A 288,358-nucleotide genomic window follows, 5' to 3' on the forward strand; every position below is an offset into this window, starting at 1 on the left:
CTGAGAGTCATCCATGTTGCCTGTATCAGAAATAAAAGCTAAGTAGTGTTCTATTATATGGATGTTTGTTTATCAGTACCAGTTTATCCATTCATCAGTTGAAGGACACTGGGACTGTTTCCGGTTTTTGGCAAGTATGAGTAAAGCCACTATAAACACATACAGGTTTTTCTGTCTGAATGTAAGTTTTTATTTGTCTTGGGTAAATACCTATAGAGGGGTTGCTCAGTTGTAATCGTAAGTTTATGTCTAACTTTATTGAGAAACTGCCAAATTGTTTTGGCATACAACGTGGCTGCATTGTTTTGCATTTTCACCAGCACTGTAGGAGAGTTTCAGCTCTTCTTCATCCTCCCCAGCGCTTGATAGTCTCAGGTTTCAGTTAAAAATTTTTTTGCCATTTTAATAGGTGGTACAGTCTTTTAAAATTCAGTTTGATAGGATGTATAATGAAAGTTAATCTCTCTTCACCTCGTAATACCACTTCAAGGAAATGACCCTAATTAAATATTGCAAAATGCAGCAAAAGATAACGTTAAAGGTATTGGAGCAGAGCATTATATACTATAATTATTGTTATATAATATACATAATTATGTAATAATGAAAACTTGGACAGTGGTTAGGTAAATTATGCTAGAATACCATGAAGTCGTTAAATATTTTTTAGGAGGAATTTTATAATGTTGGGAAAATGCTTTTGTTTATAATGTTAAATGGGGAAAAATGTATAAAACGTTGTGTATGCGGTGAGATATCAACTATATAAAAAAAAACTGAGAACGCAGAATGGAATGCTATTCAACACCCCCTAATTTCTTACGGTACACTGTATTGAGAAGGTTAGGAAATACTGGCCTCTGGAGTTAAAAACTGCTCGGATCAAGTTTCCTGAGTTCTGATTTTTTTTTTTTCATTAGATAGACTTGCACAGCTCTGATTAATTAAATGTTAAACTTTTAATTTTAGCTACATGTCAGTTATTTTATTTGAAAAATAGAACTAGCCTACGCATTTTTATATCACTGTTTATCCATGGTGCCTCATTACTACTTCAGTGCAGAGCACTTTTGTTTACTAAATATGCTTGTTGACAGTGAATATTGGTGATTAAAGTTACAATAAACTGATTTTTTCAGGTTTTCAAGCCAATTGTTGAAAAATTTGGTTTCACATTTAACTGTGACATTAAAATGAGGTAAGTTACTTATTTCTTAACCCTTTGACCCACTACTTGTGCTAAAAATAGTGGAAAAGTTAGATCTTGGAGAACTGTCATTCTGTAACCCACTTAATACATATCTTATAGGAAATAATAGTACTTTGTGGCTTAAAAACAATAAGCAGCAGAGGCTTGGGGACTTGAAAGGGAATTGCTACACTGAGGCACCTTCATATCTGGAATTATCCCTGCTCACCACAGACAGAATGCTCACTGTGTGCAGACAACTGGAATGGGCACTGCAGGGTCGTAAAAGGGATTCTCTTCCACAGAGCAACCAGAATTATTTTTCTTAGAGACATGTTGGGCATTCAGGTTATTTCTCTGTAAGGCTTCCCTTCCCTCTGTAAGGCCACATAGTAAAAAGGCCATATTTCTTGGTGTGGCATTTAAGTGATTTGCAATCTTATTCCAATTTACCTTTCTAGCTTTATCCTCCCTCCCCTCCATATATTCTAGCTACATGATTGCTGCCATTCCCTAAACATACTTTGTGCCTTCAGACTTCCATATCTTTGTTCATGTTTTTCTTCCCCTGCTCTCCTAAAAATTGGAAATCCTACATTTTCTGAAAATGAAACTTGTAATTTCTTATGTGAATTGTCAGTGATTGTGCCTCAGTTGGAGTTCCTATTTACATCTCTCTTGTAGTCCTCCTTACAGCCTGGCTTGTGTCCTAGTAGATTATATGTGGAGCCCCATCTTACCAGATGGGGAGTTCTTTGTGGATAAGAGCATTGTCATTCTCATCTGTGTGTTCTCAGCATCTCTGTAGAATAAGTGACACTAAATATTTGAGTTAAAATTTTATTAGTGGTTCAGCTACTAAATATTCATCATATATTTATTGAGCACCTACTATGTGCCAGACATTGTTTTAGGCACTGGAATATAGCAGGAACAAAATAGACCAAGCTCCTACCATTAAGTAGCTTAAGTCTAAAACAGCACTGTTGAATAGAACTTTCTGTACTGAGGAAAATGTTCCTTATCTGTCCAGGATGGTAGTCACTTGATACATATGACTATTGAGCACTTGAAATGTGGCTAGTAGGATTGGGGAGTTAAGTTTTAAATTTTATTAAATTTAAATTTAAATAGAGAATTCCCAGGTGGTCCAGTGGTTAAGACTCTGCACTTTCACTGCTGAGGGCGTGGGCTCAATCCCTGGTTGGGGAACTAAGATCCTGCAAGCTGTGTGGCCTAAATAATTAATTAATTAATTAATTAATTAATATTCATTCATTCACATGTAGCTTGAGTCTACCATATTGGACAACACAGATATAAAACATTATTTGGAAGTTTCAAATATGAATTATATAGTTGGATATCACTCACATGTTATTTTATTGTAAATATTGAGCTTTATTTTTGTCGTGCAATCAGTTTATGTATTTATGATACTTTTCATAGGGGCTACTACCCAAAAGGAGGTGGTGAAGTGATTATCCGAATGTCACCAGTTAAACAGTTGAACCCAATAAATTTAACTGACCGTGGCTCTGTGACTAAGATATATGGAAGAGCTTTTGTTGCTGGTGTTTTGCCATTTAAAGTAAGCTATCTAATTCACTTTACTGTATACCTGAAACTAACACAACATTGTAAATCAACTATACTCCAATAAAAATTTTAAAAAATAAAAAAGTAATAAAAAAATAAAGTTGTCTAGATGATCTTAGAAGTGTGTGCATGTCTTGATAAGTATTATATCATCTAAATTTTGAAATTATTGAAAGAACTTAATTTTTAAATAAATCTTCATTAAATTTTTCTTAAAATTCTGTGTTCTCTACTGTTAAAAATTGTGTTTTTATATGATGCATGTAAAAGTTATTAATTATATGTTTGTGAAGGCTTGAAAGCAACTGTAAAAATAATCATTAATTTATTTTATTCTATTTTTTTGTCTTGCCAAAATAGGTAGCAAAAGATATGGCAGCGGCAGCCGTAAGATGCATCAGAAAGGAGATTAGAGATCTGTATGTTAACATCCAGCCTGTTCAGGAACCTAAAGACCAAGCTTTTGGCAATGGAAATGGAATAATGTGAGACAATATACTTTTTCCTAGATGTTGGTTGAGAGAGCCCTGAAATAATTATTCTATTTTAATTAAAGATTTGTCATTTTTTTTAATTTAAATTTGTAGTTTTAAGAAGATATATTTTTAAGGGCATTCCTATCTAAACAACAGTATGATGAATTATGATGATTATTTTATTCTGAATTTTTTTCCTGAGGATGGTTTACCTTTTATTACATTATAAGAGCCTTTTTGTTTATATAGCGAACTTAAATGTTTAAGCTAATCAGAAGTTAGCCTTTGAAGATGATCCTAAGAGAAATATTTCCAGTTGCTTTTCTATATCTCAAATGTGAAATCAGTTTACAAGTAAATATTAGATACGGCAAAGATCTATTTAAAAAAGAAATATAGTATATTAATCCATTTAGTAGTTATTGACTTAAGTGTTATAAAAATGCTTTAATATTTTTGAAGAATAAAAGTATCTTTTGCAGATATTTAAATTTAAGCTCTCTTTTTCAGATTTTCTATTAAAGGGTTTAAAGTAAATGCATTTTCTTTGTATGATAATACTATCTAAAAACTATAAAACAAAACCAAACATCTCTGTAGAAAGACCTTTTCATTTAAGATAATGAGTGCAGTATGCCTTTGAAATGGTACCCCTTAGTGCTGATGACAAGACTTCTGGAAGGGCCATTCCTTACCTGTGAGTGGATTAGAATCTAGTGTGACTTCTTGTCCAAAGTGCTGAAAGATACTCATACCCTGATGAAGATGGAGAATGCTAATCATGCTGCTTGCTCTCTGTATGAAGACTTTTGTAATATACTAGCCAGACCTAATTCTGCTTATTTAATAGTCACTGTTCTCCTGTGTTGTATTTGCATGTAATTTTGGAATATTTATAGCATAGATAGTAATACTTTTTTTTTTCCCTATATAGCATTATTGCTGAGACATCCACTGGCTGTTTGTTCGCTGGATCATCGCTTGGTAAACGAGGTATAGCTAAATGAAGGGGGTCCACTGTTCTCAGTGCTACTGTACAATTCTTTAATTATCTGTCAGGATTAGGATTTTGTAGAATGATGGATAACAAGTTTGAAAGGATATGGTTAACTGATTCTATTTTAGAGTCAATTAAAGTTTCAGTCTTTCCCCCAACTTTATACTTTTAAAATTTTCAAACTTACAGAGAAGTTGAATGATTAGTGAATATCCATAAACTGTTTGCCTAGATTCACTGGTTATGAACATTTAGCTACATGTTGTGTGTGTTTCTGAACCATCTCTATGCAAGTTGCAGGTACCAATTCTCACCCCTGAATACTGCAGCATGTCCATCCAAAGAATAATATCTGCATTTTCACATTACCGTTTTTATACCCAAAGAATCTGTCTATTATATATGTATTTTTTTAAGATTTTTTTTTTGATGTGGACCATTTTTAAAGTCTCTATTTAATTTGTTACAGTATTGCTTCTGTTTTTATTTTTTGGCTTTTTGGCCGTGAGGCATGTGGGATCTTAGCTCCCTGACCAGGGATTGATCCCTCACCCCCTGCATTGGAAGGTGAAGTCTTAACCACTGGACTGCCAGGGAAGTTCCCTGTCTATTATATTCAGACGTAACCAGATACCTCCAAAATATTCTTTAGAGCAGTATGGGGTTTTTTGTTTGCTTGTTTGTTTGTTTTTGAGCACACACAGCATTTAGTTGCCATGTCTGTTTAGTTTTTTTTTTTTTAAACCACAGAATAGTCTCTTCACCTTTTTTTTCCTTTCATGATATTTACATTTTGAAAAGTCCAGGCCATTTTCTCATAGGATTTTCCACAATTTGAATTTGTCTGATTATCTCATGATTAGATTTATTCAGGTTAAACATTTTTAGTAAGAATATTGCACAGGTGATTTTGTGTACATTCTATTGTATCACATCAGGGTGCACGTAATGTCAGTATGCCCTTTATCAGTACAGCTGACTGATCACTTGGTTAAGGTGGTGTTCTCCAGGTCTGTCTGCTATAAAGGTTCCTTATTTATTTATTTATCTACCTACCTATCTGTCTGTCTGCCTGCCTGTCTATCTCTACCATGCTTCACAGCATGTGGGATCTTAGTTCCTCGACCAGGGATTGAACCGGTGCCCCTTGCAGTAGAAGCACGGAGTCCTAACCACTGGACCACCAGCGAATTCCCCCTTTTCCCTTTATAATTAATAAATACTCTGGGATAATACTTTGACACCATCTGATTATCCTGTCTCAATACAACTTTCATCCAGTGGTTTTAGCATCTGTTGATGGTTCTTCCCTGCATCAGTTATTACAGTGTTGATTTCAAAATACTGAATGTTTTTGTGAAAGGGAAATTTCTGTAGTATTTGGTATATTTGGGAGAGTAGATACATGTATGCATCTGTTGGTTAGTATTTAAAGTTACTTTTGCCATTGAGACAACTTCTAATTGAACTTTTCACTGTTCGTGTGGCAGTTGATTGCTTTATTCCTACTTTGTAGCATCTTTAAAAGATGCTTACCCTCGCTATGCCATTTAACCACGTTATTACTGCTGAATACAAAAACTTCAGGTAATTTTAGTCTGCTCAGTTGGTTGATCTAGATACAGTTGGGTGTCAGATCTAACCAGTGTAATAGAATAGGTAAAATCAACACCTTTGGTTGACTGGATATAAATGAATTCTGTTTAAAACTGTGCTGTTCAATGTGTGGTTGGCAGACATGTAGCATGTTGATATCATCTGAGAGTTTGCTGGAAATACCAATTTTGGGGCCAACCTCATGTATCAGATTAGAATCTTTGAGAGTGGGGCCCAGGAATCTGTTTGAACGAGCTCTCTAAGGTAGTATAAAATTTGAGAAAACATATATTTAGTGTATACTCATTACTTGTTAGGTGCAGTGAGGAATCAACATGGATCAGTGAGCCACTACATGCAATATCTTTAAGTCTTGAGAGGGCAGAGATAATGCAAAATATGAAGCAGAGACTAGGACCCTATGTTACAAGTAGTAAGTGCTTGGCAGGCATTGGGTGGAATGTGAGTTCAGTTTGTTTGTATTATCGTTGGGTACCAAGATGTGCCAGGTACTATGTATGAAGGATTCAGAAGTAAGAGTCACCATTTCTGCCTCCTGGCTTAGTCTGGCAGAGGAGACAGACCAGTGCTGTGATTGTTCTATCCCCAGGGCACCATAGGGACACAGGAGAAGAACAGCTTATTCTTTAGGGGCTGATTGACCCCAAATCTGTCTTGTGCCATTCAGTGATCCTCCAGTGGGTTCTGTAGATAAGTAGAAGTTAGCCAGATAGAAAAGTGAGAGCTGAGGAAGAAGGACAAAGGAAAGTGCCGACATAAAATTGTAGTTCTGTGTTTGGACAACTAGAACCATATGTGATGAGTACAGGATCTGGGTCAATGCAGAGAATGAGGTTAGAGAGGTCAACAGATTTTTGAAGGGCTTTATAGGCCATATAAAGGAGTTTGGGTTTCATCCTGAAAACATAAAGATTTTAAGGAGGGATGTAATTCCAGGTCTTTGGAAGTAAGTCTGATAGCTGTGTAGAGGATTAGAGGAAGCAGGAAGACAAGAGTCTGTTAACAGCAATTCAGGTCAGAAATGGTGAGGACCTACACCAAGGAATGCAGGGACTGAGTCTAGAGAGATGAGTACTGATATAAGGGTATTTAGGAGGGTGAATAGACAATTTGGTGATCAGCTGGAAGTGGGGGTAAGGAATGCAGTGTAATGACCTTCTAGATTTCTAATTTGGGTAACTGGAAATACTTAAAACTTGTGAATATGGGAGGTAGAGTTAGTTTGCCAGGGTAGAAGATAGTTTTGGATATGTTGTATTGACATCATGAAGGGACTGTTACTCTGTTATGAGCAATACTTGGAATTAACTTTACTGCCAGCCCTGAAAAAGTTTCTTTCCTAATATTCCATAAACATTTTTTTTCGCTTTGTCATATGAGAGTTTTTACTTTGAAGTTGTCTTTGGACAACGCTCATGTAGAATGCACAGTACTTATTTTTAGACTTATAGTGGTAGGAGGGAATAGAGGATAGAGCAGCACACTTACTGAGGTTGCCTGACTCCTTCTGGCGCCTGCCCTTGTTTCCTGTCAGGCACTTAAGTCAAAGGAGATGTCATTAGCAAATGCAAAGACCTTGGGGTCTTCTCTCTTAGTCTAGGTAGTCTATATATTAAGCATCTCAGAGAATGTCATGGATCCCATTATCCAGATCCCCTTTTTATTTCTGATTTAAATTAACTAGAAAATTACTAGTCTCTGAATCCTAATGTTTAAGCGTTATTATCAGAAGCAACATTGGCTGGTTGTGCACACCACCATATGTATTAGAAGCAGTAAGTTGTAACTAGTCATGTTTTTGTCATTGTCTCAGTTACTAAAACTATTTTGACCTTAGTTTCCTTATCTATTGAGTGAGAGAGTTAGCCTGAAGAATCTCTGAAATCCTTCCAGTTATAACATTCTTTAATCCTGTTGCAAAGGTGAGGTTTGTTTGTGTGTTTTTTTTTTTTTTTTTTTTTTTTGAGGGAATCTTGCAGTTTTAGATGGAGGCAGTGTATTAGAACAGAGAGCACTAAACTGAGAGCAAGAAGACCTAAGTTTTGGTCCTATGTCTGTCATTATCTTACATAGTGACTCTGGGCTTTCCTTATCTGAAAAATGAGATTGGACCATTATCTATGTATAAGAATCCCTTCCAACTTTATATGATTGCTGTATGGACAGAATGTATTTGTCTTTACATAGTTGAATATCTGTGTATTCGTTGATTTCTCGTCTTTCAGTTAGTGTTCTTTACTATGGGACAAATCAATTTGCTAAGATGAATTATGACTCTGGTTTATCAATCCTGTTTCTTATGTACGGAAACTGCCTAGCTTGTAGTAAGCACTTTTTTCCTTCTTCAGTATATGTGGTAATTCATGGCATCTCTCTGATGCTATAATCAGTCCTTTAGCTTTCTCTGTTCAGCCTGATAAATATTTTATAGTTTTGTCCTTTTAATAAGCTAGAAGAAACCCGAAATCATTGAATATTCATTTTAATTTGTTATAAACCATCAAAATTGAGACCGTTTTAAGAAACCTCTAGAATATCAGAAGAGTATTTATCAGAAAAGCCTTAAGTTTTCAGAAGAAACTAGGATTTTGCTCTTTTGTTTAGAACATAATACTAATAAGAAAAATTCTCATATTTACTTCATTTTGTTCAGTTGTCACAGACTGCTAGTAATAGGTGGTAATTATGTTAGATCCATTCATACCATTATTCGCTCTCAGGGCGGCTGGGTAGGAAGGAATGTGAATGGCTCTGAGAAATACTTTGCCCCTAGACAGAGAAACCTTGAGAAACCTTAGTGTGTCTGTCTACTGCTCTCTGATACTATTGATACAAAGCCAGGAATTCCTTCCTTCTCCTTCACATCCTCCATGCAAATTTTAGCCATTCTTCAAGGTCTCCCCTAAGTCCTTCATATTCCATGAAACCTTCTCAAGTTATTCTAGAACCTATAATTTCCTTTTCTGAAATCTCATTGGATATATAGTTTATACCGTAGAGCTTAGCACTTATCCTCAAATACTCTTAGATATGAGTATTTTCTGATGTCTCCTTAGCAAAGGAACCAGTTTCTATCACTTAGTATGGTACACACAAAGTAGGTACTCAATATTAACTATTTTTATTAATGGCTTATTATGAAACAGTCTTGGTAATAGAAGCTTTATAAATATTATCTCTAATTTTAGCAAGTTTGCAACTTAGGTATTATCATCTCCATCTCCATCTGGAAGAAGAAATGGAAAAGGCAAAGTGGTTTACCCAAGAAGTCAAGATTCATACATATTCCAAACCATTTCATTCAGTCATGTAAATACTTACCTGATTGATGTGAAGATAGTTTAATTTGTTATATTATTATAATAATTGCTGTAAGGGAAAAAATAGTTAAAACTTGATTTCCCCTATTCTGGTAAATTTTATCAAGACATACATATGGTCAAATGAATTTCCAAATATAAAATAAAATAAAAAATAACCACATTCTCATTTTTCAAAGGACATTTTCATTTGTAGCCAAGGGTTCATTTAGTTTAAAGTAAATAAAAATCATTTGACATTCCACTGCTTCTGATGGACTTATTTTGTATTCAGCATTGTACCAAATATTTGTGGTATGTGTAGAGAAGTAGGAAGTAGAACATGGGAATAAATTTTCTGACTTATTTTCAAAATTAGGTGATACCAGGAAATTCCCTGGTGGTCCAGTGGTTAGGACTCGGTGCTCTCACTGCCAGGGGACAGGTTCAATCCCTGGTCGGGGAACTAAGTTGCTGTAAGCTGCGTGGCACAGTAAATAAATAAATAAATAAATATTTCAAATCTTAAAGGAATAAAACTTTATGATATATGATCTGAGAATTTTTATCTGTTCTTAGATGAAAATTATCTGACTTAAAAAAATCCTTTAATTCTAATGGAATCGGCTGCTGACTAATTGTAACACATATGAATTGCAAACTTAAAATTTTGAAATCAAGGTGTAGTGGTATAGGGTCATAACTTAGTTGTAAATTGGTTTTATAATTAGTACTTCTTTTTTTTTTTTTTCTTTGGCCGTGCCCTGTGGCATTCGGGATCTTACTTCTCCGACCAGGGATAGAATCTACCATGCCCCCTGCAGTGGAAGCATGGAGTCTTAACCACTGGACCTCCAGGGAAGTCCCCCTATAATTAGTACTTCTTAAACAGGGCCAAAGCAGCCTGTTTTTTCTTCCACTTGTACATTTAATAAAATATTTGCATATGCTAAGCTCTCAGAAGATTAAATATACATGAAGATCGTATCCTAAAGGTTGCATTGGGTGAGTTCAGAGGCCTAAAAGATTACACCAGTGCTAACTGGGATATATTAAACTTTTTGTCTCTTAATAATTAATTTAGTTTTTTTTACATTGTGCCTGTTGTAGGTGTTAATGCAGACAAGGTTGGAATTGAAGCTGCTGAAATGCTGTTAGCAAATCTTAGACATGGTGGTGCTGTGGATGAGTATCTGCAAGACCAGGTAATGACACTTTTAGGATAAAAATCATCAAGCCTATTAGATTCAAATACTGGGCAATTAGATTGAATATAAATTTTAGTCATTGACTTTCAGACACTGATTGGTATGTCCTAGTTCAATCCATTTTTTAGGTATTTTTCTGAAATGTATATACCATAAATTTCAGTTCTCATCTTACTTGACCTGGCTACAGCATTTGGCACAATCGAGCACTCCTTCCTTCTTGAAATACTTTCTTCGCTTGCTTTCTGAAATACTGTTATTATCTTTGCGTCTCGCCAGCCTTACATTCTAGTCTCTTTGCCAGTTTGTTATTGTTGTTTGCCTCTTCTCAACTTCTAAATTTTGGAGAGCTCTTGAGCTTAGGCTCACACCTCTTTTGTTTATCTGTATTCAGTCCCTCAGTTATTTTGTACAGTCTTATGGTTTTAGTACCATCTGTATGCTGACAGCTCCTAAATTTATATCAGTAGCCCAGACCTTTCTCCTTAACTGCATGCTCATTATATTTCTTATGCCTGTCAACATCTCTGCTTGGATGTGTCATACACCTCTCAAACTTAACATATCTACTCACATTGAGAAGTGCTAGTGAATATTTCCAAATACAATCTTTTTATGGTGCACTGTCTTGATAGATTTTCCTTTCTACCATATTTTTTTCTCCTTAGTAGCAAATCAGATGTCTATGTTTAGAAATGTATTACTCAAGATTTCTTGACCAGTTTCTTAAGACAGTTTTCCTTATTTCTAGTCTCTTCCTTCTTACTAGTCTACACTCCAGTAATTCTGTATTAGTGTATTTATTTATGTGTTAAAATGTTGTAATTCTAGAGTATGGAAGAAACTTTCATATTATATATAATAGCTTACAAAGATAGTCTGATTAAATTTATTAACTTTCAACTCTATATTCTTAAACATTAATTTTAAAAATCTATATTGAGATCTGCTACTAAGCATTTCTGTGCTACACCACAGACTTTTGGTAACACAGGTTTTGTATCATCTTAAGACTTTTGGAAACCTAAAGAAATAGAAATTCTTTTTTGGCTACGTTGATTTCTAGTATCAATAGTATTTTCATATGGAAAGCAGTAGAATTTTAACCCCAAATATTAGTAAATGTGTGAGAGTTTTCTTCTTGGTTCTTTTTTTAATAGCTGATCATTTTCATGGCATTAGCCAGTGGAATTTCCAGAATAAAAACAGGACCAGTTACACTCCATACCCAAACGGCTATACATTTTGCTGAACAACTAGCAAAGGTGAGTATTCTAACAGAAAGAGTAATTGATTTTCATTTTGGCCAATTTGGAGTCACATTTTAATCAACAGAAAACTTAATAGTAATTGTACTTGCTGTCATTCGGTGAATACTTCCTATGTGGCAGACACTGAGCTCACTCAGCAGTGAAGCTGAGTTGTCTCACTCTGCATGACCATTTTAGGTGGCTATTTATTATTAATCCCATTTTACTTATGAGTCTAGTGAGGCAAAGGAATTAATTGCTCAAGATAGTTTCTTAGTGGCAGGACTGAGCTTTGAGCAAACTGGGAGAGCATACATCTAAGCTCATGTGTGGTACTGCCTTCCAGTAAGTGAAGATGTTTTAATGGGAACTATAAAATCAAATCACAAGGGATTTGCAGTGGGCTATAAACTTAAATTATTTATATAAAAATTTTAAATGTTTTATTTTCTTGTGGTTTTATTGGGGTAGACTAGAGTATTTGCTGGACTTCTAACATTTACCAGTCCTTTCAGCTTCAGAAAAGTAGATTTATAATTTTTTTTTTTTTAATTTGGCTGCACTTCATGGCTTGTGGGATCTTAGTTCCCTGACTAGGGATCAAACCCGGGCCCTGGCAGTGAAAGCGCTGAGTCTTAACCACTGGACCACCAGGGAATTCCCTAGATTTATAATTTTTAGTGAAAAAGGATTTAACATTGAATAAACTCAAATTTATACCTCTTCTACAGGATTCTTAACTTAAAAAATGTGACATGGGGCTTCCCTGGTGGCACGGTGGTTGAGAGTCCGCCTGCCGATGCAGGGGACAGGGGTTCATGCCCCGGTCCGGGAAGATCCCACATGCCATGGAGCGGCTAGGCCCGTGAGCCATGGCTGCTGAGCCTGCACGTCCGGAGCCTGTGCTCCACAACGGGAGAGGCCACAACAGTGAGAGGCCCATGTACCACAAAAAAAAAATAAAATAAAGTGACATGTATATTTCATCTGAAACTAATTTCTTTATAGAAAATTTAGAAAATAGAGGAAAAAAGCTGTCCCTAACTCCCCCTTGCCAGTAAAACCACTCTTTTTTTTTTTTTTTTTTTTTTTGCTGTACGCGGGCCTCTCACTGCTGTGGCCTCTCCCGTTGCGGAGCACAGGCTCCGGACACACAGGCTCCGCGGCCATGGCTCGCGGGCCCAGCCGCTCCGCGGCATGTGGGATCTTCCGGGATCGGGGCACGAACCCGTGTCCCCTGCATCGGCAGGCGGACTCTCAACCACTGCGCCACCAGGGAAGCCCAGTAAAACCACTCTTGACGTTTAGGTATTCTCCTCCTCTCTTAAAATTGTTTCTCTTTGCGTTTTTTTGCAGTTAATGCATGCAGCTTCATTTCTTACTTTTTTCAGTAATGTGTGGCATATTTCCATTTTGCCATAGTCTTTATAATGTAATTTTATAAAATACTATGAAATTTATAACTCAGAATTTTTTGAAGGAAGACGACCTTAAGCATTTTAAAATGTTATAAAAATAAAATACAGTAGTATTAAGAAATTAAGCATTACAGAGGTGTACCAAGCGCAAAGCCATGGTTGCCCTACTCCTAACATGTTATTTGTATGATTCTTAATAATATGTACTTTTTTTGTTGTTATTAGAAAGGATAGGTAGATTTTGGTTAAATTGTGGGAAAAGGCTTGATAGGGGGCAAAGACAAATTATATTTGATGTCAAAAGATAGTTAATTGTATTTTTTATTATTCTACTTATGCTGTATTTTGTAACTACTATTTGTCTCCCCACGTAGACTGTGATATTCTTGATAGCAGAGACAAGGCTGTATTCATTCTTTTCTTTTATTTTTAAATAAATTTATTTGTTTAATTAATTTATTTTTTGCTGCATTGGGTCTTCGTTGCTGCACGCGGGCTTTTTCTAGTTGCGGCGAGCAGGGGCTACTCTTCATTGCGGTATGCGGGCTTCTCGTTGCAGTGGCTTCTCGTTGAGGAGCATGGGCTCTAGGCGCATGGGCTTCAGTAGTTGTAGCATGCAGGCTCAGTAGTTGTGGCTCATGAGCTCTAGAGCACAGGCTCAGTAGTTGTGGCACATGGGCTTAGTTGCTCCACGGCATGTGGGATCTTCCCGGACCAGGGATCGAACCTGTGTCCCCTGCATTGGCAGGCAGATTCTTAACCACTGTGCCCCCATGGAAGCCCTGTATTCATTCTTTCTACAGTACTTTGCACATAGTAGACACTCACATGTTATTTGAAGTGCATACACAGTGGAAAGTGCCGTCAACTGGAATTTTTAGCTCTGGTTTCTTGTTCAGCTTTGTTGTGTTTTAACTCAGTGATTTGGGGCAAAGGTGGTTCATCATTCTGTGTCTCAGTGCAGATAATTCATCAGTAAGGTCAGAGAGTGTGCTGTAGTCTCTATGGCTCCTTCCAACTCTAAATTTTTGTAGTTTTCAGTAGGTTTATATATAGGCTAGAAATGATTTCCATAATTGTTACCTGTGTTTCATATTTATATAGTGCTTATAATTTGAGAAAAAATATATACTATATAAATTGTCTATCTAGCTCAGAATTCAGATTCAGTGTTTATTCATTCAACAGTAATTTTCAGTGTCCAGTGTGTCAGCGCACTGCCACATAATACTGAAACTGGAATAATTTGTAAATGTTACAGTTCAACAGGGCCTCGGAGTAGTGGTTTTCAAATTGTATTTCAGAGAATCAAAAGGCTTTAGGCATACTTGAAATCCCTTTGTCACAAATTCAGTCAGCCTACTCAGTTGTTTTGATTTTTATTCAGTTTTCTTAGAATGAATACATTTGCTTTTTAAAAAATCATGTTTCCACAATATAATGATAGAGGTCAAACGTTTCAAAGCCAAACTTGAATTAGTTAAGTGAAAAATACGTTAAGCCCAATAAAGATGAATGAAGATGTTAATTGTTACCTCCCTCTACCTTTCTGCTCTGAACTAGGTATTTTAAATAGTATATATATATTTAGGGAATTAAATTAGCCAGAAAATTTGAGGGAACTAAAGGGTATTTATTTATTTATTTATTTATTTTTGCGGTACGCGGGCCTCTCACTGTTGTGGCCTCTCCCGCTGTGGAGCACAGGCTCCGGACGCGCAGGCTTAGCGGCCATACCTCACGGGCCCAGCCGCTCCACGGCATGTGGGATCTTTCCGGACCAGGGCACGAACCTGTGTCCCCTGCATCGGCAGGCAGACTCTCAACCACTGTGCCACCAGGGGAGCCCTTAAAGGGTATTTTGATACTTGACAAGATAAAAAAAAGTATAAATGCTTCAGTGCCATGTTTTAGAAAAATTTTAAGAAGTAGGTAGTAGAGATGCATTATTATTAACAGTTGAGATTTTAAAATTTATATTTGCTTAAGCTGTACTCCTGGGGGATTCTGATTCAGTGGGTATGGAGTAGGGCCCAGGTTGTATATTCTGACAGAACTCCACAGGTATGTATACCTCTGAACAAGGACCATGCTTCTGGAACAGAATATTTTATATCTAGGCCACTGAATTTCTCATGAGTCATTTGATCTTTGTATCTCTAGCTTCTTCAATAAAATGAGTTTGGTATTAACTACTGCCTATTTAAGCTGGAGTTGTGGGCTCGTCCCTCTATCGCTTTTCATATTATTTATATACTAAATGCTCTTCTGGTTTCAGGCTAAATTTACTGTGAAGAAATCAGAAGATGAAGAAGATGCTTCTAAAGACACTTACATTATTGAGTGCCAAGGAATCGGGATGACAAATCCAAATCTATAGCGTATTTGCCTTTAAAATGATACCTCAGTGATGTATTGCACTAATCATTTCATAAATATTATAGAACAATGAATAAGCAGTAACTTATTAAAGGAACTGTCTTAAATTTGGAGATGACGTACAGAAAGTTGTAGATTTGCTGAGAATGCTTCGTCCTATTAATCTCACTTTGACTGTCTTCTGAGATAGATAGGGACAGTGAAATTTAAGAGTTGGTGAATATGTATGATAGCTGATTTCAGTATTAAAGTATTGAAATAAAATATTCTTTTCACCTGAAGTGTGTTTTTATTTTTGATATAGTATATTAAGGTATGGATGTAGATTTGATCTGTAATTTGTGTATAATTCTAATCACTACTAGAATCTCATATAAAATTTAATGAGACAGCTTTGTACACATGTACTTGCTGTGTCAACAATAACATTTAATAAGCATTGTCTCATTATATGTATCTTCTTTCTAGTGGGCATTTGGTAGATATTGATTTTGAATCTGTTGAATATGTTGTGAAAGCTAAACAGTGAAAATTGCAAAATTTCAACCCTAGTAAATTTGGCCAAATCAGCCCCAGGTATGTTTTTGTTTGGCTTATAGTATTAAAAAAAATAATTGCCGGGCTTCCCTGGTGGCGCAATGGTTGAGAGTCCACCTGCCGATGCAGGGGACGCGGGTTCGTGCCCTGGTCCGGGAAGATCCCACGTGCCGCGGAGCGGCTAGGCCTGTGAGCCATGGCCGCCGAATCTGTGCGTCCGGAGCCTGTGCTCCGCAACGGGAGAGGCCGCAGCAGTGAGAGGCCCGCGTACCGCAAAAAAAAAAAAAAAAAAAAAAAAAATTGCCTTTAGAACAGAATGCTTTTCATTACTCTCTATTGTCTTACACCTAGCCTGTTCCACATTTAGATTACTTCCTGGTCCCTGTAGGCAGTTGAGGGTGTGACTCAAATGAAACTAGTTTTATGTAACAGCTAAGTATGCCGTATTGTAATATAGTGAGGAATTCATTCAGACTTAGTTCTGTCTTGGACTTAATCTGGTAATGATTAAAACGTAGTACAAGATTGGGATTGACATATATACACTAATATGTATAAAATAGTTAACTAATAAGAACCTGATATATACAAAAAAAACATAGTACAAGATACAGATCCAGAGGATGATATTATAAAACATTCAGAAAGTGCAGAATTAGTCTGTATAAAAAGGTATAATGAAAAAACTACTCCACGTACATAATCGCAGTTCTTGTCAGTGATTTCTGTGGCCTTGGACAGTTGAGTTCAATTTGTTTTAAATATGATGATGATAGTATTGCTTGCTATTTGTATTTTCAGGGAGTAAATTTTATAAGTTAATTTCTATAACACATAAGGCATGAAATGTCTTTCTATTTTAGAGTCAAACTACACTTTTAGTATAGCTGTTGGAGGGGCTGTGTTAAGTTTGAGGGTTTTAAGACTAGTGATAATATCTGCTGCTTCTGATGAGGTGTGTGGCAGTGTTAACGAGGTAGGTTGGAATGCAGAGATTGGGAATTTTGGAGCAAGGATTTAAGGTCAACAGTGTACATCATGGGTTTATGATTAATCTTGGCTTGGGTGTGTCACTACTGTTAGTCTCATCTTGGGTAAAATAAAGGTGGGACTACTGCAAAGAAATTTTTATGAAGTTCTAGAAGAAGATGTTTATTTTCCTCAAACAAAATTGTACTTCTGTTCCTACTTCTATATCTGAAATTGTATTGATATTTCAGTATGTGTCTTCATTTTTTAATAACAACCTAATCCAAGTAATTCTGTTGATTGGACCCCATGTACACAGTGGGTACATTTAATATTTTGATATTCTTTAAAAATATTCTTTAGTGACTTTCAAGCAGGGGTATTCATACCACTTGAGTTTCACAAAGCCTTCCCATGAATTTCAAGTTTTCAGATGTCAGTAGTTTTTAGAGAATATGTTTCCAAATTTCTCTACTTAAATATGTACTTCTTTCTAAAATAGAGTTGCTTGCAGTCAAAGTAGGACTTGGCAGTTTCTCCTTTTTAGCTTCTCTTTCACAATCTCCATTTTTCCTCTTTACAAAAGGAGAGTTTATTTTTTACCCAGCCTAATTTTCCTATGGTGTATTCCCCTGGAATATAAGAAAATCTCAAAGGCACCAAATAAAGGGACAATCTGAAATATTAGTCTCTGAAAAGTCTTCTCAAACTAAGAGATAAACCTGTACCTTATTATATATATTTGCATGATTTTAAGTAAGGAGATGAAAGTTCCAGTGTTTACTTTCCACAGATCAACATGACACCTTTAAATAAAGCTTATTTTTCTGATTATTAGAAACATTTTCAGTAGCTTTGCCGAAAGGCTACTAGAAAATTTAAATCTTTTTTTAAATTAATTTATTTTATTTTATTTTATTTTTGGCTGCGTTGGGTCTTCGTTGCTGTGCACGGGCATTTCTCTGGTTGCAGCGAGCAGGGGCTACTCTTCGTTGTGGTGCACGGGCTTCTCATTGCGGTGGCTTCTCTTGTTGCGGAGCACGGGCTTCTAGGCTTGCAGGCTTCAGCAGTTGTGGCTCACAGTCTCTAGAGTGCAGGCTCAGTAGTTGTGGTGCACGGGCTTAGCTGCTCCACGGCATGTGGGATCTTCCCAGACTAGGGCTCGAACCCGTGTCCCCTGCATTGGCAGGTGGATTCTTAACCACTGTGCCACCTGGGAGGCCCTAAATCTATTTCTTTTTAAACTTTGGTAGATTACCGCTTAGTAAGAATTATGAGTTACTTCTCTGCTATCTGTTCACCCCTACCATGTGGAGTGTGTTGTAGCTTCTATAATCTATATTATTAATATTTTGTAAATAATACACACAATTATATATTTTTAAGCCCCACACTTGATAACCTTTTTGTTATTGATTTCCATTGAGCTTTATCTCATCCCAATAATTAACATTATCTAATTTTTTAAAAAACATCAGTCTCATTAAGAGATATATTTCTTTTTTTTTTTTTTTCCCCTAATTTTGGCCACAGTGCGTGGCATTCAGGATCTTAGTTCCCCTACCAGGGATCGAACCCATGCCTCCTGCAATGGAAGTGTGGCATCTTAACCACTGCACCGCCAGGGAAGTCCCAAGAGATGTATTTCCATAAATTTTACTTTTATATTTAGTGGTATATCAAAACATATGTTTGTTATGCTCCATTGTATAATAATGCTGATATTAATCAAGGCAGAAGAAATTTAAAAAAAATTTAATAGTCTTTTGTTCACTGAAAATTTTAAAACAATGTAAATTAAAATACATATTTTTATTGCAGAGAAATATAACAAGGTGAACTTTTAAGCATAAAAATATAAAATTGTGTGGGAAGGGAATGTATTTTTTTAATGGAGATGGTAGATATTAAACAGCTATGGTTTTTAGAGTCTAGTGGATAAATTTGAGAGTGATGGAATGGTTTTATTTTAAAATGACAATATTTACAACATTGATTACCTTCTTTCCTAGAACTGTTGAAACTTATGATGAAAAATTTTGAATCCCAGATCTGTTTAAACAGTATTTTTTTGTGTGTCTGTGAAGATGTTTCCGGAAGAGATTAGCAGCTGAATTGGTGAACTGAGTAAAGCAGATTGCCCTCCCAAATGTAGGTGTACTTCATATAATCCTTTTGAGGGCCTGAATAGAACAAAAAGGTAGAGGAAGGTTGAATTTGCCCTTTGCCTGATTGCTGGAGCTGGGGCATCAATTTTTCCCTGCCCTTTGTGCTCCCGATTCTCAGGCCTTCAGACTCAGACTAGAACCTACACCATTGGCTCTCTGGCTCTCAGGCCTTTGAACAACACTTCTGGCCTTCCTGGGTTCCCAGTTTGCAGATGTGGGACTTCTCAGCCTCCATAATCACATGAGCCAATACCTTGTAAGTCTCTGTCTGTCTATATGTCTTTCTGTATATCTTTCTACTGGTTCGATTTCTTTCGAGACCCCCTGACTAATACAAGTGATTTTATCAGAGCCTATAGCTTTGAAGGAGGGGCTCTCTGGGACTGATCATATCTCTCAAGGAGGGGTACTCTAGCTGGTTATCAGACCTCAGGAGCATTGTGGTTGGTACTCAGACTTTTAAAGGAGAGGGATGCAACCTGGCAGGTGCTTAGGTGGTTCAGGTGGTCTGGCCCAGCAGGTGAGGGAGCACAGTGGAACTAATATCCTTACTGCCAAGGGAGCATAGCAGGGTATGTGGCAGGGCCAGCTGAAGAAAGCTTGGTTGGAGCCATAGCTGGCAGCTACTGTTGCTGCTGCTGGAGCATCCCTCACAGGAGCTGAAAGAAGGAAGAGTCCTTTCTTCTCTCCTCTTTCCAAGTTCCACCTTGGGCTTCACTTTTGCAGAATCTAACGAGAAACCAATTGGCATGGGAGTCTGGAACTTTTAGTTTATACACCCAAACATCATGAACAGAATCTTTTTTTTTTTTTTAAGATGTTGGGGATAGGAGTTTATTAATTTTTTTTTTTTTTTTTTTTGCTGTGTTGGGTCTTCGTTTCTGTGCGAGGGCTTTCTCTAGTTGTGGCAAGTGGGGGCCACTCTTCATCGCAGTGCGCGGGCCTCTCACTATCGCGGCCTCTCTTGTTGCGGAGCACAGGCTCCAGACGCGCAGGCTCAGTAGTTGTGGCTCACGGGCCTAGTTGCTCCGCGGCATGTGGGATCCTCCCAGCCCAGGGCTCGAACCTGTGTCCCCTGCATTAGCAGGCAGATTCTCAACCACTGCGCCACCAGGGAAGCCCATGAACAGAATCTTGAAAGGTGTGCTTGGAGCTGAGAGACAGTGAATAGCTATAGCAGAATCTATTTTTTTTGGTCGTTCAGTATCCATTTACATGTTTCTATCTTACAACAATAACATTCTTTGCTGTTGCTTCACAAGATGCAACTGTCCTTTTCACAAACAAATATATTAGCTCGGTGGTTCCGGCTCATGGCATCTCCTGAGGTTGCAATCTAGCCAAGCCACTGGGCAGAGTTACAGTCACCTGAAGGCTTGAGTAGGGTTGAAGGATCCACTTCTAACCTCACTCATAGTTGTTGGCAGGCTTCATTCAGTTCCTTCCAGGCTGATAAACTGTGGGCCTTTCCATAGGGCTTCTCACAGCAAGGCAGCTTGCTTGTTTCCCTAGTGTGAGTGGAGAGAGGGAGAGAGAGACAGACAGGCAGAGACAGATACTGACCTGAAAATGGAAGCCACAGTCTTTATAACCTAATCTCAAGTTACATCCCATCATTTTGCATATTCTATTAAGTAGCAAGCCGCTAGTGCAGCTCATACCTAAGAATGGGATTAAGGGCATGAGTAACAGGAGGTGGGGATCATTGGGAACCATTTTAAAGGCTGGCTACAACAGTCATGCTAGCAAAAGCACAGGCCACTAGGGTTTTGGAATAGATAGCTATCCTTTTCAGAAACAGCTCTTGGTTTGCTACTGGATCCTGGTACCAACTGAACTTCTGATCTGGGACATCTAAGAGACCATATGACCTGAGCTTCCTATGATGTACTGGATGTTTTCTCATCCACCAAGATACAAGGTTGGTTGAAGGCATCAGCAATCCAACATCAAGTGGAAATGATATAAATAAGATTAAGTGCAAGCAGCTCCTGAAGACATAAGCATCTGACCGAGGAAGAAAAAAGCTAAAGCCTAGTTTATAGCTGGTTTTCACAGTGTGTTGGCATCAACTGGAAGCAGATGGCTGCAACATTACAACTCCATTCAGGGGTGTCCCTGCAAGACAGTTGTGGTGGAAAATCCTCTCAGCGAGTAGAACTTCGAGCAATACATTTGTCCACTTTGTCTGCATTGAGAGATGGTCAAAAATGCAAATATACTGATTCATGGATAGTGACTGGCAGTTTGTCTAATAGTTGAGGACTCAGAAAAAAGTTTTGGCAGGTTGTTGACAAAGAAGATGGGGAAAGAGGTATGTGGATGAAACTTTCAGAATGAATATAGAGTGTGAAAAAAAGTGGGTCCCATAATACTCAGCAAAGGGCATCCATGTAGAGGAGACTTTCAGTAAACAGGTGGACAAAACGACCTGCTCTGTGAATGACAGGCAGCCTCCTTCTGCAGTTACCTCAGTGCTTGCTCACCAGCCACAGTGGTGGGGGTAAAGGTTATGTGTGGGCTCAACAACATGTACCCACCCCGCTCCCCCAGGGCTGGTGTGGCTGTCCTCATTGCTGAGTGCCTAACCTGCCAACAGCAGAGACTGATGCTGTGCCCTTTACACAGCCCTCCCCAAGAAAGACCAGAAGGATACCTCGTGGCAGGTCGATCATAATGGAGGGGGCCGCAGTTTGTCCTCACTGGAAAGAACTTACTCAGGATATGGGTTTGCCACTCCTGACCACAATGGTTCTGCCAATATGACTATCCTTGTACTAATGGAGATTTGACACAATATTGCTTTTGACTAAGGAGTTCATTTTTAAGTCATCCTTATGTTACAAAAAGGCAGCTTTCTTGGAAAAAAAGAAAAAGAGAAGGTAGGAAGGTAATATATCAAAATGTTATAGGTAACTGTCTAGTGGGAATTGCTGTTTCTTTCCATTTTTCCCTTTTTTCCAATTAGCATGTATCTGGAGTAATATAGTAAAATAAATTATGAAGGCAATTGAAGATAGTGTTTAAACTGCACTCCTAAAAAAGTTCAGTTTCCTGACTCAGGATTTCCTGGAGGCTACTCTTTTTTTTAAAATTAATTTTTATTGGAGTATAGTTGCTTTACAATGTTGTGTTAGTTCCTACTGTACAGCAAAACGAATCAGCTCTACATATAAATATATCCCCTCTTTTTTGGATTTCCTTCTCATTTAGGTCACCCCATTGCATTAAGTAGAGCTCCCCTTGCTGTACAGTATGTTCTCATTAGTTATCTATTTTATACATAGTATCAATAGTGTATATGTGTCAATCCCAATCTCCCAATTCCTCCCACCCCCCTTCCCCCTTGGTGTCCATACATTTGTTCTCTATGTCTGTGTCTCTATTTCTGCTTTGCAAATAAGATCATCTGCACCATTTTTCTAGATTCCACATATATGCGTTAATATACGATGTTTGTTTTTCTGACTTACTTCACTCTGTATGACACTCTCTAGGTCCATCCATGTCTCTACAAATGACCCAGTTTTGTTCCTTTTTATGGCTGAGTAATATTCCAAGGCTACTCTGTTTTAATCATGATTTCAGTTCGGTTAATTTTAGGCAAAGACTGTTACAGTCTCAGTCAGTGACATTTCTGTATAATCTCAGAACTTCAGTGTACATAAGCCTCCAGGGAGACATAAATATGGAAACTCCCAGTCCACCTCTCTGTCCTGAAAATACTGACTGGGTGACTCTGGGTGGGATGCAGGAATCTGTATATTTTAAAAAGGAGTCCACCCTTGTTGAGGTGGTCCACATAACATCCTTAAAGGAACACTACTCCAGGAGGCTCCAGGGCTGGGGAAAAGCTAGGAAGAGCTAGAATTCAAATAAGACTCTGGGGAAAAAAACAGGTGTAAGTTGTTATTCTGTTTACAGTAGGATCAGATTCCAGAAATACAAGTAGAAAGACAACCCCAAATCCTTTTTCCTTTGCTTAGCATTGATTCAAAATGTAGCACGTCATTGCACTCACATTACCAATCTAGGTATGCAGAACAGTTCTCTATCTGCATGAGAAAGGCTACACAGCATAATGGGTGCTGGTATCCGATTGCTTTTTCACCACCATATCACAGCTGCCTCCAAAGCCAGTGGAGACATCTGAATTTGAATACGAGCTTCATCATTTATTAGTTGTTGATTTTGGGTGAATTAACTAAGCCCTTGGAACCTTGGATGTTTCATGGGAATAATATTTTTGAGCCCTTACAGAGTATGAGTGCTGTTGAAAGACTTAATCATTGTAGACCTCAGTTCTTTTATAAAACAAAGAGGACTAGAATCTGATATTCTTTCCAGCTCTAAAATTCTTTGTATATTTTACTAGGATCCTATTTTTATTATAAACTAAGTGAAAACATTCAGATACTTGCAGAAAACAAAAAATCACAATGTAGAGATGAAAGCCGTTAAAATAATACTGCTTCCTTGGGCAGATTTTTTTATATTTTTAATAAGCAGTATACTCCTAAATAGAATAATGAAGGATAAGGCAGTGATTGCTTCAGGTGAAATGAGACTACATGGTGAAACCATAGGGTCTCCTGAATTACAGGCAGTCTTTGGACCTGCCCCCTAAGTGCTGCATTATCAGACAAATCCTGTGAATGTCCTCAGTGGACTCTCTATCATGAAAAAGAGTGTCCACTGATGAGAACCTGGAGTTCCATCACACTGATCCTGACGTTACCAGCTCCAAAGTGGAGTATATGGAGAGTAGATGATGCTAAATTCCTAAGGAGCCTTTGAGCTAAAATGGGGCATGGCATCTCATCTCACCTCTGATGTGTCTCAGATTTCCCCCCTCTCTGTCACCACCAGAGAATACAAAGGGGAAAGGTTTTCCTATCAAAGACCAGGATCCTGGAATCCTGCCTTTTCCCCACTTTCTCTCATTTTCCTGGCACCCACCTGTCTACTCCAACACACATTGTCTAGGTTTGTGTAGACAACTGACCTCTGCTGCACAGTGGGGATTCTGAGCATGAGCACTCCCTAGTTGAGAGTTTTTTCTCAAGTGCACTTCATATCATTCAGTTGGTTTACACTGTTACTAAATATCCTAGGTAGGCATACTTGCCAAACAGTCTTGCAGGTTTAAAGTACTAAGCAGATATTCTTGGCATTCCACCTAGCTCTTAAGTCTCTATGGGGACCTCACCACTGGGAGTATAGTTACTCTGATGGCTCTTTCTCCCTTTTCCATACTCTGGGTCTTTCTGTTCCCTGGAGGACTTTCCCTCACCCTGAGAGGGAGCAGGTAGCATCACTGAATCAAGGAGAAACAGAGTAAGTAAATAAACCAGGTTCAAGAAAGCCAGTGAAAAGGCCAAGAGTGAGGCACAATAGAAAACAGAAGGGCTACTCTCAAGTCACCCTGCGGGAAAAATTTCATGAGAGTCAGGGGTCATGTAGAAGTTATAGGTCAAACCAGGGGAGCACTCAGGAAACCAGAAGCAGATATAGAGCACCGCAAATAAGACCTTGAAACTGAGCTGAGAAAGGAAGCACTATGTAGGGTTCTCTTTTTGCTGTCTTGCTGAATTCTTGTTGCATGACGGATGCAGGTGACTTACTTTCCCAGACAGGCTGGTCCAATGCAGGGTTGAAAAACTCACCTCGCCTTTGATGAAAGAACTTTATTCCATTCGGGGTGTAATCCAGATCTATACTCTGGCTTTTGGTAAAAGTGGCAATGATTTTTCTTTGTCAATTTGGCTGGTGTAGCTTCTCTTCTGCCCCAGAGGTGCTGTTTTTTCTGTCACTCCTGTCTTATCCATAAAGATTCTAGATAATCTATTTTTCCCTGTCTCATTTTTTTGGTTTGTTTTTTTCTATCAGACAGTGATATTCTTTGGATTCTTCCTCTTGAGTTTCTCTCTCTTCTTATTTTCCTCCTTTGTAGATGATCTGCTGTCATATTCACTTTTATACCCTGTGCTTTTTTCTGGCACATATTTTGGTTATTCTCATAGAGTTTCCCCACCTTTCTCTTGCAGATATTTTTTAGCTCATCATAACTTCAGTCCCTGTTTCTCCTCATTGTCAATCATCTTAGATAAAGTAGAGATTATGTTGTAGGAATTCTCTTGGCTGAAATACATCTTTAGCTTTTTCAGTGTGGCTACCAACTTGATAGAAGTTTTATTGTCTTGCATTGAAACAATGTATATCAAATAGGATGTTTTATACAAGAATTAAAAAAATTTTGTTTTTTCAATTCAGTGATTATTTAAAGATTAATATAAGCATATTCAGGATCATCATAGCAGCCAAATAATGCTATGAAAGTTGAGTATTCACAGTTGCACATATAGACACCAAAGAAAACAGGAGTAGACTTAACATATAAGTGACATGTTTGAACAAAGTGAAGGCTGAATGAGATGAATATTTTTCAGTGATTGAAATACAGAGAACTAGTGGGAGAAGGGAGTCACCACAGCCAAACTAAAGCAAACCTATGCTTTAGCAATTAATACTGTGCCTTGTTTAAACCAAATCACATCATTAATCACCTTAAATTGTTATTAATTCACTTTTGGATTAGATTATAATTAATTTGTAAAATTTTAAGACATTTTAGTTGTATAAGAGTTATATGTATAAGGGGCTTATAACTTTTTAATTTGAGGATATTTACATAACAATAAAAACCCAATTTATCGGGCTTCTGCCAAGATGGAGTAAATTTACCCTTCTGCCTGAGACAATTTAAAAAGTGAAAAAAAATATATGGAACAATAATTTTCAAGATATTAAACATCAGGCAATGAAGGATAGTGTTCTTTGAGAGAGAGAAAACAGAGCCCTGTAATTGCCCCAGCTGACTGCCAAGAGAAAGTTTTCAGGCCATGGCACAGGGAGGGAAAACCCAGGTGGAGCCTGGTGAACTCCCTGATTTGAAGATACTGACTGAGATCTTGAGGTAACCTGGATGGCTAGAGTTTGCAGGACAGAGTACTGGGGAGGAGAGGGAGTGAGCACCACGGAGAAGTCCAAAGACCTGCAGAGGGTTCCCCTCAAATATTCAGCAGGGTACTGAAGAGTGTGTGCACACGAGGAAACTAACTGAGGCCGTGAAAGAGTCACCCAAGAGGATTAGAGGGACTAGCACTTGGTGTTCTCACAGGGCTAAGAAAAGTACCTGTCCACTGCCCATTGCTGCCCTCTCTGCACCTCCTGCCAAATTAGAAAACCTCATAATTCATAGGACATTGTATAGAGAACTCAGAACAGTCATGGCTCAGAAGTGAGGAATCATTAGCCCTAGAATAAATGCTGAATTGGGCGCACCTAACAATCTTGAAAGATCTAAAAGGGCCAACTGTCTCCTACTAACAACTATGGCCCAGAACCAATCTGCAGGCTATTTGCAGGAATACAAAAATATCTAGCTTCTAACAAGGGAAAAAACAATGTTTGGCATCCAATCAAAAATTACCAGGCAATCAATGCTGCAGGAAAATATGAACCATAACTATAGGAAAAATACATCAATAGAAACTCACCCAAAGATGTAATTATACATGACAACATTAAAATATTATGACTGTATTCCATATGTTCAAAAATCTAGAGGAAAGATTAAATATTGCTAATTAGAGACATAGAAGATATTTTAAAAGATACAATAGAACTTTGAGAGATGAAAACAATGATATCTGACATGTCACAGACATGCATCCAGTGTAATTCCCCTTATGAAAACTTCAAAAACATGCAAAACTATACATTTATTTTATTGGGGTGCAATAAATACCAAGATAATGCGAAAACTCAATATTTAGAAAAGTAATTGCTCTAGGGGAGGGGGAGGGAGAGACAAACAGACAACAAAAGGCACAAAGCAAGTTTCCAAAGTGCTGGTGATAGTCTATGACTCAAGCTGGTGGTAGGCATGTGGGATGTTATATTGTTCTAAAAAGCACACACATATATGCCATTTTGTATGTATATTTATATTGTACATATGTGTAATATACACATTTCATAACATATTTAATAGAAAAGATTACTCTGGTAGCCATGTGGAAGAAGGGAGATTAACAGAGTCAGGGAGAAAATTAAAGCCACTCATGCAGTAGTGATAAAATGGGAAAGGACAACAAAGCTCACAAGTCTTTTGAAATATAATTTAGGACTTGTTAATTAACTGGATGCTGTAAGTTAAAGGGAAAAACTGAGGGTTTTTTTTCAGTTTCCTAGCTTGTGAGACTTGATTGATTGATTGATTGATTGGCGGCTCCGCGGCAGGTGGGATCCTAGTTCCCCAACCAGGGATTGAACCTGCGCCCCCTGCAGTGGAAGCAAGGAGTCTTACACTGGACCGCTAGGGAAGTCCTGAGACTATAAATTTTTATGAATTAATAGAAAATTTCTGAAAGACTAACTATAAACTGGCAACATTGTTGCTTTCATTGGAGAACAGAATAGTTCCAGACCCAGGAGGCAGGGTGTCTCTTGAAATCTGAACCTTGTTTGTATATTAATTACACAAAAAATGGAAAGCAAAATTAAAGAGTAGAGACTTTTGTTTAGCTCAGATCTGGCTGCTCTAATTTAATGACGGGAAAATTTTGGTAGTAGCAATATGATTATGGAAATGACTTCACCTGTGTTTTGTGATCTGCTGCTAAATTAGGCTAACTAGCAAATCTTTTGTGTTTATCATAGGCTAGGATGGGAGTCGGGGTTGACTGTGCTCTGGTCAAGCACTGACTCTTGCTGAAGTAAAATGCGAGTCCCAGGGTTGCCCCTTCAGTAGGGCAATGGGCGGGGCTGTCACCATGATTGGCACATTTAGCATAACAGCACAAAGAAACTATAAAATATTCCCAGGTGGATCCTTGTGGCTAGCAGCACCATTTAAAAACTGTGAGCTGAGGTTGATCCTTGACACTATCTTTCTGTATCTTTTTCCTGGTCATGATCCTCTCCTGCATATAATCCTGCACACATGTTAGCTAGTCCTCAATAAGCTGCTAACTTACTGATAAAGTCTTAAGGTATTAACCCCTTGAGCGTTCTGCATTTTTATCAGAAATCATAAAAATAAAAAACCCCTCAAAACTAAAAAAAAAAGAAGGTTGTTGTACACTTTCTAATATTTATGCCTTTTCCTTTATACCATTTGACTAATTACTAAGGCTAATCTTGCCTCTCATTTTATAATGCCATTTACATAATATAAAAATTTTGATCATTGTTCAATTTTTATTCATACTTTACCTCATTTCACAAAATATTTTCAGAGACTTGTAATAAGCACATACCATAAAGTGGTGAGCTACAAATAAATTAAAAATCAGGCTCAGAAAAATAAAAACTAGAGTAGAAAGTCGTGCCCTGGTATATAAGTAGAACACAAATGAACCACTAGAATTGAGTTTCAAGTATGGTCTAGGATTCCTGGCGAAAGTGAAAAAGGAGACGTGATATGTTACTAGTTATTCCCTCCCCCTCCCACTGCCATCCCCCCCAAAGCCCACTATTTCCTTAAGGGAAGTATATAGCTTTTCCTACACATGACCCTAGAAGAAATTTCTCACCTGGGCTATAAGCTTTTATTATCACATTCAAATCCACATACCTTTGCAAAATAAAGGACACAAAACCAAAGAGAAAATAAATTTTAGCTGAGCACTGGACAATGAAGGGAAAGTAGGTATAGCTGACATGACTTCAGAGAGCTGTGTATTTGTTTACCAGTTTATACCTCAGTATCAAATAACCAGGGATTTAAGAATCCTCGATCGTGGGCTTCAGAAATATCATGCAATCACCTGGTGCAGTTGGATCATTTTGGGGGTTCATATGAAAATAGTTGAAGTGATGTTCACTTGAAAATTTTGTTTGCTGAACTTTGTGATACATGTCATTATTTTACAGCATATTTAAGTTGTTCTCTACAGAATTAAATACCTTTATTTAATGGGCCACTGGGGAAATAATCGTAGTTTCTAAGGAAAAGTTTTGTTTAGCATGTTTATCATTGACCTGGATGAAGAGAGAATGTATTGATTAAAACTGTTATGAGAAACAGACTCACAGACTTAGAGAACAAACTTATGGTTGCCAGGGGGGAAGGGTGGGAGGGAAAGGATAGGGAGTTGGGATTGACATGTACACACTGCTATATTTAAAATGGATAACCAACAAGGACCTACTGTACAGCACAGGAAACTCTGCTCAATATTCTGTAACAACCTAATTGGGAAAAGAATTTGAAAAAGAATAGATTAAAAAATGAAACAAAACTGTAGTTGACATGAAGCTGGCAGGGTGAATTGGAAACATAGATGACAGAATCTGGGTCTCATTTCATCTTGGGTCCGTAAGTGGCCATATCACAAGTTGTCTGAAACATGTTTACATCCAGCTAGAAACATTTCTGCCTGTCTGTGGGATTTTTCAGACCACTTCTTCTTCTGAGCTGTTCCTTGCTCTGCTCTGTGGCTCTGCTGGCTCAGCCTCTCTCATCCTAGGATTTTCTGCAGGTCTTTTACTCATTGACCTATTTGGACCCACTTCTCCAGCTAAGCCCTTGGTGCTGTCTGCTGGAGATGGGCTGGTGTTCAGCCTTTGGCTCTGTGCCCTGAAGCTCTGTGGCAAGGCTGCCCCTGCCCTCCCCTGCTCCTGCAACCGTGACCTGGCTTGGCCCAGCTTACCATGCTTCCTCATGGTATGGGAGTGTGTCGGGGCATGGTCAGTGTTTATCTCCTTTGTGTGTTGACTGGAGTCAAGAGTGAGGAAACCTAAGTGCTGCTCTGAGTTGTTTAAAAAACAAAAAAGCTCAAGGGTATATTCATTCATTCATTCATTCATTCATCATTCATTCATTCATTGTCCATTGTGTGCTGGGTACTGAGAACACTGAGATAAAAATGACACGCTGTTCATCTTCACAGAGTTGAATTAATAGCAAAGGAGGAAGTAATTTTAAGGCAGCCTTCTATGTATATGATTTATTTATCATTTAGTTACCTAGTAGACGTAGATGATGGGACATTTAGGCAAGAGTGATAAGACAAAGATGGTAATGTCCTTAACAGCAGCTATTACTTGTTCTACCACAGTGGTTCTCAAACTGAGGTGATTTTGCTTTCCTTTCCTCCCCCAGAGACATTCAGCAATGTCTAGAGACATTATCGGATGTCACAACTGAGGCAGTGTCCCATAGTGGTTAGATGTCAAGAATGCTGCTAAACATCCTACAGTGCTTAGGACAGTCCCCCATAACAGAATTATCGAGTCTAAAATGCCAACAGTACTGAGATTGAGAATCCTTGACTAGTGTATGTGTCGATTGTGTATTTCTGAGAGAGCAACTATCAGGAAAGCTTTCTTTAGCCTGATATTTATTATCATTAGTTGTAGCTGACATTCGTTGAGGGCTTACCATATGCCAGGCATTTATGGTAAACACTTTAAATGGATTATCCCATTTAATCATCAGAAACGCTATTGAGTAGGTATTATTATGAGCTCTGTTTTACAAATGGAGAAACAGGTTTAGTGGGGTTAAGAAACTTGGCCAAGATCTCATTGCTAACAAGTGGTGGAGCGGGGAGTTGAATCCAGGATGCCTGGCTCTTCACACTTCACCACCACCAACAGTTAGCATCTCTAACTCAGAGGCCAGACCCTCCTTTCAGCTGGGACTTAGCTCCTGAGAAGTTGCTTTAATGACAGGCTGAGCTAGCTCAGTCCTGTATTGGCTATAGGCTTCTATTGGAGGCCTGAGGGGAAAGAGAGGTTAATTTAACAGTATAATTCAAACCAATTTGGGAGAAGAGAATCTAATATTACATTAAACATCAACATCTAGTTTATGATGAATGGTTCTCCCACATGGGTGTGCAGCTGGCTCATTAATCTGACCCAATTAAACAGGATCAACCAAAACTGTTAGTCATATCTAATTCAGCAATGATTGTGTTGATACAGAATGAGCCACAGCACTATAAATAGCAGAATGGAAGTAATAGGCTCTGATGCAGTCGGCTTTCATTATCTTACACTTTAGCTTTACTTTTCATTATTTTACACTTCTGCTTTACTAAGAGCTTCTGGGCAGTTTTTGGTAAAATTTTAGGCTCAGACTGCACTTTTTGTCAGTTTGGTGTTTTCCGAGGGCAAAGCAGCAGTCCACTGTCATCCATACCTTTACTTGCATTACAATGCCTGAACACTCCTGGACTGTAATTTGATCTAGTTCCTTAACCTCATAATCTAACTGATAGAAGGTAATCGAACACCATGTCTGCCCATGTGATAGGGCAGAATTCTTCTGTCTTCTCACCTGAGTACAACAGGCTTGTGCCACCCAGAAGAATGAAAAGGTAACTCAGAATATGTGGGGTCCTTATAGCCCAAGCGGATATCCTTGTGAAGAAGAGGAAGTATGGGCCCTACAGATCTCAGGTTAGTGTGAACCGAGTGTGGTTTCGGTCCCAGTAAGTTTCTGAAATGACGCTCTGAGAACAGTATATGTGTGTTTCATTTTGAGGTCCTAGGAATTTTTAGAGAGAGTAACTTCCCTAGAATTCCTATCTGTGAAAACACCTTTGTACTCAGGGCCAGTAGCAGCTTCCAGTGGGCTGAATGTTAAGGATGTTTTCTTCTTTATTATATCTGTAGTATGAACTGTTATCATATAGAGGGGAGGTTGGCAGGTGAAGATTTTTGGTGGGTGAGCACCTTTTTTCTTGCTTGTTATCAAGACTGTTGTATTACCTTTCCCCCATATCATTCAATAGGTCTCATAGATGCTATATCATTAATCACCTCTCAGAATTCCTGGGGCTACTGCCTGGTGGGTTTTTTTTCTCTTGTCCTTTAAATGTTATAGAAAGGTTAAATATCTTAAACTGAATGATAATATAGTAGTGATAATAGCAGCTATCATTTATTGACGGCAATGTGCTAAGCACAGTACTGACTGGCTTGAATGTGCCGTCTCTCTTCATCTGCATTACAGCCCTTTTACTTATTCATCCCCATTTTATAGAGGAGAAAAGTGAAGTTTATATTAAGCAATACAGGTTGGATTAAGTCTGGTAAGAAGGCAGATGGTAAGAAGGCAGCTGTTAAGAAGGCAGCTAGGCTGGGATTTGAATGCAGGTCTGCTGGTACCAAGGTTCCTGTGATTAACCACTCTCCTGCACTGGGCACCCTTCTTGGGCTCAGGGTTTAGCTGAAGGATTATAGAGCATAGAGACAATAGAATAAGAAGTGAAAGAATAGAGTGGGGGTAAAGGAGTGGATCTCTCTTCCCAGAGACTGGATATCGGTTTGTTTCTATTTTTCTCAGCCAGGTCCTGCTTCTGTGTTCCACAACAGTTCTAAAAAGTGGCAAAGTGCTCTAGGAAAACTGATGTCACCTTCCAGATGGGTAATACAATATTTCATGAACATTATTTTTAAGGGCACACACTTAATACATTTTCCTAGTGTTACAGATCTCAGGCTTATTTCAGAATTCCCCACCCTGCTCTTTTCCCTTTAAGAGGCAAATAGAAGCTTAAATAAGTCTCTTAGTTAAGAAGCTACTACAAGTGTAGTAGTCATTTGATCAGAGATGTAATATGTTAAGTTATAATTTCTATCCAAAAGTCTGTATGTCTTTAGAAGGACGTTTCCCAATACTTAAGCTTTGCAGTCTTTGCACAGACCGTAAAACTCTAGGGGAAAATAGGAAATGTAGGTTCTTTTTGAATGTTTTCCAATACTTCTTGATTCTTACCTGCTTTTGACTCAACTGTCATACCTGCAAAATTTTCACCCGATTCATCTGTAAAAGAAGGTTATAGAGTGGGCTTCCCTGGTGGCGCAGTGGTTGAGAGTCCGCCTGCTGATGCAGGGGACACGGGTTCGTGCCCCGGTCCGGGAAGATCCCACATGCTGCGGAGCGGCTAGGCCTGTGAGCTGTGGCCGCTGAGCCTGCGCGTCCGGAGCCTGTGCTCCGCAAGGGGAGAGGCCACAGCAGTGAGAGGCCCACATACCGCCAAAAAAAAAAAGAAGGTTATAGAGTGGTAGTTAAATAAGCTGGTACTTCACTGTAATGTCTAATAATAGACATATTGAGCACTCAACTATCTGGCCCTGTGCTAAGGCTAGGTACTTTACATCACACTATGTCATTCATCCTCACAACCCAATATATAGGTACCAGTATCATCCCTTTTACAGATGATAAAACTGAAGTTCAGAGAGGTTTGGAAACTAGCACAGTTAGTGACAGAGCCTAGGCTCAATCATAGGTCTGACTCCAAAGTCAATATTTTCAATTTTGCCTCAGTGGTGTCTGAGTTTCAGACTAACGAGGGTAATATGTATGGGAGCATTTTTTTCTTTCATTGTCTGCTAAAAATCTGAGTGCTCTATTTTGGAATGCTGACACAGACTTATAGCTTTAAAAACCACTATTAGCCTTATTTACTATAAATGGAAAAGCAAGGTGTCAGGAGGCACAGGTTTGTACTGTAACACTCCCTATGCCTCAGCTGGTGTTAGAAAGTCTCCATTATTTTTCTAGTTGTATATCCCAGAACTTCCTTTCATGTGCCCTTTGCTCCAGTCACATCGGATTACTCATCTTACCCCAGGCATACTTCACCTTTTAATTTTTATTTTATTTTATTTTTTTACAGTTTAATTAATTAATTAATTAATTTATTTATTTATTTTTGGCTGCATTGAGTCTTTGTTGCTTCATGCCAGCTTTCTTTAGTTGCAACGAGCGGGGGCTACCCTTCGTTGCGGTGTGCGGGCTTCTCACTGTGGTGTCTTCTCTTGTTGCGGAGCATGGGCTCTAGGCACGCGGGCTTCAGTAGTTCTGGCACGCAAGCTCAGTAGTTGTGGCTCGTGGGCTCTAGAGCACAGGCTCAGTAGTTGTGATGCACAGCTTAGTTGCTCCATGGCATGTGGGATCTTCCCGGACCAGGGATTGAACCTGTGTCCCCTGCATTGGCAGGTGGATTCTTATCCACTGCGCCACCAGGGAAGTCCCACTTCACCTTTTTAATGTAACGGATTTGTCAAGGATTTAATCGATGCAAGGCACCCCTTAAATATGGGGAAATTTAAAGAAGAATAGACAGTTCATAGTCAAGTGAAATCCAAGGTTAAAGCCAGCTCATTTCTTCCATCATGATTGATCCAGTGATATCCCAAGTCCTCTTCTATTCCTCTCGCCATTCTGCCTTCCACAGGCTGGCTTTATCCTTGGATTTCACCTGGGGGTAAAAAGGGCAGTTACAACTCTAGACATTATCTTTTCTAGCTATACCATCCACCTGTGGGGAAGGAACAGCTTTTTTGAAGTTGCTCTGGCAAAGAGTTTGGGATTCATTACCTTTCTTTGATGCACATTGTGTCCCCTTTTCATCCCCGACTCTGTCACTGTGACCACTATGGGGGACAGATTATGCTGACTGGCTAAGCTGGCTAGAGCCCACCTCTAGAACTGAATGGGGAGGCCGAGGTTAATGCTACCACAACCATGTGTTCGAGGGTGGTTGAGGGATGAATATTTCAAAGGAAAATTAGGGTTTTATTGGAGGAATAAAGTAAAAGTAGATGCTAGGGAGCCGGCCAAGACAAGACTAGCTTTAGCCTGTCTCTTTCAGGTAATTGACCTTCTCTGTTCCCAAGACTGGTCCTGATGGACCACAACTGTAATGGACTGGTTTCTAATATCAGTTGGGCAATATCCTCCCCCCCTCATGCTGTTTCATTTCTATATTTCAAGTATTTCAAATATTCACCCCTCTCCAAAAAGTCTCTACCTAGTCCCACTCTTCTGTTAGGTGATCCCAACTTCTAATTCATAAAGAAAATAGCAGTAATTAGACAAGTATACCATTTTTACCACTTGCCAATCCAATTAATAAATGTAAGTACATTTGCTCTTATTCTTACCTTCTCCCCTCTAATCTTAGAGTTGAGTTTGGCAAACTACAGTGTCTGGGTCTGCCATATGCTTTTGTAAATAGAATTTTATTGGAAGACAACTGTGCCCATTTGTTTATGTATTGTCCATGGCTTTTTTTGCAATCTGAAGGTCAAGTTGAGTAGTTGCACCAGATACCCTGTGACACAAAAAGCCTAAAACATTTACTATTTGGCCCTTTAAGATAAAGTTTGCTGATCTCTGTCTTAGAAGATGGGGTGATCCTCACATGATCAAGGCTAATCTTTCTCATTCTTAATCTTGTTCCCTTCAGATCATTTAGGCTTTCCCTCTGCCTCTGCCTCTCCAAGTCCATTGGCCCCTTTCCCTCAGTCTATCAGTGTGCTCAAGCATACCAGCCTTAAGACAAAACAAAACAAAACAAAATGCAACTTTCCTTTGGTCTTTCAACACTCTCATGACCTTGTCTTATTTCTCATCTTCCCTACTGACTCAAGCTTCTTAAAAGTGTTGCTTTCATGATTGACCTCATATTTCTCAATTTCTAGTCACTCCTCGAACCACTTCTCTCTCTCTATTTCTGCCTTGTAAACCGGTTCATCTGTACCATTTTTCAGACTTGCTTTTGTCCTCACCATTTGCTGTTAGTTAATTACTTAATTAAACCAATCAGTTTAATTAATTAATTACCCATTTAGTTAATCAATTAAAATATTTGTTGGGTTACCACCATGTGCCAGGTTCTGTACTAGGCTCTGAGGACACCATTCGGTGAACCAAGCTGGCAGAAATTCTTGCCATGAGGAATTTATAATCTGGTTGGGGAGACAGAAACTGAACAAAATAAGTAAGTAAAATATCGAATATTTTAGAAAGGGATAAGTACTATGGAGGAAAATCAATCAGGGAAGGGAGATAGGGAGTGTTGGTTGGGGGTGGGAAGTTCAGATTTTAAAAGAGTAGTCATAGAAGGATTCAATGAGAAGATGACATTTGAGCAAAGACCTAAAGGAGGTGAGTGAGTGAGTGCCTGGCAGAGAGAACAGCAAGGGCAAGAGCCCTGAAGTGGGAGTGTGTCTAGAATGTTCAAGGAACTACAAGGACCGACGTGGCTGGCATGAATAGGAGTAAACGGCAGAGTGATAGGAGGAGGGGCTGGAGGAATAATGGGAGGCTCTGTCACTTAGAGCCTTATATGCCATTTAAAGGATTCTGGCTTTTACTCTGAATGATTTGGGACATTTTGAGCCAAGAAGTGATATGATCTGACTTAGCATTCTAAAGAAACTTCTGGTTGCTCTGTTAAGACAAGACCATAGTTGACAAGGGCAGAATGAGGGAAGCCAGTTAGGAGATGGTTGCAGTTATTCCCAGATAATGGTGGCTTGGATGTTTATGGTAGTGAAGAACTGTTCCAGTTCTCAATATAATTTGAGGTAGAGGTGACAAGATTTGCTACAGATTAGATGCAGTATATGACATAGAGAGGTGGGTCAAGGATAAATCCAAGGTTTTAGACTGAGGCACTGGAAAGGTAGAATTGCCATTAATTGAGATGAAGAAACTTGTATGAGGAGCAAGTTTTGGGAGAAAGATCAGGAGTTCGGGACACACTATGTTTGAGGTGCCTTTTAAATATTCAAGTGAAAATGTCTAGTTGGATGTATAAGTCAAGAGATCAGTGGAGACGTCAGGGTTGGAGGTAAACTTGTGAAGGTCAGGACATCAATCAGAGTTAAAGCCAAAAAATGAGCTGAGATTGTAACAGGAGTGGCTGAGATAGAAGAGAAGTGTATAGGCTCTGAGCCCTGGGGTACTCCAATTTTAAGAGGTTGAGAAAGCGGGGAGGAACAGAGTGCAAAAAAGCAGCAGCCAGTGAGACTGAAGGAGAAGGAGAATCAGGAGTTGTGGTGTCAGGGAAGCCAAGTGAGGAAAGTGATTCGAGGAGGAGGAGGCCGGAAACAATGGGATTCAGTGTTGCTAGTAGGTCAAGTAAGATGAGGACAGAGAATCGACTGTTTAATTTAGCATTGTGTGTGGGTCATTGGTGACCTTGACAAGAGCAGTTTTGATGGAATAGTGGGGATAGACGCCTGATTGGACTGTGTTCAAGAGAGAATGAGAGGCAGAATTGGCAACAGGGAGGAAAGAAACATTTTGAGGAGTTTTGTCATGAAAGGCAGCAGTGAAACAGCCTCTAATGGACAAGTCCAAAGACACTTGTCGTTTCTGAGTTTGTTTACCTGTTGTCTTTGGCTCTATGGACTGTCACCTCCACTGGCTTCTAAGACTTCCATCTGCCAACTTCTGCATCTTTGTGCTTAAGGAGTCTCTCTGAAACATGTATGCACCAAAGTGCCAGAGAATTAGCGCCCCCAGGAGTAGCCCTCAATCAATGGATGGTGAGGGGTGGTAGACAAATATCAGAGGTCCTTTGCCCTTTGGGTGAGTTGGGGGTACTCTGGGACAGGTGGTTTTACACCCTTATCCAGTACACCGAGTGGTAGATGGCCTTGAAAACATACCCTCTATTGGTTGACTTCCCTTCCCTGCCCACTTCCTCACTCCCCAAGTGCAGTTCCTTGCACCTCCCAAATAAATTACTTGTGTTTGAACCCTTGTTTCAGAATCTACTTCTTGGGAAAAATAAACTAAGACACTGCATATATAGATATAATCTAAATAAAGGTCAAATGGCCTCATGTTAATAAATACTGATTTTTGGCTTATAGTTCACATAGTTGCAATTAAAAGCCCCATCTTAACAAGTAGTTTTGGGCAGTGCACCCAGGCATTAGAAAATGGAAAGACTGGGAAAGCCTCCTTTCCCAAATAATCCCTAGGTTTTTCTTTTTCTACCTGTGATAAGAAATATATATTTGGTCTTTTTCTGTTCCTGACACAGAGCCTCTAAAACCCTTGGAATTTCCTGAGCATTTCCAGGAGCATCTTTTGTTATTTGCAACAAATCTTACCTGAGTTTATGCTAATGAGGTGACTCCTGGTGGGCCCACAGATACCTTCTGGAGGGCATAGGTGTTGGTTACCAGAGGAACGAACCTTGTAATTAGAAGGTTGGAACTTTCAGCCTCACCCCCAGACAGCTGAGAAGGGGAGAAAGACTTGAGACTGAGTTCCCTAATGGCCAATGATTAAAAGAAAGGATTTGAAGAGCTTCAGAGTTGGTGAACACATCAAGGTGCTGGGAGGGTGACATGCCCAGAGAGGAAGGACATGGATGCTCTGAGCCCCTCTCTCCCCCAGATGTTGCCTTATGCATCTCTTCCATTTGGCTTTTCCTGATTTGTATCCTTTGTAATAAACTTGCATTAGTAAATAAAATATTTTCCTTAGTCTTGTGAGCTATTCTAGCAAATTATTGAACCTGAGGAGGGAGTCATGGGAATCCCTGATTTATAGCTGGTTGGTCAGAAATACAGGTGGCAACCTGGGACTTGTGACTGGCATCTGATGTAGGAGCAGTCTTGTGGGACAAAGCTATGGGGTTTGTGCTATCTCTAGGTAGACAGTGTCAGAAGTGAATTGAATTGTAGAACACCTAGTTAACATCCACAGAGAATTGGAGAATTGCTTGGTGTGAAAAAACCCCACATATTTGGTGTCAGAAGTACTGTGAGTAGCACTAGTACAGAACTGTCAAAAACTATTTTTAAAAGGTACACTTCCTGCATTTTAAAGGCATTACCACACTATGAGCATTGCCGGATATGGGGATGAGAGTAAAAGTCTGATTTCATGCCAGGTGAATTAATTTTGTATCTGTGGTATCTAATCATGTAAAGTCTAGGAAACTATTAATTAGACAATAATACTCAGTGCTCTTAAGTGATTTTCCTTTTGGAACACTTTATGAATGTTAATTATTCAACCTAGAATCTGTGAAAGACATTATTTTATGGTCAGAGTAGCTTGATTCCTCTTGAGAGCCTGTGATTTTTCCTAATACAGCACACTCAAAAGCTTTTAAAATGTGAGGCTTCTTTATAACTGGAAAAAGGATACTAGACGCTTCCGGTTCAACGTAGCTAAAGACTTTCCTTCTCTCTTGTGGAACCTGTAAACGTTATACTTCTAAAACCATCTGAGAGCTTGCCTGTTAAAGTTGTAGAGAATCAGGCAGGAGGAGTTAAGCCCCAATTCTCTTATTACCTCTATGTCTCAATGTCTCCGTTTTGATATCTTTGGAGGAAAAAAAAAACTAGTGAAGTTTTTTCTCATTTTCTTTCAAGAGTACCTATTTCTTTACCCACACCTTAAAGTGTTAATATTCCTCATGGCTAATTCTGGTTTTCTTCAACTATTGTTCCATACACTCTTTCTTTCTTTTTAAATTTAATTTTTATTTTATATTGGGGTATAGTTGATTTCATATACTCTTTCTTGGAGACCATTTTTATTTGAAAAATATGTGTATGAATGTTTACTGTCTGCTGTGCACTATTCTAAGGAAACAAACTGGTTTCATCTTTTTAAAAAAAATTAATTTAATTAACTTACTTTTTATACATCAGGTTCTTATTAGTTATCTATTTTATACATATTAGTGTATACATGTCAATGCCAATCTCCCAGTTCATCCCACCGCCACCACCCCTGCCATTGCTTTCCCCCCTTGGTGTCCATACGTTTGTTCTCCAAATCTGTGTCTCTATTTCTTCCTTGTAAACCGGTTCATCTGTACCATTTTTCTAGATTCCACATGTATGCATTAATATACGATATTTGTTTTTCTCTTTCTGACTTACTTCACTCTGTATGACGGTCTCTAGGTCCATCCATGTCTCTACAAATGACCCAATTTTGTTCCTTTTTATGGCTGAGTGATATTCCATTGTATATGTATACCACATCTTCTTTATCCATTCGTCTGTTGATGGGCATTTAGGTTGCTTCCATGACCTGGCTATTGTAAATAGTGCTGCAATGAACGTTAGGGTGCATGGGTCTTTTTGAATTATGGTTTTCTCTGGGGATATGCCCAGTAGTGGGATTGCTGGGTCATATGGTAATGCTATTTTTAGTTTTTTAAGGAACTTCTATACTGTTCTCCATAGTGGCTGTATTAATTTACATTCCCACCAACAGTGCAAGAGGGTTCCCTTTTCTCCACACCCTCTCCAGTATTTGTTGTTTGTAGATTTTCTGATGATGCCCATTCTGACTGGTGTGAGGTGATATCTCATTGTAGTTTGATTTGCATTTCTCAAATGATTAGTGATGTTGAGCATCCTTTCATGTGTTTGTTGTCAATCTGTATATCTTCTTTGGAGAGATGTCTATTTAGGTCTTCTGCCCATTTTTGGATTGGGTTGTTTTTTGTTGTTGTTGTTATTGAGCTGCATGAGCTGCTTGTATATTTTGGAGATTAATTCTTTGTCAGTTGCTTCATTTGCAAATATTTTCTCCCATTCTGAGGGTTGTCTTTTCATCTTGTTTATGTTCCCCTTTGCTGTGCAAAAGCTTTTAAGTTTCATTAGGTCCCATTTGTTTATTTTTGTTTTTATTTCCATTTCTCTAAGAGGTGGGTCAAAAAGAATCTTACTGTGATTTATGTCATGGAGTATTCTGCCTATGTTTTGCTATAAGAGTTTCATAGTGTCCACTCTTACATTAAGGTCTCTAATCCATTTGGAGTTTATTTTTGTGTATGGTGTTAGGGAGTGTTCTAATTTCATTCTTTTACATGTAGCTGTCCAGTTTTCTCAGCATCACTTATTGAAGAGGCTGTCTTTTCTCCATTGTATATTCTTGCCTCCTTTATCAAAAATAAGTTGACCATAGGTGCGCAGCTTTATCTCTGGGGTTTCTATCCTGTTCCATTGATCTATATGTCTCTTTTTGTGCCAGTACCATACTGTCTTGATTACTGTAGCTTTCTAGTATCGTCTGAAGTCTGGGAGCCTGATTCCTCCAGCTCCGTTTTTCTTTCTCAAGATTGCTTTGGTTTTTCGGGGTCTTTTGTGTTTCCATACAAACTGTGAAATTTTTTGCTCTAGTTCTGTGAAAAATGCCATTGATAGTGTGATAGGGATTTCATTGAATCTGTAGATTGCTTTGGGTAGTAGAGTCATTTTCACAATGTTGATTCTTCCAATTTAAGCACATGGTATATCTCTCCACCAGTTTGTATCATCCTTCATTTCTTTCATCAGTGTCTTAAAGTTTTCTGTATACAGGTCTTTTGTCTCCTTAGGTAGGTTTATTCCTAGGTATTTTATTCTTTTTGTTGCAATGGTAAATGGGAGTGTTTCCTTAATTTCTCTTTCAGATTTTTCATCATTAGTGTATAGGAATGCAAGAGATTTCTTTGCATTAATTTTGTATCCTGCTACATTACCAGATTCATTGATTAGCTCTAGTAGTTTTCTGGTAGCATATTTAGGATTCTCTGTGTATAGTATCATGTCGTCTGCAAACAGTAACGGCTTTACTTCTTCTTTTCTGATTTGGATTCCTTTTATTTCTTTTTCTTCTCTGACTGCTGTGCCTAAAACTTCCAAAACTATGTTGAATAATAGTGGTGAGAGTGGACAACCTTGTCTTATTCCTGATCTTAGAGGAAATGTTTTGTTTTTCACTATTGAGAACAATGTTGGCTGTGTGTTTGTCATATATGGCCTTTATTATGTTGAGGTAATTTCCCTCTATGCCTACTTTCTGGAGGGTTTTTATCAAAAATGGGTGTTGAATTTTGTGGAAAGCTTTTTCTACATCTATTGAGATGATCATATGGTTTTTCTCCTTCAGTTTGTTAATATGGTTTATCACATTGATTTGTGTATATTGAAGAATCCTTGCATTCTGGGATATACCCCACTTGATCATGGTGTATGAACCTTATAATCCAATCCTGTTGGATTCTGCTTGCTAGTATATTGTTGAGGATTTTTGCACGTATGTTCATCAGTGATATTGGCCTGTAGTTTTCATTTTTTTTGTGACATCTTTGTCTGGTTTTGGTATCAGGGTGATGGCGACCTTGTAGAATGAGTTTGGAAGTGTTCCTCCCTCTGCTATATTTTGAAAGAATTTGAGAAGGATAGGTTTTAGCTCTTCCCTACATGTTTGATAGAATTCACCTGTGAAGCTATCTGGTCCTGGGCTTTTGTTTGTTGGAAGATTTTTAATCACAGTCTCAATTTCAGTGCTTTTGTTTGGTCTGTTTATATTTTCTATTTCTTCCTGGTTCAGTCTCGGAAGGTTGTGCTTTTCTAAGAATTTGTCCATTTCTTCCAAGTTGTCCATTCTATTGGCATATATTTGCTTGTAGTAATCTCTCATGATCCTTTGTATTTCTGCAGTGTCAGTTGTTACTTCTCCTTTTTTCATTTCTAATTCTATTGATTTGAGTCTTCTCCCTATTTTTCTTGGCGAGTATGGCTAATGGTTTATCAATTTTATCTTCTCAAAGAACCACCTTTTAGTTTTATTGATCTTTGCTGTTGTTTCTTTCATTTCTTGTTCATCTATTTCTGATCTGAGCTTTATGATTTCTTTCCTTCTGCTAACTTAGGGTTTTTTTTTTTTTCCTTTCTCTAATTGCTTTAGGTGTAAGTTTAGGTTGTTTATTTGAGATGTTTCTTGTTTCTTAAGGTAGGGTTGTATTACTATAAACTTCCCTCTTAGAACTGCTTTTGCTGCATCCCATAGGTTTTGGGTCCTCGTGTTTTCATTGTCATTTGTTTCTAGGTATTTTTTGATTTCCTGTTTGATTTCCTCAGTGACCTCTTGGTTATTAAGTAGTGTATTGTTTAGCCTCCATGTGTTTGTATTTTTTATGGATTTTTTCCTGTAGTTGATATGTAGTTTCCTAGCGTCATTGTCGGAAAAGATACTTGATATGATTTCAATTTTCTTAAATTTACCAAGGCTTGATTTGTGACCCAAGATATGATCTATCCTGGAGAATATTCCATGAGCACTTGAGAAGAAAGTGTATTCTGTTGTTTTGGGGTGGAATGTCCTATAAATATCAATTAAATCTATCTGGTCTATCATGTCATTTTAAGCTTCTGTTTCCTTATTTATCTTCATTTTGGATGATCTGTCCATTGGTGAAAGTGGGGTGTTAAAATCCCCTACTATGATTGTCTTACTGTCGATTTCCCCTTTTATGGCTGTTAGCATTCGCCTTATGTATTGAGGTGCTCCTATGTTGGGTGCATAAATATTTACAATTGTTATATCTTCTTCTTGGATTGATTCCTTGATCAGTATATAGCGTCCTTTGTCTCTTGTAATAGTCTTTATTTTAACATCTATTTTCCCTGATATGAGAATTGCTACTCCAACTTTCTTTTGATTTCCGTTTGCTGCATTGAATATCTTTTTCCATCTCCTCACTTTCAGTTTGTATGTGTCCCTAGGTCTGAAGTGGGTCTCTTGTAGACAGCATATATACGGGTCTTGTTTTTGTATCCATTCAGCCAGTCTGTGTCTTTGGGTTGGAGCATTTAATCCATTTACATTTAAGGTAATTATTGATATGTATGTTCCTATTACCATTTTCTTATTTGGGGTTTGTTTTTGTAGGTCCCTTTCTTTTCTTTTGTTTCCCACTTAGAGAAGTTCCTTTAGCAATTGTTGTAGAGCTGGTTTGGTGGTGCTGAATTCTCTTAGCTTTTGTTTGTCTGTAGCTTTTGATTTCTCCCGTCGAATCTCAGTGGGATCCTTGCCAGGTAGAGTAATCTTAGTTGTAGCTTCTTCCCTTTTATCACTTCAAATATATTGTGCCACTCCCTTTTGGCTTGTAGAGGTTCTGCTGAGAAATCAGCTGTTAACCTTATGGGAGTTCCCTTGTATGTTATTTGTCATTTTTCCCTTGTTGCTTTAAAAAATTTTTCCTTGTCTTTAATTTCTTTCGATTTGATTACTATGTGTCTTGGCGTATTTCTCCTTGGGTTTATCCTGCCTGGGACTCTCTGTGCTTCCTGGACTTGGGTGGCTATTTCCTTTCCTATGGTAGGGAAGTTTTCGACTATTATCTCCTGAAATATTTTCACTGGTCCTTTCTCTCTCTTGTCTCCTTCTGGGACCCCTATAATGTGAATGTTCATGTGTTTAATGTTGTCCCGGAGGTCTCTTAGGCTGTGTTCATTTCTTTTCATTCTTTTTTCTTTATTTTGTTCAGCAGCAGTGAATTCCACCATTCTGTCTTTGAGGTCACTTATCCGTTCTTCTGCCTCAGTTATTCTGCTACTGATTCCTTCTAGTGTATTTTTCATTTCAGTTATTGTATTGTTCATCTCTGTTTGTTTGTTCTTCAATTCTTCTAGGTGTTTGTTCTTTAATACTTCTAGGTCTTTGTTGAACATTTCTTGCATCTTCTTGATCTTTGCCTCCATTCTTTTTACAAGGTCCTGGATCATCTTCACTATCATTATTCTGAATTCCTTTTCTGGAAGTTTGCCTATCTCCACTTCATTTAGTTGTTTTTCTGGGGTTTTATCTTGTTCCTTCATCTGGGACATAGTCCTCTGCATTTTCATTTTGTCTACCTTTCTGTGAATGTGGTTTTCATTCCACAGGCTGCAAGATTGTAGTTCTTCTTGCTTCTGCTGTCTGCCCTCTGGTGGATGAGGCTATCTAAGAGGCTTGTGAAAGCTTCCTGATGGGAGGGACTGGTGGTGTGTACAGCTGGGTGTTGCTCTGGTGGGCAGAGCTCAGTAAAACTTTAATCCACTTGTCTGCTGATGAGTGGGGCTGAGTTCCCTCCCTTTGGGTTGCTTGGCCTGAGGTGACCCAGCACCAGAGCCTACAGGCTCTTTGGTGGGGCTAATGGTGGACTCCAGGTGGGCTCATGCCAAGGATTACTTCCCAGAACTTCTGCTGCCAGTGTCTTTGTCCCCATTGTGAGCCACAGCCACGCCCTCACCTCTGCAGGAGACCTTCCAACAGTAGCAGGTAGGTCTGGTTCTGTCTCCTGTGGGGTCACTGCTCCTTCCCCCTGGGTCCTGATGTGCACACTACTTTGTGTGTGCCCTCCAATAGTGGAGTCTCTGTTTTCCCCAGTCCTGTTGAAGTCCTGCGATCAAATCCCTCTAACCTTCAACGTCTGATTCTCTGGGAATTCCTCCTCCCATTGCTGGACCCTCATGTGGGGAAGCCTGATGTGGGGCTCAGAACCTTCACTCCAGTGGGTGGACTACTGTGGTATGATTGTCCCCAAGTTTGTGAGTCACCCACCCAGCGGTCATGGGATTTGATTTTATTGTGATTGTGCCCCTCCTACCATCTCATTGTGGCTTCTCCTTTGTCTTTGGATGTGGAGTATCTTTTTTGGTGAGTTCCAGTGTCTTCCTGTTGATGATTTTTCAGCAGTTAGTTGTGATTCCAGTGCTCTCACAAGAGGGAGTGAGCATATGTCCTTCTACTCTGCCCTCTTGAACCAATCTCAAACTGGTTTCATCTTAATGGTGTTATGAAATAGGTACTCTGATTATTCCCATTTTATGGACTAAGACACAGAGGCACAGAGAGGTTAATAATTTGCCTAAGGTCCCACCTCTGGTAAGAGGAGAGCCAGGATTTGGACTCTGTCTCCAGAGGCCATACTCTTTCACATCACTATGCTTATCCTGCACTTTAGACTATGCTGATTCTGTGGAGACTCTTACACCTGTCTGTCAAGCCCATCTACCTGTCCTGAGCTTCAGATCTATATGTTCAAGTACTTAATATGTGTTTCCATCTCATTTCCCAGCAAATACTTCAAATTCTAGATAACACAAACTGAGCTCATTTTATTCCCCATGAACATCCTATAGAAGATGACATCACCATCGAGCCAGTGAAAGAATCACAGTTCTTGGAGTTATTCCTGGCTCCCCTTTCCCCCCTTGACTTCTATATACATCTTTTTTACATATCCTGTCAATTACACTTCCTAAAGATGTCTTGAATTTGGCCCTCTCTTTATGTCCACTGCCATTTACCCTCATTGTTTCTTTCCTGAATTCCTGAGTAGCAGGGGTTCCAGTGTATGCATCAACTATGTCTATCCACTATTGGGATTCATATCTGCTTGGGTATATCTGATGAACTAGTAAGGAAGGCCCTATAAAAGTCTATTTGTAAAAAGAAAAGAGAAGTCTATAAAGGGGACAGGAAAATTCAACATAAAAGAAAGAGGAAACAATGATGAGTTTGTCCAATTAAAGCCAGTTTTCACGTTTTTGAAGGGAAGAGAACTGCTTGGTGATGTGTGATGTTTTTCACTTGCAACTGGAACTAATAGCATCTGGTACAATATAATGTTGCTGAAATTTTAAACAACAACATACAACAAAGTTTATGAACCTTCGTTCTTGGCTATATATTAAAAATTTTTTTTCTTTGTACATTAGTTTAAATTCTTTTTATTTATTCTTAAAATAATCTTATAAAGAACACTAAAAGAAATGTGAAACAAATATGTCCCATAACTCACTTGCCTAACAGAACAACTATTTCCATAGCTTGGTCAAGATGAATTACTCTCCAGATGAAATGCATGGTTTTATTTTTACAATTATATTTAAAATCACAAGTAAGTTCACAAATGAAATGGGCACATAGGTTTTTTTAGTGTGTTATTTTTGTCAAGTTTTAGAGTAGGACCTGATATAAGCTGGGTAATGTATTATATTTTTCTAAAACCAAGGCGGTGTTCTTTATAAAATCTTTTTAAAGTCATAAAAAAATAATGAAACAGTGTATAATATATAAATAACCTGTAATCTGTCAATTCCAGTGCAATCATTGTGATATATACTCTTTCAGTCATCTTTCTAAATGTTTTAAATTGTTGTTTCTTAGGTAATAGTATTAAAATATAACAATTTTAATAACACCTTAAAAATGTAGAACTTGATACAGAAGGCCACAGTATAATGGTTATAGGGTTGCTCTTTGGGGATAGTCATACTTGGATTCCAGTTCAATGTTGGACACATTTAAACACGTCTGAGCCTCGGTAGCACCATCTGAAAATAATTATGTATGATTAATATTGTGGTTAAATGATAATGTAAGTGAAAGGCTTGCCATATAGTCTGGAACATAATAGGTGTTCAAAAAAAATAACCAGTATAACCAGTGTAATAACCAGTTATCTTCTATATATATGTATGTACATAACCTTCCTAATTATCACTTTGACTTTTTCATAATAGTTAATTCATTAGATCAGTTATAATATTATACATTTAACCCTTCTGTCTTTTCTAATTTATTGTATTAAAGACTGAGAAGGTCCATTGCTTCAGCTGTGATTGTTGTGATTTCTTATAGATTTGTACATATTTTCTACATAAAACATAATAACTCATTATTGTCATATTTCCTGAAAATATTTTCTCTGATTTGATGCTTATCTTTTCATTGTGATTAAGTTTTTATAGTCAAACCTGTTGATATTTTCCTCTGCAGTTTCTTCTATTAGTTCTATGCTTTTACCTTCTGAAGTGACTGGATAAATAATTAGTCTTATTTTCAATTATTTGATTTTTAAAATATTTAATTCTTTCATATGTATGAAATTCATTCTAATATGGGTGAGGCATTTAAATATTTCCTCACATATTTCTAACCAATTATCCTAATGTCATTTATTGAACATTCCTCTATTGTATACAGAAATTGCTTTCCATATTTTGAATTTTTTCTATGGTCATTTCAGAATCAATATTATCCAAAAATATCCTGTGTTCCAACCTCATCACTGTATATCTCAGAATTCCAAAATACTATCTTAACCTCTACTCTGTGTAAACTCTTTCTCATTACATAAATAACTTTTCACCCAAAGAAAATATCAGTGCCCCAAAAGCTGAAGTATAGGCTTTTAATATGCCTTCTCATCACCTAACTTCTAAGTCCATTCATCACTGAAGGTCTGTGTTTAGTAACAAAAAGTAAGGGGCTTTTCCGAAATTTTTACATGGAGCTTGGAGCCCACAGTAGAACTTCTCTACCCCAGAGTTCTTAGGTCACCCACAAGCGCTCACAGAAAAGGTGTTATGTTGAACTCTGGCTAATAAACATAGGTTTGGGCCTTATAATATCAGCCCTTGGGCACTAATATCCATGTCCTTTCCCATCATTCTTACTTTTACTCAATACATTTTCATCATTTTCTGTGTACTGCATCAGAAAGTATCAAACTAGTTATGTGATTTTCCCCTTTTAGAAGTGTTCCGCGACTCCCATCGTTTAAAGGATAAAGGTCCATGTTTTTCTGAGTGTTCTCAAAATGAGACCATTCACAATCTGGCTCTTGTCTTATTTCCAGCCTCAACCTTGCCTTCCCAACCCCAGACAGGAAGGTATGTTCTGACCCGGCACAGGAACCTATGCTCTGACCAAACATCCTAGGTTGGATTCACAAGGCCCCATCATTCAAAGGTGAAGTATGAGGCAGGGCAAGAGGCTCAGGTAGACTTGACAGTGACCCCATCCCACACCAGCCAAAGGCAGTGGATGCTTAGATACCTCTTCCCCAGGATGCTTTCTTGGGATTGTGACAGGAAGAACTAACAAAATAACTGCATCCCACCCCAACCCTTAAAGGACACAATAGGCAAGGAATTCCTTGGACCATAATCCTTGGGTTTTACCTACAGATCAAAACACAAGTCTTGCCAGTTGCAGAGGTCCAGGGGGAAGGGATGAGGAGACAAAAGTAGAAGGATTCAGGATACATTATAAGGCAGAGCAAGCAATTCACGTGGAATGACTCCGTGCGGGGGATCAGTTAAGATGATCCTTAGCTAGGAGTGTACTTGAGCAACTGGTAACTGGTGTCAGTATGTACTGAGCTGGAGAACTCTGGAGGAGGAGGAGGTTTAGGGATAGAAATAAAAAAATCTGGCCTGGAACAAAGTGTTAGGAAAGGGATGAGTCAGCGTGGTAAGTGAATATTCCTCTTGTCAGTTTTTTTTTCCCCCATTCCAGCAGGTAAGTGGCTAATACTTAGGTTAATGATGTTCCAAGAACTAAAATCACTTTCAGAGGAATGCTGTAAAGGTCAGTGATGAGGTAAAGTCCATCAGGAAAACCTGGCTAGACAAACCACCCAAGAGCACCAAGAAAGGCACCACACACAACACACAGACAGATAGAGCATGTTAGATAAGAATTATGTCTGCATGCTGGTGCATACTTTTCTGTCTTAAGAGGAGATGGCAAGATTGGGATTGGCTGTCCAGCTGGGAGCTCCAGGGCACAAGTCATGCCCTGTAGCCTCTCTGCTTTTTTTTTTTTTTAATCATTAGGCACTATCAACTTGTCCTCTAAGAAGTCAGGTAATCAAATCATTCATGTTAACTATTTCTAAAAATTTTTTTTAAGTTTTTTAGAAATCAACTTTTTACACATCCCACCTTACTTTTTTCAGTTAATTAGTATATTTTAATAAAGTGTAATTCTTGTATATTTTACTTTTTACATTTGCTTAGGGTCCTTTACTAAAAATACCCACAATTTAGAGGAAATATGCATTGCCTTATCCGCATTTATCCTCAGTATATGCAAATTAAATTTCCAGAATCTCAGACAACTCTTTCCTTTATGCACTTAATTATGTTCTGCAAAAAATGGGCAAGTTCGATTTTGTCTTTTTAATAGTGAGAGGAAAAGGAGAGAATGAAAGAGCCTATTAAGTGGAGCTTAGTCTATATTCTTGTTATAATTCTGCTCCTTTGGGGATTAATGGGGTAAACTCCAATCTATTTACAATTAGCATAACTACTTTGTAGACTATTTCCAGCAATTTTTAAAACCCCACCTGACTAGGCTTTTCCTATTTAATATATTTCATTTTGGTGACCTACTGCCCTCTGGCTAACGTCCACATTTTTAACCTTTCTTACCAAGATCCTTTCCCCTCTCCTCCCACTTCACACTCTGGGCTGGAGCCAAATGGAACTATTTCAGATCCCTGAATTAGCCTTTCTCATGATTGCTTCCCAGCCAGTGTACATCGTGTTTTCTCAGCCTGGGACTCTCTCCTTGTGTCTTCCTCCTTCCCACCTCCCCTGCTACTTTGCTCCCTTCTCAATCTGGCTACCTCCACCTGGCTAACGCCTGTTCAAGCTCAAGTCTAGGATTCTGCAGGGAACGCTTTCCTCACTTCTCAGCATTAATGTTTTTCACAAAAGCTTCCTAATGCTCTGTACTTACTCCAGCCTATCATATGTCTATTGCTTATGGAGACTGCTTGCTTATCTATATCACTTTATAGAATGTAAATTCCTTAAGAAAACAATCTGCCTTGTTCTTGATTGTTATCCTAGCACCTAGTACAGTGCCAGGCAAATAGTAAACAGCAGATATTTGCTGAATGAATGAATGCATAAATATAAAAAGAAAATATATGTTTGATGTTATGGGAAATAAAACACGGTTTTGAAGAGAAATAATATATTTTAGGATAAGCAGAAATTATTTTTGTTTGTGTGCACATTATTCATATCGTTATTATCCTACACTAACAAGTCCAAATTATACTTTAGATAGAACCTGAAGAATAACATAGAATCTTCATGCAGGAAGGCTTGGTACACAGAAGATATTGTGTGTCTTTTCCCACTGGAATCAATACAATTATAGGTGTTAACAACAGCAGCAGCAAGAACAACCATCAGGAATCTGTTCAGTAATTGTATAACATTTTGTGATTGGAAAAATGAAAACCAAGGATCTCCCATTAGTTTGTTGAAATTATTTTCTCCTGGAGTTTCTGCACAGGGGTAGGCACCAGAAAACCTGGGATTCCAAAGGGGCACCAAGGGGCACCATGGCAACCGGAGGGAACAACATTTGTGTTCCAGGCTTCTGGAACAGAACGATTGAAAGAACGTGAGCCAGAGCAGGGGAATTTAGGAACCCATGGAGGATGCCTGAATGGGGTCGTTGGCCCCAATCACATTCTAGGGACAGTACCATGCTTCAGGCAATCAGAAATGAAAGACAACATTAACTTGTATCCTGTGGAACTGTCTTCAGTTGATAAAAAGAGCTTCTCTGTGAGTGTATATTTTGCTTGTGTTTTTTTGTTTTTTTGTTTGTTTTTAACATCTTTATTAGAGTATAATTGCTTTACGATGGTGTGTTAGTTTCTGCTTTATAACAAAGTTAATCGACTATACATATACATATTTCCCCATATCTCCTCCCTCTTGCGTCTCCCTCCCACCCTCCCTATCCCACCCCTCTATGTGGTCACAAAGCACTGAGCTGATCTCCCTGTGCTATGCGGCTGCTTCCCACTAGCTATCTCTTTTACATTTGGTAGTGTATATAAGTCCATGCCACTCTCTCACTTCATCCCAGCTTAACCTTCCCCCTCCCCGTGTCCTCAAGTCCATTCTCTATGTCTGTGTCTTTATTCCTGTCCTGCCCCTAGGTTCTTCAGAACCATTTTTTTTTTTAGATTCCATATATATGTGTTAGCATATGGTATTTATTTTTCTCTTTCTGACTTACTTCATTCTGTATAACAGTCTCTAGGTCTATCCACCTCACTACAAATAACTCAATTTCATTTCTTTTTATGGCTGAGTAATATTCCATTGTATATATGTGCCACATCTTCTTTATCCGTTCATCTGCCAATGGACACTTAGGTTGCTTCCATGTCCTGGCTATTGTAAATACTTTGCTTGTGTTTTTAATCTAGGAGTAAATTAAGTAACGATGCCTAGATCCAAATAGATATAATTTGAGGCTTCTGATCATCATATTTTGGAAATAATTTAGTATTTAATATCGGCTTTAACACTAATAACAAATATTTATATACAATGGCATCACAGCATGGTAGTCTTATTTAATTCTACTCTTATTCCTGTGAGTTAGAAATTATTGTAATTCCCATTTAACACCAGAGGAAATAGTCTAAGATAATGCATACAGTTGGTGATAGAGCGGTGCCTGAAACCCAGGCTTCTGATTATAAATCCAGTATTTTTTCCACTACTCTAGGCTACAGATATAACTAATTTACATATCCAAGCGATTCACATAAGTTCACCTCCCAACTTTTTTTTTTTACTATGAAATTCATTTTTATTTTCACAATTATGGACAAAAATACAATTATAAGATTAACTGCAGGAAAGATAGGTAAGAAATGACAATGTGAATAGAGCCTGGTAGTAGAGATCAACTCCCAACATTTTAATTACTCATCTATTTATTTATTCTCCAAATATTCCATGAGCATCTGTTTTGTGGCAGTTTCCTCAACTGTAAAATGGGAGTAATCATAGTACCTACCTCATAGGCAACTGATGTGAGACCTGAGGTATAAATTGCTCTGCTTGATTTTCGATAAAACTCAACTATTATTTTCCTGATAGAAACATATACAGAGTATAGTAGGGGCATGTATTAAATGTGCATGTGGGAGTGAACATGGAAACAAGATTAAAACGTGAGCTCACTAATGATATTTCTTAACAGGGCAATGGTAATGGGGTGGTGGTAAGTTGAGGCAGTGGTGATGAGGGCAAGGAGTGGTGTGAGGAATATTATTTTCTATATTCTTGGAGAAAAAAATGTTCACTTCTTCATTTCTTCTCCAAAAAGAGTAGAAATGACAGATAAATGTAGATGGATAAACTATGTAAATTTACAAACCACATTTTAGCCTATTTGAAAAATGTAGCAAAGTGGTCAATAAATTGAGCAATCGTATGTATACTGACCTGCCCATGGAACTTTCTTTTACTTTCTAAAATTACATCATTCTTTCCTTGCTGCACTGGTCAAGGATGAGATGATTATCGAATTATTTAATGTTCACTAAAACAGTATTTCTTAAGTTATGTTCTGTAGAATGCTGGTATACTATTAATAAATCACAGGAGTGGAAAAACAATTCAGATTTTTGTAGAAGCCACATGACAATAATAGCAGTGGCAGATAATGAAGCATCTTTTATTTTTTCATTCTGAGTTTAAATCATTTTCTCTAAAATTTTGAAGAAAAAATTTATTAATATACATTATATTGCTTGATACTTTATCATCTCAAAAGTTTCAGAACCTATAAACTAAACAATGTTAGATAAGCTAAGTTAGGGGAAAACTGAGAAAAGATTGCTGGTATTAGAGCAAATAATGAATACTGGTCTTGAGTCTACCACTAATAAGCTACATAACTTTGGAAAATTGATTACCAACTGTGGACCTCAGTTTCTTCTCTTTTCTTTCCTCTATTTTGACACATACTCTTTTACAAATGAAATATTTTGTAAAAGCCCTGCCTGCTCATCTTTCCCTCTCCACCCCCAACCCCATGTGGGGTCTCTTGCTACCTTAGACTCCATGGAGTCTGTTTAAAAACTGGACCTAGCTGATCTTCCAGGTCCCTTCTGGTTTTTACTGTCTTTGATTCTGGCTTGAAATCCTTAAACAGAATTAGTGTGATGCAGAATATGGCTAGGTCAGGCCAAGATCTTAGCATCTGTGGGCAGTCATGTTGTCTACAGATTTTTGGTATTCTTTTTGTACTGTAATGGCTTTTTTTTGGGGGGGGGGTTACTATTCCTTTTATTGCACTCAGATTTTCAACAATCCATGTGTAACATATTTGGCAGTGACGATAATAAAGTAGAAAACCCCATTCTTCCCCATTTTTCAAGGAAGCTTCATGAATCAGATACTGACAGGAACAGGGGAGAACAATAATGGCCTGGGGTTCCTTTGGGAAGGTTGTTTTTATAAACAGGATGAGTGCAGAGTAGATGAGCTGAAAAACAAGGGCAGAATTTTCATTCTGGATTTGAATCTTTAATTGTAAAAGAAAACTAAAGAATGATCATTAAAAAAATACTATTATAATACTCCATAATAATAATAATACTCTATAATAATATAATAATAATATACAATATAATATATATTAATATATAATTAATATATAATATAATAATATAAAATATATAATAATATAATAATACTCTATAATAATAAACCTCAATTGTTTTCTGCCATTATTCACTTTTGTATACATTCTCATCAGATTGGGACAGGCTTGTAATGACTTTTTTTGCATATATATTTTACTAAAAGCTGCTTTAAATTATTTTTGGCATTATATAAGCAATTTATCAAAATATTTAAACAATTCAAATTACTTTGAATTTCAAATTACTCAGCAGTGTAGGTTTCTACTGCCCCTTGGTTCATAGTTAAACTGAAAATTGATTTTTAGAAAGAATTCAAAGTATGTATTCTATATTCCCTTTTATTTGCTTAGATAACATCATCATGACTGAACAAACAACTAAAAGAGCATGTTAAAATCAGATATTCTGAGAAATGAAGATAATTTTAAAAGAATAGAATATGTAAATATCACAGCTGTCAGGCCTTTGACTATCCTGAGCAACATTTTCCCCCCCTCTTCCAACGAGAGAACTAAATAATAAAACTGAAACTAAATAATAAAACTTAGTTCTTTTATGTTTTTCAGTGCTTTTGTTCCCATCTGAATTTTCATCAGTGCTTTTTTTTTCTGATCTCAGAACTAGTCACACCAGGTCACCACAGGCCTACATTCAGTTCTGGGACACACTTTATGAGGGATGCAGACAAATTGGAAAAGAGGGTGACTGGACAGCAGGGCTTGAAGCTATGTAATTTAAGAAAAGTTTGAAGAAAATGGAGATTTTAATCTGGGAAGTACCAAGGGGGAAGAAGTGGTCCAAGGGAGCTGCCTTTGTATTTTTGAAGAGTTGTCATATGCAAGAGTAACTAAGGGAGTTCAGCACAGCCTTAAGGGGCAGAATTAGAACCAGAGGGTGACAACATATTTTAGAGCTGCCTCTAGCAGTGAGTTTTCTAGCTTTCCAGGTGCATGAGCTTAGGCTGCAGACTGCCCTCAGGGCACTGGAGGCAGGATTCAAGCTACGTATGTTTGCAGAGTTAGAATAAATGTTGTCATTTTCAAACTTGAGACACTTCTATACTTACTAAATTTCTTTTTTTTTAATTAATTTATTTAATTTAGGCTCCGTTGGGTCTTCATTGCTGCGCACGGGCTTTCTCTAGTTGTGGTGAGCAGGGGCTACTCTTCGTTGCGGTGTGCAGGATTCTCATTGCAGTGTCTTCTCTTGTTGCGGAGCATGGGCTCTAGGCGAGGGGGCTTCAGTAGTTGTGGCTCGCAGGCTCTAGAGCGAAGGCTCAGTAGTTGTGGCGCACGGGCTTAGTTGCTCCACTCCATGTGGGATCTTCCCAGACCAGGGCTTCAACCCATGTCCCCTGCGTTGGCAGGTGGATTCTTAACCCCTGCGCCACCAGGGAAGCCCTATACTTAACTAAATTTCTCTGTATAACATTACCTTCCCTTTCTGCAGTTGAGTGAAATCTTTATTCTCCTAGTATTTTCTTTATGTGTGCAACAGCATTCTTTATTGTTAAGATAGAAGTCAGTTCCTAACATTTATTCTGAGTGATTGGAAAGTTTTTTCCATATCTTCCTCCATAGACTGTGAAGTCATGCCTTTATTATGAAACTACAACCAACAGGAACTCTGACCTCATGATTTGAGAGAATATAGTATTTTATGATCTCATTAGAACCTTGACATGTATGTGTGCTGTATGCGCACTATCTTGTTCATAATTTTTCTTGTAGGATTTTTTTTATACCATTTAGGTTGTGCAGATTTTGGTTTAGAGAGATTTGATTATACTGACAATCACTTATTTTCCTTTCATTGAGCTTCAAAAAAAACATTATAAAGTCTTAACAACTTCAAAAATTTCATTGTAATACTCATACTGTAAATATGCTAAGGAAAAATAAACTTTTTCCTTTTGAGTTCTTAATTTTAAGGACTTCTATTTGTTCAGGTCATAATTCACTCCTCATGACCAAAATTTCTAAGCAGGAGAATTATATGAAAGAAAATGTTTTTGTAAATTCATTTCAGAAAATAATAAGAGGTGTTTAATTAAATCTGACTTCTCGGAACGTATAGATTTAGAGTTCTTTTCATTAGTCTATTTACTTAGTAAAATTAAAAGTTTATGTGTTGAATGAGAACTTGGGCTTCTTTTTCTAAAGCAGTTTTTCTAATCCAACACTTGGATGAAAACTTGTTAGGAAATTTGTTAAGAGAATTTAGGTTCTACACGAATTTTACATCATAAAATTTGGAAATAGATTGCCATCATTGAATTAGGTTTTTTAAACAAAGTGGGTAAGTTTACCGAGACATTCATACACTTTGCTTTTCCATAACTGTTACATATAAAGTCTCAGTTGGGACTTTTCAACAAAATAATATGAATTGGCTAACATGATTGTTGACACACGATTTGTGGGAGTAAATAGCAGGCAAAATTTGAAGAATTGTTGAGTGTGGACAATACATTTAGAGATACTTCATTCTTTAGAATTCCATAGCCATGGCCAGGGGCCTGGAAAACATGGACTGCATCTCAGCAGAGTGGAACACTCATGACAACTCATATTTTCAGGACTTTTACGGTTTTAAAAACTCTTTTGAGATAGTCTTTCCTTGTGGGAAGATTAAGGGATGGTAGGAGGTCGTCTTTAGTGATTCTTCCAGCTTTAAATTTATATGGTTCTTACCTTGGAGTTTAAAGATTTGGATGTCAGGATAGGTTTTCTTTTAACTGTCTTGCAAGGGCATGTTCGATTAGAATTACTGATATGTTCAGAATATTTTTTCTGAATATCTAAGTAATATTTGTTTATCATTTTTCTGTGGGCTCTTTAGCTTTTTGGAGAGCCAGCAAAGCTAACGGGTTGAGACCAATAGATTGAGCTTTACTCGCTGACCTCAGAGCGCTCCTTCAAAGTCAGTGGACTCTTTCTCTTGCGCGCCCCCTTTCTCCAAGAGGTAAACAAACGACTGCGAAACCGAAGGCTGGCACAAATCCCTGTCTGTTTCTGGAGAAACCACTCAGAGCGCATGCTCTTCCGGTGATGGGTCTGTAGCGCCATTTTCATATGGAAGGGACTGCTCTCTAATTAGGCACACCGGTAGGACACCCTGCTTTAAAGTTGTTCGAGCTGTACGAGAAGCCTCACAGAAACAAGTCAAGGGCTTCTTTGAGATGAACCACTCCCTGCAGCGCTTCAGCTAAGGCTGTGTAAAGATATTCTTTTGTGATAATTTTCCCCGTGGACAAGTGGCCCTCTTCCCTCTCCCCTGTTCCCTCCCCTCCCCCCCGGCTGGCCTCGCTCCTCCGCCCCGCCCCCCTCCAACACCAGAGCCACAGAAAGGTTAGGTATTTGTGATGATTTTGCGGCCACAGCAGCGACCCAAAAGAGAGGACGTGGGAAACCGGATGGGAACGTTTTACCCAGTGAGAACAAAGCACAAGTTAACTCAGAGTCCAATAAGTGTAGAGGAAACCAGTAGGTGTTCTTCTGAGCTAGGAGGTAGGGCTTTTTAAAAAATAAAGATAGAGATCTGTCAGTGGTGAGGATGGCGGTTGGTTGAAAGATTAGCTATAAGTAAGGTGGGGCACGGAGTTCTGAGATCCTTAAGAGTGTGTGTGTGTGTGCACGCGCGCATGCAAGAGTTTAGAAGAACAAGGGTGAGTGGGGCGAGAGAGGTAGAGAATGAGAGAGACAGAGACGAAAAATCTGGAATAGGAAGAAGACTAAGTGGGTGCAGAAAACGGAGGGGCGCGGGCTTATTCTTGCCTGCGAAGCCGCTGCAGTGCCCTCCGGAATCACTCCCAACTCCACCGTTTCATTCATAACTTTCTGGTCTGAAGGCCCCGCCTGGCTCCTCAAGGCCCAGGGCCGCGTTTCCCGTACAGCAATTGGTGGACGGCAACAAAGCCTTAGCAACCGGCTCTTAGTGATCCGCGGGGCGGTTGGTAACTGGGGCGCGGGGCGGGCGCGGAGAAAGGAGCGGCGCTGTCCCTTTAAGGGATGGCCGCGGAGCCGTGAAAGTGGAGGGGGCAGAGGGAGGGCGGGGAGGAAGGTCTGGGGGCGGTCCCAGGGGCAGGAGGAGGAGGAAGAGTTGCTGCTGAAAGAAGGTGGCGAAGGAGGAGCCGGAGCAGCTGCTGCCAGCCGGCGGGCACCAGAGTCCTGCCCGCTGCCGCACAAGTAGCCACGGGCGCGATCGGGGCCAGAAGTCTCCTCCTCCATGATCCCTTTGGGAGCCGGGGGAAGACTTTGCCCGGCCGTGAGAGCTGGTGTGCGTTTCCCAGGCGCGGCGGCGGCGGAGCAGCGGCAGCAACCGGGTCCGAAGCGGAGTGGCCACAGACCGGGGCGTGTGCGCCCCGCTCGGAGGGTGCTCGGGTTCCTCACGGAATGTCCCCGGGGCGCCCTGCGCGCTGACCCCCCAGCCGCCTCCGCCTTCGGCTCCTGCTGCCTCTCTCGGGCGGGCTCGGTGTTCGGGACTGCAAGCTTCCCGGCTCCTGGGCAGTGGGGAAGCCCCCGGGGGCGGGTGACCTCAGCTGGCCAGGACCCAGCCCTCCCCCGTGCGTATCTCGCTTAAGATGGCAGCGGAGTCAGGGGAACTAATCGGGGCTTGCGAGTTCATGAAAGGTGAGGAGCAGCCGCCCCGCATCCTCCAACCCTCCGTCGCCCCCAACTCTTTTCACTTCTCGTCCCAACGTCCCAACCACTGTCTCCGGCTTCTTCCTGGGCCCCCAGCGTATTGCAGTCGCTGCGCGGGCTCTCGTCCCCTCTCGGTACTATCCTCTCCCCGAGGACCCCCTGCTTCCGGCTTCTCTCTCTTTCTTGCGTCCCTCGTTCCCTCTGCAGCACCCTCGGAAGGCCTCCCCGCCCGATAATGGGACGGCTCCGGCCTCTGCCGGGCTCCTGCATGCAGCGGCTCGTGCGGATCCGGGGGATCCTTTCGGTTGCCTTTATCCTGCTTCTGCTGGACTCGGTTTTCGGGACATCTCCAGACACACACCCCGTCTCTCCTCCCTTCCTCTTCTTGAAGTCTCCGGAGCTGCAGGGGAGAGGCTCGCCTCTGGCCTCTCCCTTTCCCTTCCGCAGCTGCTGAGGTGTGGAGATTTCTGAACCAAACTTGCATCTCCAGTGCTACGGGTACCCTCAGCTTCTAGCTGCTCCCGCTGGCCTGAACAAGGGGGATATGGGAGCTCTGCCCGCTGCTGAGTTCCTCAGTCGGGCCCTCTTCTCGCTTCTCTAACTGGTATGCTCTTGGATCTCTGTCGCTTTGTGGGAGAGATCAGGGCTCTGCAAGAATTCCATGTGTTAATGGGGTCTTTAAATAATGGGTGGCGATTGTTATTTTAATCTTGTTGCATTAGCAACCCCCCTTGCCCCCAGCTTCCCTACTTCTCATATGTTTTCTCCTGTCTTTTAAACTTGTCTTTCAGATCGGTTATATTTTGCTACTTTAAGGAATAGACCAAAAAGCACAGTAAATACCCACTATTTCTCCATCGATGAGGAGCTGGTCTATGAAAAGTAAGTTTCTTTCTTTCTTTCTTTTTTTCTTTTTTTTCTCAACCATTTAGTTTGTTGGCTCTTTGGTGAGGAAATGCTATGCACCTTTATGGCAGTTTTATTCACCTTCCCCCAGTGGTGCAAGCAACAAATCCAATTTCTTTAGGCTCAGATGCTTGGGGAGAGGTGCAGGGAAAGTTAACATAATTTGAACCTATCGTGACCTCATTCCTTTTAGACCTCTATCTATATTAGTTCTTCCTACCACCACAATAAACTGCAACCGTAGATTCCTAACACTCCCCAGAGCAGGACCAGGGAGACGCACCCTCTGTCCTTGCCAGATTCTGTAGTAGGCCTGTGAATCAGTCATGGAGTATTTATTGGAGCACCTACAGAGTACAGGGCAGTGTGTGTATTAAAGGTGCTTCAGCTTTACAGTTCACAAGGCTTCTGTTGTATCTCAGGATGTTTCTGTTTGTGCAGCTCATATTTGAAAAGTGGGACACACTTAGCTGGAGATAGCTGTATCCAAGCCATATCTATGAGTAAGAGTTTATCTGTGTGGTAAATTATTGAGTTATTTTATTTGGGTGCCCCAAACTTCACAGTATTATTATTTTTGCCTTTGAGGAAGTGGTATAGGAGTGCTAATTTACATTCTTTGTTTACTGTGCCTCTGTGGGATTAGGATTTGAGAGTGTAAGATACAAGTAGGGAACTGTTTTCTGTGAAAGACCATTGATCTACAGGAAAAAGATATCGTATAGTATAGTAAAAACTTAATTAAAGAGAGATAAATCTCTACTTAATAAAAGCAACATATAATAAGGAATAAGAAGGCTGAGTTGACTTAATTATGTCTTTTTATTAAAAGAGCTAGTGTTTCAGAGTTGTCCAACATATTCTAACAAACATTTAATTTTACCTTCTTGTTTTCTTAACCAAACGTGCAATTAAATGAACATAGTTAAATGAACCATAGTTACTTAGTAAGCTTCCTAGGACTTGTCCTGTTAAGAGGGATTTTGGCAGTTCTGCCAAAGGATTTGTGGGTACCACCAGGTATTGGAAGAGTGAGAGTATCCTAGAACTTCAAGAGCATATCTTTTATTTGAGGGAAAACATTCTTTAATTTCACTTCATCATAGGGATTCTTTTTTTTTTTTTTTTTTTTTGTGGTACGCGGGCCTCTCACTGTGTGGCCTCTCCCGTTGCGGAGCACAGGCTCTGGACGCGCAGGCTCAGCGGCCATGGCTCACGGGCCCAGCCGCTCCGCGGCATGTGGGATCTTCCCGGACCGGGGCACGAACCCGTGTCCCCTGCATCGGCAGGTGGACTCTCAACCACTGCGCCACCAGGGAAGCCCCATCATAGGGATTCTTGAAACTGATGTCTTCAGGACATTTCTCTTAGCGGTGCTGGGAGCAGGATGCTCCTTGAATGGCTGAAGTGAAAGTGGGAATGAAAGAGCCCTTTGCTGCTGCTCATGAATGCCCAGAGTTGCTGGGCAAAGGGGTCTAAATCCCTGGTGTCAGATTACAGCTCTGCTCCTAGATAGCATGGAGTACTGCACTGCCTGCTCTCTGACCTCTGGTACCTGGATGATGTCACTGCCAGCAGTGTTTATGGAGTGTTCGTTCTATTGTTGGGAATGTGCATTGTTATCGCCCTCTTTTTCTGGGTGTAGGGTTTGGGGACCTCTCATGAGTCCGAGGGTAGGGACTGTGTATATGCCATTATGTTTAATTCTTCAGTGATGTGCCAGAAGTTAATATGTCACTGAACAAGCTCCAGGCACTGAGGTCTAAGTTGCTTCTCTTGGGATTGCTAGATGATAGATCTAGCAGAAAATTACGTTTAGTCAACTAAACACAGTACTCAGTGGTTTTTTGATTCTAATATTGATATATGAGGAAAACTTTTTGTGTGATTTTAATGTTAGTATTTAGGATAGGGCTACAAATCACATTCTTTTTATATTGATTCTACTGTATTTCTGGTGTCCTGTAAAGAAAGACTTGCTGGAGAGACCATCCAATTTATACTGTGAGTTTTGATGTCATTCAAAACTATGATGAGGACTCCAGTCTGGGCAGAGTGTGTATTTCTTTTTATTTGAGGTGCCTAACTACTATGCCACAGTAGTGGCTATGGTTCTGATCACCCACAACGCCATTTTTTGGTCACCTCAACATATTTCACAGGGCTAGAGGATGTAGTGAATACACGGATGATGGATGCATATGTTACCTTCATGGAGCTCCAAACCTGCAGGGAGAAAGACAGGACTGCAGTGAGATGGAGAGAAAAGATAACTGCCATAGAGTAACATAACCCCTGTGCTGGGAGGAATTCATGGGCATTGGGGAGCACTTCTGGTTGAGGGGTTCAGAAAAGGCTTCATGAAGGAGTTAAGACTGGCTTGAAGGATGGACAGAGATATGAGAGGAGAGATCCCAGAAGTGGGAACAGCGAGGATGAGGAGGGAGGCTCTGGCGCGTGTTCAGGGAATAGTAAGACCTCTGATTTGCCTGGTGTGTGTACAGGTTCAAGTGGGGCTGTGTGATATGAAGCTGAAAGGTCAGCTGGGCAGATTGAATGCAGCATGGTATGCCATGGGACTCTCTTGAGGATCTGGGGGCAGTCCAGGGTATGACTGGACCTATGTTAACTGCAAATAATGGCAAACATTTATTGAGCATTTAAATGCATGCCAGATGCTGTTCTAGGTGCCCCACAACTTTATGTTCACAACAGTTTTGAGGCAGCTACTATTACCATCCTTAGTGTGCAAACGATGAGAGTAAGGTACAGAGAGGTTAGGTAACTTGCCCAAGGTCACAGAAGTAAGAAGTAGCAGACCTGGAATTTAAAACCAAGGCCTCCGGTTCCAGAGTACATATATCCTCTCTCAAAAAATTAATATGATGCTATCATCACTTAAGATGGATTAGAGAGGAGGTAGAGCCCACTTAGAAACATTCCGAAATGTTCGGTGGGGAGAAATAAGTGCCTAGATTAGGACTAGTGGCAATGGTGGTGGAAAGAAGGGCTCTGAATCCATGTGACTTGGGAACAGATCAGGTGGGTGGGTTGGTGGGGTGCTGAGGAAAAAGAGGGGTCAAAGAAGTCTTTAAGACAGCCTGGGTCACGGTGAACCTGCTGGGGCCATTGACTGAAATAAGAAGTAGGGCAGAAGAATTGGCTTTAGTGGGGAGATCAGGCATTCCATGTTGGTCAGGTTGGAATTAAGGAATTTAAGGGATGTGTACGTCAGTGTTGGATATCACATAAATTTGAAGTCCTTAAATGTGGGAATTTTCCCCAAAGAGATGATAAAGCCGTGAGAATCATGTGGTTTCTGGGGAGAAAGAGAAAATATCAAGGCCTGTATTTCATAGGCATGACCAGGATGAGAGGAGCAAGGGAAAGAGGTGGAAATAAGCAGCCAAAGAGGTGGACAAATGCTGAAGGAGAGAGAAGAAAGGGGAGAGCGACAGAAGTGGTGCAATCTATCTCTTCAGCTCCACTTCAGGGAGGTATTGAATGAGAGAGACTATAAAGCCCCTGAAGGATGAGTAATATCTGGGTTCTTCTATGGAGGATGGCTTACGGTGAGCAAAACCTTGACTATCATATCAGATTGTACATGTCTCTAAGGAAAGGGGAATATTAGTATACATAATCACACAGGCCTTGTACAGCCCTGTATCTGTGTACTTATTTGCTGAATGTATAAGTGAAATACTGCCTTTCTGGCTAAATTATCACCCTGGAAATGCAACTATTATTTTTGAATCAGGAAGTAGACTCTTTAAATATTAGGCTGTGGGCATTCTGGACACAGCTGTGTTTTGTGCAGAGGTTTATTTAGTTATGGAGAGACATTAGTGCATTATGATTGAAATGGCAACCTTCTGAGAAGCTGGTGGAGAAAATTTAACAAAGTGGCCTTATGAGGTCAGGCTGTCTATTAGAAATGAAAGTCTGAATTTTCTCCTTGATTTTTAAACAGAATTTATCACATTAATATAAAGGCCTGAGCAGTTTTAGTAAAATGTGGTTGATAATAAGCATACATTTGTCCTTGGTTTATGACTTCACAGATCAGAATTAACATTAGCGTATAGACTAACACACTTGTGGGAAAAAAAATAGCCCCATAAAAAGGGAGCCTTTCAAAGATTTGTCTGTATGTGATTAAGCTACAAATAATGTACAACCCTCCAGAAAGGTTAGTTCTTTGGTTTTGGAATTGGGCCGTGTAATCTAAATAGAGGCTTACTTTTTATAACTTGGCTCAAATATTTTTTGGCTCAAAAGTTAGCAAAATCAAATATGTTAATTGTTATAACCTTTGTGTGCCCCCCTTAACGGTGATGGGTGTAGGGTTGGATGTTTATGCATAGAAAGCCAGTTTGCTATAAAGCAGAGTGTAGAGGGCTTGTCCATTTTCATTTCTTCTCTCCTTGCGTTTGCAAAGGAAAGGTATTGAAAATGCAGGAGAGAACCCTTCATGGTCATACTCTGGGGACTGAATATTAAGCAGTTTCTGAAACGATTCAAAGGATTTCACCACATGTTTTATCATGGAAGAATGAGCAGCCTCTAATGAGGACTAATTAGCTAACTTGAAGATTTAAATAATTTAAAATGTTCAATTTTCATTTAAACTTTATTAAAGCAGGCTGATATTAATACAGCCGGGAATTTTTGGATAAGTAATTTATAGAAGAATGATTTCTTTTATGGAGCCTGTAGCATAGGTTTGAGTTGAAATGTGAGCCTAGGACATCTTTGAGTGAAATACAGAAAAACTTCTCTTGCCCGGAAATACTTGTGGGAATGGATATTTAGGTTAGATAGAGGTAGGAGGAAGAAACACTTTTGGTTTTTCAATTTTTATTTTAAATTTTATGTGTAACAAGTAGGTTTATTTAACGGACAGCTGAATGCCATCTAAGCACATATATACATACACAGATATGTGATCTTATAAGAGCCTTAGGGCCATCATTTGGTACCTTAGCTTTCATTATAAATTGCTATGATATAGACAGATATTTATAGTCCTGTGACAGGCAATGTCCTATATCCTTTATACACATTGACTCAATCTTCAGAGCAACCCTAGGAGTTAGGTGCTATTATTATCACCACTTTATAGGTAAGGAAACTGAGGCCCAGAGAGGGTTATGCAGAGCCTAAGGTCATTGAGCTAGTAAATTTGCCCTGAAGTCTTGCTCTTATGCTTCCAGCAAGTTCCCAGTTGTCCTGAGCCTGAGGCTGGGGAGAGGGTGCAGAACAGCTTTGCCCCTCCCTGGCTCACGTGGCCCTTCTAACTTGGGTGGTGATGGCTTTGGCAGTAAATGTGCTGCTGACGTTGTGTGCACAAATTTGTGTGCAGGCTGTATCTGGGAATGTGTGATAGTAATTAAAATGTTTTTCCACGGCTCCACTTTTGTGAGTGTAATTTTGCTTTTTCTCCTTTCAGTGGACTGCCCCACCTAAAAAGGAGAGAGAAAGTAAATTGAGTTAATTATCATTATATATTAATAGGAGAGATGAGAACAAAAGAAGCCCAGTTTTTATAAGGCTGTGAAAACTTTTTGCAGGCTGTCTGGTGAAATGTTCTTGCTGCTTAACTGGTGTAACGTAAGATGTAATGATTTCTATATAGAATTCTCCTAAAGACTTGGAAAACTCTTTAGCTTTTAAAAGATGGTATAGGTTTCTACTTTCTTCCCCTTTTCTCCTTCCTCCCATCCTAACCTTGCAGAAATAACCCAGTATTGTTCAGGGCCACTTTTTCCACTCTCTGTTTTGAACACATGAGTTTTAGACGTGTGCTTGTGTATGTGTACACCTGTGTACATAACCAGGAGTACTATGCTGTGTACGTGATGAGGAAATAGACATATCTGTATACATTCACTGGTCAGTTCTTAATTCTGTGACCCACTGGAGTCAACTGTTACTTTCAGGATATTGATTTTTAAATAGTTGCTGTTTTGACCTCCTAGGCATTCACAGTGGGCAGTCAGTCTCTGCTCTTCATAAGGACAAATTGTTACTCAGTTCTTTCAGTTTGCTTGAGATAAGCCTGGTGAAAATGCAAAATTTAACGGAGGTGCTGAGGACTCAGTTAAAAACTGACAGGGCTAGTCTTAAAAGGGCAGCCTGAGAGAGGGATCCGAATGGACTGTACGAGAGTCCAATAAGGAGCTGTCTGCCGTCCAAGTTCTTTGTCGGCCAAGTCACCACAGGGCAGCTTCATTATTGTGTTTGAAGTAGATCCCTAAGACATCAGATGTTCTCATTTGTAAGTTCATAAACACATTCCAAAGCTGAAAGTAAATGATCTTAGCCACTGTTTAATACACCTTTGTGCTTAAAAAACAAAGAAAAAGAAAAAAAGACTCGACACATTTTTATGGGAAGTGAAGAAAGCAAAATTTAAAAGAAAGTTGTAAGTGGTTGGAAATAGAGAAAACTTAACATTTAGATGGGATAGATTTTGGTGCAGAGCACTGTGCTAATGCTTTGGGGAGACACAGATACATAAGGAAGTGGAAACAATACATTGCAAGGCAATATATGACAAAAGCTGTAAACGTACATATTAGAAATCTAAGAAAGGAAGACATATAAAGGCTATGATATTTGAACTAGCTTTTGAAGGGTGCATAAGAGCAAAAGAGTAAATTTTATGATCTCCGTGAGGACATGTACTGCCTATTTTTGCTCACCACTGTATCCCTATACCCAGCACAGTGCCTGGCATAGAGATGGTGTACAAGAAATTTTAGCTGAATGAATGAGTGAGTGAAGAAGGAGGAAAGAAAGATTTCAGTGTTGGGGAATAGCAAGATTCTGTCAGGTGAGGCAAAATACTTGCAGTGCAGAGAGATCACAGGTGAGGCTGAAAACATGGTTGGGGACTGGCCTATGGAAAGCTGTTTGGATCTCAGTTCTGCTGGTTTATGAATGACAGGGAGACGGAGCAGAGCTCTGCTTAGGACGAGTACTCCCATGGCTGGGAGGTGGGGTGTCTGTTGTCTGTGGCCAGGCTGGTTTATGGTTGTAGCAATGGGAACAGAAAGGCCCGGTGGGAGAGAGGCTAGAGAGGATGGAGTGACTATATTTGGGACTGACCAGATGAGGGGGTGGGGGAATTGAAGGTTAAGCTCAAGGTTTCTGACTTGGGTGATTGGGAGAAAGGGACACCTTAAAGTAGGCCATGTCTGTAAATCAGATGGAGGAGCTGCCTTTTTTGTTGCCTTGTTTTATTTTGGGGATGGCGAAGAGAAGTAAAAAAGGGGGGTCTATAATGAAAGTGGACGAGGAGTCTGTGTTTTGTGATCTTTCAGCAGAAAATAGACAATGTCTGCCCTGGATATTTAGATATTTACTTGTTTAAAATCTGGGGAGGTGGGTGGGACAGCTGATCTCAAGTTCCTTTCTGGCTCACTGATTTGAGTTGGGCTTAAGTGTGGAATGCAGGGGACACGGGTTCATGCCCCGGTCCGGGAAGATCCCACATGCCGCGGAGCGGCTGGGCCCCTGAGCCATGGCCGCTGAGCCTGCGCGTCCGGAGCCTGTGCTCCGCAACGGGAGAGGCCACAACAGTGAGAGGCCTGCGTCACGCAAAAAAAAAAAAAAAAGAAAAAAAAAAAAGTTGGTTTTGTTAATCGCCTAAATACTTCCAGGACCACGAAAGAATCAGATGTTGAATGAGAACCATCAAAAATATTGCCGTATTTATTAAAGGATATAACAGTCCCGGTCCTCGACAACTTGGAAACATCTGGTAAAGGATCACTATTACTTGTGATTGATAGAAATTCCTTTATGGAAAATAGTTTGTGTGAACTAGAGTTTTTGAATAAAATGTTTCATTTATTAATTTATTAGTTTAATATTTTGGTCTTAAAGACAATCACGTCCTATTGACAAATTAAAGAATTTTCTAGTTTGGATTTCTTTCTTATAAAATTTAATTTTCTTTTGAGAACCAGAAAAGATGGTTTATTTCAGATTTGCTCTCCTTGATGGATATACTCTTGTAATGCATTTATCTTGTCGGGGAATGTGGCATTTCACTGGGGCAGCTTCTACAAAGAGTTAGAAAATCACATCTTAAAATATCAAAGCAGTTTTGTAATTTATGGAAACCTTCCTAAAATGAATGTACATTTTTGCCTTGTTAAAGAATTTACTGATTATGATTTGCTTTTTTTTCTGTAATACTCAGACTCTATTATTATGAATACATTGGTTGTACAGTTTCACTGTAATTCAGGGATAGTTTTAGGAGCTCCTAAGGAATAAAAGGATCACTGCTTATGTAGCAGATGGTGCCTGCTTGTTAAATGTCTTTTGTCTTTTAGTGGTTTTAATTTATTCAGTCAGTTTTTGTTGATGACTACCATGAGTACTTTCTAGGTGGTACATACTGTTGGATTAGCTTTTGACATTACTATCAAGGTACCAGCTGCCAATAGCTGCCTCCTGCCTATGATCCGTCTGATGAGTCTAATATACTATGGGCATAGGAACTAGATATCACATTTTATGCAAAATAAGGCTAAATAGACTCCAACCGAGTCTGAGAGTGTCTTATAAACATCGCTAAAGGGCATGGGTTTGTGACAGGCTTTAGAAAAAGCAATGTGACTTTGTTTTTTGGCTTACTTGTGATTCTCACTTATATTCCAGATTGAGATTTCTGAACTGGGGATCTTTGTATAACTGATTCTTATTCTGTACATTTATCTTCCTTTAAGACAGTGTGAAATACATACAGCATTTATATTAGTCCTGGTAATCAAATTATTGATCATCTGCAGCTGAATTAATCTGAAATGCTAAAAACATTTTATTTTTTTCTAAGTGTGTGATAAAGAAAAGGGTTAAAAGGTCTTTTCTAGGGAGCTGTGAAGAGTGGGCTTTAAAATAGTGCATTTCCTGTTCTGCCAGATGCTTTAACTAGTGTCAAATGTGTTTTATTTTATATGGCCTTTAGCAGATTGCCTACAGCTCTAGAAAACCCAAAAGTAAAGGTTTAGAATGATTTTAACTTGGCAAAACTCTCAGATAGAATTGAAGGGGCTGCCAAGCAAAAAAGGAGTTGGGATGGTGCTTAGTTGGGGTGAGTCTTTTTAGATTGGGGGTTACTTCTGGAGCAGTTCACATTGGGAGCAAGCCAGTAATAAAGATGCAGGCGGGGCGGGGGGGAGACTGTGGAGATGGGTGCTCCCAACCTTTCCTTGCTCTAGAGAGGCAGGTGACCTCGCCATTCTCCATCCCCCTCACTGTCCTTTCCTTCTTAGATTATTTTTGTCAATTTTGTCTACTTAGTTCAATTTTGTACCCAAAGCTAGTAAAATGTGGTGTCGGATATCTTTCCCCAGATTTGACCTGGTGTATAGCTTAGAAGGATTAAATGGAAGAAGGCGGTACTTTTGCAGATGAACCAACCACGTCAATCTTTCATTCATTTACTCAGTCATCTCTGTGCCAGGTCCTAGGGAGACATTAATGAGCAAATTTTAACCCAACCCTGTTCTCATAGAGTTTATAGTCCAGTGAGGCTTAGGGAGGCTATTAATCAAATATTGAGACATAGGACTGTTTTTTAAGTTCTCTGAAGGAAAGACCTATGGTTTTGGAAGCACACAACAACGAAAACTGGCCTGCAGGGTGAAGGGGTGCGTGTGTGTGTGTGCGCGTGCGTGTGTGTATGTGTGTGAAGTGGGGTGACAGCGGAGGTGGACGTAGAGGTGGGGAGGGATCAAAGAAGAATTCCCTGAGGAAGTGTGACTGGAGCTCAGACCTAGAGGATACATGGGTGTTAATTAGGCCAGGGAGGGTAAAGTGCCAAGGGCCTGAGGCAGGAATTAAAAGAAACAGCTTGGTTGGAGCTTACTAGTACTAAAATGGGGGAAATGGTGCAAAATGAGGCCGCAAAGAGAGATAGGTAGGGGCTGCATCACCCTGGGCCTCACAGACAAGTTTGAGGATTTTGGTTTTACTTCCAAGAGCTTAGAGAGGTAATGTGATCATTGCTAGGTTTTAGAGTAATTATTTTCCTTTTCAGGACCTCACTTGCTTTATGACATATGAGGAAGGTTAGTCTTTTGTGTAAAGGGGATAAGTCCCCATTCTGTTTTTTACCAAAGTCACATGCATACTGTCTGCATGGCCCTCTTGCTTTCAATACCTGCCATTAAACAAAGGGGTAAATTTCCACTGCTTGAGAGTGTTTCTGTGGGAGTGAATTTTAATCTTGCCAGTGCATTCCTGAAAAAGTCTTCTTTTGTTTACATTAGTTTGAGAGTCAAAGGAGTTTTTAATTAATTGACCTGCTCCAAAGAGGGAAGTTACAGAATTACAGAGCCTGGTGCTGAAGGTTCCTTGATATCATTTAGTCTGTCTTTTGTCTTTAAGGCAAAGCAGCAACCCATTTTACAGAAGCAGCAGCTGAAGGCTTAGGTGGCCCTGCTACTTGCCCCAGGTTAATAAGGTGGTGAGTGGAAAAGGGTTCCTCATATTCCCAGTTGTGTATCTGGACTTTCCTGAAAACCTAGATAATGTACCAAAGGACAGGCATGAGAGTTGATATTGGGATTCTCTTCTTCCTTTGTGATCTCAACAAATTTACTTACCTACCTAAGGTAAGGTATTTACTTACCTTAGGTAGGTAAGTAAATAGTACTGATGTGAAGGTTCCTACCTTATGAAGCCGCTCTCTGGACTGTGGGTTTGTTTTCTGGCGATGTAGAAAGCATAGTGAATATCAGGAAGAAAGCTGTGAGGTTCTTTCTATTCTCTGAGGAGACACTCCGAGGAAAATGCCTTCTGTACCTAGACCCAACACATTGAGAGGGCAGAGTGCATCAGATAGGGTGAGCAGCCCTTGAGAAACATTTGAGCTGTTGAATGGTTTGTCTAGTATGGATAACTAGAGTCATAGACAATCTAGACTATTATATATATATATATATATATATATATATATACACACACACACACTACGATATATATAATATATATACAATATTATATATTATATATACTGTTATATATACTACAATATATTATATATATTATATATATTATATATAATATATATATATACACACACACTACGATATATATAATATATATACAATATTATATATTATATATACTGTTATATATACTACAATATATTATATATATTATATATAATATATATATATAATATATTGCAATATATATACACACTATAATATATAATATATATAATAGTCATATATGATGGCTAGGAATGTGATATGATAGGGTAATATAATATAATATAATATAATATAATATAATAGCTGGAAAGAACTTTAGAAGCCATCTAATTCAGCATTTTTATTGATAGATGAGGATGTGGAGTCCCAGAGAGGCTAAGACATCAGCCCAGGGACTTGGAGGGATCAAGTTGAGATGCGAACCCCTTGCTTCCCAATGGTCTTTAGTTTTCCATCAGTCTCTAGGTGACTGATGTGGAGCGGGAAGCTTCTTAGATGTCCAACCTCTCTTCCCTAGGAGGTAGACATCAATGTGACTGTGGTTTGTTATACTTGAACAAAAACTCAGACTTGTACTTTGATCTTAGATTAATGTTTGCTGAGCATTTGAGGCCTTTTTGAAATGTGACCATTGTGAGTTTCAGCCATGTACAGGATCTTTATCATCAGGCTGAAGGGGTACTGATAATATTTTAGTGATAGGGAAAATATTAGGTGAAGTGTATAGCCCAGAGATCAGTGCTGATTAATTTCACCAAAATTTTGCACATATGTACATACACACACATACACACACATCTCACTGTGCTTTGGAGGATACTGTTATCTTAGCATTTATCAATAGTAATTATGTTTACTTGTCTATCATTGGGTGGTGAGCTCCTTATGGGTAGGGACTGGTAGTCAGCAGGTTTTCAGTAATATTTGAGTGAGTGAGTGAATGAATGAATAGACAAAACATGTCAGCAGTGCTGGTAAAAAGTTTGAAGAGTTGGCATGCGTTATAATGATCTTACAGAATTTTTTCATATATATTTTTTGTATTGTCAGCACTCTTTGATTATTATGTTAACTTGTAGTGCCTTGCTCAGAGTAGGTGGTCATAAATTTTGTTCAGTGAGTATTGCTTGGAATATAGTTTATCTTTTTGCTGAGGAGTTGACAGTTTTCAGAGGAAACTTCTGATATGTAGAATAAGGTACAACTGTGCTTTAAATAATGATTCCTCTAGGAATGGACCCACTTAAATTCGAGTTTGTTAGAAAAACCAAACACAAAAGAATGATACATCATAAACTTCATAAATCTCGTGAGAAGAGCTAGACATGTAGGGTATAACAGAAAGGCTTCTAGGCCCAAGTTCTATTTCCCTTAAATTCTGTGGGTAGTGGGTGACCCTGGTAAACATTTGCTCTGGTCCCATTTCTTCATTCTCCCCAGAAGATGACCCTATCTTTCCTTCCCTCCCCACTTGCAGGACTCCAATTCTTTTCATTTCTTTCCTATCAAAACAGGGAAGAATTTGATTTTAGCTATTTACACTTACTGAATAAAAAGACAGATTGACTGTTTTTCACTTAATAATTCATGAGTTTCATTCTAGGTATTGACCCATAGTTTACCAACCTTACAAGGGGAAAGTTATATATATATATAAGGGATACTTATTCATTTGTTCATTCATGCATTCATTTGGAGGGAAAGCTCAGGGTACTCTGCAATAATAAAATAATATATCCATGGTTTTCCTTGTCCAAATGAGACGAGTTTCCCCCGACCCTAGAAAAAGTGGGGACCCTTGCTTGGCTGTGGCTCTGGAGGCCTCTTCCTGGGAATTGCCAGAATGGAGAAGACACTATCATGTATCATTAACCTCAGGTTTAGGAGGCCACTCAGCCCTCGGGTTTCTTTATTGTGTCTCTACACGGCTTATCTCTGCCATTTCTTCTCCCCATTTTCACTGTCCCCAGGTTGATGACTTTCCAGTTCTCCTCTTCTGCCCTGAGCCCAATTCTTTCATTCTCCTGCCTTGGTTCCAAGTTGCTCAAGTACATATTTTATACCTTCTAGCATACTTGAGTTATTTCAATTGTTATCAATTGATTTTTGTATTTTAACATTTCCCTCTACCTAATGGTCTGGCCTGTAAATGTGTTTCCATTTTCCCCACCTCTGGTGAGGAAGTTTCTTACAAAGAGGCATGTTGTTGGAAGGTGTCTTCTCTGTTCATGGCATTTTATTATACCTAAGTCAGTGATAACCTAGCATGGTGTGAGCAGCTGTGACCATTTTTTCTTCAATGCTCTTGACATTTTCAGAAATGTATTTAGCTTGTTAGAAAATTATATGTATATAAAACTATGTTATAAATACATATATATTTTTAGAACTATAAGCACTGTAAGGAAAGGATATATAAAATGACCTTAAGATAGAGTTTGTTGGCTTTATATTTGTCTGTGACAATTCTGACTTTTGAAGACATGTTCTAAATTGCTCTTGGCTGTGCAAAAGTTTTGACTGAATTTCTTAGTGTGACTTGAAAGCCATCCCTCCTTTTGTAGGATATAAACGCTGGCCCATTGAGCTTCAAGGTATTGTGAGGTTAGAAACCTTCTAGGTTAAGATTGCTTGTTTTTCTTCTACCCTTAACCTGGGGCTGTGGTCAAGATAGAGGTATACATCTTTCATTGTAGCTATCTGATGCTCTGAGCTAACTGTCTCTTTGAGGGACTGTGAAGGGGAGTGGAGACTAGGTCCTCTTCTATTTTTCCACCCTCTCCTGTCCTAGGTCCCAAACTGGCTTTCTGGACCTATGGCCCCCTTGAACAGGAAGGGACAAGAATTACCAGAGCCTAATCTCACTGTTGGGAAAAATGTGGGCCCCTGAAAGGGAAGGACATTGTCCTTAAGCATTTCATCTATACCTCACTCATGGTACTTGATTATTTCTCTAGTTATTTTAAATAAGTTATTTATTTATATGTCTCTAGTTGTTTGTTATTTTTGTTTCTTTCTTTTTTTAAATCTTGATCAGTGTTGTCTATCAGCACAGAACATTTTCTGCAGTGATGGAAATGTTATATATCTGTATTGTACATCTTGGTAGCCATTAGCCACATGTGGCTTTTGAACTCTTGAAATGGGCTAATATGATGGGAGAACAAATTTTTAATTTATTTAACTTCAATTAATTTAAATTTACATAGCCACTTGTGGCTAGTGGCTGCCATATTGGAGAGTACAGATCAACTTAAGGACGAGGTCTGTATTTGATTTACTTTTTCCTGTGCTGTTGGAGTATACCAATTTATTTTCATGGTGTTTGGTGAAATAGGTGTGTTCATTAACCATGTTGCTTCCAAAAGTACATGTGGCTAAGCTGGCTCTATTGTTAGGAATAGCTTTGAGTCTGGAATTGAAGTTGGCTTATAATGGTTAGCATGAAACTGGAATTAGATGACCTGAATTCTTTATGCTTTCCTAAAATTTGTTCACAGTGGATTAAAAAAGCTGAAATAATCTTAACTAAAAATTCCAGATTTACCTTAAAGTTCTATGTCTCAATATTCATGTTCAAGTAACAAAAATAAGATATATTAGTTGAATTTTGCTTACAATAACCCAAGGGTAAGGAAATCTCTGTGATAGGAACAAGGCTGCCTTAATCAGTGCTGGTAAATACTTACTTGTACAGTCTTTACATTTTGGTTCTTTTGAGTGGATTCTTGTTGACAGGGCTTGAACTGGTCGGTAATTGTTGTAGGCATAGTTCATTTTGGATTCATGGGTATTTTTTTTATACTTAGAGCACAGCATCACATTGGGGACTAGAAATAGAAGAACTTTTAATTTCAAATTGTTGCAGGTTTCCTTTTTTTGGCAACTCTACTCTTACCCTCATGAAACCTGTGTGCAGGAATGGCTAATTTTCATGTTACCTTGAATATAAGAACCAAAATATTGTCAGCTTGTTTAAGATGGATAAAATATACAAGTATAGTATTCTTTTTTTTTTTTTTTTGCGGTATGCGGGCCTCTCACTGTTGTGGCCTCTCCCGTTGCGGAGCACAGGCTCCGGATGCGCAGGCTCAGCGGCCATGGCTCACAGGCCAAGCCGCTCCGCGGCGTGTGGGATCCTCCCGGACTGGGGCACAAACCCGTGTTCCCTGCATCGGCAGGCGGACTCTCAACCACTGTGCCACCAGGGAATCCCAAGTATAGTATTCTTAAATAAGGCAAGAGGCTTTTGGCAGATTTGTAACGACATATCTATGGTAGTGTAATTTGGGTAGCAGAAAAAATTAAATAAATCCTAATTTTCATTTAAAAAATTAAATGTCTTTTGGGGATGCTTTTTTTGGAAACGTGGTGATATTTAGTAAATTTATAGTCTAGGCTAAATTGAATTTGGGCATTAATGAGCAAAATAGTCATAATGAAGACTTATTTGTTGAAGTTTATTATGAGCAGGACATTCTCAAGATGTCCAGTCCCTGAGTGAGAAGCTTACACTGTAGTTGGCCAGGTAGGATCTACACTTAAAACGATAATTCGTAGTATGTGATGGTATGTGTCGTGGGCCAAAACAGTGGCTCAGATGATAAGTTTTGGGAACTTTGAGAGAAGGGTGATTAGTTTTCTCTTAGGGTGAGTGCAGGAGGTAGGACTTGAACTGGATTTTGAGGAATCTAGAGAGTAGTAGAAAGAGAAAAGGAGAGCATTCCAGGCAAGGAGACCAATCTGAGCAGCGGCTTGGATTAAGAATATGCATGGAGTATTCGAGAATGAAGAATGGACATATTGTTGGAATGAAGATTCCATATGGGAACTATTAGGAGAGATCAGCCTGGAAGCTAGGGGTGTGATGGTTAGGGCTTTGATTTCTGAGCCAAGGAATTATTCTGAAGGGAGTAAAGGGCCATTAAACATTTTTGAACAGTGAGAGGATATGTGAGAAGTGAGATTTTATAAAGATTAATTTCTAGTGTGGAATATAGGTTGACTGGGCAGGAGAGAGAGAATTATAACACTAAAGATGTGAGATGAAGAAAGATCTGGACTTTTGTTGCTAAAGTAGGAATAGAAAAGGAAAGGATGACTTAGAGTAGTAGCTTATTTGATATATAATAACTCAATTAATATTTATTTGAACTAAATTAATAGGAAGTTTCATGTCTGAGCAACTGGAAGAAGTAAAATGTTTTCAGCCTGGAGGGCTGATTTGAAGGAAAGATGGGTTGAGTTCCAGGTGATGGAAGGACCCATAGATGGGAAGTCCAGCAGGTAGTTGAAGATGGGAAAAACTGATGTTGGGTCTTGGGTTAGGAGCCGTCTGTTTTCCATAGTGTTATCATTTAATTCATGACAGCAGATGATCTGCAGACTGATGCGTGTATCCTGGATATGTAAAGGGGTGGAGAGAAGGAGATGAGCCAGGGTATTATATAATACAGAGAGTCCAAGGAGAATGAAACTGAAAAAAAGACCACTGGATTTAAGATACTTGAAACTTGAGAGCAAGGTTTGGGTGGAATAGTTGGAATTAGAACTTAGGGTACATGAGCTTTATGACTAAGTAGGTGATAAATAAAACCAGGAAGTGTAGGCCACGTATATGTTTTGTTCACGTTGGTTCTTTCAGTGCTTGCTTTTTAATTCTTTTACTTAATGTCCTGGTAGGGAGATAAAAGGAGGTGGAACTCAAAACTGTCCAAATAGTTACCTGTTACGAGACTGGTTATAGTAACTGGAGGGCATTGGCAGGGTGAAATCACTAGTTATTTGGATTACTATGATTCAGTCGTATACTAACCTTTATTCCCAAAGATAATTGAAACTTGATTGTAACTTTAATGAAAATAAAAATGAGCATTGATGTTAAAATATCTTTACTAAATACTACTTTAAAAAAATCTCAGTTTCTATGCAGATTTTGGACCTCTGAACTTGGCAATGGTGTACAGATACTGCTGTAAACTAAACAAGAAACTAAAAGTGAGTATTGTGGTGATGTTTATATTTTGGTATTAAAATTTTGAACTGTGAAATCTAACCAGTGGGGTTGCTGTGCATATACCATTTAGTTAGGTAATCTTGATCTTTGGAAATTTAAGTGAGTAGTTCACCTAGAAGTTGAAATTGATCTACCTGATTACCCCACAAAGGACATGTTAACCTCTTTCATTTTTTAGGATCATGTTAATCTCTTTCATTTTTCAGGATCAATGGAAACATGAGCTGAATGAAGTCATTGAAATAGTGATCTAAGAAAGAAAACACAAATCCTTTCAGGTTGTTGTTAATGAGTATATCAAATTCCCTCCTAGGATGATTTTTCTGAAACCTTCAGGTCCACTTCTGGACACTGTTACCAGGCGATGAAGGGGCCGGCTCATCATTGCACGGCAGGAGCTTTGGAGCATAAGCTTTTTCTATCTGATCAAGACTGAAATTTTTGTGTATTTCTTGAATGTCATCTCTGTAGAGTTAACAGCCAAGTGAGATTGATCAACTAGCAGCAGTAGAGCATGGATTTTACCTGTTATGACAAAATTTGGGTCATACATTTACTATTCATCTCTGTTTTTTAAATTTTACATGTGGCTTTTTTTCCCTCTTAAGTTCTAAGCATATATGAGGAAGAGTGACATCTATATTCCTAGTTTTGGTAAACTTACTTCATCACATAGAAAGAAATATTTATCTTTTTCTCTCAATTTTCTAAATGAGGATCTTAAATGTTTCAGTTTGCAAGGTGTAATCTACACAGCATGCTCTTGAGGATAACCACTAAATTATAATGCTTGGATAGTTTAATCTTTCTGCTGGGTAAAATGTTACTGGCATGACATAGTGCAGTGCCTTGTATATATTATCTGCTTGATGATAATTTTTTGATTTGATTGATTTTTATTGTACTTAGGTATAAAAGAATCTATCGTGGAGAATTTCCTGTAAAATATGAATTCACAGATTTTTGCCATTGATCTCAAAATGCTAAATGGACATGGAATGATACCAAAGAAAGATTTTTAAAGTCAAAAATCACATAACATAAGATCTGTTGTAATCAACTTTTTAGGGGATTAATTTCTAAAGTAGTGTCTGACTCAGAAATACATAGTATGTACATTCCTTTAACTAAACCTACTTACATTTTTTTTAAATTTTATTTTTATTTTTTATTCATACTAAAGTTTTAAAGTTGGCTTTCTATTTTTTTAACATCTTTATTGGAGTATAATTGCTTTACAATGTGTGTTAGTTTCTGCTTTATAACAAAGTGAATCAGCTATACATATATCCCCATATCTCCTCCCTCTTGCGTCTCCCTCCCACCCTCCCTATCTCACCCCTCTAGGTGGTCACAAAGCACCGAGCTGATATCCCTGTACTATGTGGCTGCTTCCCACTAGTTATCTATTTTAGATTTGGTAGTGTATATATGTCCATGCCACTCTCTCACTTCGTCCCAGCTTACCCTTCCCCCTCCCTGTGTCCTCAAGTCCATTTTCTACGTCTGCGTCTTTCTTCCTATCCTGCCCCTAGGTTCTTCAGAACCATTTTTTTTTTTTTTTAGATTCCATATATATTTGTTAGCATACGGTATTTGTTTTTCTGTTTCTGACTTACTTCACTATGTATGACAGACTCTAGGTCTATCCACCTCACTACAAATAACTCAATTTCTAAACCTACTTACATTTTTCAGAAAAGAAGCTACTGCCTATCGTTTAAAAGATAAAGTTAAAATTTTTGTAATCACCAAGGAAGCAAATAATATCCCCAAAAGAATTTAATAAGAAATATTAAATGGACTTTTTATGGATGAATTAACAAGGAAAGGATAATTCATAAATAATTAAAATCCATTTCTTCCTTTTGAGGACCTAGGAATTTCTTCACTTTCTTGATTAGTCCTGTTAGTATGTAGTTGGTATGAACTGGGTATTATAATCAACAGTGTGGAAACTGTCTACTATCTGGAATGATTGAAGAGAAAGGAATCATTATCAGGAAAACAAATTTCCTGGTCTGACTCAGTGCTCTATATAACAAGTACATAAGAATAGATGGATTGAATTAAGACTATTTTACTATCATGGTCTATACTAAACAGTATGGGTAAGCGTATACAGGGCTTGTTTTGAGTTTTTTCATTTACAAAGCTTTCTTTCAACATTATACAAATTTAATAAAGTTCAGACAGTCCCCTCGGTTCATTTCAGTGATCAGGTAATCTGATGGATGCCTGGAATGAATGACCTTTTTAGCTTTAGTACAATTAGTGGGCCCCTTGTTACTTGCTGAGGGAATGAATTTTAAATGTTAGTAAGTCATGGGTTATCTCAATAAAGCATACCAAGTAGAATCTCTTTATCAGGAGAAAAAGACTTACGTTACCAGTTCAAAGCTGCAGTCACTTCAGCCTTGTAGAATCTGTTTCTTCAGGTCTAAAATAGGGCTTATAGAGCGCTCACAGAAAGGTGGTTAGGATTATATATGTACAGAGGTTAGAAAATATGTGTAAGAGAGCTTTGTAAATTTTGAAGTCCTATACAAAAGAAAGTTACTAAGGTAACATTTGTGAATTCTGATAGGAAATACAATAAAGACAGGTTTTTTGTTTTGTTTTGTTTTGTTTTGTTTTGTTTTGTGGTACGCAGGCCTCCCACTGCTGTGGCCTCTCCCGTTGCAGAGCACAGGCTCTGGACGTGCAGGCTCAGCGGCCATGGTTCACGGGCCCAGCTGCTCTGTGGCATGTGGGATCCTCCCGGACCAGGGCATGAACCCGTGTCCCCTGCATCGGCAGGCGGACTCTCAACCACTGCGCTGCCAGGGAAGCCCTGCAGGCAGATCCTTAACCACTGCGCCACCAGGGAAGCCCTAAGACAGTTCTTCAACAAAGTTTACGAACACCTTCTCAGCCTCATAGCTATCATGTCCATATGCGAAAGCTATCCGATATCATTTTAGGAATCCAAATAACCATTTAGTCCAGCCTCCTGATTTCATAGGTGCAGAAAGGGAAGCCCAGGAGAGGCATGTGACTTGCCCAAGGCTGCAAGGTAAGGTCGGGGCCAGGTTCTCAGGCCCTTGACTGCATCATTCATACACTTCTCTCCACCTTCACTGGTAGCTGCAGCCTCTGGTTTATCATCTTCCTGCACTCACCCACAGCACTTCCCTGACTAACTTCCCCTTGTTGTCCCATGGTGGCCTCATAGCTCCTCTGCTTCTTTTTTGCTCCAGTGACCGTTCCTGCCACTCCGGCTGCTTTGCCTCCTGGAACCCAGACTCTAGGCTTTCCGATTTTGAATGTACCCTCCTTGTTACACGCCTCCCACATCGTCTCTCTCACCCTTGTATAATCTCCAGACCTTCAGTCTCCCTATTCTTTTAGGCTCTCAGCTCCCTTCTGATGTCTCTCGTCTGCAGCCCATGGTCACTCATTTTGGTAAGACCTTTGGCAGCATACTTCCATGCCTTTTGTCTTGCTCACTTTGACAATTCCCACCCTTGGCATCTTCCCAGCGGGTGATTTCATGCACTAACTTACTGAGTTACTGAAGATTGCAGTACCCCTGCCACTCCTAGCCTTGAACTTTACCCTGAACCACAGCGCTGCTCCACACAATTGCGTGTGACATCCAGTATGGCTGGAGTGCCCTTGCCCTCTGGTTTGATAACTCCTCATTCTTTAAGACCTTGTGCAAAAGCACCACCACATCTAGTAAGCATCTCCTTGTGCTGCTGGACAAAGTGGGAAGTGCCTCCTTTGTTTTTCCATAATTCTTTGTGCAGATCTCTATTACTGATGAGTTGTAATTTTAATTTTAATTGAAACTATAATTTCAGTTATAATTTGCAATTTTCAATTGCATCTATCTTTCTCACTAGACTTTGAGCTCCTAGAGGATGGAGGCATGCCTTATCAAAAGATGGAGACTTTTGTCTCCAAGTGTCCAGCACGGGGTCAGTAAACACACAGAAACTGCTTTGGCCTTACCATGATCCCCATGACCTACAGATCCTCTTCCATCCTTTTGCCTCTAGAGGTTTCAATATCCTGCCCTCAGCATGTTTACATCCTTACTTGGCACTGATTTCTTATCATTTGCTCTCCCACCTTTGTCTTCCCAACTGTGCTGAAACTGCTCTAGTGACATCTTAAATACCCAATCTGATGCCACTGACTTGGTCCTCAAACTCCTTTGCTTCTCTGAATAATTGGCACTATTTTAACAAATAACTTTTGTTAAAATAACTTAAATAACTTCTGTTCTTTTAACAAAGAACTTCTTAGAATTCTTTTTCTGTGTGGTTTCCTAAATCGTTGAGATGCATTTTATTTTCTACTTTGGAAATTTTTATTTCTTCCAATAAAGCTCTTATTATTTTTTCCCCTTTATTTGATACCTTAGGTCGATAGGTAATATTTTATAGTATATTCTATTCCAAACCCAAATTTCTTATTTTTTATATGTTAAAACGTTTCTCTAAAAGTTGATGATTTGAGGTGATGATTTACTGATATTTTTTTTGTGTGTATTCATATGCATTCTTTTCCCAATGGCCTTCATTTTAATTATATGAATTAAAATGGAAACTTATCCATTACACATTTACTTAGATTAAAAAACCAAAATCAGAAACCACTACCACCAGCAAAAACCCTGTTTCTAATTTTAAACTATACTTTAAAAAATGTAAGTATTAAGAGTTATATAGTAATAGGTAGTAGTTTGCTATTTCTGGTCAAGAGTTACCATAATAAGGGAATCAGTCAAAGAAAGAAGATTTAATGAAGTGAGGACAATTTGCAAAACTGTGTATGTTGTTTAATTTAAAATGTCATCAGTGATTGATAGGCTAGACCAAGAATTGTAATCTTGTACTTCAAAGAATCCATAAACTCCTGAAATTATATATAAAATTTTGTATGTATTTACATTTTTTTTCTGAGAGTATTCATAACATTTTAATAGATTCTCAAAGGGATTTTTGGCACAGACAATGCTAAGAACACTGGGCTGGAATATACGAGCTTCTAAAAGAGAAGACTATAGTAATTAAAGACAAGGTAGTGGTATTTTGAAAAGCAGAGTACCTTTTTCAAAGTTAATCAGTTAAGAAAATCTTTCAATTACTGATTCAGTAATTTGACAGTTTTATAAACATAATATGATTGAACTGACTTTTTCTAAAATAATCAACACAGTTTTAACTGTTGATTTCACTTTTCCTCAGAGAAAAATAAAACCCTAGCCTGCGGGAAAAAAGAGTGTCTCTGAAAAAAGGGGACGTTTTCTAGGGCAGTGATTTTTTTTTTTTTTAATACCTGCTCTTATGAATCAACAGGACAATCACAGTAATCTTGGGGACAATTTAGAGAGATTTAAAAGAATATTGACAGAAATGTAATTTTAAGTGTACAAAACATCCCACATGGTCCTTTCAGGGTAAAAGAAAAAAGGAGAGGGGGGGCATGGTGAAATGGATGATTATATTAAAGCACTGAAAGTACCTGGCAGATGGTGGGGCTCAGGGAATGTCCTTGTTGCTGAATGAATCAGTGCAGTAATCCTATCTGGTAACCAGGTACCTGCCACGGTATCAGGTGGTTGCACACAAGCACTCTTTTGATACAGTGATCAGACCACCCTCTTATTATAACTACAAAAACATGTTGAAGATTGCTTTATGAGGTTATCTTCTGTTGCAGGTTCATGGGCTTTTGGGGGAAGAAAAGCAAGCTACATTCTGGAGAGTGTCCATGTAGTTTAAAGAGGTTTCAGGGGTGCTAAAACAGTGTTAATTCCCACAGGAGTGAGTGTATGTAGAGTTTGCAAGGCCTGCAGCCCTTATGCCATTCAGAAGCCTCAGGCAAGAAAACCCCCTTTCATAGAAAATCCCCAAATGCCTTCAACTATATTATCAGCCTGATCGATTAACCTTTATGAGCAACTTTTCTTGACGTTTTGACTTCTACTTTGAACAAAGGTGCCATTTCATTAAATGAAACATACTGGGTTTGAAAGAAAATGGACCATAAAGAGACACCGTTTTCTTTTTAAATAAACTATTCGATCTGTTTTGTTTTAGCTTTAAATAAAAACATAAACCGTATTTTGTTTTGTACAGCCAAAGAAAAATTTCAAGAATATCCCTTTCCTGGGGAAGTTGGAGGTAAAACATGTAGAGCTCATGGCTGCTCACAGGAAGACCTGTTCATTTTATCGCTTTTGCAATGGAATGACCACTGATTGCTATGGAGACGCTGATTGCTGCAGCCATTACTGGGCTAGCCTAGTCACTGTAAGAGAATGATGCCTTGGTCACCATGGTCCCTGTGCTGTAATCTACTTAATCTGACCATCATCATTGGCAGAGCTTGCTTGTTTAGGGAAGTGCATGGGCTCAGTTTTTTTTTTTATTAAAGGGCATATAATCCAGGCTGCACTAATGTCTTCCTTAGCTTAATCAGGCTGATCGACACAGCTTAAACATCACATTCTAACCACACGACTTGAAGATTTTACTTTTAAGCATGGCAAACAACTTTACCGAAAGGCTGCCCCCAAAATCTGTTTCTTTAAATTGGCCATTAACTCTTTTGTTTTTGTTTTTTGGCTTTGAGCTTAATTGCATCACCTTTTGATTTTGAATGGTTAAGTAGTTTGTGGTCTCCTGACCTAACCTAAACAAGTGCATGATTTGTGTCTGTCACCATAATTCAAGGATAGCCTGGGGTATTTGTGATTTGTGTAGCATGTCATCATTTTCTCTCTGTCTGAGTTGCCGTGGCTTGTTTTTCACAAGGAGTGATCCCATTAGAATGCAACTTTTCACATAGCTTTCCTTTCTGAGATAGAAAATGTCTGTCTGGGGTCAATATCCTCATCTTAGTTTATATTTTTCTAATATGGCAGTCATTGTACTTGGGTTTACAAGTACCATCAAACATTTATATGCTATATTACACACTTGTCATGATTTACATAAGAGTAGTAGAACTTTAATTCTCGCTCAGGGAAACAGTACAGGTCTGGAAATTTCCATAGGTTTGCTTATGTTAATTGATAGATATTCATTACTAAATCCCATCTTTTAGTTACTATTTTTTTACCTTGTTAAATGAAACAATTATTGTACCTGTAATTAAGATCATTCCATTGGGCCTTGCTGTGCTGTGAATGCATCCCTAGGTAGTTATTCTCTTCCATTTGTAATAAGCCTTGGCTAATATTTTCCCCTTGTTTAGCATCAAATATTCATTAGACTTTGAGCACTTAGGAGGCTGGAGACTGGGGTTCTGCTTCCCTTGTTACCATGTTGCTCAGCACTGTGCTTGACACACAACAGCTGCTCACTTCATGCTGATTGAACCATTAGAACTTTCTTCAGCTGCAGTATCCCAGCACTCAGATTCAGCAAACTGATTGCCTATGGGCTGATTTCAGTCCACAGACTTTTTTTTTTTTTTTGGCATGAATGCTGTTTAAAAATTTTGAATTCATGGTCAACATCTGTAATTTATGAAAATTTTCATTAAATTATAGATTTCTGGCTTCTTTTAAATATTGCAGTATCTGATTTGGGCCCAGATTCCTTCATGAGAGCTAGGTCTGTACTGGGTAGGGCATGCTTTTCTAGTTTCCCAGCTGACCCACTTTAAATTCTTGGCCCCTGAGAGCATCTGAATTTGGAACCTCTGGAATAACACATTTATTTATTTATTTATTTATTTATGGCTGAGTTGTGTCTTCGTTGCTGTGTGTGGGCTTTCTCTAGTTCTGGCGAGCGGGCTTCTCATTGTCATGGCTTCTCTTGTTGCGTAGCGTGGGCTCTAGGCACGTGGGCTTCAGTAGTTGTGGCTTGCAGACTCTAGAGCGCAGGCTCAGTAGCTGTGGTGCACGGGCTTAGTTGCTCCACAGCATGTGGGATCTTCCCGGACCAGGGCTCGAACCCGTGTCTCCTGCATTGGCAGGCAGATTCTCAATCACTGCACCACCAGGGAAGCCCTGGAACAGCACCATTTAAAGCAGCTTATTTACTGAAACATTAAAGGAACTTTTCCCTTAGGTGTTATCAGCTGGAATGCAAGAATTTACAAATCGTAATAAAGTTTTCTGAGGAATCTGGGGAAATATGTTTTCTATAACATGCTTTTAAAAGTCACATGGCATGATTTGAAGTTCCTAAAAGAATTTAAATGTCTTTTGGGGCTACTTGACCAGATGGACGGTATTTTAGGATCCATATAGAGTATTTCCAGGAATGGGGCCTTTTCCCACATTTTCATGCAGCTCTTTTCCAAAATTTAGCAATATCTTAGCACAGTGGATTTCAGTGTGTGGTCCTTGGACCAGCAGCATCAGTATTAATTACCAAGGAATTGTTAGAAATGCAAATTCTCTGGCCCTTCCCTGCTAAATCAGAAACTCTAGGGGCAGGGCCCAGCAATCTGTGTTTTAATAAGCTCTCTAGGTGACTCTGAATCAGTCTGTTAAGACGATGAAATACAATATGGTAATATAATAAAATATAATTTAGATTGAAATTTAGTTTGTTTTTTATTTCTGAAAAGTTTTTAAATTATTGACCAATTCAACCTGAGAATTATTTAAATTTTGAACCGTGAAATGTGTTATGGCCTTATAATTGAGAATTAAGGTTTACACAAGTTATCAAGCTCAGTGAGAGAGTTCTGGATTCCTCCCATCTATCACACTTGTGGAGAACACTCAACTCTCATCTGGCCTGGGAGCTATTGGCCAAGTGTGGTAAGCCAGGCCCTCCATGGCTCCAGGCTTATGTTCTCTTGGTAAAAGAGAGACACAGCATGCTCATTATACTTCAGCCTTGCCCAGGACTTCTGGTTTGGGAGTCACTCTGTGTCTGGTCAAACTGGACCCCTTTGGCACTGTCCTACTGCTTTGAGAAATAATGGCATGTAGCAAGTGACTAATAAATATTACTGTTGTTGTTGTTATTATAGAGGGCTGGCTGTGTCCACTTAGGTTAAGAAGATTCAGAAGGCTATATATTCCAGTTTCCAGATTGAAATCTACAATATAGTGTGGATAGTGGCTGCATGTTATAATTTGCAATGAGTCATGTGCAGCCTTGCTGCAGAGCAGACAAATAGTCCAGAGGTCTTAGTATTCCTTCTGTGACATCCTCCTCTTTATATTTAAGACTATATTCATTTGTTTTACCAATTTCTAACTTTACTTTGCTATTGTACACAGTGTTTTTGTAATCTCTAAGCTTTTCATGTAACGCAGAAAGAATCTGTATTAGAGCAAGGAGCTCACTGAAAGCCAGAAGTGATGGTATGATTTAGCAAGTAATCTCCATGAAGGGCGTGGCCGGTACACTGGACTGTAGAGGTGGCAGCCAGGTAAGGAAGAGGCAACTGTCCAGTTTGGAGGCATGAAATTCTCCTGATACTAGAGCAGAACTTGAAAAAATATCTACATGGCTCATTTATAAAATAGAGTCCTATTGTCTGCAGGACTTTCTTTTCTTGCATGGTAAAGTTCTTCCATATGAAAGATCTCAAAGGATGAGCCAAATGTTCCTCTAAAGGCACTTTAGTCATCAGTGTGCTTTGATATGTAATAGGTAGTTTTTGTTTTTGTTTTTAAGATAAGGACATGTTTAATATTTGGAAGGAGAAAACGTTAAAGAAATTGTGTAGATCAACTCAATCATATAAAGCATCAGCTAAACGATTGGCAAAATGTTTTGTTATCCCTGAAATTTTTCATCCTAGTACCAGAATATCTCCTCTGTTGAACAGCGTTACTGCTGCGAGACTTGGGTATGCTGACCCATAAGAGGAAGGCCTGGCTGTGACAGGGAGGGCAATTAGGACAAGGCTTGTTATATATAAGATTTTTCTCTGTTGTCCTTCACTTTGAATTAGTTTTGATTCCTTGAGTGAGAACTCACCTCTCTGTGATATGACCTAGGAGATATTGGCCAAGCTTCACTAAACAGAAGATCATTTCTTTTTTTTTTTTTTTCGGTACGTGGGCCTCTCACTGTTGTGGCCTCTCCCATTGCGGAGCACAGGTTCCGGACGTGCAGGCTCCGGACGCGCAGGCTCCGGACGCACAGGCTCAGCGGCCATGGCTCACGGGCCCAGCCAATCCGTGGCATGTGGGATCCTCCTAGACCGGGGCACAAACCCGTGTTCCCTGCATGAGAAGATCATTTCTTGACTTGCAGTGCTGAGAAAAACACTTGAATTCCAAAATATCTAACCCTAAGCAAAGTAAATGCTAGGAGTTTTAAAAGCTTTCCTAAAAGTCAGATAGAGAACTCTCATTTTAAAAAATCAGTTATTGTAACGTACAGCATGGTGACTACAGTTAATAACACTATTGCATGGGTGAAAGCTGTTGAGAAAGTAAGTCCTGAAAGTTCTCATCACAAGAAAAAAAATTTTGTGAGTAGGTAGGGTGACAGATGTTTTAAAAAAAAGTCAATTATGTTTGCATCCTGTAGGCAGCTTCCAACAGGAGGTATTTCATTTTATTTTATTTTTTAATTTATTTAATTTATTATTTTTATTTTTGGCTGCGTTGGATCTTTGTTGCTGCGCGTGGGCTTTCTCTAGTTTTGGCGAGCGGGGGCTGCTCTTCGTTGAGGTGCACGGGCTTCTCATTGTCGTGGCTTCTCTTGTTGCGGAGCACAGGCTCTAGGCACGCGGGCTTCAGTAGTTGTGGCTCGCGGGCTCTAGAGCGCAGGCTCCGTAGTTGTGGCGCACGGGCTTAGTTGCTCCGCGGCATGTAGGATCTTCCTGGTCCAGGGCTTGAACCTGTGTCCCCTGCATTGGCAGGCGGATTCTTAACCACTACGCCACCAGGGAAGTCTATGTATTTTAAAATAGTTAAAATTTCTAGGTAGATTTTGTGAAGAATATTCTTTATCTGATATAATTTCTGAAAGCTTGTAAAGGTAAAAAAAATTCTTCCCTTAAAATTTTAATTTGTATTATTTTTACTTTAAAAAATGTATAAGTATACAGTGAAAAGAAAGTTTCCTTCAGAATTCCGTCCTCATGGTTCCCATTGTAGGATGGTTCTCTGCATTCCATATACTTTAGAATTAGAGAGAAAAGCAAAAAAGAAGCTAACACAAAAAGTTCAAAAACAATCCAACAGTAAAGACCATTGGCGATGAAAGAATAGCAATAGGAGTTTGTCACTGTTGGCGAGTAAATTTGTAAAATAAATTTAATTCCACATTATTTAATGATAAGAGTAGCTTGTTATGAAACCTAAACTCTTAGTAGAAAAGGGCATTGAAACAGATAATTTAAACTTCCTCAGAAGTGTGTTAGGGATCCAGGAAATGAAAATAGTGAGAGGCTGAGAGCCAGAAGAGCTGAGTCCTTGTGTTCCATCTGACTCATGTTAACGGGGTCCTGGCCTCTGTAAGGCAGTCTTTAGGTAATGTAGGATTTAGACCGTAGAAAAAGCTTAGGTCGTAAGAGCCTTGATTCTTCTTTCAATAAATCAAACATAGCTTATTGATGGAGATAAATCACTGGCAAAAACAAACAAACAAACAAACGAGAAATGTCCAGCAGGTAACAATTCCAAATTGAGAAAGCAAGAAGACAAGTGTCAACACCACTGATGGTGACCTTGAAGTCTTTAGATAACTTGTGTGCTTTCACTCCACTGACCTGAATTGAATAAAATGTACTCTTTAAAAAAATTTATTATTATTGTTTTTAAATGTACTCTTTTAAACTTTATATCATAGGGGTATTTTAGTAAGCTTGTCTGGAAATAAGGACTTTGGTAGTAAGAGACCAAACCTCAAAGAGGTTTGAGGCAAACACTTATTTTTCAAAGTTCAATTTAAAAGAGCAGTGCTGGACTTCCCTGGTGGCGCAGTGGTTAAGAATCCACCTGCCAATGCAGGGGACACAGGTTTGAGCCCAGGTCTGGGAAGATCTCACATGCTGCAGAGCACCTAAGCCTGTGTGCCGCAACTACTGAGCCTGTGCTTTAGAGCCCACGAGCCACAACTATGGAGCCTGCATGCCACAGCTACTGAAGCCTGCGCGCCTAGAGCCCGTGCTCCGCAACAAGAGAAGCCACCACAGTGAGAAGCCCGTGCACCTCAACTAGAGAAAGCCCACGTGCATCAATGAAGACCCACTACAGCCAAAGATAAATAAATAAATTTAAAAAAAATAAAAGAGCAGTGCCATTTTCAGAACATGATTCTTGGTTATCAAAGAAATGCCTGTCTTGGGGCGGTGAGGGTTTCTAGACTTACAGCCATGATGCATAGAACTGCGTTTTCTGTGGTTACACATTAAAGCCAGAATGTTGCTGTTTCATCTTAGAATGGACTTCAGAGTTTTGGAAGAGTTTCTTTTCCTTGTAGAAAATAGCAGGGTAAAGAAAGGTATATAGTTGAGTTCTTACATTTTTAAGGGGGCTCTAAAAGCAGATATTCTGTGGGTTGTGGTTAGTGTGTAGAGTATAAAAAGCTGCCTTTCTAGTTGGTATGAATTTATAGATAAATATTAAAATGTACTTATGTGTCTGTATTTTTGAAAACCATTTGTTTTGAAATATGAGGAAAACCATATAACTGTTTTGAAATATGAGGAAATGGAGTGGATTTCATTGAGTTGTATCATGTTCTCATTGTTTTATGTTTGAATTTTTACTAATAATTTGATTTCATTTTAACAGATCTTTTTGTTTTTACCTTCTTTTCATGTTTAGCATGTATACAATATACTATGTTGCTTATTTTGGATTTAGTTGAGCATGCAGCATATTGCCTGGCATATAGCAGCTGGTGCTTAATAACTGTTCATTTGAGTCCATGAATTTAATATATGGCTATTGTATTAAGATGTTTGCTGACATAATCCTTTTGATGGTTCATTTTTTTTCCATTAACCATTTATTTTCAGGTAATTAAAAGGGGATTTTTTAATAGAACATTATAAAAAGAAAATATTAATATTGGTGCTCTGGTTAATATAGACATTTAAAAATTTTTAGAGAGGAAAATAGATTGGTTGACACATTTAAAAACAAATGGCATAATATGAAAGGCATAGATAAATTTTCTGGGAGTGGGTGTGGTGTGTTAGGGAATGAAATAGGATGAGTTGACTTTACATATAAGATCAAGAGTAAATCTTCAAAAATGTTTCCTGCTATAATAAAGATGCCAATAATTTATCTCCCATTGTATCAGTCTCCTTTCTTGGAGAGAAATATGTTTGGTATGTGCTAATTCTTACATTATGATTGAGCTGTAAAAAGTATGAGCTAGTAACCCTCTATCCCGTACTACTTTTGTATGAATGCCATAGAAATTGAAGTCGAAAGTTGTTAAATTTCACTGATTGTGACATGTCTTTGAAAGTTAAGAGATGATGTTTTTCTGTACGTTTCAACATTGTCTCTGTGGTTACACAAACTCTTTTTATTCCCTCTTTCTAGTCATACAGTTTATCACGAAAGAAAATTGTGCACTACACCTGTTTTGACCAACGGAAAAGAGCAAATGCAGCATTTTTGATAGGTGCTTATGCTGTAAGTACTTTTTTCATGATTTTTTCTATAATCAGGTCAATGGAATGCTAACACTGTCAAATAAAATCCAGGCCACTTTTTCAGTGGCATTGGGAGATGGTGAAGATTATTAGCAGCTTGGGAATTGATCTGGAATGGAAAGTGTGGACCAGTATTGATCATCTGTTTACTCTTGGATCTTATTTTCCATTAGCTAATGAAAGAATCTTGGGACTGCAATGTGTAGCTTGTATTCCACAGTTGTATAGGTGTTTTTAAAATTTATTTTATCTTTTTTTTGTGGTACGCGGGCCTCTCACTGTTGTGGCCTCTCCCGTTGCGGAGCACAGGCTCCGGACGCGCAGGCTCAGCAGCCATGGCTCACGGGCCCAGCTGCTCCGTGGCATGTGGGATCTTCCCGGACCGGGGCACGAACCCATGTCCCCTGCTTTGGCAGGCGGACTCTCAACACTGCGCCACCAGGGAAGCCCGTATAGGTGTTTTTAATAAAAAGAATACCCAGAAAGGATATTTACAGGAAAAAAATATATAGTGGAAGATTATTAAAGACTTAATGGTTTCCTTTTTTGGGGGATAAGAAGAAATCCTTGATTGCATGGGAGAGGATTATTATTATTATTATTATTATCAGTCCATTTATTTATACAAGTGTTTGCAGTAAGCAAACTGAATATAAATCCTGCTTATATTGCAACTTCCCTAATGACTAGACATGACTTTTCAAAAATAATTTTGATTAGAAATTTTGTTCTCTGTAGGCACTAAAATGTAAATATGAGTTCCATATGAATGTGCTACACAATTTTGTTGTGAATACTTCTAGAATTTTCTATATATACTGGCATTGGGCAGACAGGGGAGAGAGGTGTCCTTTTCCCTCTCATCCTTCAGGAAGGTTGGTGTTTCTCTAAAGCCTGGAAGCTCACTGCTGCATGACCTTTCAACGGCTTCCTTCTGAAGACCTTGATGGAAGGAGGCACCAGCTACTAGACATCAAACTCTGCCACATCAACCCAAAAGCTTTGGGGGAAAAAGCCCAGCTGTGCTGTTGAAAAGACTGTCAGCTGTTGCAGGGTGTAGGCTGAGGATAGTGGCAGGCTGACAGCCAGACTGCAGCCCGGGGCCTGAGATGCCCAGCTCTGTCCACCTTTTCTCATCAGGATGTAGCTACAGTAAAGCCTTGGGCCATCCCTTGTGGTACTTTTCTTTCCTGCTCCATAGGCAGCATGCTATAGTATTTGGAATCATGACTAAGAATCAGAAGCACAGTTTTTCATCCTAGAGTGGCTCTGGGATGAGGGGTAAGCCACTTTATCTTTCTTAGCTTTACTTAGTTTCCTTATCTGTAAAATGAGAGGGTTGGATATAATGACCTCTAAGTTTCCTTCCAATTCTGAGGATACCAGCATTATTTGTAGCGCCAGCCAGGCTCTTGCTTTTATTTTAAGAGCATGCATGAAAAGCTGGCTGTTGGCATGAAGGTTCAGTGAAGTGCTGATAAGCTGAATTAAGCAGGCATGCTTATTTTTCACTTCGATAATTACTATTTATTTGAAACTGATAATTGACACCGTGTTTAAAATATGGAGAGTCTGTAATAACCTCTGGATTCGAGCCATGTAAACAAGCGTGTCTTCCTGAGGGGTTTTATGATGTTTTCGGGCATGTTATTCGTGAGACCTTTGTCACAGGGATTGCCGTCAGGAAGAGGTCATTTACTACTCGCTCCTTCCCCCCTCTTCCCCTCCTTCACCCCTTCTTTCTCTTTTTTTCTTTCTTAATGCCCGTCCTTCCTGTTTTTAGTGTCTTCCTTAATTTCAGCATGGCACCTTTGGAATTTTGAATGGAAGTTTAGTTCTAATAGATGCATTGAGCTTGGGGATAAAATATATCTTCTAATGCAGATGTTTCCACCACTTTAAAGCAGCCAAATGAAAGAAAAGCAGTCTGAGGAAGTGCTGAGGGCGGCATGAGCTTGTCTTAAATGCTGGTTACGGTCCTGAGAAGCAGCGTAATGATTATTTTACTAGTCATTTCCCAGTTGATTTTCTTTTCTAATTTTAGAAATGTGTTCCCCAGAAAGGTTTTTGACACAACCCTTAATAAAAATGAGAACCAGGAATTGTCAACTTTCCTTAAAGAAAATTTTGTGCCTTACTTTGTATTATATGTATGCATTTAATTGTTGACTCAAGTATTTTAAGAAGACAGTAATGGCATTATACATACATCTCAGCTAAGATTCATATGTATTACATATTGCTATTTGGGTAAGTCATAATCTCCTGGGGGAATCTTCTTAGACATAAAAGACTTTTACTTTTGGAGTAGCTGTGTAGCCAAATGGGGTGAGCTATGTACATGTGTATTTTTCAGAATCCCCAGCAGTGAAGGTGTTCCTCTTTTTAATATGTGGTATCAGCCCTCTATCAAGGGGCACTGATGACTAATTTGTACTAAGACAAGCCTTTTTCCCTGAGCCTTATTTTTTCTCATTTGTAAAATTTGGTTAATACCAGGGTTTTCTGGTCTACTTCACAGGATTATTATCAAGGTCAAATATCTAACTGCCTGTTTGATAGCACCACATAATATATCTAAATGATATGTCACATTTACTGTGGCAGAATTTTTTATTCCTTCTCTCCACAAACCTATTTATTCCCCTACTCAATGCCTTTTTAGTAAATGAGCTACCATCAGCAACTTACTGAATCAAAGGATAGTAGTCATTTTGATTCCTGTTGTTTCCTCTTCCCACATTATACTCATCAGTAATTTCTAACTCTAAAACACATATTGAGTCAGAATACTTCTTTCCCTCTCTGTTCCTATCACCTAGTCCAAGCCACTGTCACCGTTCACCTGGATGCCCACTACAGCTTCATACATTGTCTCCTTTTCACACCCTTGTTTCCCTTTAATCCAGTTGCTACACAATTGTCAGAGTAATGTTTTAAAACTATAAATTAGATCACTGCCCTCTTTCAAATCTGTCTAATGATCGCTCGCTCTTCTTGGCATGAAATTCAGCCCCCTTACCAGTGCCATGAAGGTCCTCCCTGATCTGGCCCTTTCTCCCTCTGTGATCACCTTACTCAAGATGCTCCCATCACGCTGGCCTTCTAGCTATGGAATCGCAAGTGTGCTCCTGCCGGAAGGCCTTGATATTTCTGTTCTCTCTCTCTCACCTCAGGTTTTTACCTCAGACCCTTGCATTGCTTCTTCCTTCTGATCTGATGTCACCTCCTTAGAGAGACTTTCTCTTGAGTTTTACCTTGCTTCCTCCACCTCCAGTCACCCTCTAGCCCTTTGCTGTTTTAGTCATTTTTTTGTAGCACTCTACTACTTGAAATTATCTGGTTCATTTGTGTATTTACTTGCTTATTATTTCTTTCCTAGACTAGAGGGTAGGGACCTTGTCAGTTTTGTTCATTGCTGTGTCTAGGAGGTGATAAACTATTTAATCAGGGGATAGGCCCAGGCATTCACCAGTTGAACTGGAAACTGGCCACAGTGGGGCCTTCCTCCTGTGCTGAGTCATGGGAAAGTCCAGGGTTGGGGGCAGGGTCCCAGGGAAGAGACGAGGTGGCCAGCCTGGAGGGGGCTGAAGGATTTACCAATGGAATGGAACTATTTCGGTACTCGAACACTGAGCATCAGTTTAGAACTGTGGCCGGCCTATGGTAGATGCTCCATAAATATCTACTGAATGAATGAATAATGGAATGATAAAATATGAAAGAAAGAAGGAAGGTGACTTTCTTTGGGTAACTTCAGAGAGAAACTGAAAATGATCAAATTGGATCAAATTGGACATAAAGTTTAAAGTCATGTCTTCCTCATTACTGGAAATATTTGCAGTAATGATTGAGCCAACCATGTTTTTTTAAAAATTTATTTATTAAAAAAATTTTTGGCTGCATTGGGTCTTCGTTGCTGCACAAGGGCTTCCTCTAGTTGTGGTGAGTGGGGGCTACTCTTTGTGGTGCGCGGGCTTCTCATTGCGGTGGCTTCTCTTTGTTATGGAGCATGGGCTCTAGGCGTGTGGGCTTCAGTAGTTGTGGCACTTGGGCTCTGTAGTTGTGGCTTGCAGGCTGTAGAGTGCAGGCTCAGTAGTTGTGGCACAGGGGCTTAGTTGCTCCACGACATGTGGGATCTTCCTGGACCAGGGCTCAAACCCGTGTCCCCTGCAATGGCAGGCAGATTCTTAACCACTGCACCACCAGGGAAGTCCCTGAACCATGGTCTTTAAAGATGCAGAATCAAAGCAAAGGTTATAGACCAAGGACAGTACCTGTATACAAAGTCACATCACTATCTTGCTTCTTTTTTTTTTCTTTTTTGATAAACTTTGTTTTCAATTATTTTTATTATGGTAAAATATTATGTGTAAAATTTACTATCTTAATCATTTTTTCTTTGTTTTTTATTATTTTTTATTGAGGTATAACTGATATAACATTATATTAGTTTCAGAGGGACAACAAAATGATTCAATATCTGCAAATAATTGCAAAATGACCACTACAACAAATCCGGTTAACATCTGTCACCATACATAGTTACCAAAAATCTTTTTTTCTTTGATGAGTCTTAAGCATTTTAAAGTGTATAGTTCAGTAGTATTAGGTACATTCATATTGTTGTGCAACTATCATTCCTTGCTTTTGAGTGTGACATCTTGTGCAGACATTATGTACCTACAGAGTCAGGGCTTTGCCTGTGGTTTCTCTGTTAGATCATGACTTTAAGTATGTCACAGGAGCCTTTGTGTTTCTATTTCCTTATCTGTAAGTGAGGGAGAGCCTTTTTATGTTTTATCTCCTAGAGGTGTCATGAGTATCAAAAAGGAGATGAAATACAGAACATCATGTTCAGTAGGAAATCCACAAACCCTTCTCTGTGGGTGATCTGAAAGCCAGAGTTGCTGGAATGATGTGGCCACTGGAGATCACAGTGACGCTCAGCAGATGACAGGCACCCATTTCAGGGCAGTCCCCGCTCATGAAGCATCTCTTTATCCCTAAGCTGTGATGTTGTGCTCCTTGAGATGGAGGGCTCAGATTTTAAGAACAGACCAACTTTGTTGGAAAAATATTTCCCTTCCAGGACAATACTCAGTGCAGTTTCTATTTTAGAGTTAGGATGCTTAGATTATCATAGCATCCAAAATACTCCCATATGAATTTGAAGAAGATGGCTTTAAAAAAATTAAAAGCATGAATTAACTAGGCTCTTGCCACATGCTTAGAGACCAAATCCTCACTTGTTTCTGTATTGTTTTCGGTTCACAGAACTATGGTAAAGGGATCAAGGAGAATTTGGAGCAGGCCATGATGATTGAAGGATTGGAAAATAATTCAGAGTTAAAGAATTAAGAATTTTTTCAGCTATGTGGAGGATTCTGGTTACCACATTGTATGTTCCTTAACACTCTTGTTAAGGCCTCATATTGCTAAATAAGGGGTCTAATTATGGATTAACTGGGACTGGCCCGAACCAGATGTCATGTCTGAATCAGGGATGACAAGGCTAAGGTTTGTAGACTTTCTAACCATATCTATGTCTGCTATTTGTTTTGTAGACTATACTTAAGGCTTTAGCAGTTATATTATACCTCTAAGTCTACTACTAATTGCAGAGAAGCCATTCTCCATCTGGTGTAGTGGTTGAGAGCAAAGACTTCAGCAGAGCCACAGGCTTGGCCTTGAATTCACTTGTTTTTTGTGTGTCTTGACCAAGTTATTTAACTCATTCAAACTCCTGTTTTTTCCATCTTTAAAACAGAGATAATAACACCCCGCCTAACATTGTTGCGGTGAGGACTGAAGGAGGTGATGCTCATGAAGGTGTCAGGGAAGTGCCTGGCATTTTAAGCACTTAGGAATGGCTGGTGCTCTAGGCAGGAAAGTTGTGTGGCCTTCCAAATCATTTTCTGAGCCATTGTCTTACTTCCCCTGAAGAGCCAAAGGCTGCTCACCTCTTTTTCTCTGCTTGTCTTCCCTCCTTTCCATCCCATTTCACACTTAGATCCTTCCTTGACTCAGTAACACTCAAAAGGTTGTTAATGTGATGATTGCTTAGAATAATTCACTGGAAGGTGTGAAGGTGTGTGTATGAGTCTTTTTTCCCCCTCCTAGGATGTTATCTTCATTCTAAAGGAAGAACCTGTCTAAAGCAAATGAATTTCTCATTTTTGAGATGTGTATTCAGGTATTCGTTAGTTCAGTGAGTATTTATTTAGCTCACATGAGCTTAACTTCAGCATTGCGGTGGGCTCTGGGAAATAAAATAAAAATTTTTTTAAAAAGAAAGAAATAAAAAAAGAAGAAAGAATGAATGCCTAGCTTTAAAATAGGGGAACAGATGAGCAACAAGTAATTTGGGAAAAGTGTGTAGTAGTAAGTGCCAAATTTGGATAAAAATTCATTCAACAAGTGTTTTTCCAGGCCTTGTCATACATGAGGTCTTGTTCTAGGAGTTGAGGATACTAAGGTCAATAGCTCCCTGCCTTCTGGTGTTGGTGTTGGGGGACCAGGGTCAAACCTGGAGAGATTTGAGAGGGATGAAGGATGACCAACCCCAGCAGGCCAAGTTGGGAAGGGAATATCAGATGGGGGGCATGGCATGGAGGGGAAGATGCTTTTTGGGGAGGATAGGAGGGGTTGGGAAATGATTAAATTATTTTAAACACCTAGTTTGAAAAGAGGATAATTTACTGAATTTAATCTAACAAATTGGCATAACCACATTATAGAAGAAAAGTAGAAAGTTTCTCTTGTAATTATATCTCTCTAAGTTTGAACTATTAGGTATAATTGCAGTGTAGTTTTGTGAACCTTTTTTCACTTGGCCTACATATGTTTTGCCTTTTTGCTACCTATGTGACCAAATAATATTCCCTTTAGAGTACATACCATTGTTTAACATTTTAGATTCTTTTCAAAATTTTTTATAATGTGACAAACAACTTTCTGCATTGTAAATGCTTCTTTTTGTGGATTTTTGTCTTTAGATTGCCAGAAGTGTGATTAATAGATTAAAAAAAATCAGCATAACTTTAGGCTCTTGGAGTATATTACCATATTTAAGCCAATTTCCACTAAATTTGGTATCATGTGGACTCTTCAGTGTTATATACCTTTGTATAATGGGGATAAACACTAAAGATTTAAAAATTCATTTGGTAGGGCTGGGGGAGGGAAGGATTGGGAATTTGGGAATTGCAGATGCAAACTAGTATATATAGGATGGATAAACAACACGGTCCTACTGTATAGCACAGGGAACTCTATTCAATATCCTGTGATAAACCATAATGGAAAAGAATGTGAAAAAGAATATATATGTATAACTGAATCACTTTGCTGTACAGCAGAAATTAACACGTTGTAAATCAACTATATACTTCAGTAAAATAAAAAAACATAAAAATTTAATTGGTGAAAATATTTCATTGTTTTACTAATCATTTTTTAATGATTAGTACCTAGGTTGATTATTCCTGTAGTTTTATTTGTAGGTATATTAACTTTTTGAATAGCTTGTGTTTTTAAAATTTGTTTATTACTGTATTTGGACCATTAAAAGCTGAAAAGTAACTATCAGTCTCTTTCCTTTAAAAAATAAGTCATTTCCCTGTGTCTTAATTTGTATCAATAGATGTAGACCCCTAGAAATCACATCCACCAGTCCAAGTTTCTGTTAGAAATTAGGAAGTCTGTATACCTTAAGTTCTGTTACTTATCAAAATGCTGTATTAATAAGTACTTTTGTGTGGTTGAATACAAAGATGGTTATTGGAACTGCTCATAATGAACTTACTGATTATTTAACACTGAGTGGTTTACTGAATTTTACAAAAAATTATATTTGGGACAGTATTATTTAAAAGTGGTTAATGTGTGTGTGTGTGTGTGTGTGTGTGTGTGTGTTTAAATCATTGGAAAATGGTAGACGAGGCAAACTGATTCTGAATTTGTTTTTGTCTTATTTCTGACTCACAGTTCATCCATAAATTGCAATTTCAGAACTGCTTTAAATTATCATTAAAAAAACTATAGGTTAAACAAATGTTATTTAAAATGTAGGTTAAATTATCAAGAAAATAGTTGGTTCAAAATAATAAAGGTGTTTACCTTAACTATTTATTAAAATAGTAATAAAGTGGATGTCAGTTACCAGTGTTCTGTCAACCTCTGTGGCTTCTTGGTAAACCTACCAGGTAGTGTTTGCTTCTGCAATAGAAATTGTGGAGAGGAAGGGAGGAGTGGCTTATGGCTGGGGCAGGGTAGTTTCCTGTTTGCAGTTCCTTCCTTTTATAGCTTGATAGGCAAGAATGCTAGTGCCTGCAAGTGGGCCAGAGAGGCTTTTATCCTCGCAGGCTTGCATTTTTGGTGTCTTTAAGAAGGTCAGTCTCCCTCAAATCATACAGCATTTTCAATTTCAAACTCTTTGAATTCGGAAATTCTGTTAATCTTCTGCATATGGATAGAGCGATACCTTTTTCAACTTTCCTTGCATGTTTTATTTAGCTGTGGGTTAGAGAAATCAGCTGTTTGCTTTTCACTTGTGGAAGGTTTGTTTCTCAAGTTTAACTGTCTTTTCAGTCTTTTTCCCCCCCCTTCTTCCTGCTAACAAGTTTCCTCTGTGCTGTAAACGCACACACACAGACACACACACACTGTATTTAGGAGAATATATTTCAAGGGTGATACTGTGTCTGCTCACACAGTTTTGAATTTCATTAGTAGCCTTGAAAAGGCATATACTTTCTATGTGAAAAGCTTATGTCCGTTTGTTTCATTTCCATACTGAATTCAGGGGATGTACTTTTATTTTTTTAATTTATTTATTTTATTTTTGGCTGCATTGGGTCTTCCTTGCTGCACGCGGTCTTTCTCCAGTTGCGGCGAGCGGGGTCTACTCCTTGTTGCGGCGCGCAGGCTTCTCGTTGTGGTGGCCTCTCCAGTTGTGGAGCACGGGGCTCCAGAGCGCAGGCTCAGTAGTTGTGGCGCATGGGCTTAGTTGCTCCGCGGCACGCGGGATCTTCCCGGACCAGGGCTGGAACCCGTGTCCCCCTCATTGGCAGGCGGACTCCCAACCACTGCGCCCCCAGGGAAGCCAGGGATGTACTTACTTAATGCTCGGAATGGGAAATTTCGTTTTGTTCCCCACAGCAGCCCCAGCATCTAGAACAGTGATGCATCCTAAGTGCTCAATGAATACTTGCATGAATGACCGAATGTTTAATTGATAAATAAACATTAGTAACATTGATAAACACATTGATAAATAAGTTATCTTCCACGATTCTTGAAAGTTTGATATGGGGTAATTAAAAAGCTGGACTGCTTAAAAATAAATTAGGAAGTCAGTACTAATTATAGAAATAACAACAAGAATCAGTGTTTTGAGGCATTACTTTTATAAATTTACAGAGTAAAATAAGGTGTTTTAAATAGCTCTCTAAAATTTTAGAACTGAAATGGACTTTGTTAATATATATAAACATTTGAAATCAGTATTATGGATGATAGTCTTCATTTTATCCCTAGCATTATTTCTGTTTTTCTCAGTAGGGGAAAATCCTTATTTATGCATATAAGTAGTTGCTTAAAAATGTCAATCACTTTTTTAACAGTTGTCCTTGTACTCTCCATATACTTTTCAATAAGAACTAATTCAAATGCTCAAAAAAACAAAAGAATACTGGAAAAATTTTCAATCAGTTGCATTAAAAAAATTTAACTGTATTCATTTTTTATGGAAAAAAATTAGAAAAGAGACACTGAAAGCCCTGAAGATATTATTCATTATCATCATGTGATTTGGTACTAAAAAACCCCAAAAGACTCACTTTTGCAGAACCACTGAAGTATCTCTGTAAGAAACTGACTGGGAAAAAAAAAATCCTGCTCCAGTCCTGCTTTCTCAGATGGAGAATCTGAGACCAGAGAGGTCAAGTGTTTTGCCCAGGGTCAAATCCAGTTAGTGAAAGAGAGTGACTAGAACCCTCCGCCAGGTTCCCAGTTGGAGGTATATCCACCCACAGAACATAGCTGAGCAGTGCTAGTCTTGTAATAATACTGTGTCTAAACCACAATATTCTGCAGAAGATTCAAAACAGCATGTAGTGTGAAAGGGTGAGATATTCCAGTTGGAAAGCAATGTTTCCAATACACTGGTCATGCAGTTTCTCTTCCAGGCAGCATCTAAGCTTTAATTCTGGCTGATGGAGCTAACACCCCAATAAGTTTGTGTAGCAACCAGGTGAAATGGCAGTTTTCCTCACATTCGCCTCAGTGATGTCTATGGATGTCCTAAAGTGGTTCTAAGTGTCAGGAGTGATAGAAAAACAGGAGAACCAAGGAGTGACATGAAGTAGTTTATCTTAGGACTGGGTTTTCCAAGCTTTTTTCACTATAATCCACAGTAAGAAACATATTTTACATTGCAGCTTAGTTCATATACTCATACACACACACACACACACACATACACACACACAGACATGCACATACCATTCACATGAATAATTGAAACAAAAGGTTCATGAAACAAATTTTACCTTACAATGGGTGAGGTATACTGACGTTTTATATTCTGTCCTATTTTATTAAAGAAAAGTCTTTATCCATTAAATTGATTTTGCTGCTCACAACCATTGGAGATTCTGCTTGCTGTGCTTAGATCTGAAATGTATTTGCATGTTTTTTAGGGCATCGATTTTGACACTGAACATGCAGGTGACTGTTTGGCCCATCTGGGTTAGTCTACAATTAACGCAAACAGCTGAAGTAAATTTTAAAGTGTCCTGAACTCCTCAGAGGTGCCTCTCTCTAAATATCAAGATATACAGCTGGCTCCCACATGATTTTCATTCATTTGCTACTTGATTATTAGAAAAAGCTGAGTTTGTTTTAATCCCTCGAATAATACAATTTATCTTTGCACATCGCACTTCCATTTAAATCACTATGTTTCCCTCAAACTCCTCTCCTACACATCCCCTTCTTCCTGGCAGCCCAAATGTGCATTTATTCATTTGGGGACAACCTTGAATGAGAAACGTCTGTGCTTGGGTCAGCACTGGGGGCCCTGAGGAGCCAGTGCTGAGCCTGCCTCTGGGTCTGTTATGTGAGTGCCTGTCCAGTTTAGTTTCTAAATTTGTGCTCATGATATGTAATGCCCTATTGACCTCATGACATCTAATCTTAAACCTTAGGTTTGTAAGGGTTTTTGAATGCATACTTTTAATCTATGTGAATTTTATTTCAAGTCTCTCTTTTCTATTTGACATAGTGAATAAAATAGTGGCCGTTTCCCCATTATGGACAGTGAACTAATAACTGAAAAGCCCTCTCCATATGTAATTTCTGAAATTTTAAATAAAGCGGGAGCTAACTGCAGCTCCATTGAGGTTGCTGTGTGTTGAGTTATTCCTAAGACTCTTAGTGCCCCAAAAATGGTCACCACAGCAATAAACTCAGACCGTGCCCATGCTGGCTACTAGGCCCCATGTCAGCACCACTCTGCTCCTGCATCTTTCTTAGTTCTCTTCTTCGCTGTGCCTCTGCCTCAGCCTTCCTTCCTGGTGTCCACCCTCTCTCACCTTCCATAATAAATGCTTATAGGGCTTCTGAATTTTCGTTATGGAAAACCAGGCTCTTATGATGAGAACCTAAAGCGAGAGATGTAGTTAGTCAGCAAATTCATGGTTAAAGTAAATAGTCGGGCTAGGTAAGTGTAAGTTCAGCCTGAAAGAGATATTTAGAGTTACTGTAGTACCTCAGAGAATTATTTAATAGGGGAGTAACATTTGTGGTTCATAGTTTCAAATTAAGGAGCAGACAGACAAGCCTTTCCATGTGAAGATACATACTGTAGGATGAATCAGACTTTAAAGTTCTTTCATGAGTGGGTGTGTGAGTCAATTAGTGGGGCCTACTTTGGGAAATTTGTAAATTGATTGAAAAAAAAAACAACCCATAATTCCTTTCTCAGAGAAACTTTCTGATGTTTTTTCCGTAATTGGTCCAGTCTCCTTTCCTCTCCTCCCAACTGTTTATTTTGTCATTTCTTATTATCTGACCCAGAAACTGGCTTAATTATAGCTTTTCTTACCTTGTCTTGTAATTAATTACATGTGATATAATCCACTAGATGAGCTCTTTGCTATTACTTGCTTTGCCATCTCTCTCCTACTAGAATGAGCTCCTTGAGTAGAGGAATGACTGTTACTCACATTTATAGCCTCAGTACCTAACATAGTGCCTGTCTGTATTGTTTTAAGGAATAAGGAATGAACAAGATAGGAGACAGCCGTGGAGGGAATTCAGATTCCCAAGGTGACTGATCTTGTGTTAACAGTGTGTGAGAAATAATGCAGACAGACTCTAAGCTCGAGGTCTTCATCACACCACTCCTACCCCCAGGTCCTGTAGTTGACTTCTGTAACCCAGGTCTCAGCTGCAGTGCTTTCAATTTGAAATCCACTGCTTATTAAAACTTCTGGGAATGGAGCCATCCCGTACAAAGAATTTAGGGTTATGCTGTAACTCTCTTAACAGCATTGTAGGGTATTGTCTGTCTTGGAGTTGGGAAAGCCTTAAATCCCATTAGTTTGAATGTGGTACTATGCTCCCTTCAGAAATGTCTGAAATTTGGAGAAAATTCTTGGTGTCTGTAAGGGAGTTGTAGTTTTGGCAGCAAGCTGCATATTTTGCCAGGAGCCAAATTTTAAGTTTTATTGTCTTTCTGGAAACACATCTGCGAAATAATGGAAATAGTGACAAAATGTGCTTAATATTTTAAAACAGTTTCTAAAATCATTTTGTTTACTTGTCTCCAAGTCAGATATTTGAATTAAAAAACAACAACAACTTTTAGAATATCCTGACATTGGGCTATGACATTATTAACACAAAGTTTAAAAAATATATTAGATATTAAATTTTATATATGTGTACTGGCTAATGACAGTATTTTACTTCTGAATTCATGGAAGAGGAAGTTAGATTTTAGTTGTGGATTAAGATCATTCTATTACAGTTAAAAATTGGGGGATTTACCCAGAATGTGGGCAAGTGGATTTCCTTAATAAACTTTATCTTACTTTTTTTTTTTTTTTTTGTTAAGGAACAGTAGTTGACCTAGACCTTGAGTTAAACACAAAGACTACAGTGTGAGATGGTGGTGGGAGTGTCTACTCTAGCAATCCAGAGAGTAATTCCTCCTCTGAAGAACTGCTCCAGTGGAGCTGTATACAGTGATTCTCCCCTAAGTTACAAAAATAGACAGACCTTAGATAGGCTCTCCCCTCACCCTGCCTGCCCACCCGTACCCTTCCCTCCTCCTCTGCCTCATTGTACTAGGAGACCTAGAGAAATTAAGTAACTGTCACAAGAGGCAGAACAGGGAGGGACAAGAACCCCCTGTATCATTGGCATTCCATTTCTTCCCCTCTTCGTTAGCAGCACCCCCTGTTCAGGTAGACACCCATAGCCAAGTTAACACCATGTATGAAGTAACCAGTTACCTCTTTTCTCACACTTTGCTCTTGGCTTTCCTTTATGCCTGTTACTCGTTCACATTCCTTGTTATCTCTGTGTAGCTCTCCATCTTCATCTTTTTTTCCCCTACTATTTCCATCTCTTTCTCCTTCCTCTGTTTCTGATCACATCTCTCCTGTTGCTCTGTTCCCTTCCTTTCGCCCCTCCTTCTGTCTTAATTGGCTGGTATATAGAATAGCAATATTGTAATAATTGGAGTTTTTTGGTTTCGTGTAACAGAAACTGGCTCTGACTTGCTTAAGCTCAAAACTTTAGAATGAATTTCCGTGTAGTTTAGTCAAAAGAGGGAAGTAGAGGGCTCCTGTAGCCTTCACTGTTTAATAAAAACTCTTTATTCATTTTAATGGGAAATAGCCTTTCCCTCTCCCCTTCTATCTGGTTCATTTGTTCATTCTGTCATTGGGCAAATAATTATTGAGCAGCTGTGCCAGATACTCTTCTAGGCTCTAAGGATATAGCAATGAAAGAGAGAGGTAAAAATCCCTGACCCCATGGAGCTTATATTCTGCTGGGGGAGACAAACAAAGAAATAAAAGGTCAGTGATAATGGCTTTGGGGTGGTGTGCTAGTGTTTGGCTAGTTCAGATTGGAAGTTCAGAGAAGCTGTCTTTGAGGTGATAACAGTTAAGCTGATAAAGAGGAAGAACATTCTAGGCAGAGGTAATAGCAAGTACAAAGGCTTTAAGGTGGGCATGAGCTTGTGTATGACTGAGGAACCAAGAGAAAGCTGATGTGGCTGGAGCACAGCGGGTGAAAAGGCTGATGCAGCGATGAGGTGTCTCTGCCAGTGCTTGTGTGTGAGGGGAAGAGTTTGGATTTTATTCTCCATGACTTGGGAAGCTGTTAGAGAGTTGAAATGATCTGATTTGCACTTAAAAGGACTTTTAAAACTCATCTTTTAGAAACCTACTCAAAGGTCTCCATGATACCAGTTATCTCTGGGTTTCAAATTTCTCTTATGCTACTATGCCATGATGGTCTGAGTATTTACATGTCTGCCTTCCCTGTCATCTTCATTTTTATATCCCTAAAATATAGCTCAGTGTCTACAAGTAGACAGTGAAAGAAGAGGTGCATTTTTCACATGGTTGTCACGGGCATTGGCAAAGCCTACTGTGCCATTGGAATTTCATTGAGAATGGAGACCTCCTTTCTTATATTAACTATCACTTAAAGCTAAGGGAATAATATTTGTAGTACTGTGATGTAATTCAGGTACTGAGCCTTCTGACTTCTATAACATTTCTAATATTGGTCCTCAACTATAATTATGTATCAGAAATACCTGTGGGCCTGACCTGTCATATCTGGCAAATCAGAATCTCAGGGGGGAGAAGCCAAGATATCTATATCTTAAACAACTTTAAAGGTTTTTCTGAGGAATATTTGAAGTTGTGATCCCCTGGCTTGGAAGATCTGAAGTAATATACAAAGGATGCTCCACAAGGTCAGGAATATATTTGCCTGTTCTTGCATATTATCCATGGTGCCTGGTACCAGTAACTGCTGTATGAAGAAATTAATTACCTGTGTGTAGAACTTTGGAGAATTCTCTGCTCATCTCCTTTTCCTTTCTTCTCCCTCTTCCTAATTTTCCTTACTATGAGTAAATCTGCAATGCAAGTCTTTTTTTTTTTTTTTTTTTGCAATGCAAGTCTTGATGCTGATGAAAAGATGGTGGTGAGAAATTGCTGGCCAGGGGTGAAGGGGGTGTTTTCTGGGAGTAGTGAGGTCTACCTGCAGTAGTGAGCTGGAATGAGAGGGAAATTTCCAGTAGCTGCAGGGAAGGTGGATGGACTTCTATATATTACATATTGGATATGTATGCAATAGATAGATCTGTGGGTTGGATTTAAATTATTTTTATTTAAGTTGAAGTTTCCTTCACTTGTTTCAGTTCTACTGTTTGTGAAATTAGTAAACTAAAGTATTTAGGGAACGTGGTTACTTCTTAAAAAAGTATATACATTTAAGAATGATAAACCATATTACGTTCTTGTAGGATACATCTGTCATGTGGCATCTATTTGAACAGTTTGGGCTAATGCACAGTAAAATTGCCACTGAATCCTTTCTGCAAACACCTGCCTGGTGGGCAAAGCTCTTGCTTCTCTGCTTTCTCTAAGCAACAACTCTTTGTAAATACTGGAAGAGAACAACCAGTTCCTCGTTTGTGTTCATCGTTGGCTTTCTATTCTTGAGTCAATTCAAAGAACAGTAGCTTACAAGTTACTATGAGATTCTAGATCTGAGATTTAGTTTACATGCTGTGTGACTTCTGTCTTAGAAGTTTTCAAATTGAAAAAGCAGAAGGTGACTATATTCAAAAAGGAAAAATCTTTTTTGTTTTTGGTCCCTCAGGTGCATGCTCTAGTTACGAACATAAATACAGTGGATTGTCTGGTCTACCTCCTTGCCTCCTAGGAAATCTCAGGCAGCTGTAAGTTGCCTTAAGTCATGGGAAGCAAGCCACACTTTTGTCTTATGGAGCCTGGGTTGGGTTCCATACCTGGCAAGTTTGGCCATATTCCTCTTGTGTGTGTCCAGAAAGTTTTTGACCTTTCTCATTCGTTTTTCTTCGAATTATTTTGCTCTATTTACATTGAGAAAATCTTTTTCCTCTCATATTTGCCCTGCCTCCCATTGCCTCAGATTTGAAATTAGTCCTAATCATAATGCCAAATATTGAGGAAAGCTATGCATTTTGAAGTGGAATTAGATGTAATAAAGTACCAGTCAGATGTTTGAAATAATTCAAGGTTCACTTTAGAGTCATTGTAAACATGTTCATTGATCTCATGTTTTTCTAACCTAGCCTTTCCTCAAGTACTAGCATTGAGAGAAAATAATTTAAAAAGCAAACATACTTATTTAATTTAATTATTTTGTTTTAGTTTTTGAAATAATGTTTTCTACTACATTTTATTTCAGATATCTGATTTCAATGATAATATGGAATATATCATCATTTTTGGACTAGGCTACAAGACTAACAGCCATAAGATTTTATCTTTGGGAAACTATTTCCAGAAATCTAAATATTAGTTTTTGGAATAGAATTCAAATAAGCTTTTGGAATAGAATTCATTTGCAAGTTAAGGGCTTTCTGTAATTGGTCATAGGTGTTAAGAGGATTTAAACACTGATTCTTGGTCTATTACAGTGGATCTGTCATCTGCATCTTCATAATAAATGAAATTATGGTTCTTGCCTTCTAAGCTTGATCGAATTCAGTCCTTGGTTTAAGGAACTACTCTTCTCACTTTTTTTTTTTGGCTTTTCTTTCTTAATTTGAAAGGTTTTATGAAATAAAGCTCATATTATACCCAGAATTAAACAGTGAATGTCAGTATGAGGAGTTTTTAATATGAAACCATTTCGTTTGAGAGTATGTATTGCTCAAGTGGTATTCTGGAGTGAGTCTATTTTTGTGCTTTATGCAGAGACTGCCTTCTGATGATGAATGATAGATGATATACAAGGTTATGTTTATCTGTGTGTTATAACATAACAGCCCTGTACTCAGCTTATGTGAGACTAGGGACTCAGGTTTTCTTGGGACCAAATATTTTCTCCTTTTCCCCTTTAAAGGTGTCCCTTTAGACTTCTGTGTGCTGAGAATATTGGCTTAGTGTTTCCTTGGTTTGCTTAACAAGGGGCTGGACTAGTTCAATGAGATACAACCAGCTCAGCAATATCTGTTTTGGGACATGAACTCTCCTCAGGCAGGAGAAGGCTGTGGTAGTGAGACACTACTAGCAAGAGATGTATATTTGTCGTGGCTATAGCTGTCAGTTCTGGAAGGACATCTTTTCAGGCTGATTATGAAAGTTCTGTTTCCTGTCAGATTAGATGGAAAGATACACATGGCTGATGTTGTCTGCAATTTTCCTAAATTACCCATCAAAGAGCTCCCAGTGGTTTCACTCTAATTACACCCATGAGAGTGATGGAGAGAGGATTTCTATTTTTAACTAATTCTCACATAAATAAAGTCCGCTGCCTACTCACTGAATATCAAATCCCAAATCCAAATTCAAATTCAAATGTGAAGCGACGACACATGACAGTATTACAGAGCAGACATCACCTTAACCAAAAAACACAGTCATTTCTAGACCTTGTTCTGAAGAGGATGCCAGATGATTTTTAAGTATTTTGGGGGCAGAAATAAGTGATGGAGTTAGAGACCTAACGTGAGGTTCTGCCTTTCTTCTATAATTAGTGTTGCCTCCGTATTTTTTAAGCAGATGTATTGTCTAACACTCTGCAGGCCTTGTAATCTGTGGTTTATAATAGACTCAAAACTTGAAGAACAGGAAGAATGACTTTGTTTAACAATGTGTTTAAAGACTCAGGATGCATTCATTCTTGTTCTGTTTTAATTAGACCAGTAGAATAAACTTAAAATAGACTAAATAATGCAAGTTGTTTTAACTATACAGTTGCATTTCTGGTTTGTAATTAGTCTTACCTATCTAATTTGTGATTGTTTAACACTGAATATTTTTATTTCTGTAAGCAGTTAGAACAAAAGTAGAATCAGCTGTGCGTTTGGGAAATGTTTGCATTTTTTTCTATTTTAAAATTTTATTTTAAAGTTGAATGCAGGGCCTCCCTGGTGGCGCAGTGGTTGAGAGTCCGCCTGCCGATGCAGGGGATACGGGTTCGTGCCCCGGTCTGGGAGGATCCCATATGCCACGGAGCGGCTGGGCCCGTGAGCCATGGCCGCTGGGCCTGCGCATCCGGAGCCTGTGCTCCGCAATGGGAGAGGCCACAACAGTGAGAGGCCCGCATACCACAAAAAGAAAAAAAAAAAAAATAAATAAAGTTGAATGCAGATATTGTTTTCTCAGTCTCTGGTTATAATGGGAGGAAATGATAAAGAAGAAAAATGTTGCTAAAAATAAAAAATTAAGCATTTTATTTGTGCTTGTGTATGACAGTTAAGACTTAATGCTGTCTTCAGGAAAAAGCAGTTTATAAATTAAGTGCCCTGACACTTAAGAAGTCTGAGAACCAAGTCTTGGGAGGCAAGGAGAGACTTTAAAAGCTTTGTTTCAGCCCTTTGCAGAGTTTCTCACCTCATCATGTGTTTTTATAGATGTTCATTCTATGGACTTCTGTGGTTTATGTTTTGTAGATAACTGGTAATTGCTCTCCTCTCCTAAAAACAAACCCAACCTGGTAATCTTATTCTCTAGTTCTTGAGAAGTTCACATAAGGAAAAATGAGTACAACATCAACTCTCTTCTGGTTACTTTGTTAGAGAGAGATGTGGGCCACATCAGCGATCTTCTGATATTTTGACAATGGGTTGATAAAACAGGAACCAGTGCATTTATTTTGTGTTTGTTGATACTAAGGCACCAGGAGACTCAGGAGACCCTTTGAACAGGAAAAACTGAGAGTAGGATTGATATCTGTATGTTAAAATGAGAGGGTTGAACTAAATGATGGTCTGTATGTTGCACCTTTGGTATATAGCAATCATGAGGGATGTTTACATCCTCATGTTTTGATGTTTATATGTATAGGCAGGCTTTAGGGCTAAGGTGTCAGAAGTAATAGCAGTTGTGGATCCTGATTCACATGGATACAGGTGGTGAAAAGGAGAAGAAAAAATATTTTGGGATCAAAGTTTATCTTTTTCCTGTGGTCCCATGCTATAGAAGAGCCATGTGTCAGGTACAATTCTGAGCACTTTACATACATTATTAATTCACTTAATCTTCCCAACAAGCAGCCTAATGAGGCAATTACAGTATTATCCCCACTTCATAGGTAAGAAATTGGAAGCACAGTAATACAGCTCATAAGGGAAGAGCATGGCTGTTTGGCTGTGGACTTGGGGTGCCTAACCACTACACAGTGTCACCTACTCTCTAGATAGGTGAACAGTATTCTGTGACCGTGTCATGCTTGTTCTCACATAGAATGCTCTCTTTCTCTCCACTGTTTTTTCCTGCAGTTGTCAAACATTTTTTGAGTGTATGCTGTGTGCCAGGCACAGTGGTGAGTCTTGTAGATACAGAAGAGATAGAAATCCTGCTCTCAGAGTTACAAGCCTAGCCAGGGAGATAGACTAAAATAACCACAGAAACGTGTGATGACAAACAAGGGTAAGAGTTTGAAGGAGAAGGGCAGGGAGCTTTGAGAACATAAGGCAGGGGCCTGATCTCATCGAGTTGCCAAAGAAGGCTGCCCTGCCAAAGTGACTTAGAGCTGTGGTGCCAGTGAAGAGGAGCGGGAGGCCATCTAAATGCTACCATGATGCAAGGAAGACTCAGGTGGAGTCTGGTCCCTTTGTGGACCATTCCCCAGCCCCCTTTAGAGCCCTTGCTCTCAATAGCTTTAAGTACCATAATGACATTGCAGACTTTCCCTTGTGTCCTTGTATGTGTGCAGGTTCCTATGCAGATTATAAGCATTAAGTAAATACATGCTGGTCTTTGGTGACTGTGTCCTGTTCCACTTCTTGCTTCCTGCCTTTTATCACGTTTTGGGAGTGGCCGAGTGTTGCTTCAGAACAGACACGGGCAAGTGGGAGAGTGAATGTCTGGGTCGGGTAGCCTGCCTTGGCTCTCGAAATACTTTCTTTAAGCTTATACAGATCATTTGATCTTGTGCCCCTCTGTTTGAAATCAGTTTCTTTCTTACTTTCTCTTTTAGCACACCATTGAAGTATTGTCTCTAAGGACGTAGTTTGATGCTTTCATATAACTGGGATCAGAAAGTTAATCTCACTAGGTCCTCTGGGCATTACCACTAACGTTGTAGTGACACATTTCAAAAATCTCATTCACTAATTATTAAATGAGCTGAATTAACCCTCTAGGGCAGGTGCACTCGTTGTATCTTACCAGGTTAATGTAGTCATTCACTAAACATATACATATTTACTGAGCATCTACAAACGAGGCTTTGTAAGGCTTATAGAAGTATGGAGCACTTGGTTTCTGCACTTAAGGAGCTTCCTACTTTAGCATAAAGGGAAATAATTACAACAGAGTTGTGAGGGGCCCATCAGGAAGTGGACTGGAGGGCCTGTGGGAGCTAGACGGCCTGACTCCACTGCACCCTAGCTTTTTGGCCTTGAGGCAACGGGGTTCTCTGCATTTCACACGTAAAATGGAAGTTGTGATTGTGAGGATTAATGAGCCAAATTATGTAAAGTGCTTAGAATAGTGCCTGGCACATGGTATATACTATGTAACTTTTTGTTTTTATTATTATCATCATTATCATGGTCACTATCACTCTTATGGTCAAGCCTAAAGGTAAGGGGAAGGGTTTCTGAACTAAAGAAGAAAGACATCGTGGAGGTGGTATTTGAGTTAGATCTCAAATGAAATAGGAAGAATTTTGATAGGCAGAGAGGGTGTGGAGAGGATTCCAAGAAACCTCAGGTGCTAGAAAGTGTCACCTATGATTAGGGAATGGTGAGGAGTCCAGGCTAGTGGATGAAGTTCTTTCAAGAAACAATGACAAATTCACCTGGAAAGGTGGATTAGGACCTTATCTTGGTGAAAAGTTGACAATCTGGCTGGGCTTTTTGAGCAGGATTGAGTCTCTCAGAGCTCTGCTCTAGAATTCCTGGAGTAGGCAGGAAATGGAGGCTGAGAGAAATGGTGTGAGTCTTAGCATGTGGTGATAGGGCTTGAAAAAAGGTGATGATGATAGTCATGAAAAAAAAGGTCAAGTGCACATCTGCTGGAGAACTAATGAAACTTAAAAATTCAGGGCCCCTCATATGCTCAGAATCCTAGTGGTGGTTTTGTAAAATTTGAAAAGCTATTTGTATCCTTTGCTTCTTTCTCTAAATGGTATGTTTCAGTCCCCCAAACCTGGTTCCACGCCATAACTGAAAGAATCAGTCTGTATATCGACTTGATGAGGGTAGATAGAGTGAAGCAGAGAGGCCAGAGTTAAAGCTGACTTGCGAGATTTTGTCTGGGTGATGGGGAGGAACCTGATAGGAAAGGGGGATGATGGGAGAAGCCAATTAGGGAGCAGTGGTTTCAAACCGAGCGAGTGTTCTAGATTGGTTAGCTTCACCAGGGAAAGAACATTTTCTTTTCTTTAAACCTCTGCCCATCCCTATCCTCAATTGCTGTCTCGCAAGTGTGATAATTTTAAGTTATATGGGGGCTGGAGAAAGGGGTCCAAAGATGACTGCTAATTAGTGGGCTAGAACCCAGAGCAAATGTCTTAGGGACGACATCTTTGTAATGTCTACATTTAGTACTCTGTGTATGCTAAGCCTAGTTTTCTGAAACCTTTAAAGAAAGTCTCTCCTTTTTTGATATATGTTTGGTATAGATTCTTCTATATTCAGCAAATTTTAGTGCTTCTAGACTATTTTCAAGTTGTAACATCTGTTTTCTGGAAACTTCTATTTTGAAGAAATTTAATTGACTCAGAAGTGGTTGGTAATGCTGATTTCATAGCTATCATGTCAGTGTTCCTATGGCAGTACCTGACTGGGAAAGGCTGTTCTCAGCATTTGTTACCTCTTTCATAAACAAGTAAAATATTAAATAACAGGAAATCAAAAGCCAAAATTGAAGAATACTCTCTCAGATGGCCAAATAGAATCTTCAAGAGTATTTTTACTTTCCAGATCACAAAATATAAATATAATTGACATAGGGGCTCAGGCTTCATTTTTAAGTATATTACGGGTGTGTGATGGCTTTGCCATCAGGCTTTTTGTGGGAAATAATAACACCTAAAAACAAAGCTAAAAACATAGTAAGATCTGAGGCAAATGTCCCCAGGGAAAGACCATTAGCAAATTCATGACTCAGAGTCTGGTTTAGACTTCTATATTAAACCATGTGTCGTTTAAAGAATCATCCCTTGTGTATCAGAGAGATTAAATTATCTGAGTAGAGAAATATAGTTGTAAATTTCAAACTGCTTCTGAAATACACATATATTATTTTTTGACAGGCTTTAAGAATTTAATGACCATAGGATTTAGTTTAAAGAAATGATTTAGAAGTATTTGCAGACTAATTCTAAGAGGATTTTAATTTACCAGGTTGGTTTGCTGTTCTGTAAAATTGGTCCAAACTTTATATTTGTTACATTGTTTCTCAATGTGTGGTGTGCACAAACATTTTATTTTATTTTATTTTATTTTAATTTTTTCTTCCACATTTATTGAGATACAATTGACATACAGCTTTGTATAAGTTTAACTATTGACATACAGCATTGTATAAGTTTAAGGTGTGTAACATAATGATTTGTGTCACATATATCATGAAATATTATCACTATAAATTTAGTGAACATCCATCATCTCATATAGATACAAAATTAAAGAAATAGAATTTTTTTTTTTTTTTTTTTTGCAGTTCGTGGCCTCTCACTGTTGTGGCCTCTCCCTTGCGGAGCACAGGCTCCAGACGCACAGGCTCAGTGGCCATGACTCATGGGCCTAGCCGCTCCGTGGCATGTGGGATCTTCCCGGACTGGGGCATGAACCCGTGTCCCCTGCATCGGCAGGCGAACTCTCAACCACCATGCCACCAGGGAAGCCCAAAACAGAATTTTTTTATGATGAGAATTCTTAGGATTTACACTCTTAACAACTTTCATATATAACATACAACAGTGCTAATTATATTTATCATGTTGTACATTACATCCCTAGTACTTATTTATCTTATAATTGGAAGTTTGTACCTTTTGACCACCTTCATCCAATTCCCCCTCCTGTGAGCCCCTACGTCTGGTAACCACAAATTTGATCTCTCTTTCTATGAGTTTGTTTGTTTTTGAGTTATAATACCTACAATACTACGTTAGTTCCTGTTACACAACATAGTGATTTGGTATTTCTGTACATTTCAAAATTATCAACATAGTAATAGTCTAGTTGTGATATGAAACCATTCAAAGATACTGTAGAGTTATTGACTATATTCCCCACATGGTGCATTTCATACCCATGACTTATTTATTTTGCATCTGGAATTTTGTACCTCTTCATCTCCCTTACCTACTTCTTTCCTCCCCTCACCTCCCTCACCTCTGGCACCCACTCTGTTTTATGTTTGTTCATTTGTTTTGTTTTTTAGATTTCACATATAAGTAAAATCATACAGTATTTTTCTTTCTCTGTCTATTTCACTTAGCATAATACTCTCTAGGTCCATCCATGTTGTTGCAAATGGCAAGATTTCATTCTTTTTTATGGCTCAGTAATATTCCATTGTGTATTACATCTTCTTTATCTATTCATCTATTGATGGGCACTTGGGTTGCTTGCATATCTTGGCCATTTTTATAAATAATGCTGCAACAAATATAGGGGGGCATATATCTTTTCAAATTAGTGTTTTTGTTTTCTTTGAATAAATACCCAGGGGTGGAATTTCTGGATCCTATGATAGTTTTATTTTTAATTTTTTGAGGAATCTCCCTACTGTTTTCCATAGCAGCTGTACCAATTTACATTCCCAGTGCAGTGCAGAAGGGTTTTGTTTTCTTCATTTGCTGTTTGTTGTCTTTTTTGATAATAGCCATTCTGACAGGTGTGAGGTGATATCTCATTGGGGTTTTGATTTGCATTTCCCTGTTGGTTAGTGATGTTGGGCATCTTTTCATGTGGCTGTTGGTCATCTGTATGTCTTCTTTGGAAAAGAGTCTATTCAGATCCTCTGCCCATTTTTTAATTGGGTTGTTTATTTTTTTGATGTTGAGTTGTATGAGTTCTTTGTGTATTTTGGATATTAACTCCTCATCAGATATATCATTTACAAATATCTTGTCCCATTCAATAGGTGTTCTTTTTGTTTTTCTGATAGTTTCCTTCAGTGTGCAAAGCTTCTTAGTTTGATATAGTCCCCTTTATTTTTGCTTTTGTTTCCCTTGCCTGAAGAGACATATCCAGAAAAATATTATTGAGATTGTTGTCAGAGTACTGCCTATGTTTTCTTCCAGAAGTTTTATGGTTTCAAGTCTTATATTTAAGTCTTTAATCCATTTTGAATTTATTTTTGTGCATAGTGTGAGAGAGTAGTCCAGTTTGATACTTATGCATGTAGCTGTCCAATTTTTCCAACACCATTTATTGAAGAGGCTGTCTTTCCCACATTGTATATTCTTACCTCCTTTGTTGTAGATTAATTTCCCAATGGCATTTTTCACAGAACTAGAACAAATAATGCTTAACTGTGTATGGAAACACAAAGACTTCGAATAATCAAAACAATCTTGAGAAAGAAGAGCTAGAGGTATCATGCTCCCTGATTTCAAACTATACTACAAAGCTACAGTCATCAAAGCAGTATGGTACTGGCACAAAAACAGACACATAGATCAACAGAATAGAATAGAGAGCCCAGATATGTACCCACACTTGTATGTGCAATTAATCTTCACAAACAGTTTACAGTTTTAAGAGTTACGTATTTTAAAATTCATTTATGTGTAGAGTCTGTGGCAAGTGATACTGGTTTTCCATTTATAGCAATGATATAAACCACTTTAGAATACATTGATTTAAGTTAAAAGGGTATGTCTTTAAAGAGAAATGGTAATACATGGTGCTACATGTGGTGGCAGAAGTTGAGAAAGTTGATGCATGATTAATTGAAGTTTGGGAAACATTGGCTTATTTGTAAATAATATGTTATACTAGCTTGTAGTACTGTAACTTTAATTAATTGTTAAATAAAAACCTCATAATCATTTTAATTGGTTGACTCTTACTTAGTTAAAAGTAAGAACATATATGTCAAATGCTGTTCTACTGAGAAGGTTTATAAGACTTCCTGGCAAAGAGTAGGGCAATTTTATAAAAGTCATACATATACTCACTAATTTCAAGGATAAATTGGCATGGCAAACCAAGCTCTATGCAAAGGGCTTTTGTTAAATTTTATCAATCAAAAGTTGGGGAAGATTCTTCTTGTTTGGGTTCATATATGCTAATATTTAGTGAGAAGAGTAGACAGCATATTATTTTTTCCCTGAGAAGCAGAAAAGGAAAATCAGGATATTTAGAAGATGCTTTGAAGTTAATTTTATCCTGAAAGTATTTTTAGAAATATTAGAATATCTGGGAACAAATCTTTGAGTAACAGTTAAATATAGATTTTATTTTTAGAAATAGTACACATTTAAAATTTCATAACTGATTTAGTTACTCCACATTTAAAAAACAAATTAATACACCTTACTACAAAATACAAGAAATGTGGAGATAGTAGAAAATATAAGTAGAAATTCCTTCTTCTTCCACTAATATTCCCCCAGCCCTATTCCTTAGGCACAACTACTGTTAACAGTTTGAAGTCACCTAATTTTATTTTATTTATTTATATTTTTGACTGTGCCATGTGGTTTGTGGGATCTTAGTTCCCCGACCAGGGATTGAACACGGGCCACAGGGAACCCATGGACTACCAGGGAATTCCCCTGAAGTCACCTATTTTTTTTTATAAATTTATTTTTTAAAATTTTTGGCTGTGTTGGTCTTCGTTGCTGCACAGGCTTTCTCTAGTTGTGGCGAGCAGGGGCTACTCTTCATTGCTCATTGCGGTGGCTTCTTTTGTTGTGGAGCATGGGCTCTAGGTGCGTGGGCTTCAGTAGCTATGGCACACAGCTCAGTAGTTGTGGCTCTAGAGCGCAGGCTCAGTAGTTGTGGCGCACAGGCTTAGTTGCTCTGTGGCACGTGGGATCTTCCCAGACCAGGGATAGAACCCGTGTCCCCTGCATTAGCAGGTGGATTCTTAACCACTGTGCCACCAGGGACACCCTGAAGTCACCTAATTTTAAAAGTCACCTAATTTTAAAAGTCAAGTGTAATGGCATTTAGAAATGGGAAGAGTAGCAATCTTTTTGTTCTTGTTGTTCCAGATTCTGCTTCCATTACCTGCATCTATATTTTTAAGCAGATATGATGTATGGAATTACTGTGGGCTTTGGAGTCAGATCTGTGTTCGAATTCTAACTGCATCACAGAGCAGCAATGCGAGTTTGGGAAGTTCCTTACCTTTCTGAGTGGGAAGTTCCTTACCTCTCTGAGCTTTATGTTCCTCAACAGCAAAGGCTTAATGTTGTTTTATTTCCAACCTCTGATCTGGCCTAGTCTGTCTCTCTGTCTCTTTTTAATAGGAAACATATCTAAGAAGACCTGGCATAAGAATCCATGATATTTTTTCTCCTGGAGAAATGGAATTTGGTATTTTAATGACCCCAATGTGCATGCATTCAGTAATATACTCCTTTATTAGAACATTTCACCACCCTCCCAAGTACCTATCATCAGGTTGTAAAAGGACATTGTATTTACCTGCCCCTGGAATCTTCCTGGAATTTAGATGGCCTCTGTTGGGTTTCACTTTGCACTTATTAATAATTTAACATTGGGATAAAAATAAAAACAAAGACTCTCATCTTACAGTGTGAGAACATGGGTCATGTGTGCTAAGTCATGCAGGTAAGATGAGTAGCAAAACTCAGTGGGGTATCCGGTCTAAAGAGGTCTTTCATGTGGGCTATTGTGTCCCTCCTGTAGAATGATTGCCTTAGAATTAAAGAGAATTAATGTAATTGCTCCTGAAGAGGGAAATGTATTTTTGCTTTTCAAAGGTGGTTGTATAAGCTTTAATTATCTAATCCAAACACAGGAGCTTTCTACAAGCAGCTTTCCCTTTTAGCAGGCATAGTCAGCTTGTAAATACTGCTGCATCTTTAGGTTTGGAAAATCACTGCATCATAACCAACTCTGTTGAGTATATTATATAACCTACCCGTTAGGGAACAACAAAGTCCTGTTTTAATATTGGTTACTGAAAATGGTCTTTAAAGCTAGGGTTGGTTTTTGTGAATTTTTATAATTATTTGAGCTGCAGCTTGAGATGTGGTTCTCCGTTGGTGGAATCTGTGTCTCATGTCTCGATCATTGTTTTACTGTGGTTTCATTTTCTGTGCTGTTTTTGTTTCACATTCAATTTGCTTTGTTTGGTGTGTGCTTTATCAGACCTTCTTGTTTACTTGTAACAGGAATATGGAGCTTTCTTAATAAAGTTAGAAGTATCTTTTTATGTATTTATTTTAGCTTTCTTTCTTTAGAGAATTGTTTTCTAGTCCTGAAATTATTAATAATTAAGTACATGTAATATATTGCTAGTGGAACAGCGTAAAGCTCAAAGAAACTTTGTAAGTAGAGAAGAAAACCCTACTTTTTAAGAACTGGGACTCTGTCATTCTTGTTGAAATGCATAGGGTTTCTTTTCTTTTTTTTTTTTTGATATCTGTATATCCACAGGAATAACTGATATTTATGGAAAACCATTTTAGTCTACAGTGCCTAGTCAACCATTTCAAAAATTATTTCTCTCTTGTCTTTACAAGCTTATAAATATATATATGCATATATGTATAGATACATATACATTATTATATGTATTTATTTATATAAATATATAAAATTATATGTAATATTACTATATGTACTAATGCATAGAGTTTTGATGTTGGAACATATTAAGGAAATAATGTCATTCTTTCTAGGTAGAGAGGATTTTAGGGATGAAAGTTGATTCAAACTACAGAGGAAAATGATCGGTGCTCCTGTCTGAGAATTAAAATATTAAATTGCTCTTAGAATAAAACCAACCTCTCCTCATGGTTTGCAGTGCTCTTCACAATCTGAACACTACCTGGCTTTCCCTTCCCCCACTGCTCTAGCCACACTCACCTCCTCTGTCCAACTCACCAAGCTTTTCCCGCCTCAAGGACCCTGGCCCTTGTTGTTCCTCCTTTCCCTTAGCTGTTCCCATGGCTCTCCTCCTGAATATCTCCAAGAGACCCCTCCCTGACCACGTCAAGGTATTAAGTCTACTCTCTTTCCAATACTCTGCTTATTTCCTTTTCAGCACTTATCTCAGACTGTATTTATATTTGTTAATTATTTTGTTTTGCCCCACAAATGTAAATTCTATTAAGAGAGGTGCCAGTACCTGATAAAGTGCCTAGCACTTAGTATATAGTCAATAAGTTGATTAAATGGAAGTTGTTTACTGGTTTTAAGAGCTCTTTTTTGTTTGTTTCTTTATTTAAGATTAGTTTATCATGCTGGACTGGAGGGATTTAAGTATCCTTGACATCAAGAGCCAAGCCAATATGTTTTCCAGTGCTCTTACCTACATGCATTTCCCCCCATTTCATTGTGATTTTACTGATTGTTTAGAGAGCAACATGCGCTTTCCTCAGAGGAGACAGAGAACTCTGTAGATCTCCCAAGGGTATTGTGCCCTGAGACGTCTTTCAGAATTCACCAGGAACTAAATTACCTTGCAGCAGATCTTCTACAAAGGGCAGGGAAGTCTGTATTGGTCTTTGTTGAACACACAGTTCAATAATGGAGGTACAATTATTCTGCTCCCAAAAGGGAAAACCTTGCCATTGTATCTGTTCAATGTGCCTGGTAAACAGCCCTGGATGGCCCCTTTATGGATTTGCCCTGTGTCTTTAAGCTCTTACTCATCCTTAAGACAAAGGCTGTTGTTCTGCTTCAAGCTGAAAAGGAAATTTTGGCAGCTTGCTTGCTGTCTAAAGATCAACATTATCACCATGACAGTTGTCACTTTCAAAGTGGAAGAAGGGAAATGCAAATTTGGTGAGTAATTAAGTTAGTTTTGTGTCATTCTTTGGTGGTGTTCTAAATGTTGCTATTTATTTGTCTTAGGTAATCTATTTAAAGAAGACACCAGAAGAAGCCTACAGAGCACTCCTATCTGGCTCAAATCCCCCCTATCTTCCATTCAGGTATAACTGCTTGTGAGACTTGAGCTATGGCAACTTTGCTGGGCAGCTCGCTACTTTAGAATTGGAGAATTGTGTTTTTTAATTGTATGAAGAGTGTGACCATGATATTACATGGAATGAAATGAGACAGTAGTTTTTATTATTTTGTTTTTGTAGAGACCCCCTCCCCCGTCTAGTAAGAATAAAATAGCTTTCCCTTTTTAGGAATTATTTTTTTCCTTGAATTCTTTCTATACCTTGACAGTTTAAGCACAAACAGTGCCTGATTTATGACCTAATAACCATGTCAAGATTTGTTAGATTTCAATAATCTACATCACTGATTCATCCATTCATTCTTTCATTTTGTGAGCATTGATTGAGCTCTGACCAAATGTCAGGGGCTGGGAATATAGAATAAGAGCCTCAAAGCACCTGCCCAGAAGTACATATTTAGTGGGGACCCTAATCACCTGTTTAGCAGACAAGTCTAGCTTCCATCCTGAGGAAGCCTGTCTCTCATTACAGTGCTGGAAAAGAATGTTTTGTAAGTGTCACCTGAAGAAGATATTTTAAAATTTTCATGTAAACTTGAGCTTATTTAAAGAGTAGAAGGAAACGTACCACTTCTACTTCAGAAGAACTTCCACAAGAGTCATCTCTGATAGAATTGTGAATGATTCTAATGTTTTTGCCTTTTTGTTTATTTGTGTGTCCGAATCTACAAGCACATGGATTGCTTATTATTGTTACTAGTATCAAAATTACCAACAATAATGAAAGAAAGGAACAGGAAAGATGGAGGAGGCCTCTTTGTCTTCATTACTCTCCTGTAAACTCAGAGAGGGCAGGTCCCAGTGCCTGACACTTAAAAGTGCTTTTTGTAAATATTTATTTTAATGAATAAATTAAGACTAAATCCCCTAAGATCCAAAGGATTCCCCCATCTGTTTCTCAGACCACAAGAGGGAGAGTTATTAGGCACAGGGTGGATGTCAGGTGAGGAGGAATAGGGACAACAACAGCTAGTATGCTTGATCTTCTCAGTGAAAGCAAGGGGTAAAGTACTGAAATTGGGACAGTGAGAGGAAAATATCTTCAAGCAACCTAGAGGATGAGCTAATTAGCCATTGAAGGACAGATAAAAGGTTACAGATTATGTAGAAGAGAGTTTTAATGGTGAGGACAAAGCTTTTTTTTCTCCCACTTCTAATGGCTTCTATAATTTGAAAGCTCTTTGTACAATTCTATTTTTTAGAAAAAGGTAATTGTTTTAGTTAATTTGGGCTGTTGTAACAAAGTACCATAGACTGGGTGGCTTGTAAACAACAGAAATTTGTTTCTCACAGTTCTGCAGGCTGATCAGGTGCCAGCATGGTCAAGTTCTGGTGAGGGCTCTCTTCAGGGCTGTAGACTGCTTACTTCTCACTGTGTCCTCACATAGTGGAAAGAGGGCAGAAAAACTCTCTGGGGTACCTCTTATAAGGGCACTGATCCCATTCATGAGGGCTCTACCCTCATGACCTAACGACTTCCCAAGGTCCCACCTCCTAATACCATCCCATTGGGGATTAGGCTTTCAACATATGACTTTTGGGGGGACACAGACTTTTGGTTCATTGCAGTAAAAATGATAATATTAAGCACTTCCTAAATTCTAAGCAAAGTGGTTAAGAGTGCATGATTTGGAGGCAGAGACACTGCCTGGGTTCGAAGGTTCATTCTGCTCTTTTCTATATGTAATAAGTAAGTATATGTAACTTGGGCAAATTACTTATCCTCTCTGAGCTTCAGCTTCCTTTTCTGTACAATGGCTTCAGAGCTATCCTGAGGATTAAATGAGGTAATGCATATATCACCGTGCCTGGTGCAGTACCTGGTTTTTGTTTTTCTTGTTGTTGTTAGTACTATTACTATTATTAATAAGAAATAAGGATTATCCACAAGGATATAAATATGAATAGGAAGTATTTCTAATGATCACACATTCTAGTAGGGGCAGGTAGCTCTATAGGCACGTAATTAATTGTTAAAATGTTGGGTTTTGTAAAAATAGAAGAAAAGATTCTGACAGAAATATGAGAAAGTATCAGACTCATTTAAACTAAACTTTTAAAAGGTTTCGCAGGTAGAGGAGGAAAAGTTAGGCATCTGTGTACCCTACTGGAAAGCCCTGGAAGGGATTGTGTCTGAGGCAACTTCCAACATCCTCTGTGGTAGGAGCCATAGGATCCATGGTGAGAGAGGGGCCAGCAACTGCGAAGGGATCATAGGCGTAATTTTCCTTGAGACAGTGAGGCCTCATTAAATCTGGTTTTTAAATCAGAAAAATGTTTACAATTTTTTGTTGTTATTTTGAAAACAACACATGCACCTGGGAATTATAACACTGTAACATTTGTAAAATTGTAATTCCAGTCAATAGGCCCAGTGGACATTGTGGCTATTCAGACATTTTAAGTGGAAAATATATATTAATTTTTATGCTTGTGATAGTATCCACTCAGAAGTCATGGGAGATGTATTTGTTTCACAAGCCAGATGAGCCTTGCTAACCTTAATTGTGAATTTAGATGAAGATACTGGAGAAGGAGAAGGAAAGAATGAATTCTTCCTTTAATCATAATTATATTTTAGCTTATATGTGATAGGTAATTAATTTGTTTCCTGAGAGCTAGAATCTTTGAATAATTGATAAGATTGGAATGGAAGAAAAGATATAAAAATTATTACTACTTAACATAGAATAAATCATAATTGTTATAACTGTAGCTTATTTTTCAAACTGTTTTTATTTAAATATTTGAAAATATAAATACATTAACATGGTTCAAATATTTTAAAATATATATAGTTTATAGTGAAAACTCTCTCTCCCACCCTTGATTCTTATCTGTCCAGTCCTTTCCAAATAACTTCTGGTATTCGTTTATTCTATATCCTTCTAGAGTTTCTTTATGCATATATAAGCAAATAAAGATGTACATTCTTATTTTCCCCATTTTCTCACAAAATGTAACATACTGTATGTACTATTCTGCATCTTGATTTTTTTTCACTTAACTCATCTTGGATATATCTTTTCACATCAGTAAATAGAGAGCTTCCTTCCTCATTCTGTCCTGCTGTATAATATACAAGAATGCATTTAATTGGTCTCTGACAGAATTTTAGGTCATTTCCTATCTTTTTAACTGTAGCTTTTTAAGTCACATGGCCTCAAATGTATTTTAGAAGAAAGAAACTGAGACAATACTCTGGAGAATATTGTAGTGTCGTTAGACATAGAGAGTTTTAGTTATTTGTTTATCTGAAAAAAAGAATACTTAACACAGACATCAGGCATTTTTTCCCCTTAGTTTAAGCACCTATTTCCAACTAAAAGTTTGACCTTGTATGTAACTAAGCTGTATTTCTCTGATAATGTGACACCAAGAGTTGGTGTACAACTTAATGTATTTACATTAAGTTGCATTTCTAAATCCAGACTCTTCATAAATCATACATTTGAAGCAGAAAATACCACACAGTGTGCACTTATAATTCAGTGGAAAATTTAGTTGATAGAATACTACTAGTTTTCTGGAATTTTACTACAGAAACAATTTTTTTCTTAATTCTGAGATAAGATGTGAGTTGATTTTAGTCTACTGCCCAGATCAACTAAAGCTAATGCAGTATTATCAAGAATCACCTTCATACTAGTCCTCGTCAGTCATCATTGCCTTTGCCTTCCTTTGATAATCTGGATTCTATCATCCACTAGGTTTTCCACCCCATTTATTGTTAAATTACATCTTTATTTTCATTGTCTAGATTTTTTTAATCACACTTCTGCATTAATACTTTTATTTATAAAACAGGAAGCCTCAAAGGAACTTCTATTTAAATGTGATTGTTTTATTGTCTAAAAATTAAGAAAAATGAGGACAGTTTTGAAGGCTTGTTGACGTGTGGTTGGTATCTTTACATGCCCTCTTTACTGAAATGCCTATGTTACCATTTGTGCTATAGGGTTTTAGTCTTTCTAATAAAAGTGATTTAAGGTTTTAATTTAAATAACACTGTTCTTCAAGACTTATTGATTTAACAAACATTTATTGGAGCAGTCTCTTCCGTAGCACCTTTGCTCATTTTTCTAGAGAGGGTTGGCATGTTCTGTGCCTATAATTTCCTATTACATTTTGTTCATGCCCCATTACATTTGCTACATACACCATTAAAACAAATGTCTTATATTGTAATTATTTGTTTGCATGACTGACTCTACCAAATATGGCTGACTCTTCTCTCAGGGGCTGGGATTGGGCTCTTTCCTTATTTGTGTGCCAGGGAATACATAAATTAATTAATTTATTGCTTTTTCTGTGCCAGTCACTATGTTAGACTTATGGATCTAAAGATTATTAGGACAACTAGGTACCTGCTCCAGGAGGAAGGAGATTTAACACTGGAACTGGAGATTGGAGGAACTATTAGGGGTAGGCATCATGAATGCCTTTCACATTACGATGAAAATGGAGAATAACAATCCAGGTACTGGCTTTAGGTGCTGTAAGTTTTCATTTGTATGGCATAGGTTGTTTTTTATAATGGTAGGTTAGGTAGGATACTATATAATATGATGTTTGCAGTATATTACTATAACCACAAGTACTGCCTAATTGAGTTTTTCTATTTGGATTTATCTTAAAAATGTTAAATTAATAGTTTTCTATTAACCTAGTTAAAAATTCACTAAAGATGAAGCAAATTAAAAAAAAAGATTTGGGTAGATTTACTGCTTATTTTTTTTCTTTCAGTTTTATTGAGATATAGTTGATATACAACAATGTATAAATTTAAGGTGTACAGCTCAATGACTTGACATTCATATATTGTGAAATGATTACCACAGTAATTTTAGTTAACACTTATCACCTCATATAGTTACAATTTTTTTTCTTATGATGAGAACCTTTAGGATCTACTACTCCCTTAGCAACATTCAAATACCCCATAGAGCAGTGTTAACTATAGTCATTATGTTGCACATCCCCAGTACTTATTTACCTTATAACTGGAGGTTTGTACCTTTTGACCACCTTCCCTCAATTCCTCCCCCCCACCCTCATTTACTGCCTATTTTTTTTTAAAGATTTTTTCCCATTTTATTCCATTTTCTTTTGTTTTTAATTAATGTATTTTATTTTTGGCTGCGTTGGGTCTTTGTTGCTGGCCGCGGGCTTTCTCTAGTTGAGGTGAGCGGGGGCTAGTCTTCATGGCAGTGAGCTGGCTTCTCATTGAGTGGCTTCTCTTGTTGCAGAGCACAGGCTCTAGGCGCACGGGCTTCAGCAGTTGTGGCTCGTGGGCTCTAGAGCACAGGCTCAGTTGTTGTGGTGCACAGGCTTAGTTGCTCCGTGGCATGTGGGATCTTCCTGGACCAGGGATCGAACTCGTGTCCCCTGCATTGGCATGTGGATTCTTAACCACTGTGCCGCCAGGGAAGTACCTACTGCCTATTCTTGATTACATGAAGTATAGCAGACTTTGGAGGCATTTGAATTTCTGGCTTGGTGTGACACTCAAGGAGTATTTGTTGTGATGTTACTGTCTGCAAGTCAGTTTTAGGGTGTTCCATTTAATGGTAAAGTAGTTCTGTCGAAAAATGTACTTTTCACTTGTACTAAGGATAGCCAATGTGTTTATCAACAGTGACTTTATCTCAAAACTAGGGAAAGAGGGTATTTTTCACCTATTTTAATTCTTTAAGTCCAGCCATCTTTACTGTAGGCTTGCTTGGCAGTTGGCCTTCAAGGGAACAAGGGGCTTTTCAGTTCTGGGGCCAGAGTCGGAGTTTGAATTGGCAAGCCCAGTATGAATCTTTTTAGGTTCTCTTCCTGTCAGTCAGTGTACTACCAAATTGATAGTCCATACTGTTGACCAGTCATTATACAAAGTCATATTAATTGCAGCCTGTCTAAAGTCCCATGAGACCACCAACCCTTATTGGAATTCTTAGATTATTTTCTTGGCAGTCAATGGCAGTGTTTTTTAAATCTGCATTTTTGGGTGTTTATAAAACAGTGTTTGTGAAAACTTTCTAAATCTCACAGAACACTGAAAAGGTGACCCATCTAAATTGCACAGCTCTGCTTTTAGATCTTTTTTGTGCTTTTAAATTCACTTTGCACTTACTTCTTTTTTTATTGGTCCATATGTATTAGCTTGGTAACTTTTTTGGTATTAATGATTCATAAATCTGCTAAAATGCAATTTTTCTAGGACATATAAAATTAAATGGGGAATACAACTCTACAGACAATAAATAACATCTAGGGGCCCAGTTTTGAAGACAAATAAAGAAAGCGTGACTTAAAAAATAATGACTAGGTGCAGAGGTGAGGTTGAGGTAGGGTGCTGTGCTGATATCCAGTGAAATAAAGCTGGTTGAACGTTGGATGTCCTATCATCACCAGTTTTTAGTTTAGTGTGTGGTTTTTTTTTTTTTTTTTTTTTTTTTGGTGGGTCTCTTCCTGGATAGGTCCAGGAACATATTTTTGTGTGGCTATTTTGTTTTAGCTTGGAGAAGAGGCTTATAGGTCAGTGTTTCCCAAAGTTACATTGGTTCTCATACTTGGTTTTAAAAAGCCTGGGAAGGGGACTTGCCTGGTGGCGCAGCGGTTAAGAATCCACCTGCCAGTGCAGGGGACACAGGTTCAATCCCTGGTCTGGGAAGATCCCGCTATGCCGTGGAGCAACTAAGCCCCTGCACCACAACTACTGAGCCGGTGTTCTAGAGCCTGCGAGCCACAGCTACTGAAGCCCGCGTGGCTACAGCCCGTGCTCCGCAACAAGAGAAGCCACCGCAATAAGAAGCCCGCACACCGCAACAATGAGTAGCCCCCGCTCTCTGCAACGAGAGAAGGCCCACACACGGCAATGAAGACCCTACGCAGCCAAAAAAAGTCTGGGAAGCTTTAAAAAATATTGATGCCAGGTTCTGCTCCCAGAAATTCTGATATAATTGGCTTGGGGTGAAGGCTGGGTGTTGGGATTTTTAAAAAACTACCTACATGATTCCAATATGATGCCAAGGTTGTGCACTACTGCTCTATAAGGTTTACCCTGGCAAAAAAAAAAAAAAAATCAACAGTCAAATAAGTTTAGAACTCTCCATCTTGGAGATTTTACAGAGCACATTCCCATTTTAAAGATTCTGAATGGTTCTGAGTAATAAAATAACCTGTTTAACTCAGAATTTTCCCAAGTACTTCAGCCTGAAATCGCTCCCCCTCCCCCTCCCACGTCTATCAACATCCGGCAGAACTGGCTTTCTGAAACTCTAGGATACATTTCCTGATCCACACCTGTGTGGAACAGAATAGATCTCTTGGGATTAGAATAATAAGCTTCCATTTGGGGAAATGTTTTTGCGTGGTTTCCTGAGTTTTAGAAATAGATGGCTTATCAAATAATGATATTTTATCTAATATGAACAGGAATAACGAATTTTCTCTTAAAACAGACTTGACGCCAGAAAACCTTCCTTAACAGAGAACCCACAAACATCCCCCTAACAATCCTTGAATGACATTTGTCATTAAAATGAACCCATACTGTTTGTGTTCAGGGATGGGTTTGTTGTGTTTTGGGGATGACCCCTAGTGATATCCCGGTTGCTGAGCTAGTGTTAATGCGGCTGAGTCTTAATGGGAAATCTCACCTGGGCATGCCAGAACTTGCAGGTCTCTTAACAAAGGCCCAGAGGGGTCAACTACTTAGAACTTGGCATTAGGCTACCTTCTTTCTTCTAAAGCAAAGTAAACATGTGCTGGTAGATGTTAGATGCAATTATAAAATGTATCTCTTTACATAAAGTGTTGAACCAGATATTTGTTAGTTTAAATATGATACTGTGATTTTTGTTAAAAGTTTATTTAGCATTAACTTTGTACTTCACCGGGAAAGTTCTCTTTACCATGTTTTTTCCCTGAGTATCAAAATTGTAGAAACAAAATTTATTTTATGCTCTCTTAAGACTTTCATTCTCAACTTTTCTTTATGATGGCTAACTCTCTGCTTCTCAGTGTTGATCTTTGGGGTCATTTCTACCTCCATGGATTTTTTTTTTTTTTTTTTTTTTTTTTTTTGTGGTACGCGGGCCTCTCACTCTTGTGGCCTCTCCCGTTGCGGAGCACAGGCTCCAGACGCGCAGGCTCAGCAGCCATGGCTCACGGGCCCAGCCGCTGCACGGCATGTGGGATCCTCCTGGACCGGGGCATGAACCCATGTCCCCTGCATCGGCAGGCGGACTCTCAACCACTGTGCCACCAGGGAAGCCCCATGGATCTTTAATAAACCTTTACTTTTCATGCTTGATGTGATGGGAAAGAATCTGCATTAGTTTTGATTAGTGAGGATGGGCCAGTTTCCTGAGTCTTGAAAATAGAACAAAATAGATTATCCAGTCCAAACTGTGGAATCTATTTTCAACAGCTGGGGCATATTGAATAACTATGAAAAGTAGACTCTTTAACCGGTTTTCTTGTTAAAGTGTTAAATAAGCACCACTATTCAGGATCTGAGGACAGAAACAACTGTCAAGGTTTCTAGGACCTAATAATACGCAGAAGGAAGTGAGTTATATCTATTCTTTGTTTTTTTTTTGTTTTTTTGTTTTGGAACGTGGCAGTGCTTCAGTGGTTTGAGTTGTGAAAATTGGCTCAGATTATTTTTTTTGTTTTTCCTGTTTTTATGGTTTCAGACCACTGTACCAAACTTTCTGTAGAAGGGTAAGTGCCAAATTTTTGTACTCTTTATAGTACTTTTCCGATAGCCAGCCTTAGTTGATAAAGGTGGTTTGGAATAAGTTTGCAATCATTTATGTTAATGAACATAGTTATTTTGTTGAATGCCTCATATATGAAGCTCTTATTTTCAATATTGGAGTCAAAGATAATTTACTATTATTTTTATCTTTAAGACAAAATTACTGTGGTTAAGTGGGGGATAGTCAGGTGTTGATAAAAGGCCCAGAGCACAGCCCTTGGCCTGTTTTTCTGGTATCTGTTATTGCTAGTTCTAGACAGATTCTATTCTGCTGATTTATATGACCTTTTAAGCCATGACTTAGAAATGAATTTTCACAAATCTCTGTTTCTTTAGATGAGCAAAATGATTAGTATATAGCTTTATGTTAAATCTGAAAAGCAGGAGATTCTGTGTCCTATTTTTTTGTTAGGTACTGGTCATGCTCAATTTTTGGGCATGAAGCCATTTGATTTTTGTTCTTTTGTAAGTGGGAAATAGCTTTGTTCTCCCCATTAATTCTTATCAAATACATTTTTATCTTATAGGTCTAGATAATATAAACCATTGGCTTGCTCTTTTCCCTGGAGCTGGTGCATATATGTTGTGGATGTGTTGAGAGACTGGAAACCAGGTGTACTCTGGACAATTGTGTAAAGTATTTTTGGACATTGTCTAATTCCCAAATATCCATACAAATTAGGGCTGAATTGTCTAGTACAGTAACTATTACCTACATGGGCTATTCAGCACTTGCAATTTGTTTAGTCCAAACTGAAATAGACTACAAGCCTATAAAATACACATTAGATTCAAAAATTTAGTATAAGAAAAGTAAGATATCTTATTTATAATTATGTTGATAACATGCTGAAATATTTCAGATATATTGGATTAAACAAAATATATTATTAAAATTAATATTATTTATTTCTTTTTATTTTAATATGGTTATGAAAAAAATTAAAATTACACATGTGGCTCTCTTTTGTGGCTTTCATTATATTTCCATTGGAAAGCAGTGATCTAGATTACATTTTTGTGATTGTACACAGTTTATGATTACAGATTTTTTATATAATTTTTGATTTGAAATGTCAATAGTTCCCAGCCACTTAGAGTTGTTCAGGCATATGTTGAATGGTCTCCTTGTAATGGTTATTCATTCATTCATTCATTCAACAGCTACAAGAGAGTAATGTGCCCAACACTGTACTAGATTCTGGGCATACAACATAAAGGACACATTCCCTGTCCTTAGGAAGCTCTTGATCTTGTGCTGGTTGTGTAGATGGGATTCAGTTCAGTGATTGGAAGGGTGCTCAGATGACCTTTGAGATCCTTTCTAACCCATTGCTCTGCAGATATTTGCCTACCTCGTAACTACTTGCTATCTGGAGAATTTACAGAGAATCATAGAATCAAGATGTGTAGATCATAGTCATTTCTGTTATTTCTTAGTCCACTTACTATAGCTCTTTTTTATTCTTTAATGTAGTCTCCACATTGTAAACATTGTGACTCTGTTTTTCATTTATTCTTCATTTCAAACAACTTCATTACCAGAAATGCTTTCTTATTGTTTTGTGTAAATATGTTCTTTCATCTCTGGTTTCATCTGCTCATTGTTAACATTTACAGGGTTGCTTCATTCTGAGTGATTTCTTAGATTCGTAGGTTGCAAACAGTGGTGTGTTGGTAAACCGGCTCTGTAATTAAAGAGCATTTGCTGATTTCTGTGGTGTAAATTTTCCCTCCAATGCTGATTTGGGCTCTCAAAATATTTGAATATCTAACAGTTGACTCTTGAGAGCCTGTACAATAGGGAATCAAGCCCTTTATCTTTGTATCTCTTTGTGGATGGTGATTCTAGTTTTCTTAAATTTAATTTTTCTTCTACTGCTTCTCTGCAAAATAAATGTAAAACTAAAAATAAACAAAGAATCCCAATTGCTTCACCTATTAAAATATTCATAATTCAGTCTTTCATTCAACAAATATTTATTGACTGCCAGTGATTTTTATAACCACTTCATAATAGTTTTATGGTTCAGTTGACTATTATGCCAGAAATCACATTTAGAAAGATAGAATTGCCGGGATGGATGGAATTTGGATGGTCAAGCATGAGGTTGAGCTAAATTTGTATTTGGATGTCTCTAGATAGCTGTTGGTTGTAACATTAGTCTTCTGTATTGGGGGTTAGAGACACATGATGTATTCTTCAGCAGGGATGAATGATTAGAATCCTGGGTGTTTGGGGTATTACCTTATCTCCTGAATGAAGAGCAGCCTTGTGGTTACCTGTTTAAGAGAGTAATGCAATATGGTAAAACTGTCATGGTATATAAGTGTTAGAGCTGTAGTTTTCCCAGGCAGCACAGGATGTGCAAGCGTTTTCCCTCAATTGATGTCTATGGGATTTCAGTGGTCCTTTATGAGGGAAGTGGAAAAATACATGTCCTCTTATTCAACTCAGTAACTATTTGGCTCAATAAATATAAATGAATACATGGATGAATGAGTAAAAAAGCAAACCAGGAGTTAAATAAACAATTGGGAACCAAAACCGCAATAAAAACTGTGGGAGTATAAAACTTTGTAGCACATTGGTATAGTGATTTAAATCCCAAAAGCTCTGTGTAGCCTCTCTAAAGTGTCTGGGTTAAAATAAAAGTGTGTTTAATATCACTTGACAAAGGAAGAGAAAACTGCTTTGAATGTCACTGCTTTTTAGCTTTATTCAGTTAAAACTCTTTGGCAAAGAGAACAGAAAGAAGTGATCTTAAATGGACAGAAGGGATTTGGGGTTAATGCAAAGAAAGCTCTTCTTGCTAGTGAGGATGGAGGTGTCAGGCTCTTGAGTTAACAAAACTGGCCATAGGATATCATCGAACATTTTCTTGGGATGATCTCCCAAACTCCTTTACTTAATTTAAACATTTATTGACAAACATTTATTGACTATTTCATGCCAGGCACTGTATTAGGTACTAAAGAAACAATGGTGAATAAAAAAAAACATATAGATCCCATCTTCTTAAGGACTATTGTAGAGAGAGAGTCAGGGAATCAAATAAGCACATCATGATATAATGTCAAACTGTAGTTAAGTCCAGTGGGAAAAAAATGGGGACCTGATCTAGCCGGAGTGGGGTTGGAGGATTTTCCCTGAGACAAGTCATCTTTGAGCTGGCATCTGAAGGGTGAGTAGGGTGACCTAGGCAAGGCAATTGGAGAACATGTGACCAGGGGAGCAAAGGTTCAGAGTGCCCCTCTGAGGAGCTCAGGGAAGGGGGTTGTGATGGGCACAGAGAGTGAGGGAGCATGATGTGAGGAGGAGACTGGAGAGGCGGGCAGGGCCAGATACCACAGACCTTGCATCCATTTTAGGATTTGAACCTTTCCTCGAGAGAGCAGTGGGAATCAGAGAAGGGCTACAGCAGAAGAGTGACTGGATCAGACTTGCCTTTTAAAGAAATCACTCTGGCTGCAGTGAAGAGAACTGATTAGAAAGGCGAGGAGTGGATGCGGGGAGGCTCTTGTAATGTGTAGAGAGGTGCTACGTGAGAGGCAGCAGAACCGAGGAGAAGTAAATGAGTTCACAAGATGTTTAGGGGGAAAACAGTGGGGCACAGTGCAGTAGGGTGCGGGAAATGAGAGAGACAGAAGGACTTCTGGGCTGTAGCTTGAGTGATTGTGGAAGCTGCGTCTTTTACCAAGTTACAGAGGGCTGGAGGATCAGATTATTGTTGTTGTTTTGAGGTAGGGGCAGATTCAAGAGATTCTTCTTCCACAGTGAGTTTGAGATGCCTTAAGACACCTAAATGGAAATGTCATGTATGTGGTTTGGAGTTTTAAGGACTTTGTGCTAGGGAGATAACTTTGAGGGTTATTGGCAGATAGATGGTAACTTACATAGATGAGATTGTGTAGGGCAGGGATTTTCAAAATGTGGTCCCTCCTACCAGCAGCACTGATACCACCTGGAAACTTGTTAGAAATGCAGATTCTCAGGCCCCGTTCCATACCTACTGAATCAGAAACTCGGGTAGGGCCCAGCATTCTGTGTTTTAAGAAGCCATCTTGGTGATGCTGATGCTGATGAATGCTAAAGTTTGAGAGCACCTGGTCTCAGAAGAGAGCATGGAGTGTGGAGAATTTGAGTCTGGAATTGAATCTTGAAGAGACTAGGAGGTGACGGATGACTTTGCAAAGGAGATTGGGAAGGAGTAGTGTTTAGAGAGGTTGAAGCAAAATCCAGGAACACTGAAGAGAATATTCAGAGGGAATTCCTTGTTCTTGACAGAGTAAATAAAATGATGCTTGCAGAATGTTCCCTGAACTTAGAATAAGCAAATCTAGAGACAGAAAGTAGATCAGTGATCTCCAGGGTTGGAGTGGGGACGGGGAATGAATGAGGAGTTATTGCAAATGGGTATAGAGTTTCTTTCTGGTGGTAAAATGGTTTCGAATTAGTGGTGTGCATTGTGACTATACTAAAAATCACAGCATTATGAATACACTAAAAATCACTGAATTGTACACTTTAGAGAGGCTAAAATGGTGAATTTTATCTCAACTAAAAAAAAAGTCCCCTGGGCTTAGCCATATGGAGATCATTGGTGACCTTAGTGAGAAATGTTCATGGCATGGATGAGGGTGGAAGCAGAACAGAGGAGGTTAAGATGTGAGAGAAGAGAAAGTGGGGGCAGGAAGATGAATAAGTTTTCAGAGAAGCCTTGTTTTAAAGAGGAGGCCAGGGCTTCCCTGGTGGTGCAGTGGTTGAGAGTCTGCCTGCCGATGCAGGGGACACGGGTCCGTGCCCCGGTCCAGGAGGATCCCACGTGCTGTGGAGTGGCTGGGCCCATGAGCCATGGCCGCTGAGCCTGCGCGTCCGGAGCCTGTGCTCCGCAACGGCAGAGGCCACAGCAGTGAGAGGCCCGCGTACCGCAAAAAAAAAAAAAAAAGAGGAGGCCAAAGAGAGGGTGGTGGCTGAAGTCAAGAAAATTTCGTATATTTTTTTTCCTTTAAAGATGGTAGGGACTTGAAAATGTTTAGCTGCTATTGGGAAGGATCCAAGAGAGAGATACAGAGAGGAAAGAAATCATCCACTGTGTTGAATAATGATGCAGTTTCAGAGTAGGAAAGGACTTTTGAGTTTAATAGAGCCTGGTGTTTTCCTAATCTTCACCTCCATTTCCTATAACAATGTAGGTGAAAAATATTTCTTGCAAGCCATCTGCCAATTCAAACTTGAACGTCGTTTGGGGCAGGTTATCTTGCTGCCTTCCAGGACCAACCATTTAATTTTTAGATGGTTCTAACTACATTGGGTGGTTGAGGAAACTCAACAGGTAAGATTTATTTATAAAATAGGAGATAATATTGCTTTTATAGAGTAAAAATTTTCAGCTTCTTAAAGTACTTTCAAACTTATTATAGTCATTTCCTTCAGTCTTACTTCCAGAAGAACCCAGTGCTGCCACTTCCTGAGCCTTTTGCGAATTATCTGGTATTAATTGGGTTGATGCTCTGATTTTTCCCCCGTCACCTTAGTATTCAGTTTTCTTGGTCTTCTAATTTATTATCACTCATGTATCTGACTTCCAGCTTTCAGAATTTTATTGCTGTTGTCTGTTCTCATTCTCCCTGACCTTGTTGGATTCCATTTAAAAAAGCCTTTTAAAATTCTCTTTTTAGTGGGGTTTTTGTAGGTACATGGATTTACTCTGCCACCTTTATCTTTCTCCCTTTTCTTCCCCCAGAGAATATGTAACATGTTTTTGTGTCCCTTCACTTTTATGGTTACCTTCCTTTGACTATGTATGAGCCAGGTGCCACTAATAAGCCATTTCTCTCTTGCCTAGTTAGGAGGGCAGGTTTTGGGAACCTGTTGCCTTCATGAGGATTAAATGTGTTAATGCATCTAAATTACCCAGCATAGTAAGTGTTGGAAAAAGGTATGTCATCAACTTTCCCCAGTCCTGAGGATGTGACTTAATTTTATCGCATCCCTTATTTCAATTTGTAAATGCCAGCCTGTCTTTTCTAGCCTGCTGTGACTGCTTTGTATCCTAATTTTGTCAGATGGCCTGTTAACGCTCCCTCGCTCTCAGGTCTGCACATTTGATCACCAAGTCACCAGAGCTCTCTTTTCAGTTGTTGGTAAAAACTGTGGCTGTGCTAAGACAAGAGATATCATGATAATCTCACCATGCTTTGCAGACAGTACGGGAGACTGGATCTGGAGCTTTTCTGATAACTTACATTTGTGGATTGGTTTAGCTGCGTCTAGGTAGGAAGATATACTTGAGGGAAGTAAGGAGCACCTTCAATTCGTATTATTTCTTTTACTCTTTTTAAATACAGATAAGTTTTCTCCCTAAGTTTTTCTTTTCTCTACCAGAGCAGTAGTTTTTAAACTAGGGTCTATAGAGAGAATTCAGATGACAAAAATATCTTTTTTTTAAAAAAAATATTTATTTATTTTTGGCTGTGTTGGGTCTTTGTTTCTGTGCGAGGGCTTTCTCTAGTTGCGGCGAGCGGGGGCCACCCTTCATCGCGGTGCGTGGGCCTCTCACTATCGTGGCCTCTCTTGTTGCGGAGCACAGGCTCTAGACGCGCAGGTTCAGTGGCTGTGGATCACGGGCTTAGTTGCTCACGGGCCTAGTTGCCCACAGGCCTAGTTGCTCCGCGGCATGTGGGATCTTCCCAGACCAGGGCTTGAACCCGTGTCCCCTGCATTGGCAGGCAGATTCTTTTTTTTTTTTTTTTTTTTTTTTGCAGTACGCGGGCCTCTCACCGCCACGGCCCCTCCCGCCGCGGAGCACAGGCTCCGGAAGCGCAGGCTCAGCGGCCATGTCTCATGGGCCCAGCCGCTCCGCGGCATGTGGGATCTTCCCAGACCGGGGCATGACCCCCGTGTCCCCCACATTGGCAGGCGGACCCTCAACCACTGCGCCACCAGGGAAGCCCGGCAGGCAGATTCTTAACCACTGCGCCACCAGGGAAGCTCACAAAAATATCTTTATTTTCACTAACCATATAACTTATAAGATTGCATTCAATTATAAATGTTGGAAATAAACTATAGTAGTATTAGCAATATAAGTGACTTTTTCACAATAGAAACTACAAACATTTTTATATCCCATTGCCGTTGTTGCATATATCTTAAGATATTTATGTTCATTCCTTCTTTAAAATTATAGTTGTTATCAGACCTGCCATTAGATCTTGTTATATATCAATATTAATAATAAAGTATGGTATTATAAATTTGCTTTGTTACATTTTGATGACTTTACATTTAATTGCATTAGTGTTCTTTCTATGTGTTTTATTTTATGCATTTAAAAACATTCTGAGAATAGACATTCACAGGCTTCATCAGAATGCTGAAGGGGGGTCCATGACACACAAAAGATTCTGAACCCTTGTCCTAAAAAGACAAGTTCCTACAAAGGAATGTGTTGTTATTTATATAAACTAGTATTTTGTCTTAGATCCCCAGCTACTCCTTTCTCTGGTTTAATCCCTTAAAATTTGCTTCTTAATATATGGCTTGTATCTTTACAAGATATTTGAAATGGGGTTTTTTGTTTTTCACTGACCCATGAGTTCAGATGGCATTTAAAAAAGAACTCTTGAAATCAGGATTAAATATCTAGAATAACCCTTCCTTAACATAGGTTAACTTTGATGTTTCAGGACTTTCTGTTAGGCTGCTTTGCTAACCTACTATTTTTTTTTTTTTTTTTTTTTGCGGTATGCGGGCCTCTCACTGTTGTGGCCTCTCCCATTGTGGAGCACAGGCTCCAGACGCGCAGGTTCAGCGGCCGTGGCTCATGGGCCCAGCCGCTCCGTGGCATGTGGGATCTTCCCAGACCGGGGCACGAACCCATGTCCCCTGCATCGGCAGGCGGACTGTCAACCACTGCGCCACCAGGGAAGCCCTAACCTACTATTTTTAAATTAGGTTATCAGGATGCTGAAACTCAGTGATGTTGACATTGCATTTAAATTCGTGGCTTAGCAGCCATAGTTTCAAGTTACCTTAGATGGTTGTGATACAAGATTCAGTTTTATGTTAATTATGTGTTAAAGCCTTTAAGGGTCATTTTCTCCCCATGGAGCATCTTCTGTGGCTCCCCCTTCCTCCCCACCTTGGACCAGCTTTGTGTGGTACATTTGACTTTGTGATTGGCAGGTGCCTGACATCTCTGTTCCTTCAGGTCAGCAGTGGGGGCTGGGAAGAGCGACTGAGAGCCTTGAGGTCAAGTTTCTTGCCTTGGACACCTTGGAACATTGTTAGTGTTAAAGCTCCAGTGCCAGTTCTTGCTAACTGACCTGAACTTGATACTTCAGTTTTATGTTGCCTAAAGCAGGCCTGCTAAGTTGCTCTAAAAATCTAAATAAAGGATGAAGCACTCAGTTTTCGGTGCAGTAGGTCTCCACTCCTTTTGATAGAACACTTCATGGTGCATTAGAAGCTCTCCTGGATCCTGAGAGGAGATTGTTTGGAAGCATTTTCCTTGGCACTTTTTTTGTGGGGGGGGGGGGGTGGGGGAATGAGGGTGGGGCAGGGGGCAAAATGGAGGTAGTGGCATTTAATCCATGAAAACAACTGCCAGGTTCTGTTGACCTGCATGCATTGTCCCCCTTAAATTTTTACGCTAGTATTTGCCATATTCTTGACAGATGGTTGTTTCTCTGTCTGAATACTTCTCATGATGATGCATGTTTTAGTTAATGAAATATTCACTGTTAATAAGAATAGTCATAATATTTATTGTTTCCTTTGTGCTAGGCACTATAGGAAGGACTTTATATTTTTTAAATGTAATCTGACAACAATCCTGTGAACAGTAGCTGCTATCAGTACCTTCATTTCACAGATGAGGAAACCAAGACTCATAGAGGTAAAATAACTTGCTCGAGGTCCCAGCCAATTCGTGGCAGAGTTGAAATTTGAAGGCAGCCTGATTCCAGAGCTCAGGTTCCTAAATCTGCTTTCTTATTCATTCAGCTAGTTGGATTAAAGCAATTTCAGAAGTTCTGGAGTTAAGCTAGTAGGATCTGATGTGTTACTTAAGTTTACCATGTTGACAGGTGTGAATCCAAATAAGCATGTCTCCAACTGACTTTGGTATTTTATTATTTGAGTGTTCGAAATGCATGTTTTTAATGTTAAGTTTTTTTGTTTTTGTAGGGATGCTTCCTTTGGAAATTGCACTTACAATCTCACCATCCTCGACTGTTTGCACGGAATCAGAAAGGTAATAACAATCTCCTAGCTGTGGTCAACACTGCAGTTTAACAATATGAAAAAAGAATTATGTCTATATCCTTGTTTGTTGTTGGAGAGAAGAGAGGGGAGGGAATAAGAAGGCAGCTTTCCACTTCTTAAACAATGATGGATCTGCAATACACAGACCACAGGGCAAATAGGGGCGGTGTTTCAGGGGATAACTCTTCTTATAGAAGCGGAAGGGGTCTCCCTTTCTCACTTAAACTATTTGTGTTATCACTTCTATCTGCTGCCGTGCCTGTGACGTTGCTTTGTCACCTGCTCAGCTTCATTATCCAGCTAGATCTTGGTGTGGGAGGGACAGGAAGTTATCTAAGTCTCCTCTGTTAATGTGGTGAACATTTCCACATTGTTTTTCTAACTGGATGGTATTACATGCCCATGAACATGAAGTAGTAAGCAGGTCAGATATTATTATCTCATTTTTACAGTTGAGGAAACAACCCCAGAGAGGTTAAGTCACTCTCAGGACCACAGGGAGTTATTAGGAGGGTTCATTCTAACTCAGGTTTCCATATCAATCTGGAGTTCTTTCTCATATCCTATCCAGGTATGTCATAAATCAATGGTTGTCAAATGGTGGGGACTTGTGGAGAGATGCAAATTCTCAGACCTCATCCGAGACTGATTGAACCATATATTCTGAGAGTGGTGCCCTGCTGTCGGTGTTTGTATAATCTGTCCATGTGATTTGATGCACTCTAAAGTTTAGAGTCATAATTATTTAGTTATTTATATATATTATGGAGAAGTTAATCTAAAAGATTTTTGAGAACTTTGGAACATGTTTTAGAAACACTGATTTACAAGCTGAGAAGTCATGCATGCTATACTGTGAATTCTAATGAAGGTTCAAGGTACATCATTCCATCTAGAACATATAGTCATGACTTATGAGTCAGGATTGTACGTGTTTCAGAACCCATTGGCAAGGGTCATCGTGGACTGTAAATATAGTATCAGTAGTGAGTCTTGTTCTAGTTTCTTTTCTCTGATGTAGTATAACATTGCTTTTGCCCTGTTTTAATTTGAGAAAATTGCTATGGTAAAATATGCTACTTGTTTTCTGTATGTATATTTTTGACTTTGATATTTCATCTAGAAATGAATTTAGACTCTGTAAAACTTTAGTTCTCTTTTCACTTAAAAACTATATCAAGATAATCTAGCCTATCCCCTGCAAGTAATATCACCAACACACACTTTCAGTAACACCAGTTAAGAACCCTTATGGATATATCACCCAGTATACAACCTAAAATTGTAGCATTTAAAAAAGTAATTTACTTATTTTTACATTATTATTATTTTGCCTATCCTGCCATCTGGTACAGGCTGTTTCTTTTAAAAAACTTATGAAATTGAAAAAGAGTTCACACTGGAATATCCTTGCCTGTTATTATGGTAACTGGTAACTTGATATAGACATTTATGACATCCTTCCTGTTACAAAGGAAAGGCATGACTTTGTTCATTAATAAGGTCTTCTGTAAATTTCTTGTTTCATCAAATGCTGAGGTTTATTTTACCCAAATGAAGATGAGATTTTAGAGGATCTGACAGATTGTTCAACATGTCTTTAAGCAACTGGGACACACTGTCCCGCTGTACATTCTTCTATAAAGCATCGTGTGCTGGGCTATTTTTGTGGCAACGAGCACCATACCTCCTAAGAAGGTAGACAGACTGTGGCCACATTTTTCCCTTTTTAAGAAGCATATCTTTCTGATTTTGATGTATTAGCGTCATTATAAGCATCAGTTATATATGTATGAACCACACACAGAGGCATACACAAGCACAAACACACTAAAAAAAAGAGGAAGGAAAATCGTACTTCAGGGCATTATATTCTCACCATTTTCTCTGAAATGGTACATATGGATGAAGTAAGCATCTTTGTTTAAAGGTGGAATAATTTAAATAGCTTGTTCTGCTTATCCTGTAGAGGTTGTCTAAATCAGTGTTGTCAGAATTTATAAGAATCACCTAGGAAGGCATTTTAAGAATGATGATCCCACCCCCAAAGAACCTGATTTCATAGTTCTGGGATGGGGCCTAATGGTCTGCATTTTAAATATAAATTACCTTAAGTGCAGGTGGTCCATGTTCTACATTTTGGAAAACACTGGTCTCTAAGGTATTTTCAAAGATAGATGTACTAAACTTGGCTTAACAGTTTCTTCTATTTTTAATGACTTGATCATGTAACTTTCAAAAGTAACTGTGGTTTTGTATTCTATTGTAATCTGTATAGCTTCATGACATACAAAAAAAAGAGACTGTCCTCTTCAAAATATTTTATCTGAGTAAGCCAGATACTTTTTAGTTCTAAGTCATTGGTTACAAAAAGGAGTATGAAATTTTTCTCGTGTTGTTAAACAGATCAATTCTTCCTTCTAAATTGTAAGAGTAGTCAAGTACATTTTTACTCGGTCAGAAACTATCACCATAAAACAAATTCTCTCAATGTAGAGTTTCAGGAACAAATAAGGGCCTAAAATGTCCTTTTTACTAAGTATCTTACTAATGATAAAAGGAAAATAAAACCTAAGAATAATTGTTTTTTCTTCTAACTGAAAATTTAATCACTATTATATACTCTGTCATAGTTAGGTATAAATTAATTGCATAGTTCCCAATAGGTTTTAACTATACATTTGCTAGTATGTTCCATTTGATATACATAAGTAATTTTACATACAAAACTAATGTATATTAGACCTTAAGAGACATATTTTGTGGGACATATTTTCATGTTTTTCTAAGTGTTTAGCCCCACTGGCAAGAAAATCTCAAAGCAAAATTAGATGTTAGATGATTGCTTGGTATGCATTACAAATAAAGGTTTCAAGCTTTCTCCTTCAGATCAGGCAGGATCATTTGTGAGCAGGAATTCCAGAAATGGCTAGAAGCCATTATCAATTTCACATGCAAAAACTAATTCAAATTCTTATTTTAGGGATTACAACATGGATTTTTTGACTTTGAGACCTTTGATGTGGATGAATATGAACATTATGAGGTTTGTACACTTTATCTTTTTGCAAGATATAATTTCACATTGATTAAATTGTTCTTTTTTTCCTAGCACTTAGGTATTGCAAATTGATTGGCTGCTAAATAAAAGCATTCTGCAGTTTTCTGTAGTTGTCAGTTCCATCCTTTCAGCTTTGGTTATTGCCTTTGAACCAGGACTTATCAAAATTTTCGTTGGGAAAATGCCATATCTCTCTATATTCTTTCATCAAACCTTTATTGACAATTACTTTGAACCTTCAGTTTGTAAGAAAAAATAATTTATAACTACATTTTGGTAGTAAAATTTTGTTACTTTTATTTTTTTAAATTTATGTTTTGATTAAAACAAAATCGGATTTATGCCATATAATATTTTTGACTGCATATATTTTATTTTGAAATACATCTGAATGTACTCAGATATAAGAGTTGGCTGCATTTTTTTCCCATGGTGCCATTACAAAGCTTTCGAATAGTATCTTGCCTGTTCAGTGAAGCAATTTAGGCAAAAGCTGTCCAAGTTACATTGTGCTATAAGGAGATGTTGAGGAAGAGTACTTCCGGGGTACTAGAGAAGTCTAGAAGTAGTTAACTTTTCCTAAAGATGAGACATCTGTAGACTCTGAGTAGTCTGACCACTCCATGAAACTGAGCTCGTCTGTCGTGGCTCTCCTGAGGAGTTATAACATTTATCACTCTACTTAGCAAGACAAGGGTAGCCCTCACATTCTGGGCTCTAGTTCAGGATGTGTCTATTTGGATATCCTGCTTACATGTTAAACTTAACACATCTGAGAAGAAATTAATCATCTTTTACCCAAACATGGGCTTCTGCTTTGTTCCTCTGTATTAATGGCATCACCATTCTACTGTTCACCCAGGCTCAAGACTAGAAACATTTCTTTTTTCTTGCCCGCCCCCCCCCCCCAGTCTAATGAGTATTTGAGTTCCCGTTGCTAGGGACCCAGGGTGTATTTCATCTCTTTCTTCCTTTCTGTTCTCACTTCCTTCCCCTGGCTCAGGTCTTGTGTCCCCTCCGGTAGACTATTATAACTGCTCTTCAAGGAGCCCAGGCCCTTCTCCTCTTGGTCTTTCACACACTTGACTGAGTGGTCTTAAGACAGAGCTCTCGTCTTGTCTTGGCCCTAAACTGGCTGCTGCTCTCATTACCCGGCTCAAATGAGGATAAACTCCCCTGTCCTCGTATTGTTAGCTTTGGATGAGGTCCAGCCCACCTTGCTAGCCTGTCTCCTGTTTCTCCCTGTATGCACTCTCTGTTCCAGCCGCACCGAGCTGCTTATTTACTCTTTCTTGAATATCTCTGCTCTCTGGCTGAGCTTTCTCCAGATACCTGTCTCCTTTAACAATTTCCTCCTTCACTTGTGTGTGTAAAATCCTCCAGAGGTCAGCTCTCACTCTCTACAGAATTCTCTCCCCCTCAATTTCATGTGTCACAATTTGTGCTTTCCATTTTTCTTACATCATGGCTATTTGCACACAAGCCTTATTTTCCTTATTAGATTGTAAATTCCTTGTGGGTGGGACATGACTAAATGGAAAATATGTATTGCATTCTTGGATAGAAAGATTTAACATCATACAACTGCCACTTCTCCCAAAATTAATACATGTAGTACAATTTATTAAAAAATGTCCGAAGAATTTCTTCTTTTTAAACTCCAAAAGCATCGTTATTATGGCATTTCTAGTAGTATCAAAAGAAAAAAAAAATCCTACTCCCCCCAGAAAAAAAGAATTAGAAACAAAAAGACTATGTACTTATAAAGGGAAAGGTTGAATAAATAACCTGTAGTACAGATACACCATGGAATGTTACGCAGTCATTTGAAAAAGTTGATTTGAGGGCTTCCCTGGTGGCGCAGTGGTTGAGAGTCCGCCTGCTGATGCAGGGGACACAGGTTCGTGCCCCTGTCCGGGAAGATCCCACATGCGGCGGAGCGGCTGGGCCCGTGAGCCATGGCCGCTGAGCCTGCGCGTCCAGAGCCTGTGCTCCGCAATGGGAGAGGCCACAACAGTGAGTGAGAGGCCCGTGTACCGCAAAAAAAAAAAAAAAAAAAAAAAAATTGATTTGAGCTATACTGCTTGTCTTGGAATGATTTCTATTATATATTGACGACAAGAAGTTGATACAGAGAGTGATTTTAGTATAATCCCCCCTTTTAAACAAACAATGACAAGACTCCCTCCACCCTGTACATGTATATGTGTATCTGTGTTATATGAGCAAAGGTAATTTCCTGTGAAGCGAACGAAGCTTAAATTTTAGAGTCCTCCACTTGCATGGGCGCCTTTTTTGTGTTCTTAACATTGTATTCTTTTCTTAAAATGGGCCTCCACATTAGATAAGTTTCATTTGCCACCAAAACCTGAATCTCTGTCCCATGTATATGAACCTGGAGAAAAATATATGGCGAAACTCTAAAGCCATTTCAGTGAAAGGAGAGATTACAGTGGGGGCTAGAGGGGGAGGAGGGGGAGGACATGCCACAGTAAAGAAAGAAAACTTGTCAATGTATACTTATTCCTTTATCTTTTTAAAAACTTTAATGGTGATGTTGAGAGTTAGTTGAAAAAGCTATTGAAAAACCTGAAACATAGTATAATTTCATTCTTGCGAACCAACTAACAAACCAAACATCTGGTAAGAATGTGGTCACACCGTAACCTGAGTAAATAACCACCACCGTCACCACCACCACGAGCACCACCAGCACCACCATGCCCACCACCAGCACCAGTACCACCAGCACCAGCACCAGCACCACCAGCAGCACCACCACAACCAACACCACCACCACCACCAGCACCACCACTTAGGTAATGGCAGGAGGGAGAGGAGGCAGTTGGTGAGCATTTGAAAAGTTTTCCGTCAGATAACTTCCTCTTTGAGAACGATATGTCCATTCTGCCATAAAGCCAAAAAATAGAAAAGCACAAGTCGAAGTGTGATCGGCAGGTGGTAGGCATTTCATAAACGCTGCTTAAGGAATAAATGGATATAAGTAAAGAAACTCTCTTCCCGACAAACTGTGGACCATTCATTCCTTGTTATAACTTCTCCCACTGTTTGCTCTGCTTCGGTGAGTCTGGACATTTGGTAAACTTGTGGAATAGCTAAATTCATAGGCTTCATTAGCTCCAACAATGTCAGTATTCCAACGTCGTTTGTAGTTTTCAAAGTAAAATTTCATCACTGATAGCAAATTATGAGAATGTAAGACTTAGATAATATGGCAATGCTCAAGTTAAAGCGTTTTAAAAAGTCACTTCTGGACTAAACCACATTTAATATATAATATGACTCAAGAAAAAACTGAAAGTAATGATGTGGCAGTTCTATGTGAGATTAAAAGGGAGTCTTATGGAAGAAAAAAGGGAGTCTTTATGATAACAGTGCTGCTTATAAATCCTGTTAATGACAAGGTCAGCAGAGCACAAGAACCACTCTGCTCATTCTGCAAAAGCGTCTAGAGCAGTGCTGTCCAATAGAAATACATGAGAGTATATCTCTCTCTATATTTTTTAAAATTCTAGCAGCCATATTTAGAAAAAGCAAAGAGAAATGATGAAATTAATTTTAATGATACATATTTAATGCAATATACCAGAAATATTATTTCAACATGTAATCAAGATAAAAATTATTAATGAGGTATTTTATGTTTCTAACTTTGAAGTGAGCCTTTGAAACCCAGTGTGTAGTTGATACTATGGCACATCTCAGTTTGGACCAGCCACATTTCAAGTGCTTGGTAGTCACACGTAGCTAAAGTTCAGATTCTGCAAGGACAGGCTTGCCAATGAACTATCATAGCCCCTCAGAATGACATGAAGCCTAGGATGAGCAGTACAGGTTGTACCTTCTAGCTTCAGGTGATCTAATTGTTCACATAGAATTAATTTCAAGGCTCTGTTCTATTTAGAAGGCTTGGGGTAAGATATCTCAGATAGCTTGCTTAATTTTCTTGTGGCTTCCAAATAGTCCACTGTATTAATTATTGATAAACAAATGTATCTTCTAAAATATGGTCTCTCAGGTTCTTTGCCAAGCCGATGTGGAACTGTACATTTTTCATATTTCCACTGATCAAATAGATAAAACCCTGGGAGCTATGCTGGGAAGGTCCAGTAAAGTAACTGCAAGATGGTGGCCCAGAAGCTTCTGCTAGGAATCAGTGTCACCTTTTCCAACAGGCTTCTTAAGGTATTTTCCAAGAACTTGAGAACTAAGAGCAGTCACTCCTTTGAAATCTAACCATTGATCAGTACATTTGAAAAATAGAAATAGACCTTTTGCCCTCAGGAAAAACAATGAAGGTGAAAGAGTTTGAGTATTCAATCAAGTTATGTACCTGTAGGTATGTGAGGAACTGTATCCTCTCTAGTAGTAAAGCTTAGTGGTTTATTGCTAATATAGGACAATATTCTGCTTGTAAGACCCTGAAGTAGCACCCATATAGAGGCTGCCTTCAGTCAACTTCTGTTCTTTTGGGAAACTATCCTTACCAAGTAAAACTTTGTCTAAACACCACTGATCACTAATGATGCTACTCTTTTTTTTTTTTTTTTTTTTTTTTTTGTGGTACGCGGGCCTCTCACTGCTGTGGCCCCTCCCATTGCGGAGCACAGGCTCCGGACGCGCAGGCTCAGCGGCCATGGCTCACGGGCCCAGCGGCTCCGCGGCATGTGGGCATGTGGGATCTTCCCGGACTGGGGCACGAACCCGTGTCCCCTGCATTGGCAAGCGGACTCTCAAGCACTGCGCCACCAGGGAAGCCCGATGCTACTCTTAAGCAGTCATTATTCATCAAAGAGAATTTGAAGTTGTGTCTTCAGTTCCTTATATTGGGTGTCCCCTAAGCAAAGCAAAATGGGACTTTCCACTGTTTACCAGAAGGCTTGCCATATTTGATGACGTCCCTGTGTTGGCCATGCAGAGATGAGCTCACAGAGCAGTACCATGTGCCTAGTTGAGGGGAGGGGAGAGGGAGAGAAATGCAAAGAAATGCAGCTTCAGTGGCAGCATTGGGAGATGCCTCTCATCAGTGTGGCTTACATTAATTACCTCATCCAGAATGTGGTCCATGCAGCTTTGAGGAGCTGCCTTAAATACCCTTTTGGGAATCATCTGGAGCTTAAAGTTCACGTAAAACCTACTTCAAATGCTAAGAAACTACTTTGACTTCTTTCTTTGAGCTATTTGATATCTGCCATTATTTTTTTCTCCATAAATCATTCCTTTATTTTGAGAAAAAAATGCTTTCTATGAAATAATTTTGTCAATATGAGGATATTTTCCCAGAATATCAAGTTATTATTGACTTGCCCCTGTGCTTTTACATGCTGGCAAACCTGGGACACTTCTTCACCATGGGTTACTTGATGGAAGTGGTTAGAGCTGGGCTTGGCTTCTGTAGGCCTGGTGACAGACAAATTGGTTCCTGCCTATTTGAGAGTGGAGTCACAGCACAAGGTTTCCTCTTGTTTCTCCCGTCTCGGCACATGTGGAAAATGTGACAGTATTTGATCAGCACTGTGTGACCATAGCTCACAGCTTATGGCAACTGGCTGGGGAATTCTGGCTGCCCCAGCACCTGCCCAGGAAACTCCATTCTGTTACACCAATTGGGAAGCTCTGTTCTACAGAAATAACGGTGTACAGGTCAACGTTTGTTTTTCTTTTTTTTTTTTTTTCCCATTTTTTCATTTATTTTTGGCTGCGTTGGGTCTTTGTTGCTGCAGGCAGGCTTTCTCTAGTTGCGGTGAGCGGGGGCTACTCTTCATTGCGATGGCTTCTCTTGTTGCAGAGCACGGGCTCCAGAGCGCAGGCTCAGTAGTTGTAGCGCACGGGCTTAGTTGCTCCATGGCATGCGGGACCTTCCCGGACCAGGGCTTGAACCTGTGTGCCCTGCACTGGCAGGTGGATTCTTAACCGCTGCGCCACCAGGGAAGCCGTTTTTTTTCATTTTTAAAAGGTTTATTATCTGTCACTTAAGTACAAAAAATGTTTCAAGTGAATGTTGTATTTCTACCCTTTAAAATATATTTTTTTTCAATTTTATTTTATTTTTTTATACAGCAGGTTCTTATTAGTCATCCATTTTATACACATCAGTGTATATGTGTCAATCCCAATCACCCAATTCATCCCGCCACCACCCCCAACCCCCTGCCGCTTACCCCCCTTGGTGTTCATAGGTTTGTTCTCTACATCTGTGTCTTAATTTCTGCCCTGAAAACTGGTTCATCTGTACCATTTTTCTAGGTTCCACATATATGTGTTAATATATGGAATTTGTTTTTCTCTTTCTGAATTACTTCACTCTGTATGACAGTCTCTAGATTCATCCACATCTCTACAAATGACCTAATTTCATTCCTTTTTATGGCTGAGTAATATTCCATTGTATATATATATAACACTTCTTCTTTATCCATTCGTCTGTCGATAGGCATTTAGGTTGCTTCCATGACCTGGCTATTGCAAACAGTGCTGCAATGAACATTGGGGTGCATGTGTCTTTTTGAGTTATGGTTTTCTCTGGGTATATGCCCAGTAGTGGGATTGCTGGGTCACATGGTAATTCTATTCTTAGTTTTTTAAGGAACCTCCATATGTTCTCCATAGTGGCTGTAACAATTTACATTCCCACCAACAGTGCAAGAGGGCTCCCTTTTCTCCACACCCTCTCCAGCATTTGTTGTTTGTAGATTTTCTGATGATGCCCATTCTAACTGTTGTGAACCAAGAAGATGTATCACATTCTTTATGGCCTCAATTTGGTAACTTTTCAGTTAATTTATTGAACAGACTTTTTTTAAAATTTTTTTTTATTTTTTGCTTTATAACAAATTTAATCAGTTATACATATACATATGTTCCCATATCCCCTCCCTTTTGCGTCTCCCTCCCACCCTCCCTATCCCATCCCTCCAGGCGGTCACAAAGCACCGAGCTGATCTCCCTGTGCTATGCGGCTGCTTCCCACTAGCTATCTACCTTACGTTTGGTAGTGTATATATGTCCATGCCGCTCTTTCACTTTGTCACAGTTTACCCTTCCCCCTCCCCATATCCTCAAGTCCATTCTCTAGTAGGTCTGTGTCTTTATTCCTGTCTTACCCCTATGTTCTTCATGACATTTTTTTTCTTAAATTCCATATATATGTGTCAGCATACAGTATTTGTCTTTCTCTTTCTTACTTCACTCTGTATGACAGACTCTAGGTCCATCCACCTCATTACAAATAGCTCAATTTCATTTCTTCTTATGGCTGAGTAATATTCCATTGTATATATGTGCCACATCTTCTTTACCCATTCATCCGATGATGGACACTTAGGTTGTTTCCATCTCCGGGCTATTGTAAATAGGGCTGCTATGAACATCTTGGTACATGTCTCTTTTTGAATTATGGTTTTCTCAGGGTATATGCCCAGTAGTGGGATTGCTGGGTCATATGGTAGTTCTATTTGCAGTTTTTTAAGGAACCTCCATACCGTTCTCCATAGTGGCTGTACCAATTCACATTCCCACCAGCAGTGCAAGAGTGTTCCCTTTTTTCCACACCCTCTCCAGCATTTATTGTTTCTAGATTTTTTGATGATGGCCATTCTGACTGGTGTGAGATGATATCTCATTGTAGTTTTGATTTGCATTTCTCTAATGAGTAAAGATGTTGAGCAGCCTTTCATGTGTTTGTTGGCAGTCTGTATATCTTCTGTGGAGAAATGTCTATTTAGGTCATCTGCCCATTTTTTGATTGGGTTGTTTTTTTGTTATTGAGCTGCATGAGCTGCTTATAAATTTTGGAGATTAATCCTTTGTCAGTTGCTTCATTGGCAAATATTTTCTCCCATTCTGAGGGTTGTCTTTTGGTCTTGTTTATGGTTTCCTTTGCTGTGCAAAAGCTTTTACGTTTCATTAAGTCCCATGTGTTTATTTTTGTCTTTATTTCCATTTCTCTAGGTGGGTCAAAAAGGATCTTGCTGTGATTTATGTCATAGAGTGTTCTGCCTATGTTTTCCTCTAAGAGTTTGATAGTGTCTGGCCTTACATTTAGGTCTTTAATCCATTTTGAGCTTATTTTTGTGTATGGTGTTAGGGAGTGATCTAATCTCATACTTATACATGTCCCTATCCAGTTTTCCCAGCACCACTTATTGAAGAGACTGTCCTTTCTCCACTGTACATTCCTGCCTCCTTTATCAAAGATAAGGTGACCATATGTGCGTGGGTTTATCTCTGGGCTTTCTATCCTGTTCCATTGATCTATCTTTCTGTTTTTGTGCCAGTACCATACTGTCTTGATTACTGTAGCTTTGTAGTATAGTCTGAAGTCAGGGAGCCTGATTCCTCCAGCTCCATTTTTCGTTCTCAAGATTGCTTTGGCTATTCGGGGTCTTTTGTGTTTCCATACAAATTGTGAAATTGTTTGCTCTAGTTCTGTGAAAAATGCCAGTGGTAGTTTGATAGGGATTGCGTTGAATCTGTAGATTGCTTTGGGTAGTAGAGTCATTTTCACAATGTTGATTCTTCCAATCCAAGAACATGGTACATCTCTCCATCTATTTGTATCATCTTTAATTTCTTTCATCAGTGTCTTATAATTTTCTGCATACAGGTCTTTTGTCTCCTTAGGTAGGTTTATTCCTAGATATTTTATTCTTTTTGTTGCAATGGTAAATGGGAGTGCTTCCTTGATTTCACTTTCAGATTTTTCATCATTAGTATATAGGAATGCCAGAGATTTCTGTGCATTAATTTTGTATCCTGCAACTTTACCAAATTCATTGATTAGCTGTAGTAGTTTTCTGGTAGCATCTTTAGGATTCTCTATCTATAGTACCATGTCATCTGCAAACAGTGGCAGTTTTATTTCTTCTTTTCCGATTTCAATTCCTTTTATTTCCTTTTCTTCTCTGCTTGCTGTGGCTAAAACTTCCAAAACTATGTTGAATAAGAGTGGTGAGAGTGGGCAACCTTGTCTTGTTCCTGATCTTAGTGGAAATGGTTTCAGTTTTTCACCATTGAGGATGATGCTGGCTTTGGGTTTGTCATATATGGCCTTTATTATGTTGAGGAAAGTTCCCTCTATGCCTACTTTCTGCAGGGTTTTTATCATAAATGGGTGTTGAATTTTGTCGAAAGCTTTCTCTGCATCTGTTGAGATGATCATATGGTTTCTCTCCTTCAATTTGTTAATATGGTGTATCACATTGATTGATTTGCGTATATTGAAGAATCCTTGCATTCCTGGAATAAACCCCACTTGATCATGGTGTATGGTCCTTTTAATGTGCTGTTGGATTCTGTTTGCTAGTATTTTGTTGAGGATTTTTGCATATATGTTCATCAGTGATATTGGTCTGTAGTTTTCTTTCTTTGTGACATCCTTGTCTGGTTTTGGTATCAAGGTGATGGTGGCCTCGTAGAATGAGTTTGGGAGTGTTCCTCCCTCTGCTATATTTTGGAAGAGTTTGAGAAGGATAGGTGTTAGCTCTTCTCTAAATGCTTGATAGAATTCACCTGTGAAGCCATCTGGTCCTGGGCTTTTGTTTGTTGGAAGATTTTTTATCACAGTTTCAATTTCAGTGCTTGTGATTGGTCTGTTCATATTTTCTATTTCTTCCTGATTCAGTCTTGGCAGGTTGTGCATTTCTAAGAATTTGTCCATTTCTTCCAGCTTGTCCATTTTATTGGCATAGAGTTGCTAGTAGTAATCTCTCCTGATCTTTTGTATTTCTGCAGTGTCAGTTGTTACTTCTCCTTTTTCGTTTCTAATTCTATTGATTTGAGTCTTCTCCCTTTTTTTCTTGATGAGTCTGGCTAATGGTTTATCAATTTTGTTTATCTTCTCAAAGAACCAGCTTTTAGTTTTATTGATCTTTGCTATTATTTCCTTCTTTTCTTTTTCATTTATTTCTGATCTGATCTTTATGATTTCTTTCCTTCTGCTAACTTTGGGATGTTTTTGTTCTTCTTTCTCTAATTGCTTTAGGTGCAAGGTTAGGTTGTTTATTCGAGATGTTTCCTGTTTCTTAAGGTGGGATTGTATTGCTATAAATTTCCCTCTTAGCACTGCTTTTGCTGCATCCCATAGGTTTTGGGTCGTCGTGTCTCCACTGTCATTTGTTTCTAGGTATTTTTTAATTTCCTCTTTGATTTCTTCAGTGATCACTTTGTTATTAAGTAGTGTATTGTTTAGCCTCCATGTGTTTGTATTTTCTACAGCTCTTTTCCTGTAATTGATATCTAGTCTCTTAGCTTTGTGGTCGGAAAAGGTACTTGATACAATTTCAATTTTCTTAAATTTACCAAGGCTTGATTTGTGGCCCAAGATATGATCTATCCTGGAGAATGTTCCATGAGCACTTGAGAAAAATGTGTATTCTGTTGTTTTTGGATGGAATGTCCTATAAATATCAATTAAGTCCATCTTGTTTAATGTATCATTTAAAGCTTGTGTTTCCTTATTTATTTTCATTTTGGATGATCTGTCCATTGGTGAAAGTGGGGTGTTAAAGTCCCCTACTATGATTGTGTTACTGTCGATTTCTCCTTTTATGGCTGTTAGTATTTGCCTTATGTATTGAGGTGCTCCTATGTTGGGTGCATAAATATTACAATTGTTATATCTTCTTCTTGGATTGATCCCTTGATCATTACATAGTGTCCTTCTTTGTCTCTTCTAGTGGTCTTTATTTTAAAGTCTATTTTGTCTGATATGAGAATTGCTACTCCAGCTTTCTTTTGGCTTCCATTTGCATGGAATATCTTTTTCCATTCCCTTACTTTCAGTCTGTATGTGTCTCTAGGTCTGAAGTGGGTCTCTTGTAGACAGCATATATATGGGTCTTGTTTTTGTATCCATTCAGCCAATCTTTGTCTTTTGGTGGGAGCATTTAGTCCATTTACATTTAAGGTAATTATCGATATGTATGTTCCTATTCCCATTTTCTTAATTGTTTTGGGTTCGTTATTGTAGTTCTTTTCCTTCTGTTGTGTTTCTTGCCTAGAGAAGTTCCTTTAGCATTTGTTGTAAAGCTGGTTTGGTGGTGCTGAACTCTCTCAGCTTTTGCTTGTCTGTAAACGTTTTAATTTCTCCATCAAATCTGAATGACATCCTTGCTGGGTAGAGTAATCTTGGTTGCAGGTTTTTCTCCTTCATCACTTTAATTATGTCCTGCCACTCCCTTCTGGCTTGTAGAGTTTCTGCTGAGAGATCAGCTGTTATCCTGATGGGGATTCCCTTGTGTGTTTTTTGTTGCTTTTCCCTTGCTGCTTTTAATATGATTTGTGTTTAATTTTTGACAGTTTGATTAATATGTGTCTTGGCATATTTCTCCTTGGATTTATTCTGTATGGGACTCTCTGTGCCTCCTGGACTTAAGATTAACTATTTCCTTTCCCATATTAGGGAAGTTTTCAACTATAATCTCTTCAAATATTTTCTCAGTCCCTTTCTTTTTCTCTTCTTCTTCTGGAACCCCTATAATTCGGATGTTGGTGCGTTTAATGTTGTCCCAGAGGTCTCTGAGACTGTCCTCTGTTCTTTTCATTCTTTTTTCTTTATTTTGCTCTGCAGCAGTTATTTCCACTATTTTATCTTCCACCTCACTTATCCGTTCTTCTGCCTCAGTTATTCTGCTATTGATCCCATCTAGAGTATTTTTTATTTCATGTATTGTGTTTTTAATCGATGCTTGATTCATCTTTAGTTCTTCTAGGTCCTTGTTAACTGTTTCTTGCATTTTGTCTATTCTATTTCCAAGATTTTGGATCTGGGAAATAGAATCTTGGATCATCTTTACCATCATTATTCTGAATTCTTTTTCAGGTAGACTGCCTATTACCTCTTCATTTGTTAGGTCTGGTGGGTTTTTATCTTGCTCCTTCTCCTGCTGTGTGTTTTTCTGTCTTCTCATTTTGCTTATGTTACTGTGTTTGGGGTCTCCTTTTTGCAGGCTGCAGGTTCATAGTTCCCGTTGTTTTTGGTGTCTGTCCCCAGTGGCTAAGGTTGGTTTAGTGGATTGTGTAGGCTTCCTGGTGGAGGGGACTAGTGCCTGTGTTCTGGTGAATGAGGCTGGATCTTGTCTTTCTGGTGGGCAGGTCCACGTCTGGTGGTGTGTTTTGGGGTGTCTGCGGACTTTTTATGATTTTAGGCCACCTCTCTGCTAATGGGTGGCGTTGTGTTCCTGTCTTGCTAGTTGTTTGGCATAGGGTGTCCAGCACTGTAGCTTGCTGGTCGTTGAGTGAAGCTGGGTGCTGGTGTTGAGATGGAGATCTCTGGAAGATTTTCGCCGTTTGATATTATGTGGAGCTGGGAGGTCTCTTGTGGACCAGTGTCCTGAAGTTGGCTCTCCCACCTCAGAGGCCCAGCACTGACTCCTGGCTCCTCAATTTGGGATGATTTGTTGTCTATTCATGTATTCCACAGATGCAGGGTACATGAAGTTGATTGTGGAGCTTTAATCCGCTGCTTCTGAGGCTGCTGGGAGAGGTTTCCCTTTCTCTTCTTTGTTCTCACAGCTCCTGGGTCTCAGCTTTGGATTTGGCCCCGCCTCTGCGTGTAGGTCGCCGGAGGGCGTCTGTTCTTTGCTCAGACAGGACAGGGTTAAAGGAGCAGCCTCTTCGGGGACTCTGGCTCACTCAGGCCGGGCGGGAGGGAGGGGCACGGAGTGCGGGGCGAGCCTGCAGCGGCAGAGGTCGGCGTGACGTTGCACCAGCCCGAGGCGCGCCGTGTGTTCTCCCAGGAAGCCGCCCCTGGATCCCGGGACCCCGGCAGTGGCGGGCTGCACGGGCTCCCGGAAGGGCGGTGTGGACAGTGACCTGCGCTCGCACACAGGCTTCTTGGCGGCGGCAGCAGCAGCCCCAGCGTCCCACGCCCGTCACTGGGCTCCGCGCTTTCAGTCGTGACTCGCGCCCGTCTGTGGAGCCCCTTTAAGCAGCGCTCTTAATCCCCTCTCCTCGCGCACCAGGAAACCAAGAGGGAAGATAAAGTCTCTTGCCTCTTCGGCAGCTCCAGAGTTTTCCCGGACTCCCTGCCGGCTAGCTGTGGCACATTAGCCCCCTTCAGGCTGAGTTCTCGCCGCCAGCCCCAGTCCTCTCCCTGCGCTCTGACCGAAGCCCGAGCCTCAGCTTCCAGCGCCGCCTGCCCCGGCGGGCGAGCAGAGAAGCCTCTCGGGCTGGTGAGTGCCGCTCGGCACCGCTCCTCTGTGCGGGAATCTCTCCGCTTTGCCCTACCCAGGTATGTGGGGAGTTTCTTGCCTTTTGGGAGGTCTGGGGTCTTCTGCCAGCGTTCAGTAGGTGTTCTGTAGGAGTTGTTCCACGTGTAGCTGTATTTCTGGTGTATCCGTGGGGAGGAAGGTGATCTCCGCGTCTTACTCTTCCGCCATCTTACCCGGAAGTCTGATTTTTTTTTTTCGAACAGACATTTTATTAAGTACTTTCTGTTTGCTCAGTATATTTACTAGGCTAATATTTTTTTTTCAGAAGGGCTCCTGTAATTTTGTCTCTTCATGGGTGGGGTTAGAGCCTTTGTTCTTATCACCTGCTGTCGTAGATTCCCTATATTCTTTTGCCTCATTCTGCAGACGTTATCATGTTTGACCCTTCTCATATGTTATACTTCCATCTTTATGTTTATCAGATTAATTGTCTACACAGAATTTCTCACTGATCTATGACAGGCTGAATGTGGAAAATTTTGCCCCTGAGACATTCTAGAAATTCAGCAATTCATAATCCATCATTATTGCTATTATCACTAAAGGAAGCTCTTTTGGGAAAAGAGCATTGCTGTTCTAGAAGTTGATTTCACATTATCTTGGCCACATTGCAGTGTAGCCCATCTGGAAACTATTTGTGAGAAAGTGTTGGTCAATTCTGGATGCTTGAGACTGGGTCTTTCTTGGCCCTTGGGCCACTTCCATCAAGTCTCCACATAACTCTCAGAGTCTATGTTTTAGAAATTAAGTAAGTCTGATTACATCACTCCCCTACTTTAAGTCTTTCATGGGCTCCACCCTGACTGAAAGTGTGGAGGAAATGCAAACTCCTGAATGCAGCGCAAAAAGCCCTTCTGGACATGGGCTTTGCCATCTTCCCCATTTTTGTCCTTTTTCCTTCCCTCCTCATACCCAAGTCCATGCAGCATTGCATCTTCATGCTGTTGTGCCTTCAGACATGCTCGTTTCCTCCTCCTCTTCCCTGTGATCCTTCCTCCTCTGCCCACCAAATTCATGTATTTACATGTCTAAGTCATTTTTAGCTCGATGGGAGCTCTTCTCACACAGTGTGTGTGATGCTCTGTTTACACACCTGTGTCTTCCCTGCACTCTGGGTACTTGAAGTCAAGAATGTGTCTCTCTCATCTTTGTGTCAATAAGTAACCCACTGGCACAGTATACTTGTAGTGGGCAGTCATTAAATATTTGTAGAATGAAAGAACTAATGAATAAATGAGTCAATAAGTTCTAAAAAAAAGGAATATAGCACATTTCAAGATATTTTATATAATTTGTTAAAAGTAACTACTTTTCAATGGAAAATGACCAAGACATATTAATTAAGGATCCATTCTGATTTTGTAGTAACACTTCAGGGGGAAAATGTATTGACTATGGTAGACAACTTCTTGAAATGCTGTTTCTTTTTTTTTTCATTACCAGCCAATCTATGCAGCAAGAGTGAGTTGTTGTTGTTTTTTTTCCGAGCAGTTATTTGCAGCACAGATTGCTAGATATTGTAATCTTCAACCAGGGCTTGTATGTAAGGCCAGTTTAGTTTAATATTACTAAACCTGGAGAGACTGTCTCCAGGTTGACTATGTCATCCTTCATTGCAGTTAATAAGTAAATTGTCAAGTGATAAGGTGGTGTAGACTCCCAGCATTGCCCTTTTGCATACACATTGAGAACTAGTAAGGTTTGTTAGGCCTCTTATCTCTCAGTGTGTCACCTCAGGTCAACAGGAGGAATAATTGAACATCTAGGGTATGATGTTTCAAGGCTTTGCTTTGGACTAGAATTTTTACAGCAATTTAGAATGTAACCTGGATTCTGCTTGATTTGCCCTCTACTTGTTCATGAATTATAGAACTGGAAAAATGTGAATTTCTGCCACTGTAATTGTGAATTCCTGCCATAAGACTGGGATCAGGCAAGCTCCAGAATGCAGGTATATGGGCATGTCCTCACACCTGGAGGAACTGGGGAGCTGTGCATCCCACGGTGATTTGACTGTTCAAAGAACTATTAGAAGCATTTCCCTGGAGCTATCCTGTAGTGTTGATTATACCCCTCAAAGGCCACAGGTTTAAGGAAGCAAGATTCAATCCTTCCTGGACCCAGTGTTTCCACATCTACTAATACAGTGCACCCATTGCTGGTTCAAAGATTATGTTGGTTAAATCTATAAAATGTTTTGAGGTCTAAGAAATTTCCCATGTTTTTCCCTTCCTCTTTAATTATTGTTTAGTCTTTGTCCCTTCTTTTACCTCTACTGCTTAAGAGAGCAATCTTGACTCTGTTTTCACTCAGTCAGTCAAAGTTATGGTCTGGCCTTTACTCTTGTGACTCAACGGAAACTGTACATGCTTAATGCAAGACTTAGCCAAACCGAATTGTTGTGCTTGGTCTTCTTCCTACTTGATTTACTCTGTGGCCACTCTCTAATTCTAGAAACTCACTTTCCTTCCCTAACTTCAAAAGTTCTGTCTCGGGCTTCCCTGGTGGCGCAGTGGTTGAGAGTCCGCCTGCTGATGCAGGGGACACGGGTTCGTGCCCTGGTCCGGGAAGATCCCACGTGCTGCGGAGCGGCTGACCCCGTGAGCCATGGCAGTTGAGCCTGCGCGTCCGGAGCCTGTGCTCCGCAATGGGAGAGGCCACAACAGTGAGAGGCCCGCGTACCGCAAAAAAAAAAAAAAAAAAAAAAAGTCTGTCTCTTACTTTTCTCCTCCTTCCATCTCTGGCCATGTGTCTCAGGATCCCTTTCAAGTCCTTTCTCTTCCCTTGCCCACCCGAAATGTGCTGGTCTCTAGGGCCATGTGATTTCTGGTTAAATACAGTCTCCATGAGTGAGGGGACTGTTTCCAAGTTTCAACAACCATGTGTGTGCTGCTGGCTCAGATCTTCATGTCTTGGGCACTGGAAAGGTACCTGCACACGTGCAGTAGATTCTTGCTCCCTGCGGTTGCATTAGCAGGGGCGCAGCCCCCTAAATGTTTTCTATGTTTAGAGGTGAAGCAGTCGTCCACCTGGGGCTCCTCTTTCCCTCTACCACACTGTTTCTCTCAAAAGTAATCCTAAGTAATAATCTAGAGTTCAACTGTTGTTTAAAGCCAAATGGCAAGGGAACTTAATTTAAACCAAATACCTCAAATATTTACTTTGATTTAAGCTCATAAAGTACCAAATTTGACAGCATATTTGCTGTTTACGTAATACAACTATACTATCAACGCTATTTTATTGTTTCAGAAGTAAGGAAATATAAAGAAGTTGCTTTTTAATGAATAAAAAAGACTTTGTAGTTCTGTCTTTATTTTTAAAATAATTTTTGTGCCACCATTAAACCTCTTATGTACTTGTATTATAACATTTATCAAAGTTTAATGCAACTTTTTCTTTAATGGGTATCTTAGTTCAGGCTAATATAACAAAATATCATAGACTGTGTGGCTTAAACAATAGACATTTATTTCTCACAATTCTGGAGGCTGGGAAGTCCAAGATCAAGGCACCAGCAGAACTGTTGTCTGGAGATGGCCCTCTTCCTGGTTCATAGATGGCCAAAGTCTTCCATGTCCTCCCTGTGTCCTCACAGAGGGAGCTCTCTGGGGGTTTCTTTTATAAGGTCACTAATCCCATTCATAAGGGCTCCATCTTCATGACCTAATCACCTCCCAAAGGGCCCACTTCCTAATACCGTCACGTTGGGGATTTGGTTTCAACATATGAATTTTGTGGGGGACACAAAGTCTATAGCAATGGGTAAAATGGAGATGGTAATAACACCTACCTCACAGGGTTGCCCTAAAGATGAAATGAGTTGCATGTCATAGAGTAGTGCCTAGCAGAGAGTCCCTGTTAGCTGCTATTATTATTAACATTATTTGTTACTTGTTTTCATACTCCTTAAGGTCACAGAGGGAGTGCTTTTTATTATTTTATGTGTGACACCAAGTTATAGTCCTTGATATATAATAAAGGCAAAGCAAATTTTTTAATGAATGTTGAATTGTGCTTCAAAACTGTTTATCCATATTGTCTTAGAAAACACATCTGTTGATAAAGGGAACCAATCCAATAATTGTCAACCTGAAGGTCTGTCTTTTCTCTCTTACAGTCTGTTTATCATAGTGGTAAAAAGGCCAAATGTTTTTCGGTGTTTTAACTGAAAAATATCTCTGTGACCATTAGAACAGAGGCATGCCTTACTGGCACAGATTTATTTCTTAGAAGTTATAAAAATTCATGTTTTCAAGTCAAATTAGATTTTATTTAATTTTTAATTTTTTTCAGTTTTAATACAGTTTATTTTTACTTTGTAAGACACTTTGATTTCTTTTTTTTTTCAAATTTTATTTTAAATGCACCAGGAGAATTAGCCATCCCAAAGAAATCTGGTGAGTCTTATGTAAGCTGAAGGATCTTATAGTAACATGAATATTAACACCTAAATGTATCAGTTTCAAGAATTCACATTTTCATTTTGGGGTTTTCTTGTAGTGAAGAACATCTGCAGTTTCTCTGCATAGTACTTGGTAGGTTGTAGGCTTTGGATTGGAAGAGGTAAAATTATTCTCTCACCTCATCTTTGCCTAGACATTTGTTTATAAAATGTGGTAATGTTGGAAAGTACCTTAAGTTCCTGTCTGATCTAGGTTTCTTGGAAGTGTGTGTGTGTGTGTGTGTGTGTGTGTGTGTGCACTCGCACTTGTGCACAAACACATTTAATTAGAAAAACCAGCTTGTGTTATCATAAATATTTTATTATTGATAAATATTGCCTTATGTATAATCCACTGTGAAAGAAGGCACAGATATTAATTTTGGAAGCTTACCAGTAAGGTTATGTTATATTATTCAGTTAAAAGCTGTAACTTTCTTATTCATTTTTTTTTTCAGATTTGGATCTAAGACATAAATCTTTTTGTTTACTCCATCAACCTTACCCAAGTTACTGAATATAGCCCAATATTATCTAATGTTTATCTTTTTGGGTAGGCAGATTTGCAAACATATTCTTTTGGTTCTGGGAGTGAGTTCATTGCTTCTCTCTATATGATTGATTATAAAAGGTTACTATTTAACCAAATGGATGTCTATAATCCAAATAAACAGACATAGCACAATGTATATATTTATCTAGGCCAACTTTGTGGTCAAGGATACAGGAATAGTGAACATAGAAACCTGTTTTCTTCTACTGTTCATAAATAATTGGTTTTAGCCTTTTGATGATTAGAGCGAGCATACCCTTATTTTTGAATTTTTAAATAATGTTTTAAGCTTAAGAATTACTTGAGATAGATATTAGGCCATTAATTTGAGACTGCTTTATTTAAACAAGAAAATGTTTAATTATCATAAAGAGTTGCATGTTAAATTCTTTATTCAAATTGTTCTAAATAGATAGCTATGCTTGAGATTTAATTTGGCATGTGTAACCATAACACTCAGCATCTCTAAGATTTTATTTAGGGCATTGTGGAGATTTTATGTTTATTATGATTAGATTAATGCAATTCAGACATTTACAAGGTGTCATGTAAAGTTTCATTTATAACTTTTTATAACTGGGAAGAAGCATCTGCATTTTAAACATGAAAATTATACAGCCAAGTTATGATTTTTGTGGAAATCAAATCTAATGGGTAGTATAAGTAATTAAAGTAGAGGCTCCAGATTTCCTTGGTGGGATTACTCCAGTTTATTTTAACAAATACTTATGAGCTCTTACAACAGAGTGCAGACTCTGTATTGACACAGATTCCTACCATTGAGGTCTGTGCCATGTAATGGAGCAGAGAGCCTTTTCTGTGGATAACATTGGCCCAGCAAAGAGAACTGCCTTCCTTCCCAGCCTGGGGAGATATTTATGCAGTGCTATAGAGGGTGGAGACTTGGAGACTAAAAGCTGTGCCTGGTGGTGGAGGATGGGAGTAGGACTGGTGTTGGGGGTGGGTGAAAGAATGCTTAGGGGAAAAAGAGATACATATATTTTGTGATGCATTGCACAGCTGTGTCCCAGTAGCCTGCAATGTTTGGGTTCCCTCAGCCCTGCCCCAGTGTTCCCTGGGTTCAGAGGCACAACAGGAAGGGAAGGAAATGAAGGAGGTAATGGAGCAGTGGGAGGATGCTTGGCCCCTTGCCTGGTCTTCAGGCCTTTTCTGAGGATCCTGGAGTGTGTGGGCCAGAGGCTGACAGCTGGTGATCAAAGTCAGCCCACAGATGTGTTTTATTTGCTTTCCTAGTATTAAAAAACTTAATTTAAAACAGTCAACATTTCAAATGTAGAGAGATTTTACATGAACATCCAATTGGAAGATCAGCTATATTCAGTCAAGCTTTCCTGTGGTCAATTGGCCAGAGCTGAGGAGCATTTGCCTTTATTTATGTCTCTTGCCTGACCCTTGTAGCTGTTTGGTTTGCAGCTCCTGCAGGAGACTGTGGCAGTCTCCAGTTTGTGGTACACCCTGAGGGTTTGATGAGCCTCTGTCCCTCACTCCTGTCTTCTGTTTCCCCATCTAAAAATCAGCACCGACAACAAATAGAAACCTGTAAAAACAAAAAATGGAGGTGTGTTCATCATGATCCTGATATGTATAGATTTTTTCATTGTTTAAAGTATGTTTACCATGTTCATGGAAAGTGCTTATATTTTCTATCTTCTCTTATCTCCCATTATTTCTTGCTGGGGCAAGCAATGTTTGTTTTCATTTCATTTCATTGCAGAGTGGCCAAGAGACAAAATTATTTTCAGCAAAGTACCTCCACTTTAAATAAAGTTTTCTAAACTTTTCTTATAGTCTAGATAAAAATTTTTCAAAGTGGATTGAATTCATAACCATTTTGAGAATCAGATGCATGTTTTTATTTTAAGCTATATTATTTTGTCTTCATGTATGTCCAACTAGTCTAGTACTAATAGAGTGAAAAACAGTTATATTTGTAAGGGTTTCCTAAATTGTATAAGAATTATAAAATATTTTTCTTCTCTTTTCTCACAAAATTCTCCCAGCGAGTTGAAAATGGTGACTTCAACTGGATTGTTCCAGGAAAATTTTTAGCATTTAGTGGACCACATCCAAAAAGCAAAATTGAAAATGGTAGGTTTTTATTTACTTTACCCTCCAAAAATTTATTTCAGTTCATCTTCTTTGAGTTCTTAATTTCCTCAGATAATCCTTTCTATTGGTAATATTCTCCAAAGAATATTTATTAATTTAAAAAATTGAACAGTATTTCAATTGTTAAATTACTAATTGAACAGTAATTAGTGTGTTAAATATTAGAGTTTAGTAAGTGGAACTATAATCACTGTTTTAAAACTATCAAATTTTTAGGTTGCCCTAAATAGGGTGTTCACTTTACCTTGACCCAATTATCAAAGAAGAATCTGAGAAACCAACTGGTCAAAACAATAAGCAGATTGCTGAATTCTGTCAGTGGTTCTCAGATTTATTTGGTGGTGGTGGCGTGCTACACCTCAAGGTATTCTTTGGAAACACCATGTTGAATAATGACGGTGATGGTGACAATAGGTATCATTTATTAAGTGCTAGTTACTAGCTAATCACAGCATTATCTCATTTAGTGCACACACAACTCTATGAGGTGTAGGAACTATTATCTCTATTTCACAGAGGAGGAAACCGGTGCATATGAGTAGGAAATTTGCCCAAGTTCACAAAGTAATATGCAGAACTGGTGATACTCCAGCCAAGAGCAGGGCTCCTAAGCATTGCCACTACACTGATCTTTTTAGTTCCATCATGGCAACTAGGAAAAATTTTCTAGCTGACAATAATTAAATTACTTACTTGCAGTATATGTAGAGCCAGGGGCATACATATTCAGGAAAAAAAAGCAAGACAAAAAAATAAGCCTCTTGAATGAAACATGATAGGCTATGTGTGTTTTCCCATTAACATATATTTTTTACTAATTATTTTTTTTAACCTCAGATTCCCAGAGGACAAGTAATGATAGGCACCAAAGATTTAAGAATAGTTTATGGGAGAAGTACATAAAATTTAAAAAATATCACCCATGAACACAATAGCTCCTTTTTTGCTGCCTCTCTAGTTTTAGAGCTGGAACACTAGTCCTTGGAGGAACATAATTTGAAACCCTTAGTCTAGATTTATAGGTTTATTCTTCTTTCATAACCATCATCATCATCATAAGTATTTATTCTAAAATCTAGTTTCAGTGTATATGGTTATTCATGCATTTAGATTTGATAATTTTTTTTTGAGTTTCCACACATGTGCTTATCATTTTATACCTATGACATATCTCACAGGGAACTCTGCTTAAATCATGGGGATTGAATCATCCTCTATGGGGATGGGTAATCCAGGTCTACAGAGTTACCCTAACGAATAGGATGTCTCTGTACTGAAGCCATAATTAGATCTTCTCATTTACACATTCGCTCATGAATCTGGTTCCAGACATTGATTGATAACCTGTTATGTTGGCTTGTTAGGAATAACTTGTTAAGTGCCTGAGGAAACTGCTTTCCACCATTGGTCTTTCCAGACAGGATTGATTAAACCTCCCTTTAGCCTTCTGTGCAAAATGATCTGACTCAGACCCAGAAAACCTTAGTAGGTGTATGGTTTCAGTAGTGGCTTTGTTGTTGGGTGTTCATTTGGTGAAACTGAAAGAATTTTGCCATATAAGATTCACTTTTTAAATGAAATTTTCTTAAAGAGAAGATGAGAGGTGTAATTTAAAAAACCCATTTAAAATATTTTATAGAGGTAATTCATGACTTTTTTTTAAAAAAGAAGAAAATGCAGATGAACTCATAAAAACAGCATTAAGGTGACCTATAATTCTAACCACATTTTCTAGGTTTACTAGTTGGTGGTGGGATTACTGGGGATTTAAATTTTCTTTCCATCTGCTTCTCTGTATTTTTTATTTGCACATATTTTTTTCTCTCTCTTAAAGAATACACACACACACATACACACACACACAGACTTATAAAAATATTCCTTTTTTTTAACCAGCATGGAGTCATAACATGATTACTGTCTTATAGCAGCTTTTTTTCACTTAATATATCACATACTCCTTTCCATGGCAATAGATGTAGATCTTCATTATAATTTTCTATGACTGCATTCAGTGACTGTGCCATAATTTTATTAATCAATCAATTTTTGAATGAGATCTAAGTTGTTCAGTTTTTCACTTTTTAAAAACTACAGTGGTTGGTATACATGTCCATACATTTTTTTGCAGCCCTGGTTTCTTTTCTAAATTCTTGGAAGTAGAATCACAAGATAAAAGGATGTATTTTGTATGTCAATTCTTACTTGTCAAAAGTCTTAAAAAATATTTTTGGTCCTATATTACAATATAGGGAAATAATTATCCACCATTTGCTTATATGCTGGGAGTGGTGCTAATAAGCCTTTTGTGCACACCTCATCTATTTAATAATCAGAAACACCCCCTGGAACAGGTGGTAGTTATTTTGTGGAAGAGAAGATGGAGACTTGGTAACCTAACTTGCCCAGGTTGACATAGCCAGAAAGTGGCAGTGTGTGGATTCAAACACAGGTCTCTTTGATTCCAAATTCTGTGTTCTTTTTTATTTTACTACAGAGAAAGAACATGCTCACTACAGAACTTTAAGCAATCTAGATAAAAAGTCACCTGTAATTATATAATCTAGAAATAACCACTGTTGAGATATCGTTCTCTCTATATCTTTTTTTCTATGCATATCCTGTGCCCTCACATTGAGAAAAAAAGGTGTGAAAGTGCTGCTTACCTAATACTTGCCAGTTTTTATGTCTAGAATAATTTCATTTAAGGCTGTTATTGGTAAAATATTGATATTTTACTGGAATCCCCATTTTAAGATCTGATATTCACTAGAAGTGTCATATTTTTTTTGTAAAGGGGTTTAACTTTGTAAATTCTTTTTGAACTTAAGAAATTTTTTTTTTTTTTAGTTGAGAAACCCCTGTATTTTCTGAGGTGGCTGAAAGTCATTTTAGGAGTCTGTTAGTAGAAAAAGGTAGATTTTTAAGGAGTTAGCACTGAAATAGCTGTTGCTAGGATGTAACAAAAGGAAGCCCTAAAACCTTGGGGTCTTGCAGAATGCATTATAGCAGTCTTAAGTGTGTGTTGTCAACCGAGACCAACTAGGAGTTCCTTTCGGCCATCTTTGTTCACATTGTTTTGACAGGGGAGACAAGAGGAGCCCTAACCCTTTTTTGATTAAATAAGCTTGACTTGATAAATGAATAATAAAGCAGTAGAACAAATTGGATTTCAAATTTTCCCAAAAAACCCTCAAACTCTTAGGTGGCAATGTCCTCATCTCTACTTCAGAAAGAAAGAAAGAAAAAGGAAAGAAAGAACAGGGAAAGACAGCTCGAGACAGGGAATCCAAACAGTTTGAAGCATCAGCCTGCTCATTTAGTGAGAGAAGCTAGGTGTGAAGAGCCTGGGCTGCTTGAAGTCTGGCTCTGCCCCTAACTGGCTGTGTGAACTTCGTGAGTTCCTCAACTTCTCTCATCATCAGACGGGGAAATAGGATGCACACTGCAGGCATTTGGTGAAGATTAGGGATATTATAGGAAGTGAGTGCCTTGCACAGTGTCGGGCACATTAGTAGGTGCTTATTAGGTAGCAGATATTCTGATTACATTTTTATCATTAATGAACCTGATAAACATATTTTATTGCTTTCCACATCTATTTTGCAGTTTTTACTTTTAATAATGAATGGGTGGACTAATCATTTGACTCTGTTGTTCTTCAGTTTCCTTTAAATGAGGGTCTGGGAAGAGATGAATTTTACAATCTCTCTTTGCTTTGAAATTGTTTGGTCAGCGCCAGGGCTCTGCCTGTGCTTTACTGATGCCAGGGCACCATCTAGTGGCCAGATGGAGTAAGGGTCAGATGAAAGCTCAGTCAGCTCCGTGCACATTGCTAAAACCAAGTCCTCCATCAGAAGCATCCAAATACATCGAAAACACAGTTGTTCAGAGGTCAGAAGATATTGTCATTGTTGGTTATAACTCATTTGAAACGCTTTTGAGGATTTTTAAGAAGCTTCCTCACAAATCTAGGAACTTCAGCTCCTAATGTTCACGTAATGTCCCTGTTTTGGAGATCTAACAAATAGAATTGAGTTGGATTTTACCTTAAATCATCCCCAGCACCGGCCCTAGAATCTGACTGTCAGGGTTCAAATGCTGCCTCTGTCTCTTCCCAGTAGTGTGTGCATGGGCCAGTTCACTTTCCCAGGCATCAGTGACTGATAATTGTAAGGTTTAATGAGATGATATACATGAAACACTTAGCTTAGTGCCTGGCACATAGTAAGTGCTCAATAAATGTTAGGTGCTATGATTACCATTACTGTTATTATTTCAGTGCCCTATTACCATATTTGGATAACTGTTCAGTGTTCTTTTCTCAAAAGGTATATGCAGTTTCTCTTTGATAGTAGATTTAGGTATATTATCTGTAATGCCATTTACTCATGATGGGAATTCATATATGTAAGAGAAGTTCTTACAGCCTTGTTGGAGGAGGCAAGGGACAGACACCAAAAGAACCATTAGCGTGCTTCATGACAGGTGCCATCACAGAGGTGCCAGTGATCACTAGGAACCCAGGGTTAGAAGCGCCTGTCAGACTGTCACACCATGTCCCAGCCCATGTGTTCCTAAGCCCTCTCCTTCCCATTCCTTACATGATAGGAAAGCTCTTGTTTCCTTATGCCAACCACAGTTCTTTTTCCATTTAGGCTGGAAAATGATTTGAGCAAACAAACCAACTAGGAAAACAGTTTTGATTTTTTTCCAAGTGGAAAGGATCTGTTTTCTCTAAATGTGTATAAGTCACTGTTTTCTACACAGAAGATTGTAAGTAAGCTCTGTCTTACCTGTTTGCTCAAAAGCAGCCTGGCTTGTGAAAATCATGTGTCTGGGCTGCGGATTAGTTAGGCCTGCCTGCCAATGCTGCCTTCATCCCGTGTGCGACCTTGGCTAAGGGTGCCAGTTAGGGCTCTTGGTTGCACACAGCAGATATTGGAATTATGCTGGGGAGCTCACAGTCTCCAAGCGAAGGCTGGAAAATGAGGCTTAGAAAATGAACAGGGTCTAAGGGAGGTCATGTATCAGCAGCATCCAGGCAGGAATGGAAACCACTTTATTTCAAACAGAGGGAATGCAATATAAGGAATTTGTTAGAAAGAAGGCTAAAAAGTAAAAGGGCAACTCTGAAAAAAACAGCATATTAAGGAAGAAATAATTATTGCCTTTAAGGGAAGGAGGGACAGAAAGGAAAACATGGGGTTAGCAGGACCTGGGACCTTGGCAGGTGCTGGGAGCTCCAAAGGGCTGGTGCTTGCATTTGGAGCCTGAGGAGTGGGGACCCTGAGGCTGGGCTGCAGGCTGGTGCCGGGAGTGCCAAACTAAGCTGGGAGTTCCTCTCTTCTGCTGCTGAAGCCATGCTGGCAGGAAAACAGAAGACATCCCTTCTCCCTCCTCTGGCCTCCAGTTGCTCCGGCAGTGCTTCCGTGACTCCCACTTTTCAGATGGACAGGAACCCAGTGGGAAAGTTAGCTTGGGAAATGTTATATGTACACCCCTGCCCCGGCATATGAGTTGGCTTGCAACTGAGAGAAAATAGGAAATGACCAGCCGATGCAAGATTCGAGGCAGCGGGAAATACAGCCACAGTGCAGAAACTGCTGGTTTACTTTGCTGGCTGCTGCTGCCTGCCCCACTTGGAGCCCACCATCATGAACGAGTTCGGAGTGAGATCCCCTCACCTGGTATGCCCTGAATAGGTTACAGATGTGGTAATCAACGGGCTGAGAAATTAGTCCTTTTAAACCCTGGGGCCACTAGGCAAGGCTTGCAGTGGCCAAAGCCCCCAGTGATCACCTTGGTTGATTGGCCAAGTCGAGGTCATGTGTCTGTAACCCAGCTGACTGCAGCTCCACGTGATGCTGGACCCACTCACAATAGAATGGGAGTTAGAGCCCGACCACTTGTTCTCCTTAAAAAAGAAAATGTCTACAAAAATGATCACTCAACCTCTTTAGTTTCTTCTTCTTCTTCTTCTTTTTTTTTTTTTGTGGTATGTGGGCCTCTCACTGTTGTGGCCTCTCCCGTTGTGGAGCACAGGCTCCGGATGCGCAGGCTCAGCGGCCATGGCTCACGGGCCCAGCCGCTCCGTGGCATGAGGGATCCTCCCGGACCGGGGCACAAACCCGTGTCCCCTGCATCGGCAGGCAGACTTTCAACCACTGCACCACCAGGGAAGCCTTCTTTAGTTTCTTAACTGTTACATGGGGTTTACTATTTTTATCTTAATGGGTTGTTTTGAGAATTAAAAGAAATTTATGCAATTGTGACTTGTACATGGTAGGTGCTTAATAATCAGTCTCTCTTGTGGGGGACCGCATTGTAGATTAAAACTGTACACCTGGCAAAAAGGCTGCGGTTCAAAAGTATTTGTCAAGAGGAGTAAAAAGAACAGAGTTCTTCCAGGCCTACTGTACACATCTCAGGGCCTCAGGAATCCCTTTGTTTTGGCTTGGGAGGAGTGTGCTCCCAGGATTTGAAGCCTAGAGCTTGAGGTTTTGAACGTTCATGAGCTATTTCCAATACTCAGAAGAGGGTTTTTTTTTCCCCCTCCTATGATGTTTTTCTCAGTTTTTCAGACTGCTGCTTTTAGGAACGTGCTTCGACCTTACTCTCTCCTGAAATGTGCTTTCCTCCTAAGCTCCATTGAGATTGATCATCTTTATTGTGAAGGGTTTTCGTGTTCCTGGGTTACGTAAGACGAAATGCGTGCCTTTTGCTTACAGCCCCTGCTTTCCTTTAGGTTATCCTCTTCACGCCCCCGAAGCCTACTTTCCTTATTTCAAAAAGCATAACGTGACTGCAATCGTGAGGCTGAACAAAAAGATTTACGAGGCGAAGCGCTTCACCGATGCCGGCTTCGAGCACTATGACCTCTTCTTCATCGATGGCAGCACACCCAGCGACAACATCGTGCGAAGGTTCCTGAATATCTGCGAGAACACGGAGGGGGCGATCGCGGTTCACTGCAAAGGTGCGAGCGAGGAGGCCTCGGTGGGCACTGGGTTTCTGAGAGGGGGTGAGCCAAAAGACAACAAAACATATGGAACAAAACCAGTTAGCGGCTTAGGAAACAGACGAGTTGTTTTTAGTTTGAGAAAACTGGAACACAAACCCATTTAAATGACCCCTTCCTAAAGAAAGGATTGCTTGGATGTGGACAGTCGGTGGTGTGCGGCTTTCTGGGCAAGGCGGTTGTTCTGGCCTTACCTTCCCCAACTCACAATCGCTGACACCAGGTGCCACACAGAGGGGAAATCGCAGCAGCACCGTCGGTAGGCTGGCACAGTTGTCAGGAGGCAAGGGTTGTTTGTTCCCCTTTCTCCTTCTCTTCCATAATTGCCCATCCTTTTTCCATCCTCCTCCACCTATCTGATATTTAATGCTCCTATTTCGTGACCCAGCTATCTGGAGCCTCACTTCGCGCCCGCCCTCTTCCTCTCCCCTATTAGCCTTTTGCATCGTGGAACAGTGTCTTACCTGCCCATTGCAAGGGGGCGGGAGCATACCTAACCCTAACCCTGACCCTAACCCTAGGGGCGGCAGCATACCCGGCTCATTGCTAGCTTCCTTGCCACAGGTCTGTTACTGCCTCTTTGAAAGACTGAAAGACTTATGTAAATGCATCTGTGGTCTCCAGGAGCGGGTACTTTGGAACAGGAGTCGCCAGATTTAGCAAATAAAAATACAAGATGCCCAGTTAAATTTGAATTTTAGATAAACAGTGAGTACTTTTTTAGCATGTCTCAAATAGTGCACCAAACATACATTCTGTATTTTACCTGGCAACCTTGAGTCAGCTACTCAGAAAATATGAAATACCATTTGCTCTAAGCCTAGTTGTTGTAGACTCTGAGGAGGCTCGCATGGTAGATTTTCCAGCACGGTGGAAGGTATTTTACTGGGGTCTTTCGTTTCAGTGAGGAGAAATCACTTTGGCCACCAGGGATGGAGCCTCTAGTTCCTCACATGCAGCTTTTCATACCGCCACTGGGTGGTGCTGTTCTCCCGTGTTGAGTCTGAGAACCGGTTTCTGTCGCGTTTTATGCTAATTGTCTGGTAGGTGTTGGGGACTGTACTGTTCTTTTCATGTGCCTAGTGCTGCTGTAACTGACTTACTCAGACGAGATGGCTTTGGTTCTAACAGAAATTAAAATACCATTTTGTAGGCCCTTGTTTCTATGTTTAAGATTTGAGTAGGTGGAGGTACTTTGCTGAACATGTGAGCAGTAACTGGAAGCTGCATTTTGCGGGAGCCCCGGCGAGGGAAACGAGCTGCACGTGGCCTCTGGTTCGGCGGAGGGCTCCTCAGTCAAGCTTCGTCCACGTTGACAGAGCCCCCTCCCGCCCCTCCGCGTTTCTCAGCAGGACGGGGCCCCGACTTGCTGGGCTTCCTGTCTCGGGGGTGCGGGGAGCGTGGGTCTGTTAGGAAGGACTGCTGCTTTCGGTTCTGCCCAGGTCACTGTGGGGTGGCGGTGCTCTGCCTTGCCCCCGAGTGATCTATATGCGCCTTGGCTTTGCCTCTCCATCCCATTTCGTTAAAGATTGCCCAGACCCAAGGAAAAGCCTGCATTTCACACGCAGTCGGCCCTCTGTGGTATCCGGGGGTTCCGCGTCCGCCAAAGTGACTATAAGGGACTTGAGCATCCCCAGATTTTGGAATACGCTGGGGTCCCGGAACCAATCCCTCGCGCATACCGAGAGACCATTGTATTTCAGCTATCAGTGGAACTTGAAAGCTAATGGGAATATGGCAGCTGCTAACGTTTAGTAGGAGCTATTCATATGCTTTGTTTCAAAGCTTATTTTTGTGTCATAAAAATCAGTATTTTTCCTGGGATTAATTTGGCCTTATTTCCGAATCAATTAGTTTTATGGTTACCAAGGCATATAGTTTCTCTGTCTGTCATTGTCTTGGATTGACAAATTCAGGGGAGGAGAAATGCAAAGCTTTCCTTGAAACTCAGCATCTCTCTTGATATTATTCCGCACCTAACAAACATTGGGAAAATGAACCGCTCTGGTGTTAAACATTCTTGTTACAGGTATTCTCTTTATTATAACCTTGACCTGTGAATGTTGACCTTGTAAAGAATATTTTAAGAGATATATATATTTTATGTTGCAGAGGTTTTTATATTTTAATCAGAACCTTTAGCGTCGAAGTCAGTTCTTTTATAGGAAGGTCACATTTACAGGTGTTGACATCTTTTTGAGAGTGCTATTTCATTTGCTTCCACTTGTACACACATGTAGGATTCTTTCATAAGGATTACACTTTTGATTTAATTACAGCTGTATTGCTTTAAATAGCGTGCTTAGCTACTATAGGCCTGTTAATTATTTTGACATCTGCCCTAATTAAGTCAGCTTAGTTTCCTGGGAATTAAAGCAGCACGGAGCATTTTAATTGAACTATAAGGAGGAGGGAGAGAGACCCTTATCCAATGTCAAATGGACTTTGGTAGCTGCTGAAAAAAAATGATTTTCATGCCTCAACGTAAATACTAAAAATAGAGACAAACTGGAAACATCTTCTGGGAATGTGTGAAATCTTACAATGATTCAATATGTGCAGTTTGCCTTCTGGTTGATAAAAGGAATGGCTATGATTTCGTGAAATTTTCTAGCACAAATAATCATTAAACAACGGCAACATTGTGATGTTCCAGTATGTGCTTTTTGATGTTCTATAGGAGTTGCAGAAAACGCCTGGAACTGTAAGGCAATCAGTGCTTAACTTGGTATAAATAGAAGACGTTTCAAAGTCTTCTCTTGCTGTGCCAGGGAGCCCTTTAATTATGAATGCTTTAAAAAATTTGTTAAAGTTTTTATAGAAACTTAGTGAACTGTTCCTATTCTGTTGAACTGTGGTAAGAGCTCCTAACTATTGAGTGCTAAGTAGGTTCTTTTTATAGATCTAAATTATAGACTCTTTTTTAAAGGGGGAAGCAACTTTAGTTTTAGAGAAAGTTGAAAATTTTCTGCACCACCTTTTTTTCTTGGTTGTGAGTGTGTGTGATGAGGAGCGCAACCAAGGGAACGGGCAGCCTCCTGCACAGGGAGGGGTTCAGGGAGAGACAGTGTTGTCTCTGTAGGGAAGGCCATTTTCTCCCCAGACAGAGACCCAAACTGGTGACTTGAAGGAGGACACTGGAAACCAACTGGCTTCCTGCTTCAGGCTGTCCAGCTGTGTTGTATCAGCATGATTACCTGTAGTCCTGTCAGATGTCTGAGGACTTAACAACTCTGCAGAAACAGAAAATATTTGCTCTGGGCACAAACATGAAGGCAAATAACTCATATTAAAGGAAGAGAGCCCTACTGAGACCATGATTAAGCTTCACTCTTTTCTAAAGAATGTTGTTGTTTTATCTGGGGTAAAATGTACTTCAGATGAAAACAGGACACACACACACACACACACACACACACCTCATCTAATAAAATAGTGTAAATATAATTTTTAAAAAAGAAGAGTGAATGGGAAGGGAATGCCAGGCATCCATAAACATGAGCTTGATTGTAATTTCATTTGCATTTTTGATATGTATTCTCAACCTCAGGGGATACTGCCCTTAAGGGGGAAAAATTGTTTTTGGGTGGTAAAAAACATTTTCTTTTTCTGTATAAAGTGCAGATTTATACATGGCACATAAAGAAATATGTGGTATGTCTGTGACAGTAAAATTTCATGGGGGACAGTTAGGAAAAAAAATGCCTAGAGAGGCTCTTGGTTGGGGGGGAGGACAATAATGAAGAAAAGGTTGAGAAACACTGACTTAGAGACATGCGTTTAAAAAATTTTCACATTTATGAAGCTAGGATGGATCTTAAAATTGATCGCCTACCATAGTTTAATTTTTTCTTAGTGGAACTTAAATAATGGTGTGTGTTACACCGTTAGATGACAGATATCTTAGATTTGCTGAAAATTTGTGTATTTCCAAGTACTGAGGAAATTAGAGAAGATTCTCTTTATTATTTGACTAGAAAAAGCTGACAAGAGGCCCCCTCCTTTTGAGGGAGGGGGGAGATTCCGAAACATATAAAAAACGAAGGCACCAACATTTTCCTAAGTCCTTTTCTAACTAAATGTTTTCATGGATGACATTGTACCAATTTTCCAGGCTAGAAATATCCATTGCCTTTAGCTTTCTCTGTGACCCAATCAAAATGTCTTTCTCATTCAGCTCTTCGTTGTTACCACTGTCTCCCCCGTCCATGCCTGTCAGCCAGCCTTGCTCCTGCCCCAGCCTTCCAGCTCCTCTCTCTGGCTCCCGTCTCTGTCCTTTCCAATCCAGAGGTATGCTGCTTCCTCATCCAGCTGCTTTTATCATGTCACATTCTTTGCCCCCAAATATATGACAGCTTTATTTTGCCCTTTACATTGATTAAAGGCAAAATCAGATTTTTGCATGATACCAATTGTATGTTTATTAGTTGTTGATAATATCATGAATTTCATAATACTTTTTTTTTTTTTTTTTTTTTTTTTTGCGGTACGTGGGCCTCTCACTGCTGTGGCCTCTCCCATTGTGGAGCACAGGCTCCGGATGCGCAGCCTCAGCGGCCATGGCTCATGGGCCCAGCGGCTCCGCAGCATGTGGGATCTTCCTGTACTGGGGCACGAACCCATGTCCCCTGCATCGGCAGGCGGACTCTCAGCCACTGCGCCACCAGGGAAGCCCCCATAATACTTTTTAAATGAGTTGAATTTCGTTCATCAGAGGCTCATCTACATGTTTGAGGAGTAATAACACATATATGCAGGAGATGTGCCCTAATCAGTGCTCAGAGAACTTTGCATCTGGATTTGGGGATTCCCAAATAACTCAGCATCTTTGGTGTCTTTGGCCCACAATTGATAACCTGCTTCCCCTAAGTACAGGTTCCTCCACTTAAATCAGAGGTGCCCTTTAATCTGCTTCCTCCACACCCATCTGCCCTTACTTTCTACTCAGCACACACTGACACATTCTCCAGACCAGCCAGGCTTTCCATCACTGGACCCTTTGCTGAAAATGTTCTGTGACCTTCCTATTCTTTAGAGTCTGTTGAAGTCCTTGTCATCAATGACACATTCTTTGAAGACACCAACAGCTCACACAGTCCCTTTCTTTGAGAGCCCAGTTTCAGTTTAAACCTAATTTCTTTGCTTCTTGGTTAATATTCTTGTGTCTACAACTTCTTTGATAACGTGTCGTGGTCAAAATTACATCCTCTACTTGCTTATCTCCTTATCCTCTGAGCAAAGCCCTGTCCTGGGTAGCTTGTAGACAGCAAATAAACATTGGACTAGCTGAATCAAAGGATTAAAAGCAAAGAGCCACTTTGTCGTTCTATAAGAAAAACAGTATACGATAGGAAGAGATTAAGTAGTGGAAAAATAACTCAGCACAGTGTCTTGCTCATGGGTGGTACTTAACAAATAAAAGTTTATAGTACTGAATTTAATTCCAAGAAGCCAGATATGGAAAGATTTAGAAAATGCTTGTAATAAGCATTAGTGGCTCAGTACTGTATATCTCATGAGGGCAGGCATCCTGCTTGTCTTCCTGTTTCTGGCCCCAGCGTCTGTCACAGCGCCGCATGCTCAGCTGGTCTTAGTATTTGTAGAATTCAGTGACTGAATGGATGAGCCGAGAGTGGAAAGAACTCTGGGACAATCACAGGACCCCTGGGGATTTCAGTCCTGAATACCATATTCACTTGTTATGCTAATGTGAGTGAACGGGTTAGTATCTTTGGGCTTCAGTTCTGGTGTGTGAACAACAACCACCATATTTGAAGACCCTACAGCTTGATCAAATTTTTGAATATTTTGGGAAAGGAGGAAGCCAGTGTACATTAAAAAAAATTGTCTAAAATGTAAAATCCTATCACTTTTTTAAATAGATTTTTATTGCAGTATAATTACGTCACAATAATGTGTTAGTTTCTGTTGTACAACAAAGTAAATCAGCCATATGCATACACATGTCCCCATATCCCCTCCCTCTTGAGCCTCCCTCCCACCCTCCCCATCCCACCCCTCTAGGTCATCGCAAAGCACCGAGCTGATCTCCCTGTGCTATGTGGCTGCTTCCCACTAGCTATCCATTTTACATTTGGTAGTGTATATATGTCCATGCCACTCTCTCACTTCGTCCCAGCTTACCCTTCCCCTTCCCCGTGTCCTCAAGTCCATTCTTTACATCTGTGTCTTTATTCCTGTCATGCTCCTAGGTTATTCATAACCTTTTTTTTTTTTTAGATTCCATATGTATGCGTTAGCATACGGTATTTGTTTTTCTCTTTCTGACTTACTCCACTCTGTATGACAGACTCTAGGTCCATCCACCTCACTGCAAATAACTCAATTTTATTTATTTTTCTTTATGGCTGAGAAATAGTCCATTGTATATACGTGCCACATCTTCTTTATCCATTCATCTGTCGATGGACACGTAGGTTGCTTCCATGTCCTGGCTTTGTAAACAGAGCTGCACTGGACATTTTGGTACATGACTGTTTTTGGATTATGGTTTTCTCAGGGTATATGCCGAGTAGTGGGATCACTGGGTCATATGGTAGTTCTATTTTTAGTTTTTTAAGGAACCTCCATACTGTTTTCCATAGTGGTTGTATCAATTTACATTCCCACCAACAGTGCAGGAGGGTTCCCTTTTCACCACACTCTTTCCAGCATTTATTGTTTCTAGATTTTTTGATAATGGCCATTCTGACTGGTGTGAGGTGATACCTCATTGTAGTTTTGATTTGCATTTCTCTAATAATTAGTGATGTTGAGCATTTTTTCATGTGCCTCTTGGCCATCTGTATGTCTTCCTTGGTGAAATGTCTGTTTAGGTCATCTGCCCATTTTTAACTGGATTGTTTGTTTCTTTGATAATGAGCTCCATGAGCTGTTTGTATATTTTGGAGATTAATCCTTTGTTTGTTGTTTCATTTGAAAATATTATTTCCCATTCTGAGGGTTGTCTTTTTGCCTTGTTTATGGTTTCCTTTGCTGTGCAAAAGCTTTTAAGTTTAATTAAGTCCCATTTGTTTATTTTTATTTTTATTTCCGTTACTCTAGGAGGTGGGTCAAAAAAGATCTTCCTGTGGTTTATGTCAAAGAGACATTTTCCTATGTTTTCCTCTAAGAGTTTTATAGTGTCCGGTCTTACATTTAAGTCTTTAATCCTTTTGGAGTTTATTTTTGTGTATGGTGTTAGGGAGTGTCCTAATTTCATTCCTTTACATGTAGCTGTCCAGTTTTCTCAGCACAACTTATTGAAGAGGATGTCTTTTCTCCATTGTATGTTCTTGCCTCCTTTGTCGTAAATTAGGTGCCCATATGTGCATGGGTTTAACTCTGGGCATTCTATCCTGTTCTATTGATCTATCTTTCTGTTTTTGTGCCAGTACCACACTGTCTTGGTTACTGTAGCTTTGTAGTATAGTCTGAAATCAGGGAGCCTGATTCCTCCAACTCTGTTTTTCTTTCTCAAGATTGCTTTGGCTCTTCAGGGTCTTTTGTGTTTCCATACGAATTGTAAAATTTTTTGTTCTAATTCTGTGAAGAATGCCATTGGTAGTTTGCTAGGGATTGCACTGAATTTATAGATTGCTTTGGGTAGTATAGTCATTTTCACAATATTGATTCTTCCAATCCAAGAACATGGTATATTTCTCCATCTGTTTACGTCATCTTTGATTTATTTCATCAGTGTTTTATAGTTTTCTGAGCACAAGTCTTTTGCCTCCTTAGGCAGGTTTATTCCTAGGTATTTTATTCTTTTTGTTGCAGTGGTAAATGGGAGTGTTTCCTTAATTTCTCTTTCTGATTTTTCATTGTTGGTGTATAGGAATGCCAGAGATTTCTGTGCATTACTTTTTTATCCTGCAACCTTATCAAATTCATTGATTAGTGGTAGTAGTTTCCTGGTGGCATCTTTAGGTTTTCCTGTGTATAGTATCATGTCATCTGCAAACAGTGACAGTTTTGCTTCTACTTTTCCAATCTGTATTCCTTTTATGTCTTTTTTTCCCTCTGATTGCTGTGGCTAGGACTTCCAAAACTATGTTGAACAAGAGTGGCGAGAGTGGACATCCTTGCCTTGTTCCTGATCTTAGTGGAAATGCTTTCTGTTTTTCACCATTAAGTATGATGCTTGCTGTGGGTTTGTCATATATGGCCTATATTATGTTGAGGTAGGTTCCCTCTCTGCCCATTTTCTGGAGAGTTTTTATCATAAATGGGTGTTGAATTTTGTCGAAAGCTTCTTCTACATCTATTGAGATGATCATGTGGTTTTTATTCCTTAATTTGTTAATATGGTGTGTCACATTGATTGATTTGCGTATATTGAAGAATCCTTGCATCCCTGGGATAAATCCCACTTGATCATGGTGTATGATCTTTTTAATGTGCTGTTGGATTCTGTTTGCTAATATATTTTTTTTACATCTTCATTGGAGTATAATTGCTTTACAATGGTGTGCTAGTTTCTGCTTTATAACAAAGTGAATCAGTTATACATATACCTATATTCCCATATCTCTTCCCTCTTGCGTTTCCCTCCCTCCTACCCTCCCTATCCCACCCCTCTAGTCGGTCACAAAGCACCGAGCTGATCTCCCTGTGCTATGCGGCTGCTTCCCACTAGCTATCTATTTTACGTTTGGTAGTGTATATATGTCCATGCCAATCTCTTGCTGTGTCACAGCTTACCCTTCCCCCTCCCCATATCCTAAAGTCCATTCTCTAGTAGGTCTGTGTCTTTATTCCTGTCTTACCCCTACTTTCTTCATGACATTTTTTTTTCTTAGATTCCATATATATGTGTTAGCATACGGTATTTGTCTTTCTCTTTCTGACTTACTTCACTCTGTATGACAGACTCTAGGTCCATCCACCTCATTACAAATAGCTCAATTTCGTTTCTTTTTATGGCTGAGTAATGTTCCATTGTATATATGTGCCACATCTTCTTTACCCATTCATCCGATGATGGACACTTAGGTTGTTTCCATGTCCTGGCTATAGTAAATAGAGCTACAATGAACATTTTGGTACATGACTGTTTTTGAATTATGGTTTTCTCAGGGTATATGCCCAGTAGTGGGATTGCTGGGTCATATGATAGTTCTATTTTTAGTTTTTTAAGGAACCTCCATTCTGTTTTCCATAGTGGCTGTATCAGTTTACATGGCCACAAACAGTGCAAAAGAGTTCCATTTTCTCCACACCCTCTCCAGCATTTATTGTTTGCAGATTTTTTTTTTTTTTTTTCCCTTTTTGCGTTATGTGGGCCTCTCACTGTTGTGGCCTCTCCCGTTGCGGAGCACAGGCTCCGGACGCGCAGGCCCAGCGGCCACGGCTCACGGGCCCAGCCGCTCTGCGGCACATGGGATCCTCCCAGACCGGGGCACGAACCCGTATCCCCTGCATCGGCAGGCGGACCCTCAACCACTGTGCCACCAGGGAGGCCCTGTTTGCAGATTTTTTGATGATGGCCATTCTGACCTGTGAGATGGTATCCCATTGTAGTTTTGATTTGCATTTCTCTAATGATTAATGATGTTGAGCATTCTTTCATGTGTTTGTTGGCAATCTGTATATCTTCTTTAGAGAAATGTCTATTTACGGCTTCTGCCCATTTTTGGATTGGGTTGTTTGTTTTTTTAAAAATATCTTTATTGGAGTATAATTGCTTTACAATGGTGTGTTAGTTTCTGCTTTATAAGAAAGTGAATCAGTTATACATATAGATATATTCCCATATCTCTTCCTTCTTGCATTTCCCTCCCTCCCACCCTCCCTATCCCACCCCTCTCGGTGGTCACAAAGCAGTGAGCTGATCTCCCTGTGCTATGCGGCTGTTTCCCACTAGCTATCTATTTTACATTTGGTAGTGTATATATGTTCATGCCTCTCTCTCACTTTGTCACAGTTACCCTTCCCCCTCCCTATATCCTCAAGTCCATTCTCTAGTAGGTCTGTGTCTTTATTCCCGTCTTGCCCCTAGGTTCTTCATGACCTTTTTATTTTCTTAGATTACATATATATGTGTCAGCATACAGTATTTCTTTTTCTTTTTCTGATTTACTTCACTCTGTATAACAGACTCTAGGTCCATCCACCTCACTACAAATAACTCAGTTTCGTTTCTTTTTATGGCTGAGTAATATTCCATTGTATATATGTGCCACATCTTCTTTATCCATTCATGTGTTGATGGACACTTAGGTTGCTTCCATGTCCTGGCTATTGTAAATAGAGCTGCAATGAACATTTTGGTACATGACTGTTTTCGAATTATGGTTTTCTCAGGGTATATGCTTAGTAGTGGGATTGCTGGATTAGTACAGTAGTTCTATTTTTAGCTTTTTAAGGAACCTCCATACTGTTCTCCATAGTGGCTGTATCAATTTACATTCCCACCAACAGTGCAAGAGTGTTCCGTTTTCTCCACAGTGTCTCCAGCATTTATTGTTTCTAGATTTTTTGATGACGGCCATTCTGTCCAGTGTGAGATGATGTCTCATTGTAGTTTTGATTTGCATTTCTCTAATGATTAATGATGTTGAGCATTCTTTCATGTGTTTGTTGGCAATCTGTATATCTTCTTTAGAGAAATGTCTATTTACGGCTTCTGCCCATTTTTGGATTGGGTTGTTTGTTTTTTTGATATTGAGCTGCATGAGCTGCTTGTAAATTTTGGAGTTTAATCCTTTGTCAGTTGCTTCATTTGCAAATATTTTCTCCCATTCTGAGCATTGTCTTTTGGTCTTGTTTATGGTTTCCTTTGCTGTGCAAAAGCTTTCATTATGTCCCAATGTTTATTTTTGTTTTTATTTCCATTTCTCTAGGAGGTGTGTCAAAAAGGATCTTGCTGTGATTTATGTCATAGAGTGTTCTGCCTATGTTTTCCTCTAAGAGTTTGATAGTGTCTGGCCTTACATTTAGGTCTTTAATCCATTTTGAGTTTATTTTTGTGTATGGTGTTAGGGAGTGTTCTAATTTCATACTTTTACATGTACCTGTCCAGTTTTCCCAGCACCACTTATTGAAGAGCCTGTCTTTTCTCCACTGTATATTCTTGCCTCCTTTATCAAAGAGAAGGTGACCATATGTGCGTGGGTTTATCTCTGGGCTTTCTATCCTGTTCCATTGATCTATATTTCTGTTTTTACACCAGTACCATACTGTTTTGATTACTGTAGCTTTGTAGTATAGTCTGAAGTCAGGGAGCCTGATTCCTCCAGCTCCATTTTTGTTTCTCAAGATTGCTTTGGCTATTTGGGGTCTTTTGTGTTTCCATGCAAATTGTGAAATTTTTTGTCCTAGTTCTGTGAAAAATGCCAGTGGTAGTTTGATAGGGATTGCATTGAATCAGTAGATTGCTTTGGGTAGTAGAGTCATTTTCACAATGTTGATTCTTCCACTCCAAAAACATGGTATATCTGTCCATCTGTTTGTATCAGCTTTAATTTCTTTCATCAGTGTCTTATAATTTTCTGCATAGAGGTCTTTTGTCTCCTTAGGTAGGTTTATTCCTAGGTATTTTATTCTTTTTGTTGCAGTGGTAAATGGGAGTGTTTTCTTAATTTCACTTTCAGATTTTTCATCATTAGTATATAGGAATGCCAGAGATTTCTGTGCATTAATTTTGTATCCTGCAACTTTACCAAATTCATTGATTAGCTCTAGTAGTTTTCTGGTACCATCTTTAGGATTCTTTATCTATTGTATCATGTCATCTGCAAACAGTGACAGCTTTACTTCTTCTTTTCCGATATGGATTCCTTTTATTTCTTTTTCTTCTCTGATTGCTGTGGCTAAAACTTCCAAAACTATGTTGAATAATAGTGGTGAGAGTGGGCAACCTTGTCTTGTTCCTGATCTTAGAAGAAATGGTTTCAGTTTTTCACCATTGAGGACGATGTTGGCTGTGGGTTTGTCATATATGGCCTTTATTATGTTGAGGAAAGTTTCCTCTATGCCTATTTTCTGGAGAGTTTTTATCATAAATGAGTGTTGAATTTTGTCAAAAGCTTTCTCTGCATGTATTGAGATGATCATATGGTTTTTCTCCTTCAGTTTGTTAATATGGTGTATTACATTGATTGATTTGCATATACTGAAGAATCCTTGCATCCCTGGGATAAACCCCACTTGATCATGGTGTATGATCCTTTTCATGTGCTGTTGGATATTCTGTTTGCTAGTATTTTGTTGAAGATTTTTACATCTATGTTCATCAGTGATATTGGCCTGTAGTTTTCTTTCTTTGTGACATCTGTGTCTGGTTTTGGTATCAGGGTGTTGGTGGCCTCATAGAATGAGTTTGGGAGTGTTCCTCCCTCTGCTATATTTTGGAAGAGTTTGAGAAGGATAGGTGTTAGCTCTTCTCTAAATGTTTCATAGAATTCACCTGTGAAACCAGCTGGTCCTGGACTTTTGTTTGTTGGAAGAGTTTTAATCACAGTTTCTATTTCAGTGCTTGTGATTGGTCTGTTCCCGTTGTTTTTGGTGTCTGCCCCCAGTGGCTAAGGTTGGTTCAGTGGGTTGTGTAGGCTTCCTGGTGGAGGGGACTAGTGCCTGTGTTCTGGTGGATGAGGCTGGATCTTGTCTTTCTGGTGGGCAGGTGTGTGTCTGGTGGTGTGTTTTAGGGGTGTCTGTGGCCTTATGATGATGTTAGGCAGCCTGTCTGCTAATGGATGGGGTTGTGTTACTGTCTTGCTAGTTGTTTGGCATAGGGTGTCCAGCACTGTAGCTTGTTGGTCGTTGAGTGGAGCTGGGTGTTGGTGTTGAGATGGAGATCTCTGGGAGATTTTTGCTGTTTTATATTACGTAGAGCTGCGAGGTCTGTTGTGGACCAGTGTCCTGAACTTGGCTCTCCGACTTCAGAGACACAGCCCTGATGTCTGGCTGGAGCGCCAAGAGCCTGTCATCCACACGGCTCAGAATAAAAGGGGGAAAAAAGAGAAAGAAAGAAAGAAAGAAGAAGGTAAAATAAAATCAAGTTATTAAAACAAAAAATAATTATTAAAAAATTTTAAGTAATAAAAACATAAAAAAAGAAAGTAGAGAGCAACCAAACCAAAAAACAAATCCACCAATGATAACAAGTGCTAAAAACTATACAAAAAAAAAAAAAATGGACACACAGAACCAAGGACAAATGGTAAAAACAAAGCTATAAAGACAAAATCACAGACAGAAGCATATGCATACACCCTCACAAAAAGAGAAAAAGGGAAAAAAATACATATATCATTGCTCCCAAAATCCATCTCCTCAATTTGGGATGATTTGTTGTCTATTCAGGTATTCCACAGATGCAGGGTACATCAAGTTGAACGTGGAGATGTAATCCGCTGCTCCTGAGGCTGCTGGGAGCAATTTCCCTTTCTCTTCTTTGTTCGCACAGCTCCTGGGGTTCAGCTTTGGATATGGACCCGCCTCTGCGTGTAGGTCGCCTGAGGGCGTCTGTTCTTCGCTCAGACAGGATGGCATTAAAGGAGCAGCTGATTAAGGAGCTGTGGCTCACTCAGGCCGGGGGGAGGGAGGGGTACGGAGTGTGGGGCGAGCCTGCGATGTTGCACCAGCCTCAGGCGTGCTGTGTATTCTCCCGGGGAAGTTGTTCCTGGATCATGGGACCCTGGCAGTGGCGGGCTACACAGGCTTCTTGGAGGGGAGGTGTGGATAGTGACCTGTGCTTGCACACAGGCCTCTTGGCGGCGGCAGCAGCAGCCCCAGCGTCCCACGCCCGTCTCCGGGGTCTGCGCCATTAGCCGCGGCTCACGCCCGTCTCTGGAGCTCCTTTAAGCGGTGCTCTTAATCCCCTCTCCTCGCGCACCAGGAAACAAAGAGGGAAGAAAAAGTCTCTAGCCTCTTCGGCAGGTCCAGACGTTTCCCCGGACTCCCTCCCGGCTAGCTGTGGCGCATTAACCCCTTCAGGCTGTGTTCACGTCGCCAGCCCCAGTCCTCTCCCTGCGCTCCGACCGAAGCCCAAGCCTCAGCTCCCAACCCCTCCCGCCCCAGCGGTTGAGCAGAGAAGCCTCTCAGGCTGGTGAGTGCCAGTCGGTCCGCACTGGTCTTCTGTGTGGGAATCTCTCCGCTTTGCCCTCCGCACCCCTGTTGCTGTGCTCTCCTCCGTGGTTCTGAAGCTTCCCCCCTCTGCCACCCACAGTCTCCACCCGTGAAGGGGCTTCCTAGTGTGTGGAAACCTTTCCTCCTTCACGGCTCCCTCCCACTGGTGCAGGTCCCATCCCTATCCTTTTGTCTCTGTTTTTTTCTTTTTTCTTTTGCCCTACCCATGTATGTGGGGAGTTTCTTGCCTTTTGGGAAGTCTGAGGTCTTCTGCCAGTGTTCAGCAGGTGTTCTGTAGGAGTTGTTCCACATGTAGATTTGTGGGGAGGAAGGTGATCTCCACGGCTTACTCTTCTGCCATCTTGAAGCTCCTCACCTCATTCTCCTTAAGTATATTCTGCCACTGCCTTCTGGACTGCAGAGTTTCCTCTGAAAAATCGGTTGATAACCTTATGGGGATTCCTTTGTGTGTTATTTTTTGTTTTTCCCTTTCTGCTTTTAATATTTTTTCTTTGAACTTAATTTTTGTTAGTTTGATTAGTATGTGTCTTGGTGTGTTTTTTCTAGGGTTTATCCTCTATGGGACTCTCTGTGCTTCCTTGACTTGGGTGACTATTTCCTTTCCCATGTTAGGGAAGTTTTCAAATATAATCTCTTCAAGTATTTTCTCAGACCCTTTCTTTTTCTCTTCTTCTTCTGTGACCCCTCTAGTTCAAATGTTGGTGCGTTTAGTGTTGCTCCAGAGGTCTCTGATATTGCCCTCAATTCTTTTCATTCTTTTTTCTGCTCCTTGCAGGTATTTCCATCATTTTGTCTTCCAGCTCACTTATTCGTTCTTCTGCCTCAGTTATTCTGTTATTGATTCCTTCTAGTGTATTTTTCATTTTAGTCATTGTGTTGTTCATCTCTGTTTGTTTGTTCTTTAGTTCTTCTAGATCTTGTTAAACATTTCTTGTAATTTCTCAATCTGTGCCTCCATTCTATTTCCAAGATTCTGGATCATCTTTACTATCATTGCTCTGAATTCTTTTTCAGGTAGATTGCCTATTTTCTCTTCATTTATTTGGTCTTGTAGGTTTTTCCCTTGCTCCTTCATCTGTGACATCCTTTTTTCTGTCTCTTTTTTTTTGTTATGAGTGGCATTGTGTTCCTGTCTTACTGATTGTTTGGCCTGAGGCTTCCAACACTGGAGTTTGTAAGCTATTGTGTAGAGCTAGGTCTTGGTGCTGAGATGAGGAACTTTGTGAGACCTCATTCCAATGAATATTCCCTGTGGTCTGAGGTTCTCTGTTTGTCCAGTGGTTCAGACTCAGAGCTCCCACAGCAGGAGCTTTGGCCTGACCCCCAGCTCATGAACCAAGATCCTGCAAGTTGCATGGGATGGCAAAAAAAAAAAAAAGAAAAAAAAAAAAAGAGAACAATAACAAAGTAAAAAATAAAATTAGATTAGGAAACTGACAGATATGTTAAAAAGAATATAAAAATAAAAATATAGATGAATCAACAACTGGAAGGTACATCAGTACCACAGTAGTGAAAAAGAGGAGGAGGGAAAAGAAAAAAAAATAAATGAAGGGGGAAAAGGCCTTGGCTGTGGATGGCAGGGCCTAAGCAAGGGCAAGGTTTGGGTGGTGGGTAGGGCCAATGCTCAGGACCCACAGGGCTGGAAAAAGCCCTGGGGGCTGTGGGGGGTGGGGCTTAGGCTCAAGGAACAGAAGGGGCCCAGGTGTGCCCCCCACCCCTGGTCTCAGAGAGCAGGGGGCCTCACCTGGGAGGCCAGCAGGCTTCCTGGGCCTCAGTGGGTGGGGCAGATGCCCTCGTCTCCTCTCCTGCTCCTCCGGTCTGGGAGGGCTCCTCCTGCCTGCCTCTCCTGATCTCCCCAGCCTCCCTCCTATGCCCCCATTGTGGGGGGCAGCCTTGGAGTGCAGGGAACCGGCCTAGGAGCTCAGCAGGCTCCCCAGGCCCGAGTGGGCAGGGCAATTGTCCTTCTCACTTCTCCCACTCCTCCCAGATGCCTCCTCCCACCTGCCTCTCCTGATCTCCCCAGCCTCCTTCTTATGGCCCCAGGACCCACGTGGCCTTGATGGGGCTTTGGAGAGGGGATACAAGCTTGGGAACTCAGCAGGCTCCCTGGAGGGCCAGGCGATCGCCCTCCATTCCTCTCCTGCTCTTCCTGGAGAGTCCCTCCTGCCTGCCTCTCCTGATCTCCCTGGCCTCAGGGGCACCGATCCTGTCTGGCCTCCACTTCTGCTCCCCCCTCAGTCCCCCCACGTCCTACTGGTTCACTTGAGGGTTCCTCCCATCTCCTTGGGCTTCAGAGTCCCCCACTGGCAGCCGGCAGGTGCCGTAATTGTGGGGAGACGCTAACTCTGCGTCTTCCCACACCGCCATCTTCATCCTATCACTTTTGTTTCTCTGGAGAGAGAGAAAAAAATCACAATTTGTAAAAACACTTTGAAGAACATTTTGATCATGATAGTAACCAATACATCCTTGAAAATCATTTCTAGTTATATTAATTTCTCCTACATAACAGAAATTGGGTTCAACATAAGAAATATGTTGACACAAAAGTTTCCAAAAAATGTAAGAGCCTCAAGAAAGGAAACTTGAGCACTTCCGTTGGCTTGGTTCTTAGTGGATTGTGTTCTCTCATAAGGGCCAGGACCATGTCTGTTTTATTCGCCACCTTATCCCCAGCTCTAGCACAGTACCTGGCAGGTAGTAGCTGCTCCATCAATACCTATTGGCTGAGGAAATAATGAAATCCTGGTCTCTGAAGGAGTTACATAGAGGTTAGGACCACCTGGTGGAGATAGTATTGAAACAGTCATGAATTAGGCAGCTAATGGGGCCTGATGATGCTTATGGTGTCTTCTTACTTTGATTCTATAATTCCTTATTCTACGATAAAAACCCTCACCATTTAAATAGGCTTAAAAAAATGACCATGATAATATAATCAGTTACACTACTGACTCAGAGTCACACACACAAAGTGTTTTTTTAAAAATTAATTAATTAATTATTTTTTTGGTTGCATTGGGTCTGCTGTGTGTGGGCTTTATCTAGTTGCAGCGAGCGGGGGCTACTCTTTGTTGCAGTGCGCAGGCTTCTTGTTGCAATGGCTTCCCTTGTTGAAGAGCACAGGCTCTAGGTGCATGGGCTTCAGTAGTTGTGGCACGTGGGCTCAGTAGTTGTGGCGCACAGGCTTAGTTGCTCCGTGGCATGTGGGATCTTCCTGGGCCATGGCTTGAACCCATGTCCCCTGCATTGGCAGGTGGATTCTTAACCACTGCGCCACTGGGGAAGTCCACAAACTGTTAACTGAAGGTTCATCTTAGCCTGGGCTGGAGCTAAGGATGGGGAGCATGGGGACACCTGACAGCTGATATTTTTTTTAAGTTAGTTTATATATTTTTAAAAATTTATTTATTTACTTTTGGTTGAACTGGCTCTTTGGTGTGGCGCATGGGCTTCTCTAGTTGTGGTACGTGGGCTTAGTTGCGGCGAAATGTGGGATCTTAGTTCCCCAACCAGGGATCGAACCTGGGTCCCCCTGCATTGGGAGCATGGAATCTTAACCACTGGACTGCCAGGGAAGTCCCTGGCAGCTGATATTTTGCAAGTGCTTGTCTGGAACCAGTATTGCCTTAACAATGTTCACAGTGACAGTCATTCTCAAAGGCTCTCGGGGGTTGAACTCTCCATAGTTTTCAAGATCCTTGCTCTGATTTTTATATATATTTTTACATATGTTTATTTTGATCATATGATCTATTTTTAAAAAATTTCTTGAGTTAGAATTATCTTTCAACCCCCCCCCACCCTGATCATGAAAAATTATTACATTATTGCCTGGGTTTAAAAATCTTGTATTATATTTGAAACCATAGCAACTTCTGGACAGGGTTTAATTTCAGTGTTTTTGTGGGTGCATTTGCTGTATTTTGTATTTCATGTTGTGTTTCCCTCTCTTACAGCTGGTCTTGGAAGAACAGGGACCTTGATAGCCTGTTATGTCATGAAACACTACAGGTTTACACATGCGGAAATAATTGCTTGGATCAGAATATGCCGGCCCGGCTCTATTATAGGACCCCAGCAGCACTTCCTGGAAGAGTGAGTATAGTGTCTTCATTATCACATGATGTTCTTGTTCCTGATTATTTCTGCTGCTTGTTCCCTGGTTGTGGACTATGTCAAGCCCGTGGTTGTGAAATGGCTGCATTGTTAGAGAAGGCTGTACCTCTAATGGAACGTTGTTGATTTGACAGCTAATGCATTCTAACTTTGTACCTTTTATATTTCTTAGATCAGGTGAGAGTGAGAAGAAAATCACAGAGCCATCTCTGCCTACCTTTTTTCTGTCATTTTCTATGTGTGATCTGGCTACAGTGCAATTTTCTTATGTCAGCCCACTTGGCACTTTTCATTCTTTTTTTTTGTTTGCACATCTAAAAGCAGAATGAGAAAAAACACACTACAGAGGTCAGTCCGGGATTTCGATGACATTGACGCTCCTCTGGCAACTAACTAAGCTGTTCGTGTAGCTGCAACTTATGAGTTACCAAGGAAGAAATAAAGAAGACTGGGTTTTAGTCCTGGCTATACAACTAACTAGCTTTATGACCATTATTTAGAAGAATACTTATAAATTCCTTCTTTCATCTATCTGTTCACGTACTTGTTCATTAACTATTTGTCAAACCCCAGCCCGCAAGGCAGAGAGGTTTAACCTATTAGAGTACAATCCTTTCTGATTTCCCCTTAAAATTTCAGAAATTACCATTAATTTACCCATTAAGAAAATGAAGAGATGAAATTAGCACTAGCTGATTTAGGTCCAGCTCTAAAATCAATTGGTGATGTCTTATACTGAAATTTCATTTTTTTCTTTTTATTCTGGTGTGGATCTATATGGAATAGCATTCTTTTCCAGATAATTCCTTTCCCATTTAAATCATTTTATGTCAGTGAGAAACAAATGATCATGAATTTCATAGAAAGATGCTGTAAACAAGCTTTAAGCATCTGAAATGGATAAAAGGATTTGAGTCTACTGAGCAGTTACTTTAGTTGCCAATCCCAGAGGGAATAAGTGATAGGGAAAGACATGCTGAAACATGTGCAGTTATACCTTAGCTTAAAAGAATGAGGTGGAAGTGTAATGAATACACAAGGAAAAAGTACCCAAGAACAGGATCATTAAGAAGACAAGTTCCTAGGTTTTTGGCCTGTGTGATACAAATAAAATAATTATATTATTTTAGAGCTTTCTTCTTGTCAGATTCTCTGCCAGTGGTTTCCATTATTTTGCATTATGTGTGCCTACAACATGGGACTTTGTGCTGTGTATCTGCCAGGGGCTTGTTGTACTAATTACTTACTAAAGTTGAATAAATGGCCTTAGTGTTAGAAAACAAAAAACATTACTAAACCTGGATCTTTAAACCATCTCTTAAAATCATTGTTTGGAAGAATGTTCATTCATTAGGTACCTACTGAATACTCACCTTGCCCCTGGCTCTCTGCTAGGTATAGTTCACAAGGTGAGGAGATTTTCCTGAGAACACCACTGGTCAAATTCACCTAGATGTCTCAGGCCACCAGATGCCACAACCCTCCCACTTCATGCCTGCATACTCCTCCTTCCTACTCCCTACCCTGCCTTCTCTCTCTGCCATGTCTCAAAATAATAACAGAAGAAATTAGGGTTATGAGGCAAAGGCATTCTAAGTTGAAGAGTTTTTCATTTATAGATACTTAAGTGGCAAAACTTAGGTTATTTACTTAGGTGTGAGTCAGTACTGTAGTTTTCTACTATCTGTGAATCTGAGGTGCAGGAATGACTTCCTTATAGAACGAGATATTAAAATCAGTTATTACTAATGTTTAGGTCGGAACTTTCCTGAAGGCAGGTTCTCGATCTGAGGCACTATACCTTCTATATTTTGTAGTATTTCCTATAGGGCCATTTCTATGGAGAAATGTCTGCATTACTCATGGGCTTTCACAGGCTTTTTTTTTTTTTTTTTTTTTTTTTGCGGTATGCGGGCCTCTCACTGTTGTGGCCTCCCCCATTGCGGAGCACAGGCTCCGGACGCGCAGGCTCCGGACGCGCAGGCTCAGCGGCCATGGCTCACGGGCCCAGCCGCTCCGCGGCATATGGGATCCTCCCAGACCGGGGCACGAACCCGTATCCCCTGCATCGGCAGGCGGACTCTCAACCACTTGCGCCACCAGGGAGGCCCCACAGGCTTTTTTGATTGCCTCCTTCTAGGTATCGATTTATGGCCTAATTTACTTTATGCCTCTAAGTGGCACCAGAGGTAGTATTTTGCTTTACTTAACTGTGTGCACTTATTTTGTTTTCTCCTTCTCTCCTATTTTCCTTTTTCAAGACTATGTCTTTTGCAAATATTTTCTCCCATTCTGAGGCCTGTCTTTTCATGCTTTGCGATGACCTAGAGGGGTGGGATAAGGAGGGTGGGAGGGAGGCTCAAGAGGGAGGGGATATGGGGACATATGTATGCATATGGCTGATTTGTTGTACAACGGAAACTAACACAGTATTGTGAAGCAATTATACTCCAATAAAGGTTAAGAAAAACCCAACTCACTAAAAAAAAAAAAGAGACTATGTCTTGATGTACCTCATGGCAGAAGACATACTTTACCGTGTTAGTGACATTCATTCTATCAACAGATGTATGTTAGGTGCACACTCTCTGCCAGGCAATGCTCCTGATCCTGGGGCTGCAACAGTGAATGCAACAGATGAGGTCCTTTCCTCCCAGGGTGTCAGTATTTCTAGTGGAAGGAGCACACAATAAACAAGTGTATAAGTTTATATACAAGATGATTTCTGACAGGGACATGACAATAGAGACCAGCAGCAGGGGAGGGGGATGACTGGTGGGGGAAAGCCGTTCTGGTTGGTGTGAAATAGTATCTTAATTTGTATTTTCCTGATGACTCATGATCTTAAACACCTTTTATATATGTATCTCCTTTGTGAGGTGTTTGGCCCAAGTCTTTGCCCAGTAAAAATTTTTTTCTGTGGTAGTTCTTTATTTTTTAATTAAAAATATTTGTTGAAGTTAATATAAAACCATTATTTTTCACAGTACTATATACAGAGCTGATGTTGTTATTCTACAAATTATTTAATATTAGGGAAAGCAGCTAAGGTTTTATCTGGCAGCTTTACAAGAGCACTTTTGCTTTTCAGTGAGTTTTTTTTTTAAATTGAGGCATGATTGACATATAACATTATATTAGTTTCAGGTGTACAACATAATGATTCAATATTTGTATATATATTTTAGATATGAGTTCTTTGTCAGATGTATGTGCTGTATTTTTTTTTTTTTTTTTTTGCGGTACGCGGGCCTCTCACTGTTGTGGCCTCTCCCGTTGCGGAGCACAGGCTCCGGACGCACAGGCTCAGTGGCCATGGCTCACGGGCCCAGCCACTCCGTGGCATGTGGGATGTTCCTGGACTGGGGCACGAACCCGTGTCCCCTGCATTGGCAGGTGGACTCTCAACCACTGCGCCACCAGGGAAGCCCTGCTGTATGTTTTTTAATGAGTAAAATTAAAAATTTTGCTGAAACTGATTTTTAAAATTTAACTTCTTATCCTGCAACCTTACTATTTTCATTCATTAGTTCTGGTAAATTTTTTTTCCTTTTTTCTCGTTGCTAAGATTTCCATTACAGTGTTAGTTAGAAGTGGTGAAAATGGACATCCTTATCTTATTCTCAGTCTTAGGGGGAAGGCATTCAGTCTTTCATCATTAAGTATGATGTTAGCTGTGGGGTTTTCATAGATGACCTTTATCTGAATGAGGAAATTACCATCTCTTTTTAGTTTGAGAATTTTTATTAATAATGGGTATTGAATTTTGTCAGTTTTTTTCTACATTTATCAAGATAATCATAATCTTCTAGTGTGAATTACATTGATTTTTGAATGTGGAGCTATGATGTGCATGATGTGCTATTATTTTTTCATATGGCTGGATTTGATATGCTAATATTTGTTAAGGATTTCTGTGTCTGTATTCATGAAGGACATTGGTATGTAATTTTCTTTTCTTGTAATACTTTGGTTAAGTTTTGGTATCAGGGTTATGCTGACTTCATAAAACAAGTCGTGAAGCATTTCCTTTTCTATTTTCTACAAAGAATCTATGTATAAGACAATATTGGATTTGAGGGGCTGGGATGGGAAATTAGGGGATGAGAGAGTCATTTGGAAATAATGCCTGGTTGATGCTGGATTACCTGGAAGGGTTGATCGTCTGGTGTGACAAAGGTAGACCAGGATGTGAGCCATGATGGGTTTTGTTCTGAAAAGATTTTAGAGCCAGGTGGGTCATCAGTAGAGGCCAGAGGGTACGATCCCTCTGATGATTTTCTCCCCAACAAATTCTGGGGTATGGTAACCAAGGGGATGAGGGACCACTTGCTTAGGTGGGTAGCAGAGGAGCATGAGGTACCAAGGTAGTCTCCGCTCCTCTGCAGAGTGGTGCTGTGGTCTGCTGGAGGAGGTGCTGGGTCCCAGGAAGCCTGGGAGGCTCTGGTGGTCAAGCACTTCTGTTCAGTTCCTTCCCTGACTTTTTCTAACCATCCTGCTGGGAAAGATTATTTAACATGCCTTTCTCTAACCATTCCAACATGACCTCAAGCCTTCTTCCAAGCTACATTTTATGCCAATAATGATTTTTCTCTTACCTTTCTCATGTTGCTCCTATTAGCTGATAAAAGTTTACTTCCTCTATTACATATAAACCGTAAGAAGAGAGGGAAAGGGTTCATTTATGGTTCTACTTTCTTTTAACAAGCTCCTAATGATAAAACTTTAAAATACTTTTCCGTCTTGAACATTACTGTTAGAATTTTCTGTTGGTTTTAAGTTTTTTTCAGTGGTCTTTAATATACCTGTCCATATCATTCTTGTCCCAGATTGCAGGGATACCTCATTTTCTCCCTCATTTCCTTGCTTCCTTCCTTCAACAACTATTTGTTGAAAGCCACTGGTAGGCAGTGTTCTTTGCACCTGGGAAGCTGCAATGAAAGAGTAATTTCTGACCTATAGAGATGGAAGAAAAAGAAAGAGGAGGAGGAGAGGGAGAAGGGGGAGGGGAGGAAGAAGAAGGTGGGGGAGGGTTGATTGGTTGTGTGGTTAATAAACAAATGCATAAATTATATAGTTTCTCTACCATGATTGGTGTGATGCAGAAAAATGAAGCACAGAAGAATAGGGGAAGGAAGAGAAGGCAGTTTTAAATAGCATGGTAGTGGTGGGGCTCGTTGAAGACTTTTGAGCAAAGATCTCGAAGAACTGATAGAATAAATCGTGGGTGTTTTGGAGAAGATGGTTTTCCTCTGAGGGGACAACTGCTGAGGCTCTGAGTGTGAATGTGCCTGAGGCCACCATGGCTGATGGGGAGAGCAAGGGAGATGAGGCCAAGAGGAAAAAGGTCAGATCAGGCATCCTTCTAGGCCTTTGTAGGAGTTTGGTTTTTCTTTGCATGAGATGAAAAGTCAGCAGAGGGTTTTGAGCAGAGGAGTGAAGTGATCCAACTATAATACGCACACACACACACACACACACACACACACTTTTTGTGTGTGTGTGTGTGGTATGCGGGCCTCTCACTGTTGTGGCCTCTCCCGTTGCGGAGCACAGGCTCCGGATGCGCAGGCTCAGCGGCCATGGCTCACGGGCCCAGCCGCTCCATGGCATGTGGGATCTTCCCGGACCTGGGCACGAACCTGTGTCCCCTGCATCGACAGGCGGACTCTCAACCACTGCGCCACCAGGGAAGCCCCACACACTTTTTTAATTAAAATTTTTATTTTGGGATAATTGTAGATTAACATGCATTTGTAAGAAATGACAGAAAGAACTCTTGTGTACCCTTTACCCACTTTCTCCTAATGCTACCATCTAGCAAAACTATAGTATAATATCACAATCAGGATATTGACATTGATACACTTAAGATATAACATTTCCATCACTGCAAGAATCCCTCACATTGCCTTTTTATAGCTACTCTCACTTCCTCCCTGCCCACGTCCCCTCCTTGACTCCTGACAGCTGCCAATCTGTCCTTCCTTTATATATTTTGTCATTTCAAGAGTGTTATATATATGGAATTATAGAGCATGTAACCTTTCGGGCTTGGTGTTTTTCACTCAGTATAATTCTCTGGAGATTCCTCCAGGGTGTTGCATGTAGCAATAATTGTTCCTTTTTGTGGCTGAGTAGCATTCCAATGTATGAATGTACTGCTGTTTGTTAACCATTCACCTGCTGAAGGACAGCTGAACTGTTTCCAGTTTTCAGCTATTATGAATAAAGATGCTATAAATGTGCACGTACAGGTTTGTTCAAACATGAGTTTTCATTTCTCTGGGTTAAGTGCCCAAAAGTGCAATTGCTGGATTGTATGGTACGTGTTTAGTTTTTTAAGAAACTGTCAAACTGTTTTCCAGAGTGGCTGTACCATTTTCCATTTTCACCAGCAGTAGAGTTTCTCTTCATATTTGCCAGCATTATTTTTTAGCCATTCTGATAGGTGTGTAATGATATATCTTTGTGGGTTTGGCTTGCATTGAAATTGTAATTGTAAGTAATAATGAACAACTTTTCATGTACTTATTTGCCATCCCTATAACTTTTTGGTGAAGCATCTGTTCAAATCTTTTGTTTATTCTTTGAGTGATTTGTTTTCTTATTATTGAGTTTTGAGAGTTCTTTAATGTTCTAGGTACTAGTCCTTTGTCTGATAAATGGTTTGCAGATATTTTTTCTCTGTCTGTAACCTGTCTTTCATCCTCTTAATAGAATCTTTCACAGAGCAAAAGTTTTAAATTTTGATGAAGTCCAATTTATCAGTTTTTTCCTTTTTTAGATCATGCTTTTAGTATCAGATCTAAGATCTCTTTGCTTAGCCATAGATCCCCATAAGTTTGTGACTCTTTGTGAGTTACTTTTGTGTAAGATGTGAGACTTAGGTCAAGGTTCTTTTTTTTTTTTTTTGCCTATAGATGTCCAGTTACTCTGGCACCATTTGTTGAAAAGGTTATTTTTTCTCCATTGAGTTCTCCATTGAATTACTCCATTGAATTACTTTTACATCTCTGTCAACAATTAGATGGGCATATTTCTTTGTTCTTTATTCTGTTCCATTGATGTATGTGTCTATTCTTCCTCCAATACTGTACTCTCTTGATACTGTACTTATATAGAGAGCCTTAACAGAAGAATAACTCCTCCCATTTTTCATTCTTTAACAAAATTGTCTTAGCAATGCCAGTTTCTTTTCTTTTCCATATAAATTTTAGAATAATCTTGTCCACATCTACAAAAATATCGTGCTGCAATTTTGATGCAAATGTGTTAAATCGCTATATCAGTTTTGCGAGAATTGACATCTTTACTGTTGTTGAGTCTTCTAATCCATAAACACAATATGTCTTTTCAGTTATTTATATCTTCTTTGATTTCTTTCATCATCATTGTTTAGCTTTCATCATATAAGTCCTGTTTTGTTAGATTTACACCTAAGCATTTCAATTTTTTTGAGTGATTATAAATACTGTTTTTTTAATTTCAGTGTCCATGTATTAATTGCTCATATGTAAAATACAATTGACTTTCTATCTATACTTATTTTGTATCCTGAAATTTAAGAGAGAGAGAGAAAGAAATGTGTGCGAATTCCTGGGGATTGCTGCATAGACAATCATGTCATCTACAAATAGGGAGAATTTTGTTACCTTTCCAATCTCTATGTCTTTTACTTCCCTTTTTTCCCTTGGTGCACCAGCTAGAACTTGAATAATTGTGGTGAAAATAGACACCCTTCCCTTGTTCCCAGTCTTGGTGGGGGAGAATATCCAGGCATTCACCATGAAATATTAATTGGAGGTTTATCAAGTTGAGGAAGTTCCCCTCTATTTCTGTATTTCTGAGAGTTCTTATTATGAGTAGGTGTTGAATTTTGTCAAATGCTTTTCCTGCATTGATTGATATGATCATGTGATTTTCTTCTTTAGCCTGTTAATATGGTGGATTACGCTGATATTTTAAAAATATTGAATGAGGGCTTCCCTGGTGGTGCAGTGGTTGAGAGTCCTCCTGCCGATGCAGGGGACATGGGTTTGTGCCCCGGTCTGGGAAGATCCCACATGCCGTGGAGCGGTTGGACCCGTGAGCCATGGCCGCTGAGCCTGTGCATCCAGAGCCTGTGCTCCGCGATGGGAGAGGCCACAGCAGTGAGAGGCCCGCGTACCGAAGGAAAAAAAAAATTGAATGAGGCTTACATCTCTGGAATAAACCCCACTCTATTTTATAAATGGGGAGTTTGCAAATATGATCAAGTAAAGGATCTCAGAGTGAAGAGATTATTCTGGATTATTCTGGTGGGTTCAGTGTAATCACAGGGACACAGGAGGAGTCAACTAGACAAGAAGGTGATGTGATGATAGAAACAGAGATTGGATTGAAGCTGGAGGACGGGACCATACACCATGGAGTATGGGCAGCCACTGGTGGCTGAAAAAGGCAAGGAAACAGATTCTCCCTTTATAGTCTCCAGAATGAACCAACCCTGCCAACAATTTGACTTTAGCTCAGTGAAGCTGATGATGGACTCCTGACCTCCACAACTGTATAAAGTAAATATGTGTTCTTCTAAGCCACTAAGCTTGTGGTAATTTGTGATAGCAGCTTTGTTCAGAGAAGAAACTAATACATCTGTGTACATTGTATACATTTGTGTAGATAGTCAGTAAATATGTACAGTAAGATACACAGATCCTAATTTCAACATGTATATTCCAGACTTCTCTTATTCATCATATTTCTACTTTGGAGTGTTTGATATAGTAGAGTTGCACGATTGACATGTTATTTAAGGAAGATTGGGCTGCAACAATGTATAAGGTGAATAGAATGGAGGGAGACTGTAGTCAGAGAGGCTAAAAAGGAGACTACTACTAAAATCTAGGGGACAGGGACTTGTCAAAGGGGCTGGAAGTTAGACCGAAGAATTAGAGATGGGCACCAGGGCATTTCAAGGAAATAAATCTCAGGCTTTGAAGACTGACTAATGATATGAGAAATGAAGAGCGTGATGTCAGTGATGACGTAGAAGCATGAATAAGTAACAGGTTCATTAGGAAAGAAAGAGGATTAAAAAGTTTTCTAATAGGTTTTCATCGTCGAAAATGACTGAACAAGTTAGAGGGATTGTATTCTTTCAGAAGTGAAAAATCCAGTCAGTGCTTTTTAGATAATGTTAATTCTAAATCTGTGACTTTAGGAAAGCTGGTTCGTCACATCGTGCTAGTCCTTGAATACCAAAGTGTACCCAAGTGTTGATTTCTATGCCTTGAAGAAATCTTCCTCTTAATGTCACCAGCAGTAAGAGAGATGTTTATTAACATCCTTGTGAGCTGATGAATTTATGTATTGGCGGATCAAGACATCCCTTTTGTTATGGACTGAAATTTTATATTTAAATTTTTTTCTAGGATATAAATAAAGCTATTTGCAAAACAACCATCAGGTGTTTTTCTTCTGCTTAAAGTTCATATTCTTAAGCTAAAAATACCATTCTGCACCCAAAATATGTCTTCTACCAAATATCCTCAAAGTTCTTAAAATGCTGCACAAACATGCCTCTTTTATTACTGAGCAAGTCTAAACTCATCCTTCTCAGAGAGAGCCTGTAGAATATATATAGTATATAGACGGGATCAGGCTGCTTTTATGATTTGTTTTATTGAATATTCACTGTGTGATACTATGCTGACCTCTGGATCATGATCCATTGAAGCTTTCATTCATTAGAAAGGGATCCTTGAGGGACAGGTATGCAGTTCCCCTGGGGACTTTCAGCTCACAGAGATCCTTTACTTATGGGAACTGATGTGATGTTGTTCTTGTTTTTATTTTTTAAAATCCTCCTGAGGCAGTAAGAACTCAGAGCTTAAATCTGGATTCTGCAGGGAGTTCTGTATTTGCAAAGTAGAGCTTCCACTTTGAATGAAGTTATCTTTAAGAAAGCAATGTTGTGGCTGAACTCTTTTGTTCCTAAACCCATAAATCAGAAATTGCCCCATTCTGCTTTATTATCATAGATATTTTCATCAACTTCCAGTAAGTTGGATATTTTTCAGCATTGTAATTTAGTAATAAGCCTTCGGTTATCTGCAGTACTTCTCAGATATTAAAGTGTGTAGCATTCATTTGGGGATTTTGTGAAATGCACTTTCCAACAAGCTCCCAGGTGATAACTATGCTGCTGGTCCACCAACCACATTGTGTAACAAGAGTCCGTGGCTCATTTTTACTTGTAGATATCAGCTTATACAACATTTAGTTTGGTGCTTATGGCATTTGGTTAGTTTCACAATTGGATTGAACAATAGAAATTAATAGTTCAACCATTGGTTTTTATTTCAGGAAATTACTAAAAATATGATGAAGAAAACCTATTCAAGAAAATGGAAAAGTACTTAAAAATGTCTAGCAATAACTGCTTGAGTTTTAAATTATAATTTATTTATAGTATTTTTTTAAGATACATGGGCTAGGTCAAGAAATATGGATTAAATTTTTTTAATAATCTTTTTTGAAGATGTAAGAACTTGTCTTTCCTAAAATACAGTACTTAAAATTTGAAATATTGTGAACAAAAGAATTTAAAATAATAATAGACAATATCGTGATTTGTTTTTCAAACAAGCACATTTCATAGGTTTGAGTTTGCACTGTTTATTTGACAGTCATATTTTTGCAGTAACACTCAGTTATATTGCTTTTCAGTATTTACTGTTGCATCATTTGATCCATTTATTGACTCTCAGTTGGCATTGAATCTTTTGGCTAAGCAAAAATAAAATTCTAATATGGGTCTAAGTAAAAAGGATAAGGTATATGTAAGAATTTTTGGCAATGATGGCATCAGAAATTTATCTTGAAATACTCATATCAGTTACTGAAGATAAACTATTGAATGGTTTTTGTTTTGTTTCCTTTTTTTCTTATTAAAATATGTTTTATTTGTTGACTGAATAGTGCTAGTTCTATGTTTCCTTTGTAAAAGGGTTAGAGTTGGAAAAACAAAATGTAAGCCATAAAGCATTAGGTTTACTTATAAAGTTTGTACTTTGGTATGATACCAGTGATCTAGGTCCTTATTGTGAGGTTCTATCCCTAAATGAGAATTAGCTAGTTGAATCTTTTTGGGAATTCCCTAAGTCATTTTTTTCTCTCTTTGTGTATTTCAGAATCAAGAACTTTTCCCTACACCCTCATAAATTCTTTCTAAGCATCTTCCTACTAAATCTTCCATTCTTACTCTCCAAAGTAAGAGTAGAACTCCTTGAATACCTGTCTCCTTCCCACTCCCTGAATCTTGGGTACTGCTGTCTAGTCTGTCTTCCTTTGATATCAGGTTAGACCATTTTATTAGCCCAATTCTTTAAACCGGGAACTACTCTGTTTCCATAAGAGCCCTGGGGCAGTGGAAGGAGGCACACAGGGCAGATTGGGGCTCACGTCACAGCTAGAGGAGGCCTAGGTCGAGCTAGAAAGTTGGTTGGGTTTCTATATGAAATGACCAAATGGTGGCTTTGGATGGACACTGGGGTCAGGGTTAGGTCGTACTAGAAAAATATGTGTCGAGGATGGAAGAAGTGATGAAGAGGAAGAGTTAGGATGGTGTGGAGATGGGATTCGGTTACAGTCAGGAAAGTGAGAGAGAAGAGATCAGCCACAAACAGAAGAAGCTGCACTGTGGCTGCCACTGTGTTCTGAATTCAAAACCAGGAATATTTGTAACAATGCAACTGACCTGACTTTCTTTAGAGGAATTTTAAAAGCAGGTTTTTTTTTTAAAGACTCATGAAGGTTTTATATCAGAATTAGCTATGACTTGGCTCGTAATGAGGCCAAGTTAATTAGTTTGTTTTCTTATGTCCCAGGCTTGGCTAGCCCAAACCTGACTAACCTAGGGCCAAGACATGGCCAAAAATAATGACCCTAGCACTGGCTACTTTTCTCAACAAGACTCTCTTCAAAGTTACTTCAAAGCACTTGTTCTTTTTTGGTAGAGGGTCAGTTATGTCACGCTGTCTTAGAAAATGCACTACTTTACTGGGGGATTTACTTTGAGTTGGTGTGTTAGTGTCACAGGATTTGATTTTTAAATGCTGAATACTTAAAAATACATGTTTTACTTCTTCTGTTTGAGATGAGGCTTTTAAGGTGTAATAGACATCACAAAGCTAGCGTGGTTTCCACTGTCACTAAAAAGGTATTTGCGTGAAGTGCTGCTTTTTCTTAAGGAGCACTTGAGTACAGCATCGCTCAGCAACACATAAATCAACTTTGACACCTTATCATCTGTATATTCAGGTTTAAATCAAGTCTTTCCAGTGATGGGACAGATTGAATCTTTTAAACTGAGCAAGTGAAAGGTGTCGTGTTGTCATCTTCATCTTTAGGTTGGCAGCAAGTTTATAACATTTTGGAATTAGAATTTTTTTCAATTTATCTTCTTGGGCTTCCAGCTTCTCTGCTTCTGTTCCCTCTTCATGTTTTTTATAGCTAAATATCCTTACAGAGTCTTCCCTTCAGTTCTGAGACCTAAGCTAAGCCCCTTAGCATGGTGCGCAGAGCTTGCCAGGAGCTGCTTCCCGTCTCCTCTCCTATGAAGCAGAAGGGCTTCAGCCAAACCAAACAACAGTTTTCCATACATGCTGTGTTCTTTGATATCACTGTTTCTTCAAGCCCACATTGTTTTTTTTTGTTGGGGAATACTCTTGCTGGCTAAGCCCTGCTCATCTTTCTAGATAATGTCTGGATTCTCAGACAACTTCAGTCTGATTCTTTCAGTTTGAGTTAAGGGCCCATTCTCCTAGGCTCCTAAGCAAATCTTGGTCATAGGGCTTTAATATTGGATTTCAGTTGTTTACTTTTCTCATACTAACCTGGGAATTTCTTTTTTTAAATTTATTTAATTAATTTATTTTTTATTCATTTATTTATTTTTGGCTGCATTGGGTCTTCGTTGCTGCTCGTGGGCTTTCTCTAGTTGCAGCGAGCAGGGGCTGCTCTTCATTGCAGTGCATGGGCTTCTCATTGTGGTGGCTTCTCTTGTTGCAGAGCACAGGCCCTAGGCACACGGGCTTCAGTAGTTGTGGCTCGTGGGCTCTAGAGCACAGGCTCAGTAGTTGTGGTGCACAAGCTTAGTTGCTCCACGGCATGTGGAATCTTCCTGGACCAGGGATCGAATCCGTGTCCCCTGCATTGGCAGGCAGATTCTTAACCATTGCGCCACCAGGGAAGTCCTGGGAATTTCTTGAGGGACAGGAATTCTGTCTTATCTGTTTATCCCTGTCCTTTCTGTGTGTTTCATGTAGCTGATTTTTTTTTTTTTTTTTTTTTTGCGGTACGTGGGTCTCTCGCTGTTGTGGCCTCTTCCGTTGCGGAGCACAGGCTCCGGACACACAGGCTCAGCGGCCATGGCTCACGGGCCTAGCCGCTCCTCAGCATGTGGGATCTTCCCAGACCGGGGCACGAACTCGTGTCCCCTGCATCGGCAGGCGGACTCTCAACCACTGCACCACCAGGGAAGCCCCCCATGTAGCTGATTTTTTGATTATCTGTGACAGGGCTGAGTTTTCTTTCCTTGTGAAGAAGTAGTTCGTTATTACTGAGGGGTTTTGACCAGAGGCCCAAGACCTCTATTATTTATAAATTTAAGTTATTTTTTGAAGTATCCATACTGTGCCAAGGGCTGTGCTTTTGTTTACTACTACTGTAAGGATATAGATTCAAGCATCATATAAAAGGTTATGCTAGATGTAACAGTAAGTGAAAAAAGTTTGGAGGAGCAAAAAATTAAAGCAAGAATTTTTGAAGATACAAAGTATCAGGAAGGCTATTCCATGTTTTTTTTTTTTTTTTGCGGTACGCGGGCCTCTCACTGTTGTGGCCTCTCCCGTTGCTGAGCACAGGCTCCGGACGCACAGACTCAGCGGCCATGGCTCACGGGCCCAGCCGCTCCGCGGCATGTGGGATCTTCCCAGACCGGAGCATGAACCCGTGTCCCTTGCATCGGCAGGCGGACTCTCAACCACTGCGCCACCAGGGAAGCCCTATTCCATGGTTTTATGATTTCCACAAGGCGAGAAAAAGTTAAGAAGAGTTCGTTTTGAATACATGTTTTTACAACTGGTATAGAAAAATTACCTCATCAATTTATGTATCCTAAGCTCTGGAAACACTCCTCAGTAGTTTGCTTCCAAGAAGCAAAAAAATTCTGCCATGATAGAAGGTAGATACTGCCATTACTCCTTAGTGAATTGGTGTGTGTGGATTTCTGGAATTTTAATTTTATTCATATATTTAAAAATTCACCAAATTTTTATTTTAAAATTTAATGTATTTAGAAACATTCTTTAATCTAGTTTCAATTTTAGAACAATGTTAGGAATGAAAAGTCAGTCTTGTATGTGGACAGCATTTTATATCTATAGTGGCTATCTATATCTGCATCATATCTATCTCTACGTCTATATCTATGTATCTGTACCCATACAGGGTGTCTCAGAAATTATATCTAAAGGTATTTCTTTTTCTCTTTTGCTTTATTTGGAAAATATTGAAAAATGAGCAAAAAGTAAAAGAAAAACAAAATTTCTTATTTGAAAGTAGGGTAGGATATTATATTTAAAATAAAGAAAGTCCCTCAACCATTCAGTTCTACCCTATGCTGTTAACATTTGGGCACTTCTTCTCCTGACTTCTAAAGGTGCTCTTGTTAACACAGTGTAGTCATGTGCTGCCTGCTATCTTTTATGATAGCAACTTTAAAGGTTCCTTTTCAAAATTACTGTATCTTTGTTCTGCTTTGAGCTATATATGTATTTATTTATTTTCAGATCATTTATTTTTTACAAAAGCAAACAAAGCACATTGTTTTTAAAAAGAGTAAAAAAGTGTAGGCATTATGTAGTAGAAAGCAAAATTTTCCTTTGTCACTGTTCTTCAGGGTAACTCATTAATATTTTGGCATATAATCTTCTAAATAACTGTGAACTGTGAATTGTAACCTTTTTCCCTTTTGTTTTTGTTTTTTAAAAACAGGGTCACACTTTCCACACTCTGTCACTTATATTATTCATTCACTAATGCTTTATTTCATGTCTACTCTTCCCTGTCACCACATGTGAGTCCATCCCAGGCTTTTTACTGACTACATAATATTTCACAGAATAGATCTACTGTAATTTAATAAGCTGTTGTCCATTAGGGTGTCTCCATTATTTTGCTATTACAAATAATATTGCAACAAGCATGTTTGTATCTTGTACACAAGCATGTATTTCTGTAGTGTGATACCTACATATGGATTTGCTTGGTTGGAGGGATTGCATATGTAAAGTTTTGCTGTAATTTAAAGGATAAACTTTTCTTCAAGACTTTCAACAATTTTTAACTGTAAACAATAAAGTTCTGATTTGAGAATAAACATGGTTTTAAAGGAAAGACGGATTCCTGTTTAAAAGGAAAGATGGATTCCTTTCCTGAGGGCTCAGTGAGACAGTACATTTCAGGGAGGGTTATTTGTTTCTCTCCTCATGTTTTAACCTGGATTTTCTGTGATATGTCGAACCTCTGAGAGAAAGTATTACTTGGTCTTCCTGCTGCTTTACAAAAGAAATCTATGTTCTTATTGGTGGCATCTCCCTGATAATGCTATTATTTCATTGCATGTTGGTATTCCTTGTGATGAACAATGATGTTTTTGGTTGAATTCTAATCTGTACAGTATGGTATAGTACAGAACAAAAACTGTTCTATGGGGTAATTTATCTTAAAAGAAATACATGAAGGTGACTTGATCAATAAAAATAGTAGCCCCAGATTGTCATTTTACTTACACATTTAAGTTCTGTTCTTATAACCTTGAAAACAGTTGTAAATATGTCTTGTTTGAATAAAGGAAAGCTTATAGATGAACGTCAAATACATTTTCTTTTTCCCAGAGGATCATCTAATTGAGGCTATAAACCTTATTTTTAGGTTATAAGAGTGGGTTTGTAAAGTTATATGTTCATAGCTTTTCATGATACCACATACAATTAGGTGTTTGCTACTTTTTTAAGGTACTATCTCCATCTAACTTAAGTTTATTCACCTACATCTTTGAGTCCATTTCACTCCAGCTATTTTTACAGATGTATCAAATTGCTATTTGAGAACTATATTACAGATTTCAAATTCATGTTTAAAAGACAAATTGGCTCACTATCTTTATGGCTGTGGAATTTGTTTTAAACACTGAGAATCTTAATAGTCAACCCATGTAGGGCTATATAGGCATATATTGGAAGAAGGGTTTTGTATTTAATATATAACTTTATTTATTTATTTTTTGAATTTTATTTTATTTATTTTCTTATACAGCAGGTTCTTATTAATCATCCATTTAATACACATCAGTGTATATATGTCAATCCCAATTGCCCAATTCAGCACACCACCATCCCCACCCCGCCGCGGCTTTCCCCCCTTGGTGTCCACACGGTTCTTCTCTACATCTGTGTCTCAATTTCTGCCCTGCAAACTGGTTCATCTGTACAACTTTAAATAATTTATTTTGGCATTCAGAAAATGACTTTATTTTTCTTTAAGACTTCATAATCTTTCTAGTCTGATCTGCAAATGTCTATCTGCTAATCTTTTTGTCTATAAGATATGCTTCTGAGGAGGTGATACTCATTTATTTCAAAGATTATTTTGTTTTTTTTCTCCTTTTTACAGGAAACAGGCATCGTTATGGGTCCAAGGAGACATTTTCCGATCCAAACTGAAAAATAGACCATCCAGTGAAGGAAGTATTAATAAAATTCTTTCTAGCTTGGATGATATATCTATTGGTGGAAACTTATCTAAAATACAAAACGTGGAGAGATTTGGAGAGGTGAGTTTTTTCCAGGAAGATTTTCGTGTCTCCTTAAGACTAACGTTCTGCATTTCTTTGTTTCCCAATTGAACACATATAACATAGCCACATCTCTTCTCTGAATGCTGCAGTACTAAATTTTTAGGCATGGAGTCAACACCTATAAAGCAATAATAAAAGCAAAGAAAGCAATTATCCTTAAAAGGAAAAAAAGCTGTTATTTAAGGAGTACAATTATAAAGGAGTCTACTCTGGTTTGGAAAATACTTACAAAAAAGAAATAGAAAAGCAAACTTTCTCTTTGAAAATGGAAATAGATATCAACAAGAAAAATCTTAATGGGACAGTTGGATATTACATACCACAAGTGGTACATTGAAGCCTCAAATTCATGATTTCTAAAGTAAGTCCAGAGTTGAAAACATAATCAGGGGCAACTTTTTTTTTTTAAATTAAGACTCCATTATAAACAAACCACTTTAAACAATTGATATACATCGTCTGATTTAATCTCCATAACTACCTGGTGAGTTAGGCAATATTATCTCTATTTTATAATAAGGAAATTGAATATTAGAGAAGTTCTAATCTCAGTTTCAGAAACATGATTCAGTCCAGGTCTACCTGATTTCAAATCTGTATTTTTTTCTAGTACACCTGCTACCTCAATAAAAATGGTAGTGATTCACTAAGAATTAAGATCATGGGCATTTTTGGAGCTAGAAGCGACCTTGAAAGAATTTGTTCTAGTTTCCTCTCTTGTGTGGATCAGAAACCCGGGTCACACAAAATTTTTTATTTGCTCAAGGTTACAGAGTTTTCAAGTAGTGGGGCCACCTTAAGAGCTGGTAGTCTAACTCCTAGTTTAGCTCTTTCTACCACAATATGCCTGAGGTGAAGCTAAGCACCTAGCTTATATTTATATTTTTATGTCACTAAAGGGGCAAAAAAGCTATTCAAATATTTAAGCAGCAAGTGTAGATTTACATTCAATTAGGCAGTGACCCATTAGACATGGACAAGGACCTTGAACAAGCTTAGCTCTCAAGGATGGAAAGAATGCATCATAGCTCTGTTAGGTCAACAATTGGCATCCCAAACAGATTTTTTTTCACCAGGAAAGATTACAAGAGTGCCTGGAGATAGGGAGTGTTTTCTTCAAGAGGAAGGATGGGGACTGCTGGAGGAACTGAGTTTTCAACCCTGTGGTATGTTCTCCAGGACAGCCACTGATGAAGTGGCTAAGTTTACTGGTTTGAGTCATCTGTCCTGACCAAGTGTAAATCTTATTAGCCAAGGTCGTGTTGATGTTCAGAGCCTTTGTAGACCTTTTCTTGTCTCTGTGTTATGGTTTGGCCTTTTCAAAGCAAACAAAAAGGATCTGGACTGACATTTTAATGAGATAATGTAGCTAAACAAGAACACTTTGTTGCTCTGGTCAGCATTTCCTCCCCAGGTTTGAGTTCAAGTAAATAAGGCTTTTGAGTTATGACCTCTGAAGAGGCACATGTGAAACCCATCCATCTATCTGAGAAATATATTTATCTTGCAGGAACATAATGCTTCTTATATAATAATGTGTATTAAATTAACATCTGGTAGTTAGAACATTTCATTCTTATACTTTTTTAGATCCCAATTTGTTGAACTTGAGACTAATTAACATTTATTTATCACTGGAAGGGTGATGAATGCAATATGATTGAAATTTAAAATAAGTCAGTTTTAAATATGAGCATATATTCAGATGTTGGCTGTTTTACTTCCTTCCTATTTCCCACCCCCAAATTAATTACTTAGCTCTCATTCAGAAGTGCTATTATTTTTGAAATTAGAAGACAGAAATGAAAGAGTTCAGAAATACTAGAGAATGATGGTGTGCTTAAGATTGTAGACAGTGACATACCTATGGGTTTTGGACGACTTTATAGTTAGGTGTTGCTTTGTGCAAGTACCTCTTCTGATTCTGAGCTTTTTTATTGCTATGCTTATCTGGTGCTGTCTCCATGAATATGGGGAGTTAGTTTACTCAAGTGAGTGTAACAGAGTTAGTGATTTCTTTATCATTCTTGTGAATTCCAATTGGGAAAATACGTCAAGAATGCTGCAAGGGTTTTAATGTTTCAAGTTCTATACCAATGTTCAGGATAGAAGCCCATGGAAATTCTGGATTTATTTAGTTTATATACAGAGAAAGTGCAAAAAGCCAGTGTTCTTCTAGAGGTTGTTTTTTTTAAAAGTCAAATTAAAAGCAAAGATAGCAAATTATTTTTGGATTTCTATGCCTACAGGAATTTTCCTGTGATTGGTTATTAGGAAGCTTGGGAAGCTCCGTAGTTACCTGATTTGGGGAGCTTGAATGTATAGTTTTTCAGTGCTTATGGGGTGGGTAAAAGGAAAATAATCAAAAGTATGAACCAGAATGATTCAGGCCATAGTAATGGAGTAGGTTGTGGCTTTAATGAATTCTCTTTGCCTGATTAGAGTTATGAGAAATCTTTTAAAAATAGAGGCTTTTCCTTTATTGAACCTGGTCTTCAGTGCTGGGCTAAGAACTATGAAATGTACACAGCCCATCCTGTGAGTCTGGAGTGGGCTCCCTGCTTCATGCCCCTGCCTTGCACTGTCCTTTTCCTCCATGATCCTTACCTCACCTTCCTTGCTGGGCAATACGCTTTGTAAGGATGGAGGCTTCTATCTGCCCTCATCATAAGTCTATTCCTAGCCCACAGGGCCTTTGTAAATATTACCTGAATGAATGAAGACTGACAGTTTCACAGAAAACAAACAAGAATACAGACATGAAACTGGTAATAATCCAAGCTATCCAAGGGTAGCATATGCTCAAATATAAAATAGTACCAGCAATAAGTGCTCATTTTGACACTGAGTGGGCTTAGGATCCATTCTGTATTGGGGTTATTAAAAAATGGCTTTAAATGGAATCTAATGCACTTTATTTAAAGTGCCAGATGTATAAGGAGTTAAATGAGGAGCTTACAGGGCAACAACAACCACCTAAATAGCACCTACTATGTGCCCGGCACTGTCCTAAGCACTTTATTACATGGATTAATTTTAGGCCCTAGAAGAGCTATAGGAAATAGGCACCTTTACTAGGTCCATTCCACAGATGACATAGCTGAGGTAGAGGAAGTTAAGCTGCCTGCCCAAGATCACAAAGTACAGAGTGGAGTTGTCATTTGAACTTAGGCACTCTGGCTCCAGAGTTGGCCTCTGACCCTGAGGCCTCTCACTGTACTATGCTGCCTCTCCACTGGGTCCTCTCTGTGGCTCTAGTACATTGCATACAGTCATTTTGGACATAACCTTAGCCAACGTGTCCTAATAAATTTCTCCTGGAATTGCAATTGTTTTTATCCTTTTCCTACTCTAGGGTGATAGTTCAGTATTAGCACATCAGTCAGTATGTACTCTTGAGTTAGAGATATTAATTAGATACAAGTGCTGCTGATGTTTAGCCATGTTCACATTAATTGACAATCAGGTAAATAAGAGTGTGGTGTTTTAATTACATCATTGAGTTACCATGATTTATAAAATCCTTTGCCCATGAGCAGGGTACATCTTAAAAAAAAAATCTATGAAGTACAAATTAAATCTCTAAGGCCCTACTTTTAAGCACCTTTCTTTCCACTCTTAGGCCCCCTAAGGCATTCCAGGTCCAATCTGAAAGCCACTGGGATCCACCAGAGGCTATCAGTAAGGGGAGTGACAGTACACAGATTCACCCTTTGAGGAGCTCACCCTGGCTGTGCTGTGGAAGGGGTGCTGGTGTCTGTGTGTGGCCCCGGGTGGAAGGCCAAGGAGTTGGTTATGAAGCAGTGGTCCGGGTGACAGAGGTCTGAACCAGTGAAAGGGAAAAGGAAGAGGAGACGAATTTGGGGAGCTCTGATAAATCCAAACATTTTATTGATCAGAAACAACTTATGAAGATGACCTCTTTGCCTTTTTCCAACTTTTACATCTCATAGGTTTAACATCTGAGAGATGAAAAGAATTTTAGAGATGACCCAGTCATTTTTCCTTGCCAAATCATTTAAATCTGCTAAAAATTCCATTTTTGTCTTTTTCTTTCAGTCCTTAGACTTCTATTTTTACTTGTTTCTATTTCAAACTCTCCTTTTATGTAATTTTTCTATTATAACTCTTCCATCTTTATTCCATAGTGTGCTATATTTCATCTTTTCTTAATGGCATACACAATGGCCTCCCTAGTAGTTTTCTCTGTTACCATTTTATTAATGGTAACATTAATAAATTATTAATGTGTTGGTCAGTAATTTATCCAACTGAAATCTATGGGCACAATTTAATTTATTTGATTTTGGTTTTCATCTTGTCTGCATATAGAGAACAACTAGTGGAATAAAATACATATTCATATTTTATGCTATTTGTTCTTTAGCTAGACTGTCACCTATAAATAACAATATCTGTAAAACTGCTCCTTCTTTATGTGTTTTAGTTGGCTCTTATTTTCCTATCTTTATGTAGGGCAGGCTTGTATCCAAAAGAAAACGCACTGATGCTCAGACCCTCCAGAGGGCAACAGGGGGTCTGAGAACAGACCCCTGTCCTTGGGGGAGCCAAGATATCAGGGTCTTCCCTGAACTAGGCTTCTTCACCATTGCCAGCAATCGTGTGGCTTTGTTTCAGGGGATCTGCTGCTTCCAGAGTAGCTGAGAGCAAGAGGGGGGCTGCACTGGGACTCTGGGGAAAGGGGCTGGAGCCCAAGAGCACACGGAGGCCTAGGTTAGATTCTCGGCATTTATCGTTGTGACTTTGTTCATTGTTAGTCATCATGAGGAATGAATTTGATATAAGGAATGTGGTATAACAGTACCTGATGAGAAACATCTTCAAACTGCCCTCGGTCCACCAGTTCTTGGGATTGATTTATGCCTCATGACAAATGGAACTCTATTTTCTAATATACTTTTCCCCACACAGGCGCTTGTGACCTAGTATATGTTATAAGTGCCCTAATAAATACAGGGGTTGGTTACATTCCTGTCTGCATGTCTTATTCAGGATTCCAGGAGACCAAAGTCCTCTTCTCTATAGTTTTTTTTTCTTTTTTTGAAAAATACTTTTTAGGGCCTCCCTGGTGGCGCAGTGGTTGAGAGTCCGCCTGCCGATGCAGGGGATACGGGTTCGTGCCCCGGTCTGGGAGGATCCCATATGCCGCGGAGCGGCTGGGCCCGTGAGCCATGGCCGCTGAGCCTGCGCGTCCGGAGCCTGTGCTCCGCAACGGGAGAGGCCACAACAGTGAGAGGCCCGCGTACAGCAAAAAAAAAAATAAAATAAAATAAAAAATAAAAAAATAAAAATACTTTTTATTGAAGTATAGTTGATTTACAATGTTGTGTTAATTTCTGCTGTACAGCAAAGTGATTCAGTTATATATATATATATATATATATATTCTTTTTTTAATATTCTTTTCTATTATGGTTTATCATAGGATATTGAATATATACAGTGCTATACAGTAGGACCTCATTGTTTATCCATTCTATATATAAAAGCTTGCATCTGCTAACCCCAACTTCCCATTCCATCCCTCCCCCAACCCCCTCCCACTTGGCAACCACCAGTCTGTTCTCTATGTCTGTGAGTGTGTTTCTGTTTCACAGATAGGTTCATTTGTGTCACATTTTAGATTCCACACATAAGTGATATCATATGGTATTTGTCTTTCTCTTTCTGACTTACTTCATTTAGTGTGATAATCTCTAGTTGCATCCATGTTGCTGCAAATGGCATTATTTTGTTCTTTTTTATGACTGAGTAGTATTCCATGTATATATGTACCACATTTTCTTTATTCATTCATCTGTTGATGGACATCTAGGTTGTTTCCATGTCTTGGCTATTGTGAATAGTGCTACTATGAACATAGGGGTGCATGTATCTTTTTGAATTATAGTTTTGTTGATATATGCCCAGGAGTGGGATCGCTGGATCATATGGTAATTCTATTTTTAGTTTTCTGAGGAACCTCCATACTGTTTTCCACAGTGGCTGCACCAACTTACATTCTCACCAACAGTGTAGGAGGGTTCCCTGTTCCACATCCTCTCTAGCATTTGTTATTTGTAGACTTTTTAATGATGGTCATTCTGACCATTCTGACCAGTGTGAGGTGGAACCTCATTGTAGTTTTGATTTGCATTTCTCTAATAATTAGTGATGTTGAGCACCTTTTCCTGTGCCTATTGGCCATCTGTATTTCTTCTTTGGAGAAATGTGTATTTGGGTCTTCTGTCCATTTTTCGATTGGGTTGTTTTTTTTGTTGTTGAGTTGTATGAGCTGTGTATTTTGGAAATTAAGCCCATGTTGGTTGCATCATTTGCAAATGTTTTCTCCCATTCTGTAGGTTGACTTTTCTTTTTATGGTTTCCTTTGCTGTGCAAAAGCTTGTAAGTTTGATTAGGTCCCACTTGTTTATTTTTGTTTTTATTTCTGTTGCCTCGGGAGACTGATCTAAGAAAACATTGGTATGATTTCTGTCAGAGAATGTTTTGCCTATGATCTCTTCTAGGAGTTTTATGGTGTCCTGTCTTATGTTTAAGTCTTTAAGCCATTTTGAGTTTATTTTTGTGTGTGGTGAGAGGGTGTGTTCATTGATTTACACACGGCTATCCAACTTTTCCAGTACCACTTGCTGAAGAGACTGTCTCTTTCCCATTGTATATTCTTGCCTCCTTTGTCAAAGATTAATTGACCGTAGGTGTGTGGGGCTTTTTGTTTCTTAATTTTGTAATTTAAATGTGTTTTGAATAACATTGTATATAACTATTTTTGTCAAGAGTTTGAAGGCTGTTAATCATTTACTAAGAATTTTATAACTCATATAGTTTATATTCTTAGTCCTAAAAATGGCTAAAACTTCTTACAATAGCTACAGAAATAAAATAAGGGGAGATAGGTTGACGCAAAACAACCCATGATTTATATTTTACCAGATTTTTTTCAGACCTATACTGTGTGTCCAGATCTTTTCCCCTCCCTCCTCCTTCCCCAGGTCCTGAGTTCCAGGCAGTTTCTCCTACCTTAATCCAATCTGTCATCTCTCACCAGACCACTGCTGTGCCCCCGGCCCCCAGTCTTGATCTCTCTGAGTTATTCTCCTCACATTAATCAACTGGGAGGAAATAGTTACAACACATTCAAATGAAAGTTTTTTTTAATTTTAATGTAAAGAACTCTTAAGAAATCAATGTGCGGCTTCCCTGGTGGCTCAGTGGTTAAGAATCCATCTGCCAATGCAGGGGACACGGGTTCGAGCCCTGGTCCGGGAAGATCCCACATGCCGTGGAGCAAGTAAGCCCGTGTGCCACAGCTACTGAGCCTGTGCTCTAGAGCCCGCGAGCCACAACTACTGAGCCTGCGTGCCACAACTACTGAGCCCACACGCCTAGAGCCTGTGCTCCACAAGAGAAGCTACCGCAATGAGAAGACCGCACACCACAACGGAGAGTAGCCCCTGCTTGCCTCAACTAGAGAAAGCCCGTGCAGGGCAACGAAGACCCAATGCACCCAAAAATAAATAAAGAAAATAAATAAATTTATAAAAAAAAATCAATGTGAAAACTCCATGTACACAAATAAAACAAAATGGGGGCCCTTATGGTTGGTAAATATTAAAAAAATGTGCTACTTCTCTAGGAATGAAAGAAACACAGATGCTATTTATGCCTATCAACTTATATGAGATTAAAGAAATGTATGCAGTATTAGTAAGGGTTTGGGGATTAATAAGCTCTTAAACATCGCTAGTTGGAGTTTAAAATGGTGTAGCCTTTCTGGAGGGCGGTTTGATAACATGTAGCAGGAGACTTTAATCTAGCAATTCCAGTTCTACGCATTTATCTTAAGGCAATAATAATAGGACAGCGTTCAGAAACCATGTGTTTATAGAAGGATGTTTGTTGGAACTGTTTATAGTGATGAAAGGCAGCAAACAGCCTGACTTAGGGCAAAATATATAAAATTTGATACATCTCGACAATGGAATTTTATGGAGCCATAAAACATGATAATGCAGAAGGTTTTAAAAATTTACCCTGAAACACTTCTGTAGTATATTTAAGTGAAAAAGTAGGTTACAAAGCAGCATGTATAATTCAACCTCCTTTTGAGAGGAAGAAATGTGTCGGTGGGGTATGTATAGCACAGGGGAAAGTCTGGAAGACTATATGACAGAATGCTAATGTGTTTTATTTTTGATGGTAAGTATGTAGGTGGCTTTAATTTTTTTAATCTCTTTTCTGTAGTTTGTTGGTACCTATGACAAACAAGTATTATATGGTAAAATATATATATTTTTTCTTTGGAAAAGACATGGTTTCCTTCTCCAGAGGTTGAGAGCTGGGACTTAATATATAATGTTTTCTTTTTCTTTGAGAGCCAGTGTACCTAAGTAAACTCCTTAAGGAGCTTAAGAAAAAATATATTAATTCTGGGTAGTTAGGTACATGGCTGGCTGTTACATCATTTTGTTGTTTTCTACATGTTTGAAATGTATTATAATTTAAAAAATTTTCACCTTTAAGGTTTACAATAAAGTGGGAGAAATAAACACATGTAAAATAACTATAATATAAATATACTGTTACTTTCTTTAGCTGTATATTTTAAAATTAATTTTTATTTTAGAAAATAATATATGACCACAGTTTTAGAAATATCAGAAATATTGAATTCTGATAAAAAATCAGTTCCCCATCCCACCTTTCTGTATCCCCAGACCCATTCTCAAACGGGAGAAACTTGTAAGCAAATTATACTAATATTTTCACTGCCAAATGTCTAAATATCTTGCTATAATGCTACTTTTAAAAGCTTATCAATTTCGGACATTTTTCTATTGTCTGCTGATTATGGTAGATAGGATTAGTTCTCCTACCTTGCTATCGCCTCTACTTCCCCTGGCTTCCCAATATAGCTATATTATAATTTTTGATTAAACCCAAATAATGTATACATTATTACTATGTGAATATTGCTCACTGTTGAGCTTAGTAGCCCACTATGACTGATTTCTTTGTTGAAGCTCCTTTTTTTCCCCTAGAGTTATTTGCTCTTTTTATTTGTATAATTTTCTATATATCTGGGAAAAGAGAATGCTACTCTCCCCCCTTCCCCAAATTGTGCCAAGCAATTTAAAAATTTTTCAAAATCTCAACACAGCAAAAAAATCTTACCAAGTCCGTTGTTTTCCTGAAGACACTTCTGCCTTCCAACCTGGACTAATTGTTCTACAGCCCAAATATAGAGTTCTGACCCAAGGCCTTCTCTTCACACTTCTCAGTTGGATCCCTAATTTTCCCGGATCTCATGTTGTCTTCTTTCCTTCTCCTGAAGCATATCCTATAATAGTTTTCGCAGAAAGATTGTCAGGGAGGTAAATTTTTGTACTTTTGTTCTACTTTTACACTTGACAGATAGGTTGAATATTGCAATTTCAAGTTGAGAATTACTTTTCCTTAGAATTTTGAAGGCATTTTAGAGCTGGGAACACAAAGATCCTCCTAGTTGAATAGACAAACATGCTTTCCTGGCTTTCTCACTAAGGCACTCATTAGACAGTGAAACTGATTGTGGTGTGGATCCAGTCAGACCTTCAAGAAGCTCTCCTTGCCAATCTTATGAAGGCTTATATACTTCTTGATACCCCCTCATATTTTGGAGCCTCTTGGCTATGTGCTTGTCCTTCTATCAGGCACAAGTAACTGCTACCAACCCAGTATGTTGGGTGCTAGATGAAGCTAAGCTCAACTTCTCAGGTGTACTATCTTGCTTGCAAGCCTAGCCTTCAGGACTGCCTGATTTCTGTTCCTGCAGGCTTCCTTGGGTGGTAGTAGATTTCCCCCCACTGGGATTGTATGGACAAAGATGAATGATATAATTGATTCCTCGGGACTTTATAGGTGGACATCTCTTAATGACTCTAAGAGAACCCCCTGCCTTTGAGGTTCCATGATCCTGTGACTGTTAAATTGGTGTTCTTTGCCAGCATGGCCCTTCCTGTGATCTTGGTTTGGCTTGCTTCACTTGTACTCATTCTTTAAGACTCAGCTAAGGGATTGTCTCCTCTGGGAAGCTTTCATCTTCATTTCTTTTTCTTTTCTATTAGCTGTGTATTTTGTATGTCTTTTTTTTTTTTAAATCAGAGCTGTAGTAGTGAGGTGTGGTCTTTTTGCCCAGGACATGCCTACTGAGCCCCAGATGAATCCATGGACCCCAAAATAGATGGCAAGGAACAAAAAAGTGTTTTGATTCAGGAATGGTTGTCAAAAATGACTAAAATGTCACTGAGGGAAGTGCGTTTTTGTACATTCTTCATCAAATAAGACTTCTAGCTTTAAAGAAGAGAGGAGACTTTTTTTTTTTTTTTTTTTTTTTTTGCGGTATGTGGGCCTCTCACCGCTGTGGCCTCTCCCGTTGCGGAGCACGGGCTCCGGACGCACAGGCTCAGCGGCCATGACTCAGGCTCGGTGGCCATGGCTCAGGCTCAGTGGCGAAGCCGCTCCGCGGCATGTGGGATCTTCCCAGACCGGGGCGCGAACCTGTGTCCTCTGCATCGGCAGGCAGACGCTCAACCACTGCGCCACCAGGGAAGCCCGAGAGGAGACTCTTATGGCTAGAAATGATCTTAGCAAATTCAAACCTTTTGATTTTTTTCAGGTGAGGAAAAATACAAAATACAATCTTTATGGTGGAATGTTAGTGTGCTGTGGCATATATTTTAGAAAGAACATTGTATATGAGGACAAGAAATCTGATTTTAAAATCATAGCTCTGTCATGAAGAGTTTAGGGGAGCTTGGGCAATAGTCTTATCTTCCACAAGAACCTCCTTTTTTCATCTTTAAATTAAGGGTAATGGTGCCCTCCCCACCACCGCTCCCTGGGTTGTGAGAATTAAATGTGAGCTGATATGCAAAAAAAAACCTGGTGTGGTTCTTATATATATTTTTCCAACTACAAGACTTGTTTTATCAGGAAACACACTTTCCCAGTCTAGTAAGCTTGGAAAAATCTTGAGTGCTTTTAATAGTGTTAAATGATGTTAATAAGTTACTGTATAGATATCCTAAATTGTTTTATCTTTCACTTATGTAAACAAGTTATGGAATTTTCAGTGATGGGTGCTGGTAGCTTCTGGAAAAATATTTGTACTGTACCTATTGAGCCAACCTATGTCTAAGCTATATTCAAAAGCATGATTTTGTCTGCAAGAAAGTCTCCATGGTTGTGGTCCATTGTAACAGAGCTCCTTTTAATAAATTCTACCACATCCATACCCATGCTTCTTTGTTTTGGAATTTGATCCGTATATTTAATTGGTGATTAGTCCAGTGTTCTTTAGTATATATGTGGCCAATGCTGAATTCATAGTGTGTTAAAGCTATTTAAGATAATCTGTATAAAACATATCCATATACCGAGATAATCCATAAACTGTTAAGAAATCTATATAAAGTAGAATTATTCATAATGACCTTTCTGTGGAACATGAATTTTTTTCCAGAATAATTTAGAAGAGGATGAAGATGTGGAAATGAAAAATAATATAACCCAGGGAGACAAACTACGTGCCTTAAAAAGTCAGAGACAGCCACGCTCCTCACCATCTTGTGCATTTAGGTAGATCTATTTGAAACTTTTAAATTTATATTGTGCCTCCATTTGTGGATAGAATATTTAATCTTCTCTTTTGAATAGCATTCTACAAGTACTATGTTTACCTCTCATTTTTTGGTTTATTACTATTTTGTGTCATTTTTTTATTATTTTATCACTGCGGGGAGTAGCTAAATTTTAGAAGCTTATTGAAAGCAGCTGCTGCATCTTAATCTCTGGAATTCCACTTTAAACTGCTAAGCAGTTGGTTGTCTCTGGCACTCTTCAAAATTCCACTTGGAATGGACTCTTCTCCTGTGAATGGCTTTCCTGTCCTATGGTGAATTCTCGCAGATGTGCCAAGCATTTGTATTTAAACTAGAGTGTGCAGATAAGTATAGTATGCCAAGCTTTTGTTATATCCTAACTCCTTAGCCTTACTTTCTATTTTTGAGAATTGAATAAACAATTCTTGCCTGTAAAGTTATAAACCATCTTGGTTTGGAGGTCTGAAATTACTCATCAGAATCAATTGATGGGACTTAACTTCTGACCACAACCTTTGAAATCTTCCGGTAATTCAGATTAAGTGAAAAAAAAAAGACTTCAGAATCAATGTAGGTACAAAAATCTGTAAATATCAAGATTCTTTATTGTAATGTAAGGAATGGCAAGTCCACAAATGAATATAACCAGAAGTGGCTACTTTCCTCTGATTTTTAAGTGAGAGAAATGCATAGCAAGAGAGATGTTTTGCTAGTATGATAAATGTCAAACAGACTCCTCACAGGGAATTTAGTTTCATGTATTATCTGGGAGGATTATAACACTTAAGTCAGGTTGGGTCTGGTCATACCATTATCTGTGCTTTGGGTACTGGTTTCCTGCCCTGAAAAAATGAAGGTTCATATAGCTCAAAGTTGAGGTGATTGTTTTCTATAGTAAAATGGAAAGGCGGGATAGCAAGTTTGGTACTTAGTAATAATCACCAACTACCACTAGGAAATTAAGGAAAAGTACCATTTACTGAGCAGCTGCTATGGGCCAGGAATCTTGTTAGGTGCCTAGTTTGGACATGAGGATTAACTGAGTTAACACAAAAGGTGTGCACCATTACCCACATTTGTGTTGGTTGCTTGAGGTCAGAGAGGTTAAATCACTCCCTAGCTGTTATTCAAACCCAGCACTGTTCAAAGTTCATGCTCTTTTCACTATATATATTGTCTAAGTCAGTGGAAGTTTCTTCAAGATCAGTTTACCAATCTTTTTTATTCACCATTTTTTGTTTGAAACTCTAAGAAATTGCATTATATTGATTAAAATTAACTTCAAACAGATTTATATTTGATTTTTAAGAAATCATAAGGGGGAGGAAAGGGTAAGTTGGGGTGTAACTTGGCAAATAAAAAGGTGAAAGAAGCAAGAGAATCTTCACTACACAAACTTTAGAAGGCTCGTTCCAACATGGTGTTTTTCTTTTTCTTTTTATCCTCAGAAATTTTCTCATTTTTTGGAATTTAGTTTTTCTTAACAGCATCATGGCACCATGATCAAACATTTTTAACCTGAGTAGATGCAATACCACCTTCTGCTGAAAAAGCATTTTGCTGTAAATGAAATTGAAGAGGAAACAAAATGACTAAAATAGATTTCCTGCTGGTTCTAGGATTTATTTTATAAAGTGAATAAATATTAATATCCATTTGCAAGGTTTTTCCCTCTTGCCCATTTAATAATTTTGCTGGTCTGACTCCAGATGATGTGACTTTTGGTCTTGGCTTAAATGTGTGACCCTGGTGTTGTGTGAACATTTGTCTTTGGTTTCTGTAGGTTGGAGGATATGAAAGGGCATCCAAGAGCAGTGTCCCAGCCTTCCAGGTACTGTCAACCAGGTTGAATTTCCAGTAGCTTATAAACAAATGCTACCCTTTAGATACATTTCCCAACCCTTAAGCCCATAGAAATAAACTGCCCACAGCTCTTCACTTTTAAAATTCCTTCCCTTCTGTTCTAGATTGTTACAATATGCTTTATATTTAATGCTCACCATGAAAAAAAGTTATTTTCCTGAGGTGTCTACAGGGCCGTATGGCTGTGGGAATGATGCCAGTGTACTCGGTGTGCCCAGTGCATGGTGGGATCTCCAATAAACTACAGTGGCTCTGCAACATGCCTTTCAAGCCAGTGATAGATTTTGCCTTGAATTTTAAAAATTTCTGTTACTCTTCTTTCCTCCTATTTTTGCATGTATTTGTTCCCTTCCTTTGTTTTCTAGTTTTATTTCCTTCCTTATTCTCCATTTGAGGAGGAAACATTAGTGTTTTTCTCTGGAAAAATGTTCCCCGAACACTCCCTGGTGGTCTAAGTGGTACCAGGATCCAGGGTAGGTCTTGGTGAGGGCCATAGAAATGTTTGCCCAAAGCTGTCATCAACAGATGGGGAAAAGAAGCTGATTCACTCCTCAGCTTTGTTCTTATTCAGCTCTAGGTTTTAAGGTTGTTTAGTGAGGGCAGCTTTGAGATGGCCCAGACTTCTCCAGAAGCTTGAGCTGCTTCCTTGTACAACTTTTCCTGTTCTTGATTTAGAGGCAAACCATGTTGTAAGCTGCTGTTTGGAGGGAAGATGATGAAGAAAAGAGTCTACAAGTAAATCAGCTTTTCTATAGCAGATAGGAAAACAGGGTCCAGCTACATTAAAAGATTTGTCCAGGACAAAACACATTTGGTATTAAAACCATGACTGGGCCCTGGTAGTCACTGGTAGATTTGAGTCACTTTTCCCTTTTTGTTCACTCAGCAAATATTTCCTGAACACCTACTCTGAGTCTGGCACTGTGCTAGTCTGGGAATTGAAATGAGAGACAGTTCTTTGCTCGTAATGGAGCTAATTTCGAGGGAAGTAGACGATATTAGACAATGAAATGTGGTACAAGAGCTGTGATTTACTATGAGAATATATGATGAAACTGGATGCTTAACCCGCCTGGGAATTCAGTGAAGGCTTGCTGTAAGAGGTAGCAGCTGATTGGACCATTAAAGGATAAGCAATGGGAGTGAGTCAGATGGAGGTGGAAGAAAAAGGTGTGTGTAGAGGTGAGGTAAGGACAGGAGAAGATGCCTTGGCAGGAAAAATAGCGCATGCAGACTGGACAGAGGTGTGGATGCCGTCCATCCGGGGATCTCAGGGCATTTTCTGTAGCTGGAGAAGAGGTGTCTGGTGGGAAAATGTGGAGAATTGGCAAATGCCAGATTTTGGAGGGTTTTAGAAGCCAAGCCAAGAAGTTTAGGCTTTCTGGGCACTGAAGAAAGATTAGATGGTTTAAACAGTGAAGCGACATGATTAGATATTTTAGATTTTGTTGGAGGCTATTCAGAATGTGAGTTTTAAGGAACCAGATTAAAAGGTGCTGCTAGGCGTCAAGGATAAGAAATAATGACGGCCTCTCCTAGGGCAGTTGCAGAGTGGAAAGGTGAGGATAGATTTGAAATATAGAGAGGTAGAATCTAAGGATTTGGAAGGAATGAATGCCAGTGTCAAGGAAGGGAAGTGACCAAGGATGGCAGGATGGTGGTTACCCCCAGGACTTTGGATCCTGGATTTGAATCCCAGCTTTGCCTCTCGCTCGCTGAGTGACTTTGGACGAGGAGCTTTTCCTTTGTGCCTCCATTTGCTCACTTGCAAAGTGGTCTTCTCTACCTCGTGGGGTTGCTGTGAGGAGGAGCTGAGTTAATGTCCGTCAGGTTCTTAGATGAGCGCTCAGCACAGAGTGAGGGCTGCGTCCGTGTTGGCTACTGTTATTAGGACCTGCCATGATCTCTTTAACATTTGTTAGTTTATCATGTCTTAGTCAATTGCTGAATGTTAAGATAACACAGCTTTTTGTGACGCTTTGCCCATTTTTCTCCACAAAGATTGAGTTCTTCCCCACAAGGATCTGCATCTGCTTTGAAGACCTCAAAAGTGGCTTTGTCTCCTTTGGTGATGGCCAAGAGGATAAACAGAGGCTCTTTGTCCTCAGGCACCAGTGTAAGAAGGTAATTTTTCTCTCCTCCTGAGGCACTGGCAGGAGGTAAAGGAAGGCAGCAGCAGACAATGAGTTTGGCTGAAGTTTGTGAGAGGAGGGGACCGGGGGAAGGGGAGAAACCACAAAAAGCACTGAGACCCTCTAGGCTTCTGTTCCTGTCTTGAATTGTGGGGACATGGCCATGGAGGGAATGCTGTACGGCATCCCTTTCCAGAGCTCGCCTAACATGATCCAGGGAACAGACTCAGTGGCGCAGACTAATAATGTATGACATGGTCATTTCTCCCCTGATGTGTATGGGCCGAACTAAAATGGGTAGGGATGTTTGATGTAGTCATATGATTGAATATATAGAAGTTAAATCTTGTACTTAGGTCTGCTTTGTACTCTCCCCTTATATAGTCCTTTTCATTTACTTCCTGCCACAGGGCAAGTAGAAACCCGCACATATTCTATTTCAGGATCTCTGGTCAAACTGTTTTAGCCAGCTTCTTGAGTCTTAACTACTTTTGAGAGAGGAACTTACCATGTATAACTAAAGGCCACATATTATAATATCACCAAGAGCAATTCTGTCACCATTTGCGTTGATCAGAACTGTCTTCATCCCATTCCCCTAATGTCGTAATCATGTGTTTTAGAAACGTGAACCCTGCGTGAGTATACATGGCTGTCTGTGTTCCCCCCCGCCCCATCTGTGTTTTTCGTTCAGCTTTTCCATGAACTCCCGGCTAGCCAGTTCTCTAGGGAACTTGAACGCTGCAGCAGATGATCCAGAGAACAAAAAGACTGCCTCACCCTCCAAGGTGGGTTTCGTAGGCAACCCGTTCACCAGCCTCTTGAATGGCAGCTCCCAGCCGCCTGCCAGAAATTACCCTGAGCTCAACAACAACCAGTACAGCAGAAGCAACAGCAGCAGTGGGAGTGCCCTGAACAGTCAGCCGGGCCCTCACAGCGCCAAGACCGAGGATCACGCCACCACCCTGCGGCCCTCCTACACCGGCCTTTCTTCTTCCTCAGCGAGATTCCTGAGCCGATCAATCCCCGTAAGTTCGCAGACACCACCTCTTGGCCCTCAGAACCCTGAACACAACTTTTGTGCCTTGCCTTCCCAGCTGAGGCCACCACCAAAGAAATTTAATTGCGCCAAGGAAGCCTTCTGATCGATGCCTTTCCTCTGTGCTGTGAAACTGTCTCTGCACGTACATTCTGCTGGCTCCTCTTCAAGTAAATGCCAAGTGTAGACCCAGTTTTCTTCCTTCCTTCTTTTTCTTCTCCTTTTCCCCCTCCTTTTTAAGTGATTTCTCTAGGAAGGGAAACAGCTTTCATGCCCTTCATCATGGACACTGTCGTCTTCAGTTACTTTTCACTGAAGTTTCGAATCACTCAGCAAAGTCAGGGGTCGAGTCATACGACAGACAGCATCTGCTTTGGTTGTAGTGGTATCCTGGCTTTTTCTACATGATTTGTCAGTGGATGAATTTGGAGTATTTAAATGTGGAAGGTGCTGAATGAACAGTGTCTTCTCAGAACTAACCATCAAGCCCTTGGCTAGGTCACCTGCAGGGAACTGACCCAGAATTAATTAAATGGCAAATGGAGGGTGCTTATATGGCAGGTTTATGGGTAGGTACTTGAGATGTAGGGGAGGGGAAGGCAGGGTAACAGGAAGACGTTTAAAATTAGCTGTCACTCTTCTAGAGACAAGATGGAAGATCTCCAAACACATTTTACCCATGAGCTCTTCATTTTGGTTACCAAGCCCCCTTTGTGACCAGTAATCCCTATTAGGGTAAAATCTTGTTGGTTCACCACCCCTTACCGTGAATCACTTTAATCACATATTTTGATTGCCTCAAAGGGAATTGAGATCTATGGGAATGTGAGTTTTGATTTGAGAGAACAAGGACAAGATAGGAAGGAGAAATAGAAATAGATGCCACAGATCAAGGCAACGTCAGTCACTGTTAAAATGCGACATTGACTCCACTCAGGCACAAGCAAGCCCCAGGTGTTCTGGGAAGGCTGTGGTCTGGCACCCCTTCATGTCCACTGTTCTTCAAACACTTCCTCAGCCATTATCCTGGGAGAAGTGGGTCTCTGCAGGGGAGAGGAGGGGAGGAGAAGTGCGGGTGGCAGTGTGCCTCTCACCGCCTCTCAGCAAATCCATACCCCACGGTAAAAGCTAATGGGACCCACTTTCCCTAGAAGGAAGTTTAGAAACCACTTTGTGAATGTGAAGATGCAGCGTGTGTGTGTTTGTGTGTGTGTGTGTGTGTGTGTGTGTGTGTGTGTGTGTGTGTTGGTTGGACTCATTACTACTCCCATCCCTACCTCAGGCCTCTTTCAAAGTTTTTTTTTCCACTCTATCCACACACAGTCCTTCTGGCACATATGATTTCCCCCAATCTGATTTTATTCCCAGTGATGTTTTTCAACATTATTTTAGATTCCTGTAGAGATTATAGCCTAGGCCCACTCTATCCCTTAATTTGACTCTAATCCCACTAAGTTATGGGTACATATGTATCAGCAAAACTTAAATCCTAGTAACTGGGATTAGATGGAAAATGAAGTGTATTTATTATACATTTTTATAACTAGTTTTACAAGTCATTATACTTCACAGCAGGAATTGAGTTCAGTCAATATTTTCATATACTGATTGTGGGTCAGCCTCTTTTTTAGACCAGAGCACAGATCTCTCCATTTTCAGAAAAAGTGTTATATAGATAGATAGATAATTATATGAATACCTGTAGATTTCATGGCTAAAGGTTTTGTCTAATCCACATTTATAGCTCAATACCAGAAGGACTGGTAGCTTGATAAGAATGACATTCTACTTGTTCTGGATCTCAGTTTTCCTCTTTGCTAGTGGCAGCATGGGAGCTTCCTTTAGATGATTGTTAGTCCGCTAGCCACCATGTTTATATAACTTAATTTTGGTTTCCTTCCATATTTTCCCTCTCCTGGCCTGAATACAGTGATTTTCCAATAATTAAATTTAAAGTAATAGTCTGTGTGGACAGCTGCTGCTTCTTCCCCTTCTCCTTCTTAAATTTGTCATCTTATTGTAAAGAAAAGCATTTATAAATAGAATTGCCATCAAGACAACATTTTCCTCCCTCTCACCCTCCCAGGAAGTAAGAATAGCCAGGTGTCTTGTAGCCGTTTTTCCCTCCTTCATCTTTGCCTAGACCACGTCTGTGAGAGGGAGGGTTCCAAGGCCTACCTCTGCTGGCTCGCTGGCAGAAAGTCTAAATTAAGATGGAAATTCCCATTTTATGCGGAATAAAGTAGGAGGTTGGGAGTTTTTTCCTTTATCAGTTCAGTAAAGCTTTTCTAATTGTTACAGGTTTCTTGTCTAAATAAGATGGTCCTTTTTCCCAATGCTTCTGAAGATGTGAGACATATGATCCTTGAAGAACTAGGAATAAATCACTCAACAAAAATGTTTTTAAATCCTTAGGTAGGAAATGAAGTCTAGATGGCAGTATCCTCCTCACACCTTTAAGAAAGACCCAGAAACTCCTAGGGGACGGGGGTTGCTGGGTGTTTAGAGGGCGTCTAATATCTTAAAAGCTGCAATTATCATCTCTCTTGAAAGCTGCAATTGCTTCTCACTTTGTGCAGCAGTTCAGCCCCCAGAAAAATGTGGAAATGATTTCCTTGTTCTGTCATTAAATGCTTTAACACAGATAACAAGAACAAATGTTAAGGGATCCTTATGGTTGTGACAGAATTCTGAGAAGCAGATTTTATTTTATTTGGACTGTTCTGTTAGTCTTGAGGTTTCTACTGACCAGTGCAATGCACCAGGTTTCATTTTGACTGACCCACCTACTGTAAAAAATCAGTTTTCCCTCCCTGACATTCAGAGGCGTTTTCAAATCTTAAGAGATGAGGGACGTGTGATTACGGCGTGGGTGGGGTGGAAGTATTTTATTAAATTGAAATTACTTGCGGTATCTGTCTTGAATATTTGCTCTGTGTTATTTTTAAGAGACTTACCACTGAATTGCTATTCATCTACATTGTCCTTACCTGACCCTGGAAGTCTGGGTTAGGTCCCAATGCTTCCCCCATAAGCTCTTCTACACCCTGCCTTGGTCTTAATTGCAATACTCAGATTCTCGCTCTGCATGTTAATCGTCTGTTCACTAATCTGTATCCTCCGCTAGACTGTAAGCTCTGTGGCGGCAGGGCCAGTGTCTGTTTTTCACGGTTGTATGCTCTGTGCCTTGCATGTAGTAGGCATTCATTAAGCATTTCTTGAATGGTATATTATGGATGGTTGGATATTTAAATGAATGAATGTGGTAAGAATTATTGCTTCCATTTTAAAGGTAAATAACTTGAGGGTTTGAGAGTTTAAATATTTTGCCTTAGATTGTACCACAAATATGTAGCAGAGCCATAATTTGTACCTGGGTCAGTTTGACTCCAAAAAAGCATATTCTTTTGATTACATCATGTCATAGATATGCTGTGATGTGTGTTTAAAATAGAGGGATATCTAAAGGATATGCCTTTTTTTTCAAGAAGGGTTAGGGAAAGCTGTGAAGAAGGCATAACATTTTAGTTGGGCTTTGGAGGATGAATAGGAGCCTTCTAGAAATCTAGTGATGAAAATAGGAAGACGAGGAATGGTCATTTCAGACAATGGGAGCTACAAGAACAGAGGTACAGCCTTAGTACTATAGTTAAGTTCTTAGTTTCTAAAGACGAGTAGACCTGGGTTCAAATCCTGTCTCTACCATTTCCTTGTGGTGAGTACTTTGGCAAGTTATTTAACCTCTCTGAGCCTCAGTAAATGGGAATAATAATTATCAGGAGCATATTTAGGTTTTGTGCACCTGAAACTTATACAGTTTGGTGGGATCTGTTTAAGATAAAGAGTACAAACTATTTTTGTAAATTTTATACAAACATATGACTGTGTGCTTTGAAAGGGGTTTGTGTGACTGTGAGGCCTTAAAGCTTATGTGGTAATGATAATAATCTTTGTAATAGGGTGGTTGTGATGATTAATTAAGATAAATCATATGAAATAGTTTACACAGTGCCTATAGATAATGCTCAATAATTTTAGCTATTATTGTTTTAAGAGCAGTGAGTGTTCCAGTGTAGCTAAAGCCAGGGATGGTTACCTAAAGATAAGGCTGGAAAATTAAGCTGAAGCCAAACTGGGAGGTGCAGTGTGAGCTACTGGAATCTTGTCAGCAGGAGTGACTTGATCAGATCTGATATGATGAAGATAATCCTGGCATTCATGGGGATGGGAGCTCTTGCTAGAAACCCTGAAGGCAGGAGACCAGTTTGAGCCCTGTCTGCTGTCTCCCAACCCTACCTCAGCAGTTTTCTTTCAGTAAATTCTATGCTTTTCAACAATTATGCTGTGTTTCAATGCACATACGTAGTAGTATAGATACTATTAAATAATCATATATGACCAATAGCTCTAACATACTTTTACTATGAAATTTTAAATGATATATTTATTTTTATAAATGGAAACTTAGCTATTGAAAAAAAATTATGGTCCTTAGAAAACATATTTTTTACAACATTTGACATGAGGAGTTGTAAAATAATGTGCTTTGTTATAAAAATACATATATATAGTCAGGTTGGCTGCAAAGAATTTTTTGTGACTTCTGTGTCAGAAGTTAATCTTTGCTTTATGGGAACAGCCTTTTATAACAAGCTTTTATTGTACTGACCTGTAGGGAATATAAGCATAAATAAGATAAGCAGTCCTATAATAAGGTTCTTCTGAAAGCTTCTTCGGGTATCACCTATTAAAATCTTTTTTGTGACTTTTAAAATTATTAAGTAGTAGCTTATACTAAGCTTTGTTATTCACTCATATATTGATCTTCAAACATTTTCAAGAATATTCTCTTAGTGATGTTGCAGGTTATGTCAGTGATGCCATTCATTGTCTCTTGGAATTTTCCCATTCTTCTCTATTCTGCTTCTTTCTCATCTTCTTTGTTGTGTTAGCCTTGTTGATAATCTTCTTAACTCAGTCTTAATTCATACATTAAACTGGGGTCACAAACTCTTTCTGTAAAGGACCAGAGAGTAAATTTTTGGCTCTGTGTCCCAACTCTTTTATATATGTGTATGGAGGGTGTGGCTGTGTTCCAATGAAGCTTTATTTACAGAAACAGGTGGTGAGCTGGATTTGTCCCCTGGGTTGTAGTTTGCCATCCCCGCTTGAGAGCATAGCCAGGTAATAGATAATGATCTCATCATCATTTGAAAGTGACCAGTGATCCCCTAATGCTAGAACATTGATCCTGAATTCCTTTGCTGAGCTTTCAGGCTCTCTGTCCTTTGTTCTCCTTATTGTATCTTTGTACCAGCTTTACCCTGCTTGACCCTGAGTGTGGTTTCCTTCCCTACGCTCTGGCCTTTGGGAAGCTCTTTCTTGGAAGACCCCTTCCTTCTTCACTAATTTCTCATTATGAGAAGACATATTATCTTCCATATACTCTCTGAAGCTCTGAAACTCTTCTCAAGAAATCGAATCCACCAAATGTTTTACTTTTTAACCTCTGTTTCTATTCATGATGACTATTTACTACTTTATCAATATGTAATGTTGCTTTGCATACACAAGCATCTGTATTTGTTTACATATTGTCTATACATGCAAAGACTTTATACATGCAATTTTTATTTGCAAGTCTCCAAATTTTAAACTTTCTCTGTGTAGACATTTTATAAAATTCTTTTCTATTTTATGGTTTCTAATGCAGTTCTAAACACAGAAAAGTATTAAAAATACTCATTTGGTTTAAAGTTGAAAGGAAGATTGAAATGAAATACTGTGTACTACTTTAACGTTCTTCTTATGCCACTGCTGAAGTTGCCTTAAATGCATTTCCCTGTCCCAGTGGTCGTTACCATTTTTATACTCAGCTGGTTAGTCTGCTCTTTGATTGTGAAGATTCTGTGGATGAGTTTCCATCTCAGATTTGACTAGTGTCAGAACAACCTGGGTAACCTATGAATAGGTTAAGTTCTGTGTTCTAGCATTAGGGGGAAAATATATATTTTAAGGTATTATTTGTTCTTAAAGTAGGACTTGGAATAAGATCAAATTATTAGATCCAGCTTCCTGAAATAACCAGTTTGATGAAAATCTGAGCAATTGGTGTGTGCATTAAAGCATGCTTCATTTTTACTTTTGAGTAATGTTAGTGTGACAGTGATGAACTACTTATTGATTGTTTGAACGTCCATTCCCAATAAAATGCGCCTACTTTCCAATGGTATGTAATAGCTTTTCCTGATTTAACTTGATGTCTTTTCACTCTGCCTGATCTTCATTTAAAAAACTATCGTCTTATCCTGATAAAGGATTAAATATTATTTAATATATAGGGTGAGTACTAGCTTTCTAACGTTGCTGTATGTTCAAATTACTGTGGGTTTTCCATCTCTCCTCTTTGTTGTGGCATTGCCTTAAATTTGATGCAATTTTTCAGCTAAAGGATACTAATACTGTCAAGAACATGAGTTCGGTCTCAGTATTGAACTATATCTTTGTCATTCTTTCAGAATTGGTATTCTTCTGTTCCCTTCGCAGGGGGACTTGGGAATGTTACTTGACAAAGCATCGAATTGTTCTGAGGTCGGCACGGTTCAGGTGATGCCTAAATTTACATATAAGTTATTTAGGTACACACGGTATTTGCAGATGTGCTGAAGGTTGTTCAAGTTTCTAATGTTAAATAGTGGTTTACATTAATTTGCTGTATAAATCCTGACAGCTGTTTTTGACTCTCCATTTGAAAGGATTCTTTAAAACACAGAACTTGCTTTAATCTCAAATACATTGGAGTTATTAATTGCCTTGGTTGTTCAACTTAATTTGATACCTTTTTTCTTATATAATGTCAACAATATGCTAAATCAATAGAAAAGGATCTTATTTTAATCTTCCTCTTGTTCTTTATTTATTTTTGGCCAGCAGTAAAAGAGAGTAAGTGCTTTTTGTATATGTATAGAGGCTTATCCAATTAAAAAATTATCCAATATTTATATGAGTGTCTACCATAAGCTCAGTATTGTTTTAGTGGAGGAAGGTAAGACAAAGATGTGTAAGCCATTGTCTTCCACTAGATTGAAAGCTCCATGAGGGCATCTTCTGGCTTAGTTAATCTTCAGCCATCATTTTTCTGGTCCTTCAATCTGTCTTTGTACTGCTGCCAGAGTATGCTTAAAATCCTAGTTTCTTAATGCTATCCTTTGCTCCCAAAGCTTCTCAGTTGAAGAGTAAAACTAATTATTATCAGACTTTTCTCTTTTTCCTTGAAGTTCTACAGTTTCACCATAATATATCTAGATATTGATTCATTATAATTTGTCCTTTTTTGGCCTCAGTGTGCTTTCAGTCAAAGGGCTGATGACTTTTTCAATTATGGAAAATTGTCAACCATTATCTTTCTGGATAGTGCTTTTTTGCCTTTCCTCCTACTCTCTTCTTTTGCAATACCCCTAGACTTATGTTAGAGCATTTCAATCTGTCCTCAGTATTCTTGCCTTCTATTTTATGTTTTGAAATTCCTATTGCTCTGGCTGTGTTCCTTTAAAAAATTTTTTTTAATTTATTTATTTTTGATTGCATTGGGTCTTTGTTGCTGTGCGTGGGCTTTCTCTAGGTGAAGAGAGTGGAGGCTACTCTTCATTGCGGTGCACAGGCTTCTCATTGCGGTGGCTTCTCCTATTGCCGAGCATGGGCTCTAGGCGTGCAGGCTTCAGTAGTTGTGGCGCACAGGCTTAGTTGCTCCGTGGCATGTGGGATCTTCCCGGACCAGGGTTCAAACCTGTGTCCCCTGCATTGGCAGGCGGATTCTTAACCACTGCCCCACCAGGGAAGCCCTCTGGCTGTGTTCTGATTGACTCCCTCCTATTCTTTTCCAGTTCACTAATTCTCTTTTAACTGTGTCCATTCTGCAATGTATCCCTAACCTATCTACCTTTTGATTTCCATAGCCATAGCTTTCATTTCCAGCATTTATAATTCATTCTTTATGATAGTCATCTGTTCTCACTGGACCTGCCTATTTCATTTAATAAATTCTTATTCTTTTTATGGCTATTCTTCATTTTCTCACCTTGAGGATCTCAGATGATAAGCTGTTTTGAGATTGCTTTGTGATTTGCCTGTTGCTTCAGCCTGTGAGAATTTGTCTCCTGATTGCAGACTTTGTCAGTTCTCTTGGTGTTCACGTTCCTTGTGTGTTTTAGAATTTTCATTTGTAGATTCACTCTGGAAGGGAGTTTTTTGTTTCTCTCCCCTCTCTCTTTGTTTTCCCCGCCTCATCTACTGGCTTTCTTCTTGGCTCCACTTGATGCCCTAGGTGTTCCAGTCTAGAAACAGATTCTTCATGCCCCAGCTTCTCTTCCCTTGGTGAGCTCGGGAGGCTGACTTCTCAGGCAAGGATTTAGCTGTGCACAAACCTGGCCCAAGGCATTGTTTGTGGCTTCCCTTGGCCCCTGTCACAGGCAGGAGAGCCTAACCCCAGCCTCAGATTCAGGCCAGCAGCTTTTAGCCTGTGTACCCCCAGGAATGGGACACCTGGCCACCTCTGCCGTCTTCCAGCTCTGTAGCCAGTGCCCTGAGACTGTGTCTTAGTTCGTTTCTGGGCCATGAACATGTTGATCTTACTTTTGTGTCCTGTTGTGCCTTTTCTTCCTCACATTTTAAAAATATTTGATTTATACCCAGAGTGGTCATTTGGAGCATAACTGTCAGCTCCATCCTGACACGAAGTAGGTTCAGTCTCTGGGGTTAACCATTCAGGGTCTTTTTGAGTCTTCCCCCAACCCTCATTTCAAACTCATTTCCCTTCACTCCTGAGCATAATCCTTTTACTTATTCCATGTGGAACTTGAATATTCCTTGCTCCAAGGGCCTTCATCCTTTTCTTACATGCTATGCTCCCAACCTGGTTCACCTTTGCTTTCAGACTCCTTCACTTCAGAAGTTAGCCTAAATCCTACTTCCTCCTCTGTGAAGCCTTCCTTGGCCTCACCCAACTATAGCAGTATTGACTTTTTCTTAATTTGTCCCCTCTGTATTGGTCATTTGGCCTTTATCATTTCTGTTTTGTATTGAGAGTCACCTTTCTCATGGGTGTACGCCTTGGATCCCCACTGAGTTGGTTGGTAAACTTGAGGTTAGAAACCATGGCATCTTACTTTTATTAACTTCATAGTATCTAGCATTGGACTCTGCTTACTTATTTGATTATTGGTTTATTTATTCCATATTGTCATCTTTTCTAATATTGAGTAGGTCATTTATTTCTTCCAAAAATTTGAAATTTACTGTATGTGTGTAAGGCGTTTAACCCAGAAAGGCATGTTTTTATTGCAACCCCCATTACACACAGACACACATACATGCAGGTGTGCATGCATGTGCAAACAAGCACAGATACCCCATGCATGTTACTTGTAAAGTCATTGGATCTGCCCCTAAGGGAAGAAATCTTTGGTAAATGACACAGGCTCTGTTTGCTGTTGAATATCTGAACTCACATGGCTGATATGTGTGAGAGAGAACTGTTTTATCCATAGAAGCAGATATTTCTATCTCTTGGTCAGACTATTTTGACCCTCAGTTCTGTAATATTAATGAGCTCATCATCTGTGTGGGCTTTGGCATCCTCAGGTTCAGTCTCTGATTGAAAGTTATTAGAGTGAAAAGAAAGGACATAAAAAACCAGGATGTTAGTGAGCTCAGCTGCTATAGCAAAACACCCTAGACTAGCAGCTTATAAACAACAAATTTATTTCTCACCATTCTGGGGGCTGGAAGCCAGAGATCAGGTGTCAGCATGGTCAGGTTCAGGTGAGGGCTCTCTTCTGGGTTGCAGGCTGCCATCTTCTCATTGTATCCTCACATGGCTGTAAGAGGGCAAGAGAGCTCTCTGGGTCCCTTTTATAAGAATACCAATCCTGGGGCTTCCCTGGTGGTGCAGTGCTTAAGAATCCACCTGCCAATGCAGGGGACATGGGTTCGAGCCCTGGTCTGGGAAGATCCCACATGCCGTGGAGCAACTAAGCCTGTGCGCCACAACCACTGAGCCTGTGCTCTAGAGCCTGCATGCCACAACTACTGAAGCCCATGTGCCTAGAGCCCATGCTCCTCAACAAGAGAAGTAACTGCAGTGAGAAACCCGCGCACCGCAACAAGGAGTAGCCCCCGCTCGCCGCAACTAGAGAAAGCCCACGAGCAGCAATGAAGACCCACCGCAGTCAAAAATAAATAAATAAAATAAATTTTTTAAAAAAGGGAACACCAATCTCATTCATGAAGTCTCTACTCTCATGACCTAATTACCTCCCAAAGCATCTGCCGCCTAATACCATTATACTGAGGACTTTGGCTTTACTTTTTAGCTACCAAGCTACTGCCACCATGTGTGACAACTGTAACATTTTTCTAATCCTTATCATCATCCTCATCAATGATTTACTGAATACCTCCTATGTGCCTCCCATTGTATCAGGTGCAATATTTATACATCATCTTATTTATTTAACCCATAATTTACAGATGAGGAAATTAAGACACAGAGAGGCAGTGACTTGCTCAGTCTCACAGCTACTGTATTTTAAACTTCCTTAACTTCAGTGATCTTTGCTTTTATTCACTTGGAAATCCATTTCATGGATCTTCTTATTGCTTAGAGCATTGCTTCTGATGTCTTGAATTCTATAAGGCCCATATCAAACATACCACCCCCCCCACACACCCTACTGACTCTTCCCCATGACCTCTTTATGACCCCTGCCTGTTCCCCTTCACAGTTTACTCCCTTTTGTAGCCCCCATAGTCATTTCTGCTTCCTTTTTCCAACATTCTCTGTTCCACTTGGACCTTTCTTCTGTAGCCACTTTATCACTAGCCTCCCAAATTAGATCAGTTCAGCCATCTCATGTCTGTTTCTAGTCTCTCTCTTCTGAGCTCTGCTGGAGAAAATCCAGACTTGGCCAACTGACTCCATTTCAAATGAATTTCTAATTTACCCTGACCCTTCAGTGCTCATAAGTAGTTTACTTATCGCATTTTGGCTCACTTTCTCTTCCCCACATTGGCTGTTCCGAAGCTTTTTCACGCTCTTCATCAACACAGCTCCTCCAACCTTAGTTAACCTGGTCCTGAGTTCTGCTGAGAACATAGAATTTTTCAGGAATAATTCCTCTTAACTGTCCTCTTCTCTACCTCAAAGTGTATCTGCATGTGACTTGTCCTTTTATTCCTTTTTTAAAAAAGGAGCCCTAGTGTTTTCCAGTGGTAACCCTACCTGCCTGAACTATTCTTTCCAAACTGTTCCTGGGAGTTGCCCCATCCACATCCTTTCTCTGCTAGATCTTCAGTCTCTTACCGTCCATTTGCCAGTCTCCTCACCTGTGAACAGGTACAGAGTGGTCTTACCAATTTCTCCCCTCAGTTCTGTCACCTATCTTAGTGTCTCCTTTATGGACAAACTTGGACAAGGGAGGTGGCACCACAGTATGGTGAAAGTCTGTCCCACAGGCTGCCACTGATTTCTTTTTTTTTTTTTTTTTTCTTTTTTTTTCTTTTTGCAGTATGTGGGCCTCTCACTGTTGTGGCCTCTCCCGTTGCGGAGCACAGGCTCCGGACTCGCAGGCCCAGCGGCCATGGCTCACGGGCCCAGCCGCTCCGCGGCATATGGGATCCTCCCAGACCGGGGCACGAACCCGTATCCCCTGCATCGGCAGGCGGACTCTCAACCACTGCGCCACCAGGGAGGCCCTGCCACTGACTTCTTTCAGCCAGATCTGATGATCTCTTGTTAGTCCTCACTCTTCTCAGTCTTCCTACAGCATTTGACTCTGTTGACCACCCTTTTCTCCTGTTATTTTTGGTCTCTTGAGTTTTGGAATATTATTTTCCCATTTTTCCTTTCCCCCCCATTAAATAGTTACCTGTTTGTCTTCCTCCACCTGCCCCTTAATGATTTTTCCTAAGGCTCTGGTCTTGGTCTACTTCTCTCTCTGGGTAATCATCTCCTGAGCATTGAACTTGCATTTCTAACTTCCTGTGGGCAGTCCTGGGAAAGAATACATGCTCTTTCAGTTGTCTACTCCTCCTCTTGTTTCCTGGCTTACTGATTGTGATCTTTATACATCCAATCATCCAAGCTAGAAATTTGGAATCATCTTTGACGTTTCTTCTGCCTTCCCTCTGCCACATCCAGCCACTAAGTCCTAGCAGTTTTCCCTTTGAAATGTCCGTATTTTGTTTCTCCATTCTTATCACTGCTGCCTTCATTGAGGTCTTCGTGGACTATTGGGTTAGCATTTTATATTTCCTCCCTGCCTTCAGTATCTCTTGCCTTGAAACTTTCCTCTGTACTGCTGCCAGTGCTAGATGTCTAAGACCCAGCTGATTAAATCATTCCTGTGGTAAGAGTCATTCATCGTCTCCACTTTGCACACAGGGTCTGGTCTGGATCCCTTGCCTGCCCCTCGGCACCCTTCCCCATCAGACCACGTGCCTCCCACCCTGTCTTCTCCAGCAGCTCCACCCGGCTTCCTGACTGGCGTTCTGCCTCATGCCGAGCCCCTAGCACAAGCAGTTTACTCTGCTTTTCCTCCTGTCTCTGCTTGGTTTTTTATTTCCTGGCCTGGCTCACTAGTTATCTTTTTGATGAGACATTTGTGACCCATCCAGGCAGAATGCCTTGTCCTTCTCATCTCTCGTGGGACTTTGTTCTCACCCTCTGGTTTCTCTCATAGTATAGTCAGCTGTATGTGATTCTCTCTCTCTCTCCTCTGCTGGCTTTTAAGCTCCTCAGAGGCATCTTTGTTTTCTCAGGTTCCAAAGTGTGGAAAGCACCTAATAAATATTTATTGAACTAAACGTTGGATAATCTATCTAGGTTCATGAAAGGTAAGCAAAGGGCTAATTAGGGGCCTGTAATCATTGCAAGAGCAGGAAGCCCTAACAAAAAGCAAACAACTTCTCAGCTTTAGCTTTAATATACAGCAATCTGAGAGTTTTGTTTTGTTTTTTTCTAGAAATGTGGCTTTACTAAAATAAAAGAAAATACATTTCAACCAAGCTTGCATCAATATAATTTTGGTGTTCAGATGAACTGAAAACACGCATGTAATGGTTGGCTGAGTCAAGTTGAGTGTCAACAATCTGTCATCTAACAATTGAGCTCTTTGTGATTGTTGAAGAGCACATATTAAGTTCCCCTAGAAAGAGAATCTATTAAAAGTTATGCAGGAAGGTGAAAGAATATTTGTATAGCATTTTAGTTAACCAAAATTGCATTGTTAAATCTTGGGGTCCCTGAAATGCTTAGAGAGCACTGTAGAAAAATGCTTACACCTCTTTTGAAGCTGATTTTATCACAAACCTGATTTTATCACAAACCTTAACCTAATATGATGCCAATAAAACCTTATGCAGCTATGCTTCTACTAGTGTTATTGCAGAAGTATTATCATGTTAGCAGAGGCAAATACTTTCAATAGTATTGTGAAACCACATTTGTGGAAATATGTATCAGTGCACGCATTTTGTGTATTTTTAACTTACAAACATTACAACTGGAGACTCCATTGCAAAGCCATAAAAGACCCAGGAGTATAGAGGCAGTTATAGATAAATTTATTTTTCCCCAGTGTTTATTTTTTCCTCATTTGTTTATTAAAACTTAAAAACACTGGAGTTATGTATAAGATACCATATTACCAAACATGTGTTTCTTTCCTTTAACTATCAGTGATGCCATTAAAACAAATCACTTTTTAAAAATTGAAGTATAGTTAATTTACAATATTGTGTTAGTTTCAGATGTACAGCAAAGTGTAAAACAAATCACTTTTTGCCTCTGTAGGTGCTTTTTGCTTCTGTAGTTAGAACTCAAACCAAGGTAACTAGTAGACTATTTTTTTCTTCCTAAGGGACTTGGGAAAATGGGGAAATGCAGGAAAGAAAAAGTCAGCGTGACAAAAGCACACGGTGATTTTGACCTACTAGGAAACCAACACTCCAGATCGTAGGGTCCTTTGGTCCAAGTTGTTTGAACACTAAGACATTATTGCATTCATTTGCTCGCAAAGACCTTAACTTTCATTATTCTTTACAATTTGTTGTTTTTGATAGTCAGTTTATAGTTTTATTTATTAACTATTTGTACAGTATTTATATCAATCATTATGAGACATTTTTCTACCATGATTAGGTAACTGGGCTGTTTAAAAAAGAAACACCCCCAGAATAGCTAAATTTTTAATGTCACTACCTACATCTGCCAAAACAGATTAGTAGCACATTTCCAGAACAGAACAAATTGTCTTGATCTCCTTACCTAACACTGTGTTTTGTGTCAAATCTAGTTGCTTTCAGAGCAAGAATTCTTGCTGGAAGCTTATATTTTGACATAAAAATTTTGGGGGCTGCAATGTAAGGTAATTTTATCCTTCATTTGCAGGCTGAATATTGCTATATTGCTAATTTAGGGTATTCATTCTGTAAAAACCATATGATCATGATAAACTTGATCTGGTCTTAACTCACTGTGACCCAGTTGAACCTAATGGCCTCATGAACTTGAATTTTCTATTAAAGAAATTAAAATCTCTTGGTTATATAAATAAGTGCTATTTTGTCAAATAATATTTACACCTCAGGTCTCACTTCCTTCATAACCATATCATTGTCATTGTTGAGGGTTTTTTTTTTTTCAGATACATTAGGTATCAATTCTATGGTAATGATAAAAAAAATTGGCCAAGCAGAATTAAAACTTTAATCAGAATATTTAAACATGGGTGCTCTTATAAAGAAAATTTCCTTATAGAATATTCCTGAAAATTCTTTTGGATTCAGTTCTATTGAAAATCATTTAAAAATCATATCTCCTTTACAGTAATAAATAGTACATTGTCTTTTGTATGTTAGTATTTCTTTGCTCCCTCAGGATCATACCCTGCTCATTATTTGTCTGTGTCATGTGATAGAGAATGTTCATTTGAATATGTAGTGAATCACAGGACAAATGCTGGAAGTGTCTTGAGGCATTATATTGTGGTGGCTAAGAGTTTGGGCTTTACAGCCAGACTGCTGGAGTCCAAATTCCTCCTAGTTGCATGATCTTGGGCAAGTACTTTACTGCTTTGTGCCTCAATTTCCCCATCTGTAAAATGAGTTGTTCAGAGCGTTTAATGAGTTAATACATATAAGATGTTTACAACTATGCCCGGTATGTAGAAAGTACTCAATAAACATCTTTTACAGAATAATTTACCTGTTAAGTAGTATATCTAATGTATCAAAAATTCCAGTTAGTTGTACTTCAGTTAATCTATTTTTTGAATAATAAAATCAATAGCAATAATGATATTGTTTATGGAGTACACAGTGCATTTTCATTTTTACTGTAAAAATTACAAGTGCCAATAACTGGGATATTAATAACTTTAGGATACGTGTACATTCGGAAAACAAATGAACCAGATACCCTGAGTACAACCCCATTATATAAATATGTGGTGCCTGAAATCTGAATTTCTGTCACTATTGTTTCCCCAGTGAAAAGGCCTTGAAATATTAGTTATACTTTTCAAAAGTGAATAGGTCTTGTAGATTTTAACAATTCTCTTTCTTCCCTAAGTCCAGTTACATTAAGATTTTTGTTTTAGACTGAAAATGAAAAGGGGTTAATTTGTTACAAAACACTGATGTCAGAATAATTTGCTAAACCCATTTTACTGATCTCTTATTTTTTTTAACCTTCTTTATATCATATAAAGAAACCATGGGATATGTTTGTTTTTGAGAACTTTGGTATCATATATTTATCCCACAGTACCTAATATATACATACTATTGATGTTCAATAATTGTTTGTTGAATGAATTAATCAGCATGACAGAAGTTTCATTCTTTGGCCAAATTATGTCTTCATTCATTTTACGGAGGCCTGCAGAGGGAATTAGGCAACGTAAGTGAGCAAACTGGGTGAGTGGCAAAGGAAGCAGTAAAGACTGTGGTCATCTGAATCTGAAGGCTGGATTAAACACCAGCCAGAGCTTCTGACCTCTGCTGTGTGCAAGGAAAGGCTGTCTGCCAGAGACTAATGAATATATACTTCACATGAATGATTGAAATCCTTAGTCTAATATTCTAAACTATTTCCATTTTCTAGTTCAGTGGGTATCATGATTCCATAAAATAAATAAATATATGTACACACATATTTACCCCCTATATATTGATGCATAATGTAAAACACTTTAACCTGGAAGAAAGTTAGTTTAACAAAGGTCGCTTGTCTAGTGTCTGTTCATTTGCTGTATTTCTATTTATTAAGAGTTGATGGAACTTTAGAGGTGCTTGCAAAAACAACTTTGTTGTAAATTTTCAAGCAATCAGAGGAGGTTTATAATTTATGTTAGTGATAATATGAATAACTTTTCTAATTAGAACAAAAGCGAAAGTTAAAATATTCCTAAGAAAGCATTGGTCAGTGTATAGCATGCATGTGTGGCATTTTTGCTGCTGGGGAGACCTCGTGGCTCTGCCTCTCTGCAGAGATTTCAGAAGAAACTGGGGAAAAGCACCTAGAAAAATGACAGTCCACTTTTAAGCTCTAACTGCTAGGATGGTAGCTGATGTCCCACAAGTTAAATGGGCTTCAAGGCATTGGACCAGTTTCACTGGACTTTCTCAGAGTTTTACCTCTTATTCTCTCTGTGAGTTCAGGTATACTTACATTATAGTACCCTAAGTCTTGATCATCTCTCCTGTTTTGAAGCCTTGACATAAACTACATCCTGTAGTGAGAAAGCCAGTTTGCCAAGCCTTTTCCTTTTTTTTCTTGCTACTCTTAACATTTAACCTCTTCCTTGAAACTTGCAGCCTCGAGAACGCACCTCCCTGCCACGACCTTCCTTTTCCACCCCTTGCCTAATCTTTTGCTTGTGCACAATGTTACTCTCACCCTATGTATATTATTATTTAATGTTGGCACCTTTGTCTTTTCACTTTATGTCTGTGTGACAGTGTGGTCTTTTGCCCTTTGAGGGCAAGGACCATAACTTTTGACTCACTGTGTTGATAGATACTTATGTAGTAAATGGCTGTTGATAGGGTATAAAGTTCACTGGGATTTTGAAGCTGTTCAAAGATAGTTTGAATCCTTTTGTAAATTATATGCAAAATGGACAGATTCTTTTTTACTGATACCCATACTATCAATAAAATGGACCATTCTCAGAATTGATGACCTATTAATAAAATGCTGCAGATAAATTTGAAAAATAATTATTGGAGGAAGAGAAAAGGGCATTTGGTAGCAAATCAAGTAAACTTTATTTTTCTAAGATATTTGACTAGAAGAATTATGGAAAGAAATTGTTAATGTTTAGACTGATTTATGTTTCTTCTTTCTAACTGCTGTTTGCTGCTCAAAAATAACTGTTTGGCAGATTTTCTCTACCTGTCTTTATCTTTTCCTGGTTTATGTCTATTGTCAATGCATTCTGATTACATATCCGAAGCATGCTCCTTTTATATGTTCTTATTTAATGTGATGTGGGAGGAACTTGCATTATTTATTTTTCTTGAAAGTTGCCCACTGTTTATTATGTTATGACTGCAAGACTCTTCTACACAAAAGCTTTTTGGGTCTTAAGATCAGATTTCAAAACTAAAAGTGCTTTGTGTCCCCCCTAAGTGGAAAGGATTTATAAGGTATTTATTATATCCATACATCCTTAAGGAATCTATTTAAATGACGGCTAATTCTATTGCATTAGAAGCATTAACATTCATTTGCTATGCATTGCATTAAATAAAATGTATATATATTCCTTAAAGTATACTCTAAAAATCTTCTATTTAGTTACAAATGTCATTTAGTACTTTTGAGTAAAACTCAATAGTATTGTACAAAAGCTTAAAAGCAAGTTTAGTGCTACCTACCAATTTCCAAATAATACTTAATTTTTAATCACCAGTATTAAATTAGTAAGCCTTTTAAAATATAAAGTTTTCTTGCAATTACTTTACCTAATTGAATATCTCATTCTTAGCAAATACTTTGTTTCCCTCATCTTTTTCTAGTCTTTTCTAGTTTATTCATTTATCTTTTACATAATAGACCCAAATTGCCTTGTGTTGAAGGAAGAAGCTGCATAATGTACAAGAAATTTTGTGTGTGATGGAATTTAACCTCAGTTTATGTCTCTCCCCTGCACAGTCCCTTCAGTCTGAATATGTTCATTACTAAGGCCTTGCCACTCCGGTGAAAGCTGTTCTACTCTTAGACACAATTGCTTCATCTGGATGAGCAATGTAGAGAGAAAGCAGCTGCTTTTGCCAGAAGAATATCTCTGCCTTCTTACCTTAAATTAAAGAGAGCACTAAGACAAGACCTTCATGAGACTTGAAACCAGAAAACTCTGGTTAATGACTACTATAAATGCACTGAAACTATGTTTATGAAGATGTCAACCCTTTATAAGACAGTTTTCATGTTGAATTTGGTATTTTGAAAGGTTATTTTTTAATGTATTTCATAATACATTTGTTATTACATTTACGTGTACAGTGTTACGTTACGTATGTATTGTGAACTTTAAAAGACTATTTTGATAAATTTATAAATATATAAAATTATGTAAAAACTAGACTATATTTTGACTTAGGTTTTCTTCCTGTTTGCTACCAAAAATTTGTATTTTGAATTTGTTTAGTATGGTTTTATCTACAATGAATAAATAATTCCTCTTTATTAAGAAAAAGTAAGGGAGAAAGTTTTTAGAAAGTGATTTTTCTGTTCCCACTATGAATATGGCAGATCAGTTCATTCTTTTGGGAAGTCAGTCTAACTTAAGTTTATCCGAATTTATCTCTAGCAAGAGTATAGTAATTTGATATGGCTTATTTAGAGCATTTCATTTCCCTTTGTTTTTGTTGCTGAGCCATTTAGTTTTGCATCTTTGGGGGTTTTAACAAAATTTAACATCCAGCTGAAGATCAGAATTCATCGAATATTTCTTCTGAAAGAATGGTTTTTCTCTATGAAATGACTCTACAGTCCAAATGCTTTTCTTTCCTCCTCTGAAAAGTGTTCATAACCCAATTAGAGTATTCTGGTTTTTGGTACGAGGTTTTTGCCTGTATTCACACATGGTCTGGCACCAGTTCTAAATCAATGAAGAGAAAAAAAAACTGAAAAAGATGCTGCTAAGTAGTTCAATGTATTAATAAAGGAGATAAGTTTAAAACAGATCACAAACCCCTGACACACAAGCTAGCATATCTGAAAACTAATGTGAAAATGAAGGGACTCCTAGGTACTTCACAGCCCTTTCATGTAAATGTAATCTTATATTTAGGCTCCAGAAGCCTGTAAGCTTCTTTTCCGTGGGGAGTTGGGGAGTCTTTGATCCTGATTGTTTTCCATGCTGCTTAAGAATGGACTACTCAGAGACAGTTCAGTGGATTCATATGAAGCGCTTTACTCTCAACCATTGATTTATTTATCATATATTTATTAGAAGGGGGTACATTGAGACTATTATACATGCTTCATCAAAACATCTTGTTTATGTTTTACATTTTAAAAAAGGCATTTGAATGAATGTTTGACTCAGGTTCGTTAATTTAACCTTCAAAAACTGCAGTACCAAACAATTGCACTAAACTGATGAAAAAAGGAATTGTATGTTTTAGGAATCAAAAATTAAACTAAGTGGAATTAAACTGTATACCTTTTCTAAAGCTAAAATAGTAAAATATTTTATTATGAGTTACTGTAAAAAATGATTGGTTAATTGTATAGGAAAATGATAGTATTTTTTCAAAATTATCAGTGAAGAGTAATTCAGATGATATTTGAGAAGTGGGGGAAAGGGAACCATATTGACAGTTTTAGTTCTGTGAATACTAATTTATGTGCAGCTACTAAATGATTGTAAAATTGACTACTGTAAATTTTTCATAATTATGTGTGTATTTAGTCATATGTATCTACATGGGTATGTCTTAAAATTATTTATACACATGTGCATACATAGACAAACCAAGAAGTTATATGTGTATAATATAGAAAGTATATAGCAAAGTGATTCTACTCCAATAATAAAAATTGTTTGACATGTATTTTGTTATGAATAGTTTACCTTCAAAAAGATATTTTGTTCTATTTTAAAGTGTAGAATAATACACTGCTAATAAATAATAAAAGTTTTATGCAATTTACATTCTCCCTGGCTTTTATAATTTGGATTTGGAGTTATCAATGTACTGAAGTATTTTTATAATTTTATATTTAATCCACTCTGGTTGGTGCCTTTCGAGCTTCTGAAATTCTCTGTTGCAGATTTTTAGTTTATCTTTTATAGACTTTCCAGGTTGTGGTCATTTCCTGAAATATGTGACAGTGAGCACAAAGAAATCTTATACTTTAAATTTCACAAGCGTCAGATAATGTCAGGCTCTTACTGTCTTCCTCTATATATAATTTTCCTTTTTGTTAATAAAATACTGTTCATATCAGTGTTTTGGACCTGCTTGATCATTTATGACTATTGTATGATACACTGGTCATCAGTTCCTTTTGAGAAAGAATAGCTGCTTTTTTTAAAAAAGGGAAATTATAGAAATAAATCAGATGGCACAAACCTCGCCACTGTTGGATCTATGCCCTGAAGAGCTGGTGTGGGAGGGAGAAGCTGCATTATTTATTGGAGATATTTTATGTATTCAACTGGATCTCTTTGGGTTGTGATGTTTCTGAGGTTTTCCCCTTCTCTTTTGTCTTCTGAAAAATTTCGGAACACATAGGAAAGATTGTGAGTGGGAAGATAGTTTCACTTCTTGAGTTGGGAATCTGCCAATTAGCTGTTCTCACAACACTGCATGAGACAGTTGGAGTACCGAGGTTGTCATGGGACCACATCTTAGAGAAGGAGATTTCTTATGAATTCGTGAACCTGTCTAGAAGGGCAGAAAATCAGATTTAGTTCTTACCAAAAAAATAGTAGAAAAATCAGTTAACTAGTTCCAATAAATTTCTCACCTGCCAGTCATTGAGTTCACATGGTTTTGTTACCCTTAGATGTCAAATGATTTCTTTCTTTCTTTTTTTTTTTTTTTTTTTTGGCTGCACTGGGTCTTTGTTGCTGTGCGCGGGCTTTCTCTCTAGTTGCGGTGAGTGGGGGCTACTCTTCGTTGCAGTGCGCGGGCTTCTCCTTGTGGTGGCTTCTCTTGTTGTGGAGCACGGGCCCTAGGCTCGTGGGGTTCAGTAGTTGCAGCACGCCGGCTCTGTAGTTGTGGCTTGTGGGCTCTAGAGCACAGGCTCAGTAGTTGTGGCGCACAGGCTCAGTTGCTCTGCAGCATGTGGGATCTTCCCGGACGAGGGCTCGAACCCGTGTCCCCTGCATTGGCAGGCGATTCTTAACGACTGCACCACCAGGGAAGTCCCTGTCAAATGATTTCTAAATCTTCAAACACACCTGGAGAGGCTACCCTATATATGTATTCATCTGTGATTCAAATAACAGCAGGAACATGAGTTGACCAACGGTAAGCTCTATAAATGTATTTTCAAAATTGTTCTCACTTGTATGTTTTCCTTGGTGACATGTGTTAAACCATCACTATGTTAAAAAGTTTCTACTTAAACCAGTTGTCAGTGTGTAAGCTGAACAGTACTCTGTGGTGTTTCGTATCATATAAGAAGACTGCTCTTTCCCAAAGTGCCCTCCTAAGGCAGAGTTGCCTTCGAAAGCCTTGCAGTCCTCTTGGCAACACTCAGCAAAGCAAGAATTTGCTCGCTGTGTATCTGCTCAGAATATTCATTAGGGAGGTTTCCAATTACAGCGAGACACAATCTACAGCATAACAGAAAACTTTTTTATTTACACATAGGTTGTGTAGAGGTGGCACCTATGGCAGAGAAAGGAAAGCAGAAAATAACTGCATTAAGTTATTTTGAGCTGGATTGCTATGTTAATAGATTCCCACCCAGTTCCTTCTCTGTGGATTGAATTATGATAATCATCTCAAGAAGGAGAAAAATAGCTTTTCTAGAGAAGTTAAAACTTTTTTTGGTGAGTACAAGTAGAAACTTATATTGGAAGACTGCTTTTAATACAAAATTCAAATTATTTGGAATTGGTTTTAAATGGACGAACATTAATTGACTTTTCACTCACCATACCTTGCTTTAACCTGCATACCACCAAAATGGAGATGACTCACAATGCCACTTGCTATTTCTATTTTGGTTTGAATCAAGTTGATCAAAGCTTCTACGAGAAGCTGGACTGCAAATGTTTACATGAAACTTCAGAATCAGGGGTAACGATCTATCAAATGTGTTTTGTTTATTTACACTATGGTTCTCTCCCAAAAGGATTTAAGGTGGCTTCAAAGATTGGAGAAGGCATATCATAGAGGAATGAGAAGGAAGGAGCTTTGGACACCAAATTTTGAGGCAACTGAGGCTGAGACTTAAAGCTGAGATGAACAGCCTCTCAGATGTCATAGGATATGGTCTACTCTTAGGATGGGCACATTTATACTAAATGCACACCTTTGGTCGGTTCCAGGGCTCCTTATTGGTATTTATTTTACTCAAATCTTTAAGAATAATATAATACATGATTGTTAATTATAAGCTCTGTGCTGTACAGTGGATCTCTAGAACTCATTCATCTTGTGGAACTGAAACTTTGTTATTTGTTTGACTAATGTGCTAAGAGGGTAGATCTTAAGTTATCACAAAATAATAATGATAATAATAAAGAAGATGGGAGGAAACTTTTAGAGGTGATGGACATGTTTATGGCATAGATTTTGGTGATGTTTTCATGGAAGTATACTTACCTCCAAACTCATCAAGTCGTATACATGAAATATGTACAGCTTTTTGTATGTCAATCATACCTCAATAAAGTAGTTTAAAATTTTTTTTAAAGAAGAGGTTATCTCCAAGTGAAATTGTCAGTCTTGATATCCAGATCCCCAAAATGATTACATCAGATACATGGCATAGGAAGTTCAAAGGAAAAATTGAAACCAGAGATCAGAATAGGATAATAATAGTCTATGTAAGTATCTATCATTGATCTATCTATCTATCTATCTATCTATCTATCATCCATCTAGAATTTACCTGACCTTTACTGAGAGCTAGTGTTCACTAAGCTGTAAAGTGTAACTTGTGCCTTTTTGTCTTGAGAAGTAAAATTTGGAAGATACAGGGGTCCCAGAGACTTGAGATTAAAGAAGCCAGTCCATTTTGTCTTAATTTATTTATTTTTGGATCTGTTGGGTCTTCGTTGCTGCGCGTGGGCTTTCTCTAGTTGCTGCAAGCTGGGGGCTACTCTTCGTTGCAGTGTGCGGGCTTCTTATTGTGGTGGCTTCTCTTGTTGTGGGTGCTCTAGGTGTGTGCTTCAGTAGTTGCAGCATGCAGGCTCAGTAGTTGTGGTGCACAGGCTTAGTTGCTCCGTGGCATGTGGGATCTTCCCGGACCAGGGCTTGAACCCGTGTCCTCTGTGCTGGCAGGCGGATTCTTAACCACTGAGCCACCAGGGAAGCCCCGTTCATTTTGTCTTTGTTAAAAAAAAAAAAAAAAAGTAAAACTCTGGAGGAAATGGAACGATTTTTAAAAATCTAGGTTTCTTGCAGGCAGAGAGAATTTTAGCACCATACTGCACATTCTAAGAGAGATCCCATACTCCAAGAGGCAAGTTCCATGCAGTTTTTTTTTTTTTCAATTCTAGAAGGGTGTAACCAATTCACCTCTCATGTAACTTGGGTTGTAAAGTAATATGGCATCCGCTGACAGTGACCAGCAGTGTTGGATAGACCTAGTTTTTCCTGATTTGAGGAAATATATAAAATTCACTTCCTCTTTCTCCCTTGGCCACTTTTCATACCAATTTCCTTCACAAGCATAGCAGCCGATTCCAGACTTTTCCTGCTGCTTGAGGCCTAGCCAGGAGCTTACATTACCACTTAGATCACAGGCCTCCAGTGACCAAAGAATAAACGCCCGGGGCCATGTTGAAGGGGAACACTGCAGAAACCGTAAGGCAGAGCAGTGACACAGGTGGCAGAATCACTGTGCTCAGAGATTCTCGTGGCCCCTCACCAGAGAGCACCTCCATGGAGTTCTCTTTCTCAGATACTGCACCAGTGGCCGAATGAGGAACTCTGATCCTGAGATGACTGTACTGTCATGACAAGAAGTGGAACAGCTGAGATAGACCTTGATAATCCACCAAGCTGACAAACTGAGACTTTAGAATAGTTTGATCTCCTTTTTAAAGTCAAGTCATGGGGAAAATTTTCCTTAATTAAGGATTCCAGTTTAGGTGACAGGTGGTTAGGATTGTTAATTTTTAGAGTAAACCAAAAGCGGGAAGTTCATCCATCTGGTCTGGAGGAGAGGTATCAAGATAGGAACTAAACCAGGAACTAATTATTTATCAGCCAGTCTGGAGATAGGAGAAGCCCTGTTTGTCGGTGTCCCCAGGACCACCCCCAGGTTTGACAATTTGGTAGAAGGACTCACAAGACTCAGCACATGTTTGCACTGACAGCTAAGACTTATTACAGTTGGATGCAAAGCAAAATCAGCAAAGTTGCATGGAATGAGGTCTGGAGGAAACCAGGTGCAAGCTTCCAAGAGTCCTCTCCCAGAAAGTCACACAGGATATGCTTAATTCTCCAGCAACCAGTAGTGGCAACACATGTGAAGTGTTGTCTACCGATGAAACTCATTAGACCCTAAGCACCTACAGTTTTTTTTATTGGGGCTGGTCATGTAAGCACCCACCACCCAGCACGAACCAAAATTCCAGACTTGCAGAAGGAAAGCAGGCATCCTGCATAAACTTTATTGTTTGCACGGTCTAAGGACAGTGAACCACCCTTATCATTAGGGGAAGTCTGATAACAGCCCAGGGATCTGTTTACCAGTCAAGTTCCCAGGTGCAAGCCAAGGCCAACCTTGAAAGCAGGCTTTTCTAAGGACACCTGTCTCAGGCCTGCTACGTAAACCCTTTTTTGCACACTCTGTATCTTAGCCAACTGATTTGTAGTAACTAAAGCACATTTAAATTAATGTGCAGTTAGTTTTATCTTAACAGGACTGACCCAAAGTCCCTGTTTTCAAAAGACTTCTTTGTGGAGGGGAGGAGTTGTGATCCAGGAGACAGGGGATCTATCCTTTGAGTCTCCAGTGCTCCAGATGGGCCAGAGTTCCTGTTTCTGCTTTGTTTTTAAATGGATAAATTTGGAAGTGCTACAGCTTCCCCTTCCTAAACACTACTGGATATAGTAGACATGCCACAACCCAATGTCTCCAATATTCTAATCCCTTTCAGGGCAAACTAGAGTAGGAAGAACTCTCTGAGTCTTCTTTGCTTTAAGAGATGAACTAGTCTAAATTTTTCTCCTAATATTTACCCATTATTTAATATGTAAAAAGAAATAAAAATATGGGTTAATATTTTTTTTGTTTCCTTTTAAAAAAATTTTATTGGAGTATACTTGATTTACAATGTTGTGTTAGTTTCTGCTGTACAGAAAGTTATATCTATAACTGATTAGTTATAGATATACATATATCCACTCTTTTTTAGATTCTTTTCCCATATAGGTCATTACAGAGTATTGAGTAGAGTTCCCTGTGCTATACAGTAGGTCCTTATTAGTTATCTATTTTATATATAGTAGTGTGTATATGTCATTCCCAATCTCCCCAAATATCCCTCTCCCTGCCCTCCCCCACCCCGTAACTATAAGTTTATTATCTACATCTGTGACTCTATTTCCGTTTTGTAAATAAGTTTATTTGTATCATTTTATTAGATTCCACATATAAGCGAAATCATATGATATTTGTCTTTCTCTGTCTGACTTACTTCACCTAGTATGAAAAAAAAAACAGAAATATAATTTTTAAATATTGCAATTTTTACAATATTAAGATAAAAAGTATTGAAAAATTAAATATAAAATATAATTAAATAAAAATAAAAATGATAAAAGATTTATATAAGTTGATAAACTGCTTAAAATAAAAGGCAAATCTAAATAATAAAATATACAGTGGAATAATACCATTAAGGAACTGAAGATTTAAAAGAATGAGGTAAAATAATCTAAAATAAATTAAGAATAAATCAAACAAAAATGGCCTGGATTGAAAAAAATTAAAACATAAAAAATAAAGATAGGTTTAAAACACTCTTAACAAAGCAACAGGGCTGCTTGAGCAGAGAGATTTATAGATGCCCACAGGCCTCCCATTAAGCCTCATCCCAAGGTTGTGCTACCCTGGACAGGTGTGAGAGTCAAAATTCCCAGGCAGAATATTCCAAGGAAAAGACCTACGAACAAGACGTTTTGTCGGCTCAGATTCTTTCAGTTAGAACTCCAGGCTGGCGTGTGCAGACCTGCAAAAGCTGTTAAGCCTTGGGGGAATATTAAGAATACATTATTTTTATTGAGTCATTGCTTTAAGCCAGACATTGTGCTAAGTGCCATAAATCTATAAGTAAATCTGTAAGCTATCTTACTATGTAGACCTGAGAGGTTTTAGGTAGACAAAACAGAGGTGGAGAAGTTAAGTGTCTTGTCCAAGGTCATACGGCTAGCAAGAGGGACAGCCCAGATTTAAACACAGACTTAATCAATGCCGAAGCCCATCACCTAAGCTTTTTTGCTATATTACACGTAGCCAAAGAGCCTCTCTTAAATATGGCCTGATTGCTGTGAAAGAACACATCAAAATAAAATACCAGACACACCAGGTATTATTACTTTGAAAATAGAGCATGTTTCGAGGCAGGGAGTCAGAGACACGTATATAAATTAATCATCTCTTGCTGAGTCTCAACTGGCATGAAAAATCTAAAAAGGCTAAGAATTCATGCACTGGAATCTAATGGAAGAAAATTAAATTCTTGAAATTTTAAAAAATTGTTTTAATACAGTGTTGAAAAAATTAGCTGGCCAAAAAGCACAGGGTTCAGGTTTGAAGTTTCCACAGCCACCTGGCCGTGCATCTTTTTGACATGCCTGAGTGAAACCTCACACAACAATGAGTGATGTCTAATAAACAGGCCAATTAAGGAATTTTCAGTATAAATTTTTACATTGTCCTAATAATAAACCCTGGGCAATTCTTTTCCAAAACATATTGTTCTCTTGGTTTTAATGGGCTCAAACACTGTGCATTAATATACCTGACATATCAGAATTAGAGTCCTATTTAATAAAATATTTCATTGAAAGCATACATTGTGGTTTTAAGTTAATATGTTATTCTTATTTTTAAAAGTAGGGCTTCCCTGAAAAATAAAAAATAAATAAAAAGTAGGGCTTCCCTGGTGGCACAGTGGTTAAGAATTCGCCTGCCAGTGCAGGGGAGACAGTTTCGAGCCCTGGTCCGGGGAGATCCCACATGCCACAGAGCAACTAAGCCCGTGCGCCACAACTGCAGAGCCTGCGCTCTAGAGCCCGCGAGCCACAACTACTGGAGGCCACGCTCCTAGAGCCTGTGCTCCGCAACAAGAGAAGCCATCGCAATGAGAAGCCCACGCATCGCAACAAAGAGTAGCCCCCGCTCGCCGCAACTAGAGAAAGCCCTTGAGCAGCAACAATGACCCAATGCAGCCAAAAATAAAATAAGTAAATAAATTTTTAAAAAAGTAATATGATTCTTGTAAAAAAAAATCAGAACTGTACAGAGTAAAAGATTCAAATCCTCCTTTCCCTCAAATTTGCTAACCTGAAGTAATTGTGATAACAGATTAGACTTCCAGAATTTTTTTCTAAAGCATGCTCTGTACTTAAATAATGACTCTATCCGAACACCCAAAATGTTATGTGTTTTCTTGTTCCTGCAAAAATATACTCAGTGTTCCAAACAATGTGCTGGATAAAAGTAGGCCCTGTCCCCTCTTGTGAGTTACACTTTAAGGCTTCTTCTTACATATTTTTACGTGCCACATACAGTCAACCCTTTTAGTGGTCAGCATAATTTTTACCTTCTTCAAAACGCCTTTTCCTACTTTGGATTCGGTGAACTGTCATTTTTTGCCCCTCACTGCGCTGTGACATCTTTGATTAAGATTGTAGGCCCTTTGTTGCTTATCCCAGGTACCCGACTCATAATAGGATAGTTTGGACCCTTTTATTTCACTTTGCTTTTTTTCGTATTTTCTCTGAGTGCTTCAGAAATGAAGTGCTACATAGGTTTTATTTTCTAGGGGAGACTCTTAGTCATTAGATCCAGAAGTTTGAGTGAAATCTGGTTCAGGACATCTTCCTGCTGGGAGCAGAACTTTGAAGAGGCTTTATCAGAAAGGATTTAGGAAAGTTTAATGTGCTGCTGGCTCTGGTGTCTTTGCTGGTCTAGAAAGAATGGAGATGATGAGAAAGGCATCAAAAAAAATAACTCATACTGACACACAGAGATTGGAAAGTTGACTGTAGATTAATATTTCATTCATTCATTCAACAAAGTTTATGAGAGGCTGCCAAGGAGCTACAGATATAAAGTAAAAGCCCCTGTGCTCAAGTTCACAGTCTTGGGAAGAACACAGACACCTAAATAATGCCTATGCAGTCTGATGACACCTTTTTCCTGGGAAATGCTGGCAGTCCCGAGGCGAGCGTGTGGGTAAAAGAGGAGGCTTCCCAGAGCAGCAAGCATTTGTTGAGATGGTTTTGAGGACAGCAGGAGGTGTAGAATTAATGTTGGTATTTTTTTCCTAATTAAAAACCTGAATGTGTTCACTCAGCAAGGAACTCGAAGAAACAATAATCTTGAGACCGGTGGAGTCACCTGCTGTGGTGATTCCCACCAGCTCGCTGCCCTAGCAGGATCCATACTTCTGAGACTTTAAGGTGGGCCCCAGAGGAGATGAAGTGGTTTGTGGGACGAATGAACTGCCTGCTCCATCCTTCCTGCTTTTCCACAAATGTACAAAATCGACTAAGGGAGGGCCGCAGGGTTGTGTGTTGGAGGGGGTCATAGAGGGACTGCAGGAATAGAGGCATGAAAACACTTTAACTTTATTGGAATGTGACTTTCCTGACACTCAATTTCCTCAACTGGCTGCTTTAAAGGATGTATATAAATGTAACATTAAAATGATTGTAAAGTGAGATTCATATGGAACTATGATTCTAAATTCTGGCTGCATGAGAATCACTTGGGGAGTGTTTTAAAAATAGTGACACCAAGGTCTTACCTCAGAGTAATTATACCAGAAAGTGGTGCATGGGGCCTGAAATTGCTTTTTTAGGCTTTAAAATTAAACAAAAACTTCTTCATTAATTACTGGTACACTGTAGGATTAAGGAATTCAGGGGAGAAAGCCAAGGTTTCCAAATATTTAATGCTGTCTTTTTAAAATAAGATATTTAATTGTTCAGAGTGGCTTTCAAAATCAAGATTTAGATTGAGAAATAATAAGCTAAATAGGGCCCCTCCCCCATCTATCAGTTAACAAATATATTGCTCCAGGGCTTGTGCTCAGAACCCAAGGGAATAACGGAATAAAAGGAAGGGGGCAAAGGGTAAGAAGGTATCTTCTCCCCGCCTTCATCTAAGTCTTCAAGGAGTTCATGATACAGTTGGGGAAATTATCTAATCATGTATTGGTTGGGTTTTTTGTTTGTTTGTTTGTTTTTTGGATTGTGAGAGATACCCAACTTTAACCAGCGTAGGACACAAGGAGCTTATAGAGCCCAAGGACTAGGAAGTGGCTGGACTTAAGGTAAAGCTGGACCCAGGATCTGAAAACCAGCAGGTGTGCCCTATCTCTTTCTCTGCACGGCAGACAACTGGGCTGCTGGGAGTTGCTGCTTTATCACAACTTCAGCTTCAGTCACCCGGAGAGGCACTGGCTGCCTCTCAGACTCAACCCCACACCTCTGGGAAGGGACTCACATTCACCTCTAGACTTACAAACCATATCTAGTGGGTTGGGATTGGGCTTACAGAATAACAGGTCACTTCCCTTTGAAATCGAGTGAAGGATAGTTTTCTGAACAACGGGTGTTCTAGTCCCAGAAGAGCAAGTGGAGGGAGGGGTTTGCTGGGCCATCAAAACAAGCGTCCACTACACTGCTACAGGACAAGAAGGTTACAGGACAACCCTGGAGAACAGTGTGGTGCAGATGTAATGAGCAAAGGAATAGTACAGAGTATTGCTAGCCCCAGCTGAAGAAAAGCCAGACCTTTGGAGCAGCCTCTTGGCAGGGTTGGGTCTATGTACACACTTAGGTTTCCCACTGCGTGTGGGGTATGGAGGTGTTTGGGAAGAAACGAGGAGGTGCAATAGGGTGTTTGCTCACAGAGAATCACCACCTACTCCACACCCAATGGGCAGCAACACGGGAGGGGTTAGTTTTATCTACAGTGTTTGAGGGACACCTAAGTGGAGATGTGTATGTTACAGTCAGAAATGGGGCAAAGTCCCCGACACTTAAATTCCAGGACAGGGAGGCTTCTCACACATATTTAGCAGCTGCTTTCCCCAGGGCTCACAGGGCTGGCCCAGTATCCAGAGAAAGTCTTCAAGGATTAGAAAATAATGGAATATGTTGAGAAAAGGGCTTCTGGAAATTGATGAGGATTGGGCACCTTATTTGTGAGATGAGGAAAATAGAAAATATTAGTTTTTCTAACCACCACTGATTGCCTAGATGAGGCAGAAATAGGGTACCAGCTTCTGGTTGTCTTGTTCCCTAATCTAATTTAGACTTTAAAATTATAAGGAAATTTCTTAGATTTTTCTTGTTATTTCTTTCCTGATCTTGTCAATCTTGCTTACCATCATCAAGGATGGTGATAATTGTGATCAGACACCCAAAAGTGTATGATTTTTTTCCTTTTCAGTGATATGTGAAAACACACAGTGCTCTCTTAAAGTAATTTGATCTCATCACTAAAACTACCTAAAATAATTCCTAAACACTTGACAACATGGAACTCTCTCCATCCAGTTCCTATCTCTTTCAGACAGAAATATTTTTTAAGCAGATTTTAAAAATAAACGATATTAAACTGCTTACTGGAAAAAAGTCACTTCTGGACAGAGACCAAGCCAAAGCAATTTTAGTTCAAATTGGTTTTCCTGGAAAAGCTGAAAATGTAGCTCAGAAAAGCAATGCCTTGGCAGCTTTACAAATCAACACTCAGAAACTAACAAGATCAGTCTACATATCCTCCACTGCAGTGATTCTCAAATACTAGTGTAGGAAAGAGTCTCCTGGGGAGCTTGTTAAAATGCAGATTTCCGGGCCCAGAGGGTAACTCTGACTCAGACCCCGGTGGTTTTGGTACAGGAGATTTGAAGATCACATTTCAATTAACTGAAAAAACAAACAGAGATTTGTAAGTTGATAGGACTAGAAGGAGGAATTGTGTTTATTATGTTGTTTTGCTATGAAGTTATTTTGTTATGAGGTAAACACAATTTATCTCTTAGCCCACCTCAGTGGAGCCACCTGTCTTAGTGTCATGGGACAACTTGGTTCAAGGCGCAGATCCCTCGCTATGTGTGTAAGTAAGTCATTCACTCTCTTTGGGTTTCAATTTTCTTTTTTGTAAAGTGAGGAGACTGGATGACATCAATGGTCCTTAACCATTTTGAGATTACAGTCTCCTTTGAGCTGCTAATAAAATTCTTTTATCTTTTCTCCAGAAAAATACACATACATGTTTGCACACAACTTTAGGGAGGGTGACAGTTCCCTTAACAAGCTTACAGGGACTTCCTATGGCAGTGATGCTCAGAGCTAGAGAACTGGCTCATCTAAACTATGTTTCATACCCCCTCCCATTCAGATTTGTTCCATTAGGGGCATCCTCCACTCCCCGCCCCGTGCAGGGAATCACCTTTGTCACCAATAGGTGTGGCACACTTATAAGATGACCACTTCACAAAACTGTTTGCATAAATTTAATCATTATGTGACTCCTCAGAGGTAGTTGACACGATCTTCAATTTACAAATGAGAAAACTGAGGTTTGTAAAGGTGCAATCACTTGCCTGAGGTCACATGCTAATAACAAACAGGTTTTGGATTTGACGCTGAGCTCTTTTTTTTTTTTTTTTTTACATCTTTATTGGAGTATAATTGCTTTACAATGGTGTGTTAGTTTCTGCTTTATAACAAAGTGAATCAGTCATACATATACATCTGTTCCCATATCTCTTCCCTCTTGCATCTCCCTCCCTCCCACCCTCCCTATCCCACCCCTCTAGGTGGTCACAAAGCACCGAGCTGATCTCCCTGTGCTATGCAGCTGCTTCCCACTATCTATTTTACATTTGGTAGTGTATATATGTCCATGCCACTCTCTCACTTTGTCACAACTTACCCTTCCGCCTCCCCATATCCTCAAGTCCATTCTCTAGTAGGTCTGTGAACCTAGGGGTAAGACAGGAATAATGACCCTGAGTTCTTAACCTCTGTGGCTGGATAATTCTTTGTCGCGGGGGTCTGTCCTGTGCCTTGGGAGATGTTTAGCAGCATCCCTGGCTCTACCCATTAGATGCCAATAACATTGCCCCACCCAAGTTGAGACAACCAAAAATGTCTCTAGACGTTGCCAACTGCACCCTGGGGGGCAAACTAGCCCCCAGCTGAGAACTATGCTCCACAGTACACCCCCCTGATCACTTTACTATAGTGAGCTGACGTCACTGAGGAGGAAATAGAGAATCTCTCTGAGGGCAGGAGAAAAGTTGAGGACCATCATGACAAGGTCTCACGTACCCCAGGTAAGGGGCTTCAGGACAGAACAAATTATAGGTCATTTTCAGCCTCATAATTCTCTAAATTCTTAATTTCTAAAAACTCGACCATTGAGCTTTGTGGTAATGGTAGAATGCTCGCATGCCATTGAATTATTCCTAAGTTTGGCTGTGAAACATCAAAAGCTGTTGCTCTTGAAAAAAATCTCTTCTACAGTCCAAACTGGCCCATACCACACGATTCCCAGTTATGTTACTTCTGAGAGACCAAGATCTGAGGAAGTACAGCTGGGATTTGAAATGGGATTTTAGAGTGCCTCGGTGTTGTGCTTAGTGAGGCTGCTCTGTGGCTTGGCTGACAGCAGACAAAGGCACAGGAAATGAGCACTTGGTCAGAGCTGCCACTTACCCCTTGATTTCGCAAAGCACTTGAGACCGTTGCTAGATCTTGTTTTGGTGGATTATGAAATTGAGTACTAGAAAAGTCCACACTGGGTCCCATTCATGGATGGGGTTATATGAGGAGGGGTTGTTAGGAACAAGAGTTCTACTTAAAGAAAATCTGGGGCTTCCCTGGTGGCGCAGTGTTTGGGAGTCTGCCTGCCGATGCAGGGGACGCGGGTTCATGCCCCCGTCCGGGAGAATCCCACATGCTGTGAAGCGGCTGGGCCCGTGAGCCATGACCGCTGAACCTGCCTGTCCGGAGCCTGTGCTCCACAATGGGAGAGGCCACAGCAGTGAGAGGCCCGCGTACCGCAAAAAAAAAAAAAAAAAAAAAAAAAAAAAAAAAAAAAAAAAAAAAGAAAATCTGGTGGCATAAAGCATGAAGATATGGTTACATGAAGCTTTTTTTTTTTTTTGCTGTACGCGGGCCTCTCACTGCTGTGGCCTCTCCCGCTGCGGAGCACAGGCTCCGGACACACAGGCTCCGCGGCCATGGCTCGCGGGCCCAGCCGCTCCGCGGCATGTGGGATCCTCCGGGATCGGGGCACGAACCCGCGTCCCCTGCATCGGCAGGCGGACTCTCAACCACTGCGCCACCAGGGAGGCCCACATGAAGCTTTTAAATTGAGAAAAATCACAATGCTTTGCAGCATGACTGAGGCAGGTTGTATCTCTTGAGAAGCAAATTGAGATAGAAATTTTGATCCCACATATCAAAGGTTCCCAAGGGACCTATTCAATCAACAAATGTTTAACTATTTCCAATGTGTCAGGCACTCTGATCAAAAACAGAGCCTGGCCCTGGACTAGCTTACGGTTTGGAGAGGGAATAAACATATCCGGGAAGCCTGGCTGCAGCTGGGATATACTCGGGTGCTTTGGGGGCACCCAGGCTGGACACTCGCTAGTGGAGATCAAGAAAGACTCCTTGCACGAGGTGAAGCCTGAGCTCATACCTGGAAGCTGAGTAGGACTTAGCTGGGCAAGAGTGGGGCAGACTGTGGAGAGACAGCCATGGGAAAAGCATGTGCTGAACAAATAGAGATGCCCGGATGGGAAGGAGAGGAGAGGCTGCGCCACACTCAGGAAGGGCACGCCCACAGCATGGCTGGAGCACAGGTGAGGAGTGAGGATGCGGTGGAGAGGTGAGGATGTAATAGGTCACGTGGGGATTTATGTGGGACCGTTTTAAGACTTTTGCAGACCTCAGCACTTTTGGAGGCCCCATCACAGGTCATATCAAACATGAAAGTGTATCCTGATTCCTCCTTAAACTAATTTATGAATAACAATGAGTTGAATTGCAGTTGACTATTTAATAGCATGTCCCTTTCTATTTCAAAGTTTTCTTTCTGTTTTTCAGAGCCAGTAACTCTTTCTTTCAGATACCAAACCTTTTCAAAGGGTATTAAAAAGCTGGCATGAAACTATAATTCAAAAAGATATGTGAGCCCGGAGGAAGATGGCGGAAGAGTAAGACGCGGAGATCACCTTCCTCCCCACAGATACATCAGAAATTCATCTACACGTGGAACAACTCCTACAGAACACCTACTGAACGCTGACAGAAGACCTCAGACCCCCTAAAATGCAAGAAACTCCCCACATACCTGGGTAGGGCAAAAGAAAAAAAAGAATAAACAGAGACAATAGGATAAGGACGGGACCTGCACCAGTGGGAGGGAGCCGTGAAGGAGGGAAGGTTTCTACACACTACAAGCCCCTTCGCGGGCGGAGACTGCAGGTGGCGGAGGGGGAAAGCTTCGGAGTAGCGGAGGAGAGCACAGCAACAGGGGTGTGGAGGGCAAAGTGGAGAGATTCCGGCACAGAGGATCGGTGCCCTCAGGCACACACCAGCCCGTGAGGCTTGTCTGCTCGGCCGCCGTGGCGGGCGGGGCTGGGAGCTGAGGCTTGGGTATCGGCTTTCAGTCGGAGCGCAGGGAGAGGACTGGGGCTGGCAGCAGGAAGAGAGCCTGAAGGGGTTAGTGCACCACGGCTAGCCCGGAGGGAGTCCGGGGAAAGGGTCTGGAGTTGCTGAAGAGGCAATAGTCTTTTTTCACTTTCACTTTCTTTTCCTGGTGTGCGAGGAGAGGGCATTAAAAGGGCTGCTTAGGGAAGCGCCGGAGACAGGCGCGAGCCGCGGGTAAGGCGTGGACCTCGGAGACGGGCGTGGGCCGCCGCCGCCGCCGCCGCCGCCCACCGCCCGCCGCCGCCGCCGCCGCCGCCGCCGCCCGCCACCGCCGCCGCCTGCCGCCGCCCGCCGCCGCCGCAGCCGCGGGGCCTGTGTGCGAGCGCAGGTCACTGTCCGCCCCGCCTTCCGGGGGACCTGTGCACCCCGCCACTGCCGGGGTCCCGAGACCCGGGGACGGCTTTCCCGGGAAAGCGCACGGAGCGCCACGGGCTGCTGCAACGTCACGCCGGCCTCTGCCGCCGCAGGCCCGCCCCACACTGCGCGCCCCTCCCTCCCCTCTGCATGAGTGAGCCAGAGCCCCTGAATCAGCGGCTCCTTTAAACCCGTCCTGTCTGAGCGAAGAACGGACGCCCTCCGGCGACCTACGCACAGAGACGGGGCCAGGTCCAAGGCTGAGACCCGGGAGCTGTGAGAGCAGTCAGGGAAATCTCTCTGTGCAGCCTCGGAGGCAGCGGATTAAAGCTCCATGGTCCATTTGATGTGCCCTGCGTCTGTGGAGTGCATGAATGGACAGCGAATCATCCCAAATTGAGGAAGTGGACTTTGAGGACAAGATTTAAGACTTTCCCCCCTTTTCCTCTTTTTACAACGAATTATTCCAAAGTAAGGAGGTGGACTTAGAGAGCAAGATTTCAGACTTCTTGCCCTTTTCCTCTTTTTACAACGAATTATCCCAAATTGAGGAGGTGGGCTTGGACAGCAAGATTTTTGATTTTTCCCCCTGCTCTCTTTTTGTGAATGTGTATGTGTAATCTTCTGTGTAAGATTCTCTCTGTATAGCTTTGCTTCCACCATATGTCCTAGGGTTCTATCGGTCCGTTTTTTTTTTTTTTTCCAATAATTACTTTCTAATTTTAATAACGCTACTATATTTCATACTTTATTCTATTTTACCTTACCTGCTCTTTTTTTCTCTTCTTTTTCTTTTTTCAATAATTACTTTCTAATTTTAATAACGCTACTATATTTCATACTTTATTCTATTTTACTTTACCTGCTCTTTTTTTTTCTACCTTCCCTTCCTCCCTCCCTCCCACCCTTCTTCTTTCCACTTTCTTTTTCTTTCCTCCCTCCCTCCCTCCCTCCTGTCTTTCTTTCTTTCTTTCCTTCCTCCCTCCCTCCCTCCCTTCTTCCATTCACTCTTCCTTTTGCTTTCATTGCTCCCTCCCTCCCTCCTTTCTTTCCTTCTTTCTTTCCATCCTTCCTCACTCCCTCCCTCCTTTCTTCCTTCCTTCCTTCCTTCCTTTCTTCCCTTCTTCCTTTCTTTCCCTCTCTCTTTCTTTCTTCTACTAATTCTTTCTTTCTGCTTTTTCTCCCTGTTATTCTGAGCCGGGTGGATGAAAGGCTCTTGGTGCTGCAGCCAGGAGCCAGTGCTGTGCCTCTGAAGTGGGAGAGCCAACTTCAGGACACGGCTCCACAAGAGACCTCCCAGCTCCACATAATATCAAGCAGCGAAAATCTCCCAGAGATCTCCATCCCAACACCAGCACCCAGCTTCAGTCAACGACCAGCAAGCTACAGTGCTGGTCACCCTATGCCAAGCAACTAGCAAGGCAGGAACACAACCCCACCCATTAGCAGAGAGGCTGCCTAAAAACATAATAAGGCCACAGGAACCCCAAAACACACCACCAGACGTGGACCTGTCCACCAGAAAGACAAGATCGAGCCTCAACCACCAGAACACAGGCATTAGTCCCCCCCATCAGGAAGCCTACACAACCTACTGAAACAACCTTAGCCACTGGGGTCAGACACGAAAAACAACGGGAACTACGAATCTGCAGCCTGCAAAAAGGAGACCCCAAACACAGTAACATAAGCAAAATGAGAAGACAGAAAAACACACAGCAGGTGAAGGAGCAAGATAAAAACCTACCAGACCTAACAAATGAAGAGGTAATAGGCAGTCTACCTGAAAAAGAATTCAGAATAATGATGGTAAAGATGATCCAAAATCTTGGAAATAGAATAGACAAAATGCAAGAAACAGTTAACAAGGACCTAGAAGAACTAAAGATGAATCAAGCATTGATTAAAAACACAATACATGAAATAAAAAATACTCTAGATGGGATCAATAGCAGAATAACTGAGGCAGAAGAACGGATAAGTGAGGTGGAAGATAAAATAGTGGAAATAACTGCTGCACAGCAAAATAAAGAAAAAAGAATGAAAAGAACAGAGGAAAGTCTCAGAGACCTCTGGGACAACATTAAACGCACCAACATTCGAATTATAGGGGTTCCAGAAGAAGAAGAGAAAAAGAAAGGGACTGAGAAAATATTTGAAGAGATTATAGTTGAAAACTTCCCTAATATGGGAAAGGAAATAGTTAATCAAGTCCAGGAGGCACAGAGAGTCCCATACAGAATAAATCCAAGGAGAAATACACCAAGACACATATTAATCAAACTGTCAAAAATTAAACACAAAGAAATCATATTAAAAGCAGCCAGGGAAAAACAACAAATAACACACAAGGGAATCCCCATCAGGTTAACAGCTGATCTCTCAGCAGAAACTCTACAAGCCAGAAGGGAGTGGCAGGACATAATTAAAGTGATGAAGGAGAGAAACCTGCAGCCAAGATTACTCTACCCAGCAAGGATCTCATTCAGATTTGATGGAGAAATTAAAACGTTTACAGACAAGCAAAAGCTGAGAGAGTTCAGCACCACCAAACCAGCTTTACAACAAATGCTAAAGGAACTTCTCTAGGCAAGAAACACAACAGAAGGAATATACCTACAATAACGAACCCAAAGCAATTAAGGAAATGGGAATAGGAACATACATATCAATAATTACCTTAAATGTAAATGGACTAAATGCTCCCACCAAAAGACACAGAGTGGCTGAATGGATACAAAAACAAGACCCATATATATGCTGTCTACAAGAGACCCACTTCAGACCTAAAGACACATACAGATTGAAAGTAAGGGGATGGAAAAAGATATTCCATGCAAATGGAAATCAAAAGAAAGCTGGAGTAGCAATTCTTATATCAGACAAAATAGACTTTAAAATAAAGACTATTAGAAGAGACAAAGAAGGACACTGCATAATGATCAAGGGATCAATCCAAGAAGAAGATATAACAATTGTAAATATTTATGCACCCAACATAGGAGCACCTCAATACATAAGGCAAATACTAACATCCATAAAAGGGGAAATCGACAGTAACACAATCATAGTAGGCGACTTTAACACCCCACTTTCACCAATGGACAGATCGTCCAAAATGAAAATAAATAAGGAAACACAAGCTTTAAATGATACATTAAACAAGATGGACTTAGTTGATATTTATAGGACATTTCATCCAAAAACAACAGAATACACATTTTTCTCAAGTGCTCATGGAACATTCTCCAGGATAGATCATATCTTGGGTCACAAATCAAGCCTTAGTAAATTTAAGAAAATTGAAATTGTATCAACTATCTTTTCTGACCACAATGCTATGAGACTAGACATCAATTACAGGAAAAGATCTGTAAAAAATACAAACACATGGAGGCTAAACAATACACTACTCAATAACGAAGTGATCACTGAAGAAATCAAAGAGGAAATTAAAAAATACCTAGAAACAAATGACAATGGAGACACGACAACCCAAAACCTATGGGATGCAGCAAAAGCAGTTCTAAGGGGGAAGTTTATAGCAATACAATCCCACCTTAAGAAACAGGAAACATTTCGAGTAAACAACCTGACCCTGCACCTAAAGCAATTAGAGAAAGAAGAACAAAAAACCCCCAAAGCTAGCAGAAGGAAAGAAATCATAAAGATCAGATCAGAAATAAATGAAAAAGAAATGAAGGAAACGATAGCAAAGATCAACCAAACTAAAAGCTGGTTCTTTGAGAAGATAAACAAAATTGACAAACCATTAGCCAGACTCATCAAGAAAAGAAGGGAGAAGACTCAAATCAATAGAATTAGAAATGAAAAAGGAGAAGTAACAACTGACACTGCAGAAATACAAAAGATCATGAGAGATTACTACAAGCAACTCTATGCCAATAAAATGGACAACCTGGAAGAAATGGACAAATTCTTAGAAATGCACAACCTGCCAAGACTGACTCAGGAAGAAATAGAAAATATGAATAGACCAATCACAAGCACTGAAATTGAAACTGTGATTAAAAATCTTCCATCAAACAAAAGCCCAGGACCAGATGGCTTCACAGGCGAATTCTATCAAACATTTAGAGAAGAGCTAACACCCATCCTTCTCAAACTCTTCCAAACAATTTCAGAGCAAGGAACACTCCCAAACTCATTCTACGAGGCCACCATCACCTTGATACCAAAACCAGGCAAGGATGTCACAAAGAAAGAAAACTACAGGCCAATATCACTGATGAACATAGATGCAAAAATCCTCAACAAAATACTAGCAAACAGAATCCAACAGCACATTAAAAGAATCATACACCATGATCAAGTGGGGTTTATTCCAGGAATGCAAGGATTCTTCAATATATGCAAATCAATCAATGTGATACACCATATTAACAAGTTGAAGGAGAAAAACCATATGATCATCTCAATAGATGCAGAGAAAGCTTTCGACAAAATTCAACACCCATTTATGATAAAAACCCTGCAGAAAGTAGGCATAGAGGGATCTTTCCTCAACATAATAAAGGCCATATATGACAAACCCACAGCCAACATTGTCCTCAATGGTGAAAAACTGAAACCATTTCCACTAAGATCAGGAACAAGACAAGGCTGCCCACTCTCACCACTCTTATTCAACCTAGTCTTGGAAGTTTTAGCCACAGCAATCAGAGAAGAAAAGGAAATAAAAGGAATCCAAATCGGAAAAGAAGAAGTAAAGCTGTCATTGTTTGCAGATGACATGATACTATACATAGAGAATCCTAAAGATGCTACCGAAAAACTACTAGATCTAATCAATGAATTTGGTAAAGTAGCAGGGTACAAAATTAATGTACAGAAATCTCTGGCATTCCTGTACACTAATGATGAAAAATCTGAAAATGAAATCAAGAAAACACTCCCATTTACCATTGCAACAAAAAGAATAAAATATCTAGGAATAAACCTACCTAAGGAGACAAAAGACCTGTATGCAGAAAATTATAAGACACTGATGAAAGAAATTAAAGATGATACAAACAGATGGAGAGATATACCATGCTCCTGGATTGGAAGAATCAATATTGTGAAAATGACTCTACTACCCAAAGCAATCTACAGATTCAATGCAATCCCTATCAAACTACCACTGGCATTTTTCACAGAACTAGAACAAAAAATTTCAAAATTTGTTTGGAAAAACAAAAGACCCCGAATAGCCAAAGCAATCTTGAGAACGAAAAAAGGAGCTGGAGGAATCAGGCTCCCTGACTTCAGACTATACTACAAAGCTACAGTAATTAAGACAGTGTGGTACTGGCATAAAAACAGAAAGATAGATCAGTGGATCAGGATAGAAAGCCCAGAGATAAACCCACGCACATATGGCCAACTTATCTTTGATAAAGGAGGCAGGAATGTACAGTGGAGAAAAGACAGCCTCTTCAATAAGTGGTGCTGGGAAAACTGGACAGGGACATGTAAAAGTATGAGATTAGATCATTCCCTAACACCATACACAAAAATAAGCTCAAAATGGATTAAAGACTTAAATGTAAGGCCAGAAACTATCAAACTCTTAGAGGAAAACATAGGTAGAACACTCTATGACATAAATCACAGCAAGATCCTTTTGGACCCACCTCCTAGAGAAATGGAAATAAAAACAAAGATAAACACATGGGACCTAATGAAACTTCAAAGCTTTTGCACAGCAAAGGAAACCATAAACAAGACCAAAAGACAACCCTCAGAATGGGAGAAAATATTTGCAAATGAAGCAACTGACAAAGGATTAATCTCCAAAATTTATAAACAGCTCATGCAGCTCAATAGCAAAAAAACAAACAACCCAATCCAAAAATGGGCAGCAGGCTTAAATAGGCATTTCTCCAAAGAAGATATACAGACTGCCAACAAACACATGAAAGAATGCTCAACATCATTAATCATTAGAGAAATGCAAATCAAAACTACAATGAGATATCATCTCACACCAGTCAGAATGGCCATCACCAAGAAATCTAGAAACAATAAATGCTGGAGAGGGTGTGGAGAAAAGGGAACACTCTTGCACTGCTGGTGGGAATGTGAATTGGTACAGCCACTATGGAGAACAGTATGGAGGTTCCTTAAAAAACTAAAAATAGAACTACCATATGATCCAGCAATCCCACTACTAGGCATATACCCTGAGAAAACCATAATTCAAAAAGAGACATGTACCAAAATGTTCATTGCAGCTCTATTCACAATAGCCCGGAGCTGGAAACAACCTAAGTGTCCATCATCGGATGAATGGATAAAGAAGATGTGGCACATATATACAATGGAATATTACTCAGCCATAAAAAGAAACGAAACTGAGCTATTTGTAATGAGGTGGATAGACCTAGAGTCTGTCATACAGAGTGAAGTAAGTCAGAAAGAGAAAGACAAATACCGTATGCTAACACATATATATGGAATATAAGAAAAAAAATGTCATGAAGAACCTAGGGGTAAAACGGGAATAAAGACACAGACCTACTTGAGAATGGACTTGAGGATATGGGGAGGGGGAAGGGTAAGCTGTGACAAAGCGAAACAGAGGCATGGACATATATACACTACCAAACGTAAGGTAGATAGCTAGTGGGAAGCAGCCGCAGAACACAGGGAGATCAGCTCGGTGCTTTGTGACTGCCTGGAGGGGAGGGATGGGGAGGGTGGGAGGGAGGGAGATGCATGAGGGAGGGGATGTGGGAACAGATGTATATGTATGACTGATTCACTTTGTTATAAAGCAGAAACTAATAAAAAAAATAGAAAAAAAAAAAGATATGTGCACCCCTATGTTCATAGCAGCACTATTCACAATAGCCAAGACACAGAAACAACCTAAATGTCCATCGACAGATGAATGGATAAAGAAGATGTGGTACATATACACAATGGAATACTATTCAGCCACAAAGAAGAATGAAAAAATGCCATATACAGCAACATGGATGGACCCAGAGATTATCATACTAAGTGAATTAAGTTAGAAAGAGAAAGACAAATACCATACGATATCACCAATATGTGGAATCTAAAATACGACACAAATGAACCTAACTATGAAATAGAAACAGACTCACAGACGTAGAGAACAGACTTGTGGTTGCCGGGGGGTGCTGGTGGGGGGGAGGGATGGAATGGGAGGTTGGGGTCAGCAGATGCAAATTACTACATATAGAATGGATAAACAACAAGGTCCTACTGTATAGCACAGGCAGCAGTATTCAATATCCTGAGATAAACCATAATGGAAAAGAACATAAAAAAGAATGTATGTATAGCCAAATAAACTTTGCTGCGCAGCAGAAATTAATACAACATTGTAAATCAACTGTACTTCAATAAAAAATAAAATAAAAATGAAAAAACTAAAAAGCTGGTATGCTCTAGGCACTGTGTTTTATAGGGCCCTAATCATAATGTCTTGTTCTAAACTTGCAGGTTTAAACCTGCGTAAACCTGAGAACTGCCCCCCTCCACTGCCCAGCGTCCATTCTCTCCGTTCTCCTGCCCCTCCCAAGTTTTAGTAGGGCATGTGAGCTAGAGTGGTCCCAGCTTCTCTTGCAGCAAGGAGCAGCCATGTGACTGCTGGGGTTTTGGCCACTGGGGTGTGTGCAATGGAATTTTCAGTTCACATCCTTAAGTAGAAAGCTGGCTACCCCACTTTCTTTTTATCCAATCCCTGCCAGCTGGAATGTGGACATGGTAGCAGGGAAACAATGTCAGCCATGTAGACAAGGGTAACATCCCAGGGCACTGGCTCTTGAACTGTAGCATGCATCAGAGTTACCTGGAGGGCTCGTTAAAACACAGCTCACTGGGCCCCATCATCAGGAATTATGATTCAGGAGGTCTGAATAATTTCTAACAAGTTTCCAAGTGATGCTGATGCTGCTGGCCAGGGAGCACCTCATCACCCTAAGGGGTGGTGGAGCACTAAGAAGATACCTGGGTTTCTCAATGGCCCTGGGGGGTTGATCTGTCTTCCATCTGGACCGCTCATTATTTTCTTAAACCTCTATAGTTTTGGGTCTCCTTGTTACATTAGCTTAATCTACATCAGCTAATCCATGTTAAGAACATTAAACTTCACCAAAGGAGGTGGTATAGTGTAGTGGTTGAGTATGGGGTAGTGGGTTTGAATCTTAGTTATGTCACTTCCTAGCTGAACTTGAGCAAGTTATTTAACCCCTTTGTGACTCTGTTTTCTCATCTATTAAATGGATTTAAGGGGACAAGTTTCCCTAAACCTTACATCCCCCTTCTAGACCATGTTCATTACCAAGAACCCAGAATTCTGTGCCTGGTGGCCATGAGTGCACTTCCATGACCTATGTGGACCTCCTCTCTGGCTTTGCCCTTCTGATGACCGACTATGCCTTCCAGGTACCACCCTAGGTCTGAGGTATTGCCAAGGAGTGGCTGTGTGACAAGGATGAGAATGAAACTTGGATGGGCAGGCTGGCGTGTCCTATGTTAAAATAAGGCCCCTCTGGCATGTGATGGTTGAATAGAGAGTGGGGAAAAACTGGGGTGAACTGTGGGCCAGAGGCAAACTCTCTGAGTTGTCACATTCCAGTGGCATGAAACAATTTATAAATCTGAGAATTCTTAATTTGAGCCTGGCTTTCTAGCATATTTGTCAAGGTAGGAGAATAGAACATGTTTTATTTAACAGTTTGATAGCTTGATTTATGATTTTAAAATATTTAGACATGTGGCCTATGGACTTCTATCTGGACTCCTGCCCTGGCCTGCAAATTTAGGCCCTAGCCTGCAAATTTAGGCCCTAGCCTGGCTACCTTGTAGGTCTGGCACGAGGACTAAATAAAACAAGAGATGAAAAATACTCAAAACAGGGGCTTCCCTGGTGGCGCAGTGGTTGAGAGTCCGCCTGCCGATGCAGGGGACGCGGGTTTGTGCCCCGGTCCGGGAAGATCCTACATGCCGTGGAGCAGCTGGGCCCGTGAGCCATGGCCGCTGAGCCTGTGCGTCCGGAGCCTGTGCTCCGCAATGGGAGAGGCCACAACAGTGAGAGACCTGCGTACCGCAAAAAAAAAAAAAAAAAAAGAAAATACTCAAAACAATGCTTGGTACATATGGTATGTGTACATCATTAGCAATGATGATATTTATGATTCTCCTGAGGTCAACAGGTGACCCAGTGAAAGGTTTTAAGCAGGATGTGACATTTGCTTACTAGTTTTCCTACAAATATTGATTAAGAGTCTACTATGTGCCTGGTACTGTTCTGGGAGCTGCCAATAATAGTAGTGAACGAAGTAAACCTCCTTTTTCCAAAGAATGTATATTAGAGTGGAGGGTAGGAAACAGATAAAAATAAATATATTTAATATGTCAAGTGATGTCTTTTGGTTTTAGAAAGATCATATTGTCTGGAGGAAGGTAAAATTGCACATAGACTTAGAGCTTGTTGGGATAATTTTTTTTTTTTTTTTTTTTTTTTTGGTATGTGGGCCTCTCAGTGTTGTGGCTTCTCCCGCTGTGGAGCACAGGCTACGGACGCGCAGGCTCAGTGGCCATGGCTCACGGGCCCAGCCGCTCCGCGGCATGTGGGATCTTCCCAGACTGGGGCACGAACCCATGTCCCATGCATCGGCAGGCAGACTCTCAACCACTGCGCCACCAGGGAAGCCCTTGTTGGGATAATTTAAGGAAGAGATGATGGTTGTCTGATGCCAGATAGTGGCAAAGTGAATAGAGATCAGTGAAAAGATAAAAAAAATTAATATGGTAGAATGATGACACTTGGTGATTGATGGATATCAGGAGTAAGAGAGAAAATAAGGAATCAAGGGTGATAGCTAGGATTCTGACTTAGGCACCAGGATACTGGTGATACTGGTCACTGAGAACACAGGAGAAGGAGGAACTGATTTGGAAAGAAGAGGAAGGGATCAGTTTTGGACATCTGGGGCTCGAGATACCCATAGAATAGCCATGTGGAGATGTCCAGTAGGCAGTTTTATATATGGGCAGACCTTTGGTCAGTTGGAAAGTGTCTCAGTGGTAAGAGCCAAAAGCAGTGTGGGGTGGGCATTCAATGTGAGCAAAGGAAGTAGAAACAGAAAGCGAGCACTTCTGCCAGGAAAGAGAGTGAGCTGTGTAGGCACCTTGAGAAGGAGGTGAAGTGCAGGGAAACTATCGGATTGCAGTGAAATCAGCATTTTTGTTTTTTTGGTATGCGGGCCTCTCACGTTGCAGAGCACAGGCTCCGGACGCGCAGGCTCAGCAGCCATGGCTCAGCGGCCATGGCTCATGGGCCCAGCCGCTCCGCAGCATGTGGGATCTTCCCAGACCGGGGCATGAACCCGTGTCCCCTGCATCGGCAGGCGGACTCTCAACCACTGTGCCACCAGGGAAGCCCGAAATCAGCATTTTTGTAAGGCCAATGGAAAGCAAGCAGTGGAGAGTAGAGAGATTGGGCCAGCATCAGAGGGCATAGTTCACAGAGCAAGTTCCTGCGGGGGTAGGAGGAAAGAGATGCTAATGAAAACTCTTTACTGTCTCATTATGGAAAGAAATGAAACCATTTATATACATATCCATTCATTGATTCACTAACAAGTATATTAATTATAATTGAGTACTGTTTTGATGCTGGGAATAAGATAGAAAAAAATTCCCACCCTATATTATGTAAATGCAGTAGCTTAAAACAAAAACAAACCCCCAAACAAACAAAAATTTGTCCCTTTCCAGGCCAGGGCTAAAGAAGGGAGGGTCTTGGCGGAAGTGTGTGACTGCAAGGCATCGGAGTCCCCCAGCAGGGGCTTCGCTCATTCCACGCAAGGCAGCAGCTGGGACCAAGGACCTGGAACTTGAATCCTCCCCCACCACGTGAGAGGAAATTTTTATTTCAACAAGTTTTAACTATAAATGATTAGAGGGATCTCTTGCAAGCTTGCTGTGCTTAATGTACTCAAAGCCTTAAGACAAATAACAACAGATAAAAGACACTGGCAAAAAATCCCCCGACTCAACTATTAGATTCCACTTAAATGGACCAGATCCATCAAGTCCTGCTTTAGCCCTACCTCCTCAGAGTTGTCATTAACTAACCCTGTTTTTGAAAGAGAGAGAGGGAAGCAGAGAGCAGAGGAGGTGCACTTTGTGCTTCATCCTGAATAGGCACCCTTAGGGACAGACTGGAAAAAAACTGCTGCCATGTGACCTGAGACTGACTACATTACATGTTAGGCAGAGTAGGTATATTTCAGGTGTCAGACTAGGGTGGAGAAATGTCAAATTTATGCATGAGGATTCATAGAAATTTCGAACAGAAAGGGCCTTGGAAGTCACTGAGTGAAACTTCTTATTTGACAAGAATGAAAACAATCCATCACAAGGCCATTTATTTGGTGGACACCCAGCTTAGAACCCAGGTGTCCTGAAACCCCACCTAGCATTTTTTTCTATTATGCCATATTACCATATTCTATATTGAGTTAAATTTTCAAATAAATGATTTTCCCGGTGAAAAATGATTTGTGGGAGGTGATGACTTTTATGAAAAATTTCCCATGTGGAAGATTCCAACATCAGACTGCAAATCTATATCTAAGACAGACCACAAGATTAAAAGTTCTGCAGTAAAGAGACAACTTTGCCCCTTAAACTGTGGATCATTCAGAGCCCTTGCTTTCCCCCAGATACCCACTTGTATTTAAACTTCTGACCATTTCATTTTTACCCTCTATTTCATTACTGAAACAGAAGCCACACGCTAGAAAGTAGTTTGGTGATGAGAAAAAAACTGAAATTATGATTGAAATTAAGACTTGGAGATTTTGTGTGGATAATGACCCATGTCCCACCTTACCAAAGAAAAAGTGAATTTCAATTAGAATATAAATTCTCCCTGAAAATGTGGGATGGAAGAGATCAGTCGTAGGTATTAGGAGTATATTTATCTCTCAGAAAAACTCACCCCCAGGATGCATCAGACTGGGATGAAATACATTGGGGGTATATTAAATTTTATTCTAGCATTGATGGAAGGAAAAAAAAAAGAAGAAAAGAAAAATGAAGCAAAGTGAAAAATAGGGCAATTGAGAGACTGAGAAAAAACAGAGAAACTTGTTTAATGACAGCACTTTCTGAGCAAGATATTTTTCTTCCCTTTCACAAGTTAGAAGCTATTGAATAATTCATGCAAGTGTGGAAAGGCTGCCTTTTCCCTGCGTGATGTATAACTGAGCAGAAGAGCGCTTCGAGTGGGTTCCCCTCATCAGCCACCACTCTTGCTTCTGAGCACGGGGTGCTTGCTCTCCTCTTGAGCTGAGCTTCTGCTTTTGCAGCCAAGCATCCTTGCTGCCGCCGCCTGACTACCTGCCCACCTGCCTGGGTTTGCAGCCTGCCACTTCACTTTCTCCAGCCCTGCTGCCAGCTGAGAAGTCTCCCTGCAGCTGCTGGTTTCTGCCTAGGGCCATGTGTGTGGAGGCTGCATTGGAGAAGGAGGCACTTGGCTCCTGGCACTGATCCCAGATGAGCTTCTCCTATTGATTTCGGGAACACAGATGCTGCTGCTGAGGAGGTATTTCCTGGCATCCCTCCCTCTGCTACTGCCAGCTAAGGACCAGCCCAAAAGTAAGATGCCCCCAACCCCTTTCCCCTGGTATTTTTCCCAGGTGGGATATCTCTGCTTTCTCCTGGAAAATGGGGGCTCCATCTGCCATTCCCGTGTGTGTGTCTATGTGTGTGTTTAGGGGGAGAAGAGGAAACTGTTCTCTGTATTGCTCTGTCCTAGGGCTTCCCTGGTGCTTGCTGAATGTAAAGAGGCCCTTCACCTGGCACTAGAGACATTTCCCAGGCAGGCACCTGTCGTTTGCCACCCCCGTTCTCCCTCTCTCCCCCTCCCCCAGCCCATTATTCTGCTTCAGTCTTTTGTGTCGGTGGCAGAGGGCTGAAGGGATGTCTCTACCCTCTCTGCAGGCGGGTGTCAGGATGCGCCGCGCTGCGAGAAGCCGACGCTAACCAGAGAGGTGTGAAGAGTTGGCCAGAATGACCAACTCTTCCACGTCCACTTCCTCCGCCACCGGGGGATCGCTGTTGCTGCTCTGCGAGGAAGAGGAGTCGTGGGCGGGCCGGCGCATCCCCGTGTCCCTCCTGTACTCAGGCCTGGCCATCGGGGGCACGCTGGCCAACGGCATGGTCATCTATCTCGTGTCGTCCTTCCGAAAGCTGCAGACTACCAGCAACGCCTTCATCGTGAACGGCTGTGCCGCCGACCTCAGCGTCTGCGCCCTCTGGATGCCGCAGGAGGCGGTGCTCGGGCTCCTGCCCGCTGGCTCCGCGGAGCCCCCGGGGGACTGGGACGGCGCCGGGGGGAGCTACCGCCTGCTGCGGGGCGGGCTGCTGGGCCTCGGGCTCACCGTGTCCCTCTTGTCTCACTGCCTGGTGGCCCTGAACCGCTATCTGCTCATCACCCGGGCGCCCGCCACCTACCAGGCGCTGTACCAGCGGCGCCACACGGCGGGCATGCTGGCACTGTCCTGGGCACTCGCCCTGGGCCTCGTGCTGCTGCTCCCGCCCTGGGCGCCGCGTCCCGGCGCCGCGCCCCCGCGCGTCCACTACCCGGCGCTGCTGGCCGCCGCGGCGCTGCTGGCGCAGACGGCGCTGCTGCTGCACTGCTACCTGGGCATCGTGCGCCGCGTGCGCGTCAGCGTCAAGCGGGTCAGCGTCCTCAACTTCCACCTGCTGCACCAGCTGCCCGGCTGCGCCGCCGCCGCCGCCTTCCCGGGCGCCCCTCACGCGCCAGGCCCGGGTGGTGCCGCGCACCCGGCTCAGGCCCAGCCCCTGCCCCCAGCGCTGCACCCGCGGCGGGCGCAGCGGCGTCTCAGCGGCCTGTCGGTGCTGCTGCTCTGCTGCGTCTTCTTGCTGGCCACGCAGCCGCTGGTGTGGGTGAGCCTGGCCAGCGGCTTCTCGCTGCCCGTGCCCTGGGGTGTACAGGCGGCCAGCTGGCTCCTGTGCTGCGCTCTGTCCGCGCTCAACCCTCTGCTCTACACGTGGAGGAACGAGGAGTTCCGCCGCTCCGTGCGCTCCGTCCTGCCCGGCGTCGGCGACGCGGCGGCCGCTGCCGCCGCCGCCACGGCTATGCCTGCGGTGTCCCAGGCACAGCTGGGCACTCGCGCCGCAGGCCAGCACTGGTGACCCGGGCAGGGCAGGCGGGAAGCGGAGATTCGCAGCTTCCATTGCTCTTGGGCACCACCGCCTCCTGATCTTGGAAAGCATCCCCTGCCTGAACGAAGACTCCTGCGGGTGAAGCTCAATAATATATCGGTGCGAAGATTTCGTCTTCGACCCCAGTGGGATACCTGAACCGAGGTTTCCATATACATGGGGTCCGCGAAGTCATTTTCGACGGCCACCTGATTTTTACCCTTTGTTTGCGTGTTTTCGAGAAATCCTAAAGTCAGAACACCGGGAAACTTCAGGAACTTGCACACTGACATTTTGAAAGAACCGGTTAATTTCTTTCAACACTGTTTTGGAAAAACAGCTTTGATAACATAATTACCATTCCCACCTTCATCATCTTATAATATATATGAAGTGCGTTGAGTGTGCATGAGCCAAAGGAAATAATATTGAAGGAAATAATATTTATGAAGCATTTTAGAAAGTAACCTACCTTCGATGATGCTTCTGCTATAATTTAGCCTTTGTATATTAACCTGAAGAATGAAGCCACAGATGTGCACACCAGTATGAGTTGCCATTAAGACCTTAAGCCCTTTATTTTTAAAAGGGTTTTTATAAAGTAAAATCATTCCCGAATGAGATAGCATCTTAGCCAGTGAGGGGGAAAAACCCCAGATTTATTATTTTACACCCCCACCCCCTTTGCACTTCTAAGAGTGAAAATCGGCATTGAGTGTTAAAGTGACAGATTTCCATTGTGCTGATTGATGGTCTGAGCCAGCTAAGGAATTTTGGAAAACATAAGGGGGCTATCTATTTTAGGTACCACTTTCAGGTTTTCTATAGCATGCACATTAGTTGCTACCCTCATTTTGTCATCAATTTACCTGCCTTATGAGTGTGATTGCAGCTGTGAACATTCTGTACTCTAATGGTTGCTAAGGAGAATAAGTCCTTCTGTTTTCTCGTTAACATTTAAAATATCTCAATGCACATGATATAATTAAACACTAATAATACCATGACTGCATAGCTAATATTAACCTCTATTGCATGCTCTCCTAGATGCTAGAACTTATTGGGCATGTGGTACTAAAGCAATACCCATTTGACAAGGACATTTTACTTCTTCCACACACCAGAAGAAGTGGCCATCAATTATTTGAAAAGAGACACAGAGACACCTCTGGCTACCTAGAGTTCTTCTTGTCTTGACCCAATTTGTGAGAAGACTCCTAGGTGGGACTTTATCTTACAAATGAACCACAGTCAAGATGGATCAATAATATGCTTTGGCTCTGCAAAGCCAACTGTGCTCTTTTTAGAGTTTAGGCAAGTCACACATTAGAAAGTAACAGTGTTTTTTATGTATTACCATGACACTTACCATTAATATCATATCTGTTAAAGAAGGTGTAATAAACTCGGTTATATAAAATGAACAGTTCAAATGGGAATCTGTTCTAAAACATATGATTTGGGGCTTGCCATTTTCATCTCTGGTTTACTAAATTTATTTAGAAATATTTGAAATGCAAAATTGTGTGAAATCACTTTAGAAAATAAAAATGAGAGTAAAGTAATAAGATACTCAGCTATCAGCAATTCTGACTGTTCACTACATCAAATCTGGGGCTGAACAGCCTCAATTAACTGTGTAATTCAGGAACCATAACAGCTTGCTTTGTTGGCCTCCTGGACATTTGTAAGCCAGGATAGTGGGAACACTTGTGCGTTTGAATAATTATGGGAGTTGCAGGAAACTTTGACATGTTTGTAGAAAAACAAAACAAAACAAATGTGTTTATTACCAATAATAGATCAGCAGTCATTTTATTAATCTATCCCCTTTGTGCATGCACCATTTCTCTCTTACTAAGGTTTCATCTGTTCCCATTTTTCTTGATTCAAATATTTAATTAAAGTTCAGACAACTATTCCTCCGAGTTTTTTTCTTCGGTCTCTGATCTTCTTGCATACCTCATCGAGAACGCTGAAGCAGATGACACTGTATCCCAAAGCATTGGTGATGAAAGTAATTTCTTTGTTCTGGCTTTATTTAATTTTACTTTTAGTTTCTAAAATTATTTCTACCTTTTATAACTAAATAGGATCCATATGACAGCATTGAAAAGAAATAGGTGTAATTTCCTTTTTGTAAGTATAACTGATTCGGGAAATAAGCTGCAACAACAGAGAGCTGAATTTTTTTTGGGGGGGCGCTGGGGGACGCTTGTCTAAACCTCTATCAAAAAGGTCTTCTTTTAATTAGGCCTTCATCCATGTTTCTCACTGTGGATGCTACTAATGATTTTTCCCACTGTTCCTATAAACGGTTGCCAAGCCTATAAACTTAGCTTTTCATGTATCTGATACATTGCAGTGTTTCTGGCTAACACTGAGAACACCTTATGTTGGTTCAGTGCCATGTGGGAGACCTACTTCAGGTTGTATTTACTGGTAATTAACTCCACAGGACTGATTCACTTTTAATTTCGAAGTAGCAATGATGTGTCTAAAAATGCCTTACTCGGGCAATAGCTGGGAGTTGGAGTTACCGCTTTTACAGATTAAGTTAATGAAGATTGTGTTCCTATTTAAATGAAACTACACATTATCCACTCAAGAATGAAAAATCCTAATTGCTGTTTTGGGCTGCCCTACTTTGCCTTTTCTACTTTTTTTCTTTAGGTATATGCCTGTTAAGACATATAGCACACTCTTCCCCTGCACCATCCTTGTACTTTAATGGCTAAATTCTAGGATGTGATAGGTAGTACTTGTAGCACTTTCCTTCTTCCAAAACGAAATATGTGCTTAAACAATAATTCTGTTTTGTACACAGGTACAGAAGCATCCACAGGTTTGTTTGTTTTGTTTTGTTTTTTTAAACACTATAGGGTTTTGACTCTCTAATAGAGAAAGCCCTTGAAAAGATCTGCTTACCAAGGAAATGTTGGTCTGCCCTGGCCTCCTGGTTTAACGCAACTCTGTTCTTCTGATGACAACTGTATTGGCCAACTTCCTTGTTTCACATGTGACCTTTTATTCCATTCTTCCAGGTAGTCAGACACTGCTCATCTGGGTCTTTGGCAGTCCTAGGGGCTGACCTGACAAAGGGCATCAGTAGCATAAATTTAAACTCAAGAACGTTGAGGAAAATTATAGATGTTCCTCACTTTTAAAGCGCCGCCCTTATTGTCTGGGGGCATGGGGGCAAGAATGGATCTCCGGACGAGAGCTCTTGGTCTGCAGAAACAAGGCCTTTCTTTCTGCCTCTCCTCTCACAGTCAGCGTGCTGAGGGGCCTCCACATGTGTGTGTGGACTCAGCCCACAGGTCCAAGCCCTGCCCACATCCACCTCTCAACCAGTCACCTTGCCAGTGCCTAGTGGTGCACATACAGGGTAGAGCATGTCCTGGTAGTGACCTCAAGCCATTTAGGCAGGGAATTCCGGGGGTCCAGGAACCAGGCCTGTTGAAGGAGGCACAGACTTTGGATTTGCACATTTCCTTGGGACCCCTTTCTGTGTGGGCAGGGGAGACACCAGAGGCAGGTGGGAGCAGGCCCTTTGAAGCATGAGATACAGCTTGGGACCCCAGTATCTCCAACCTAAGGGAAATGCTGCTTTCACATGGGTGACCTCCTTGGGTATCCTTTCCTAACTCTTCCCACCTGCAGGGACTCCTTAAACAGGCGCCACACATAGAGTTTCCCCAGATGCTTAATCACATCAGGCCTAGTGCTATAGGTAAGGAGGATAGTGGGGAGGAATTGGGAAGGGTGTAGATGAAAGAAGGGAGGTCAGATATCGAAGGTTATTGAAGGGGAACGATGGGTACATGGGATGTATTGCACAGTTCACTTGTACATATCTTTGAAATTTTTCGTAATGAAAAGTTAAAAAAAGTGAAGTCAAACTTGAAAAAAAAAGAAGGAAGGGAGGAGAGAAGGAAGGAAGGAAAGAAGAGAAAAAGTAAAGGAAAAAAACGTAATTAATGTGCCTAAGGTCACATGGCAACTTAAATGGTGGCGCTGGGATTCAAACCTTTGTCTGACTCCAGAGCATGAGATGGTAACTACTGTACTGTAGGACAAAATCGGAGTTTTTAGTTAAGTGTGGAATTCCCTCCATGACGGGACCGTTCCCTAATTTCCCCAATCTCTCTCTCCCCTACTTGCATCCTTCGCTATAGCCTAGTTGGTCTCTACACTGCCTTCTAAACATGTTCCATGTTCTGTGTCTGTAACTTGTTCATTCAAGGACCTTCCTGGAGTCCCCTCGTGTCTCATCGCTTACCCAACCCTCATCCTTCCTTCCAGGGAGGCTCACTTTGTTTCTCCCCCGCTCATCAGAGCTCCCCCAGCCATAAGTTCTGCCCCAACAGAACTGCCCCTCTTTTTAAAAAATTTTTATTATTAGTTTCTGCTTTATAACAAAGTGAATCAGTCATACATATACATCTGTTCCCACATCCCTTCCCTCTTGCGGCTCCCTCCCTCCCACCCTCCCTATCCCACCCCTCCAGGCGGTCACAAAGCACTGAGCTGATCTCCCTGTGCTATGCGGCTGCTTCCCACTATCTATCTAGCCTATGTTTGGTAGTGTATATATGTCCATGCCTCTCTCTCGCTTTGTCACAGCTTACCCTTCCCCCTCCCCATATCCTCAAGTCCATTCTCAAGTAGGTCTGAGAACTGCACCTCTTTGATCGTACCACATATTCCCTTGTATTCCCTCTGTTTTACTGTGTGTGTCATCTTCAAAACTATATAGGAAAGATTTTTTTGATTTATTTTTCATTTCTTTATTTTTGTAGAGCAAATACGGCCTTTTATCTTTTAGTAACCAGTTACCTGAAATATACTAAGTAATTAATATATGTTTATAGTTGAAGACAGTAATTTTGAGAGAAAAAAGATTTGATCCTTTCCTTGCACATATATTTTCCTCTTAATGAAACAGACTGAGAATAAATCCTATCTCCCAACTCATATCTTGCCAAAGGATATCCCAGAGTAATAATGCATGGGATTATGAGCCATGTGTATAAATCACATGCTGACATTTGGGGGAGATTTATATTATCCAAGCTCTGTTCACATGGACAAAAGCAACAATAAGTTTCAGTCCTAAATACTACTTTAAATTCAAGGTCAAATTACTGAACATATATTCAGTAATTACACATATACTTTTCTGCTCAGGGTCTTGCATAATAAAGCTGTGTGTTTTTGATTTCTAAAAGCCTTAAATATTGCTAATCAATGGTCATGCAATTTTGCTAAAATCCTGGGAGGAACAACTGTGGGAATGTCTTTACTTTGTGTCAGTTCACTGGATGGTAGCCCTGAAGATCAGCTAGCCAGCCCAGCCCCCTGCTATTTTTATTCAACAGAAAGTGCTTTAGTTTTTAATCTTTCCTGGTATAAATTAGGCCCACTTCCCATTTTTCATTTCTCATGTAGTAGATAAGTACGTAACCTCCTTTGTGTAGTAATGCTATAGTGGATACTCTGCTTTTAGCCAAATGAAAGTTCTATGAAATGTTGGCATGGTTGAATTCTGATATTACTACAAAAAAATCTGACCTTATAAAAGTTTTATTTCTTGAAAATAAAGTGTGTTTTTCTATGTGCAGATTAATGTCTGTTTTCATAACAAATTTGTAAAATATAGAAGCGTAGAAGAAATTATATCATTCATTACCACTCTTAGCATTTTATTGTACTCATCTACTTTTAAAATTTTCTTTTCCTATGTATATTTGATTGTACATAATTATAGCCAGAAAGTATATATTGACATACATTTATATGTATGTGTATTTATACATCACCTATGTTTTTTTATTTTTTAATTTTTTAAACATCTTTATTGGAGTATAATTGCTTAACATTGTTGTGTTAGTTGCTTGTATAACAAAGTGAATCAGCTATACGTATACATATATCCTCATATCCCCTCCCTCTTGTATCTCTTCCCACCCTCCCTATCCCACCCCTCTAGGTGGTCACAAAGCACTGAGCTGATCTCCCTGTGCTATGCAGCTGCTTCCCACTAGCTATCTATTTGACATTTGGTAGTGTATATATGTCAATGCCAATCTCTGACTTCATCTCAGTTTACCTTTCCCCCTCCCCGTGTCCTCAAGTCCATTCTCTATGTCTATGTATTTATTCCTATCCTGCCCCTAGCTTCTTCAGAACCATTTTTTTTTTTAGATTCCATATATGTGTGTTAGCATACAGTATTTGTTTTTCTCTTTCTGACTTACTTCACTCTGTATGACGGACTCTAGGTCTATCCACCTCACTGCATATAACTCAATTTTGTTTCTTTTTATGGCTGAGTAATATTCCATTGTACATATGTGCCACATCTTCTTTATCCATTCATCTGTCGATGGACACTTAGGTTGCTTCCATGTCCTGGCTATTGTAAATAGTACACTCACTTATATTTTAAAAGTGTAAGCAAAAGAAAGATGTTATAAAGAGGGGCCTAGGCCTTGTAATAATTAGAATATGTTCAACTACAAGTAATAGACTACCTAAATAAAAATGCTTAAACAATGATGACGTTTCATCACCACACAATTGAGAAGTCTGTAGGTAGTTTCCAGAATTTGTTCAGTAGCATCTTTTTTTTTTTTTTTTTTTTTTTTTTTTTGCTGTACGCAGGCCTCTCACTGCTGTGGCCTCTCCCGTTGAGGAGCACAGGCTCCGGACGCGCAAGCTCAGCAGCCATGGCTCATGAGTCTAGCCGCTCCGTGGCATGTGGTATCCTCCCGGACCGGGGCACAAACCCATGTCCCCTGCATCGACAGGAGGACTCTCAGCCACTGCACCACCAGGGAAGCCCTGTTCAGTAGCATCTTGATGTCATCAAGTGTCATCAAGCTTCATCAGCTTCAATGTTGTTGGGTGATGTTTCCAAGATGGCTGCTATAATCACACGACAGCACCCATAGCAGAAGAGGGGGAAAAAGCTTCTGCTTGCCTCTCTTTTTCATGAGAGAGGAAAGTCTAAGAACTCCCCTAAAGATGTCTCCCATCTCATAGGTCAGAAATAGGTCACATAGCTACCCTTAAAGGAAGCTGAGCTGTGAACATCTGGCATTAAAAAAATATTAGCATGAGAAATCTATCCAGTGCTTGTCAATGTACAGGATTCATTGTTTGCCATTTGTGCTGCTCTCTACTTACTCGGTGGATTTTATCTCTTTTTCAGAACTTACAGCTGGACTGCAGGTTAAAATGAGTAGGTCCTTGTGCAATTTCTAGTGTCTAGAAGTCACTTATTGTTAAGTCTGTTGCACTGAAATAGGATCTTCTCTGACCCCTATTACTTAGCTTCTTGACAGTGAAGAGATGGAGCATGTAAAAATCTACAACCTACCAGGTCTCCCTCTGTTTCTGTCCCTCTCAAGGTTGCTCTCTGGCTGGTTGTAGAAAGAGAACTCCTGCTGGGGGCGGAGCAGGCAGAGTTGAGAGCAGCCCTCAGTCTTCCTTGAACATCAGCACTCAGGCGGTAGGACTATTTCCAGATCATGGTCAGAACATACTGAGGTCTGGAGGTGGCCAGGAAATAGCGCCCCTCTTCAGTCACTGAGTTTTGGACCATGTGACACATAAGAACATAAAGTGTGCAAATGGTGAACCACAATACCACTTCTATATTGATAAAGGCTAAGTTAGAGGATGTAACTTAATGTGAGTGCTGAGATGGGCTTACTAATGCCCTCCCTACCAGTCTAGTCCTTGGAATAAGCAGGTCAACTGGCTCTCACTAGTCCAAGTGGAGAGGAAGGGGAAAGATACCACATCTCTTGGGCTAAAGACCTTGCTGGATTAGTTCCACTCTGATGAGAAACTTGGCTAGTGGATGTTGCCTAACCCACTTCACCTCCAAGAGGTAGACTAAAAGATGGGGCAATGCTAGCAAAAGTGACTTCTCTGGAGACCAGACGAATGAGGAAAAGGCATTCTCCTCTAAAAGTGTAGACCTGTGATATCGAACCAGGGTGCAGTCAGGAGGAACAGGCAGGCTTCCGGTAGAGTTGCTCAGATGAGCTGCTTTTCTATCCAGTTTTATTTATTAGAGGAAATGCCTCCCAGTTTCTGGGAATAGGTAAACTGCCAGTTGTATCAGGAAGTGTTAGCCAGGTATAATTTAAACTAGCTCCTAAATGCAAACTTAAGCTGTAAACCAGTATAGTATCCAGATCTGGGAAAGAATAATTTTTGCCATATTCTGAAGTACAGTTGAAGGAGATGATCAGCTTGAAGAAGACTATATGGAAAAATAAGATGCTTGCAAATGTCTGAAAGGCTGTTAAGCAAAATAATAAAGCCAGATCCCATTTATTGGTAACATACTATGTGTCAGACGCTGTGCCATGCACTTTATGTGTATTACCTTCTCTGATTTTCACAACCCTATAAGGCAGATATGATGACTCCAGTATTATAGTTGAAAATTTTGATTCTTCGAGAGTTAGGCTTGCCTAAGTTTATGCAGCTGGCAAGGGAAACAACTGACAGATGAACTCAAGTCCAGCTGATTCTAAAGCCTGGCCTTGTAAACAAACACAGCACCCAACCGTAGAGGAAGGAGAAAACAGGTGAGGGGTGTGGTTCTAGAGGGAAAATCTGGCTCAGTGGGTGGGAGATAGATTTCAGCTTATTATGAGAAAGAACTTTGTCTTAATAGGTGCTTAAAATAAAATGGGCTGTCTCAGGAAACTGTGACTTTCCTAACACTTGAGGAATTCAAGTAGGGTGTGGAGGACTAGCTCTGGAAAGAATGTCTGTACTGTGTGGGAAGTTTTATCAGAGCAACTCTGAGATGCCTTGAAATCAAATTTCTAAGATTATATAATATCTCTTCTACTTGGAGGTGACAAAATCTTTCTTGCTCTGGGCTTATAACATTTTAAATAATTAGTGAGAAGGACTGCCTTTGCCAAAAACCTTACCCACACCAGCTAACAGAGAAGCAAGCCTAGGTGACTAGGGATGTCCCTCCTTGGGCACAGGGACATGAATATGCAACATTCTTTGCCTCTATGCAACAATATGCAACAAAGACATTCTTTGTGTCTCTGTCTTGTTTCTGATGCTTTTTTTTTTTAAACAGGAGAAGATCAAAGTTTAATAACATGTATACATACATGGGAGAGACCTAGGAAAACTGAGTAACCTGTCAAAATGGCTGAAGCCCTTACCTTAAATACCATCCTCAGCTAAAGATAAAAGGAAGTCAAGCATGAGGAGAGTCGGTTAAGAGAGGTTGCAGGAAAATCACAGTAAACAAGGATGATTTTGTTACAGATTTAAGTCTTTGCCTATTCCATTGATAAGTTTCTAGAGATTTGGTCACCCACCTATTCCAGAGTCAGAGAGGGAGATGCCCTTACAAAGGGAGATTTCCCTTACAAATATAATGTTTCTTAAAAAAGTGCAAGTCCTACTTGGATTTTTTTTTTTTTTAGTCTCATTTTATTTAATTATTTCTTGAATTTTTTTAATTTATTTTTTTATACAGCAGGTTCTTATTAGTCATCCATTTGATACACACCAGTGTTTACATGTCAATCCCAATCTCCCAATTCATCCCACCCCCACCCCCACCCACACGCCGCTTTCCCCCCTTGGTGTCCATACGTCTGTTCTCTACATTTGTGTCCTCAATTTCTGCCCTGCAAACTAGTTCATTTGTACGATTTTTCTAGGTTCCACATATATGCTTTAATATGCGATATTCATTTTTCTCTTTCTGACTTACTTCACTCTGTATGACAGTCTCTAGATCCATCCACGTCTCTACAAATGACCCAATTTCATTCCTTTTTATGGCGGAGTAATATTCCATTGTATATATGTACCACAACTTCTTTATCCAGTTGTCTGTCGTTGGGTATTTAGGTTGATTCCATGACCTGGCTATTGTAAATAGTGCTGAAATGAACATTGGGGTGCATGTGTCTTTTTGAATTATGGTTTTCTCTGGGTATATGCCCAGTGGTGGGATTGCTGAGTTGTGTGGCAGTTCTATTTTTAGTTATTTAGGGAACCTCCATACTGTTCTCCATAGTGGCTGTATCAATTTACATTCCCACCAACAGTGCAAGAGGGTTCCCTTTTCTCCAAACCCCCTCCAGCATTTGTTGTTTGTAGATTTTCTGATGATGCCCATTCTAACTGGTGTGAGGTGATACCTCATTGTAGTTTTGATTTGCATTTCTCTAATAATTAGTGATGTTGAGCAGATATTCATGTGCTTCTTGGCCATCTATATGTCTTCTTTGGAGAAATGTCTACTTAGGTCTTCTGCCCATTTTTGAATTGGGTTGTTTGTTTCTTTAATATTGAGCTGCATGAGCTATTTATATATTTTAGAGATTAATCCTTTGTCCGTTGATTCGTTTGCAAATATTTTCTCCCATTCTGAGGGTTGTCTTTTCATCTTGTTTATGGTTTCCTTTGCTGTGCAAAAGCTTTTAAGTTTCATTAGGTCCCATTTGTTTATTTTTGTTTTTATTTCCATTACTCTAGGAGGTAGATCAAAAAAGATCTTGCTGTGATTTATGTCAAAGAGTGTTCTTCCTATGTTTTTCTCTAAGAGTTTTATAGTGTCCAGTTTTACATTAAGGTCTCTAATCCATTTTGAGTTTAGTTCTGTGTATGGGGTTAGGGAGTGCTCTAATTTCATTCTTTTACATGTTGCTGTCCAGTTTTCCCAGCACCACTTATTGAAGAGACTGTCTTTTCTCCATTGTGTATCCTTACCTCCTTTGTCATAGACTAGTTGACCATAGGTGTGTGGTTTATCTCTGGGTTTTCCATCTTGTTCTATTGATCTATATTTCTGTTTTTATGCCAGTACCATATTGTCTTGATGACTGTAGCTTTGTAGTATAGTCTGAAGTCAGGGAGTCTGATTCCTCCAGCTCCATTTTTTCCCTCAAGACTGCTTTAGTTATTCGGGGTCTTTTGTGTTTCCATACAAATTTTAAGATTCTTTGTTCTAGATCTGTAAAAAATGCCACTGGTAATTTGATAGGGATTGCATTGGATCTGTAGATTGCTTTGGGTAGTAGAGTCATTTTCACAATACTCATTCTTCCAATCCAAGAATGTGGTATATCTCTCCATCTGTTGGTCTCATCTTTAATTTCTTTCATCATTGTCTTATAATTCTCTGCATACAGGTCTTTTGTCTCCCTAGGTAGGTTTATTCTTAGGTATTTTATATTTTTGTTGCAATGGTAAATGGAAGTGTTTCCTTAATTTCTCTTTTAGAGCTTTCATCATTAGTATTAGGAATGCAAGAGATTTTGGTGCATTAATTTTGTATCCTGCAACTTTACCAAATTCATTGATTACCTCTAGTAGTTTTCTGGTGGCATCTTTAGGATTCTCTGTGTATAGTATCATGTCATCTGCAAACAGTGAGTGTTTTACTTCTTCTTTCCAATTTGTATTCCTTTTATTTCTTTTTCTTCTCTGGTTGCTACGGCTAGGACTTCCAAAACTATGTTGAATAATAGTGGTGAGAGTGGAAAACCTTGTCTTGCTCCTGATCTTAGAGGAAATGCTTTCAGGTTTTCACCATTGAGAATTATGTTTGCTGTGGGTTTGTCATATATGGCCTTCATTATGTTGAGGTAGGTTCCCTCTATGCCCACTTTCTGGAGAGTTTTTATCGTAAATGGGTGTTGAATTTTGTCAAAAGCTTTTTCTGCATCTATTGAGATGATCATATGGTTTTTCTTCTTCAATTTGTTAATATGGTTTATCACATTGATTGATTTGTATATATTGCAGAATCCTTGCATCCCTGGGATAAATCCCACTTGATCATGGTGTCTGATCCTTTTAATGTGTTGTTGGATTCTGTTTGCTAATATTTTGTTGAGGATTTTTGCACCTATATTCTTCAGTGATATTGGTCTGTAATTTTCTTTTTTTGTAGTACCTTTGTCTGGCTTTGGTATCAGGGTAATGGTGGCCTCATAGAATGAGTTTGGGAGTGTTCCTTCCTCTGCAATTTTTTGGAAGAGTTTGAGAAGGATGGGTGTTAGCTCTTCTCTAAATGTTTGATAGAATTCATCTGTGAAGCCATCTGGACCTGGACTTTTGTTTGTTGGAAGATTTTTATCACAGTTTCAATTTCATTACTTGTGATTGGTCAGTTCATATTTTCTATTTTTTCCTGGTTCAGTCTTGGAACTGAACCAGGAAAAAATAGATGGTTCTATTGATGAACCAAAATGAACCAAAATCTTGGTTCAGTTATACCTTTCAAAGAATTTGTCCATTTCTTCCAGGTTGTCCATTTTATTGGCATAGAGTTGCTGGTAGTAATTCTCACGATCCTTTGTATTTCTGCAGTGTCAGTTGTTACCTCTCCTTTTTCATTTCTAATTCTATTGATTTGAGTCTTCTCCCTTTTTTTCTTGATGAGTCTGTCCAACGGTTTATCAGTTTTGTTTATTTTCTCAAAGAGCCAGCTTTTAGTTTTATTGATCTTTGCTATTGTTTTCTTTGTTTCTATTTCATTTATTTCTGCTCTGATCTTTATGATTTCTTTCCTTCTGCTAACTTTGAGTTTTGTTTGTTCTTCTTTCTCTAGTTCATTTAGGTGTAAGGTTAGATTGTTTATTTGAGATTTTTCTTGTTTCTTGAGGTAGGCTTGTATAGCTATAAACTTCCCTCTTAAAACTGCTTTTGCTGCATCCTATAGGTTTTGGATTTTCGTGTTTTCATTGTCATTTGTCTCTAGGTTTTTTTTTTTTTGATTTCCTCTTTGATTTCTTCAGTGATCTCTTGGTTATTTAGTAACGTATTGTTTAGCATCCATATGTTTGTGTTTTTTATGTTTTTTTGCCTGTAATTGACTTCTAATCTCATAGCATTGTGGTCTGAAAAGATGCTTGTTATGATTTCAACTTTCTTAAATTTACTGAGGCTTGATTTGTGGCCCAAGAGGTGATCTATCCTGGACAATGTTCTGTGTGCACTTGAGAAGAAAGTGTAATCTGCTGTTTTTGGATGGAATGCCCTATAAATATCAATTAAGTCTCTGTGGTCTATTGTATCATTTAAAGCTTGTGTTTCCTTATTAATTTTCTGTTTGGATGATCTGTCAATTAGTGTAAGTGAGGTGTTAAAGTCCCTCACTATTACTGTGTTACTGTTGATTCCCTCTTTTATAGCTGTTAACAGTTGCCTTATGTATTGAGGTGTTCCTGTGTTGGGTGCATATACATTTATAATTGTTATATCTTCTTCTTGGATTGATCCCTTGGTCATTATGTAGTGTCCTTCCTTGTCTCTTGTAACATTCTTTATTTTTTTTTATTTTTTATTTTTTATTTTTTTCTTTTTGCGGTATGCGGGCCTCTCACTGTTGTGGCCTCTCCCGTTGCGGAGCACAGGCTCCGGATGCGCAGGCCCAGCGGCCATGGCTCACGGGCCCAGCCGCTCCGCGGCATGTGGGATCCTCCCAGACCAGGGCACGAACCCGTATCCCCTGCATCGGCAGGCGGACTCTTAACCACTGCGCCACCAGGGAGGCCCAACATTCTTTATTTTAACGTCTATTTTACCTGATATGAGTATTGCTACTCCAGCTTTATTTTGATTTCCATTTGCATGGAATATCTTTTTCCATCCCCTCACTTTCAGTCTGTATGTGTCCCTAGGTCTGAAATGGGTCTCTTTTACACAGCATATATATAGGTCTTGTTTTTGTATCCATTCAGCAAGTCTGTGTCTTTTGGTTGGAGCATTTAATCCATTCACGTTTAAGGTAATCATCAATATGTATGTTCCTATTACCATTTTTTTAATTGTTTTGGGTTTGTTTTTGTAGGTCTTTTTCTTCTCCTGTGTTTCTTACTTAGAGAAGTTCCTTTAGCCTTTGTTGTAAAGCTGGTTTGGTGGTGCTGAATTCTCTTAGCTTTTACTTGTCTGTAAAGCTTTTGATTTCTCCATCGAATCTGAATGAGATCCTCGCTGGGTAGAGTAATCTTGGTTGTAGGTTCTTCCCTTTCATCACTTTAAATATATCATGCCACTCCCTTCTGGCTTGTAGTTTCTGCTGAGAAATCAGCTGTTAACCTTACGGGAGTTCCCTTGTATGTTATTTGTCGTTTTTCCCTTGCTGTTTTCAATAATTTTTCTTTGTCTTTAATTTTTGCCAATTTGATTTCTATGTGTCTCGGCATGTTTCTCCCTGGATTTATCCTATATGGGACTCTCTGCACTTCCTGGACTTGGGTGGCTATTTCCTTTCCCATGTTAGGGAAGTTTTCGACTATAATCTCTTCAAATATTTTCCCTGGTCCTTTCTCTCTCTGTTCTCCTTCTGGGACCCCTATAATGCGAATGTTGTTGCGTTTAATGTTGTCCCAGAGGTCTCTTAGGCTGTCTTCATTTCTTTTCATTCTTTTTTCTTTATTCTCTTCCGCAGCAGTGAATTCCACCATTCTGTCTTCCAGGTCACTTATCCATTCTTCTGCCTCTGTTATTCTGCTATTGATTCCTTCCATTGTAGTTTTCATTTCAGTTATTGTATTGTTCATCTCTGTTTGTTTGTTCTTTAATTCTTCTAGGTCTTTGTTAAACATTTCTTGCATCTTGTCAATCTTTGCCTCCATTCTTTTTCAGAGGTCCTGGATCATCTTCACTATCATTATTCTGAATTCTTTTTCTGGAAGGTTGCCTATATCCACTTCATTTAGTTATTTTTCTGGGGTTTTGGCTTGTTCCTTCATCTGGTACCTAGTTCTCTGTCTTTTCATTTTGTCTATCCTTCTGTGAATGTGGGTTTTGTTCCATAGGCTGCAGGATTGTTGTTCTTGCTTCTGCTGTCTGCCCTCTGGTGGATGAGGCTATCAAAGAGACTTGTGCAAGTTTTCTGATGGGAGGGACTGGTGGTGGGTAGAGTTGGCTGTTACTCTGGTGGGCAGAGCTCAGTAAAACTTTAATCTACTTGACTGCTAATGGATGGGGCTGGGTTCCCTTCCTGTTGCTTGTTCGGTCTGAGGTGACCCAACACTGGAGCCTAACTGTAGTCTTTGGCATTGCTAATGGTGGACTCTGGGAGGGCTCAAACCACAGAGTACTTCCCAGAACTTCTGCTGCCAGTGTCCTTGTCCTCACTGTGAGACAGAGCCACCCCCCACCTCTGCAGGAGACCCTCTAACACTAGCAGGTTGGTCTGGTTCAGTCTCGTATGTGGTCACTGCTCATTCCCCTGCTTCCTGAATTGCACACTACTTTGTGTGTGCCCTCCAAGAGTGGAGTCGCTGTTTCCCCCAGTCCTGTCAAAGTTCTGCAATCAAATCCCCCCAGCCTTCAAAGTCTGATTCTCTAGGAATTCCTCCTCCCATTGTCAGACCCCCAGGTTCGGAAGTCTCACGTGGGGCTCAGAACCTTCACTCAAGTGAGTGGACTTCTGTGGTATAAGTATTCTCCAGTTTGTGAGTCACCCACCCAGCAGTTATGGGATTTGATTTTATTGTGATTGTGCCCCTCTTACCGTCTCATTGTGGCCTCTCCTTTGTCTTTGGATGTGGGGTATCTTTTTTAGTGAGTTGCAGTGTCTTCCTGTTGATGATTGTTCAGCAGTTAGTTGTGATTCTTGTGTTCTCGCAGGAGGGAGTGAGAGCACGTCCTTCTAGTCCACCATCTTGAACCAATCTCCTTTCTGATGCTTTTTTTCTTTGTTTCTTTTTTGTTCCCACTTCATTCCCAAACATTTTTTAATGGTTTATAGGCTGAAAGAAGTGCATCATACTTAAGATTTCTTAGGCTAAAATTAGAGTTTTATGTACTACCTAATTCACTTAAGAACTTTTATGAACACAGTACTTTGGAAGACTTTGTTGGGAGTTGAACAGATTTTAGAGAAGACTATTTGGATGAGAAATAAGCTATTTATTGGCTACTGGGTAAAAGCTACCTTTGATGAAAGTTCCTGGTTGAGTTTTTCTCATGTGACAAAGTCCCCTGAAGATTTTAACCAAAGTCTGCTTGTACGTTCAGAACTGGGGCAGCATAGTGACTCCCTGGCTCCTCCCAATGTTCTGACACAATGGGAAATAGATTGAAACATTAAAAGTTACCAATACAAAAGCTAGGTTAAGAGCTATTTTGGGTTTGTTGGAGACCAATAACAGACCCATAAACCTAAAATCTATAGACATTGTGTTTTCCAATTTACTTGAACAAAAATTTTGAAACTCTTCAATTTATAAGCTGAAATTTCCTTGTATTGAGATATGGAAATGATACCACTTACCTTCTTGTTTTACTAGGATTGAATGTGGCTTTCTTTAATCTTTGTCATTGTTGTTATTGTCATTTTCATCATCATAATTGTGAGTACCACCAAAAATTATTCACAAATAGGTCAATGCAGAGCACTGAGTTATATGTGTTAGTTTTGCTGTTTAATAAACTACCCCCAACCATTGACTTTAAACAACAATCATTAATTAGCTCAGGAATCAGTGGGTCAGAAATTTAGATGGGGTCATCTGGGTGGTTCTTCTGCTGATTTCAGCTGAACCCACCCTTGAGTCTGCAGTGAGTGGTGGTCCATGGTTCATACACATCTGTCTGACATTTGATTGGCTCTTGGCTGGGCTAGCAGTTAGGCTAGTTGACTGGGCTAGTCCAGGCTCATTCATTTGATGGTGGTCTCAGAGTCAGTCAACTTTCTGCTTCTACATTTGCTAATCTACATTGATCAAAGCAGGTTACAGGACCAGCCCAGATTCAAGGTGTGGAGGAATGTAATCCATCTTTTGATGGGAATATCTTCAAAGTCACATTGCAAGACTGTGGAAGGAAAGGATTTGTGGCCATTTTTGCAATGGACTGCAATTATTAATACATCATCCATGTTCCTAAGGTTCTTACAATCTCATTATAGGGTTAGAGCATAAGTATGAAGAAATAACGAGTTGTCCTACATAAATATATGTGCCAACACATAGAACAGAGTAGGGAGTGAAGTCAGGATTGCTTCACTGAGGATGCAGGATTTGGAAGAATGTAGGCGAGGAAAGGGCATTGTAAACACAGAGAAAGTTAGGAGCAAAGACATGGTATTAGGTTTTTATTGTTGTATCATAAATAGCAAGAAAATTTATGGTTTAAAGTAACAAAAATTTATTATTTTACAGTTCTGTAGGTCAGAAGTTCATTATGGTCTTACACCATTTATCAGTTAAGTTCCCTCTCTCTCCCCTGTTTCTTCAAACTGGATCCTCCAAAATGTTGGCAGGCTGTGTTTCTTTCTGGAGGTTTTAAGGGAGAATCTATTTCCCGCTTATTTGGGTTGTTGGCAGGATTCAGCTCCATTTGATTGTAGGAATGAGGTCCATGTTTTCTTGCTGGTTATAAACTGAGGATGATTCCCAGCTCCTAGAAGCTGCTGCTTTCCCAGGCTCATGGTCTCCTCCCTCCACCTTCAAAACCATCAATGGTGGGGTGAATACTTTCTGTGTCTTCTGACCTTTCAGCCTTCTTGCACTTTTCAAGGATTTATGGGACTAGATTGGATCCATCCAGATAATCCAGGATAATCGCCCATCTCAAGGTCCTTAATTTTAACCATAATGCGAAGTCCTTTTTATCACATAAAGTAACATGATCATAGGTTCTGGGGATTAGGACATGACTTATTTGGAAGGGCCATTATTTTGCCTACCACAGACATGGAAGCAGGACTGTGTACGGTGTGTTTGACTACAAAGAAAAAGTTAACATAGGGAAAGGAAACAAGGTAAGGTAAAGTGAGGTAAAAAAGGAAGGGAAGATGGTACTGAACCAAACATATTTCTTTTCTTACTTGGGGCCAATCTTATGACTGGGTTTTTTAGACTTTTGCCCTCCTTGACCAAAGATAAAAATCTTTGGCCTCTTAGTGATTCCAAAACCTTTTCTCCATATCCTTATTAATCAAGAAATATATACCAAGTTTTAATTTTTAGTGTTGTATTACAAAACAATATTTTTAAAAATATAAAATTATACCTCAAAAATACTTAAAAAGCTACATGTCCTCTCCCCACCTCAGCCTACCTGATATCCAGGTCCCCTGTTGTCTTCTACTCCCTGCCCCCAACAAGAAACAGGATTCTTACAGTGAGATCCCTCCTCTGTGCTGACACCACTTTTCAGCTGACAACTTTGCCAACAACACTACAACATCTGTTCACCCAGAAAGCTACCTGACCTTGAAGACATCTTCAAGACATTATATAAACTGCATTTGTTTGTGGGAGCTTGTAGCTCATTTTTATATGACACAATCTTTTTACAAATATAGTAAAAAAAATCTGTAATTATACAATGTCAGTTTCTTATTAACCAATTGGATAGAATTGCATGGAACATTATGTCTCTGACTAGACTCACAGTCGAATCTTCATTTTGTTTTCTTTGGACTGAGTTTCCCCCACCCCAGTTTGAGTCTGCAGTGTCATTACAAAAAGTATGGAAGGACCATCCCTACTCTCAGGAATAGCAACAAGCAGCCCTCCAAAATCTCTTTGAACCTCCAAGTTGGGGTGGAGATGAAAGGAGAAATGCTCTTTGTCTTAAAGACTATCTTCTTTCTTCATGAAAGAAGTCAGTCTTGATGCTGAAAAATGTAAGAACAAGAGAACTCATTCGCAGAGATGAAAATCTAAAAGCATAAAGGAATGGTAATTTGCTGTAGCTAAAAATAGACCCCACCTTGATGCATTTGCATCACGTGGGTTGTTGGCAGCGGGTCCAGCCTTCATC

At 39.6% G+C, this 288,358-nt stretch overlaps 3 protein-coding genes across 5 annotated transcripts in view; all 3 read left to right on the forward strand.

Moving 5' to 3' along the window:
* The window catches only part of RTCA (RNA 3'-terminal phosphate cyclase), a 22,972-nt gene extending 7,289 nt beyond the window's left edge, over positions 1–15,683 (forward strand). The window contains exons 5-11 of the mRNA XM_060085669.1: positions 1,140–1,198; positions 2,639–2,780; positions 3,149–3,273; positions 4,199–4,257; positions 10,288–10,382; positions 11,546–11,650; positions 15,332–15,683. Coding sequence (XP_059941652.1) covers positions 1,140–1,198; positions 2,639–2,780; positions 3,149–3,273; positions 4,199–4,257; positions 10,288–10,382; positions 11,546–11,650; positions 15,332–15,433 — 687 coding nt within the window. The 3' untranslated portion in view covers positions 15,434–15,683. The remainder of the gene's footprint in view (positions 1–1,139; positions 1,199–2,638; positions 2,781–3,148; positions 3,274–4,198; positions 4,258–10,287; positions 10,383–11,545; positions 11,651–15,331) is intronic.
* A 42,844-nt stretch (positions 15,684–58,527) lies between these two features.
* CDC14A (cell division cycle 14A) lies at positions 58,528–238,289 on the forward strand. Of its 3 annotated transcripts, XM_060085671.1 has the most exons (16): positions 58,528–58,614; positions 59,418–59,508; positions 76,472–76,547; positions 90,050–90,142; positions 119,432–119,511; positions 137,495–137,561; positions 140,556–140,618; positions 160,884–160,971; positions 167,741–167,971; positions 186,067–186,205; positions 202,946–203,105; positions 214,651–214,766; positions 216,573–216,620; positions 218,654–218,776; positions 219,479–219,812; positions 238,041–238,289. In XM_060085671.1, the coding sequence occupies exons 1-16, from the start codon at positions 58,566–58,568 to the stop codon at positions 238,068–238,070; spliced, it is 1,788 nt and encodes a 595-aa protein (XP_059941654.1). In that variant the 5' UTR covers positions 58,528–58,565; the 3' UTR covers positions 238,071–238,289. The 3 variants fall into 3 exon arrangements, with proteins under 3 accessions (XP_059941654.1, XP_059941653.1, XP_059941655.1); XM_060085670.1 differs by lacking the exon at positions 238,041–238,289 and having other exon boundaries at positions 219,479–219,929; XM_060085672.1 differs by lacking the exons at positions 58,528–58,614; positions 59,418–59,508; positions 76,472–76,547; positions 238,041–238,289 and adding exons at positions 82,693–82,742; positions 85,844–85,959 and having other exon boundaries at positions 219,479–219,929.
* A 30,116-nt stretch (positions 238,290–268,405) lies between these two features.
* Positions 268,406–269,554, forward strand: GPR88 (G protein-coupled receptor 88). The gene has a single exon (XM_060085673.1). It carries the CDS (start codon positions 268,406–268,408, stop codon positions 269,552–269,554), a length of 1,149 nt encoding a protein of 382 aa, XP_059941656.1.
* The last annotated feature ends 18,804 nt before the right edge of the window (positions 269,555–288,358 follow it).

This window comes from Mesoplodon densirostris, chromosome 2 (assembly GCF_025265405.1).
Source record: "Mesoplodon densirostris isolate mMesDen1 chromosome 2, mMesDen1 primary haplotype, whole genome shotgun sequence".
NCBI lineage: Eukaryota > Metazoa > Chordata > Mammalia > Artiodactyla > Ziphiidae > Mesoplodon > Mesoplodon densirostris.

What these genes read in the sequence shown, in the direction of transcription:
- CDC14A (XM_060085670.1), top strand. Translation starts at nt 58,566, where the DNA reads ATGGCAGCGGAGTCAGGGGAACTAATCGGGGCTTGCGAGTTCATGAAA. An exon ending in GATCGCGGTTCACTGCAAAG is followed by an intron (nt 167,972 to 186,066) that starts GTGCGAGCGAGG and finishes CCTCTCTTACAG; the next exon opens with CTGGTCTTGGAAGAACAGGG. An exon ending in ACGTGGAGAGATTTGGAGAG is followed by an intron (nt 203,106 to 214,650) that starts GTGAGTTTTTTC and finishes ATTTTTTTCCAG; the next exon opens with AATAATTTAGAAGAGGATGA.
- GPR88 (XM_060085673.1), top strand. Translation starts at nt 268,406, where the DNA reads ATGACCAACTCTTCCACGTCCACTTCCTCCGCCACCGGGGGATCGCTG.